Genomic DNA, 280,263 nt, shown 5'->3' on the forward strand with positions numbered 1-280,263 from the left:
ACTCACAGTGAGATGAAAGGTTATATACACCCTGTTCCTCCAACTACTGCATCCAGAATTTTGCCCTGAATACATAAAAGATTACTTGCCTACTAAGGAAATGCAGCTAACTCTTAAGTTGTCATGCTATGCCAACAACACTGTGCAACAATTTTAGGAGTGGAAAGTGAAAAGTAACTTTTGGAATTGAAACTATAAGGTAAAATAGACAAAAATGTACCAGTTTGTGTAACTATAACAGTGTTCAATCTTTCTGCTTGTGACTGATTTTCACTGCTGACAGTTTACAAAGGAACATAGGATATAAGAAAGTCGAAATGGGAAGGAAAGGATATGGAGGTAGATAAATGGTAAAGCTGAAGCCAGGACCAATGTTTTCAAACTTAGGTGACTAAAATTAGGCACGTCACTGACAGTGAAAGTGGACTGATTCAGAGATGCTGCAGGCCCACAGCTCCCACTGAAGTCAATAGGAATTCAGCACCTCTGAAAATCAGGCTACTTTTATAAATGTAGGTGCCTATCTTCTTATTATTTATTTGCATTATCATAGCCCCTAGGTGCCTCAGTCATGGACCAGGATTCATTGTACTAGGGGCTGTACAAACAGAACAAAAAGGCAGTTACTGCCCCAAAGAGCTTTCAATCTAAGTAATAAGGACAGTATCCCAGGTAAAAGTGCATCAGCACAGGGGTAGTATTGAGAACGGTATGTGGGATGAAGGTGTTATACAGGCCCACTGACAGCAATTCCAGGCCCCAGGACAGAACAGTCTGGTCCTGCCTCTTCCTCCCGTGGCCCCACCCCCAGTCCACCCGCGCTCAGCCACAGGCCCCGCCCCCTTTCCCATTCGCCACGGCGTCCCTCTTCCTCTTGGTCCCCCTCCTCTCTTCCACACGTCCCTTCCCCCAGGCGGTGAGTGACAAACAGAGGGGGCTGAGTAGGGGGGGAAGAGACGCAACAAGCAGAGGCGGGGGGACAAGTAAGGGAGAAGAGGAGGGACGTAAGCAGTGTGCTATGGAGGGGAGGCTGAGTGGAGGGGGAAGGAACGATGCCATGAGCGGCGGGGTTGGGGGTGGAGTGTGAGAGGGGCCACAGACAGAAGAGGCCAGGGCCCTTTTAAATTGTCTGGCCCCTGGGCAATTGCTCCCTTTGCCCCCCTGTCAGCGGTCCTGGTGTTATGAGAGGTGGAATTGAGAAGGGTCTAAGTGATGGGAATGTAACAAGGCAGGGAAGTATTGGGAGAGCCATTGGGAAAGTATCAGCAGTGGGGATGCACCACGAGGGTATTGGGAAGAGGGCAGCATGGGCAATAAGATGGTATTGGAAGGGGTACTGGGGATGGGGGCACTACTGATGGTGGGGATTTATCGGGGTGGTATTGGGGGTAGGTATTGGAGATCAGCAGAGGATCAGGTATGAGGGCAATGCCAGCGGTAGGGGTTGTATCAGGGTGGAGGTGTTATTGGCAGTGGGACTGTATTAGGGTGGGTGAAGTATCAGAAGTGGTATCAGGGATTGGGACAACATCAGCGGTGAGACTGTGTCGGGAACGGCTGTATTGGGAGGTTGGGGGCAATGTCAATAGGGGTACTGGGAATGCCGGGAGTGTATCAGGGTAGGGGCAGTATCAGGAGGGGTAATGGGGATGAGAGGCTGTATCAGGGATGGGGGTGATATCAGGAGGGATATTGGGGATAGGGTAAATTTCAGGGGGTGGTACTGGGAATGGGGGTGGAATTGGGGGCAGTATCAGGGATGGGAATAGCATCAATAGGGGTATCAGGGATGGGGGGTGGTATCAGAAGGGGGATTGGAGGATGAAGGCTGTATTGGGGATGGTGGTGGTATTGGGGCAGTATTGGAGATGGGGGCAGTATTGGGAGGGGAATAGGGGGATGGAGGCTGTATCAGGGGACAGTATCAGGGATGGGGGGGCCATATCGGGAGGAATATCGGGGATGGGGACTGTATCAGGGAATACAGGGGATGGGGGGCTGTATCAGGAGCAGTATCAGGGATGGGGGCAGTATCAGTAGCGCTATTTGGAATGAGGTGGTATTTGGTATCACCAGTAGAGGTATCGGGGATGGGGGTGTATTGGGGACAGGGGCCATATTGGGAGGAAGATCAGATATGAAGACGGTATCGGGGCAGTATTGGGGGTGGCATTGAGAAGGATATCAGAGATGGGGGCAGTAGAAATACTGGGGTTAGAAATGGCGTTGGGAGGTGCATTGGGGAGGTGTCAGGAGAGGGATCAGGGAGGTGGGCAGTATTAGTAAGGATAATAGGGGTGAGGGTGATATCAGTAGTGGTATTGGATATGGGGGACTGTAAGGGGCAGTACTAGGATGGGGCAGTATCAGTGAGGGATTGGGGATGGAGACTGTATTGGGGGGCAGTATCAGGGATGGGGGCTATATTGGGAGTAGTATCAGACATAGGGTGGTATTGGTGATGGTGATGGGAGATACTGGGAGATGGTATCGGGGCTCTAGGATGGGGTGCTATTGGGGGACAGTATTGGGGACAGTTGGGGAGGAGGCAGTGTCAGGAGGGGTATTGAGGTTGGAAGACTATCAGGGATGGGGGATGATATTGGGAGGGATGTTGGAGATGTATTGGGAGAGATATCGGCAATGGGGGAGGTATTGGGGAATGATACTGGGAGGTGTATTGGAGATGGGCAATCGGGGATGGAGGGAAGTATTGGGGCTGGTATCTGGGGGGCAGTATCAGGAGGGGATTGGGGTTGGGGGGCTGTGTTGGAGATGGTATCGGGGATGGGTGGCAGTATCAGGAGGGTTATCGGAGATGGGGGTGGCGGGTATTGGGGATGGCATCAGGAAGGTTATCTGGAACGGGGGTATCAGGCATTAGGGGTGGGTAACGGAACAGGGGGCAGTGTCAGGAGGAGCACTGGGGATGGGCATGGTCAGGGCCAACCAAATGGTGCCCCAGGCGAGCACCATCTTCAGCGCCCCACCCATTTGTTAAACTTTTGAATAACTTATTTTTTATTGTATTTGTAGCCCATTTCACAACTAGCCCACAGGATTTGCATGCATGATTTATCCTTGTCATATGAGACAATACTTTTGAACGCTAGGATCTGTAATCAACAAAACCAGCACCCCCAAGCCGGGTGCCGCCCAAACTAGGGTGACCAGACAGCAAGTGTGAAAAATCGGGACGGGGTGCGGGTAATAGGTGCCTATATAAGAAAAAGCCCCGAACATGGGGAAAGAGGGGAGAAGGTCTCTATAAAATCGGGACATCTGGTCACCCTGTCACAAACCCAGCACCTCACTCGGTCATCTGCCCCTAAAACCAGCCCTGGTGGTGGTATGGGCGGGGATGGGAAGGTGTATCCGGAGTATTGGCGATGGGGTGGGCACGGGATTGGGTGGGGAACAGAGAAGGGGAGGCGTGCGGGGATCTGTGGGCGCTGGGGGCAGCCCTGGGAGAGGTGCTGGGGAGGGGACGAGCCGGTCGGGAGGGGGGCGGTGGCGGTGTCAGGAGCGGCCATGGGGGAGCAGCGCCGCCCCGCCCCGCCCCGCGGAGTCACAGAGCCGCCGCCCCGCCACGTCAGGCCGGTTTCCGGTCGCAGCCGGAGCAGCGTCAGCGCCAGCCGCGCGAGTCCCCGCCCCGCTCCCCCAGCCGCACCGCGGGGACTCGGGGAGCGGCCGCCGCCGCCGCCGTTCGCCTCTGGCCCAGCGTCCCCGCCATGGAGACCCGCTACAACCTGAAGAGCCCCGGTGGGTGGGTGGGTGAGCGAGCGGGGGCGGGCGGGACAGCGAGACCCAGCGGCGTCTCCCGGCTCCCTCTGCCTGAGCCGGGGCCGGCTCGCCGCCCGCCGGGGCAGCGGCCTCCCTCCGAGGCCTCGGCTCGCCGCCCGCCGGGGCAGCGGCCTCGGCCCGGCGGGGGCGCAGGCCGCAGCGGCCCCGGGTTGGGCAGCAAGAGGAGGGGGTCGGGGCCTGGCTCGGGGGCGCTGACCGGCCGGAATCTGCCGCGGGTGCTGCCTTCAGCCCCCAGGGCGGTGGTGTCGGCTCATCGCTGTGCTGCGGACGGGGCCCCGTGGGGAGACATGACCCGAGCCAGGCCAGGCCAGGCCAGGCCAGGCCAGCCCAGCCCAGCCCTGCCCTCCCCGGGGTGGGGAGATGCCGCACTTTATTCCCCTGCCGGCCTTCTTATCAATGACGAGGGCTCTGTGCTTCCGCTTCCCCTCTACTTCTCCCCCCCCTTCCGCCACAGCCTTTCAGTGCCTGCTGCCATCCCCCTTACCAGGGTCCGCTATTCCCCCTCTCCTCCAGCCCCCCGGAGGTTCTCTGTGCTCTCTTTCTCCCCATACCACGGACCTCCAATTCCCTTCGCTAGCGGTTCTGTGCCCCCCTCCCCAGGGTGGTTCCCCATTTACCCCACTGCACCACAGGCTCAGTTCCACTTCCTTCCCTCCTTTCCCCACTGCAGGGTCCCCTGTTCTCCCTGTCCTCTTCACACCAGAGACCCCATCCTCCCCACCATGCCAGGGGCTCTGTTTCCCCCAACTTCTTCCTCTGTTCTTTATGCCCTGCTTATGGCTCTCTCTGTCTCCTGCCCCTACGTCCCTCCCCCTCCCAAAAAAATGAGAGAGCATGTTTCTTTCCTCCAGATTGGAAGGGAGTGGTGGATAGCTGGTGCCTGCTCATCCCAACCTGAAGCAGGCTTTCAGGAAGCAGGATGTGAGGGAGGAAAGAAGCCCTCACTCTCTGGTTGATCCTGTTTGCTGAGTATCCATCCCAAGGCTCCCAGCAGGAAGAGCAATTAGTTTTCTTTGGTCATTTAGGGTGTCAACATGTTAAACTCTTTTGGGAGGATGAACAGGACTATTGTTATTCTGTAAAGTGTTAATGGATGTTATCAGTAGATGCCGGTGGCTCCATTTGTTGTCCATCCCCCATCTTTTGATGTTTTGATTGTCCCCAAAATCAGTAGGGTTCTGGCCATTGATGCCTAGAATATTCCTGGAAATTTTGGAATTGATCTGATGCAGCATTCAAAAGTTAGTATGTTGCATACAGATAGATAGACAAATATAGAATTGCAGTGGAGTTGAATGTAAGGCCTCACAAGCCCAGCCAGTGATGAGGTAGATAGAGTAAGGCAAAGTTTATATTGGCATGAGTTTGTGATGACTGCTTTGCTCATGAGTAAGATGTCTAGATCATTCCAAATTCATGTTAATAGTAATCTAATAACAACATTTAGCTTTACAAATGAGGTCAGTATCATTATCCTTATTTTTGTAGATGGGGAAACAGTGAAAACATATCACATATATATGTTACTATAATGTAGTTTTAGATCCTGTTACCTACAATGGGTGACATCTTAGATGGAAGACAATGTGGTATAGTGGAGTTTCTGCCTCTGGTACTGACCTTATGAGTGAGCTTGGGCAAATCACTGTACTCTTCTATGCCTCACTTTTGCCCATTTGTAAAATTAAAACAGAGACAATGTTATTTACCTTCCTTTGTAAAAGCACTTTGAGAGCTATAGATGCAAAGTGTTATAAAGAGCAAAATGTAATTTTTAGGGGGGCGGGAACCAAGGTTTTATTTACCAGTTGGAAAAAATGACTAATTCTTGAATATTTAAAAAGATTTTTTAAATAATAATAATAATAAACCAGGATGTCTCTTCTATTGAGAAGTGGTATCTGGACACCCATTAGGTATAATTACTTTAAAACCAGAATTTCCAGCTACCCAACACATCTATTCCTAACCACATTAGTGTGATTAAAAAACAAGAAGTGATATGGATGCGTTAGTAGGTATAACTAGGGAAGAATGCCCAGTAGAACTGGGCATATATTTTGTATCAAATGGCATTCTGCTTATTATGCCTCTTTCTGTACTGCCACTAGCTAAGTACCCCTGCCATTGGCTGCTCTGTAACAGCCATGAGTGAAACCCACTGGCATTGGATAACTGCAGAAATCTACAAAGTCAGTGGGAGATGATGATACTCTGGAGAGATTCTCCACCTCCTCTTACTCCACACACAATTGCCCCAGAAGGGTATTCATATTTTCTGAGATGGGGAGGGAACAGAGGGAATGTTGCAAATACAGAACTCCTTTCTCCCACGTTTTTAGTGACTCTGGGAGATGTTCTGCCTGTGGTACATACCCTGTGCTTCCATAGCTGGAGAGGACAATCCAGGCCTGGAGGAATTCACAGGCAAACTTTAAGATGAAGTTAAGGCTGCAAATATGTATCAGTGATGGCGACAAAACTTAAGACCACTGAATTTTTATAAAAATAAACATTAGAAAACCAGGAAATTGTCAATTAGGGTAAAACTTTTAAAATTAAAAAAAGCACCACGTCTAGAGAGTATTGTTGTTCTTCACCTGATCACCACAAGCTGTTTATAAGTAACACATATGATTTGAAGAGATCCTAAAAACAGTAGATCATGATTTTGTCTGAAAAGGATAGCAACCTTTTTGATGATCTATAACTATTGCTGTCCACCACTGTCCTTAGTATATTGTCTATAAATGTCCAGCTAGTTTGGAGTATATTTACGGAAGTGTCATGTGTAAGACACGGGAGGTAATTGTTTCATTCTACTCAGTCCAGGTGAGGCCTCAGCTGGAGTAGTATGTCCAATTCTGGGTACCACACTTTTAAGAAAGATAGGGTCAAATTGGAGAGAGTCCAGAGGAGAACTGCAACAATGATAAAAGGTTTAGAAAACATGCCCTATGAGGAAAGGTTAAAAAACTGAGTGTATTTAGGCTTGAGAAAAGAGGACTGAGGGGGACTTGATAGTCTTCAGATGTGTTAAAGGCTGGTACAGAGAAGGCGGCGATCAATTGTTCTCCATGTTCATTGAAGGTAGGACAAGAAGTAATGGGCTTAATTTACAGCAAAGAGTTTTAGATCAGATATTAGAAAAAGCTTCCTGACTGTAAGGGTAGTTAAGTTCTGTAATAGGCTTCCAAGAAAGCCTGTGGAATCCACATCATTGGAGGTTTATAAGAACGTAGCACAGGGAGTTGGACTAGATGGTCACTTGAGGTCCCTTCCATCCCTTTGTTTCTGTGATTCCAGATTAGGGTATTACAGCCCATAGCTGAAGCAATACTGGCTTTTCCAAAGGGGCTTGGAGTAGGGCCTGGTGAGTGGGGCAAGGCCCCTGCACTCCCTTGCTGTTCTAGCAGGGACAGTTGGTCAGAAGAAGGTATTAAATGCCATCTCTCTGAAAGGTGGATTTCTTTTGCCATGTGTACTCTCCCTCTTGCATTCAGCAATAAAATCTGTGCTGCCATGGCATAGACTATTATATGCACCTCCCTTACTTTGGGGATCATGCTAGTGGTGGATAGTGGCAGAGGTAAGGTTGTTTGGATTACTTTGATAATTTCCAGTATTATGGGGTTGGGTATTTTAAAGGTTTTTAACCTTCGTTTAGGATTTTGACTTTCTAACGTTTGTTAATAGAGAATTTATTAACAGTTCATGAAAAACAGACAGTTGGGTTTCAGTCTTGTGATAAGTTGTTATATCTAAAAATCTGATAGCTCTTCTTTTGTGTTTTTTCCATTAAATCTGTATGTGCATTTAGAAAATCCCTTTTGTTAACACTTGTTTGTTTACCTTTTAAATGTAAATTTTACAAAATGCACAAGTTCAAGATAATAGATAAAACATCTATAACTTTTTGGCCCATATATTCAAAGTCTAAGCTGTACTTGTGAAAAAGGTATGCAATTACCACTTTGCACTTGCAAATGTATGCTTTATCTGTTGTTTGTGTACATGATTTGTGTTAGGTGAGGAACAACTGGAGAAGGAGGGATTGAATTAGAGACTTGAATTAGGGAAGGTATAAACATTGTTATCTTAGAGCAGTGATACTCAATTAGATCTATCCGCAGGCCAGTTTGAGAATTTTATGGCAAGAGGCGGACCATTTGTGCAGATGGCTGCCAAAATAAACTTCCAGCTGCCAATAAATAAAAACCTTGATTGCAACGTAAGTGTTTCTATCTTTTAACCAACTTTATAAATCAAAATTATTACCCATGTTTGTGGCAATCTCTAATGGAAGAGGTGACCGATGATCTCTGGCAAGCTTTGTGAAGAGTGGTTTGTAGGGCGGGCACATAGACTGGTGAAGATGCTCATCTGGCAGGTGATTGCGCTTTTAGTTTTTTTATAAGGTCATGGTAGAAAACCTAAATTTGCAGAGATACGTTGATCCAACATCTTTAAGAGATAAATGGCTAGATTCTGACTATTCTGAAACTGGTCAGCATATTGAATCCAGAATCACAAAATCCCACTTTGCTGAAGTTTGCCTTTAAGACCTCTGAGCTCTGGAGAAATTAGAAATTGTAAGGCACTTCATCAATTGAATCAAGAATGTTATTTGCTTCAGAAGGCCAAGATCCATCGGCAAAGATAACAAATGGATCACAAACAAATAAAAGCAAATCTTTTGGAATTTTAAAATTCTCAATTTGCATTTTAAAATTTTTGATCAGATTGTTTAGAATTCTTGCACTGTTTTCATCGAGGTTTCATCTGTAGCAACAACACACAATGTGGGAAAGTGCAACATCTTTTCTGTTAAGTCTTTCTGAAAGATTTCAAGATTCCTCTGAAAGGCACACACTTTTTCAAACAGATTCCCAACATTGCTTGCACAGCATTGGAGCTGCAAGTTGAAGGAATTCAAGTGACCGGTAATATTACACAGAAAATCTATCAGTGACATAGAGGGGACATCATTCATAAATTTCAGGAACTTGCAAGCCTTGTTGGTCTTGTGGTTTAAAAGAAATTCTGTTATTTCTTTTTGAAGTGCAGAAAACCTCTCTAACACACGCCCCTTACTTAACCAGTGAATGTCATTGGGCTGCAACAGGTCACTATATTAGATGGAAACGTCTTGGAAAAGAGTTTTAAAAAGATGATGTTGCAAGCTAGAAGTTGAGCATATATAGTTCACTAATCTCATCACAATATCCATGGCTCTTTTCAAGTCCCCAGACAGTTTACCTCACAGGACAGTCTGGTGAATGATGCAGCGAAGTGTATTTAATGAAGGGTATATCGCTGCCAAATGTGAAGCAAAGCCCTTCTCTCTTTGTCATAGAGGGACCTCTGTCTGTATCAAGGAAGCTTACTTTCTATAGATCTAAACCATTTTTTTCAAAAAAGCCTTTTACCTTTTCAAAAATGATCTCTCCTGTGGTGTAGGTTTCTAATGGTATTGAGCACAAAAATTCTTCCCTGAAAATTTCACCATCATAAAACCTAAAAAACAGCAATAGCTGGGCAGTGTCACTTAAATCACTTGATTCGTCCACTGCAGGAGACATATATTTGACATTCTTTAAATCGGAAAGCAGTGCTGACAGACAATCCTCGTAAATTACTTCCTGTCTTTGCACTGCTGTGGAATCAGATGGGAACTTGCTTCAGTCGGTTCGCAATGTCATCTTTGTTTTTATCTCTGGCAAAAAGTTCCTCCAGCATTTCCAATATGCAGTCCTTCACAAGCTTGGCGTTCAGGAAGGGCTATTTCTTTTTAGCTAATACCCACATTATCCAAAGACAAGCAGCTGTTGCTTTTTCCTGTACAATCGCTGCTGTTGTAAGAATGACATTTGAAGTATGATAAGAAGACTTCAGATTTTCAATTTTGTCATGTCTTGCAACACTGCCTGGAGGCCAGGCCACGTTGAGGTTACTGTGCTTTGATTCAACGTGGCGCCTAATGTTGGTGACCTCACAGACGGATACGTTGGTTTGGCATATTAAACACAAAGGTTTTGCGTTTAAATGAGATAACATAATAAAAAGAAAAAGGGAAAAAAACAAAACCGAGAGTCTTGTAGCACCTTAAAGACTAACAAATTTCTGCGGTTATAAGCTTTCATGGGCTGCAACCCACTTCGTCAGATGGGTTGCATCCCACGAAAGCTTATGCCTGCAGAAATTTGTTAGTCTTTAACGTGTTACAGGACTCTCGTTGCGTTTGCTGTATACAGACTAACACGGCTACCCCTCTGGAACTTTTCATAATAAAAAGAAAATCCTCTATCCAATTTGGGTTAAAAGCTCAGTTTTCACTGTCAACTTTGCGACATTTACTCCCACTTGCATTCATTTTTTGCTCCATTTCCATCACTAATGGAAAAAATGGGTGGCATCGTAGCTCAAGTATAGCTGATGCTATTGCAAGAACTTAAGATCCAGGAAGTTACTTACTAAGGAAGTCATTGGCAAATGATAGGCAGCGCATCATTGTTCGTGAATTTAATTATAATCATTTTTTTAAAGTAAGCTGGGTGGGCCACACAGGAAGCCTTGGCAGGCCACATTTGGCCCACGGCTGCCTATTGCTTATCACTGGCTTAGAGGATAAAAGAAATGTTTAGCAGCCTTATTTATGTTTACAAACATACTAAAATGTTTGTGTATAAATCATTGGGATTACTCACAGTGTGTAAAGTTATGCATATGTGTAAGGCTATGCAGAATCAGGGTCATGATAGTGAAGAAGTGTCAACATGTATTGACTAGGTGTCATGTTTCACTAAATACTTTATAGTGATGTCCGTATAGTTGATTGATAACACTGATTGGTTACATTGGTACATTTGTTTGTTTGTTAGAAATTTGAGCAACAATTATTCCGTTATGGATTATATTGTGCCTCAAAAGAACAGCCTTGCACTGGAAAGGGAAGTTGGGGGGTGGAGCGGGATCTGTGGGGCTGGAAGTCTGCAAACCTCTGTCCTATAAAAGGAGATTGCAGGGAAAACTCAGCAATGCAATCATAGACTGCTCTTCTATAGATTTCACCTTGGAAGGGTTTGCTTTATGCCTAAAAACAATTGTTTTCTGTCTGAACTCTGGTATGGAGAGAGATCATATACTAAACTTCAGAAGGACTGAAACACACAAACTCTTGAAAATCTAATCCATCTAGATACATTTAAAAAATCTATTATTTTATTATTTTATTTTTTAAAAATCCAGTTACAGTTTAGTTATCAGTAATTTGATGTACACAATTTAAAACTGAATTTCATATTTATTCAAACGGAGGGTAAGAAGAGAGGTGAAAAAGAGAGAGAACAGGGTCTGAATATGGAGGAAGAACTACAGGTGCAAATAGCAGAAGGAAGTAACAGAAAATGGGGAGAGGGACTGAAGGATTAGGAAGGAAAGCTCATACAATCAGTGTTTTAGGCAGTTTACTGTGTTTAGCGGTAGAACGTGTGTTGCACACCGATCAAGAAGTTCATGCTTCCTACTTCCATACAGGATGGATTGATTTAAATCAAGGCAATTTAAATAATTGATTTAAAAATCACAAAGAAAATAATTGATTTAAATCAAGTTTCCCAATGATACTTCTTCACATATTTCTTAAACAATGGTGCAAATTTGATCACTAAAACATGTTAATTTACAACTCAATACAGCATTTTACAACATCTAGAAGGGTATACTTTATGTAATTTTTTTAGATAACTTGATTTTTATTAATTTAGGAAATAGTACATAATACTTATTAATTGGGTCAAGCTGCAGATACAGCAGCAGTATATTAGGGATGGTAAGAACTAAATCACACACACAAACACAGTAGCATTTATATTTTATTAAACTAAATCTTAAATGTTTCATAAATGTTTCACATTTGCAATTGCAGAAGTCTCCTGAGTTGCCGGCTGACGGCTGTCCTTAAACTTTTTTTTTTTTTTTTAAGTTTTCAAATTCTATTAACTCTAACAGACAAGTCATCACAACACTAAATGTATGCTGTCCTTAAAACTTCTACAACTAGTTCTCATCTTCCTCACTCCCACTGTCATTTTTATTCATAGAGTGAAACAGAAATACGAGTTTACCTGCTTTTTCATCTCCCAGTCAATTTCTTAGCTTTGAGTGAATAATACCAAACATGAAAATATTCTCTCTGTGCCTGCAGAGGAAGCTTCTGCTGTGAAAAGTTGGCTTAGCAACTGAAGGAACTCTTTCAAGGTACCTTATTTCCACCAATTCAGGGGAGTGACTTTGTTCAAAACATCATTAGTAAACATGTACTGTTAAAATGGTTCTGCTCCAGCCCTGAAATTAATTATGACTGGCATAACTGAGGAGTGATTTTGAGAAGCTCATGCCATGGCAGCAGCATCATCTTCAGAAATTAGGCATCTACCTTGATATCTGGGATTGAGAATGTTCCCAAGAGAATGAGATGGAGTTAGTGCTTGATCCATTCTCTTCTTTATTGCCTGCAGTTTAACTTTCTGGTGAGCTATTTCTTCAATGTCTCTTGAAGTGCCTTCCAAATTTCGACAGCATCAACAATGCAGCAACAATTTCTCTGATGTTTGTTTAAGGCTATGGATATAGGCTTCAGTATACTGAGCATATCCTCTACATTCCTCTTTCATCCGGTGTTAGATACTTTGGATGAGATACTTCCATGTATTTTATCACAGTTTTCTTCACAAAATTTTATGAGAATAGGCCAGTTCTTAATAAATTGTTCAAAAGAATCAACCACAGAATTCCATCGAACATCTTGAGGGAGAATTAGTTTGGATCCTCCTGCTCTCTTCAGCGAAGCTGAAGCAAAATGGTTATTACGGAAGTATTTTCCGACTTCAACATTTTCTTTTATTCCTGGAGAGGACGTATTTAAGTCTTTGCCTAAAAGATGCATTAAATGGGCACTATAGCCATATGTTATTAAGGAGCATCGTTCCATTTCTTCTTCTAAATATCTTCTCATCTTTGCCACGTTTGCAGCATTGAGTAAATAATACCAAATGATGAAAATATTCTCTCTGTGCCTTTAAGACACAGTGTCTTAACTAACTCCTCTGCCTTGCTTGGCCCAGCTCCACCACCACTCAAGCACAGAACAACAGCAATCCTATCTAGCCTGTGTCTTTCTTTGCACATGTAACTTTAGTCTGCTGAGAAACAGAAACTGAAAGCCCAGGACTTTCAAGAAGCAAGAGCTGGTAGTTAGGTTGGACAGACTAGAGCCATTAATTCATTTTTATGAGGCTGTAAGTGTAGGTTTATCATGTTTGTGATGAGATTTAATTGTAATGGTTATTTTTTAAATGAGAGAGAAATTTTTAGTGTTTTATTGATTTGTAAAAAAATCCAAAAAATCCTATTTAAATAAAAAATAATCAATTTTTTTATTTAAAAAAAATCATTGATTTTTATCCACCCTGCTTCCATGTTCCTCTTCAGGTAGGAAGGGAAGAAATAGAAGTGAACATTTTCATCTGCTCCTCCTCCCTGCTTACCTACCTAGAAAACAGAGCATCGTGTATTCTGATCCTGAATCATTTTTTTTTCTATAATTTTTTTTTCTGGTGCATATGGATTCAGAATGCCTGCCTGATTATGCTGAGCTGAGACCTGTCTCTATCTATCTGCGTTTACATAGGTCAGAACTTAGTCAGTCAGATGACTCCCTTTTTTATTTTGGTTTAATAGTATCACCACACTGTTGCATTTCATGGCTTAAAAGTGTTTAGTTTATAAATAATATGGTTACTTTGTAAATGGTTTGTATAAATAGTCAGTATGTGTTTTATTTTACTTGGAGTACATTGTAAAAATTATCAAAAGTAACTTTTCAAGGACTGCATTCTCCAGACACCTCATTCCTCTCTCAGATTTGCCTATCCACTTTCAAATGTCACCATCATTCACCGGCATTGATTCCCTACTGATTAAACTCCTGGTTTTCTAGTTATAAATGCATTTTTAAAATTGATCTAATTAGCCTACCTTGCTTAGGCGAAATATGTTTAAGCTGTGTTAGCATGAACAGGATTAAAACCATGTTTAAAATTGTTCTGCTAACTCAGTTTCATTTCTAGAGCAGATGCCCTGCTTTCCTTTATCCTTGTGGTAAGTTTTATATTGAAGTCTACTCCAGCTGATCTGATCAGAGATGCTATTTACCTAGTTTAAATAGCAATCCTCATTTTCATAGGAGAATTTTGTATTTAATTCTTCTGACTTCCCACCAGGTTTGAAATGTACAAGTAACCTTGATTAGGCTTCAAATAAATACTTTTAACTGAACTTCCAAAGATTTTCTTAGTTTTGCTTTAAGGATTATATCTTGTATCTGAAGGTGTTTTTGTGGATTCAGTCACTCTTTCTGCAGTACATAATTAGGGCTTCTGATGTTAAGTTATAACTGATAAACACTGATAAAACCCCCTGATACAAAAATAATTAAGTTGGTGTTTATCCAATAATCACCCAAACTGGTTACTCTTCTCTAAGGGCATGTATGCACTGAGCAGTAATGCAGACTACGGAAGTATGATTTCTAAAGTGCACCAACATGTTGTGCATTAATTGGTTGGTGTAGACCCTGCTGGTGTGCACTTGATTAAAGGTTACCTAAGAAGCTTTAACATAGTGCTGTTTGAAACTACTGTATTAGTGTGCTAAGGAACATTATAAAGAGATTACCCATTGCAGTATATACCACTGTAATGAATAATGTAAGCCCTGAAAACCCCCTATTTTTGAATATCTGCATAAAACCAAAAAATGCTAAAAATGAAATTAATATATCTTGAAAAAGAGAAGTACTATAAACAATACACTAATGGTCACACACATTGTTTAGTCATAGGTTTTAAGTTGACAAGGAAAATCCCATCTACTCTAATAGAGGAAAGGACAAGCTGTTAACCTGTTAGTCTCTCTGATAAACCATTATGCAGTGACTACTACTTTTAATTCTTTTTAACTACTGTAAGGGTGTTGGCCCCCAATTTAAAACATTGAAAGGCTGAGGGAGGAAAGTTTGAAAAAAGATGTTAATCTTAAGCATTTTTTCTGGTATTTTGTGTTTGTATAACTAAAAATTATTTTTGCTTTAAAACTTCACATTTATCATTAAGTGTATGTTCATGTCATGAAAGGTCCTATTGTAATGCATGCTGTAAATAGATGCAAATTGTAAACTTATTCCTGGATTTCTAAAGTTTGTGCAGTTGTTAGCTGATTTTTTTGGGCAAGAATAGATTTACCAGAAAATTACTTGCATTTTCTTAGAAAGCAAATACTGAATACTTGAATGGAAAGACTTTCAAGAATATCTCAGATTGCTGCAGAACGTGATGTTGATGGTTTAGTCTGTGGCATTCTCTTCTCCTAGTCTTTACTGAATCAATGTCCTAATAAGTAAACATACTTCAAGGGGTCATTGTGCTGTTGGAGATGCAATAACAGATGAGTTGCAATAATGAGGCTCTCTGATCACTTGTGACCATTTTAAGAAGAGACATTTTTTGCAAGATGTCATCTTTTACGTTGACCACTTTGTAATTTAGGTAATTTAATTCTTCTCATCTAACATTATCTGTTCAGATTAACTGAATATGGTATTCTTCATTTGCTCTTCTAGCTTCAGCTAGGATTGCAGTGTGCTTTTTAATGGCAGGCAATAGAGGTGGGCTGTATCTTAGCAGTAGGCTTCTGAAAGTTTAACCACTTTAATTTATTTTGTGGCAAAGGGTGCAAGATACTATTGTGAAAATCTGGATTTAATTTGGAAACTAGCAGTAGGTTTTATCAATAGTACCGCTAGAGATGCAATTCATCTTATTTTTCCACTAGTTTCTGTTTCCTGTGTATTGCACACCTCTCCTTGCATCTTCAAAATACACTTCTAAAACTCATTTGAGAAAGATTTATTTTATTTATAGCTATAGAAATAAAAAAAAAAAGGCATTTGCTAAAATAGTAAAAGCTATTAGTTTGCTTCATATTCCCTTCTTTTCCAGACCAATTATTTGAAGGATAAAGACCTTCAACCTTTTACCACCTATTTCAAGATATTTTTTTTGGCCAAGATATTTTCCAGAGGGAAGAAATAGAAGGCTGGTGAGGGTTGAATTATCCTTGTCCATTTCAGAAAGATATTCTTCAATTAACACTGAAGCCTAATAATTTAAATATAAATCTGTTTCACTACTAAGCTTGTGACTAACTTTAAGCACATGAATAAACTTTAAGCACATGAATACTGCATGTGTTAAATTTGAAGCAAACATTTAAAAAGGTAAGTTTCAGTGTAATCAGTTATTATAATAGTGAATAGAGTATGTACTAATACAAACACTGTTAATGATCAAATACTCATTTTTATGCAGTAATATTTTACATATATAGAATGGTTTTCACCCCAATGATGCCAGTGTGTGTTTACAGACTTAAACTGATGCATATTTGCTATATGTAGGACATTTCTCCTACTAAGGAACTGTAGCCATCTCTATGGTGACACACAGCAGCTAGAACTATTTGAGGGTTTATTACATACAGTATGGGCCCTAACTCAAGAGTTGTGTCCAGTTGAAACCGCAGGGGGAATTTGGTCAAAACGTAATGATCAGAGTTGGATATTGGCTGGGAATTTAGGATGAATACTACTACGTTGCTGGTGCAAAAAAAAAAAAAGGGGGGGGGGGGAGAAAGGGAAGCCACATGACCTTTCATGATCACAAGTGGTCTTAGTTTTAGAACTTAATTACTTAGAACTTTAGAACTAAAACTAGAACTTAGTTTTAATTTCATGCAAAAAAACATACATACCTCATGCAGCAGGACATTCGTTCAATAATACTCTGATGGGATGTCCTGTACTGAACTTCCAGTTAGACATCCAGAAGTATATAGTTGTTCCTTAAAGGTTTCCATTAGCAAAAAGAAGGAAGAGAATGTGTTCATGAATAGTTAAACTGTATTTCTTGATAAGTGTAGTTGAACAGCAATCTCTCCTGATGTGTGACTTCTCGGAACAAATCTTATCAGGCAAGACTGTTTATGTGGCATGTCTGTAGGCATTTTTTAGTGACGTGGAAGTAAATGTGCCTCTTGTCTCAAGATGCTGAGCTAAAATATGTAGATGATTTAATATTAAATTCATTCTCAAGTAGTTTGATAACATTGTAAGTTATTTTCTAAATCTTTTACAGAATAAAATAAAGCAAAGTCATTACAGTATGGTATGTTTATATCATGGTATAAAACACTGAAGGGTACTTCTGTAAGTCTTCTTAGAGCAAAATATCTATAGTATAATAATTCATTGTCTCAATATTTTTTTCTTTTTCAGTAATGAAGATAAGTTTAAGGGAGGGAATATGAACAGTATAATTTTGGTTTAAAATGAATGTGCTTTTTGAAAACTTCATCTTTTTAACTATGTGTGACAGGGACCCGTCTGGCTTCAGGCTGTCCACTGCCTCCATTCCTCCTTAGTTTCACACCTTAGGGTATGTCTACACGTAAAATGCTACAGCTGTGCTGCTATAGCACTTCAATGTAGACACTTCAGTGATGCAAGGGTTTCTCCCAATGCTCTAGTTAATCCATCTCCCTGAGAGGCAGTAGCTAGGTTGGTGGAAAAATTCCGTCGACTTAGCACTGCTACACTGCGGCATAGATTGGCATAGCTATGCTACGTTGATGTAAATTTTTAGTATAGAACATAAGAATGGCCATATTGAATCAGACCAATGGTCCATCTAGCCCAGTATCCTCTCTTCCGACCGTGGCCAATGCCAGGTTTTTCATTGGGAATGAACTGAACAGTTAAGTCATCAAGTGATCCATCCCATTGCCCATGGTTTTCCTCTCTCTAACAGTCTACTGCTGGCATCAAGTACTTTAGGTCACTGAGATGACTTACCCCCTGGCCAGATCTGGAGTACACTAAAAGTCCAAACACACCAAGACAACCCAAGTCTTCTGCCTTGTCTTAGGCAAGGCACAGACCTTCTTCAGAGGGTCTGTCTGTCTTGTACAGAGCAGTGTTTTGCCCTTCTGCTGTACTTATCTTTAGTTCTGCTTGGCTCTGATCGGTCCCTGTGTCCTTCTCTCTGGCTGGCAAGGGTGGCTGCACCCCTCGCAGATTTGCTGCATGGGGGAACCATACGCACTCTTTATAATGGGTTCCTGGCCCTGGGAATCTTGAGAACAGGGCTGTCTGACTCGTAATCCAAAACTGTTCCATCTTCTTCCCAGGGCCTCATTCTGTATACTCCCAGCCTTGTCTCCTCACTAGCTCTCCTGGCTGGCTTCTCCTCGTAATGGAGCACTGACTGTCCCAGGTCTATTCTTCTTTGAGTCTTCCCCTTTTCTGTTTGCTGGGAAAGTCCACAGCTCCTTGACAATGCATCTTACTCTTGTTTATATTTCCTTGGAGACAGATACCAGGCCTATCAATCATGGCAGGCTGGAAACTTCCACCACTCTAGCCTTCCCTAGTTCAGTTTATCTCCAACAGCTGATACTGAGGTAGTACTTTAACTTTCTGCTGGTAGTGTTGGCATCTCTCTGCATTTTCTAAATCTTTTTGTAGATATGTGTGGGTTAGTGGAGAGAGAGAGTTAGATTAGTTGTTAGTGTAGGTGTTCTGCCTGTTGGCACTTAGGAATAGTTTTTTATTTTCTTGTGAGGGAAAATTTTTCCCTGCCCATCTTGTGAAGTGACTATGCTACTCAGCAACAGCCACATGAGATCCCTCTTTTGCTTTGGAAAGGGCCACATTCTCTGATTTGCCAATCCTTTTTGAAAAAGACCAAAAAGGCTTGCCTCAGGTTGTTTCTATTAGGTCTATGCAGACAGCATCAGACCCCAGCAAGCAAGATCTCCTTGGACTTGTGAGGTCTGGGTCCAGAAGTGCCCCAGTCAGCTCTGAGTCATTTTCAAGCTTCTTTGCCCCTTTTTCTAAGACTGTCCTGACCGCTGACTCTAGTACGACAGTGAAACGTTTTTCTGAGCCTGTGGAGAGGGGAGGAAAGGAGCATTGCTCCTCTGGGAAGTGTAGGGACAGATTTCCTTCTGGTGATCTGACCAGAAAGAAGCTGAAATTTCCTCATCGTTCCTATTCTATGGGGACTTCATGGTCCAAATCAAGTATTTCAAGTCCTGAGGGAGCATGGTACCCAACTCTCAGCAGTGTGTCAGGGACCGGGACTAACTACCTCTGTTACTGAGTCTGTGGTACTGGTATCTCACTCAGCACTGGTTGCTTTGGCTCTGAGTACTTCAGCACTGGCTACTCTAGCACAGTTCATCCCTGCACTGATTTCTCAGCACCATCTTTCTTGGTGCCAAAATTGCATGCAATACTGGGAGACCTTTCAACTGCATTGGAGCCATAGTCTCTATTGCTATCCATGTTGCTGAAAACATCAACCATGGCACTAACCACCACCACTTCATCATTATTCGGCCCATCTTTGGTACTGATTAAGGTTCACATCACAGTGCATCCTGGGATTCTGGTAAGGGTAGTTCGTTATTTAGATTAGTACTCTTTCTCCTCATCTGATTCCGAAAACACCAGGGAGGGATCCCTTTTATTCCTCAAGGTGCCATATTAGCTTTCTGTATTAGATATTCATGGACTTCCTATATGCCTCAGACATCTAGGGCTTACAGAGATGGGCACACTTCCTGGTATCCTCCACGCTGACCTCTAGGTCCTTTTGCTTATAACATGTCCTTGTGGCTCTGTTGGAACCATTGGCGTTTCCACTGTGCCAAACTGCCCTCTGCACCCCAGTCTAGGGTTAGGATCATCTCTCTGGTGCCCTCTCAAGCAGCTAGGATTGCTCAAGTTGTTACCCATCAAACTGATCATATTGGTGAGTTATCAGAGGAGGAGCACACTATACCAGCTGCCATTTTATTGCCCCTCTGACCAAGGGATTGTTCCTTTCACACCCTCCCTGTCAGGTAGCTACTAGAGCTTTCAAGATTTGCGCTACTGTACAGCCAAATCTCTTGAACACTCTGTGGATGTGATGCAAGCAAGCTTCCACAAGCTTTTAGATAAACTGCATACATCCATTCCTGGTCTTTAGTGCTACCTATGAATGAAGCCGTGTTACAGCCAGCAATGAACACATGGCAGACTCCAACATCAGATGCACTGATTTTTAAGAAGGTGAATAAGAGATACCAGGTACCATCCACTGGCTTTATGTACCTGAATATCCACTCTGTGCCATGTTTGCTTGTGGTAGGCACAGCGCATGAGAAGAGCAGATAGCAACAGACAAAAATGACACTGATGGACAGTGACAAGTAACCAAAACAACTTGATTTATTCGAAAGAAAGAGAGCTGTTCATTGGCAAATTTGCAATTAAGGACTGCTAACTACCAAGCAGTTAGCAAGGTACAATTAAACTGGCAAAAGATCTCTGACTTTGCTGACAGACTTCCTCAAGAATGTAAGGAGGGCTTCAAATCCCTGATTTCCATGGGACAGCTGGTAGCCAAGATGTGTGTCCAGTCCCTGTGTTAGTTGCGTCTGGCACTGTGGCGTGGTCTGTGTCAACGTCTATCACAATGAGGAGAGCCTCCTGATTTCAGTCACTGGGCAGCCAAGAGAGGTGCAAATGACAATTGAAGTCCTCCCCTTTGAGAGCTCTGAATTCTTTAGCGCAAAGACATACAACACACTGCATTTGTTGAAAGACTCCCAGGCTACTCTTCATTCGCTAGAAAAATACAGAGCAGCTCCTAGAAGGAAGCTGGGAAGACCTCAATCACATTTGAGGCAGAGAACATCACCCAGCATCTTTTACCAGAGGTCCACTGAACTTCCAAGGAAGAGGCAGTACTTCTAAAAGAGAAGATCTTTGGTTTCTACATTAGCCACCAGTCATGCTGCAACCACTTCAAAGTAATTTTTGACAGGTTGATTAAGAGTTTTATCCGCACCACTACCCCACTGTTTAGAGACTGCCTTGAGTTCTTTCAGGAGGCATGCAGACCTACAACATCAGACTGCTGGGTTCTAAAATAATTTCAGTGGGGTACTTTCCGCAGTTCCATAACTTTCCCAGTCCCATTCCCTTATCTGCCTCAGTTCAGGGGCAGAGGCACTCACAAAAGTCTGTTACTTCAGGAAGTGGAATCCCTTCTTGCTCTCAGGCTAATAGAAGAAGTTCCACTACAGTACAGGGGAAGGATTTTTGTTCTATTTCTTAATCCCAAAGAAAGAAAGGGAGATGGCACTCTATCCTGGACTTGAGAAGACTCAGTGCCTTCATTTGACAGTTCAGGTTAGGAATGGTAGCCCTAGCCTTCATAATTTTATTGTTTGATCCACAGGAGTGGCTCATGGCTGTGAGATGTTTGCTCCCATAACTGTATCCACTGTGCTCACAGGAAATATCTGACGTTTCAGATATGACAGGCCCACTATTACTACAGGGCCCTATCTTTTAGACTGTCAACAGCACTGAGTTTTCACCAAATGCTTAGTGATGGTGGCAACTCACCTCAGAAAACAAAGAATAATAGTATACCTATATCTTGACAACTGGCTGATCCAAAGGAAGTCACGTCAACAAGTGGAGAATTCTGTTAATAAAAAGTTAGAGAATTTGATTGAGCTAAGCCTGCATATCAACAAAGAAATATCTGTGTTGCCAACTTAGAACTTATAGGGGCAGTGATAAACCTTCTCCAGCTGGAACTTACCTGACCCAAGAAAGATTTGACCCCATAACCATCCTTACCAACCAGTGGCAGAATCAACTACACACCTCAGTGAGGACTTATCTGAGTGTACCTCAGACTTATGGCTTACTGTATGTTCATCACACAGTCTGCCAGACTTCTTGCACTGCACGCGTGACTGACTGAAGTCAATGCGTTTACTAAGCAGACATCCTGTAGACATGTCAGTGCAAGTTTCTTCTGAAGTCCTTTCCTCGCTGTAGTGGTAGAATGATCTCAATCAAGTGTGCAAGGGAATGCACGTCTCACGAGGACTCTGATGACTGATGCATCCCTCAGAGGGTGGAAGCACATCTGGACCACCATCAGGTTCAAAGTTTATGGGCTTACAAGGAGACCAAATTGCCCATGTGTATTAGTATTCAGGGCAATTTGTCGAGCCTGCGCTGTGCTCCTGCCAGTGATTCAAAGTCTGTTAATACAAGTGTGTGTGTGTGTGTGTGTGTGTGTGTGTGTGTGTGTGTGTGTGTGTGTGTGTGTGGCTATATCTATCTATCTGTATACTCATAGAGCTACTATGTTTACATAAACAGACAGGGTGGAGCTTGATTGTCTCCTCCTGTGCCAGGATGCTGTTCAGCTCTGAATAGGTGCATCTGCCATCAGCTCTCGCCCATAGCACTATACCTCCTAGAACTACAAAATGCCTTGACAGATCTGCTGAGCAGAGAGCTTTCTGTGGACCACGAATGGCCTATGTGAAACATCTTTCAGGGATGGGGCCAACCATCAGGAGACTTCTTAGCAAAAGACATGAACAAGTAATGTCTCAATTCTGCTTTAGGTGAGGCCTAACTCCAAGATCCTTGTCAGGCACATTCTTCATTGCACAGTCTTCACGGATGATGTACCTTTCCAGCCCTCTGATTCAGAGGCCATTGAGGAATTTAAGACACTTATGGTAGCATCTGCTTAACCAAGACAATTCTGGTACCTGGATCTCATGGTCTTGCCAACTCACCTTCCCAAACGCTTACATCTTTTGTTAGACGTCATCTCCCAGGAGAATGGGAACATTCTGCATCCAGATCCATCCTCCCTTCATTTCACAACCTGGATATTGGCTGGATGATGGACATGAAGAGATTCTGTTCTTCAGATGTTCAAAACATCTTAATTCAAAATAGAAAGGATTCCACCAGACTAACACATGCTGCGAGGTGGAAGAAGTTCTTACTTTACTCTGCGTATACTTAGCAGCTCTATCAGCATACCACCACCCCTTCCAGGGATATACAGTTTTTTAACACTCAGCTGGGACTAGATTCCTAAAGGACCTTACACATGTTTTTCCCTCAGTTAAGGAGCCGCATTTCCCTGGATCTTAATGTGGTCCTAGGAGGTTTAATGGCTCCCCCGTTTGAGCTCTTTGCTACATTTATCCGTAAAGGCAGCATTTTAAGAAGCAATTGCATTAGACAGAAGAATTGAGATAATACAACCATTTACGGCAGATCCTTCATGTATGATTTTGCATAAGGATAACCCTTAGGCCCATCTCTAATTCCTGCCTACGTCTGGGAAAAATGTGCCAGCAACTGAGCATGGTATGCAGAACCCTCCCTCTAGTGGCCGGGACTGATGAAACTTGCGTGCTGAAATTGTGAAGGTATGAAAACCTGACCAGGTGGCTGCTCTGGATGTCTTTTTGTTGCATGTGATTCTTCAGGCCAGGCTTCCATGACTAAGTAAATTCCATGACTGAATAAAATAAATCTGGGGGAAGAGAGGAAGCTCAATGTGAGTGATTTCTACTTTAGAGATGGGCATGGGCTTTGGAGAATGTCACTATTCGGTGTGCAGAATAAATGTGGTAGTTTAGCTATTTCTAGAGGAGGGAGATTTTTAAAATTAACTGATAATTTGAGAATTACAAAATGAGATTCTTTCCTGAGTGGCATTATATCCTGCATCACAGGATTTGAAAAATCATTCATCCAGGGTGAGTAGGAAATTTTCTAGGATAAATGCCGTCAACTTCTGCAGAATCTTACCTTTCATTTTCTTGAGCATTATTATTAATTATTTGTATTTCATCAGTGACTAGAAGCACCAACTAAGATCAGGGTCCCATCGTGATAGGGGCAGTACAAACACAGAGAGAGAGAGAGTTCCAGCCCTGAAGAGTTTACAGTCTCAATGGACATGACAGACCAGGGGTACCAGAAAGGAACCATTATTATGGGGAACCGAGACACCAAGAGTTTGTGACTTGCCTACAGTCAGAGAGGAGTTTTGTGGCAGAGCTAGGAATTAAATCCAGGTCTCCTGAATTACCAGACAGTGCTTTAGCCACAAGGCCATCCTTCACTGTTTCTAGCACTTATGGTTGTGAAAATAACCTTCTACGTGTGAACAGAGATTAATTGCAGTACTGTTTTCCTAAATCTGTAGACCGATTGTGCCAGTGTTTCTCCATCTCCTCAGAGCTTTTCTAAGCCGTGTAAGAGAAAAATGGCCAAAATCCTGTTAGTTTTCACTTCCCTTTGAGGAGATTTGAAAGGAACCAGGTCAATTTTATGTTATTGTTTGTAGTTTTCACAAGACACAACAAAAAGTGTAAGACTCCTGGAGCTATTCACTATGGAGGGGGACTAAAAGCTGAAGTGTGAGGGAAGATTAGATTAGCATGCACAGCCACCCATCCCTTGCAACGAAACAGAGAAGGAGGCAGTATAAGAGACTCCATCCACATTGATAGAATCCAGAAGGTTGGGGGAAGTGTTAAATAGAGTGTAGGTCCACCCTTGTAGTAACCATGAGACGAAGGGTGAACATAGAGAGTTTGCTTCTCTTTCTTTCCAGTAGTCAGAGAAGGTTGGGTGTGTTTGGGGCTTCACACTTATCAAATTCTTATTAGTATGAGAGTGATATGAAAGATAAAGCTACCACACATGGTCCAAGGACCTGATAGGAATCCCCGCAAGCAATCCTCAGCTTTCCAAGCAACTGGGAAGGAATGGAGACTGTCTCTTCACCTGACCTGATCAGTGAGACACCCCTCTCCCAGTTTTTCATACAGCTGTGTCTATTAAGTATAGTCTTTCAACTATTAAGTGTCTGGTTAACTTTCCACTAACAGTGTGTCAGTGCATAGATATGAGTGAGAGTGTGCTAGAGGAGACAGAAAAGTGATGGGATTATTGACCAAAGAGAGAGCGTTGAGGGGAGAGAAGAAAGGAGTCACAGAAAACATATGGGAGGAGGTAGAGAACATTTCTGTAATAATAGAAAGAGATGAGAGGGTGGAGGCAAGAGGGAAGGAAAAATGGAAATACACTGTAGATGATTCAAAGAAAAATACACAATGATCTGTTCTGAGGAGTGGGTAGGGAAGTGAAGACAGGAAGGAAAAAATCACAACAGAAGCAAGAGAGTCATGGTCAATAGAGCTGGTCAGATAGTACTTGGCACTATATTATTCAGTTAATGTCACTGGCATTTGTAGAATAATTTCATTTGATACTTTTGTGGTATTTGGCTAGCACTAAAGATAGCCAAGCACTTTTTGGCAGTTACATTATTAGATAAACACTAGTAGAATTTATTCAATTTTTTGTTTATTTGATCAGCACTAATATTAAGTTACATCTTAAGAATATTATATAGAATGTTGATTCACAATATTTTACAAATAAATAGAGTATCCAACTGTTCCATTCCATTAAATTGCAGGAGGCCTGGCATTGGTGAGATATGGTGTTGGGCCTCAATACAGAAAGAAGTCATGTGAGAGGGACTTGGTGTGCTGTACCATTTAAGCTATTTTGTTAGATGAAGTAACTCCTTCAATAGAATGTTAAGGAAATCTCCTGAATATTTTAAACTTTTTATTTTTTAAGGGAGCTTTTCATATTGATGTTCCACATTTCTTTTTTCAGCTGTCAAGCGTTTAATGAAGGAAGCAGCGGAATTGAAGGATCCTACAGATCATTACCATGCACAGCCCTTAGAGGTTAGTTTCTATGTATACTGTGGCTGTTAGTTTGTCTCTACTGTATAACATCTAACATCATTTTTCTGCCTGGTTACTTTGCTTTAAGTCTATTCACAATATTTAATTTTGTTTTTGGAGATTAATAGATCTTATTAAAATGGTCAGATTCTTTTATTTTTTCCTTCCTTGAAAACTAACTGTAGCATTTTAAATCTAATGACACTTCATGGACTTGACTCACAAAAAAGTAAAAAGTACATAATAAAAGTTAAGATTATATCTAAATAGTTATGTCCCATTGTTGCAACATGTTTTTCCTCTGGGGATTGCATAACGCCATAATTTAAATGTGAAGTGGTTATACATCCAAAAAGAAGTTCATTCATGTTATGTTATGAAGTTACTCTAGCAGAAAGTTTAAGGCTGGATCCTGTAATTTGATTCACATGTGTGCAGTCCAGTCTGTACATGGAAGCCCATTGAAATAACTGGTGGTTCAGTATAAGCAGAAGGGAGTGTCTAGTTGAGGGTCTAGCCTTTAAAAAAAATTTCTTACCCGAAAGATGCTATCTATGCTGGAGTCTCAGTCCTGGAAGTATTGTAAAGAGTCAAAAATTTGAGGAAAGATGAAATCCTAGTGTTGGCAAGAACAAAACTTAAAAACAAAACCAACAAACCTCCTAATGATTTATCTGTTAAACTATTGTAGAGCTTCTGATTTTAGGTTATAGCTGAAACCTTCCCCACCCTCCACTTAAAAAAAAAAAAAAAAAAAGAAAAATAGGTGTTTATCCAATAAACACCAGAAAAACAATGGAAATGGTTATTTGTATTTATGGGCTTGTCTACATGGAACAGTAATGTGGACTATGGGGGTGTGATTTTTAAAGCGCATTAATGTGTTGCATGTTAATTTGTACTTGTAGACCCTGCTGGTACAAACTAAACTTAAGGTTCCCTAGTGTGCCTTAATGTAGTGCTGTTTGAAACAGTACTATGTTTAAGTGCACTAGGGAATGTTACAAAGAGAGAACTCATTACAATATATAAAGAGAGAGAGAGAGCCCTGAAAACCCTCAATTTTCGGACATCTACATACAACTCAAAAACTTCTAAAAGTAAACCTTGAAAAACAGAAGCCCTAAATGTTGGGAGCTTCTGAGGTGTTGCCATTTGGTGGAATTTTTGCAGGAAAACTTAGTGCACTTAACATGCTTTTGGGTGCTATAAAATGCAGATTATTGTTATTGACTAGCTTTTGTTTGTACTTGCTGTTTTTCTCCTGAATAATCATTTAGGTAAAATATCAACTTTCATTTTTCACTTATTTAATTTTTCACTTATTTTTGTTTTATTTTAATTCCAGTGTTTTAAACCAAGCTCAGGGCTAATACAGCACCTGGATTTTTGGAATAGTAAGAATACAGAGGCCTATTTCAGGATGTCATTTACTAGTAGTTTGCATGAATGTGTTGATTCTTTGTTAGGACAGTCTCTCCTGGGGAGAGAACAGTGAGAGGCAAAAACTCAATAAATGGTGATAGTACTATTCTGTCCTATCAGGAGTGATAAGTAGATGGGCAAACACAGCATTGTGATCTCAGCATTAGTCATGAGTAGGGGTATGATTTTGTCACAGTGCTGGTCACCACTGTCACGGAACCTGTGAATTTTGCTGTTGATTTCAACTCAACTGTGAAAACAGTGAGCGTGTCTTATGTAAACAGGAAGTGATCGTGACTTTTTGGCGGTGTAAGTGGAAGTGAAAAAGTTAGTGGTTGGAATATGCAAACCCTTAAATAATGGTAAATAGTGAATGACAACAACAGCAACAAAATATGAGTAAAAACTGGCAAAATTAAGTGCTAAGCAATGAGCACAGTAATACTCCCAAACATTTAATGAAAGCAAAGGAAAGTTATTTTGTATGTGATACAGCATATGTGTTGATTTTGCCATATATACTATCTGTGACAATTTAGCATTTGGAAAGTGCAACACATAAGTACAAATAAGAGGTGTTACAAGTGGAGGAAAACAGAAATCTGGAATGTCAGAAAACAGAATTGTTTACTACTTAAGATTGAAGAGCAGCTTTACAGGAGTTATGAAGCTTTCAGATTAATGGAAGTTTTCTCTGCCTCTTGCATGCGCTTGACAATTCAAAATTCAGAGGATTTTTAGAATGTAGTCAGGAACACACATTGGAGTTATACCTAGTGCAGACCAGTTTAGAAAGTTTTACTTACCGAAGGATTTTGAATATTACGAAGTAATATCTTTTATTGGACCAACTTCTGTTGGTGAGAGAGACAAGAGAAATTTGTCCAATAAAAGATACTACCTCATCCACATTGTCTCTCTAATATCTTGGGATTAACATGGCTACAACACTACTTACGTTCAAGAAATAAAAGGAAAGTTGCAATGCCTTTGAAGGAATCAGCATGATAGCGGATTAAACTATTGATGCTGAAGACAGATATGTGCTTAATATTCTCACCATCTCTGGCCCAACAACCAGTGACAATGACGTTACTTCAGCTCCAGGTGAACAAAACAAGCTGGAAGTATTTTTGTTGAATTGTGAGGTCTTGGAAGCAATTAATTTAAAACAGTGAGCCAGGCAATAAGGGAAAATGTTGAGAAATTCACAATTGATTTGCATGATTTGATTTCATTATTGCATTTCTGACAGATAATGCCTCCTACATTGTGAAAGCTTGGGATCAAGGTTTGAAATCTTTGTTTTTAAATGCAGTACACTTGATGTGTATGTGCATTTGCTTACCCTTGTTGGCAATTTGTGTTGGAAAATACTTTTTTAAAAGTAAATGAATTTGTTGTGGCTTGTGGCTATAAAATAGGCTTTCACTGTCTGCCCCACAAGGAAAGCACAGTATTGTATGTTTCTAGTTGAAAAAAGGAAAAGTCCTTGCATCCCACCAACCCTTGTAATAAGCAGATAGAATAACTAGTTTAAAGTAGCTCTTTCACATTTTGAATGTGCTAAGGATTACATTTCATTTATTACAATAGTAGTTAATTTGTTGTGGGGATTAATCTCTGCCAGTCTGCAGCAGTTAGAAGCTCTGAAAGAATTAGAGACTCTAAAGGAATTGGCATGATAAATCATGAATACATTCACAGTTTATGAAGCGCCCACAATTCAGGCTCATCAGGTGAAAAATGACTGCGTGATCTTGTGCTGTGGGCTGAGAGCTGTACTGAAACTTGCCAACAACCAAAAACTGCATTTTTAGAAAGCGCAACAAAAAATAAGTCATACAGGGAAACTGACTCAACCTCCCGCTTTTGCCAACCTGCTGCTGCTTTTTTCAATGCATGCTGTGTTTTTGAGCCAAATGAAATAACATCTTAACGTTTGTGAGACCACAGTATTCTAATGTACCCCACTGTTTGAAGGCATCATTCCAACAACAGAGAGTAATATTGGACTTACTATAAGGCAGTTCCAGAACTATGGAATAAGAATGTCTTACAGTTCTGGAGAAGCATGAAACCCCGATTTTCTGTTTTTGCAGTAGTTGCCCTGTGGTGCTTTGCAGGCCCTGTCAACAGCATGGACGCAGAACAGTTGTTCTCATTTTTTAATAACGTACTCAGAGGTAACAGACGTTGCATCAAAAGTGATGATCACCTAATGAGTAACTTACTGTACCAAAAATCTCAGCCATGTGCAAATGGAAATTCACCAAAAAGGATGGTGAAGTTACTTTGTTATAAAGTTAAGCACTTTCCCATTATTATTGTTTGAAAAAAGTATTGTACAAAAAGAATAAAATTCCAAAATAGTTTGCTTTACAACGAAAAGAAAAATACATCACTATTGTCTACATGAACATTCGGTTTGTGGCATGCTGCAGTGTAAATCTACCCCGCACTAGCCTTCTGCAGACAAACTGTCCATGTATACTCTGCTGATATGCATTAACAAGTTGATCTACTCCCGCTTTGGTTTACTCCCATTTCACAGAGGACTAGATTAAAAGGCATTGACGAACTGTAGAGTCCTACCTCAGGTTGTCGTGAACTAAATGTTCATGTAGACAGTTTGTTCAGCAGACATGTTACATTGTTGTGTTAATAAATGCATATATGTTCACATTCATTTTAATTATGCATTTTGTTGCCGTGATCATAGTGTGAAATCTGTTTTTGAAATGTGACTGCTGTGAATGATGCATAGCTTCACCTTGACAAAATCGTATCCCTATGCACGAGGTGTTGAGAGCAAGACTCTCTTGATGCTGATGATAACACCAGGCATACTTGGCTACTTACCGAATATGTACATGTTATGTCCATTGCAAGCCTGATGTTTGTGATGTTCAAACTAGCCAAAAATAGACTTAAAGAACCACATAGAAATTGCAATTGTAACACAGTAAGTAAGTAATGACACTTTCTGAATTGACTTCAAAGGAAATATGTATTGCCCCTTAACTATAGCTGACGTAATGCTGCACTGTCTTATAGTAGTTATCCTCATTTAGCTTTTTTCTGATTTTTAATGTTTAATTTTTGCTATTCTACAGAGCTACAGTCCACGCTTGGTTTAAGAAAGTAATGATTGTCTGTTTTTATCCTGCTTGTGATCTGTCCGTGCCTAGGGTAGCCCACCTGGAAATGCCAAGGTCAGGGCAGGCTGTAAAAAGGAGAGTAGATTGTCCCAAACTGGTGGCTAACACTGCAGTTAAATTCACCAACTAGTCACAAACAATGCTTCTGACTCCCGACAGTGGTTATCAAGAAGCTAAACAAAAAAATTACACAGCTCCCTTTACTGCATTTTAATCTCTGGCTCCCAGTCAGCAATCAGGGCCAGTAAAAAGATAAGTTATTTAAAACTCTATTCCCTTTACCAAAATGTTCTCCTGACCCCAAAGGGTCAGCCACATTGCCAGATCAATATAAGTTCGTATCTTACCCAAAATATCATGCTGCCAGCCAATCCTTTAGGAATTAAAACTAAGGGTTCATTATAAAAGGAAAGAAACAAATGCTAAGAGAAATGTGAAATGCTCAAAGCAATCAGATACATACAAATGACTGTGAAGTCCATATATATCAAATTCTCAGTAGAATTGTGGAGTCTGCAGGCTTGTACACTCCCTCTGAAGTACTTCAGTACCTGGATGGGTTTCAGTCCTTTGTTTCACAGCTTCAGTTGTAAATGAGTTGATCCAGAGGTAGGAAGCAGGAATGAAGACAATATGGGGATGGTACAGCTGCCTATTATGTCCCTTCGCCATGCTGCTGCCCCGAACACAGCCATACAGCACATGGCATGGAAAAGCCTCAGAGTCCCCTGTCCCTGATCATGTTCTTACATGTCTTGGTGACTCATAAGGTGTAGCCTCTGGGTTCTTTCACTGGATTCATATTTATAGTACCTTTCAGTTCCCTTGATTGGCCATTAAGTAGGCTTAGTGCTGCTGCCATCCTGTCTGGGGTGTCATCAGAAACACAGCAGAAGATGAAATATCTATGTATCATACATATTTTGAACTTATAATAAACACTGATACATATATGTAAATGTGCTTATCAATTTTAGCGAATTAGAATATTTCCAACAGTACCTGACATGGCATATCTCATACAAATTATTGTAATTTTGCAATATTGATATTAAATAATATTATAAATGATCCCTTATATATCAGACAGCATCACACTGCTGTTTCTGACTTGTGTGCTTTTGTTTTTTCATTTTTTAGGATAATCTTTTTGAATGGCATTTTACTGTTAGAGGCCCTCCAGATTCAGATTTTGATGGAGGAATTTATCATGGACGAATAGTACTACCACCAGAGTATCCCATGAAACCACCAAGCATCATTCTGTTAACAGTAAGAATATTTAGTGGTCATCCTTTACATACAGTCATTTCAATTAGAATAACCTTAAAAGCCTTCAACAATTCATTTTTGACAATATTAGAGAGGTCACTTAGAGAAAAGTGCAGAATTGTGTGTGGCTTTTTGTTTTATTTATCCACTTGTATACCTATAGATGAGACTAAATGAAATATGAAGACTATTTATGCAAGATTATGTGCATTACAGAAGAGCCACTGTAAGATGAACTTAGTGCTTTGACCACTGAAAGGGGATGGAAAATAGTTCCCCTAGTGTACTGCTGCTGTAGGAGGCATAATGCCATTTGATTCACTTTGGAATAGTGATGTAGGCAGGGAAAATTACCTATGTTGCTTGCTCAAATGTTGCGTATAGTAACTGTCATTAAATTACACAATCTTCTGTTTTTTAAAATGCTTGACATTCTTATTTCAAGGTCAGAAAAACAATGAGAAACAGTGGATGAAAAAACAAATTTAGTAGGTTTACTATCCATAATTTCAGTTGATATCAACGAGAGCTGCATGTGCTCAAAACCACACAGGATCTTGCCCCAAATTTATGTCAGGAGGGTGTGTGTGTGTGTGTGTGTGTGTGTGTGTGTGTGTGTGTGTGTGTGTGTGTGTGTGTGTGTGTGTGTGTGTGTGTGTGTGTGTGTGTGTGTGTGTGTGTGTGTAAGAATATTAAAGTTGCAAAGACAAGCACTCAAAACTTAAGAAATACCAGAATTAAGGTTACTTGTGCAACCTTAATTCAGAACCCTTGTGCATATGCATTAAGATACAAGAATGGAAAAAATAGTATGTGATCATATAATTAGAGATTGTCTCCATAATTAAATTATATGAAGTGGACCCATATTGACACCTCTACTTGGGTTGTCAGCAGGGTTTTGGACCTTTAGATCCATAGTACAGACCTCTACCACTTGAGTTAATGGAGTAACTGGTAGTAGTATTAGGTTGTTATCCTCTTTGTGGACCAGCCACTAGAAAAGTATATGTCTCATCCCCTTCAAGTAGGTTTAACAGCTGTTTGTTGATAGCAGAGGAATGTTAGATGCTCAGGATTCCTGAGTTCAATTCCAGGTTTTGAAGGCGAGCTTCCTATAGTGGTTATGGACTTAATGTCCCTGGTCCCTCAGCTTGTTCCTGTCCTCTTCTGCTTCCGTCCACCCTGGTTCCTGCCCCCCCCCTCCCCCAAATTTATCCCCACTCCCTGGTCCTTCCCTCTTCCCCTTCTCCCTCTACTTTCCGATTCCTTCAATTTCTTTACCTACTCTGCATTCAAATTTGGCTGCTCCTCCATGCCGGCTGTGTGCCAGCTGGGGAGCATAGAAAGCACAGGAAGGACAGTCTCTCTGCTTTCAGTCCTGTACCCCATTCCACAGCAGACCCCAGCAGCTCAGAGGAGTAATTGCAGGGAAGATCTGCCTAAACCCCTGGAGCCCTGGAGTTAAGCATGCGCGGTGCAGATAGAATCGTCGTCACGTCACGTCACGTCACACACACACACACACACACCCCCCCCCCCCCCGGCAAGATCAGCCTCATGTGGACACAGCATGGATTTGGCAAATTTTGGGCTAGATCATAAACAGCTGAAAACAGGGTGTTATGATGAAAAGTATCGAGCTACCTTAGCTAGAGATTTTGCTACCAAATCTGCCTGTATGTATGACTTGAGTTAGCCTTTCACCTTTTGCCAACACTTAAAAATATGTTTTGGCAAAGCATGAGGCCTTAACTTCTAAATTCTTTTATATGGTTCAAGAATTGATTATGATCATCCATTATTAATCAATTTAAGTAAATTTTCCATAGCATTCTTGGCTTTTAAAGCATTGAAATTATTCTTATTTGTCATATTAAATGTTGCAGATCTTAAAAGTGAAACATAGACCTCACTTTTGGAGAACTTCTGACATTTATATTATGTTTAAAAGATAAGACTAGAAATGGGAGATTGTCTTCAGTGCTTTGTGCAACAGCAGCAAGAGTAGCTTCAGCAACTCTAAGCTAGCTTTATATGGTTGTCATTTGTACAGTTGTTAATTGATGTTTGCAAACATTTACTTGAAAATATTTTTACAGCTTAGTATTTTTAGTAGAAGTTAGTTTAACAAGGAATATTTGGGTTGAAGAAATGTCTTTTGTTTTTCTTCCCCCGACTCCTTTCCTGAAGGCCAATGGCAGGTTTGAAGTAGGGAAGAAAATTTGTTTAAGCATCTCAGGACATCACCCTGAAACATGGCAGCCTTCATGGAGTAGTGAGTATTGACTTAATATTCACTATAATTCTTCTTCAGCAAAACACTGATGGACACCAACAAAACTGGTTTTCAGAATTACATTCTTTGTGAAATTATCCATGATCTTATCTCAGTTTTATTCTGTGCTCATTATCGTATCATTTATGCACATTGCTTGATGTATGGGCTAATCTCTGATGACATGAGAAGAATTTCTTCTACTTACTCCCCTGACCTCGAGGAGACACTGGAAATAACATGGCTTCAGCTTCTGTCATTTACAGAGAAATAAGTAGAAGAGAGGGAAGAGGCACATGGTTTTAGTGTTGTCATTTGTCTTGGATAAGTTGATAACTAAACTTTGAATCTAATGCATTATCTATTAAGCTTGCAAAAAGTTTCTTTATAAACAAACCTTAGTTGAATTGACAACAGATAGTATCTTCTTATGGAATCTATCGGTTCACAGGACTAAAAAAAAAATTCCAAGACAATACCATATCTGCTGAATGCCAACTAATTGTATGTTTCTCCAGTGGTAAGGTAAAGGGTAAGTAGGAGCCGGTGCTGTGAGCACTTCCTCTTCTGTTTCAATCTAATTTAACCACTCATGTAATTTTCTATTCAGGTCAGCAGGGCTGGCCTTTAGGGCCTGAAAACTGCAAAACTATGCCCCAACTCTGTTGTGGGACCCCATAAATGTCCATATTAATCTCCATTTTTAATCGAAATAAGGAAAAAACTCACTGCGTTTGTAGAGGTCACCTGGGTGTAAATTAATCACCAGGATTGAAAGTATGCTACCCTAATTTTCTGTAAACAACATGGGTTATTCACAGTTTCCACCACAGTTGCCTGGAACTAGGCTTTGGGGCCTGTATAGCTCATGATCATAAGTCCCGTTATTTTTTTTTGTGGATGCCAAGACCGTGGCTACCAGTGATACTAGGCTGCCCTGGGTTCTGCAGATGAAATGGTTCCTCTCGCTGAGTTGCCAGAATAGTCTCTGGCACAAGCAGGGATACTGCACGTTTGCAGGCAGCCAAGCCAAAGCAGACAGAAGTAGGAAGACTGTCTCCTTCAACTTGAGCAGCAACTATGGCATACTGGGGAAGCCGGCCTCCCACCCTCCTTCAGCAGCACTCTTCCTCAGTCTTGTGAGAAGAGTGGAAACCAGGAAGTGCCATAGGAGGAGAAATCTGATAGGAAGAATGTAAAGGAGACTGATCTCAAGAGAGAGAAAAAGATGGGGTGCCCAGGAAAGAGGTGGTATGCTTAAGATCAGTGGTGAGGTGTGAATTGGTGTGCAAGAGAGGTATAGGGAGGACTTGGAAGAGACAATGGAATACAAGTGGGATCAAGAGGGGTGGAGATCAAGAGAAGTATGGTGAACTATTGATATTTATTTGCCCCAGGTAAATGAGCATTTTAAAATGTTATAAAGATTGCTTATATAAAACATTTTTAGCTTTGTTTTAAATGTATAGTGATGAAAGGTACTTTGAATCCTATTTTACTTCCTTGTCTGGTCACTTTAAGTTTTCCTTCAGAATCAGCTTGATGAATGGTGATTTAGTAGTGTGGTCACATGAGTGACATGACTTGAAATTCTGTCATGGCACACTGCACTAAATGAACTCTCTAAGAAGAGAGGAGGATCCAGCACACTGAGTTTAAAATGACTGAATGATTTTTTGCATGTCTCATTGCAGTATACTTTTTATACTTTTTTCTGAAGTGGGAAGAAGAGGAATCATGCAGCAGGACGCAGTGCACAAGGCCATATCTTTTTGTATTTTTTTCCCTTCATCTCTCCCTGTTTGTTTTTATAGCATATTGTTAATCATTTGTCTCTTCCATGGATATAAATTGCAACTTAAATATATTGAAAGGATTAAATTCTATGACCAGAGTATTGTGGAAAACCAGGATTTATATAATTTTGCATGAATCAGCATGTTCTGCTGAAGCAGAATTACAGCTACAAATGCTTTGAGACTGCAGAATCTCAGGGGTTCTATTAGTTGACCAGTTTTTCAGTCTGCTTAATATCTTTAAAACTTTTTTTCAACGATTGTTGAGGGCTTTTGTGGGCAGGATATATGCTATTGTGATATTTATTATCTGTGGGCTTGCAGGTTAATTTTCTTAGGTATTATCCAACTGGGTAATACTTCTGTGATTTGCCTATTTAATTATTGTTATGGTGCCTTACGTTTTCATGTAGGCATTCTTTTATTATATATATAAACAGTTGTAATAAATCAAAAGAAATGTACAGATCACAAGCATGTTACGTGCATTGCAGACACATAGAAAAACTAATCCTTGTCCCAAAATGCTGACAGTCGAAAGCCAAAATTCAGCAAATGACTGTACATGGGCCTTGCTGACTTACTCTCCTTATTATGGCCCTTTTCCACCCTATTTCCTCCCTCCTTGTTTTGAACTCTACTGTTCATTTTGACACATTATTTCTATGGCCCTTAGCCTTCCTTTTCAGTCTCTATCCTCTGCCCCCAGTACCTCTTCCATCAGCCATCACTTCATCTCCCCTTACCCCTTCAATCTATGACTCCTTGCTGTAAAAGAAAAGGGATTTTTCTTGTATTATTTTTTATACCAATTTTGTATATCGTTGTTGGTTTCGGTGTAATTATAAGAAATTTTTCTTCAAACAATGAATTTTAAAGGCAAAACTCCTTACTTCACTCCCTCCCTCCCCCAGTCTAGACTAAATTAAGTAACAATTCTGGTAAAAACTTAGTTTGAATTTTTTTTTTCCAATTTCAGTAAGGACAGCTTTACTAGCCATTATTGGTTTTATGCCAACCAAAGGAGAAGGAGCCATAGGATCCCTAGACTACACACCTGAGGAAAGAAGAGCACTTGCTAAGAAGTAAGTCTTGTGTTTTTAATATCTCCAACAGTTATTAGTGTTAGTAATTAAATTTGTTAGTCTTTAAAGTGCTACAGAACTCTCGTAGTTTTTAGTGTAAACATCATAGATCTGTAGGAAAGAGGATTTCCTTTTTTCTGATCTGAATAATGACTTCTAGGACTGTCAATCAATGGGAAATAAGCAACTATATATTATGATGATTATTGTTGTCAATTTATTTTGTCAGTGCCACCAGTATGCTTGTATCACTGTGACTGCTTTCTGGTCTTCTCTTTCCACAAATTTGTTTTGCCTTCGACATCAGTTTCCTTTAATAACTTTTAAGTTTGTGAAGGTTTTCTTTCTGCACACCAGGCTTATAAGCTGTTACCTTATCATGTAATGTCTACAAGAAAATGGTACTAGTAGGAGTGCTAATGCCATCTGTATGTTTGTCACTGCAGCCCAATAGAATGTCTTGCCAAATACATTTCTTCCTAAAAAAGAGAGAAGCAAAATGAAAGTATGAGTTTTCAGGACCAGTGCCTGGTCTCAGTTGTCTAATTGCAGAATTAAGAAAGTGGATCAGTGGATCTCACTTCGCATATCAAGGCAAGATCCCTTGCTCCTTACTCTCAGAGCTTCTTAACTGGACCTTTTTGAAATTCTAGTTCCAATGAAGGGAAACTCTAAGTTGCCTTACTACCTCAAAAGTGAAATGATTCTGTGGAATCACTACAGGAGTTTGATATCATACCTGGCTAGAGCTCTATGGATGAATCTACAGGATATGCAGAGCACTATTTCAGACCAGAAATTCATTTCATGGAAGTTCCTAAAGAAAGTGGACCTTAGTCTTTTAATTTTTGGCTTCCTTAGTGCTGCAGTCTTACACTTAAATAAGCCTTCCATTAGTAACAATGAGAGTCCTGTAGCACCTTAAAGACTAACAAATTTCTGTGGGCATAAGCTTTTGTGGGCTGTAACCCACTTCGTCAGATGCAAGTGGGTTGCAGCCCACGAAAGCTTATGCCCGCAGAAATTTGTTAGTCTTTAAGGTGCTACAGGACTCTCGTTGTTTTTGCTGTATACAGACTAACATGGCTACCCCTCTGGAAACTTCCATTAATGTTATGCTTTTAGATATGACAGCACTCTCGGCAGTGTGGTTGAATAACCAATGTGAAATGTTGTGCTAAATTAAACCACTTCTGCCTGCCGTTCCAAAGGATTGATTCAGTAGAGCAGAGTAGGTTTTGAAGTTAGGACTCAGCATACTAAAAATGGACAAAAGGCTGATGCTAGAGATTTATTTCCTTAACAGTTCTGGGGTGCACAGGTATCACAACAGATTCCATTTGCTAATATCACCCTCAGTCTTGGAATCCTTTAACAGGCTTCTGCTTTTATTACCACATCAGACTCAAGCTTCCTTTTCTCACCTTCAGGGCCCTTAACAACTCTTTATCTGTCTTGTCTCTTATTTCATTGCCCCCTACTCTGCCAGTGATGCCAACTAGATTTCTCACACACCCTATCTCAATTTGTGGTGCAGTTCAGATCAACAAGGGGTTGTCACTGCCTGCCCTGTAGCCCTGGGTGCCTTAAATGCTCTGCTGCTGTGGCTCACAGCTCAGACATCAACTGCCAACAGACAAGCATGTGGTCCTGATTCAGCACTCTGACCCCAGCAGCCTGCCTACAACACAACAGCTCCACCCTGGTCTCCACCAGCCTTGGTTACTACTTGCAGGGTGACCCAGCATACCCCCAGTGCCAAATTTCCCCAAAACCATTGCCCCTGACATGTCCAGCTCTCCTGGAACATTCAGAGGAGTATTATGGTCCTTTTCTCCTTTAAAGAGACAAAAGCACAGCAGCTTGTTGCCCTAACTGGAGTTAAGTCACTTCAATTCAAACACAGCACTGGGTTGGCTTAGATTAAAAGTAAAACAAGTTTATTAACAAAAAGAGAGGTTCTAAGTGAGTTCAAGTACAAGGGATAAAAGACAAAATGGTTACGAGAAAATGAAAGTAAAATATGCTGTCTAATGGCTAAGACATAACTCAATAAGTTACTGCCTTGGTTTCAGGTAGATTTTTTACTTATTTTTTTCTTTCTTGCCATGGCTGTCTTTTCTCATTCAGGACCTTTCACAGAAGTACAAGATGCTGGTTTCCCTTGTTGTCTTGGTGAAAGATCTTTTCCTAAGCAGGTTTCTCACCTATATTCCTCTTCCAGAGATTTCAGCCATCTTGGCTGAATGACCCTTCTTTCTCAGCTTGCAAGAGCTGTGGCCTCTTGTCTGTCCAGTGATTGATGCCAAGATGGCTTCTTCTCTCTCTGTATGTCTTCCCAAATTCACTGTTTATCCCTGACTCAGGGATGGCTTCATGCTGTTCTTCCCTTTCTGTTGTCTTCTCATCCAATTAATGAGCTGTATGTAAATGGGGCTTTCATTAATTTTGGTCATACCTTGTTTAATTGTATTGGAGAGAGGTAGCTAGCTGCCTTACCTCCTGTGTGTGGGAGAAAACCTGTTTCTCTTTCTTTGTTTGGTTAGACTTTAAAGCATAATATTAGTGAGTATCCATAATTCCTCATATAGTGTTAATACATACATTTTGCAATTATATTAATCACCAGTGTCATTAGCTTTCATAAAAGATCTTGAATGATACACTTTTATAATATAGTAATATTATATACAATCAGTTGATTCAATTACTTATCATTATCTAGGTTGGACATTAGGAAAAAGTTTTTCACTAGGAGGGTGGTGAAGCACTGGAATGGGTTACCTAGGGAGGTGGTGGAATCTCCATCTTTAGAGGTTTTTAAGCTGAGGCTTGACAAAGCCCTGGCTGGGATGATATAGCTGAGGTTAATCCTGCTTTGAGCAGGCGCTTGGACTAGATGACCTCCTGAGGTCCCTTCCAACTCTAATATTCTATGATTCTATTTGAAGTTCTGATCTCCTGTCTTTATAGTTCAAAGGCTACTTTGCCCACTCACTAGATTGATAACTTTGTTTACTTTTTATGTAAATGTCTTCATTGTCTCTGTGATGACAAGGCTGGTCAGACAATTACATATTCTTTTGTCTAGTGCAGATTGTATTGATTGCCAAACACATTTTAGAACATAATTCTAGCACATATCCATAATTCTTTGTGCACACCCCATATATACATCATGCAAGAATAGATTAGTGGGTTACTCGTTTTCTGTTGATCTCTTACATGACTCCTTTTAGATACAGACGATGACCGCATTGTGTGTGTGAGGTGTAGTGAATATTTCATGCCTGACAAGAGTTGCTGATACAGAGCTGTGAACCACCAGTGGGCTTCCGTGTCACACGCCCATGTTTATTTTTCATGGAGTCTTGAATTTTGGTTAGGTAACTAAGTACTTGGAAGTGGTCTTGCCTCAATGCAGGAGGATGGACTAAGTATAGCTAGACTGGTGTTTCCTAGCCTGTTCCTAAAAACCTCCAATGTGGGAAATCCCACAGCCTCCCTTGGTGCAACTGCTTTTGGGTGTGTTGTGTGGTTAATGTTTCTTATTTTTCAAGAAAAATATTGTTTAAAACAAGAAAATGTCCATTTAAAACTTTTATTTATCAGGTCACAGGATTTCTGCTGTGAGGTGTGTGGCTCAACAATGAAGATAAGCCTATTACCATTAACATCAGGAAGTGCTTCAAGCCAGGCTGACAAAGAGGCTAAGGAACTTGCCAGACAAATTAGCTTCAAGGTAGATTAACTATTTGTAATTTTTCTTTGTTTGATAGCTTAATTTGAGGAAACTGTAAATGTGGTATTGCTATGAGGAAACAAAAACATTGAGGACATGCTTAAACTTGTAACATAGCAGCACTGCATTGTACTGCTGTGTAGGAGACTTGATTTCAGTGTAGGCTGTGGGAGAACAGATGGTGCACTTGGTCTCTGGGAAGATGGACAACACATCAGTTTGCGACACAAGCGCTGACTCTGGTTCAGTGACAGTGGTAGCAAAGGTGGTAGGAAAGGTTGCTTAGCAGTGTCCATTGTAACTCCCTGTTTTCAGTTACTGATAGCTTGATGAAATTTCCCAAGCTTAATGTCTGCCCAAACATAAATTTTTCTGGAAGTGTACATGAGAGAGTAAAACACGTATACTTTAAATTGCAAACTTTTTTTGACAAGATCCATAGTTGAAGAGAATGAATGAAGAAAGTTGGACTCTAGTATGGAAAGGGCTCTTACCAAGAAGTACCTTTTGAGTGGTTCAGTGAAATAAGGTTTTTGTTTAGAAAGTAGCATGTCTTGCATGCACAATATGCTTTCACTAAACTCAAGAAAGTGAGTCACTGAGGATGATGCTACTGTATATGGAGGCAAGGTTTTCTTAATTGTGTAGTGAAACATACTTCAGTGTTGCATCTTATGCAGAAGACTATCCATTGACTTCAGCGTGGTCAGAATTTCACCCTATATCTCCAGTAGCGCAGTTTTTTCTAACACTGTGCTATGACATTGGTTTAGTCTAGAAGCAGAGTGAAGTTTGTTACCCACTGAACAGCCAATACTAATTTTTTCAGCACTTGTGTGTTTCTTAGTAGTCCCCCATCCAAATATGGACCTGACCTGATTCTGTTCATAATAATACTTTCCATATTAAGATCTCAAAACATTTTACAAAGGTGAGGTAAGGAGGAGAAATACAGACACAGAGAGTTAAAAGGTGACTTGCAAAGAGCAAAAAATTGGACTGTGCTCTTTTTGCTTCTTTATGATGTATAAATCCTGAAAACTGTGTGGGATTTTTGTTTTGTTCTTGTTTTTAAATACTGCTCCTTTTTAACAATAGAAATATTAGGAATGTCAAGTCTGCTCTTCTTTGATTTTGCAGGATTCTTTGGTGGTCTCAGCTAACATTCATATCATTCGGAGTTCTTAACTGAAAGGTTATGGGAGTACAATCTTTTAACAAAACTATTTTTGTAAGTGTTTTTCCCAGGGCATTGAGTTAAACAGATATTTAACAGCAAACAAACAAGTCCACCACACAGCCTAAATAAAATCTCTTCCCAGCTCAATAAGGTTTCACTTGTTTCATATTTTTAAAGATGACATCTATCTACCTATGACGCTTATATGGCACCCGTCATCAGAGTGTTTGAGTGCCTCACAATCTTTATGTATTTATAATTTATCCCCACACACAGGGAAGTACTGTTATCCTCATTTTACAGATGGGGAACTGAGGCACAAAGATACTAAGTGACTTGCCCAAAGTCACAAAGGATATGATGGAGCAGGGAATTTAACCCAGATCTCCCAAGTTCCAGGATTGCAACCTAACCACTGGACTATTCTTCCTCTCTGTTATCATAAACCTTCTACAGAACCTGAACAGTACAGTCTATACCAGTGTTTCTCAACCTTTTAAGTAGCAAGTATCCCCTAACTTCTGAAAATTTTAATAAGTACCCCAACACTCAATTTTCCACTCTGAGAAATACAATCTTTTTCCCCTTTACTGCTGAACGATTGTATTTCTCGTAAAGCAGGAGAGTTCTGAGTTCTGCAGTGCTGTGTGGCTGTGGCAGATCACAAAACCCCCTGCTGTTTCTCCCTTCCTTCCTCCTCCCCTTCCTCCATATAGGAGCAAAGATCAACGCCAGCCAATCACTATGGCCTGATGGTGGGGTCACATGGTGTTCTCCTCACACAGGCAGGAACTTGGGAGGTCTGAGCAGGCAGTAGTGGCCCACCAGAGTGGATAGCAGCACTACCCATGGCCGTCCCTGGGGTGGGTGCGGGCTTGGCGCAAATCACTGTGTGGGCTCCTCCTAACATTTTTATACTGGTAAAATCTGGGGCTGTCATAGTTGTCAATTTCACTGCTCAACTTGACAAGTAAGCCTGCATGTAGAGCCCAGCTCCAGGACCGGGCAAGCTGCTGGGCTCTCCGCCTGGCTTTCTGGGCACTGAGCTTTGAGCCTGGCAGGGGAGCTGCCACCTGGGCAAGTTGTTAGGAGGCTGCCATCTGGCTGTCAGTCCGGGAGGTGGATGACTGCCACTTGCTCTGAGCTGGGGCAGAGGAGGCTTCTGCCTGGGCTGGGACCCGGGGATGTGGGCAGGCGGCAGGCAGCTGCTGTCCGTCTTCAAGCCAGAGCGCCGGAGGCTGTCTCTTGGCTCAGAGCCAGGGCACAGGTGGCAGCCACCCAGCTGCAAGCCCAGCTCACAGGGTGCAGGAGGCTGCCGCTGGGTTCCCACCTAGGAGCTGGCGCTGGGCAGGACGTGGGCGGCTGCCGCTTGGCTTCCCCAGAAGTCAACGGCTGCTGCCCACCTCCCTTTACTGGGTTTTTCACCGCCTACCCCCTGCCTGTGTCTCGTACCACAGGTTGAGAAACTATGGTCTATACTTCTAGGAAAAAATGGGTTAGCAAGGCCTGAATTTCTAATGTAAAGCACAAGCCTCCCAAAACCCTTTCGAATTGCATTCGTACATCAGAAGAGAAAAAGGGCACAATTATAGTTATCTCCTATGCATGTTGCCTCTAAGCAACTTGCCCAATGCCATGGAACAAGACTTGCAAAGCCAGGAATACCTTCTGACTTCCAGTTTTCTGCCTTGCTTTGCTCACAGAGCCAGGTCAGATGGTACGAGAGGGTTATATTTTCTTATTCAACATTTGTCTGATACAGTTTATTCTTTTGATACACATACAAAAATTGTGTGAATTGTCATGAGGGGTGCAAGAATCATTGGGATTTCTAATAATAGATGTATTCCATGTCAGCATTTGAAATAAGTAAGAAGCGCTGTTATATGCTCCTCAGAAAAAGTCCCCGTCTTCTGCAAAGTCCTATGTTCTAGCTATGTTCCTATGTAATGCACTGTATAACATGCTATTTTTCTGTCGACCTACATTTAAACAAGTAGTATACTTGATATAATTGAGTTATGAAGAGCCAGTCTGCCTAAATGTGAAGGGAATGGAATATATTGATCAGTCAGTGAATTGATGTAAAGATTCATTCCAATTTTAAAAATAATAGGAACAGTTTCTAAATCACCCTGAAATGTTAGGTATTCAGAACCTTGTAGTATCAGACTGAACAACAAGGCATGACCAACACAAGGGAGTAAGAGCATAGCAGAGAAGAGGGTTACGTTAAAATGTCAGGAGATAAGCGCTTGTTATTTACACAACTTGTTGGTTCCTAATCACTTGTTTGTACTTTTTAATACTATTACTTATATTTGCATTAAAATGTATGTATTAAATAAGATAGGAGAAAACAGATTCAATATCTTGAGATTCAGACATGGCTTGGAAAGTGTAGCACCACACCCCTCTACTGAAGCACTTTTACGCACACCAGGCAGTGTAGATAAATTGATTCAGACCTAACTGTTTTTACTCATAGTGATATGCCATGGCTAAAGTGTTCAGTTCAGGAGAATGGCGGTACTCTTTTTCATCTGCTATGATCCCATTACTAGCTGCCATTGATCTGTCACTTTCTCTCAAATCTTCAAAGTGAGAACACTGTTAAACATGTTGCATTTCTCAATGACAGACATTTTATAGATGCTAAGAAACAATTAATGTTTTGGCTTCTCTTATCCCTTTAGTGCTGAAAATTAAGGGCCTAAGCCTGTAATATGCTAAATGCCTCTCGTTCCAGTTAGTATCAACTAGGTGTTAAAGTGCTCAACACCTCACAAGATATTGGATTCTAGTAGAAGTAGAAAATAAACAGTTTAATATTCTTGAGATGTGGAGGTAATATTTTTTATAACTGTATGAAATGAGATATTGTTTGGGGTTCCTCTAACCCCAGATAACATCCTTGAAGAATTTCCATTCCAGAGTTGAACTCACTAAAGACATTTTTGTGCTTTTTGAGTTTAATAGCCTTTGCTGTTAGTCTCATCATGGTTGGTTGTGGTAGGGGAGACAGGAGAGAAGCAAAATGTAGAGAGTTGACTTCTACATTGGTCCAATTCAGCTTTTTCGAGAAAAAGATGTGGCAGTAGAAAGCATGAAGGCCTAAAGTTCAAGGAAAGCCTTATATATAATATAAACATATATATAAAACAATCATCGCTTTCATAAGGATCCCCCAAAGTTCTGTCAAGGTCAGTGAGACGAAGTAAGAAATACAAATTTAAAAAAATGTTTGGCATTAATTTTGGGTAATCCTTCCCCTCCCTCCCCCCAAGGAATCTCCCAGTTTTTTTCTTATCTTATACCCCTTTTGGATGTTAACATCCACCATTATATACAGGCAAGTGAAACTAAAAATCAGAAATGTGATTGCAGGTCTATTTGTTTTTATTCATCAGTAGACTTACTCCTTGTGAAAATTGTTCAGAATTGCAACACATCAACAAATTCCAGAAACATTGTATATAGGTTAAACATAATTTGCATGTCTGTTGATAAGGATTCAGTAAATCTCATATGCTGTAAATGTTGAAACAGATAAATAAAATAAACCAAATTATAGTTTATTGTAATTAATGTGGTCTCTCATCTGAAGTGTACAAATGTATTCCCTTTAGGCTGAAATCAATTCGTCCAGAAAGTCTATCACTGAATCCCCAAACACATCGGAATTGAACCACTCTGCCACCTTACCTGAGTCCCGACAGGATGGTATAACTAGAGCATTCCAGAATCCAACCACCAGTACAATGGTATGATATGTGTTTGGTAAATCTTATTAGATGTGAGTGCATGCGCAAATGGATGCCAGGGTCTGAAAACCAAGCACTGTTTGGACATGTCTGGAGAATTATTTAGCTGATATGAGACTTTCTTTAAGACTGTGGAATACTTAGTTGTGTAAGATCATATAATAGATATACAAATAGGTGAATTTCCTTTTATTTATATGATGAGCAGGAAAAAAGCTTTTCTCTACATGTTTAGTAAACTCTTGAAATCAATGCTTTGACTGAAGAGCAGTTAACAAAATAAACTGTACCAAGATAGAGTTCTGTGGAGAGGGCGTATGCCACTGTTTGGCCCTGAACCACCAATAACTAATGGAACTAATTATACTGACATAAGTAAAATTATCACTGATGTTGAGATCTTGCTTACCATCCTCCTTTAGCCCCTCCATCTGTCCACTTTGTGAGCTCATCCACTTCCAACTATTACCACCCCTTGGTCACAGTCCATCTCTTTCCCTCCTTGGGTGTAGGCCAATCCTTAGGCAGGGCCATCGGTGGCTTTTTTATCTTTCCGCCACTATTCTTTCTCCCTCTTTTCTTTACCTCTAAATCTATTGACCTTGTCTAGTCTAGAATTTAAGATGTGATGTTAGCACTTGTTATGGGGAGAACCTAGCCTTAAGTCTGATGATTTTAGCACATTAAAGACAGCTGTGCCTTATCTATATTAGACTCTTAAAAGGTGTTATGTAATCTTAAATCCTAGTCTCAGCAAGGCCATTGAGTGGGCTTTCTATAAGAGCTGTATTACCTTACTGACCTTATACTGAACGCCAAATCTAGCTACGCTAAACTGACTTTTACCCTCTGCATCTAAGTCTTTTCTTGGCTAAGTCTCAAGACCCCATACTTCAAACTTGTTGTCTTTGACTTTTCTGCTGCCCTTGGTATGGCTGATCACTTCGTTCGCTTTGATATCCTGTCTTTTTTGAGCTTCTGTGACGCTCTGCTCTCATACATCTCCTACCTCTTTAGCTGCATTTTTAGTGTGCCTCTTGGCAGTTTCCCCTTCATTCTCTCTCTGATGGGTTCCTCTGGGCTCTGTTTTCGGGCTCCCACCTCTTTTCCTTGCGCATTCTATCTTTGGGCAACTCATGCAGTTACATGGGTTTAATTATCAACTCTATGCTGATAACTGTTGAGTAGACCTCTTCAGTTTAGATCTCTCTTCTGCACTTCAGTCTTGCACCTCTCTGTCTCAGCGATGTCTCTTAGATTGTAAGATTTTTTGAGGCAGGGATCATGTCTTCTTTATTGTATATAGAGAAACCATGATTGGGGCTTCACTCATCTCGACGGCTTGACATAATCTCAAAATCAACATAACCAAAACAGAGCTCTTCACCTTTTCTCCCCAACCATCTCCACTAATTTCATTCTCTGTATTGGCTGATAACAGCACCACCCTCCCTGTATCTGAGGCCCATCACTTGGAGATCATCTTGAACTTCGCCCTCTTGTTTGCTTTCCTTCCCTAGGCCATAATAAAATCCTGGCACTTCCATAACATTTACCAGAAACCCACCCTTTGCTGACCATCCCAACAGCAAATTCCTCAGCCACATCCTAATAATAAACAAACCTCAAATACTACAATCGCTTCCCAAATCTTTAAGATATTAAGCATCCTTGCTCTTGTGTGCACTCGAGCACACACACAGACACTCCACCAGCCCTTCCAAAATGTTGCTGCTAATATAATTTATTTACCTGTCACTTCAGCCACTGCCTGGAAGGCCCTGAATACAATAGAACCAGTGCAATTTTTGCTGTGTGGCAGGAAGCCAGGCTGCAGGACGTCTACCCACAGTCTGCACCTCCTGGGCATCACCATACTTTTTGTAGGGACCAGTGGCATACCGAGAGAGGGAAGTGGGGGCTATGCCCCTAGGTGCTGGCCTGGGGGGACCCGGCTGTGCCATCCTTAGAGGAGCTGCCCTCCTGCTATTGCAGGCGGCAAGGGCCTAGGCTTTGACATCCCTGCCTGGGTGCCGAGGGCTCCCGCTCCAGGGGGGAGTAAGTGTCCGCATGGCCCCTCCGCCCCTGTGCTGGGGACAGGGGTGTCATTTAGGTAGGTTGGGGGGAGGGGCTTTTGCCTCACCTTGATTTTCCTAACAGCTGGGAGCGATGTTGCTTGCTCGACTCCTCTTCCCCCTTCCCCTTCCCTCACTGGCCAGGACTCGAAGCAATGACATTGCTTGCTTCTCTTCCTCCATCCTCTTACTGACCTAGTCTTTGCTCAACCAATAAGAATGCAGGGATGTGGCAGAGCCAATAGCAGGGCTGGGAGGCTCTGCAGCACTTTTTCAATCTTGAAACAAACACGCTGAGCTGGGAGGAAACTCTCAGCAGGCTCTGTGCTTTGTTAGTCTGAAGATGCTGCAGATTTCGTCATGATCTGCCCATCACCTTCACATGCTGACATGTTAAAAAGGCAGGAGTAAGCTCCTTGTGACACCAATACACACTGGGCTGCTCAGGTGGGGAAGAGGGCTGCTGCCCCAGGCACATTCAGGGGATGATTATCCTCTCAGACAACCCAGCTTTGGAAGTTTAATGATATTATGGAGCTGCGGGGACCCCAGCTGCGCAGGGGCCAGGCAGCCAACCCAATGGCAGGGCTCCAGGGCAGAACCCGTCATGCCCCCTTCCCCGCCACCTGGTGGCCTGGGGGCATCTTCCCCTGTCAGTCCTGATCCCAGCCACACCCGCTGCCCACACAGCGGGGAGGTGGGGGAGAGCAGGAAACAGGCCCGCAGACACCCCGCCGACCCCCTCAGGCGCTGCCAACGACCGTGGAGAGTGCGCAAATGCAAGTATTGGCCCCTGAGCATCGGAAACCCACGGTACGCCACTGGTGGGGACTCCCACCATATAGTTGATTTTGCACTGATGAATGCTAGTCTGATTAATTTAGAACTATACAGATCCACCACACACACAGATATGTGTGCAGCTGCTAGAGAGGTTACTGCATTCTTTGGGCTGCAGTAGTGATTGCGAAGCACAATCTGTCAAGAAAGATTCTGCTTCCCACACCTAGAATGTTTACTCAAGCTGGATATTGAAGAGGATTTAGTCCTTAGTTATTTGTGTATTTAATTTAAAGATGACAAAGGATGCTCCTCGTGATAACTTCACATTGGGCAACAAAAGTGAAAGATTACCTCCCAGCTGTAGAGCTTTAAGGGTGAAGAGGGCCATGAGAAGGCTAATATTTGAAGTGGATGACGCAAAGTGAGGAAGTATGTATGGTTTGTATGAGAAAAAAGATGAAGTGTGCTGAACACATTAGAGGCCATTTCTAAAAATTAGACCTAAGTGACCTGTCCAGATTTGCCCAGCGACCTGTGGCAGAATTGGGATTAAAACCCAGATGTCCTGACTCCCAATTCTGTGCCTGAGCTGCAAGGCAGCCTTTCTCTCTTTTTCCATTTCTTCCATTAATTGCATGCTAGAAATAAATGGATTATTTTCTTCTGGTGTTGCAGCGTTCAGTAACATGTATCACGTGTTGATAAAGATACACAAATGTTTGTGGTTTCTGGATACTACTGCAGTTCATGTAGAAGGTTTCAAGAACTTTATCCTTCTTCACACTGTACCAGTCTCTTGCACCAGAGTGTGATATTCTTAAATTCAAGAGGCAAAAAAGTATGTCTATTGTGATTTGTAGATCTTTTAATTAAATAAGATTATGTTCCTGTTTTTGTAATCTCTGCAATCAATTTGGCTAAGTAAATGAAAATATTAATTCTTACATTTTAAATAAATTGTGCACTTTATTCTGACATTTGCATATTAATACTGCTAGGGATAGTGCTTATATAACCCAGCCTGGGTTATAGGCAGTTATCTGGAAGTGACTGAGGCCTGGTATTGGGCCAGGGCAGCTGCTTTTGTGACTGCTGCAAATGCAATCTAAATTCACTGATAAATTGTAGACAAATCCCAGATAAGCTGTGGTGCTTTTTAGCCATGATGGGCTGCAAATTGGTAAAAAATAAAACACATCAAATCACGTCAGACCATCTGTTGCATCTTGCAGTGCACTTTCCAGCTATGTGCAAAATACAAGCATGCTAATAGCATGCATTTTTCCACAATAAGGATTTTTTCCAGATTGTTTAGATTCATAATAAGCCATTTGATTTGTATTGTTTTTACCACAAATCCTGGCTCTTAAGAGTATTGAGTTAATAAAAACTAATACACTAGAGCCAACAGAAATAATCACAGGCATCTTAGTGTTTTATGTAGAAAAGGAAGTCTTTTTAAATAATAAGACTTTAATTATTCCCATTTCTAATAGTACTGTTTTCTTCAATAGATTATCAGTTATACTGCATACATAGTTGCTTTCAGAGCAGTTGACACACATGAAATGATGAAAGCTTTAAATTTACATAAACATTTGTTTGTTGCATGTGATGGACTACTAACTGTCAGAAGTAGATTAATATTTTAAGGGATCAGATTGTCCATCTCTCTGCTTGTATTGCTTCACTGAGCATATGTTTCAAAAGCTGCCTGTATTTCTGAGTCATCACCATTTGGGGGTAGGAATCAGTTTAATAAACTGTCCATTTCTGTCAATGGCAAGTAAGGACTCAACAAAGGTAATAGAGGGAAAATGAGATGTGAAGCATTGTGTTACAGGACCTGCTCTCATTCTTCGTTAAGATAAACACATGCTGAAGCTAATAAAAACCTATCCCAAGCAAAGATACTAAGGATGAGCCCTGAGGTCCTGGTCTGCTGCTACCAGGCATGTGAGGTAACCCACTGAAATTCAGTTCCATTATACTTAATAGGACTGCACATGTGTAAAGTTATTCACAAGCCTAAGAGTTTGCAGTATCAGGATCTTAATTTGTAATGGCCTAATTCTGTCTTCTGGCTTCAGGGATTGAGTTGCTGGTTTTGGTCAATATCAGCACTTAACTTTTTCTCCTATTGATTAAAATACTCATGATTTAATGTGAAAATGAATTGGGCGGGTGGAGTATTGCACTTTATTTATTATTATTTATTGAAAATTGTTGTTCACAACTTGAAATTTACCATACCAGTTTTCTCAGCAGTTTGAGGAAGAACAGAGGCTGACCTAGTGTTGAATCGTATTAGCTTGTGTAATTCAACCTGGGATAGTAGGTTTAATGTGCCTAACTCTAAGGTCCTAGGACTTTATGTTCTGCTGCACAGCACAGAGGAACAAAATGGTAGTAATCATGCTGAAAGTAGATAGAGGGGAGAGTTGCCTATGCAGCATTCTCATCCTCCTGCCTGTGAGCCAGTAGTAGCCAGTCTCTGAACAAATAGTTGTTGTGCTCTGCAGAAATGCGGAAAGTTTGGCCAGTTGTAAAGAGAGAGGAAGAGGTGAGGAGCTTTAGGGAAAACCAAACAGTTTTCAGCAGACTTCCCCTTTGAAGTTAATTTTGTTCCTTTCAGCAATAACTTTTGCTCAATGACTTTTGGAGGGAGGGTGGTATTATTTGTCCATGAGCTGGTGTCAGCACAACAACAGAGACGAGTAATGCTATTAGGAGGAAGGAGTCCAGGACACTATGTGAGGCAGTTGCTACTTTATCAGGATCCATAGGCTCTGCACAGTGTTAAGCCCATACCCTCTGCACCTCCTGTACCATCGATGGCCCTCCTCCCTATTAAGAGGAAGTGGTGCATTTCTCATGCCATCAGCCAAGCATTAACTTTCCCTTGTGTAAACTTTGGAAGGAATACAGGCCACAGTTATCAATGAGGCACAGAAACTCATGGTTTTATAGATCTGTATTTGTTCACTGTTTCTTTTTCAGTCTTCAAGCGTGTTAGCTCAGTGGCAATTTCTCTTTTAATAATGGCTATGGGTGTTATAACAGCAATACTATTGCATTTCCCATAGTACTAATTAATTTAATATTAAGTACCCATAGTATTTTTATTTTTCTACTCCTCCAAAAAACTTGATTATATGTTGTAATGGTTTTCTGTGTGTTTCTGCCTGATGATTTCCTGTCTCCCTCTGCATGAGATCTGAACTCCTTGTTCTTGCCATTTTAGGCTGTATGCATGTCTATTCTCGTATATTATTTTGTTTCTCTCCCAACCTCTCAGCTGGACCAGTGGCTCACCTTGATCCTACATACATCATGATCTTCTATTCCTGTATAAGTCCCATCTTCCACTCTGACCCTGTGTGTTGAATGCTTTCCCCCAACCCAGTTTTCCAAGAAGCCTCCCTATTCAAATCCATTCTAAAGATACATTCCACAAAAATGGGTTATTTTTTATAAAAATTTAAAAAGCCAGTTACTCCTTGTCACGGGGTGCTCCACCCACTGCTTGTCTGGTGCCTCCTTCTGGTTACTCTGGGGAATAGCTCATGGAGGTTGATACTCGTTCCCAAAGTTGTACACTGTCACTCTGTCTGTCCAGTCTGCAGCTCCTCTCTCACTCCAGGAACCTTTTCATGGCTTGGCCATTCAGCCAGGTCACTGTCTGTGTTTCCCCCTTCCGGGGTTCCGCAGTCTTCCTGCCGCAGCCCTAGACAGTCTTCTCTAGTACTGCCCTGATGGTGCCACTTCTCCAGTGGCCAGTAGAGGAACCCAGGCCCACCCTCTACTCAGGGTTCCAGTCTAGGGGCGCTCAACACAGCAGTTCTGGGCGTTACTCTCACTGCTTCTTCCCTGGACTGCTTCCTACAACTCCTGGTTCCCCTCCTTGCTCTGTGTATAGCAGCTCAAAACCCTCCTCCTCCTTCCCAGGGAGTAATGGCCCTTTCCAGCTGCCGCCTCCAAACACTGTCACTTCCTGGGAAGAGGAAGAAGTCTTTTCTCAGCAGCAGCCTGCTTGCAATCAATACCTGCTCCCTGGCTCTTACTCCAGGTGCAGCCTGTGGATTTAACAGGCTGACCTGACCACTTTAACCTCTTCCAGTCCTGTGTGGGATGGACACTCCTCCTTCTAGGTCTCCAGTGCATCAGTCTTCTTTGTTTTAGATTTCATTCATGTGCTTCATTTTGTCTCTTGAAGAGCCAACATAGTTTTTAATTTTTCTTATGTATAGGGTTGTGTTTTGGTTCAATGTATGCAGAGCATACATTTGCTATAGAGAGGTTTTTTTAACTAACATACTTTTCAAAATAACAGTGATTCTTAAATTGGGCATCCATTTAACATTACTAGATATTTAAACAGATTCCACAAATCACAAACCGCATCAAATTTTAAAAGTTGTTATCTTGACAGTAACTATAAACCTTTTTGTATATAGCGTCATGCTCCAATAATCAGCTAAGCGGAGAATGGAGTAATCATAGAATGGAATTCAGCGGTTGTATCACTGCCTTCCGGTTAAAGGCATTTTTTTTGGTCTTCATGTCTTTATTTTTCAAAAACGTTTGATTGCACTGGGCTGTTGCCACTCTGAAGGAACCACTTCGCTGCAGGACTACTACTGACCAGATACAATTGATCTGTTAGATTATAGATGACAAGTGGATGTTAAAAAATTAAAACATGGTAGATCTGTTGATCAAGATTTGCAAGAGAATGAAGCATAGCTATTGGGATGGCTTTTGAAGTGGAAGACTGTGACATTATTAACTTTTAACTTTAATTTGGGGGGGAGGAGTGGGTGTTAAAACACTTTATTTGGGTGCAGTGCAGTGTTAAAGAATAGCCTATGTGCCAAATAACCCATGTTTAGGGTTGGCCCCATAGGGGATTCAGACCACCTCTGAATCATCTCACCCTCCCCCTGCAAGGGAGAATGAGGATTCATGTGAAGGATATCTCAGTCTGAGAAGACTCAAGGTTTTCCCCTCCTTTCTCCAGGATAAGAGGATCCAGCAGTATCTTCCAAGTCTTATTTTTACCTTTGGGAGCCATCCCCTTTGAAACTATCACTTGCACTTGCCACAAGAGGCACCAGCAAATAGCTAGGCCACAACTCCCACTTCTCTGTTTAGTATCTGTCTTCCATCAGTTTGGTCTCTGAGAGTATGTCTACACTGCATTTGGGAGTGAGCCTCCCAGCCCAGGTCCACAAACTTGTGCAAGCAAAACTCGTGCTAGCATGCTAAATATAGAATGTTGCTTTGACGTTGCGACTTGGGCTGGGCCTCAAGCTCTCCAGCCCCACCCTTCCCCTGCTTAGGCTTGAGAGCCCAAGCTCCAGCCCAAGACACAACATGTACACAGCTATGTTTAGCATGTTAGCACGGGTCTGTTGACCTGGGGTGGGAGGCTCATGCTCAAATGAAGTGTAGACATAGCCGAAGTTCTCCCAATCATGTATCTGTTTGTTCCTGATTAAACGTGCCTGAATCTTCCCTGTAAAGTTGAGCAACATTATACCTGATGTGATCACTGTGTCACCAGTGTCCCAAAAGACCCTGGTGATTTTTTTGCTACACACTCCTCCAGGTCTGATTTAAACAAGCGGATTTGACAGCTCCTTGTAATATCTGGTTTTCACACATTTCAGATGAAACCGTGTTCAGTGCATTGCCACCCCCACATTTCCACTAAATCCTGACTCAGATTCACCCCAGTACGAACCCCAAGATCATTCTCCCTTCTGTGACGAATGTAGATAAATGTGATTCACCCATCAGAGGTGCACAAAAGGCATGAACCAATCCCACAATATGTCCTTCATACCAAACCATCAAAGATGCACAGCTTCAGCCTTAAAGGCTATCTGCAACCAGCCTGCTGTTCTCCTGCTTTCTTGAGCGCTCACTGCACTATCAAATACCTGCAAATCCAGACATCCACCTTGTTCTTGGTGTCACCTGAAGACTACAAGCAGAAAAGCGTTTAACTCATATTCTCTACCAGCCCTACTAATTTCCCAGTGTATGGCAGGAAAAAAAATGAAAATCTGGTCAGAAAACTGCCATCCCCATGTACAGTTAAAGACCTGGCTTTTCTGTGTGTAGAGCCAAAAACGTGTTTGTGGCTTTCATTGAACATACCTTTTCTTCTGGGCATTCTTAGTTCTCTTATGGCCCCCCAGCTCTGCTTGGTCATTTTTGAACCTTCGTTAACCTCCACCTCTACTAGGAGATGTCCATGCTATCCCAGACACAACTTTACTAATGGTAAAAGCCACAATAAATGCTGTCTTAAACAGTGCTGCCTCTGCTCTGCAAACTCTGGGGCAAACCTCCACTGACTCAAAAGATCTTTATAATTATTGGGCGCCTAGCATCTTTCATGCATCCCCACATCAGGACCAGTTTTCTTTTGATAAGAATCTCTTAAAAGATCAGCAGATCTCGCCAGCCTGCAACAAAATAACAGGCCAGGGAGACAACTTAATGTGATGAACGCTGCTATTCTGCCGTGTACTAAAGACCCTGCATAATCTTGTTTCCTGAAGTTGAGGGGTGAGCCAAATTAACTCAAAATATGTAAACTTTATCACCGTTTCAGGGCAGCTGCACCTCTGACTCCCTCCATAGTCTGTTGGAGAGATGTCCCCCTCGAGTCTCAAGCCTCTAGCCATCACTTCTATCTCGGCTGGAAGCCATGTCCCTCTCCCTCCAGACTGGGGATTTTAGGTTGCATTGCCCTGAATTCACTGTGATTATCCCAGCAGCTCTTACCTAATTCAGCACCTGGAGTTTCAGTGTCTTTCTCCAGAGACAATGACAGCAATTTACCAGTGACTAGACCGTTTTCTCAAAGCAAAGTGAATGTGTTCATTACAGAAAAGACAAAACTAAACAGTGCATATTAAATGATGGGGGTCTGGTTAATCGAAGTGCTTCCAACCCTTCAGCAGGGTTTGGCCCCTCCTTAGTTAAATGTTCATGTCAATTTGTTGGATCAAAATGAGCCCACTCCACCCCAGTCAGTTCAGTTCGTGCTGGCCTTTCTACCCCAAGATCTTTGTCTGTCTCCTAGATTTTTGAACCCAGGCTAAATTAATATATGCAATTACTCTATGGGGGTGGTTCTTCACTGGAGTAATTTACCTGGTAATTTACCCCTCCCTGATTCTTTCACTGGACAGAGCTCAGTAACCCTCCCCAGCCAGAAAGTATACAGTCCCTGGCTCATAGAGATACAGATAACAACATGTATAGATATAAAGTGGATACAGTAGTCTCAAGTTATGCCTGTGTTTGTCACATCTCTGTCACAAAAATTAGCTTTATAAACCCTAAATGTATTTGAGGCTATGAAGTTTTCTGCCAGTCCTAAATATGTCAGAAACCATGTCATCAGAAAGAATGAGGCAGCTGCAGTGGGTCTCAGTTGGCAATTAGTGCTAGCTCCCTGAATCTGTCCTCCAGTTAATGAGACAGAATGTCAGCCGTAATTGCCTGCTATTACTTGGGAACTTCCCTAGAACCTTTGATCACCTGTATCAACGTCCTTAAATTGTCCAATTTTCTCTTAGTTAGGTAAGGTAGGCTTACCCTTGCATCCAGTTTGATTCCTAAGTATGTCAATCTCTGTGTTGATCCCTGTGTTGCGATTTTTTGTTTGTTTGTTTTTTCTGGTCCAGGGACTCCCCAGGTGTTTTGCCATGTTCTGAAATGTATTTAATAGGTGAGCAAATTCATCCAGATCACGTCTTGCTGTCCAGAGGAAGTCATCTAGACAATGAGTACAAGTTTTTTCTCTAGCAACTACCCACTCCAGCATTGTCCTAAAGTGCACTCCTCAGCCTCATGTCTGAACCATGCCAACACTAGCTTCAGTGAGAGTAAAGATTCCAGTGTGAGTGAGAGTCGGTATTGTCACTCATTGAGGAATCTCTAGGATTAAATACATAGTAAATGAATCCATCATCCTCTTTAGCCTTTGAGGTACCTCCCCCAGGTGGATATCTATCTTTGGTACTGGTAATTTTGAAAAAGGCACACTCTTTTAGCTGCTACATCTGCCACATGTTTCCATCTCACTACTGGTTCTAACCCTTTACTGGTTCTAATTTTTTCCCCCTACAGATATGAAAACTCACTCTTTTGAGTGAATATGATTTACTTTTGATTATGATCTACTTGTCCACCCTTTATACATCTATTTCACCCCACCCCACCCTTCCTCCTCTCATGCAGAAGGTCCATATATGCCCATGACTTCACCCCTTTTCTTGGAAGAAATCCTTTGCTACATCCATGCCTATGGTGTGGGGGGAGTGGGGAAAATCATCACTTGCTGTGGTGGTGTGCCTGCTCCTAACTAGGATCCTGGCCTTCATCTGATTACATCCCTCAATGCGCCTCTTCTCGCCAGGCCAAAGTAGGGTTTCCTTACAGCAGCTCTTCAATTCCCCACAGTGAACCTATCTTCGGACTCCCAGCTGTCAGGGGGAGGTTGTGTGTGTACATACAAGTCTCCATTTCCTTGCGAGGAGAGGTCCTAAGAGACACCACCTCACAAGGGAAGTGTGTGGGTTGTTTTACTTATGACTCTTCCCTCTGGTCTAAAAAGCAGCTGCAGCCCAGCTGAGCTGCCACAACGCTGGCTGCTGCTACTGCTGCCTGGTGGCCATGACCTCTCTCCCATGCTTGTGGCCTTTGGGCAGCTGCTGTTTTTCCACAGCAACTGCAGCAGAATGGTTGCTGAAAGCGTGAAGGCTTTACAGACAGAAAGGAGAGGGGCACCGGGAGCAATTAACTCTCCCCTTGCTCCACAGCCCACCAATGGCAGCGTGAGAGGCAGAGAATTCTCTTCTCCTTCCCTGTCTCCCTCCCCAACCAGGCAGGATTTCCTTGTGTGTTCTGGTTGGAGGAAGACGGGGTGGTGCGGGTGGAGGCCCTAGAACAGCCAAGCTTGCCCCTCTCTTCCCCCTCTTCTTAGGACATCAGGAGTTGTCTTCCCCCTGGTGGGCCTTTTAAAACATCTGCCTGGCTGAAACCTAGAATGGGGGGTTATCATTGTCTTCTAATCTGGAAATAATAGCGACAGGGGCTTGTTGATTTAACAAGGAACCATGAAGGAATGCCGATAATTTCATGGCTCACCACCATTGTTTCCACCTAGGGAGCTCTTACAGCACTTAATTTCAACCCAGCTTTGTATCATCAGAGTGCAAACTGTACTGATAGAATTTCGCTGTTGGCAGTGAGGTGTTCAATGATGGCTAGTACTAAGGGCTAAAGACTGCCATGTAAAAATGGAATGGGCATGCCTGTAAGTGGGATGATCCCTACTCCATCCTTCTAAGAGCACACAGACCCTGAGATAGTGTCCAAAGTCATTCTTTCCTAGGCTTTGCCCGTATTGGTAACTTAAAACCAGTAACACAACATTAACCACAGCCTAAGCTTACCCTGAGTTTCTAGGGTCCCCCTAGGACTTCTTCTGGCCCCAAAAGACATTCCCACTTCCTTATAATTCTTGTTGCAGCAAACTGGACCCACCTGCTAGCATGATTCAGCAGTAATGAACCTGGGTCCCAGGGTGAGGCTTTAGCACCTGAGCCTAGGGTGATTAAACAGAAGACCCCTGTATTCTTAGACAGGTTTATAGCCTGACACCCTGTTACAGGCCAAATACTCACCATTTGGCGTTACTATAGATTTTGTTTGTTTAATATATCTATGGCAATAGTAGGCAGTGAAATATACTGTCCATTTCAGTCAGTGGCTGGCAAAGACTTGACTTAAAACTAAACAGATTGGAGATGTGTAATGTAAAGAGTTGTCTTAAAGGGTCTGATCTGGCCATCCTTGCTTAGGGAGCATTTGTTTTGCAATTCACTCTGAGTGAAGATAGATTGTAACTCTAATTTAGAATGCAGTTTGTCTACCATGTATGTTGTGCCTAGTTCTGTTTCAAACATCTAGAAAAAATAAGCCTGCCATCCTTTTCCTGAACGAGAGGCTGAGATTTAGAGGCCTAGAACCCCATACTTTACTGATTTTTAAGGTTTGAAATCAATGACTGATCCTGATTTTGTATTTTATAACGAACCATTTTTGCCTAGCCTGCCTGTTTGGATCTTCAGCTAATAGTGGAAGTGCTGCTGCCACTGCTGCTTATAATGAGACAGTCTGGCAATGGATTAATTCAGCTTTGGACAGCACAGTCTGTCCTCTGTGGCACTGATCCATCTGCATCATTTCCTTCAAAAAGCTAATTTCTAGCTGTGTAATTTTATCAGTGACGTGTGTCTGGAACTACAAGCCTGCTCATGGTGATGTATGATATTTTGTCTGATTAAGGGCAGGGCCTTCATGTTTTATTTTAAACACGGATTTTAAGAGTTTTAGGAAGAAACCTCGCTGATAGCCAAGGATAGAAGTCTCTAATAATTCTAATCCCATCTTTATGATAATTGATATTAAGGATCAGAAATGTTCCCAAATAATACAGATATTAAAAAGGCCTCTTATTATTATTGTAAATGACATAGATAAACAAAAATGATTTTTCATTTTGGGAAAATTAACCCCTACTTCCTTCTGAGTCTCCAACTCCTGCATTTCCTGGCTTCACTGTTCTCTAGTTGTGGTATCAAATTGTGGTATAGTTATTTCTGTGGATCTAGATTCTCAAAATCTAAAAGTCTCTAAAACTAATTGTCCTTGGCCCTTGGCCACCTGCCACCCTGGACAGACCTACAGATCAATGGGATCTATGCATAATCTGCCGCTGCCTAAAGAGTGTTCCTAGGACTTCCTTGGAAACATCCCTGTAGGCTCAGTGCATGCCTGAATGGGTCCTTACTGCTGTGTGTCTGCAGTGGAAATCATTTCTGCTTATATAGAAGCCATACTCATATAATGGAGGAGAGAGGATACAGCATGGCTGTGTGTGAGTTCTGTGCTTTAGACTCCTGGGAAATATCATGATGAATCTTTGGATCCCAGGGATATGGTACAGAGTTTAGGATTTCTTTTCAGTCCATGTCAGTGTTTCTTTTGTCCATCATTCGTTTTTATTACACACTGAAGTCTCCTTGTGGGAGTTGTAGTTCAGATCTCCATTCTCTGCTGTTGGCCAGGATACCTGCAGGACCACATCTCATAAAGCAGTGCGGATTTCCCTCTGATCGAGCTGCATGGTGCATGATGGGAAATGTCGTCCCCATTTTCCCTTGGCTGGACATCAGGCTCCCAAATTAGAACTCACAAGAGCCAGCACGTTATTATGGGAAAATACAGTGTAATTCTGAGCTCAGTCACACACAGCATTTTGGTTTAGTTCTGTAACCAAAGTCAGACATTTAGGTTTTTTGTGACTTGGGCTGAAAACAAATGTTGGAGTTTCCCATGACATGGAAATTCCTACTTTTGCTCAGATCTATATGCTATTTTTTTAATCTTTCTTTATGACCAATTTCATCCTTTAACTTCAGTTCCAATATGATTTTCAGTGGTTTCCATTTGTGCTAAAGTACCTAGATGCTAGGGACTAGTTTAAGGATAAAATATTCAATTTGACTGTTCAAAATATGTCACTTGAAAATGTTGTTGTGATATGTGGGACCCAAAATGTGAGGTGGCAGTACACAACTCCGTGCCATTATGACAAAGAAAACACAACTATGGAGTAGATAGTTTTTTTAGAAAAAGAAGTTTTAAAACCTATAGAACAGTGCTTCTTACATACACTGGCTTGGAACTTCATGGGGAATCAAATTACCATCTAAATGACAAAGGCTTCTGTGCTTTTTAGTGTGGCAAGGCAATGAGGGGAGCAAAGTTCAGAAACTGTATAAAAATAGGACATGATGCAACATAGTAGGGAAATGCAGCTATGCAGTAGAGAATAACTATGTAGGTAGCTCCTGTGCTACATACTTACTGAGGCAAGGGCCTAAATTGAGAGGCAAATCGTTGACGTACGTAGTTTAATGCAGATCATTTTTACATTAATGCCTCCTTACTGTTATCCAGAGACAAACAGTGGGAGCAATAGCCTACGGTAGGCGGGAGTGGTGAGTGTCTGCACCTCGTGTAGTTGTTCTCCCAATCACTGGCAGCACAAGGCTGGGAGGTGTGTAGAAGGATGTTTTGGCCAGAGAGCCACAGGGTTTGGAACAGAGTTTCCTATGGATCCTCAGGCTTCATACCTATTTGAAGCCCCTTCCTCTTTCACTGGTCATCCATCCAGGTGCTTGAGTGGCAAATGTGACAGAGGCAAGTTTCCTCAAGCACCATGCCTGGTTGAAACTTGTATTTTCTCTCCTGCCCCATTTGTATGCAGGAGAGCCATAGTGGCTGAAGTCTACAGCTGTACTTTTGATTTGTGGGTATTATATTAGTTGAAAATGTTTGTTCTTGGATTTGAGGTTTTTCCAAAAACTGCAGACTATCCCTAAGCCTTGGTTTGGCCTCATCTAAAAAATGTGACTAATAATTGGAGCTGGTCAAAAAATGAAATTTATGGAAATATTTGCAAATCATTTTATGTGGAAATTTTCATTCCAGCTGATTAGAAAATGAGGAGGGGGAATTCATAGAAACAATTTTTACATTGAAATTGAAACTTCTGAGTCTTTTTAGAACCAGCTCTACTAACAATGCTTAGCACTTACCTACTGCTTTTCTTTCTGTAGCTCTTAAAGCACTAATAAAGGTAGATATGTATTATTAGCCCAACATTACAGTTGGCCTAGGTAGTGAGATTTGATCTACTTGACTTGACTTTTACAAGAGACACTATGGTCTAGTGCTCTGGGGATTCCCCAACTGTTGTCTGTGAGCTTGATATGCCATCATTTCACTTCACAACATTTTCTATAAAAAGGTGATTTGTGAACCAGTAAAGTTTGGGAGCCACTGCTCTAATGAATAAGCAATGGGTTCACAGTGTCACCTTTCAGGTTTGTGTTTGCAGTTCTGCCACAAATTTCCTATAAAACTTTTGACCAGTCACTTAAATTTTTTCCTCACTTATCCCATCTGGAAAATGGATCGGTGCAAACTGCCTCCTAGGGTAAGGGGGAATTTTATCAAATTCCAAAGTTTTCTTTCACTTTTGAAAAACAGTCCCTGGTCAATTTGGAGGACAATGATAAAATTATTCTACATGGTGAATGTTTTTATTTTCTCTCTACTTCGTTGACATATTATTGCTAAAAGAATAGCCAATTGCTTTTACTACAATTGTGGTTCAATATTAAAAATGTTCAAGAGATCAAATAACCAAGTGTAGCCCACTGATTGTCTAAAGACGAAGTAGTACAATATGAAAAGGAGTTATACGTACCACTCCTTCCATGAAGCTGTTTCTCTCAGCATACAGTTCACCTTAAACAGAAAGTGTTCTTTGAAGTACAACCCCAAAACTACCTCTATTTATATCATAGCTGTTTATGAGCTATAAGCACTCTGTAGTTCTCAAAGATCCAAACCATCAATTTGTACCAGTTCCTTAACCTGTTGTTCTGTATCTTTCTTTATATCTTGTTTTGGAAACTGCATTCCAAGTGCTAAGGGGCGATGAAGGTACCTCCCGATCTTGTAGCAGAGCAGAACATTTATGTATCTTGACTTATGTTCCTGCCTTTGAAAATTGCCTCTTGAATGAGCTAATGTTAAATTCTAGTTATTGAGATTTGGTGTCATATGATTTCATTGTGATCGAGACACAAAGAAACTTTAGATCTGGAAAAAAATTGAGACACTTTAAAGTCGGTGCTTCATTTAAATTTTAAAGTGCTTACTAGTGTTAATCAATTTTTCAACCAAAAAAAAAAGGCATTGTCATTGAGATGTAACCCTAAAAATACGCAAATATTTGCTCGTCTTCAGAATAAATGGCAATTTTCAAGTTAAAGCAAATCTCCAAGTCAGTGTTAGGAGGGGAAAAAAATAGTTCTTTATAACCAAAGTTGGTTGCATCTTTCCTACAAAGAGGTTATCAGTTGTGACTGACTTACAGATCATAAAATTGCATCGGAAGAGTAGGCTTTATTCTTAAATGTGGAGGTATGTACATTGCTGATGCATGCATTGTCTCACTTTAAAAACAATATTAATTTTTTTTCTTTTTAGTCTGAAAATCAGAACAACTCCACGCCATCTAATCAAGAGAATACTCAGCCTATATCCAGTAATACCTCCATGAGCCCTCGCCAGCGCCGTGCCCAACAGCAGAGTCAGAGAAGGGTACCATCTTCAACTAACTTTAATCAGGTGCAGCAACCAAGAGTCAACACAAGCCACACTGGATCAACTGTTCTGATTGTCCTTCTGACTTTAGCATTGGCAGCTCTTATATTCCGAAGGATATATCTGGCCAATGACTATATATTTGAGTTATAAGGTTATTTCTGTCTTAAGAGCAGTGACTTGAATGCTTCATTAAACATTCTGTATTGGGTATGACATGAGAACTGTTTACAAAAGATTACTTTTTTATTTACTCTTAAGTCCTTTTGAATGTTAATATACCTTTAGGTACATTGCTTTGTAAGAAGGGCAAATGTTAACATTTCTATGAATACTAACAAATGTTAATGATCTGTGAACACCTACTAAATACTTGGAGAAACAATTTGGTTGAATATGAAGCAGAATACGTAAGGAAGGGGGGAAGAAAGCATCATTTGTGGCTAACTCATTTACTGATAAAAGGAGACAATTAAAAATATAGGGTTTTACACTTTTTCTCTGTGGAACATGGGTGCAGATAGCCACCGGTATCTGAGAGAGTATAAAAATTTACTTTGGGGAAGAATTTTTAAAATGAAACTCAGTGTCTGAGTTGTGTTGCGTGTGCTCTTAATTCAGAAGGGGGATAATATTGTGTAACCACTTTTATTTACAATAAGACAATTCTAGGGGGGAAAAAACAGCTTGAAATGTTGGTTCTGAGACTGCTCTCTGTGAAAAAAGGGGCCAGAAAATTGTTTGCTTTATTTTTTGTTTTTAAATTTTTTTGGAAGTTAGATTGGATAATCTTTTGCAAGATTTGAATGTCTTCTTCTAATACTCTCAATTGTATATCTTGCTTTTTTAAATTTGAAGATTATATAAAACGTCTATTCTTGCAATAGTTATAAATATGTAATATAATTATTTACCCAAATCTATTGTCTTTTAATTATTCCAGAAATATACATAATGCATTAAATTGAATGTTTCATATGTGCTGTTATTTACTAAAAAAAAAATCTAAATAATTTCATACTGAAACTCTGCTACGCATGGGTAAACTTGAGAGAAGCTTACATGAAACCCCTTGCTCGAATGAATTATTGCAAGCCAAGCCTCATTTACACAAATTTCTTTTTTTGCACCTCATTGCAATACTTCAAGGGAATTTAAAATTCAGCAATTTTAAATATCTTTCCAGTATATCAAGATTACAGCATTCTTGTGTACATTACCATTCATTCATTGTAGGTGCAGGCAATACAGATAGGGGCCCTCTGGGCTGATCTTGAATTTATTTAGTTTATAAAGAACAAGATCAATTGGATAATCATTTCCCCATTCTGTGAATGTACTGATAATCAGTACAATCTACCATTGCTCATTTAAAACCCAAGAAAACCTCAGTAATTTTCACTTCACTGAATGGCAAATCTGATAGCTCTCACTAAAGCCCAACTACCCCACCCTACTTCTTAGCAAAGTTAAGAGTGCTGTCATCATCTCTCATATTAAAATTACAAAATATTCTACATGTTAATGTACTCTAAAGTATTATAAATAAGTAAAATTTTACATTTGTGAAAATTAATGGACAAATTACATCTTACGTGGTGTGGTGTCCTGGTATGTGTTTATTTTATTCACTTACTGGTTAACTCGCAAAATTCACAAATGGATTCCCCAGTGGTTATTGTGAATTAGTGCTGCTCTGCTGTACATACAAATAGGATGTATGAACATCAAAGCATTTTAGTTTAATTAAACATGTAAGATGAAAGCATATAGAATGTTTAGAAAGATCAACAGTTATTTAAATCTGGCACTGTCTTCAAGTCTGGAAGGAGGATAGTCTGGTTTCCAGTAGTAAAATGAGTAAAAGTGTTTTTCCCAATAAGTATATTAGTTTTGGTAGGAGAACGTTTAAAATCTACAGACCATCTATCCCTGCAATAAAAAGTTCAGTTTTTTCCTAGCTGGTACATTGTTTGAATGCAATTGTTGTTCACACTTGCAAGCCTGGACCTAGATCATCCTTTCTCTCTAGAGGAGGATTCTGAAGAAAAAACCTTCAGTAGGGTACCCTTGCAGAGTTGATTGTTCCTCTGGTAGATTTGCTCTCACATTGCAGAATGGGCCATGAGGCCCACCGTGAAACCTAGCACATTCTCAGGGATACATCCATCAACCAAATTCAGCTCTTGCGCTTGTGCAGCAGAACTCAAGTAATGCTGCTGCACGGAGCCTTCTGTACCCAAAGATAGGAGCAGGATTGCACTCTCTTTCCCCGTAGATTCCAGTTTCAGAAGAACACATTGTAATCACCTAGTCTGACCTCTTGCATAACACAGGCCATACAATTTCCCAAAATACTCCTGGAGTATATCTTTTAGAAAAACATTCACTTTTGATTTAAAAATTGTCAGTGATGAAGAATCTACCAAGTTGTTCCAATGGTTACTTAAAAACTTGTTTTATTTCCAGTCTGAATTTGTCTAGCTTCAACTTCCAGCAATTGCATAGTGTCAGACTGTTGTTTGCTAGATTGAAGAGCCCATTGTGATGCTGTTATAAAAGATGATCATGTTTACACTAATGTATCATCACTGATGTGTCACAACTGTTGCACAATTGTGATATATCTTGTACAAAATATGTTATGTAGGGTATCATTGGAAAAGTTATAGTCTGCTAAGTATGATTATCATGTTTATATGCATGTATCATTATTGTATTTGAAGTTATGAAGCTTTGCTATGTGTTTGTATCTCAAACCTATTGTGTTTCTGGGTAACAACCCCAAGACAGATTTACATCAAGGCTAGCCAGTCTGCTTGAAGTCCCATTAAGGACAACGAGCTCTTCCGGGGATCCCTCCCGAGGTCTCTTCAGGCAGCACATAAGCAATGAATGACTCAGCAAGGCACATGTGACCCAGGACTCCATGTTTGTGCCAGTAACTTTCCATGGACATGTGCTGTAGATATAAATGGCAGACTGCAACATCTCTCTTTGTCTTCAATCCTGCTCCATTTCTCTGGACTGTGATTTTCTAACTAGAAGGAAGTTTTGAACAAAAGACCTATGAACCCTAACCTTTTTGGGTGATCCAGAGAGCCTGATTGCAAGCTAGCAGAATTACCAACACTGCTATTATCCTGACCTACAGACTCTGAAATCAATTGTAATGTTTATGATTCTTTTAACCATTTAATAACTCTTCTTTTTCTAAATAAATCTTTAGTTAGTTTAGTAAAGATTGGCAACAGCATGGTATTTGGTGGGATCCTGAATGTACATGTTGACCTGGGAGTGAGTGTCTGATCCTTTGGTATTGGAAGAACCTAATGTGTGGTGGTTTTTGGTTTTACTATCCTTTCACCACTAAGTCCAGTTGTCTGGGTTGTAACCAAGGCTTGAGTGCCTAAGCAACTGTTATGGGTCTCTCTGTGAACTAGTGCAGTGATATAAGAGCTCACTATTGTTACTGGCTTGGTGAAATCTTATGATCAAATAAACCACCAGCTTTGGAGTGTGTCTGCTGTGTTTCTTACAGTCTGTCCTGAATTTGGCATTCTCAGCTGTGACCCATACCACGCAAGGTGATATTTGGCATATTCTTGGTGGAATACACATCATTACAGGTCAATTGGACTTTGGATCAGAACTCTACGCTATATAAGATTTAAATTAAATATTGAGTGTTTTAAGGGTTGGTTAGTGACCATGGGTTAGTCACGATTCTATGGAATTATGAACACAAAAACACTTAAAAGTTATGTAAAGATAAGAAAATAGCCCTTACATGTGACATCTCAGATCAGGAGACGAAAGATTTGCTTATAGAATGGGAACCAAAGACAGCAGAAGAAGCAATCAGAATGCAAATGCTGGCAGATAAGCAACAGTTTGAGCATGAAGAAAAAATGGCCGAACTTTGAATGAAGAAGGCTAAGGATGCAGAGAAGAGAGCATACCAGAGATGCCTACCAGAGACAGAAATTGAAAAGGAGGCTCACAGAATGCAAATGGAACAGCTGGAAGCTGAGAAAGAAGGTCACAAGCTGCAAGATAGGCAGAAGGAACAGCAGCCACAGCCTTGAATTCCATCTCCACTCAGCAACAGAGACTGGGATAAAGTCTGTCCAATTTATAAAGTCTCTGAAAATATTGAAGGATTTTTATCCCCCTTTGACCATCTGTGTGATAGCCACAAAATTCCAGAAGACCATGGGATGCCTATCCAGTTAATGAAATTGACTGGACAGGCCAGAGAGGTATTTAATGAAATGAGGGTCAAAGAGGCTGTGGATTATGTGAAGTTTAAGGAAACCATATTGAAACATCTTAAGATTCACCCTGAATTATAGACTAAAATTTACAAATCTAAGAATTTCTAATAATGTTATTTATGTAGAGTGTACTCATAAATTGTTTTGCAAAGGGACAAAATCTTATGCTGATTTTGATAAACTGCTAGATTTAATTACACTGGAGAAATTGCTAAAAATGGTTCCTGAAGAAATCAGAGCTGCAGTATGTGATAGGAAGCTTGATTCAGTTTTATAGACAACAGAAGTCACTGATGACTTTATAGAAAACAGAGCTTGTGAAGGGCATACACCCCAGGGGAAAAGTAATCCCTTTGCACCCTGTTTAAAAGGGATGAGGGATTTAAGAATAAATATAACTCAACTTTATTAGAAAAGATTACTATTAGAACCCAAAACATAAATCCTTTCACCCTAAGGGGAGACAGGTGGTCTGCCATTAATGTAGAGCCCTGTCCATATAAATCAAATTGTGTAAGCCTTAAAAACACTCCACAACCTGCACCAACAAACACCACAATAAATTCTAATGCTGTGACTTTGATTACAGAGGCTAATCCATATAAGGTCCAGCACAGTACTCAAGGTGTTTATGCTACCACTTTAATTCCAGATGAGGTGTCGGGAGAGGAAAGCACCCTCACAAAATATTTTAAGACTATGACCGGAAGAGGTAGTGAGGAATTCATAAATAGTGCAAAGGTCAATGGAAGTGTGTGTCCTGGATGGTGTGAGTCAGCCTCTGATATTACTTTAGTTAAAAGGGAATTGGTCAGAGAGGGAGATTTGTAGCCAGATAAGTTTGTGAACATATTGTTCCTCTCTGAGTTTTTTGTAAAAGTGCCTTTGGCCAGAATCCACCTTGAGTGGGAAAGTTTTGAAGGTGACATGGTGGTTGGTGTTAGAGATTTGTTACCTGGTGATATCTTGATTGGTAATTATGTTTCAACTATGTTTAAGCAGGTTAATATTGTGACCAGGTCAGAGGGAAAGTATGGCTCTGATGCAGGTTCCCTGCATGATGTTAGCGAGGGAAATTGTGAACAGGCAGAGACTGTCAGCTTATGGTTGAGAATTTGTCTGATGTGTCAGAGGTGGCTGTAAAGTTGCATGAAACACAGAAGGAGTTTATTATGAACATAAGAACGGCCATAGTGGGTCAGACTAATGGTCCATCTAGCCCAGTATTCTGTCTTCCGACGATGGCCAATGCCAGGTGCTTCAAAGGGAATGAACAGAATAGGTAATCATCAAGTGATCCATCCCATCACCCTTTCCCAGCTTCTGACAAATAGCAATTCCTGTCCATCCTGGCTAATAGCCACTGATGGACCTATCCTCCATGAACTTATCTAGTTCTTTTTTGAATCCTGTTATAGTCTTGGCCTTCACAACTTCTGGCAAGGAATTCTACAAGTTGACTGTGTGTTGTGTGAAGAAATGCTTCCTTTTGTTCATTTTAAACTTGCTGCTTATTAATTTCATTTGGTAACCCCTAGTTCTTGTGTTATGAGAAGTAAATAACACTTCCTTATTTACTTTCACCACACCAGTCATGATTTTATAGACTTCTATCATGTCCCCCCTTAGTTGTCTGTTTTTCATACAGAAAAGTCCGAGTCTTATTAATCTCTCCTCATATGGAAGCTTTTCCATACCCCTAATCATTTTTGTTGCCCTTCTCTGTACTTTTTCCAATTCCAATATCTTTTTGAGATGTGACCAGATTTGCACAAAGTGTTCAAGATGTGGGCATACCATGGGTTTACAAACAGGCAACATGATATTTTCTTATCTTTCTTATTATCTCTCCCTTTCCTAATGATTCCCAACATTCTGTTAGCTTTTTTGACTGCCGCTGCACATTGAGTGGATGTTTTCAGAGAACTATCCACAATGACTCCAAGATCTCTTTCTTGAGTGGTAACAGCTAATTTAGACCCCATCATTTTGTATGCATAGTTGGGATTATGTTTTCCAATGTGCATTACTTGCATTTACCAACATTAAATTTATCTGCCATTTTGTTGCCCAGGCAAGTAAGATCCCTTTGTAACTCTTCATAGTCTGCTTTGTACTTAATTATCTTGAATTTTTTTGTATCTGCAAATTTTGCCACCTCACTATTTACCTCTTTTTCTAGATCATTTATGAATATGTTGAACAATAATGGTACCAATAAAGACCCCTGGGGGACGCCGCTATTTACCTTTCTCCGTTCTGAAAATTGACCATTTATTCCTACCCTTTGTTTCCTCTCTTTTAACCAGTTACTGATCCAAGAGAGGACCTTCCGTCTTATCCCATAACTGTTTACTTTGCTTAAGAGTCTTTGGTGAGGGATCTTGTCAAAGGCTTTCTGAAAATCTAAGTACACTATGTCCATTGGATCACCTTTGTCCACATGCTTGTTGATCCCCTCAAAGAATTCTAGTAGATTAGTGAGGCATGATTTTCCTTTACAAAAGCCATGTTGACTCTTTCTCAACAAATCATGTTCATCTATGTGCCTGATAATTCTGTTCTTTAGTATAGTTTCAACCAGTTTGCCTAATACTGAAGTTAGGCTACCGGCCTGTAATTGCCAGGATCACCTTTGGATCGTTTTTTAAAAATTGGCATAACATTGCTTATCCTCCAGTCATCTGGTACTGATTTAAATGATAGATTACATACCACAGCAAATTATGGTGCAGCAAAATGATGCTTCATTAGAAAGTGCCTGAGTTGATGCTCAGAATCAAGCCTCAGCTGAGGAAGGGAGAGGCAGATTTTTCATGCAAGATGGTTTGTTGTATCAAGAATCCCCTACATAGAAAAAGCATCCTCATTGTAGGATTTGCAAATAGCTTGTGGTGCCTGAGGGGACCACCTGGAGGTGACTTGCTAAAGTTAGCACATGATGGTCCATTTGCAGGGCACCTGGGCGAGGAGAGAACATGTGACAGGCTAAAGCAGAATTTCCACTGGCCTTACCTTTTTGCAACAGTGAGGGATTATTGTAGAAGCTGTGAGTTAAAGGGACTTAGGAAGGTGACCCTGCAGCCATTACCCATTATTGGGAAGGCATTTACTGAAGTGTCTGAGAATATTGTGGGACCACTCCCTAAACCTTTCAGGAATGGAAAGAGAGACAGACCCTGAAGCTGCAGCATTGTCTAATGCTGAGGCAGAGACGTTGACCACAGCATTGTTTATTATTTTTAGCAGAGTGGGTTTTCCCAGAGAAATTTTGTCAGACCGTGGTGCCAATTTTCTGTCTGTTGTGTTTAAGCAGCAATGGGAGATGTGTGGAGTAAAGCACCTAAAAATTGCTCCTTACCACACAGAGAACAATGGACTGGTGGAAAGATTCAATGGAACACTGAAGTCTATGCTGAAAATATGTGACTAGGCACCAGAATGACTGGGATGTCTTGCTTCCATATTTACTGTCTGCGTACAGGAGAGTACCCCAAGGATCTACAGGGTTTGTTCCCTTTGATCTGAATGGAAGGCAGGTCAGGGGATGCCTAGATTTGATTCGTGATTCTTGTGAAGGCAATACTCAGGAGACTGAGTAGCCAGTGATGGAGTATGTATCTCACTTTAAAGAGAATTTGCAAGGCACAGTGGATTTGGTTCAGCAGAATCTTAAGAAAAGCCAGGAAGCTCAGAAGGCTTGGGATGATAGGCATACTGAGGAAAGAGCATTTAAGTTGGAGATATGGTGTTTATGCTAGATCCTGTGAGAGAGAATAAAATGCAAGATATTTGGAGTGGACCCTATGAGTTAGTGGAAAGAGTTAATGAAGTAATCTATAATGTGAGAAAATCCCATGGCAGAGGAGTTGTGCAAACGTTGCACGTCCATAGATTGAAGGCTAACCATGAAAGGAAAGTAGTTGTGAATATGATTTGCTGTGCTGATGAAGAAATTTTCTGTCCCTTTAATTGATATGGTTACAGAGAGCAAAGAGGAGACGTAGCTTGAAAACATTGAGTTGGAGGAGAGTGTAGCTCAAGCTCACAAGAAAGAAATGTTTGTTCTGTTAAAGCATCATAGGCAGACATCCTCAAATTGGTCAGGGTTAACAAACAAGTTAATGAACTCTATTCAAACCACAGATCCCCACCCAGCTCCTATCAGACCTTACTGGGCCAAGGGAGAAATGCAAAAGCAGATACAGGAAGAAGTGGAAAGCATGTTAACAATGGGAATAGTTACTAGGTCCAAAAGCCCCTGGGCATCTCCTATTGTGATCATGCCCCAAAAGGACAACACCATGAGATTTTGTGTGGATTATAGGAAGCTGAATGCTATCACTGAACTTGACCCTTATCCCACATCCAGAATGCAGAATCTGCTAGGGAACGAAATTCAAAAACACACGATTTATCTCGAGGATACTGGCAGATTCCTTAGATGCTGATGCCCAAGAAAAATCCACTTACATAGTGGAATCTGGTCTATATGAATTCAAGGTCTTACCGTTTGCATTGCAGAATTCAGGAGCCACATTCTCATGAGGCTTATAAATAAAGTGCTATAGGGATTGGTATCTTTTGCAAGGGCTTACATAGATGATCTAGCCATTTTCAGCAGCTCTTGGCAAGATGACACAAACCATGTGGGAATTGTGTTACAAAGGCTGAGAGAGGCTAACCTGACTGTTAAAGTTTCTAAATGCAAGATGGGTGCTAAGAGGTCTCATATCTGGGACACAGGGTGGGCAGCGGGCTGGTTCATCCTGAACACTTGAAAGTGGAAGCTATTAAAATCTGGCCTACCCCTAAAACAAAGAAGCAGGTCCAATTCTGTATTGGTCTGGCCAGCTACTTCAGGAGGTTTGTAAAGGTTTGTAAATGTCAGTGACATTGTTGCTCCCATAACAGACCTTACAAAGAAAGGGAAGCCAGACAAGGTGATGTGGACGGAGGCCTCTGAAAAGAGCTCTCAGAGCATAAAAAAAGCCTTATCTAAAGAACCTGTCTTAGCCAGCCTTAATTTTGAGAAATGATTTCTGCTATGCACTGATGCTTGGATTGGGGCAGAGCTAATGGAAGAAGGGGAGGGTGCTGGGAGACACCCATCACATACTTAAGCAAGAAACTGACACCATTGAACAAAATTGTGCCATTATTGGAAAGGAATGTTACACAATTGTGTGGGTTGTTAAGCAACTTAAACCCTTTTTGTACAACATAAGGTTCACCATATCAAGTGCCCATGCACCTTTCATAGGGCTGCATAAACCAATTCCAGGTTGCTTCATTGGAGTTTAGCCTTCCAGGAATATGAAATGAACAAAATTCATATTAAAGGGAAAGAAAATGTAGTGACAGGTGCATTGTCAAGAACGGGGAACTCCTAAGATGCATCCAGCAGTGTATGGGACACCACTTTTCTGCATCAATTTCACGTTGGGTGGTGTGACGCTGTATAAAATAAAGATGATCATGTTTACACTAACATGTCATCACTGATGTATCACCACTGTTGCACAATTGTGATATATCTTGTACAAAGTATGTTGTGTGAGGTATCATTGGAAAAATTATAGTCTGCTAAGTAAGATTATCCTTTTTATATGCATGTATCATCATTGTATATGAAGTTATGAAGCTTTGCTATGTGTTTGTATCTCAAACCTATTGTGTTTCTGGGTAACATCACCAAGTTAGATTTACATCAAGGCTAGCCAGCCTGCTTGATGTCCCATTAAGAACAATGAGCTCTTCCAGGGACTCCTCCCGAGGTCTCTTCAGGCAGCACGTAGGCAATGAATGACTCATGGCTTAACAAGTCACATGTGATCCAGGACTCCATGTTTGTGCCAGTAACTTTCCATGGACCTGTGCTGTGGATATAAATTGCAAACTGGTCTGTGACATCACTCTTTGTCTTCAATGCTGCTCCATTTCTTCTGGTCTGTGATTTTTTAACAAGAAGGAAGCTTTGAACAAAACACCAATGACCCCCAACCTTTTTGGATGATCCAGAGAGACTTATTGCAAGCTAGCAGAATTACCATCACTGCTATTTTCCTGCCCTAAAGACTCTGAAATCAATTGTTGTATATAAGATTCCTTTAACCATTTAATAACTTTTCCTTTTTTTTTAAAAAAAGTAAATCTTTAGTTACTTTACTAAAGATTGTCTGCAGTATATTTGGTGAGATCCTGAACATACATGTTGATCTGGGCACGAGTGTTGATCCTTTGGGATTGGAAGAACCTAATGTGTGGTGATTTTTGGTTTTAATATCCTTTCATCACTAAGTCCAGTTGTCTGGGTGGTAACCAAAGGCTGGAGTGCCTAAGAGACTATGTGGTTCTTTGTGGTCTAGTATAGTGATACTGACTTGGTGAAATATTATGATTGAATAAACCACCAGTTTTGGAGTGTGTCTTCCCTATCTTTTACAATCTGACCTGAATTTGGCATTCTCAGCTGTGACCCATACCAGGCAGCCTGACACCCATTACCAAATATATGTTCCCCATATAGATACTTACAGACTGTATTCAAGTCACCCCTTAGCTGTCTCTTTGTTAAGCTACATAGATAGAGCTCTTTGAGTCCATCACTATCAAGCATGTTTGCTAATTCTTTAATCATTCTTGTGGCTCTTGTCTGAACTCTCTCCAATTTATCAACCTCCTTCTTGAATTGTGGATACCAGAACTGGACATGATATTTCAGGAGCAGATATACCAGAGCCAAATACAGAGGTAAAACAATCTCTCTACTTCTTGAGATTCCCCTGTTTATGCATCCTAGGATTGCATTAGCCTTTTTGGCCACAGCATTTTTGGTCACTGGGAGCTCATGTTTGGCGGATTATCCACCACAACTTCCAAATCTTTTTCAGAGTCACGGCTTCCCAAGACGGAGTCCCCCATCATGTAAAGATAACCTACATCCTTTTTTCCTAGATGTATGCATTTACATTTAGCCATGTTAAAACACATACTGTTTGCTTGTGCCTAGTTTACCAAGTAATCCAGATCATTCTGTATTAGTGACCTGTCCTCTCCATTATGTACCTCTCCCCCAATTTTTGTGTCATCAGCAATGTTTATTAGTGATAATTTTATGTTCTTCTTCAAGTGATTGCTCATGTCCATTCCATTATAGGTGAGTGCACGCCTCTGTGCACAGTTCCTGGAACTTTTTTCCCCTTAACAGATCCCGTAGGGCCAGCCCCTGGAGTCCCGTGCACATGCTGCAGCATATGAGGCGCTGCCGGCCTTACGCCCCCTCAGTTCCTTCTTTCCGCCCGTGACTGTTGCTGGAATTAGACTTGGTCTCAGCAAGTTCTATTCCCCTTCTTTGAACTGTTTATTTTAAGTAGTTTAGTTAGTTTAAGTAGTTAAGTGTAGTTAGATAAGCAAGTCCCTGCGGGGACTTAGGGTGGCCGGGCCATGCCCCGGTCGCCAGGATTCAAGCTGTGTGCCTCCTGTGGGAAGGCCTTCCCGCTCAGTGACCCCCCACGATCGATGTCTTAAGTGCTTGGGGGAAGTGCACAAGAAAGATAAGTTCAAGATCTGCAGGGCTTTTAAACTGAGGACTCAGAAGGACCAAGAGATCTGGTTAAAAGCCCTGCTCATGGAGGCAGTGCTCTGCCCGGCATCAGAGCCGGCCCACTCCCCTCGGCACCAAATGTGACCTCGGTGCAGAGTGCACCGCCAGCACCGGCCTCGACTCGGCACTGAGCAACATCCCTGGTGCCGAAGAGGAAGAAGCAGTGTGCGGAGCGCAGACACTCCCCTGCACCGTCGGTATGGGCAGGGTCGAGTGCGGAGATGCACCGAACCCGGCCCACGGAGTTTTCTCTGGTGCCTGCATCTCTGTGCAGGGAGCCTCCCCCGACTCCTGGGAGCGGGAGAGTGCCCCTGCTGACACCATTGACACCGGAGGCTTTTCACGCGGCAAGAGTCTTGTTGGCCTTGCCTACGCCACCTCCGCCCCCCCGCTCCGCCGAGGGAGAAGGGGCTGTGTCCCAGGGCAAACCCGCGTTGGGTCCCCCCGAAGGGTGGTGGAGATCCCTGGTACGAGGAGGAAGATCTTCCGCTGGATGGCCACCGAGAGTAGAGCGAGGACGCTCCCCCAGCAATTGCTCCAGGTCAGTGTCGTCGAGCCGGCCTGCTTCGACTCAGGGCGAGGAGTCTCCCTCTTGGCACCAACGTCAGTCGCTGGCACTGGAGGCAAAGCATGCCAAGAGGCGGCACCAGTTGAGGTCTGCCAGGTGGCGCTCGGAGAGTTTCCGCTCCAGATCCCCGACACCGAGGAGTTTGCCCGCACCGAGGCGGCGCGGAACCCGGTCACTGTCGGAGGACCTGGCACCGCGCAATCCCCAGTCGCTGGAGTCCGGCTTGGCACTATGGAGTTTGGAGCGGTGCCGGTCTCGGTCACCGAAGGGCAAGCGGCACTGTAAATCATTGGTACTAAGACGACACTCCGGTACCTTGAGCTCTTCGGAGTGCACCTCCGCTCACCGGCACCCCTTGCGGTGATGGAGGCAGTCCTCATCGTCTTCCAGGTCAGAGATGTCGAGAGGGCTATCCCCGTCATGGAAGGGTGCCCGGGACCGAGGATGTGCATGGCGCCGCTGGTCCAGCGGCTCGGGGTCTCCCTGGGGGGACAGTAGTTGGGAGAGCCAGCACCCCCACAAAGCATCACAGTCTGTGGCGCAGTCAGCCCCAGGTTGGCCCAGGGTCAATGGCCGCAACAATGACCTTACTGGGTCCCATGGGGTATCCAGATGGGGCCGGGCCCCAATCCATTCTGTCAGCGGGGGTGCAGTCCGTGCCTCCGGCACAGGAGAAAGCCAATAGACACCACTCCTCGGATGAGGAGTCGGATCCCATGGAGGGACCCTTGACGGGTTCAACCCTTCATCAGGAGGGGGCGCACCTCTAGGACGCGCCTCAGCAGTCCTCTTCCTCCTCACCTGACGAGGCAGTCTCCCAGGACCACATGGCGCCAAAGGAGGATTTCAGGGTGCACCAGAAGCTGCTGAAGAGGGTGGCCTTTAACTTGGGGCTAGAGGTGAAGGAGTTAGAAGAGGCCAAAAATAGCCTCTTTACTGTGCTGGCGGCAGCTGCCACAGTGAGAGTGGCCCTCCCAGTCCACAAAAGGGTCCTTAAGATTGTAAACCCCTTCCTTGGTCGCCTCTACATCAAAGGTGGCTGAGAAAAAGTATTATGTGCCAGCTGAAGGGTTCTAGTATTTGTTCACTCATCTGGCCCCGGGAACCCTGGTGGTAGATGCAGCCAACCAGCGGGACAGGCAAGGTCAGCCTGGTTCCACTCCCAAGAACAAAGACAACAAAAAGCTGGATTTGTTTGGGAGAAAGGTTTATTCCATGGCAGCCCTGAAGTTCAGGATTGCCAACCATCAGGCCCTCCTGGGTAGATATAATTTTAACTTGTGGGACTCCCTCAGGCAGTTTGCTGAGGCCCTGCCCCAGGACCAGGCCACAGACTTTACCACCATCCCGGACGAGGGAATCACGGTGGCTAGGGCAGCGCTCCAGATTTCCTGTGATGCTGCTGACTCGGTGGGCAGGGCCATAGCCTCTGCCATCTGCATGAGAAGGTGCTCGTGGCTGCAATCCTCGAGCTTGTCCCAGGAGGTACAGCAGTCAATTCAGGACCTCCCCTTTGATGGGTGGGCACTCTTTTCTGACCAGACCGATGCGAAGCTGCACGGTCTGAAGGACTCCAGGGCCACCCTTCGCTCCCTGGGCCTGTACATGCCCCAGGCTTCCACACGGCAGGCACAGCCCCAGGCGCAGCAGCAGCAGTCAAGGCCTCCACCTAGGCCCTTTCAAACCTATAGAAATAGGGACAGAAATAGGGGGTTTAGAAGGAGGAATCATCCCTCCAGCTCGTCCTCAGCCCCCTAGCAGGGCCCCCCCAGGGGGTGGGGCAATCAAAGGAGGCAGTTTTGATCGTGCGCCCGAGAGTGGCGCCCCGAGTGCTCTCCTGGATCCTCCCCGCCCCTTCCTAAAAACGTTGGACCGTTGGGTGCTTGGGGTCATCTCAGGGTGCTATGCCCTACAGTTTACATCTACCCCCCCACCACCAACCCTCCCCCTACATCCCTCTTCAGGGACCCCTCTGACGAGCATCTCCTCTTGCAGGAAGTGGACACCCTCCTCAACATAGGAGCGGTGGAAATGGTCCCTCAAGGCAGAAGGGGAAAGGGGTTCTATTCGAGGTACTTCCTCATCCCCAAGTCGAAGGGGGGTCTGAGACCCATATTATAGACCTGCATCGTCTAAACAAATATGTCAAATTACTCAGGTTTCACATGGTTTCCCTAGTCTCCATAATCCCTTCCCTGGATCCAGGAGACTGGTATGCCGCCCTCCATCTCAAGGACGCATACTTTCATATGTCTATCCTCCCCAGCCACAGGCATTCCCTCCATTTCACAGTGGCTGGCTCCCACTACCAGTTTACAGCCCTACCCTTTGGCCTATCTTTGGCTCCAAGGGTTTTCACCAAGTGCATGGTGGTAGTGGCTGCCCAGCTGAGACGAAAGGGTGTGCAAATTTTTCCTTACCTGGACGAGTGGCTGATCAGGGGCAGGTCCAGGTCCCAAGTGCAGGAGAGCGTGACCCTCACTTGATCCATGTGCAGCAGGCTGCGACTGCTCATAAACGAGCAGAAGTCCACACTGACCCCAGTGCAATGTATAGAATTAATTGGGGCCGGCCTGGACACCTCCCAGGCCAAAGCCTTCCTGCCTCAGCCACGTTTCGAGGCAATGGTCTCTCTTGTGTCCCAGCTGCACTGATGCCCCACGACAACAGCCAGGCATTGCCTACAGCTGTTAGGCCACATAGCGGCCTGCACGTACGTAGTGAGACTAGCTTGCCTCAGGCTCAGACTGCTTCAGGCGTGGTTGGCCTCGGTATATGGGCCGAGCGGACATCCATTGGACTGGGTGGCCACGGTTTCCGCTGCCAGTCCTAGCCTCCCTAACCTGGTGGCGGGCTCCCAGGGCCGTGTTGAAGGGTGTTCCATTCAGGGATCTGGTCCCATCGGTCACCCTAATCTCCGACGCTTCGGACGTAGGATGGGAAGCCCACATCAGCGCCATCCTAGGCACTCAGGGGCTCTGGTCAGGGGAGGAGAGGCGCCTGCACATCAATGTGAAGGAGCTGAGGGCCATTCTCCTGGCGTGCAAGGTGTTCCTCCGATTCCTGACAGGCAGAGTGGTGCAGGTGCTGACGGACAACACCGCAGCCATGTTTCACATAAACAGGCAGGGGGGAGTGCTCTCCTCGGCCCTCTGCGAGGAAGCTACCCATCTGTGGTACTTTGCCATGAGGCACGATTTCCACTTGACTGCCTCTCACCTCCCGGGAGTGAGGAACGACGAGGTGGCTCGCCTCAGAAGGTCATTTCTACCCTGCCACGACTAGTCATCGCACCCGGAGGTCGTGACTACGATTTTCCAGAAGTGGAGTGTTCCCCAACTGGACCTAATCACGTCAGCCTGAAACACGAAGTGTCTGAGGTTCTGCTAGCTCCGGGGTTGCGAGACTGGGTCGATTTCTGATGCGTTTCTCATCGACTAGACGGGGGCTCTCATGTACGAGTTTCTGCCCATTCCGCTGCTGCCCAAGGTCCTGCTGAAAATAAAGAGAGAGAGGGCAGACGTTATACTCATCGCTCCGGCTTGGCCAAGACAGCACTGGTTCAGCATGCTGCTGGACCTTTTGATCGCCCCGCCCCTGGCACGACCTTCTCTCCCAGGACCATGGTCGCCTGTTGCACCCATACCTGGACTCCCTGCACATCACGGCCTGGAGGCTGTGTGGCTGACGGAGGGAGAGAGAGCCTGCTCAGCGCAGGTCCAACAAGTCCTGCTTGGCAGCAGGAAGCCTTCCACACAGGTCGTGTATCGAGTTAAGTGGAGGCTGTTTACCTGTTGGGCAGAGTCCCGGGATATTCTGCCCAGCCTCTCGCATATGCAGGCAATCCTGGAGTACCTACTCCAGCTAAAGCTCCAGGGTCTGGTGCTGGCCTTGCTGAAGGTTCACCTGGTGGCCATTTCAGCCTTCCATCACCCGCTAGAGGGGAGATCGCTGTTCTCCCATCTCATGTTGGTCAGATTCCTCAAGGGGGTGGAGAGGCTTTATCTGCACATCTGTGACCTGGCGCCTCCCTGGGATCTCAGCCTGGTCCTCTCAAGACTCATTGGGCCCCCCCTTTAAACCCAGGGCTTCATGCCCTCTGCTCATGCTTTCATGGAAGGTAGCCTTTGTGGTGGCCTCAGCTAGGAGGATCTCCGAGATTAGGGCCTTGACCTCGGAGCCCCCATATACAGTATTTTATAAGGATATGTTGCAGTTAAGGCCACATTCAGCCTTCCTTCCCAAGGTGGTTTCCCAATTTCATTGTAATCAAGATATTTTTCTCCCCGTATTTTTTCCCAAACCTAATAGTTCGGAGAAGGAGAGGAGATGGCATTCGCTGGACGTGAGACGAGTCCTGGCCTTCTACATCGAGCGTACAAAGCCATTCCGGAAATCGACGTAGCTCTTCGTCGCAGTGGCTGACCAGATGAAAGGCTCACCTGTCTCCACCCAATGCATCTCCTCGTAGATTACATCATGCATCAGGTTCTGCTATGACCAGGTGAGGGTGCCGCTTCCGGGAACCATCACAGCGAACTCAACCAGAGCTCAAGCCACTTCTACAGCCTTCCTGGAGAGAGTGCCCCTGCGGGACATCTGCAAAGCTGCCACCTGGTCATCGGTGCATATCTTCACGTCCCACTACACCATTGTCCAGCAGGCGAGAGAGGACACGGAATTTGGCAGAGCGGTGCTGAGGGCAGCTCACCAGTAACTCCTACCCACCTCCAAGGTATTGCTTGTTAGTCACCTATAGTGGAATGGACATGAGCAATCACTCAAAGAAGAAAACAAGGTTACTTACCAGTAACTAATGTTCTTCGAGATGTGTTGCTCATGTCCATTCCACAACCCACCCCCCGTCCCTACTGCCAGAGTTGGCAGAAAGAAGGGACTGAGGGGGTGTAGGGCTGGCAGTGCCTCATATACCACAGCATGTGTGCGGGACTTCAGGGGGCACCAGAGCTGGCCCTACGGGATCTGCTAAGGGGAAAAAAGTTCCAGGAACCATGCACGGAGGCATGCACTCACCTCTAGTGGAATGGACATGAGCAAAACATCTCAAAGAACATCAGTTATTGGTAAGTAACCTTGTTTTTCCTTAACTCTGCTGGTTATAGAGTTCTCCTTGTCCTTTTGCTTCCCTTATCAATTTTCTATAATTCCTAGCTTTTTATTAATATTTATTACTGTTGACGTCTTCTTTCTTCCATTTGTTATATATATTTGTGGTTGCCTTCATTTTCTCACTAAACCAGGTTATTGTTTTTTAAATTCATAAGGCCTTCCTCCTCAGTTGTAGGATTGTAACTTTGTAGGCATCTAGTAAAGTGTTCTTAGAGAATTTCCATTTACCATTCACATTTTTCTGATTAAATTCTTCCTCCCAGCTGATTTGGCTCATAATTGTTTCCAGCTTTGTGAAACTGGCTCTTTTAAATCACCAAGTATATGCATCACTGGTCTGGACTTTATTCTGTTGGCACATTAAAAATGTTCTCAAGTCATGATCACTTGTACCTAAATTACCATTAATTTTTAGTTTTGTGATCATTTCCTCTTCATCTGTCAAGACGAGGTGTAACATTGAATTTCCCCATGTTTACTGTTCAGTAAATGAAGGAACTGACACCTGAATGACACCTGAAAACATCCTCTTCTTTGCGATAAAAAAGCAGTTTTTGTAACTTTTTTTATGCTAATCTCGAAGCTTTTTAACAGATTAAGGTCTGAGTCCTGCAAACCATTACTCACATGAGTAGTGACTACTCACATGGGCAAAGTTTCTTGCATACATATGTATTAGCAGGATAGGAACCTTAGAAAATGTTGTTACTGAGTATCCTAAATCAAACTATGTTTGATTTCATTTTAGTTTTTAAAAATTTCATTATTAAAGAAATCTTAATATTCAGAATAAATAACCACTTTAATACTGTTAACCTATGTGTAAAAAAACTTTCTTTTAGAAGAATTATAGGCTTTTAATTTTTTTTTTTTTTTTTGATATTACAAAAACAATGTGCTGGTATGCTACACAGCTGACTAACTGCTAACTGATCTAAAAAAAAAAAATCAAATAGTATAAAACTATACTTAAAATAACCACATAATGCAAAGTGTCATGATCTTAAACACAAAATATACTGGCACCGCCTCGTTAAAAAGAAAAAGAAATAAAAAACCGGAGATCCCTAATGCAAAGAGACAGCACGGTTTTATACAGTCTGACAGAAGGACAGTACAGTTCTGAGATTAGTGGCTTGAGCAAAAAGCTGGCACGTGGAATTGCAGTCGCTTTATATAATGACTGTTGGCAAATATCTCCTCTAGGACCGAGTGGAAATGTTGTTTGCCAGGAGAAACTTCTTCTTGAATAATGGCCAATCACTATGCGGTGATGAAGGATGAGCTTTGAGTGAGAAGCCCTCAAAAGCCAGTCTAAAATATTAAATCAGAAAAGAAGTAATTTTAACCATGATCACTCTGACAAGCACCAGGACCCTGGAATTATAGCTGATTCAATGTTTAAACTAGGGTGGATTTGTACTGCAGGAGGTTACTGGAGTGTAGAGTGTCTCATCACTATTTCCTACAAAATGCCTTATTTTGCAAAACTCATTTTATTACTCTTTTGCTTTGTCCTTCTTGTGGAGAGCAGAAAGCATAGGAGGAGGAGGTGGACAGGTCAGCTGGAGATGCAGAAAGCAAGGTAAGAAAGCTTAAAATGTATAAATCTCTTGCTCTCACTACATATACGCTAGTGAAATTAATACTCTTTATGTAGTGATAGATGTATACAGTCAGTTCAGTTAGACATATATAAAATGTACCTATGTTAATTGTATATCTGAATAGCTTCTGTGGTTTCTGAATAACCTAATACAATCTTTACTGCTATCTTCAGCTTTAACTGTAATTGGTCATGTTTCTAGCAGCTGTCACTGGTAACCTGGCCATTGATTGTATTCTAGTGAACACGTTCTCAGACATGCACACACAATACTGTAGATACAGTAAGAACTGAAGGTTAGATGCAAAACAAAAGTTCGGCAATTTCAGGTTAAAATACCCTCCCAGCACTAACACAAGGCTTTATTTTGAATGAATATTTTAAAGTTCTTTCTATTTTTCTGTGGTTATTTATTTAAACATCTCTAATATGCAAATCCACCTGAAAATGCATTTCATTGTCTCATGGCAATTTGTGAGTTTTTAGTTAGTGTGCATGGTATTCTCATTGCATAGGAGACCATATAGGGGTTGTAAAGTTATTCTGCAGATGAATTTTGGAAAATTATGTGGGAACATAACTTTTTATAGTAGCAATAGGGCATATGTACACCAAAGAGTTAAAAGTCTTAGTGAAGTTTGTTTACATTAGAAAATATAAGCTTCCAAACCTGCCAAGCAGTCTAGAATATATTATCCTTTTTTATAGAGTTATGTCATCCAGTGACAATTATATCTTATAAGAATGTTTGCTAGGGTAAGAGCTTGAAAACAAAGTTGGGTTAATCCATTTTATTAAATGGAATTGCTTTGACTGTAAACAATCATCTTTTTATTCATTTTGTATTGTTTAGCATAGCACTGTGAACATACCTTATTTTTTATCTACAGAAAGTGCTGAGATTCTGTAGACATTTTGCATAAAATATATTATGAAAGAACCAGAAGCAGAGAGAGGTATTGTCTCATATTTCCACTGGTATTTAATGCAGAATATGCAAGCACATGTTTTTAGTGACAGAAAATGTATTCTCTAGTTTAGACATCTAGGGCCTGATGCTGAATGATTTACGCCAAAAGGGATGCTTTGCCACTGACTTCAAAGGAATCAGGTCCTTACTGAATGTAAATCTGAAACACACTGGCTTTCTTTCAGAATATTTTATTTATGGAATCTAAAGATTCACCAGTGGTACTTGCGGGGGATTCTTTTATATATGGTTGAACTCTCCTATCTTGAAAAGTTACAAAGCAGCATAAAATGCTAAGACACAACTTTTACGGTCTGAACATTTCTCTTTTCAAAAGTAGTGTCACTCTCTTGGTTAATAAGTTGTCATTGGAAGATTTCTCTCTTTGTAAATTGTTCTTGATATTTATTAAAATAAACTATTACCAACCTCATTCACTTTTGCAAAGTTGTAATAGTGGAGAATTCAAGAAATAGTTAGTAATTTTTCCTAAATACATGGATTATGCACTGTAGAGGACAATAGATATTACTTGGTTTAATGTGAAGTGATCTATAACAAACAATGTATTAGCCAATTAAAGGATAAATCATTATATTTCAAAAGTATAAGGAACATTTTTTGTCTTTCTCTACAGATATTAAATAAGCACCAAAACTATATTCATATACTATTTAGCATAGACCACTATGTCCTTGTAATTTACTCATGTACACTTTCTTAATGCATTTATTTAAATGTGTACAAAATGCAGTTTGTTTATTCACCTGAAAATGAGAATCACGTTTCTTTTTATTTATAGACATTTCTGCAGTGCTCACTGTTTAAAAAAAAAAAAAAATTGATACAGAGCTAAATAGTAACAGTATTTTAAACATTCCTGTTTCTGTTGTACTGCAAAACTCTCTGGTTGTTTTGTGTTAAAACCAAACCTGGGCTGAAAATTGCATGGTGTTGGACTTTTTTTTGCTTGCAGTTGAATGAAACCCATTTTCTATGTCAGATTCCCATGATGGCATTTAATTTTTTTTATTTTTGTAACTGCCTCATGCATTCTGCTTTGTATTGCTCTTGTTTCTTTACTATAAATATATTAGGCAAGAAAAATATTATCAAATATTGGAGTCTATGTTTGAAAGTTTTCCATTTTCCCTCAGATAAAGTGCTGATGAGTGTTGTATATGTGCCTAATCCAAAGGCATGTAAATTAATGGGAATCTTTCCATTGACTTCAAAGAGCTTTGATGTGGGCTCTATTAGCACAAAAATCTTTCTGCTCCATTGTTCATTGTTTGACCAGTTTTTATCCAAGGATCTCCAAGAGCTTTTATTAATATTAATTGACACTTCAGTATCCTGTATAATGAATATTAAAGATGGGTAAACTGAGACACAAAGAGATTATGTGATATGCCTGAAGCAAAACAGCAGAGCAGTGGCAAAGCCAAGAATAGAAGCTGGGCATGGTGGCTCCTTGTCCTGTATTCTAGGCACATAGCTTCTTCTAGAGTTTTAAGTACACACATACAAAACACAGCTCTGCTAAAAGAATGTTAAACCAATATTATTAGGGTTGCAAAGTCAAGCACTCAAAAGCTGGGAAATGCCTGAATTAAAGTTTCTTGTGCAACTTTAATTCAGCCCCCCTTGAGAGTATGCATTATGGTACGGTCTTTAATTATATGGTCACAAACTATTTTTTTTTCCACAGGGCCTCTGCCTCCTTCTGTTCATAGAATGGACTGTGATCACTTAATGAGCAGCTGTTCAATATTTTTCCTCCTTATTGCAGTAAATAAGGCCTTAATGCCATTGAACATACTATTCAGAGCCTCCTCTGAAGACAAAATTTGTAATTTCCTCAGGGGCTTTTCTATTGTGTTTATCATTATAATATCTGAGTGCTTCACAAATATTAATCAATTTATCATCACAAGATCTCTGCCAGATGAGGGGGGTGATATTATCTCCATTTTACAGATAGGAAATTGATGCACAGAGAGAGTAAAAAAATAAAGTATCCACTAATTTTAGGTGCCCAATTTGAGATACCGAGGACCTGATTTTTGAGTGTATTTAGCACTATATAGCACTTTTTGTTCAAAGCAGAGTTCACACTGACTTCAGTTGCAGGTGTGAGTGCTCAGCCCTTCTTCAAATCAGCCCCCGGGGTTTCACGTTGTGTACACAGAAAATGAGGAACACACAACTAGTGACTACCTGTAAAAAGTTTGGTTAAGGGCATGTCTACATTGCAGCTGGGAGGTGTTGATACTGGACACTTAGTGATCAGTGTGATATCAGTGAGACACGGTACGCCCGATTTGCAGATCAATATGGTTTAATGTGCAAGGTTTTCTATAAACATACTAGTTAGATACAAAGCCTAAAATTAACTACAATATATCATACTCACTAAGCCTGGAGAGCTAAGCAGTCACTCAGAAGGCTGTACACAGGAACGGCTTTCTTCAGGGGTCCCACCAGGGAGTCAGTGGATCCTCTGGTCTAACCGGCAGCACCTCCCGCAGAGTCAGGTGTTGATGGAGCGCCCCCCTTTGTCTAAATAGTGACTTCTTATACCCTTCTATAAACAACCTTCACCTAATTACCTCTCTACTCATCATATATGCTAATTACCTACATTGGGTTTTCACCCTTAACTACATTCCATTCTCATCATGGTAATTGGGGTCGTCAAAACAGCATCTGGTGATAGGAGGGGCCGAGTAAAAGTATGCCACTTGGCAATGACACAGTGTACCCCCAGACGTTCAAGGATAACTTGTTGTTCCCATCACCGTTATCTATGTGCAGCTGCAAGCATACAGTATCTGTATTTTATCTTATTATGTGCCCTGCTATGCAGAAACTGAGACATCTGCAAGGTTACTCAGTAGTCCTATGCATCTCTGCCAATCGGAAGATGTCATGTTACAGGGGCCAAAATAGCCAAGCAAGCAACTAAAGCTACGCTAGGCCTGTAGGGCAGTGGTTAAGCAACTCAAATTGTACTGGGCCTCCAACAGGAGGTATGATTCCCAGCGCTGGTTAGTCACACTGCACTAGCTCAACTTGAGTTAGCACATGAAAAATAGGTGTGTGGATGTTGTGGCCCTGGTGGCAGCTTGAGCTAACTGCCCGAGCTGGGGCTGAGAGGGTCGGGTGGGGTTGGGCTCCAGTAGTCAGGGCCTGAGCTGCCATGAGTTCTACAAAGTCCACGCTTTTAGCATGCTCGCTTGAGCTGAGCTAGCGCGAGTCTGTCTGCCCACACGGGGAATCACACTTCCCAGCTGCAGTGTAGACATACCCTCAGTGACTTGCCCAGCATCATACAGGAACTCTGTGGGAGAGGCAGGAATATAATCCAGTTTCCCCAGGGCAGCATTCAGCTGCCTTAACGATCAGACCATGCTTTCTGTTCTGGTAATCCTTTGCCTCATTCACTGCACACCGCCCAGCTTCTGCAACAAATGAAACGGGTCCTATAGACAACAGTCTCCTTCACTACACGACCTTTATTCATTCCCATATCAAGTCTATTCTGTGCACTGAATGAGGGAGGGGTCCTGTGGAAAAAGTAGTTTGTGATCATGTATTTATTAATGTTTCTTTAACATAGTTTTTGTGTGTAATCTCCTAGGTTACTTGCAATTGCATAGTTACAAAGATATTCTAGACCATTTGGATTTTGCAATGTCTATTCTTGTTCATTTTTCATAAGGGTGCATAAGAAGAAGTCCAGAACACTGCTAGTCTGAGAAAACAATTGTGGTATTTCTTCAGGAAGAAAAGAATAAAAACCACCCATTTGATTGTTGTTTGAGGCTTGGTGAATTATTAATCATGTTTATTAATCATTAAACATGTAATGAGTGGATCAGAGAGAGAATATATAATCATCCTTATGTCTTTCAGCAAAGGCAAAATAGGGGCTCATCAGTAAACTGGCCTAGAACATCTAACAATAAAGATTTGAGATGTCACCAGAATTCTCAGAAACAAAACACTAAATGAACCGCAGAGTCAAAGCATTTATTGAAATCACTGGAATTACACCAGGGATGAATTTGGTCTGTTCCATATAGATTACACACAGGTACAGTAAAAGAGGTTTGAGAAATTCTTTTGGGATATATTAATCCTGAGAGTTTGGTACCACTGATGTATAAATTTTTTTTTCCCGCCAAATTTGACACCAGTTCCTTGACGGTTCTCTTAGATAACAGCCATTGATCATGTGAATTTGACTCCAATCTTGCAAAAACACAGGGAGTAATCTTACACACATTAAGAAAAGCTTTTGCGTTCCAGGGGACTACATAGGTGGGTAAAAATACAGGCATATGTGTTTTACAGAGCAAGAGCCATTGTTTATAAACAATAGATCAATCAATATAATTCTCCACCGAAATTTAATCCTCTATGACTATTTCTGCATCTGGAATACTGTGATTCAGTAACATTTTATATGGCTACCTCTCCCAGTGGTTTCCTTTCCACCCCTAAATTACAATCATCAACAGCCACAGCTGGAAAAGAATGAATTCTCTGCTTTTTCCTACCGCTGAATATAATATGCTTTCATTAACTTAAACAAAGCACTTTGGAAATGGAGTTTGGTTTGAACTTTTGCTAGTTGAAAAGAATCGGCCAAGATTTTCAGAAGTGCCCAGTGATTTTGGGTACCCAACTTGAAACATCTAAAAGGGGCCTGATTTTCAGAAAGCACTGAGCACACAATTTTGGCTGGGCATCCAAAAAGTGAGGTGCATAAAACCAGCAGTGTGTTTTGAAAATCATTACCTATTTGTTTACATTGGATAGAACATATTGATGTTCTTAGCTTGAAATGCAAAGCCAGCTTTAAGTGAAAATGAGGTGGTTGTTGTTTTACATTCTAGAGTAAAATTACATTCCAAATTTTCATTTAAAGCAAATTGCTCAGAAAATAAAGTTAAATTGTATGGGGAAGGAGATTACTTAAACCAATGATTAATTTAAAAAGTTGAAATATTGTGACTATTGTACACCTTAATTATGTTTAATCAACCAGGAGTTTAATTTTACTATGGTAATAATATCCATGAAGAATTTCTGTCACAATACCTAATATTAGTAATGTGCATTAGATACTGCTTAGTATTTGTATAGTGCAGTAGGTCCTGCGAGAAAGAGAAGGGCTATAGATGACCAACCATCAGCATGCTGCAACTCAAGCTTCAGCAGGCAGTACTCTATTTGCATGTGGCTCTCGTTCGGTTTTTGTAGGGCATGCAGATGATGTATCACAAGACATCCTGTAACTACAAAACAGCATAGCCACAGGAAAAAACAGCAATTTAAAAACAGAAACCCAGAGACACAGACAGACACATGCAGGTGGCAGTGATGTCAACAGAATCACAGTGTTCCTCCTTCGACCCCAAGTACAGTTCACATGTTATCATTTATTTATCTGTTTTGATTAACATAATGGCTATTTCTTTTGCACAAATGTTTGTATTTTAAATAATAATATAATTTACGATTGTATAGGACTTTTTATCCCTAGATCTCTCAGCACTTTACATAGGATGTGTTGAGAGTACAGACTAGTATTGTTGAATGGCAGTGGTATCAAAGGAACCAAGCTCTGAATGATATTTACACCTTTATCCCTCATTTGGGTCCCATCATGGGAAACTGGGAGGTACAATGACTTGCCGCAGGTCACATAAGTCAGTGATAGTCAGTAATGGCTGAGTCCTATTCCTTCCTACCATCCTTTGGCTGTATAATTGTCTATATAGATTGTAAGTTTTCCAGGACTGTGATCTTTCCTCCATAAGAGCCTGTGGCTCTTTACCATGATCAGTGTCTAAAAGGTTTTTTTATTCCTGAAGGTTGAGTGTAGCCCCAGTGCTATATCCTTGAAGTCAAACATATCGGCCCAGTTCTGTTCTCACTTATACAGATGCAGCTGCCGTTGATTTCATCATGATGATATACAGTGTGCAATATACTTTTTGCTCTCACAAGCCAAAGATAAACTCATAACTCATAAATGGCAGAGAATGAAGTGAAGCCAAGGGGGAGATATACAAAACTATTCCTAAATCATGAAAATAAAATGTGAACTTTGTTGCCTGGTCTCTCTTCAGACTAGAGTCTCTTTTCAGGCAAAGCATCCTTATATGAACTTTATGTAACACTATAATTGTCATTGTTTTTGCTGTTGGTTTGGCATCCAGTGGGTGTTTGGGTGGATAAGAAATGCAGGATCAGGACCATAGTAAATAAGGTTTGATTTATTGATAGCTTTCATGATAATTGTGATGATCAAGTCCAGACGTCCCAGGGGAAAATGGGGTGTAAACTCCAAAGAACAAGTAACTGATTCAACTGATTGTATACGAAATTATTGTACTATAAAAGTATTTTGAGTCAGTGCTTTTATGAAAGCTGGTGATTAATAACATTGTGACGTATATGTATGAACACTATATGAGGAATTATGGATACTCATTAAGATTATGCTTTAAAGTCTGTGACCAAACAAAGGGAGAAATAGGTTTTCTCCCAGATAGATGGGAAGCCAGCTATCTACCTGTCTCCAATGTAAATTAAGCATTTTGGAAACTAAACAACAGAAACCTCATTTACATACAGATCATCAGGGTGGAGGGACGTCAACAGGCATAGAAGACCTGCAGCAGGTCATCCTGACTCTGGGGACAAAACAATGAGTTTTGGGAAAAATAAGTATAAGCAGAACCCTTTTTGGCATCCATCACTTAGGAGTCATAGAGGACAGCACCTTGTGAGCCTGTGAAAGCTAGATTCCCTCATCTGGAGGGCTAGCGATGCTGCTAACTTGATGTAAGTAAGAAAACTGCTTAAGCAAAAATTGTAACTTGCTGAGATTAAGTTTGGTCGCTAGAAGAGTGTTTTATTTTGTTTTGTGTGTAACAATCCCTGTCTCTTTTCTCTTGCTTAGTACCTCTTAAATCTCTGTTCTTTGTTAATAAACTTATTATTGTTTTATTACAAAATAATTTCAGTGCTGTGAATTAAAGTAAAATGCGAGTCTTCAGCTAACCTAACATGCTGATGCGTGCCCTGTCTCTTTGGAGGCGGCAATCATAATAACTTCCAGTGGAAGGGACTGGACACTGCTGGGAGATGTCCCTGGGGAACTCAGGAAGTGCGGTTCACTGGCTGTTATCTTCAAGGCAAGGTTTGGACTTGCAGAGTAGTCAAGCTGGTATGTCAGGGAACAGACACAGCTTAGCAGCAGCAAAACTCACTCATGGTGAGGCAGAGCAGTAACATAGAGACTTATAGTTTGGGATGTCCTAAGCAAGGCATCACAATGGGTAGTACACATTGCCAGGAACAAACCATATTCCACTTTATCTGCAAAGCAGACTAAAAACTTGGGCAAAAGTGTTGATAACAAAATATTAGCACACATCCTCTTCCCACTTAAAGACTCACTATTCATAACAAATCTTGCAAAAACTAAAGCTAAGGGTCACAGATACCAGCTGATACAGCATATGTAGAATACATGATAATGTGCAGTGTGGAATACACTTTTATTTACACTAGTGAACAACATCAATGCCCGTGTACTGCCTTTGGATTATTTCTGTCAACTACTGGTGCATTGATACAGTTGCTCCGATCACTTCGGGGCTGAATTCTCAGGTGTGCTGCAGCAGTACTCATCACACCGAAAATAGGGACAAAGATGGCTGTCTGTCCTCTCTGAGCCGAGAAGTAGCAGGGGATTGAATTGGCTGCTCACATTAACTAGAGAATCCTCAGTGGCACTTCAGCAACACCACCACCATGTCCCCTAGACAGGGGAGCTCTGAGGAGTGTATTAGAACCAGCTCAAAGCTAACCAGATAGTCCCTCAACAGGGAATGCTCCACTCACCGTATTTAGGGAAGATTTAATTTAACTTGGCATTGCCAGAACAAAACAATGGTAACATAGCAAGGCCAAGGATCTCATTGAGTGTCTGTTGTATGTGTATGAAAAAGAAAATCACACATTTTATGTACACATATGTATAGACCCATAGCTGCGAAAGACTTCTACACATATTAAAGGAGAGATTAAATTTTGAATGCCAATCCAAGATTGATAGTAGCTACAGACAGCCATGTATGTTTTTAGTACATTCTGCTCCATTTTGCATTTAGCTTCCACTGTTCATATGTAGCTGTGGTGCCCTTCATTTGTTATATAGAAAAACAGGAGGTGTACTGATCTTAGTATTTCTCTTGTATTGGATTTAAAAAAGTGTGTTGTCCTTTCCACCTTTCCATGCCTATTCCAGAAAGGGAATGGGGTTTTTATTTAGTAGTTTTCAGAAACGGGACTGGAGCCCAGGAAGGTATTCACTGAGCATATTAAACAAAAATCATATTAAAAAAATCATATTAAGAAATAGGCATTGCCATACCACATCAGATCAGGATCAGATCATTTAGTCCGCTATCCGGTCATGTCAGTGATGCTTTAAAAGAAGATGCAAGAAAACCAATAATAGACAATTATGAACTGTCCTGCCTATAAAGAGAATTTCTTTTTTACCCTGTCAGTGACTGGTTTATGCCCTGGAGCTTGCGGGCTTATGTTTCTAATTTTTTTTTAATCTCTTCTAATGTAGCTCTGGAAAGTTCTTATTATCCAAATAAATGTCAAATCCTTTTTTTGTTTTTGTTTGTTTCTGGGTTTGGGTTTTTTTGGTTTTTAACCTGCTAAACTCTTGGTCTCAGTGCTATCTTGTGCCAGTGAGAATATAATTCTGACCAGTACTAAATATATATTTATATTCGGTGCTTTAAAAGGGCCACTTCCTGAAGCCAAGAACAATTATGAACAAAAACTGGATCCTAAAAGATTGCTCCATCCCAACCAGAAATTATGGGCTTGATGCAGGGGCCACTTGGTGAAATCCTAGAGTCTGCATAATGCAGGAAATCAGACAATATGATCACTACGATCCCTTTTGACCCTAAAATCTATGCAACTGAGTTCCATGGATGCTGTGTTTTTTTTTTTTTTTTTAAAAAGAAATCCTTTTGTCAGTTTTAAATTTGTTGTCTTTTAATATCATTCAGTGCCCCTTGGTTTAAATATTTTGAGAAATGTAAATAGAGAGCACCCAGCTGATTTTCTCTCTAGTATTCTTTGTTTTCTATAACTCTGCCATATCCCTTATTTTTGATCTCCTCACTAAAGTAAACGGTGCCAGTTTTTTCAATCTGTCCTCATATTGGGAGTCTTTCTATGCCTCTAATCATTTTTGTTGTGTATATCTGGACCCATCTATTCTGCTATATCTTTTTGAGCTGGCATGTCCAGAATTGAATATAGTAATCCAGGTGAGGATGTATCATTGATTTATATGATGGCATTATAATATCTTCAGTATTGCCCATAATATTCTTATACAGCTTAACATTTTGTTGGCTTTTTTATTATTTTGATTATTCATATACTTTGAGTGGAAGGTTAATCAGAATTAGTATTGTGTGTGAATAGTTATGATTCTTCCTTCCAGTATGCAGTACCTTAAGATCATAGGAATTGTCATACTGAATCAGAACTGTTGTCCATCTAGTCAGGTATCTTGTGTCTAACAGTGGTTTAACACAGAGGAAAGTTCAATAAACCATAAAGTAGGCAGTTATGAGGTGACTCAAAAACTATAAGGTTAGAAGGGACCATTATGATCATCTAGTCTGACCTCCTGCACAATGCAGGCCACAGAATTTCACCCACCCTCTCCTGTAATAGACCTCTAACCTAATCCTAAATTACTGAAGTCCTCAAATAATGATTTAAAGACTCTGAGGTACAGAGAATCCACCAGCAAGTGACCCGTGCCCCATGCTACAGAGGAAGGCGAAAAACCCCTAGGGCCTATGTCAATCTGCCCTGGGGGGAAAATTCCTTCCTGACCCCAAATATGGTGATCAACTAAACCCTGAGCATGTGGGCAAGACTCACCAGCCAGACACCCAGAAAGAATTCTCTATAGTAACTCAGAACCCACCCCATCTAACATCCCATCACAGACCACTGGGCATACTTACAGCTAGTAGTAGTAACCTTCCTCCAGGAAACGGTTCCGCCTAACCCCTACCAATTACTGTTTGGCTTTATCTCCCTTTCCAAATTCCTGTTTATTAGAATTATGGATATTCTTGTTTCTCACATAAATGTCTAATCCTTTTTTGAATCTTGCTAAGCTCTTGGCTTCAATAATTGCTTTTCCTTATGTTATGAGACGAGGTGTTCCTGATCTACTTTCTCTAAAGCAGTTTTTTTTTTTTTGGATATATTTTTATCATTTTCCCTTCTTAGCTACCTCCTTTCACAATCTTGCATGATATGAGAGTTTTCCATGCCTCTAATCGTTGTTGCTATCCATCTCTGATTCTGCTATCCCCTTTTTGAGATGGGGTCACCAGCAATGAACATAATATCTCTAGTGAAGCTGTACTCCTGATTTATATAAAGGTCTAATAATTTCATATGATGATCCTTTTAGGTGTGCTGCAGTTCGCCCAAAAGGGCCATATTTCTGGAGTTTAACATACTCACCCTACACACACCCCTATATCATTTGAAAGCTTATTTTATGTATGTGTAGATGAGGTATGATGTAGCGCTGTCAAGTGGTGTGTAAGCCTGTAAGTGAGGTGAAACAATGGTACACAAAATAAGAAAGTCATTTTTTGCACATTGCCAGAAACACTGCAACATGACCGATTACAGTTTTTTACTGTTTAGGTTAATTTCAACACTTTAGTGTGATGTTTATTTGGTCAAGACTACCAAACAACAATGTATTAAAAGATTTTTCTTTTAAGTATTCTCAGAAACGATGAAGCTATTTAGTGTGTGGCAAAAATGGCAAATATCAACATTTTGCAACCTACTAATACGAAATGTTTTCTCATTGTATATTCGTCATTGTCAAAGTATCTCACAAGTGCTTATAATAGTTTTCTATATTTTCACATGAAATTTGCTGACGAGATCAGTCTCACATTGAAGGTTGTGCTCCGGTAGCAATCGCTTGCATGCACATAATTCGTATGGCATAGTGGTTAGATATGAATGTACATGAATTCCTAATGTAATGCTTCTCCCTTTGTAAGCTATTGTACATACAATATAGCATATAGTCTGCCTGGTAGAAAATTTTAATTGTAATGGCCTATGAATGCAGTACTAGCCTTTGAAATAGTCTAGAAACTAGCTTTTTAATTCAGTGACATTTGTGCAAGATCAGTATTACAGTTAGAGATGACAGTACACAGCTTCATATTATGAATATGCACCGCTAAGAGAGAAAGATGTGGTCTAACAGCAAGAAGTGAAGACAAAGACCATAAACAAGTCCTTGTCTCTGCACTGAAGAGGGACGAAGAGCACGTTACAACCCTTACCAACCACATCATCAAGAATATGCAAACGCATTTGAACCTGAATCATCCAGAAGTGCTTATCAAGAGATCTGCTGGACTGCATGTAACATCAGAGGTACAAAAGTCTCTACTGAAAATCACAGATGGAGAGATTTGAGAGAGATGCACTTGATTCTGATTGGAGACGTAGTTTCTTCAGCCCAGTCAAAAAGTCAGGCATCAGAGCATTTACCGACATGGCCAAGAAGACCAAATGAAAGTCTGGCAAGGGAGGGACAATCACAGCAGCTATCAGTCCAGGAATTGTTTTCCACAGAGCCCTGTCCTGAGCAGAGATAATGTTTCAATGGTAACTGTTCTTAGGCATCCAAGGACCTATGTCTATGTCCCTCTTCCATGCTGATGGGACAATAAGAAGAACAGACAAAATTGAATTAGGCAGCACTGGGTTTACAATGGTGCTGATGATGCCATCAGCATTGGGCCCACTCTCAGAAGGGGCGCATTTTGGTTTGCCAGGCAGGAGTGCTGGAAGCTCCCTAGAAGTGGCGGGAGGGCATTGGCACCCAGACTGTGGCCCTGCCTGCTCAACCCCTCCCCCTGAGGCCCTGTCCACACTGAGCCTCTTTCCCCAAGACCCTGCCATCACTCCGCCTCTTCCCACCCTGTTCCACCTCTTCCCCTGAGGCCATGCCCACTCTTTGATTCTCTCTGCCCCCTCTGCCCCATCGCTCATCCTTAAGGCAGGAAAAAAGTGATGGTGCCTTGGCCTCCTGGCCTCCCCTGTTCCGGTGCCCCTGTTGCTAGGTGTCCAGATTTTGACCGGAAAGTCCAATTGAAAAGCCAACTGGTGGTGTCCAGTTACAGGAGTAACTGCAATCAGCCTCCCTATAAGGAGGATGAGAAGAGCAACTGCTGTTTGCTGGAGTAGTTGCAGCTCTGCTGGAGAGAGAACTGGCTCTTAAGGACCCGGCTCCAGAGGATAGAGGTAGGTGCTGGCTTTATGCCGCCCCACGGAGATCCTGTCTGGTTTCCCCCCTCTGCTGTGCTTGCCCCTGGCCCCTGCCTCACTCTGGGGACTGGCCCTCCCCTGCTGTGCTCTTGCCTCTGCCCCCTGCTTCGCTCCAGGGACTGACCTCCTCCCCCCAAATATGTTTGGCACTGGGTTCACAAAAGGTTAATCCGGCGCTGGAATTAGGGCATCATCTGGAAGCTCAGGCTGAAAGAATCCATGAGCTAAAACCATGCAATAAAGAAACCACAGTACCATGGCCGTCATACAAAGGATGGCTGGAGACAATTGGATGATGGATGATGGCTGGATGAATTGGCTGCTGAATAGTTGAGACAGGTCCTAGAAGGATTTGACAAAGCTAACTCTGTGAAAACTGTGAAAAGACAGTGCTGGATGGGATATAAAGTTGCATGCCAGAAATATCAGGTGATTGGTGGATGCCCTATGCCTCCATGGAAAGAGTTTCTAAACATGGCATCCAACAAGCAGTCACTTGTAAAATTCCTCAGTGAATATATGGTTCAAAACGCACCTGAGAATATAGAAGTACACTCAGCACAAACCCTACTTCCTGTTGGTGGCTTTTCTAATAGTGAAGTAGCAAAGTCCATCACTAATAGAGGCAATGAAGAAGCCCAAGACTTGTACAATACTCAAGAGTAAGTGGACACAAGGATGCTTCTGTATGCTGAATGTGCCTATGTGACCTTTAGGGTTCTTGGTGTCAAAGAAACAATAGCAATTAGGTCGTCTGATACAGAGATTTTGGTCCTGGCTGTTCATTACTTTCCGAAATGGAACACATAGATAAGCCATTGAGACAGAGACCAGTCGCAGGACAATTGACAAGCAAAGCTTCATACGTGGGCATCAGAGCTTCTACAAGATCTTAGTTGTGCCTGTCCCAGGAGGGATTACTGCGCAATCTGCTGTGTCTATAGTCTGAACAATCTTCCTTGCACAGAACTGTGTAAATGCCAAGGCAACAAAGAATGTGGTAACCTATGCACTCTCGATATAGATCATAATGATGAAAAAGAGGATGATGATGATGTTAACTAAAAGTGTCACCAGCTCTATTACATTTCAATGATACTTGTACAAATGTATTATTAGATTTTGTTTTGCTCTTTAGAGTGTTGTTGTGATGATTTGAAGTCACAAAGAAATCCAATTTTATGTCTTGCAATCATACATAGTTTCATTAAGCTAACTGAAATGAATGCAAATATTTCAAAGTGCAATTTTTAACATGGTGGTGGTGTTGCTGTTTATCCCCATTTCTTTGGTAATGGCACCACTTGACAGCCCCACATCAGACTTCATTTTAAAGTAGACGTAATACGCTTTCAAGTGATATATGACGTGCATGGGTGTACAGAAACTACATTAAGTCAACCAAATCAACAGTGTCTGCCACTTGCCTACTACCAGTCCTTATATATTTGTTTTCATATGCTATTGTGCTACCCACTCCTCTATCTTTGTGTGGTTGCCCTGAAGTTCCTCACCAAGTTCTCTAGTCATGAGTAATTTAAATAATTTCAAATCAACTACAAATTTTGCCACCTCTCTGGTTGCCCCTTTTCCAAGTAATTAATAAAGGTGTTATACTACACCAGTCCTAGTACAGATCTTGGGCCACCCTGTTGCTGACTTTTTGTTATAGTAAAAATCCACCATTTTATTTCTACTTTGTTTCTGCCTCTTAGCTAATTTTCAATCCAAAACTGTATTTTACATCTCACCTCATGATTACTTAATTTCCTTAATATACCCACATTGTGAGAGACTTTGACAAAAGCTTATTGAAAACCCAAATCAGTTTTATTAGCTGGTTCTCTTGAATTCACTGTTTTGTTGATGCATTTAAATAACTTTAGTGTATCGGAGAGACACCCTTTTCTTTTACAGAAGCCATGCTGGTTTGGCTCTACCATATCATGCTCATCTAAGTGTTCTATAGTTCTGTTTATAATTTTTATTTCAAACAATATACCTGCAACTGAAGTAAGGCTTATACTGGTTTATAATTCCCCAGATCCCCGCAAGCCTTTTTCAAGATAGGTCCAACATTTGGTACCCTCTATTCCATAGCTGATTTTAATAAAAGTGCAATTCCGGTAACCCCTATGGAGGTGCATGCCTGTAATTGAACACAGAACATTGGTCATTGTTTCCAGCTGGCCACCATCATGCCCTAGTTAATTTTATATGCCAATAGACAACACCAATATTTAACACACATGCCGAGAAAGACTTCTACCCATTGACCTGATCCTTACTGATTTCAATGGGACTATTCATGTGAAAAATGGCTGCAGGATTAGGCCGTAAGTGAGCTTTCAACTGTCACCAGTCAGCATCATGGGTGCAATTTACTTGGATCAGCTGAAATATTTAATAGCTTGGTGTTTATTTTTAAGCTCTGTTTTTGTTGGAAACTTCTCAACCTCATTTGGTGTAATTTTTCTTGCAGTCACTATTGCCAACCTAGAATTCCAATTCCTCTGCTCATGTTCTGCCTCTACCAGCCAGTGACCCCCCGAACAAATGGATTTAACTGTCCTGCCCCACCCCTTTTATTTTCTTAATAACTCTCTGATCATTAGTTGCAGCAGTATTTAGGTCTTATCAGGTCTCACTTTCAGGGCAAAGGGGTTCAGGGTTCTTAATTATTCTAATCCTTCCTCCTATATTGATGTGGAACTGCTGTGATTGCATAATCAGATTTTCTATTAGAGGTGTATGGGGCAGTTAGCTGACAGGATTATAATTGAATTCCCAGTGTATGCTGGTTGAATAATTGTTTTAGTCCATTATGCAGGGGCTTGTTGCTATCTCCTTACTCTGATTCTAGTTTATGGTATTTTCCAATATATCTTAATTAAAAGTGAATTCATTTTCTCACTTGCTATTCAGGGTAATGGAGGACTAAGAATTAAGGCAGACTTCAGGTAGAGAGAACAATATAATACTAATACCTTGGAGGGACTGGAGTGATGTTATTACTACTTGGTTATAGGGCACTAAGGTTTATGGAAAACAAGTGTCTCTTAATCCATATGCACAGCTCCCATTGGTACAGTTGACTGAGAGCAATATATGACTGTGCATAATTATAGTCAGACAAAAGTGAATTTATAATAATGTCACCTTGATGCTATAAGCAGTGTTGTTGTAACTGTGTCAGTTCCAGGATATCAGAGAGAGACGAGGTGGGTGAGGTAACATCTTATATTGGACCAACTTCTGCTGGTGAGAGACACGCTTTCAAGCTGCAGAGAGCTCTTCTTCAGGTCAAGTGTAGTTTGAAGGAGTGTCTCTCTCACCCACAGAAATTGGTCCAATAAAAGATATTACCTCAGCCACCTTGATACTGGGCAGACCTGTTTGGAATCCAGGTCACATCAGTTTAGTTTTAGATTAAACCCTATTTTTACAACGGTCAGCACAGAAGAAACAATGTAGCAGCTGAAAAGCAAGTCCTCCTCTAACCTACCTTGAACATCCTTAGCAAAATGACCTGCTACACTCTCATTCTAGAATCCTTTTGATAGTAATGATATCTGAAGCAGAAAGATACAGCCTGATTCTCAGAAACCATGCTGAGCTTTCAGGGCTGGAGGCTGAGAAAACATTGTCGGACTTAGAACTGGATATAAAATTTTGGCTTTAGCTGTAGCAGGGCTTCCCCATCTCCTCCACACTGCCTCTCCCCACCATGCCCAGAAGCCTTGCTGCTCTCAGAGTAATTCCAGCAGCGGGGAGCTGCTCACACAAAACTGCCAATCATACTGCTACCTCTTAAAATAATATGGAAATCAGCGAGACAAAATAACTCTCATCCACTAAGGTGTCATATTTTAGAGTCACTTCAGGTACAGTGATTACAGATCTGGAGTGACAGACAGGCCTGTTGTTCCTCTTTTACAGCCACATCTATAAGAAGAATTATGACATGACCAAAACTCGGAAAGGAAAAACCGAACAGCTTTTGAGAGTAGATGACCATGATTTCACTATGAGGCCAGCTTTTGGAGGTAGGACTATTGTTTTGTCTGCTATTTTTCAGTTCATTTGTTTTGGGAAAATATTGCTGAGCCAGATTGTTCTTTCCTACACTCGTGTAGGTTGGAAGAACTCCAGTGCCTTCAATGGATACTCCAAGGTAACTGACAGCAGACTTTGGCCTCCAGCACCCCTGAGAACAGAAAGACTCCTTTCTATTGCTAATTTCTCCTTCAGTTCAGTAGTGCTTCCAAGAGCTTGGAGCTGGACCTTTTCTTAAATGATATTTCGCGCTGCTTGAGAATTGTGTCTAGAAGGGAAGGGCAGCTACAGTTATTAGTTTGATGTTTATTTCTAGTTGTGAAGAAGGCTCATGTGGAGCTTCTGAGCTGACATGATTAAATTATAAAATAATAAAACAGATAACTCACCAGTCAGGTCACTCTGCATGCTTACAGAAGAACTGGAATAGTTTTGTCAAGCTGTAAACCCGATTTCTCATAATCTTATACAACAACCTAGGGGGAGGCGGAACCAGACCTACCAACACCTTTCCATCCTTCCCCCACCCCATCAATCACAGGAATTTGCCTAGGAGTCACCCTCTTGATTCTAATTATTTTATAATTTAATCATGTCAGCTCAGAAGCTCCACATGAGCCTTCTTCACAACTAGAAATAAACATCAAACTAATAACTGTAGCTGCCCTTGGTTGGTGTGAACTGCCTTTAAAATGGAGTGTACTGATAATCTAGGAGAAGGGGGCCGGGCATTGCATACACAACATGGTACAGTATTAGCAGAGGAGACAAGGGTAATGAACACAAGCATAGACGTGTATTTACCAAATGATTGCGTAAGACCACATAATCAGATAGGCTGTGCTAACTGTAATCTATATTCATATATCGCTGTGACTGCAGTGGTTGGCAATCTTAGCCATATTATTCAGCATTATATCAAAGTGCTAATTAAAAGTCAGAAAGAAAGTATACAAACATGTTTTAATTATGGTTGTACTACAAAAACAGAATGCAAAATGGCATTGCAGGATCCATGTTTGTGTCTCAATGATTCCAGTTCAAATTTACTCAGTTTACAAGTAATAGTTCAAAATACACTCATCTAGCAAATCTATTGTGTGAGAAATGCTGTATCTTAACTCTGTTCATAAGCTGAAGGGAGTACAGAATGCAGCAGCCTGTTGGTTAAGTGGAGTATTTCACTGTGAGCCCATGACATGGGCTTCATGAACTGACTGGTTGCCTGTAGTTTTCCTAAAGGAATTGAAAGCATTGATTTTGACCTATAAAGCCCTACATCACCTGAGACCTGACTACCAGAGGGATTCACACTGTTGCCAACTCTCATGACTTTATTGTAAGTCTCATGACATTTGCTGTTTTACTTAAAGCCCCAACTTCTGGAGTCATGTGTTTACATGAGATTCTCTACTTTCATGAGAAAAAAAAAAACACAGTAAACTTCTAGTTATTGTGGTGGCAAAGAAAAGCCAGCAAACATGATTCAAGTTCACCCTAAAGGCTCAGGTACTTGAATGCAAATAAAAAGATTTAGGCATATTTTCAAACCAAACTCATGATTTTTGAACACTTGGGGTAGACAGCACCAAACTGCCTCTCTTATGTGATGCTGTTATAAATATGGTGAAGAGAGGTGCTTGACCTAGAATCCCTTTGGTTTTTATGAGAGAGAGCTGCTTGTTGGGTGTTCCCCTGAGGAGGGCCCTCTACTTTGGAATTCATTCCCCCACTTGGTCTGAAATAGCCTGAATCAAATGATCTCCAGGGGATGTTGCCAAATCTTTCTTTCTGGCTGGTCATATGGCCGGACTGCCGTGCATTTGGTGTGGAAGGTTCTTTGGGAGACTGAGGGATAGAGATTTTGTTATGCTCTGTGCCAAAGGGCAAGATTTTGTGGGATCTGCTGCTATCTTTCTATTGTATTTTCTTCTGTCTTTGATTGTGTGTTTAATATTTTATCAGGGTACCTAGAGCCTGAGAGAGGGGTCTCTGTGTATGTTTCACACCAAAATAAATGAAGGTGCATTTACATGTTAATTCTAGTAACTCTAATAAAGTGTATTTTAAATATTTTCTCCATTTTGACAGAGTATTTTGAAAAAACCCACACAAGCTCTCAGATCCTGCAAGATCCTAAAAACCTGAAGTAGTTTTTGCAAAATCAGTCACTTCAACCCAACGTTCATCAACTTAATGAACAGCCTGTTGGACGCTGCCTTTGAAAAGTTTCAGAAAATTGCACGCTCAGCTTCAGAGAGAGGTTTTTGAAAGCATCTTGCAGGAGAATGGGGGAAGCAGAAAGTAATTTCTACTGAGAAAACTGACATCTCACAAAGGCCTTTTTTGAACTAGCAAAATTACCCCTGACTGACAATCGGTGTCAGCAAATGGGTGCAGCTGAACATAGTTTAACGGTGTCTGGCTAAGAACAAACCTTGGCAACAACTTCATTAGATTAGATTGTAGACTATGTAAGCACAAATCAAATGCAACCAGACAACTTTGTGACAGCAGCTAGATGTTTTAGGTTCCTATGGTATCAAAAAATCTTGCAGGATGTTTCTCGAGACCTAAGATGAATCATATAGAAAACGATTAGCGGGGAAAAAATTAGAGTAAATTAACTGGATATATTTTTTCTTTTGTAATATAATACATAATAAAATCATAGAGTCTCATTCACCATTGCATTACTCCAATGGAGTTATACCAGCGTAAAACTGAAATCAATGGGGCTTGATTCTCATGTAACTTAAAACCCTATTACACTACTTAGGAAGTGTAAAGGGCCTTAAAGATGGGTGTAACTGTAATCTATGCCCACCTTAAGGCCCTTTCACACTTCCAGAGTATTGTAAAGGAGCTTTAGTGTAATAAGAATAAGGCACAAAAGCAGAATAATGTACTGGGAATTAGACCTATAACTTTATGTTCCAAATGAAAATGATCGTCATCTCAGGAAAAATCCAAATATGAGTATTTCACAAGGAACCTTGGAAGTAGTATTAGATTGTAGTGAAATCATGTGTCATATAGCATGTTAGTAAAACCTGAGAAAGATGAGCTAAGGTTATATGAGGAGAAACTGGAGAAGAACATTAGAAGGAAGGTGAAGGATCCAAAAAAAGTTATTGCTGTGAAGCGCCAGAGCAGACATTATGTAAATTGTGTTATTAACAGCCCAATTGTCATATTTAAGTCTTGCCTGTTGTCAGCCCATTAGTGACAGGCTATTGGATAAAATGATGATGACAACGAGTGTTGCTTTATTAATGTTCTACTCAGTCTCCTCCTGCCCTAAAATAGAGTGCATTTGTTCTGACCCTTTTGGAGTTATTTCAATGTCAATGATCCTGCTCAAGCCAGCAGATGTCCAGGTATTATTTACAAATATTAATATTTAAAGATTATGTAATTGTTTTAGTTGTGCTCTCTTCTTTAAATACCCACTTTAAGCATTCCATCTATGGCATTTCATATTTTACAGGAAGCCAATAAGCAGCTTTAGTTGATAACCAGAATAGCTGTACCTTCTTTGCTGATATGCAACCTAATACTTCATGTTATACTTAGTCATATATAATATCAGCTAGATCTTGCTGCACTTGTTGAATGGTACTTTTATCAGCACCTATGGACAGCTGGGTGACTGAAGGCAAAATGGGCTCACGTAGGCTGAATGTCAACGGTAAAACTTGCTTCTTCTGCAATGATAATCCAGCAGTAAGATAAGAAAACACACCAACAACCCCTCCCCCTCCATACAGTGATACTGAACCTACCGAATGTATCCTGTGTCTGAACTTAATTGGTTGTATCTGTTTTAGGGCTAACCCTAATGGTGCTGAGCACTCAGTTTTTTTTTTTTTTTTACTTTAATACCTCTTGAAATCAAACCCATAGACTAAAAGGATATGTTGTCACTGTATTGTTAGTTTGAGGTATAATGTGAGTGTTAACCCTAACCCAACTCCCATCCACACACACAAATCTCTAGCTCGAGGTAATGTGGCTTTGATCTAGCTGAGCTGTTGGGGAACGGAGAGTTTGAATTCAAGTGTCACTGAAGCTGGAGTTACTATTGGTCAGTCAGTGGGTGGTCAGCTAAGTTTCTTGAGGCATGGGCTGTACAAGGATTCTCTTTACACAACAAAAATAAATAGGAGTTTATGGTGTGTGCAGAATCACCAAAGACCAATCTGCAGCCCAGGAAAATCAGATACTGTGACCTCCAAGATTTGTTTTTTTTTTCTGTTATGATTTGAATGATTGCCCTGAGTGCCTTCCATTTGAGTCTGTGTAGTCTGTAAGATCTTTGCATCAGGCCCTGTCTCTATCTACCTTTGTATAGCACCTAGTATAATAAGGCACCCACCCTTGCAGATTTAGACACTACGACAGTATAAATAATAATAATAAAGTGTTACAGCTCCTTCTCACTCCTCTGTGAACCTGAGATTGATCTTATTTGCATAGCCACCATTTTGGCCTCAGAATAAGACTTAACTTGCAAAATGCATGTCAGGAAAGATGTATCAAACTCAATTTAGTCACGTGGAATTTTTGTCTTCAAGGTCCACTGCTGCTATCTCATTGTAACAGTTGAAGGCAGATGAGGAGAGAGAGAGAGACTGATATCAAAGGAAACTGATGGAACGCTGAACTTTTGAACTCTGTGGCAGAGTGTGAAATTAAAGGGAAATGACAAAATCTTCATCTTGAAGCTAGAAGCACAGCAGATTGCAAATATTGACTCTAGGCAACTTCAAGCAGCCCACTCCTTCCTATCTTCTAAGGCATTCAGTGGGATTACATCGATTAAAAAAAAATCACAGTAGCTTATATCACATAAGTACCCAGCACAAAACTCTGTTATTCAGAGAACTGGCCTGAATCTTGTGCCTTCTACATCCCAGAGTGGGTGTTTTATACAATAAGACATCCCAAGATGTGGGTGAGACCCATAGAAAAGAAGCTTGAGACAAATCTGAAAATGTCTTTCTGTCCTTGAAGGCTGACAATGTCCTCAAGACTTTTCTAGGATTTGTTTTCCTTCACAAGTTGCAAACAATTCCCTGGATCACAACCCAGTGCCCTGGGAATAAGGTATTGGAACTTTCTCTCGCTTCTTTCAGAGTCACCTACAATAAGCTGCTCCATATTGTTTTTATCTACTCTTCAGTGAGTTCCATTCAATATTCAGGTTGCATACCACTTAGGTCATTTGTCGTGAAGTTCCTATTTGAAGCTGTATCTAGTAGTGGAACTCTGTCTGGAAAAGAAACTGAACCAAAAGCCCAGATCTGAACATCCATGAATTTGTGTATGTTCAGACCCAGGTAAGAAATGTGTGGTTCAGGCCCATTTCCTCTCTTAAAAAAACCTGTCATACAATGTCAAATGCTGTCGTCTGAGCTGTCCTACTATTAGTCTCTGCCTGCTTCACAGATAGCTCCAGCATGCAACCTGGAAGACTGCATGGCTCCAAATCAGCAGTTACTTAAGCATGTGCCTGGCTTTAAGCCTGTGAGTAGTCCCAGTCAGTGCTCCTGTGCTTAAAGTCAGGCACATGCTTAAGTAACTTACTGTATCAGGGCCTATATATTCAGCAATCAGAGAAGTTACATGGATGTGGTTTAAATACCGTATACCACAGTCTTTAGCATTACACTGATGAGATGGGGGATGTTGAAACCCTCAGTTACATATAGAGGCTGGAAGGTGAGTCTCAGTTGTTTTTACTGATGCACATTAATGATTACTCTTGAATTGGAGCTATGTGAAAATAGTAAATACGTCTCAGGACAAAAATACAGTTTTGGTGAAGGCAATTTTATGGCCCCCAAATTTCTCTTTAGGCAACTTTTGTTTGTTTGTTTGAAATGTCAGTTTTCACATTGAAACCTGGTAAATTTCACACTTTTTGATGCAAAAGCTGATTTTTGTTGAAATTAATTCCAAATTTTGAGCAAATCCTCCCTTCCCCAACGCCCCCCAGTTTGTAGGAAGCATTTAATAAAGCAGGACCAGCAATGTGAAACTGAAATAAATGTAGGCAGTAAGCTTGGACTTTAAGAAATAGATTTATTAAACACCCTCTGAGGTCATCTTACTTTCCTTGCTCTGTGAATGAATCCAAGATTAGCAAGGAACTGTGGTCTGGTGCTTAGGGTGTGAGCATGGGCTACGGAAGAGCTGGGTTCAGTGCCCAGCTTACCCAGGAGTCACACAGGAAACTGGTAGAGAAGTCACGGGGTCAGATTTTTAAAGGTATTTAAGTGCCTAAAGAAGCAGAGAGGTGCCTAGTGGGGCTTTCAAAAGTGCCTCAGGGTATGTCTACACCAGTGTTTCCCAACCTCTTGGCTCAAGGGCCGCAGATATCATTTTTACAACCACCAGTCTCTGCCAGCTGGCCCCTCCTCCCCACTGCAGCATCTCCCTGGCTGCAGCAGGGAAACCTCATGCATCCTGTAGCCCTGTGTGCTCCACCTGGGTCCCTAGGCAGTGGCTTCCTTCTGCAGCCAGGGGGACAGAAGATCAGTGCTCCCCTCCCTCTGGCTCCAGCAGGGACCCCAGCACCTATGGACCTAGGCAGAGCGCTTTGTCATGCTCCCTGCTATAGCCAGGGGAGGGGAGCGCTGATCTCCCATCCCCTTGGCTGCAGCAAGGAGTCCGCACTGGTCTTTTAGTCCTGCGGAAACGCGCTCCGCCTGGATCCTTAGGCAGCAGCTCCCTTCTGCAGCCAGCAGGACAGGAGCTGTGGGCCACTTTGAAAGCCCCCGCGGCCTGGGAACCACCGGTCTACACTGTGATAAAAATCCCATGGCACCGAGTCTCAGAGCCTGGTTTGGCTGACTGGTGCTCCTGGGGCTCGGGCTGTGGGGCTAAAAATTGCAGTGTAGATGTTTGGACTTGGGCTGGAGTCTGGACTCTGAGACCCTCCTACCTACAGGTCTCAAAGCCCAACCCCCACCAGCCCAAGTCAGCTGATCAGGGCCAGCTGCAAGCATGTTTCTAGCACAGTGCAGATGTATTGCCTAACTGCCATTGATTTCAATGAGAGTTGGGCACCCAGGCACTTTTGGGTGCTGAGATTTAAAATTTTTTATGAAAGATAATGTTTAAAAAAATAAAAGATCAGGTACAGAGTTTAAACAAGAGAGTTCCTGGACATCCAGGCAGCATGTACAGATTATCAGCAGTACAGAGTTTGGTTGGAAGTTGGAGAGTACAATGACAGCATCATCTGTGGTCTCCTAGATGGAGGGTAATAGGTTTGATGGCTTAAAATACAAGCAGTCGGGTCAGAGGGACTTTGTTCATACTAAAACTTACGTTTACGCGTGGTTTGTAGGAAGTATATACGGTAATGAAAGTGGATTAGTCCTCATTGAATGAGAATTATGGTATAGATAATCCTTCAGTACATACAATCTGTTAGAGAAGGGCTTTCGATTCCCATCTCATCACCGATTCACGATCGCGCTCCGGCCCGTTCTTCTTGATACTGCCGGTGTCCGGTGATGTGCTCTGTGTAGATGTCCCTGGACCATCTGATGGTGTCCGACACCATGAGGTGCCGCATGAGCCGGGCGTAGCGCCAACTGATTCTGCAGGCTCGCAGCACACGCTTGTTGCAGGGGTCCCAAGCACCCAGTGCTCCGACGATCAGAGCCTCCGTCACCACCTCATAGCCCTTTGCTCTCAGGGTGTTGGCCAGGGGGGCGTATTTCACCTCCTTACGAACTCGGGCTTCGCGGAAGGCCAGGGTCCTGTTTTCAAAGAGGATCGTGAGTAACCCCACTGATGTCAATGAAGCTAGTCAATTAGTTTAGCACATAAGTGTTGACAGGCTAAGGCCTCAAGCCCCTCCTAAAGCCTTAATGAAAGTCACATTATACAATAACAACAGGACGGGGGGGAGGAGAGGTGGGAAAGAGGGCTCATCTTCTCCCAGCTCTGTAACTCAGGCCACTTTAATTGGGTTTTATTAAACAAATTTTAAAAAATGGCTTAAAAGGAAAATCTCTTACTTCCCACTTTTAAATTGTATGTTATCAGATTGTTAATGACTGTGCCAGTCCCTAGGGCTTGCTACATAGTGACAGTTGTGTGGTGTTGGGCATGCAAAGAGAATACTTGTTAATTGATGGGTTAATGTCTGTCTTGTGTAGCCTATAAGTATTTGCTAGGTGACACATAGGTATACGTTAATGCAATGAGCCTACAAGCTTCAAGGCCTGTAAAACACTAGCTTAGTCAAAGTAGTTAAGGCATAAGGCCCCAAAAGCCTTATCATAAGTAGCTAACCAAGAATAATCCTATATCATAAGATATCACAAGATGGAATGTTGTAATGACTAAACAGGGCAGCTGGAGAGTGCGGGGCTCCCCACAACAGCCCAGGCTCCCTGGTTGACTCTTACCGTGACCTGGCTCTGGCTTATAGCCTGACCAGCTGTGAAATCAGCCTCCATATCGTCGCCACTCCATGCCTGCCCAAGGCTACTATTCGCATGTTAAAAAGTGGGCAAGCATGCAGTGCGGGGCTCCTGCCTGGGAGGGCGGGGGGCCCAAATGTTCTTTGTGTTCAGGGCCTCAATGAATCTTAATCTGCCTCTTCATGGTGATGAATTAACATATATGCTAATAAACTTGAGGTAGAAGGATTAATAACCTATGGGAGAAAGGCAGCTCCACAATAGGAAAAATAAGGAAATAAGGAAAAGGGGGTGAAACCCTTGCTGAATACGCATTAGGCATAGAGGCATCAGTGTTTCACATTATAAAAGTTGTATTCCAGCCTGTGTGATTTGTGAGGGAAAGATGTAGCTCTTGGGAGATGCCAGGATGATGACCGATGGTGATGGTGAGGGGACAGATGATAACTAACACTTCAGCTTGTTTTGCAAGGGATGGTGTAAGTATAAAGATGCTCAGCTCATTCTGTATTATCTCCACCTGCTTTGCTGTGTTAGAGTGTTTGGGGATTTGCAAACTGTATTAATAAAAGTATGATAAATGTAATGTGATTTCCTAAGTATCAGTGTTGCTACCATGCACATTGCGGCTCCAAGCAGAACAGTAATTCATATAATACTGGGCCTGATCTTGGGACAAGAACTTACCATATTTCAGAGTGTAATTGGGGAAACTGAATCAATAACATAATTGATAGAGCAGGCAACACTTGTAAGTAGAAGTCTGTGACATTTATGAAGTTTCTTGAGTGATTTCTTATCCATTTGTCAATCCCACTGAGATTAATATTTGTGTTCTGCAAAAATGGAATTTATGTAGACAAGTCTCCAATTTCTGGAAGAAATAATATCATATGGGCTTTCAGTTCAAGACAATATAATTTATCTACAGATACTGATCCAGAAACACTTACGCACTAGTTTAACCTGAAGCATTTGAGTAATTCCATTAACTTCAATGGGACTATTCAAGTGCCTAAAGTAAAGCATGTGATTAAGCATTTTGCTGACTTGGGGTCTTTAGTGAATGAGTGTGGTTTGATCTCCTGAGTTAAAAATGCAGCTTTGATACTGGATCCTTCTGGGGCTGAATGCGCTAAAGAACAGTCTGAGGATCTTTTACCTTTTGATTGTGGAGATTTCCTGAGTACTGTATTACAAATCAAGGACTTTTCCTGATAGTGATTGTGTAAGTGCACAGGATTCTTGTGTGTGCAGAGAAAATGCATAAAACTTGAATGAGGGTCTGTGGTGCTTTCTTTACTTCAAAAGACATTGAAGTCCTGTTTTGTAAAATGTTTCATGAGATAAGCAGGTTCAGGCTGGACTAAGGTTGTTTTTCTTTTAACCTTATGAATGAATCCCCCTACTCTACCTACCTGTTCAAGGTGTCAATTACTTTCAGAGCTGTTAATTTCTCTTCCCGCTTGGACCCTCTTTATCCCCCAGGTCCATTTCAAGAGAGATTTTCTTTGTTTGCTCATCATTAGTGGCAGTTGGTGGGGAATTTGGCTAAGCATCTGGAGCACCAATGGTTGAACAGTTTAGTTTGCAGAGAGACAGGATTAAAAATATAGCAGTTTCCTAATAATCACAAGGATTAGTGAGACCAAAAATCTCTTGATATCTTTCTATGACTGATCAACAGCTGTTTAATTCAACAGTATGTTCTGTAGCCACACTGACATTTAAGAACCCAGGGTTTGTCGTTGTGGTTTGATGAGGGTATTTGTTGCTGGGTTTCTGTTTTGCTTTAAATATTACAAATAATTAATGTGCAATTCTCACTAAGTACTTTTGTGAAAAATGTATGTTGATCTAAATTTTGAAGAGCCATAAGCCTTCTGAATAGGCAAAAATCCTACAGTCAGAAATTCTTGAGATATTGCTATATATGAGTTTTGCCTCACAGCTTCACGTGCAGAATTTTTGGCACATGTAAACCAGCATAAAGAAAATTGGAATTTGGTTAAAATCATCCTGTGGGAAGTTCACGTAGCTTCAGGTATTGGAGTGTCATTTAATATGGAAGGACTGTGAGAACAGATTATTAAGTAACATAAATCAATGTGGGTAATTCAAGGCACACAGTTAATGTAACAACCAGAGGTGATTTCCAAACTACTGGTCGGGATTTGGCAGCTTTACAGTTCAGTTTCTTAAGACTCTCACTACTCTACTATAAATTGAGGTACATATCCATTTTGTTTGTTGTTTTTTTCCAAGCCCTGCAGTAGGGAGAAATAATAGCAAAGAACTAGACAAGAATATGACATATTATACTTTTTGCATATTAGGTTGTTGCCACGATAACCAGAAATATAGTGATTCTATGATCAGGAATTGAAATGGTAGGTTCAGAAAAAGGAAGTGGATCTAGATTGTTGCGCACTTGTCACACGTTGAAATCATGAATTTAAGGAGGAGAGTTGAATGGTATCATGTGCTTGTTCAGAACATAGAGACCAGAGGACTGAGTGATGTAAGTCAACGATAGCTAACATAATTGCCTGAGTAAGCAATTCCCTCTGCTGAAGAAATGAGTGTGTTTTGCGGGATGTTTGTTCTTCTAATTTTCACGTTAATGAGAGTTCTTTGTATGGAGAGCTTTTAATCAAGAAATGCAATGGCTTGTTTTCCTAGCTTTGCCTCAGACTTTCTGTGGTCTTGGACACATCATCCAATCTCTTTGTGTGTTAGTTTCCCAATCTATAAAAATTGTGATAATCTGTTCAGATTAATCAAAGAATTATTTGCCTAGCATTTGTGTGTAAACATGTAATAAATATACTTCTATTGTTAAAATTCCATAGTATTGTACAGTGAGACTTCATGTTACAGAGCACAAATATCATGTGTAATTTTTACTCACACAGTCACTGTAGATTAGTATCAATTTACACAATGATCTGGAGTGACAAGGAATTTAAATGAAAATTATATAGTATATGCAACATAAATGTGTAGACAGCACCATGTCTTGCCTATCACTCAAGCCAGTAACCTGGGTGTCATCTTTGACTCAGCATGGATGTGAGGACCTAGAGACAGGTCTGTGTCTAAATGTTGCTCAATTTTTCTGCGTAACATCTCTAAGATTAGACCATTCTCCTCTATCCACACAGTTAAAACTCTCTTCCAGGGTATTATCATCTCGTATTTCAGTTACTGCAACATCCTTCTCTCTGGCCTTGACAAACACAATCTTGCCTCACTTGTAATCATTCAGAATGCTGCTGCAAAAATAATTTCCTAGCCCATCACCTTGACCACATTAACCCTACCCCACTTGAATCCCTTCACTGGCTCCCCCCTTCTCTATCACATAAGACATAAGCTACTTGCCTTCACTTTCAAGGCCCTTTATGGCCTATCCCCAACCCACCTATCATCCCTTATTTGTTATTGAGATGGCAACTCATCTTCCAATTGGCCTGTGGTTCCCGTCTCCATCACCCACTTCTTACATTTTCAAAAAGCACCTTCATGGTTTCTCCCAAGCTACCCTTCATGCTTTGGAGGAACTCCCCATAAACATCTGTAAAACTACCCCATTATCCTCCTTCAAATCTCTCCTGTAAACGCTTCTTGGCCATGATGCCTGCAAAAAAACTTGACAAAGGTTAGGTCACTGGTGTGTTGAGAGCACTGCTTGTCATGATGAACAATAATGTCTCCCTGTTTCCTTGTAGTCTTCCATTTGACTGACTCTATCCATCTGTTGTCTCTTGTTTTATACTTAGATTATATGCTTTTTTGGAGAAAGGACTCTCTTTTGCTCTGAGTTTGCACAGTGCTTGACACTATGGGGTCTGGGTCCATGACTAAGACTCCAAGTTGCTATGGTAATACAATTAACTAATAATAACAATTCCTGTGTCTGTCTTATAAATTGGAGTATAGGCTACATAGGAATTCATTGCCATTTGATTAATTTCACTAGTTCCTTGCTGATAAATCAAACTAATCATGCCATCTGCATTTGCCATATTATTCTTCACTTCCTTGCGACCCCACTTCCAGCTTCCCCTTTTCTGCATCTTTACTCTCCTTCTCCATCACCTCATCTAATTCACTCCTTATGCTTGTGCTCTCCTGCCCGCTGCCGCCTTCTTCATCTTCTCGTTATCTCAGTTCTGTGCACGTGCTGCATGGAATGAAGAGAGGGAAGAGAAGAAAAACAGTGATATTTGCCATTGACTTCAGTAGGAATCTGCCTGAGAAAAGCAGAGTAAATATTTCCACTGAAGTCAATGGAAATCATTGAAGTCCATTTTACTCAGACTCTTTCAGTAAAATTTGAGTTAAAGACCTCAGGATTTGGACCAACAGGTATAATTATTTTTCTTCGTCTCCCTCTCCCCCTGTTCCATTCACGGTTTTATTGTTACCTCAGGATCTGGCTCTTACTTAACAATGGGGGTGGGAAGAGGCAAAAAGAGAGCCATCAATGTCAGAATATGACTATACCAAGTCCTCCCCTACTCATGACTCCCAAATGTGTTCATCTTTAAACTGAACACTTGGAGAGGGATGTCTTTATTTTGGGTTTTGTAGAGTATCAAATATACAATAGATTGAATGATTAGTGGTTGCCCTGGCACTGGAATAACCACCATTTATCTCAGAGCAAAACTGAGCCCTGGATGCACAAAAGTGAAAAAGATGATAAAAAAAAAAAAATTCCACTGCTATTATTTTATTTTAAAGGCGAGGTGTAGAGGGGTAAATTTATGTTCCCTTTCCTCTCAGCTGTTGTTCTTTCTTTTATCTGTTTATCTGTTTATCTTTTATCTGTTCAGGCAAGCAGGGGGACTGCAGCAGTAAACAGACTTTGAAAGTGATTTAATTTAAATCAGGATAGCTTGAATTAAGCCTTTCTGTGCAGAGTCTCTCTTGGATTTTGGAATCTGCTATGAGGATGCTGTTTGGCATTTACATAAATTTTCTGTGAAGCTCCTCACACACTGGTGGGATCAAATGTGAACTACTGTGAACCATCAGCTTCTTTTTCTTCTGAAGCAAGAAGATTACACTGTAAGCTCTTCATGACAGGGGAGATCTCTTTTCTGTTAGTACAGAGCCTGGCACAATGGGTCCCCCACTTAGTGCCTACAGGCCCAAGTCCTACCGTACGTATACGTATTTAGTAATAATAAGTGCTTTTCACTGCAAAGCCAGATTGCACCCCTCCCCTAAAGACAACCTAGTACTGCTATTGGCACTAGAAATGTAAAAGGATTCTGCCTCCTTCCACAATAACCAGCAAAGCTGAGCATGTGGGAGGATGGGGTAGGCACAGTTGTCACCACATGTGTCCTCTGTCCTTGGAGTCTTTTTGGTGGAGTTGTCCACAGTGCCTCCAGGGAATCCTGCTGCTGCCTTACCCCAAGAAAAGAAGGGACTTAGCCACCATATTACCAGATATATTTGCATTGATCATAAAATAACTTGGTCCTTGAGAGATTTAATTAAAGCCATTTCACCACTGTCTGGATTATGGCTTTCTGAGAGTCAGACACCAACCATTTAATATTTTATAATCCCTCCTACTGTTATGTCATCTAAAGTAATATTATTGTTCTTGCTTCTGTGTCAGGTCAAAATCCCTATGGAACCATGTTACTCTGAGCACATAAGGTTCAGCATAAAGCTGTGAATAAGAAAATGAATGAATGTAAAAGACCTCCCTTACTTGTCATACTCAGAGCAGTGATCTTTTCTAACAAACAGACTGGAAAGATAGATCACAGGGTCAACAATATGAATGTTGTTATAGCGAACACATGCTGTCTATCCAACAACATCAAGGGAATGAATAAAAAGACTATTATTATTCATTCATACACTAGCCCACAGTATAGCATCCCTACATGTTTGAGTAAAGAAGAGATATTAATGAACAGTAATTTTATACTAACAGCATAATGGCTATTACCACAATTATGTTTCTGCCCCACTGATTTTACTGCACGTAAAAAATGGCCTTGTTGTAAACAGAAATACGATGTTGTTAACTACTTGAAAATCTACCTTATTAAAGAGATCCATATTAACCGAGTAGGAATGTTCCTTTAGCATGTCTTAAAAGACGTTATTTCTCTTAATAGTCAACATTTTTGATAGCAACATGACTGCTAACTTTAGGCCATTTGATAATCTAAATAATCACAGAGTTCAATTAGGTGTGGATGTGTCCAAGGTTTAAACCAATATAAACAACTTCAGATAGGAAATCAATGTATTAAAATGCCACAGGAATTATACAAATTAATTGACTGATTTCACCTTATTAGACTCCATAGCTAGTCAACTGAGGAAGCTGAATAAACAGCAGAATACTAAAAGCGCCTGATTCATAAAGTACTTGCAGTTTAAAAAATAATTAAGTCCTCATTACAGTTTACCAAAAACAGAACTTTACAAAATGTCACTATGGTGGTATATGTGAAACGAGCTGAGGGTTAACGAGACAGACTAGTTTCTAGTGGATGCATGGTCCTATCACAGTGGATGCATAGTTCCTATAGCGAACTATAAATTTAGCAGCCTTAAGCAGTTGGCAGCAGCACCTCAAAGAGAATGAAGGAAACCAAAGGAAAACACATGACAAGAAGCAGAGAATAAAAGAGAACAGTGAAAATAGATCTGAAAAGAAAATTGTGGGATTGTGCCACATTTGCTCCCTCTAATTAATTCCTTCCCCAGCCACAGTAAATGTAGGGGTTAGTGTGTGGGCAAATACTACAGTTGGATCAGCAGCAGATGTAGAGATTTTATTGTCTGGCATGCAGTTATTTGATTTGCTACTTGCCAGCTAGTCCAGTTTATTCAGAAGTGCACATTGCCCACACTAATTAAACAGGGAGACCTAGAGGAAGGGTTCTTAAACATTTTCTCAAGCCTTGTCTACATTAGGAAAATTCATTGTTCAGATTCACCAATGTTAGCAACAATGGAAACCTCACCTGCCACTCACTTATTCTACTGCTTCCACTGTCACTAGCACCAGTGGAGCTACACGGGGGCAGAAAAACATGTACAGGTTTTTCCAGTGCACATGCACTCATAGTGAGAACCCCATCTCAAAAGAGAGATTTTCCTGTGGACATCTCCACTCTCACTTTAGATTTTGTGGGCTGCCTCATCTCCCATTCACCTTAATATCCTGGTAGCCACTAAAGCAATCTCTTAATTTGGAAAGTAATATTAGGAAATAATTTTATATATTCTTATCTGTCTTCAATATAATGTAGCAGCTGGAAACAAGAAAGAGAGCCAATCCCCTGCCAGCTCTCCACTAAGTGTCGACAGCCCACAGTTTGGGAGTCATTGGCCTAGAGAATAGCCTATTCACTAATCTTCTCACTTGTATTTTCTTTTAAAGTCTAATGTAGGCAGATTTATAATCTGGGAAGCTTTTCCTATTTATTTTCAAAGGAAATGAGCTACTCACCATCCTTTGTGCTAGACAGAGATTTGTCAATGATATACAGCCATTAAAGTTGCACAGTCACTGTCTCCATTTCTGATACAGTGATGAGGCCTCCTTCACACATGCAGCAATTTCATCAAAGATATTTTCTCACTGATCAAGAAGCAGATGAGGTTGCCTAGACCGTGTTGCCACTATGGCTGTGCAGGAACTGGAATTTCTCTCCCATGGAAAATTTCTCATTCAGAAAAAAAAATTCATTCCTAATCAGAATTAAAAACCAGATATGCAAAATTTCCCATGGGAGGGACGTTTTCAAAAAAATTCATGTTGGAAGAACCAAAACAGAATTTTTAAAAGTTTCCAGTCCCCCCTTCCTAGGTTTCCTGGCTCTGTGGCGACCTGCCAGGTGAGGTAGGGAGACTGGGAGCTTGGGAACTGGAGAATTCTTGGCTCCTCACCACTGCACCCTGACTGAACTGGGCTTGCTTGGTTGTTTAATTCCAATGACGTTAAGCACTTATGTTATTTCTCTCCATACGTATGCCCATTTAAACCTTCAAGTATGCATAAAATCTGTGCCATGCATTTCCACCCTTAATGACTCCCTCTTCATAAAGATCAAATCCTCCCTTGCCCGAGGCCTATACGGCAACCAAACCAGTGTAGCTGCAAGCTTGGATTCTGTGTGGAGCTTGTGCAGAGCATTCCTCACCCCTATGCACCCTGCAGCTCTCATCTGTAGGGCCTCAGCTGTGGCCCCATGAAAAGTTTCTGAGGAAGGCTAGTGGGGGGGGGGGAAGAGGGAGTGGCTTGTGTGGCTAGTAGATCCATAACTACGCGGATCCCCCAGCACACTCCCAACACAGTAGGCAGGGCAGAGCAGAGTACCCACTGCTTCAATGGGCCCTCTCACATGCTTAGAGGCAAGCACGTGCTGAAGTATTTTGCTGGTTGTGGTCAGACTGCTCAGCACCTTTCAGGAGCAAGCCCAAAAGGCATACTTGAAATTCCACCTCATGCGCTTTTTGTCCCAAGGTGGAAGCCTTATTTGCACATTCAGTAACTCCGTCAGGCTAATATTTATCAGGCTGCTGCTATACTTCTCCAGAGCAGCATGGCCATCAAAAAACCGTATGAATGCAGAAGATTGAAGCTGGCTGTGGCAATATAAATGGAACAGATGAACTATGCCACTTGCAGCGCTCCTTTAATCCTGTCCTTGCACTGTATTGTATCTCGGTGGAATGTGTCAAAGAACAGGCAATATCATTGCAGATGGTCCAGTTGTGGTAATCAGCTTGGATTCACGCCCTCCTGATACTGTGCTGACTTATCCTACTGAAGCACCTGCCTTTGTGTGTGAACTCCCGTTTTCTACAACAGAAATGGATATAATGGTTCATCCAAAAAAAAAACAAAAAACAACCCAAATATACGTTGGAGTCTCCGTGTGCCACAGAAGAAATGCAGTAGGGTAGTTGATACCTTGCAAGCTAAAATCCATATTGCATTCTCAGAGCAGAGGTTTTCTAGCTGTCTTGTTAAATGTAGGCTATTTAAAGTGCTTGCTATTGGAATTGGTTTTCATGATGTCATTATATTATTAAATATACACATGCAAGTAGCGCTTAGAGACCCTGGTCAGGATTGGGGCCCCCATTGGGCTAGGTGCTATACAACCACAGAAGGCATCATGGTCCTTGCCTTGAACAGCTTACAACAGTTACAAATTTTGTAACCACATAAAATTCTTTAAAGCACAGCTAAAATAACTGCATAATGATAGCAACTTCAAATTAGAGCCTGGTGAGCACCTTGTGCCTGACTTCAAGCACACCTGGGTACTCAATGTTTGAAAGTTTGATTCAGATTGAACTTCTTTGAGTTCACATTCGGTTTAGGAAAGACTGTGGGAAAAGGAGGGAGAGGGGAGATTGTCCACAATGGACAAAGGAATGAGAGAGGAGGAGAAAGAAAATCCAATTTTAAAAAAATGGTGTAAAATGGAATATGAGAAAGATGAGCAGGATTTGGTCCTGCGAGAGTAACTGTCCACTGTGAAAATGGTATAAATAGTTTCTAAGAGCAGGAGTGTTTGCTTTTATTACGGAATGATTTCATGCTTTGTGGATTATCTGGCTGCTCATTTTAGAATGATTATGAAAACTGTTAACTTTTTCAAAGTAGTCTCCACCAAGTGATTACTGTTTAATAATCAAAGAAACGCATGGCAATTTGAGACCAGCAAATGATGAAGAGCTCTCAAAAATTCACACAAGAGGAATGGAGCTTGTCACATTGTGAAGTTTTTTCATTCTTTTTGTTATCAGCAAAGTGAAATCTCAATCATTGTGGTTTCTTCCTCTTATTTTCCTGTATCTTGATTGGGTTTTCTTCATAAGCAACTAAGATTTATAATGGGATGGCTCTGCTGTTAGGAGACTTTCCAAAATGCTTCACCAAGGCTATGGATGAAGCATACACAGGTAGTGTCAGTGCTGAAGACATGCAAAGGGGAAAAAAGATATTGGGATTATTATTCTGTCTGGCTCTTCCAGGAACCAAAGACACCAGAAATTACATCATCATCATCATCCCAAAAATGTTTTGAACACTATTTTGTAAAGGTAACTAAAGTCAGATGGTATAAAGGGATAGTATTTAGATGTCTAAATCTCATTCTACCACAGGTCCTGCAATTCCTGTTGGGGTGGATGTACAGGTTGAAAGCTTGGACACTATTTCTGAGGTCGATATGGTACGTAACACTATTTTAAGCCTTGATTATTCTTAGTCAGGATAAGTCCCATGTTTAGGTTTCAGTTTATCTGTCAGATGAAGGCAAAAGCCATATAAACGTCTTTCCGCAATTTTAAAAGACCCATAATCAGAATTAAAGTCTTCATAAAGTTGGACAATGTTCAACGGGTTGTCATGCGGTCTTCAGATAAAGAAGATTAAAATTTCAAGGGAACAAAGACCTTGAAAAGAAAATGAGTATGATGTTTTGTGGGGATCATGAAAGCCTTACTTATTTTTAAATTTATTATGGAACAAGAAAATCTATTCTTAAAAGTATGAATCTGTGAGGAACATTGGAGGAACTAATTGGTATCATAAATCAAAACCAGCAGCTTCCTACCTTCTCATCTCTAGAGGTAGTCCCTCCAATTCAGTATGGACTCTGCCTTTCCCTATGCTGAATTTGTTATGGATAACTAGATTTCAATCACCAGCGCTGTCACTCCAGAGCTTAGCAACAGCACCAAATTCAATTGCAATTTTTTTTTCACAAAGGAAAGAAATGTGGATCCAAATATCAACTGAGAAATTTTTTTCAGTATTACTGGCAGTAGAGGGTGGTGTGTGAGAAAACTGTCCTCTCAGTCTCCACTGCTTTAGTTTCCATGTTTGGGAGAAAGATGGAGCAAAAAGCCTGGAGAGAAGAAGAAATGAAATGGGAAAGGAGGAGGAGAAAAGAAGGAATCTTCTCTTTTCCACTTTCCTTTCATCCCCTTCCTCACAGTTCCTATTACATACTGAAGAGTGTGATATCTAGGCATAATCTGCAGGGCTAAGGACAGGATTGTAGCCTAACATCTAAACTCCACAGTATTTCTGTCTTCAATACAAACTGTTAATATCACTGTCCTATATCCTTTTGTGATACCATCTTTCTGACTTTTCTGGACAAGGGGACATATCATAAAATGAGAAAACAAGCCATTTTTCCCTTTAAAAAACTGAGGATCAAACCTAAAGCTAGAATTTTTCCCTTTAGGTTGTAGTTACAGTGTTAAACATATTGCTGAGGACAGCTTGCTTCATATCCTATCTGGTACAAACCATTTATAATTTCCTCTAGCAATAAGAATTGAAAGATTGATTGGATTTTATCAAGCCACAGTGGGATCTTCATTACAAGAATTTGGCTTGTGCACATAGATATTGAACGCAGGGATTTTCTATGGGATGTGTGTGATGATGTGGTGGAAACCCCATAGAAAGCAACCAGTGCAGAGGGAACCAGATCTCTAATGATTCAAGAGAATATTGCAAAACAGTGCCCTAGGTAGCTCATAAATAAAATGCTAGTCTTTACTCAGGAAACGTCAGGCTTTTATCTAGACCCTTGCCCCTCAGAAAGCTCTGAGTTTTGCTTCCTTTTCACTCAAGCTACATCTCTCCAACTGCCTGGGGCCTTGTTCATCCAGCATAGGATCTGAGTTATTCTTACTGGAGTTGTATCCTGTATCAGGAGAATAGAGCCCCTTGTCTACAAGGGATTAGCTTTTTATAAGAACCTTTCTTAGCATGCTATCCTGGTAGCCAGCCCTTTACATGTGGGAAAGATAACCAACTGCAGCCCTGAATTGGTCATTTTGCCTCTGACTGTTGCAGATGGCACCTCCCTTCCTCCCAGCTAGTAAGTGAGAAGCTGCAAACGATTAGACTGGCTCACTAGTAGCGCCACAGGAACATAGAAATTGCTCAACCAGATTAGATCTCTGTCTTTTAAACAGATACCTTTAATCCATGAACTGTTAGCACTACTGCTTCTATGATAATCTGACTGCTTTGTGGAAAAGTAGCCCAAGATGACATCAGCCAGTGACTGCACCATCTCAGTAGTAGGTGGAAAATGAGTTCTTTCAAAATCATGCTTTTTAAAATGGTGCATGTTAGGTCTTGGCTCTGATACTCTGTTTCTGCATGTGAGGACAGTGTTGTGCTGTCAGCATTCTAACCAGGGGTTCAGTCTCATATGTCAAACACACTAGTGTGTGATAAACGCTATTGACGTGAGACACAACGAACTACCCGGCTATTTTCTCACTGTGCGATTCAAATACAGCAGTTCTGCAATCAGTAACGGGCTGTTCTTTTCTACCCCACACCCTTAACCTGGTACAGATTGAAAACTAGTTGTTTATGGCAAATGGATTTTAATATTTAAAATCCATCACCAGGTGTCAATTTTGGCATGATGCTCAACCAACATAGGTGTTCCACAGGCTCAGTTTGGGAGGGAGGGCAGGAGGATTTCTACCCAGGCTTGTTTGGGGCAGTAGGCAGAAGAAGGGCTTCACAAGGGGGTCCGTCTCAAACTGCCTGATCCCAAATTCAATTAATACAGTTCCCTGCTCTCCCCAGCACATGTCAACTGTGGGGTGACACAACCCACTACACACATGATTAATGCCACACTTGCCTCCACTCCCATTAATGCTGCCTGTCCTCACTCACTATTAATGCAGCTGCCCCAGTTACTGCTGGCTGGACCCTCCCTACCTTAAGGGCTATGTTTGCTGCTACAGCAAGCCTCAGGCCCAGGGCCTTCCCCAGGCCCATGGGGGACTGAGTCAGGGAGCTGATCTCCCCTAGCGGCTGTGAGGGCATGTCTGAAAGAGGAGGAGGTTTCCTCTTGTTGGGGGCTACGGTAAGTGGAAATGATGCTGCAAGCTTCTTCAAATGCCAAATGCTGAGCAGGAAGCCCAGCATTGGTGTACGTCTTCCAGGCTTTCTTCACAAGGAAAAGGGCTAGACACTCAGTGAAAGCCGAGCTTCTCCTTTATGGAGCCCAAAGGCTGACTCTGTAACCCAGGGCCCCTCTCCAGCTGCAACGAACAGGAGCAGGATATCAAGCCAAGACATGCTTTGTTGAGCTGAAAGCAGAAGCATGCCCTTAGTAGGTGTTTGAACTACTATTGCACCGTTGGGAAGAAAAACTCTGCGTGCTGCTCTTGCTCCAGACCAGGCAGGCAGGGCTTTTGAAACTACTTTTGTAGCAAATTACTTAATGGGGAATATAAAAAATAATTACATTTAATCTCTAAGCATGAAGTGGTTATTCAGCTTGGGAAGATGCAGCTGCCAGGTGGGATAAATGGCAGAAACAGATGTTTTTCTTCATGCTGCTGCAGGTGTTGTTCAGCTTTAAAGCGAGTTTTTATTTATATGCTGATATAATAGGGATAACAATCCCCTCACTCTATTGCATCGGTGCTGGAACTATAGGAGGTGCTGCCGCACCCCCTGGCTTGTAGTGGTTTCCATCATATGCAAGGTTTGCAGCTTGGTTCAATGGTTCCCAGCACCCACACTATACAAAATATATATACCCCCCCATTATACTACTGGTTCCAGCACCCCGCTCTATTGTTATTGGCAATAATTTGATTCTTTCTCTATGATAAATTGCTCAGTGCTCAGCCTCATAATTTAGCTAATTTGAACAAGATTTTGCCTTCTCAAGCAGACTGGGTATATGATTATCCTTTAACTAACATTATGCTGTCAGGATCCTCTGCCAATGTAGTGGTATAGTGATATGTATTTTCCTTTGAAGGTTGACTTTCTGTGTGTCCTATAGACTAATACCTTTGAAGGAATACTTGCTATAAATCTGGAAAATTTTATTAACATCCTGCAGTAGTTGATGGGAGTGCATTGATATCTGCATGTTACTCTGTTAGGGTGTTTGTAATGTAGCATATAAAAATGTTTGGGCTGTGGAACTTTCCTTGAATGCTTCATTAGGAATGGAAACTGCTCTGTGGAATTAGTCCAAGGAAGAAAACCATGCTTAGAAGAGAAGAGATTCAATCAGTCTGAGACATATTTGTATAACAATAGATTATTCCCTTTCTAATGTTTCACGGATGTGGAAGGCATCAATGTGACACATTCTTTCATGGTTCTCTTTTCTTCTGATGCAGGACTTTACCATGACACTGTACTTAAGGCACTACTGGAAGGATGAACGTCTCTCATTTCCTAGCACCACTAATAAGAGCATGACTTTTGATGGCAGGCTGGTGAAGAAGATCTGGGTTCCAGATGTCTTCTTTGTTCACTCCAAAAGATCATTCATTCATGACACAACCACTGACAACATTATGTTGCGCGTGTTCCCAGATGGTCATGTGCTATATAGCATGAGGTAATCACACAGTCTAGCTCACTGTCTGTCAACAGCCATTTATTGTTTGCCCAACTCGGTTCTGAATCAGATTTGCTGAAGATAGGCATTGGCATTGTGACATTCCCCAGGGTAAAATCTGGACTGTTGGATCGCTGGGTCCCTTCAAGATTCCACCATGGGGTGCCTTTTATACTGCTTTGCTGTGAGAGCAACCACTCCTGCAGAGTTCACACATAGCCTCTAGCATGCAAAATCACTGCCAGCTGAATTACATGCATGCTCTGGCCAGCCACTAATGAACTGCATACAGGGCAACACCAGCAACTTCCCAGTCCCAGACCTTCCCCCAGAAATGTGCATCTTGTACTGCTCAGCTTTTTACTGGGAAATGCAAGCTCATGGGACATCTGTCATTTCATCAATAGAAAATGATATGCACAAACCTTGTTATCTCAAGTGGAGGTTCCCAAACACTTCAATCCAAATGCACACAGGTTTAAATAAAAACAACAAAACAAGTTTATTAACTACAGAAAAATAGATTTTAAGTGATTACAGGTAATGAAGTATAAAGTCAGACTTGGTCACAAAGAAAATAAAAGATAATATGCAAACTAATACCTAACTTTTAACTTTTAAAATGCTATTTTTTGTGCATTTTTAATTTAATTTGAATTTCCATCCATAGAGCTTGACACAAATCACACACAAAAAATTAATCATCTAATATATAAGAACTGCATCATTCACTGTTTTCTAACATCATGGCTTAATTTACATTTATTCCAATTCTTAATTTTTACATTTTTATATGATTTTTAAAATACACTATATTTATATATATTTATCCTCCTGGTTAGCAAAAAAAAAGCATCACATTTATACATACATAGATTCCAAGGCCAAAGGGGACCACTGTGATCATCTAGTCTGACCGTCTGTATAACACAGGCCATTTAACTTCCTCCAAATAATTCCTGGAGCATAGCTTTTAGAAAAACAACCAATCTTGATTTAAAAATTGTCACTGATGGAGAATCCACCACTACCTTGGTAAATTATTCCTATGCTTAAAAATATCTGTGTCACTGTTAAAAATTTACACCTTATTTCTAGTCTGAATTTATCTAGCTCCAACTTACAGCCATAGGATAGTGTTAGATCTTTCTCTGCTAGACTGAAGATCCCATTACTAAATATTTGTTCCCCATGTAGATACTTATAGACTGTAATCAAGTCACCCCTTAACCTCCTTTTTGTTAAGCTAAGTAGATTTAGCTCCTTGAATCTAACACTATAAGGCATGTTTCCTAATCCTTGAATCATTCTGTTGGCTCTTCTGTGAACCATCTCTAATTTATCAACATCCTTGTTGAATTGTGGGCACCAGAACTGGACATAATATTCCAGCAGTGGCACACCAGTTGCCAATATAAAGGTAAAATAACCTCTCTCCTCCTACTCGAGATTTCCCTGTTTATGAATCATCCCAGGATCACATTAGCTCTTTGGCCATGGCATCACACTGGGAGCCCATGTTCAGCTGATTATCCATCATGACCCCCAAATCTTTTTCAGAGTCACTGCTTTCCGGGATAGTGCCCCTGTCCTCTTCATTATTTACCAGTCATCCAGTTTTTGCATCATCTGGAAACTTTATCAGTGATGATTTTAAATTTTCTTCCAGATCATTGATATAAATGCTAAATAGCATAGGACCAAGAGCTGATCCCTGCATGAACCCACTGGATAGACACCCGCTCAATTATGATTTCCTGTTTACAGTTAGATTTTGAGACCTATCAGTTAGTCAGTTTTTAATCCAGTTAATGTGGGCCATTTTAATTTTATATCATTGTAGTTTTTAAATCAAAATGTTATGTGGTACCAAATCAAATGCTTACAGAAGTCTAAATATATTACACCTACACTATTACCTTTATCAACCAAACTTGTAATCTCACCATTCGCACTACCATGTGGATTTTGAATGGGACCCAATCCCGTAGGTGGCTTCAGAGCAGACCTATTGAATCAGTCCCCATGGGTGAGTTAGGTGCTTATTTTTCTTGGGAACTACTGCTCCTCAATTTCAACATACACCAGGTAAGAAAAACTGGGTAGTAGTGATTAAGTGATTAAGAGATTTGTGGGGCCAGCGTCTTAAAGCGGCAATACCTTTCGCTCCTGCACCCCGCCGCCGAAAAGTGGAAGTCGCCCTGGTTTTTTTCGGCGGCGGGTATCACTCCTAGAAATCTCTTAAAGTGGCAATGTCAGTGTCCCCACAGCAAAAGGTCAGCGCTGAAATCTACTGATTTTTCGCCGCCAAAAACGGGCAGAGTGGCTGAAATATTCGGCGGAGAGCATTGTATGGCCCCTTCAAAGTAGAGGTTCCGTGATTTTGGCCCCTCACTTTGATCGAGTTTGACAACCCTGCATTAGGGACTCAAAAATTCACTGCACACTGCACACTAATTGGGGGGATTTCTTATTGACAGGTTGAGTTTCTGTGCTGTCCCTGACTAATGAATTGCTAATGACTACATACTTTAGGAAGGAATATGGCATATTGTAATGACACAAAATTATTCAGTATTTAATTATGATGGACAACACGGTAGCGAACTATGAGAAATTGTTACTATGATAGCACCACTGAGCAAATTCTGAGCTTCAAAAATCTGCTTTGGCTAAGTTCTGCTTTGATTTATAAACCATAAAACTCCATTTATTTCATTGGGGTGATTGGTGTGTAGGTCAAGCCAGAATTTGGCCCATAAACCATTGATCAGCAGAAAGGTTCTTTGTCAACATCCAAAATGAATCAGGGAAGCGGTCAGAGGCAGCATAAACAGGACTATACATTTTAAAGTGATGACTCACATCTGGACTGTCTCTACTGAATCTAGAGCCTCACTTCAAATCAGTTCATGAGAAAAAGCCTCCTGATTCCCCGAAAAAGTTGTTACATAATCTTGGGGTCGATTAGATTCAGATTTATAAACTCAAGCCGGGATTGTTTCAGATCCCGAGCTCAGCTGTGAATTTAACGGAAGCAAATCTTACTACTGGAAAAATAGCTGCCCCTCCTCCCAATAATAATCAGCCCTCACAGATGAAACAAGAGTGTTCCAGCACTATAACAAAAGCACCTTTCCCATGATAGTACATAAATTGAGGGGGGGTCTTTCATGCTTATGTTGCTGACTTATGCATGTGGAACTCGGGTGGGTTTTTTGTGGTGACTGAGGAAGAGTGAAGGCAAAATAAGAGAAGAACAGGAAGCTTGAACTACATAGGACATAAAGGAAGCATAACATTCTGGAACCCAGGGAAATTTTTTATTAATAAGCCAATAACTTTACTCTAAGGAAGAGATTCATTGAACCACACTCAAATACTCTAAAACTATTATTATTGTTTGCTGTTTGGGTTGCAGTGCTGGTCGGAGGTCCCAGCCTATTACAGCGGTCCCTTGAATCTACTCTAACTGCACAAGGAGTCAAACTGCTCCACATCAACCATGGAAATCACGAGCATGGAGATGTGGTGTAAACCATGTTTACCCCTTCACATGACCTGTGCATAACCAACCATGCCCACATCTGAAGAGCAGGGGCTCTGTATTGCTTGGGAAGTTGCTTAGTTCTTTTATGTAAACATGTTATGAATAGTTGCTATTTTTGAAGCTGGAGAATGATTTTTATATTTTTAAAATGTATATTTTTTGTGCCCCTGTGATAAATTTCTCCTACTGTCTCCAGAATACCACAGTTTCTTTTAGGAAGTGACCTTTCCCATTTGGATTTCTAGGATCACAGTGACAGCAATGTGCAACATGGACTTCAGTCGATTTCCCCTGGACTCACAGACTTGTTCTCTGGAGCTGGAAAGCTGTAAGTTGTATAGCTGCTCTTATCTGCAAGTCCTATTTAGCTGACATTGGTAGGCTCTACCTAATTCAGAATAAAGAAAAATAATATTTTAGGGCCTGAGTCAAAGCCTGTTGAAATCAATGAGCGTCTTTCCACTGAGTCAATGGGCTTTGGATTTGGTCCTCATTTCTGTGCTCTTTTGTGTTTATACTCTTCAAATACTTGTATCACCTACAGTGATATCTGTCACCTTCAATTACATCTTTCAAATAACATTTTAGATGGTTGTGTCTCATCCTTCCCCTAAATGTGGTCAGATTAAAGCATAATCACTTCCTATAATCTTTCCTCTATCTTTCCAGCCCCTTAATCAATTCTGTCGTTCATCCCTGAATCTCCACCACCTTGTCTACATTTTTCTGGTACTGTGGTGACCAGAAATATACCATTCTAGTTATGGTTTCACCAGTGCTGTATAAAGGAAGACATGGACCATGATGTGATGCTTTTGATTTGGCTATTTGTGCTGCTATGGTACGTCGTATGGCAAGATCTTTAATCTGCTGTCCATTAGCAACTCTGTTTTTGGCATTACTGCATTCCAAAGATGTATCTGTGTTTGTTTATTTTTCCTAGATAAATTAATCTGCATTTTTTCCAAACAGAATCCAATGTTACTTTCCCCCCATACTTCTAACTTCCCTGGAACCCTTTGCATTATTACTCTGTCTTCACTGGTGCTTGTGATATTCCCCAATTGAGAGCCTGATCCTACATCAGAATGCAATAAACATGGACCCCTTCACTAAGCAGATCACAGTGCAGGATTGGGGCCTTAGACTCATGTGTGAATCTCACTAATATGTTCCTTATCTACAGCTAGTTACTTTTTATACTGATTGTGTACATGAAATATCCAAAGCCAAGTCACATTTTTGTCTTCTTTTCTCTTTCTTTCCTGAAGATGCTTACACTGATGAAGATCTGATGCTATACTGGAAAAATGGGAATGAATCCCTGAAAACTGATGAGAAGATTTCCCTGTCTCAGTTTTTGATACAAAAGTTTCATACTACCTCCAGACTTGCTTTCTACAGTAGCACTGGTATCAGTCTTTTAAAAATGGTTTCATTCTTCTTTTGAATCATTGTCATATATTTATAGTTCAGTGTCAAACATTTGCCAGGTGAAATTTAAATGAAATTTCTATAAGATGTACTTGAGTAACAGTCCTTGTCTCTTTCCCTTTGCCCTTGTTATCTTTGGGATAATAGATCATTACAGTCTATATACTGTGAACCATCTGTAGAATGCTCACCCATACATATACAAGTGTGTAGATTGTGTACTCTTAAAAAGTAAATATATATTATTAACTAAAAGATGTAGCAGCTCTGTATTTGTCATACAAAATGTTCTTAATGACACTTTTTTCCTCCCAACAGGATGGTACAATAGACTGTACATAAGTTTCACTTTACGCCGCCACATCTTCTTCTTCTTGCTTCAAACCTATTTCCCTGCCACTCTGATGGTCATGCTGTCGTGGGTGTCCTTCTGGATTGATCGCAGAGCTGTACCTGCTAGAGTCTCATTAGGTGAGGGTAATTAATATCAACTATGAATGCGACAAAACCTTTGAATTTGAAGGAGTAGGGGGAGAGGGAGTTCTCTGTTTCATTTGTTAAAGTTGCTAGGAAAGTACATGTCTATTTTATCTGATAGTTAAAGTACCCTAATGCCTGTGCTTTGTCTTATGTTCTTCATTGTTAAATTGGTTCTTCATCACTGATAAATCTTCTTGATCTGTATTTAAATGAGGGCAGAAGATGGAATTGTATTTTAAAAAGAGAAGCAAGCAGAGAAAAGAGATTCCAGTGTTTGTGAATTAGTGAGTCAAGATTTCTAATTATAGGCCCAATCTAGCAGTCCCAGAATGGGCGTTATAGTCAATGAGAGTTTTGTCTAAGTCAGGACTGTTGGAATTTCTTTTGTTTAAAAAGCTAAAAAGGAAACTGATTTGCTCAGTTATCAATGTCTACGTCAGAGAGAGACAGATACACTAGACCTTTTATTGCATTTCTCTGAATATGAGTGCATATGACTTCTTATAAATACAGAGTAAAAATAGTATGTTAGTCCCATAGTTTGTGATACTCATAGAGCTACACACTGTGTTGACCATCTGAAAAGAGCAACAAAGTCCGCTCATGTGAAAGAATTTCACTAGTTTGGAATGAAACTGATTGAAGTCACTCAAATGCTCCTTGGCTCTGCCACTCAGTTGTTAAGTGCCTATTGCAAACTTGTGAAAATTTAGAAAAATATTTTACTTTTATCACCACACAGCACCTAGTCTTGTTTGTATAAACTATACCAAAGACACACACACACATATATTTTAGATGTGTCTACATGCTTATCTGTAAAATATATATTATGGATACAGCAGATGCCATCAAAAACTTTACAATTACCTTAGATAAGGTGAGCACAAGATGGCTTTTCTGTCGCATCATGTCATGCAAGATATTTCCAGTCACACACATTCATGCACAGGATATTACATACATGACTTTCATCTTTTGAGACAGTGATTTAAATCGAGTCCACTTTAGCAGTGACCAAAAGTCATTGGTCATTGACTGCTGTCTGGTGACCTGTATAAAACAAATGGGTGCGCTCAGTGAACCAAGAGTCCTTATCGCCACTGCACACTGGATAGTAGCTAATGCAGAAAAAAATTACTAAATAGCACTGTAGACTGAACAACTTCCTCAGTGTAAAGAGCAGTCCCTATAGAGTAGGGCTGAAGCATCACTTCCTAATTAGATACTAACGAGTTAAATAGAATCAAAAGGCAAGTGTGCTCCATCACATTTAAAAACTTGACTGGACAGAGTGCTCAAGAATGCAATGTAAGGAAAAATCCTACATCGTGAGACAGCTAGACATAATTTCGATAGTCTCTGAGAGGAGTGAAGGACAGTGCTGTATTTTGAGACAAAACTAATTAATAGTAGATGCCTTCTGAACTGTTTTGGGACTGTTTTGGCACATGAAGTACATTTTTGTGGGGGTTTTTCCAGGGATAACCACTGTACTGACCATGTCAACAATCATCACTGGTGTAAACGCCTCCATGCCTCGAGTTTCCTATATCAAAGCTGTGGACATTTACCTCTGGGTCAGTTTTGTCTTCGTCTTTCTCTCTGTGTTGGAATATGCAGCAGTGAATTACCTGACTACAGTGCAAGAGCGGAAGGAGAGGAAGTTGCGAGAGAAGGTGAGAGACATTCTTTTTACATGTGATGTGTTTTCTCTCTGACTCTGACATTCATAGTGTGTAATCAATTTGTCTACAATGCTCAAGCTGACACTGAAGTGCTGACACCACCAAAACCAGGAGCTGGTCTCTTTGATCATTGTACAAAAAGCAGAGAGAAGGAAACAAAGATCAGAACTGGGGCTGTCTGCAACTGGACTTTGGCAGAGACCAAAAGGGGAGGGTAAGAAAGGGAAAATCCAGACTGATATTTCCCTGTGGCTGCCACAATTCATTTTTAAATTTATAGCTAATGGATTAGTCTGAGTGAATTAAAGACCCCAACTCACAATCAGGTACATTTAAACATTTGGGGTCAATAAAGATAATAGTAGAATTGTTCCTCAGTACAAAACACACTTGAGCAACAGTCTTTAGATTTATTCTTTTAATGTGCCATGAACGGTTGCTAAGTGGATCATTTTTTATGATTTTCACTTACGCTGTTGGGTAATTTAAAATAACCTTTTTTTAAAAGTACCTGTTCCACTGAAACCTCATTTAATGGCTGAATACCTTTTCTGTACTTCCTTTCCCACAGAGATTGTGTAAATATTTGCTGTCTCTTCTTTAATCAGTCTGTTCCTTGGTCCTGAATCTTCTTGAAGGATATCAGCAAGTTCTCTTGTGAGCCTCCTTCACTTCTTGCTCCTCTGCCACGGTCCCTTGTACTCCTTTGCCCTCTAATGAGCTTTCCTCCTTTGGCCCAGTTATGGAGTCTCAGGTCTCACTCTTTATTTTCCATCCCTCCAGCTGTCCCCATGTTTCCATCACTTCCCAGTTACACAAACATGCTAATAGTATCTTTCAACTCTCTCTCCATCACACCTCCCTGATATGCTATGGTCACTGCAGAAACTGTTCACAGCTACTTCCTTTTTTCTCTCCCAGATTCTCTCTAATCTGGCTTCCACTCTCTCCACTGAAGCTGCTGTCACCAACGTCTCTCATGACCTCTTCTCCAAGTCTAATGTATTCTACTCCTTTCTTATTCTCCATAAGTCCTCTGCAATCTTCAGTACTACAGTCTCTCTAATACCTTTCTGCAACCTAATACACTGCCTCCTCCTTAATATCCTGTCCACCCTTGTCTTTTGAGAACCTATACTTTCTTTGTGGCTGCTTGTCATCTCTCTTGCTTTTTACAGGACTTCCACAGGGCTCAATTTGTGGTATGCTTCTCTTTTCCTTCTATATTTTGTTATTGGATGGCTTCATCCACTCACTCAGCTTCATCTATCGTCTCTGTGCCGATGATTCACAAATCTGCCTTTCAGCCTGACTTGCTTCCTGCTGTCCAGTCCTGCATATCTCTGTGTGTCTGCAACATATCTTGGATAGCTCACTGCCAGATCATACAAAACATTGCTGAAACTGAATTTTTTATTTTTCCTCCTAAACCTTCTTTCTTTCTTTCTCCGTTGCCGTTTATGAAACCACCATCCTTCTGGACAGTGATTGAGGCTTTGAACCCCAGGGTCATCTTTGACTCCTCCCACTCCTCCTGTCATTAAAGCATGCCACTATTTCCTTCCCATTTAAAAAATATGACCCTTTTTTGTCTGTGCCCTGGTCATCTCCCACTTTGATTACCGAGGCAATCCTCTCTCTCATACATCTTCAATTTGTCCAAAATGCAGCTGCAAAAGTTATCTTGCTTGCCTGATGACTGGATGATGACATTACCCTTTCTGAATCCCTCCAACAGTTCCCTCTATATCAAGTTTGAACATCATCACTTTGTGCCTCCTCCCTCTATGTATGGAATAACCTCCATAGCTTGACATGCTAATCAATGCCCCTCCCTCTTTCAAATTCCCCCTATATTCTTTGTTTCCATAACAAGCACTTATTCATGTTTAATGAATTCTCCACCCCAACATCCTTTAGAGGAGAAGAGAATTAATTCAGGAAAACTATTCACACACACACACAGCTTCATTTAACGCCTCTGAGTATTCCAGTCCATCTTTTTTTTTCTGTGCTTGTCTATTAAACCATAAGATCCCCAGAGCATAGACTCTCTCTGTCCTGCATAAAAATTGAGCACATCATCAGTGCTCAGCAAATAATAAATAATAATTCAACCTTGATAAATTCTACTGACCCCGAGCAGGTCATTTTTTCCAGGCAAGTAAAATATTATTGATTTTGTCATTATCTGTCACTGTGACAAAAGAGGGTGAGTAGATTCTTGTGCCTGTGCTGGTAAGTTTTCAGGACAGCTTTCCCAAGCTAATATTTCAGTGATGGCGCAACTCCTCATTTATGTCACAAATCTTTCAGTTGTTGATAGCCCTGCACTGAATTTTATCATCAAGCAATAAACACAGCAAGCTGAAAAGGCTGATTATACAAAGCAAAAGCTTTTTATTTACCCTTGGATACATGGCAATATTTATCATTAATGGTCAAAGAAATAAACTGTTTGTCATCTCTAATGGGGTTATAGGAAAATATGGCTTAGTGTCTGACTGTAGGGAAGGCTCTTTAAGAGACCAGAGAGACTACTGTCTCTCATTGAAATAAATCTTGACCGTGTTAGCCAAATGTCATTCAGCTGTAAAAGTTCCAGGGGAATCCGAATCTGAATTTTTGCATTTCCCAGAAATGGATTGTGACAGTTTGTTGGCCTGAAGTCATTCAGCAATTCTCTCCACTGTGTATGTGTGTGCATATGTGTATGCGGGAATACGTCAGGGATAGATTCAGACTATATTGGGACCAGAAACATCTACATTTTGGACTTGCTCCCTCCTCCCACTATCTTCCTAGACACCTGGCAGTGTATACAACACATCAGTCATTCACCTCCTAGCCACTGTCTGTGATCTTCTCTCAGGCCAGATCATAACCTGACATGGGGGTTAAGAGTCACTTGGGGCAACAGCATTTCTCTTCCTCGTGGGTCCTGCAGCAACTAATCTGTAGCAATCAGCTATGCACCATGCCACTTGGCGCTTATTACTGCCTTTTGAATCAGTTAGCTGAGGGCCCTGATAATAAGGATCCTGATTTAATCCTCCACTATAATATTTTTGGGAGGGGTGGAGGAAGATTTTTGAGATTAAGGAATATAATTTGGCTGCTCATAGAGAGACAAAAATAAAATTGCATTTAAAAGTTAAAAATCATGGGTTCCACCTACACTTACACTTGCCTTCAAGCCAAGTATAAAATGTGTTCTAAATACAGTTTAAATTTGGTTCTAGCTAAACAGACTTCTAAAAAACATCCCATCACTGATGGGAACAAACCATTTATAACAGCTCTGTTGTAGCCTAGGTCAGAAGAATACCACAGGTTTGCTGCCAGTGTTTGACCCCATGTGCATTGACCAGCCAAATAATTTTGCTATAACTGGAACAGACACAACCGACTCTTTTTCAGTCTATGAATGGTCTTTGAGCAATTTGATTTGTTGTCCAAAATTATTTGCCAAATAATTCTTGTTCAGTGAGTTCATGAGCAGTGTGCTCTGAGTATCTGATATTCAGAATTTAAGATACATTAGCTGTTTTGATTAGATAAGTGGGATGAGTTTCACCCAGGTATTTTTCCTGTTCTCTAGCTGGATACGTGTAACCTTTAGAATCAGGTTTCCAGAAGGACTACTAATATTTATGACATCAAAACTCACTTTGTGTCAGTATTTTTCCCGTGTTTGCTTAAAATGCTGTTTTCACAAACATCATTGAATATTATAGTGCAAGAGGCATAGAAACTGAACAGGAAAAGGAATGAAAAAACAGCCAGAGAAAATTGAATTAACTGGTCAGTTTTTATTTCAATCAAACCAATTTTCCATCCCGAATTACAACACAGGATTTCAGAAACAAACCCCCACATAATATAAAGTTGCAACGGGTAGGGCTAGCCAGCAACTTTTCAGTTCAGAAAACTTAAACTTTAATAGAGAAATATTTCATAGTTGAACTACAATGTGCAGCTCCACCTTTTACAAGCGATCCATAAAAAGAAGGCTATCTTCTTTGCTTCCAGTATTTTCTCTCAGTGTTTGACTATTGTTTTCTTGTTTATTTCAGTTTCCATGTACATGTGGAATACCTCATGCAAAAACTATGATGCTGGATGGAACCTACAGTGACTCTGATGCCAACAGCCTGGCAGGGTACACAAGAAGCCAGATAGTGATTGAGGAAGAAAAACAAGACAAGATGGTGGTTCATTTGGCCATGAGCAATGAATCTAATTCATCAAGAAAGAAAGGCCTGAAAGGCCATGTTGGCCTGCGCATCATCCAGAACACTCATGCGATTGATAAATATTCAAGATTAATATTCCCAGGCACCTATATATTTTTTAACTTGATATACTGGTCTGTCTTTTGCTAGACATACTGAGGCAGAAGACCTTTACAGGACTAAGTGGGTGTTTTTTTTTAAAGTTCAATTTGACTGTTAAGCTAGAAAAACAATTCTCCTATTGTACCCGTGGAGCATAAAGCACTAGATATCCTGCAACAAGCTCTTCCATCCAAAAGCTTCCTGGAGAAATTGTTGTGCAATTACTCTGTACTCCACACCCCCATCTCCTCTCTGCTTTAAGATGTGTCTCATCTCTTGGCTTTGGAACTGGGCAATGCTGATAGTGTCTGATGTGCACGGGGGTCCAGATCATCATAGGTAGTTAGGTGCCAACCAGTGGCGTACCGTGGGTTTCCGGCACCTGGGGGGCCATACTTACATTGGCAGTCCCCCCCGTCAGCAGCACCCTGTGAGGGAGGGGTCTGTGGTCCATGTCCCACTCTTCCCCACACCCCTCCATTGGTGGCAGGGCCCCTCCGGGGGAGGGGGGGGGCTACTGGCCGGTATCCCACTCTCCCCCTCCCCTATTGTGGGAGCGGCGAGGGCTGTGACAGACTCTGATTCCCGTGGTTCCCTCCTGGTGCCCAGTGCAGGGTCAGAGGAGCCAGGAGGATGCCCTGGCTGCCTGCGACAGGGGACGGGGGCGGCTCCTCCTCTGAGGGCCTGGCTGGCGCCCCTCGCCTGGCTGGCACCCAGGGGTATGGCCCGCCCTGGCCCCCTCCTCGATACGCCACTGGTGCCAACTCCCATTGATGTCGGTACCTAAATACCTTTGAGAATCTGGGCCAAGGCAACTACCACAGAAGAATCACTCAGCATACGCTGCTGAATTAAAGTGAGTTCCAGTGGCTGTGCTGAGATGCCTGTAAAAGACAACTGTTAGGCTTCTTAATAAGAACTTAACTTTTAAAGATCTAAATGACAACAGAGCTCTCTTTAGACAATTGTTTTTCTCCTTCTTTGCCTTATAAACAAATGGCATCTTTTCAGGATACACTTTCATCAAACAACATTGTGCAATCCTTACACAAAACTCCCATTGACTTAAGTGCTGCCTGACGGAGATCTGCAGAATTCAGTCTACCAAGCCTAGGCAGTTAGTTCGTTTTGATGAGGAGAGATGGTAAAGTGAAGCCAAGGGACTCCCTGAACTTGGGCAGCATGAACTTTAGATCTCATTTATAATGACAATGTGGAAGTTTAAATAAGCCTATTCACTCCTTACAAGCTGGCCTTGGTATGCCATACATTGATCTTGAGTGCTTTCCTCTCGCACAGAGGTGGAAGGTAACCAGCTGGAGCCTTTGATTAGTGTACAGGAATGGAGAGTTTGTCCAGGAGCAGCTAGCTCTTTTTGCATCCTCTCTTCGTAGCTCAAAGCAGAGAACAGTGTAAGGGGCGGCAGGGTTGGCATCTTTCCAGGAACTCACGGCTGCCTTTATTTCTAACAGAAAAGTGCAGCCAACAGAGAAAATACTTCCCAGAATGCAGTGATCCCTTTCCAACAGAGCAGCTATACTCTACATCTGCCCTATGGTTTAGGCCGTTTGGATCAAGAGGGAAGTTGTATGCTGGAACTTGTTGGCTCTCTAGGTGCACCTCCATTTTAAAGACAAGTGGCCATAAGTAGCATTGTAGAACTTTGTGAGTCACACGATAGTAACTGGCTTAAAAGTCTAAATTATTCTTTAGTAGCTGTGCAACGGAACAGTAGCATGCTTCCATGGATGGCATTCCATGCTTCACACAGTGTTGTCTCCTCTTCCTTTGCTAGTAATGCTGACAGGAAGATGTAGAATTTTCCACAAAATTGCAACAGGTCAAAGATCTCAAATTTAATCTTTCCTTACTTCTTAATGCCCCAGCATGCTGAGCTGTAGAAGTGATGTTGCTAATCACAGCATCTGGGTGCCAAGTTGGTGCATAACAGGATGGTCAGACCTGAACTCAGCTGATTCTGTGCTGACATTGGAAGGTCACTCAACAATATGATTAAACTATACAGCTGCCTAGAATGGTGACAGAGAGAATGTAAACAGTGTAGACAATGTAGAGGGCATTAAGTCTCTTGCAATACCCTACACATACCAAATGAAATAGCAATCCCACTTTAACCTGCATACTTATTGGGTTTTTGCATTTTCAGTTTACAACAGCAGTTTTGACCTTTCTGCAGGGATTTAGTGATAGGCTAGGAAGAGCCAATCATTAATCCCTAGAATTTATCCTGTGCCTCAATTATTGTTGCTTAAATTGCAACACATTTCACTGTTAGATTTACTTTAAATAAAAGTGGTTAAAGAAACAATCTAAGAAATATATCCCCCCTTCATTGCACATGTATGTAAGCAATGAGAGTTTTGTGTTGTCATAAAGGAGAAAATATATCCCCAAGATCCCTAGCTAAAACAGATCAGAAGCCAAGAAAAGGACCAATATCACAAAGAAGGCATATTCCTGTATCCAGCCTGACACCTCTTTCCTATACTACAGATCAGGGTGTCTCTCCACTGATGGAAAAAGTACATTTCACAATAGCAGCTTGAGATGAAAACCAACCACCATTTTCATGCAAGAACTATAGGAATATTCCACAGAATCTTAATAGAGGCTTAATTTCCTATTTAACCAAATACATTTCTGACTATTAGCTTTTTAAAATAAAATTGTAGCCAATCAGAAACCAGTTTTATATTTTAAAATAACCTACCACGTTTAATGGATCAGTTGTTCTGTGATTGGCTGATGTGAGACAAAAGGAAAAAGGAGAGTAGTGTGAGTAAATCAGAGAAATGGGAAGCAAGAGACCTGGATTTTATTCCAGACACAGCCCCAGGATTCTTGTGTAACTATGGGCACTTCGATTAGCCTCTCTTTGCTTCATTTTCCCCATCTGTCCAATGGGGAATAATAATATCTACCTCATAGGGGTGATGAGATGTTTAATTCATTAATATTTGTGAAACACCTTAAGGTCTTTGCCTGGGAGGCCCTATGAAAATGTGAGGTGATATTATTAATGCACACTACAGAGCTGTTCTCTAAATCAATCAGAGTGCAATTAATCAATAATGGCAAATTGAATACCAATTTCTATCAGACAAAATGATTTCATTTATATGAGCCATTGGGACTGCAGAGATAATGGGCCATCTTTATGGTTGGTGTAAATGCCATTGATTTCAGTGGAGTTACACCAGGGATAGATTTAGCCCAAGATACTTACGTAAATTCTGTCACTGGCTAATGTCTCCTGCTGTGAAAAATAAATACCTTGGCTTTACTTTGCCATTTACTTTTATTAAACATCTCATTGTCACCTCAGAACTTATCTGGTAGTTAGAGACAGTTATTCAGATGCTACATTCTTCTGCACTGGCATTAATCTCCTACTTATATGCTACCTACTAAACTTCCTCTGAAGAGGCCAAGTTTAGGTTATTTAGTACAGCTGTAAGATATGTATGTGCCTGCTGTGACATATCTACACTTGTTTCTAGCAGCTGCAATTATGCAGCCCAGATAATTTCTGAGGAGAGAGTTTGACCATTAGAGAACGTTAATTTGAACAATACTGTGTTCTTGTTTGAGATTTGAAATGATTATTTTAAACAGTAGATGCAAATAAAGAACAAGCCATCAGTGATTCACACACATTTGTAGTTGCTGTGTTGTATTTGCCTGCCAGCAAGGAGGAGATGGACAGGACAGGGAGCAAGAGCAAATGCCAGGAGGGCTGAAATTAATACTACAGTTGCCCATGGTTTAAAGGAGACTTCACTGACCAGGAGATGACAGTGTTATTTAAACCTCTCCCTGCAAGAGCCTCTAGCCAAAACTTCTAGCAATGGATGTCTACGGTTAGACTCAAGTCCATAGATATACACCTAAATAAATGGTCTGATTTTTAAGGGTGCTGAGCATCCTGTAGCACCTTTTACAATTAGGCCAGTCATTTAAATGCCTACATAAGGATTTAAGAGTCAGAGTTTCAAAAGCACCTAAGGGACTTAAGCTTCATATGTCCCACTGACTTTAGGCTCCCATTGCTGAAAATCTTGGCCCAAGTGCAAAAAAAGGAAATCTTATTCTACTTCATCCCGCACCTCACCATGTCAAACCTTTACTTTTTCTTTAACCAAGAAATAAAAAATATAGCCAGACAAAGATACCCTTATAATGAAGGCAAAGATGGTAATTGCGACATGAACGTATGTATATTAGACAAATGTACATATTTTAAGTTACTTATATGCTGTATATATAAACTACCAAATATTAGACTCAAAAGAACGTGTAGACACTGCCAGATTGATGAAAAGCTTTTACTGTAGTGCCTGAGGGTTCAGAAACATCCCCCATAGGCATCTTATTCCATAATTGTCCATTATGGGTTTTCTTGCACTTTACTCTGAAGCAGCAGGTATTGATCAGTATGGAAGACAGATGGAAAATTGGTGTGATCCAGTTAATTCCTATATTCAAACTTGGTAATAAAACCACAAGTGGGAAGGGCTGAAATAATCAGTCCATTTTGTTTTGTGACTTATTTTGTGAATTTTAAAAATTATTCTTTTCATTTTTCCTGGAAGCTCTGATAGGTAAGAGTTATGGCCGTCTTCCAGCAGTTGGGGTGAGGGGGCGGGAGACTACATGCCCCATTTGTAATTATTTTAAATATAAAACAGTCTTTATCTATTGAAGACATTCAGGTAAAAGGGCATCTTCCAATAAGCAGATGATTATAAGCAGCCCAGGCTTCCATGTAAAATTAAGCTGTTGATCATGATTATAATTGTAAGCTACACTGATCTTTTGGCACCATTACAACCCACAGCTGAAGAAAAGTCTAACAATTACTCTTTATTTAAGGGCAGCTACTCAAAGGCACAAATGGCAGTAAGGCGCCCAGTATCCATTTGGCTTTCAATGGGAGTAAATGCTTAATGCCCCTTAGTGTCTTTGAATAAATCTCAACCTTAATTACCAATGGAAAGATAAACCTGCTCTCAGGACTCAGCTGCCCAAACTTAGCCATTGTGCCTAATGAAGACAATATGACTACAAGAAAATGCACGTAGACTAGACTATTACTAGACCTAGTGCATAAGGACAATGCCCTGTCAGGTTTCCACAATAAAAAGATTACAGTCAGATGCTCTGACTGAAAGAGACACTGACCTGCTAAAATTAAGAGACTGCAAAATGTATCTAAAGACTATAGCACTATTAAAATTAAAATGCAATCCACTCTCATACTAAGCTGATTAATTCATTTTTTTTTAAAAAGGACATTTAAAAATAATGCATCAGGATCAGTATTTCCATGTGTAAAGGAATTAAAATTTCAGACAAAGCAAGAACAGTGGGGAGAGGAAAGGAAGAAAACACGAGGGAGAACAAAGCATCTGTGTAAGTAAACACCACTCCAGCCCGCTCTGTTTCTTCACCATCTTTTTTCTTGCACCAGTACATACATGATAAACAGAAGCAGCAGGAAGCAGAGGAGTCCTGTAATCGGCATTCACAGCCATTCAATGACCCCAATTATGGGCTGTGATTTGCCCTATGTGCAAGGGAGTAGGTGATGTAAGGTCCCCTGTATTCTGCAGTGTGGGCTACCTCGATAGCCAGTCCATGTGTACAGGTAGAGTGTAGGTTCAGAGGGGCCTGGAGGACTCAGTAGGTGCAGGGGAGATGTAACTGGTAAAGGGATGGCATAGATTATGCACACCCAGCCACCCCCCATCAGCATGGGGGTGGGGGGAACAGCCCCCTGGTGTGCCCTAGGACTGGCATAGCTATGCATTACCCCTTACTCACAGCATGATGTGAAGCTCTTTATGATCAAGTGAGGCCCAATTTTAAAAATTGCACTCTTTTGCGAAAATATGCAAGATCTGTCTTTGCCAGTTTTCCAAAATGCATTTCTACCCTGAGTCTCCTAGGTCTTTTCTAGTGTTGGAACCAACAAAATTTAGCCTAGCAAAAGAGCTTGGGCACTTCCTCTATGGAAAATGCATAGAAATGATATGAAGAAAGATTTTGCTGCTCTACTTGTCACACAGATTTACAGACGAGAATTGCATGTTTAGCTCAGAGGGAATTCTCAGCGAAAAATGACCGGTCAGCCTCACCTCAATCCCTGGAAAGATCATGGAGCAGGTCCTTAAGGAATCCATTTTAAGGCACTTGGAAGAGAGGAAGGTGATCAGGAACAGTCAACACGGATTCACCAAGGGAAAGTCATGCCTGACCAACCTGATTGCTTTCTATGATGAGGTGACTGGTTCTGTGGATGTGGGGAAGGCGGTGGATGTGATATACCTTGACTTTAGCAAAGCTTTTGATACGGTTTCTCACAGTATTCTTATCAGCAAGTTAAAGAAGTATGGGTTGGATGAATGGACTATAAAATGGATAGTGAACTGGCTAGAGCATAGGGCTCAACGAGTAGTGATCAATGGCTCCATGTCTAGCTGGCAACCGGTCACAAGCGGAGTTCCCCAGGGGTCGGTGCTGTGGCCGGTTTTGTTCAACATCTTCATTAATGATCTGGAGGATGCGGTAGATTGCACCCTCAGCAAGTTTGCAGACGACACTAAGCTGGGGGGAGTGGTAGATACCCTGCAAGGTAGGGATAGGATACAGAGTGACCTAAACAAACTGGAGGATTGGGCCAAAAGAAATCTAATGAGGTTCAACAAAGAAAAGTGCAGAGTCCTCCACTTAGGAAGAAAGAATCCCATGCACAGCTATAGACTGGGGACCGACGAGCTGGGCAGCAGCTCTGCAGAAAAGGACCTGGGGGTAACAGTGGATAAAAAGCTGGATATGAGTCAGCAGTGTGCCCTGGTTGTCAAGAAGGCCAATGGCATATTGGGCTGCATTAGGAGGGGCATTGCTAGCAGGTCACGGGAAGTGATTATTCCCCTCTATTCGGCATTGGTGAGGCCGCATTTAGAATATTGTGTCCAGTTTTGGGCCCCCCAATACAAAAAGGATGTGGACAAGTTGGAGAGAGTCCAGCGGAGGGCAACAAAAATGATTAGGGGGCTGGAGCACAGGACTTATGAGGAGAGGCTGAGGGAACTGGGCTTGTTTAGTCTGCAAAAGAGAAGAATGAGGGGGGATTTGATAGCGGCCTTTAACTACCTGAAAGGGGGTTCTAGGGAGGATGGGGCTAGGCTGTTCTCGGTGGTGGCAGATGACAGAACAAGGAGCAACGGTCTCAAGTTGCAGGGAGGGAGGTCTAGGTTGGACATTAGGAAAAAGTTTTTTACTAGGAGGGTGGTGAAGCACTGGAATGGGTTACCTAGGGAGGTGGTGGAATCTCCATCCTTAGAGGTTTTTAAGCTGCGGCTTGACAAAGCCCTGGTTGGGATGATATAGCAGAGGTTAGTCCTGCTTTGAGCAGGGGGTTGGACTAGATGACCTCCTGAGGTCCCTTCCAACTCTAATATTCTATGATTCTATGATTCTATGAATGAAAAGATAAGTTAATTGCAATGACAGTTTGAAATTGTTTTAGCAAATATATTTTGGGAAATGGGACATAATATTGAAGCAGTAAAACTCTCTTCAGCCCTCAAGCTCTTTCCATTTTATCCGGCTCTATTAGCATGGTCCAAGCTCACTTCACCCAGGAAATATTAGACCTTCCCTATTAAGCTGCATATTTATAGGGCACACTAAGGAAGAGTCTTTAGCTACAATGTGCATTTGTTCCTACAGAACCCTACAGCTCTCTGTCACATTCTCAGTGTCACAAACTGGGGCAGTCATCATTAGGCCGGAATTGTCATGGAGATGCTTCAATCCATTGTCAAACAGACTGCAGATTTGATATACCTGGGGGAAAGGGGAACCCTTAAAGACAGGGACTCTATTCTCAATAAAAGATGCAAAAGTCCAGAATGGTCTTATAATGGGCCCCATTAAGTGTTACAGGACACATTTAAATGCAGTGAAAGAAATGGTAATTCAGCTGAGTTAGGTTTACACAGTGTCTCAAGCATACACATAAAAGAATCCCACAGAGTCATGCATCAATCACCATGAGATCTACATGCCAATTTCAAGGACTTTAAACTTCTGTTCTCCATCTCCCAACTCTTGGAAAAGACGCTAGAGGATTTTTTAATACCTGTGAAAAGTCAGCACCTTGATGTGCTTCCTCAGCCCAAAGATGGCAGCTTCAGCAGCACAGTGCCCCCTAGCACCATGCTGGGGTAGTGGAATAAGTAGAGGCACAGAGAATAGGGAGGCCCTTCTTGAGTTACCAACACCATTCACTGGATCATAGCTCTCCCCTACTCTGTATTAGGGTAGTGCTGTGCAGTGCGAGAGCCAGCGTAGTGACCACAGAGCTGGAAGGCATAGTAATCCTTTAACTCCTATAAAGCAGGGCTCTACAGGATGCACTCTGCCATCCCCCCAAACTGTGACACTATGGGCCACCCTATACAAGAACGCCTAGTGAGCCACTGCACACGTCTATTGCAGGGTACAGTTCAGAGCAAGCCACCCCTGGCTGGCAGTGCGGCCACCCAAGCCTCATTTTTCCCTCTGACTCTACAGGCAACTGCCACATGCCAGAAGTTTTTATTAACATGGAATCTGCTTTATCACGCCATTTTGGTTGCCTAATGGAAACCGTTCCTTTGGCCTGCCAGGCACAGGTAGCTCTTCACAAGTTCCTTTTAAAATACAGTTCCTGTCGGTTTTGCAGCATCAGACTCAGCAGAACAAGGCTGCAAGTTGCTCCTTTGTTCCTGTTACTATTTGCAGTATTGCCAACTCCAGGTGTTAAAAAAAAATCATATGTTGAGCTTACAAAAAATCACAATATTTGATTAATAATCCTGGGTTATTTCAATAAATAAATGAATTTGGGGCTAATTTTATTTTATTTTCTGAGCTTTTAGGGGGCAGTTGGACTATGACTTCAAGCTTCTCTGAAACCAGAAGGGGTGATCATCTTATTATTATATTTTTAAATTTAAATGAAAGATGAGATTCTCACCTAAATCACATGAATCCAATAGCTGGGGCTTTAAGAACAAACACCAAATATCACCAGTCTCATGATAAAAAAATATCACTAGAGTTGGCAAAACTTCCATGACAGTCTCCTCAGAGAGCCCAAAAACCGTATGTCACTGTGTTACCCCTCTGCCTCAGCAAGAGACAGCTTTGCTGGAGCTTAAACTATGGGTTGGCTTCCTTCCACTTCGCTCTGCCTGAGTCACTAACAAATGCTTTGGGACTCCGCCAATCTAAACCTTGCTTGACAGGTAACATTCAGTGAATCCTATTTCCCGAGTGCCCCAGAGGCATTTCTCTGTAATGTTCAGCCCCTCTCCCTGGACACACAGAAATGATTAAGTCCTCTGTCTCCAAAGAGACAGTACACTAATCAGTTAGCCCAGCTGAAGACACACTTTTTATCTTAATGCACAGCACTGAGCTGGTCTGTAGTAAAACTATAAATACATTTATTACTAAAGAACACAGATTTAAGTGATACAGAGTAAGAGGAAAAGAAACGGGCATGGTTACAAACAAAACAAAAATAACACCCTTTCTAGTGTCTAACACTTAACATTAGCAAGCTACAATCTTTGCCTAAGCAGCTTTCTCACCTACCTCAAACTATCTCCATCTCTGGCCCATGGCAGGAGAATCCATCATTCACAGAATCAGAGGGTGCTGAATCCTTTATCCTCTAAGTGGCAGATATAAAGAGGTTATCTCCCCTTCTTTTTCTAGTCCAGTAAACCTTTGGAATGCATTCCTTTAGTGTATACCCCAGACAGAGTTCTTCTTCCCCACTGATATGCAAATGCCGTGCTGTCTTCCTCATCCTTTCTGGTCAACTTGCTTTTTCGATCGGCTTAATCACGTTGTTTACCTTAAATGTAAATGTACTCATTGTCCTTTGCTAATCAAGCCATGCAGACAGATAAATCCACATTTCTTTGTCTAGGGCAGGCTTGTCTATCAATTGACTCAAATCATAGTTTAAGAACGTATTTCCAGCGCTCATACATAATTCTTTATACACAACCTACAGGATACCTTACAAGACACTATCTGGCTAAATATTCTGACACAAGTGCGTTGGGTGTGGCCTTTGCCAGTTGGCAGCTCTTAGGGACACAACTACATTTGATTCTTCCCTGAGGCTAACATAGTCTCTTTTATCCTTTCCCTGTGTTCACACAGTTCTTCTGGTCCCTGTAACAGGAGTCTAGCTGAGGACTTCCTGGCTCTCTTAGACCTCTCTCTCTAGCCCATTGCAGAAAGCCATCCAATATTTCCTGCTCCCAGTCTGTGGTCCCAGTTCCTTCTCCACAGTGGACTTCCTGAACTCTGGCAAGCTTTTCCCAGCCACTACCCCAGCTCTACAGCAGGAGTGCCTTCTGACTCCCTGCAACTCTTCATTCACTGTCTGAACAGGCAGCCCATCTAATAGAAGATGCCACTTCCAGGCTGCTGTCATGTCATCCTTGGTCACCTGACCTGCTCATGAAGCCATCAGACCTTAGAAAACTCCAACCAGAATGCTGCAGCAAGTCTCCTCACTAACACGGGGTATCATGCACACATCACACCCAGCCTGCACTCGCTACACTGGCGTCCCATAGAATACAGAATCTGAGATTCAAGGTTTTGAGCCTTACCTTCAAGGCACTTGATGGTCTGGGCTCAGAACATGTAAAAGAATGGCTAAATCATCACGATGGAGACCATGGGCAACGATTCCACTCTCCACAATGTTCCACAATGGAACTTTCTTCCATAAGGTTAAAATGCATCTGTGCAGGAGACAAATCTCTCACAGGGACTGGGCTGAGATGGCAGAACAAACTTCTATGGGACTGAAGGACCATTGCAAACATCAGCTTCAAGTGCAAAGCATACTTCTTTGTCCTTGCCTTGTCTAACAAACAGAGTGGAGCATATGCATATTAAAAAGATACCCCAACAACAATGAAGCCTCTTAAAACAAAACCCTAGCCTACACTACATTATAACACACAAATCTCTCCCAGGGGCATGGATGAGAGAAAGAACAAAATATATGTGACCGATATTTAGTCGTGTCATTTAATGCACTAGTGGAAGGTGTTCAGATACTACAGTGAGCGTGTGATATAAGAGCCTATATAGAACAGAACAGATCCAGACACAGATCAGATCTTGGGGCTGTAACTCTTTACTAGCCCGATGTGCCCTGTGACATTCCCAAAGTGGTTGCCTCCCATGCAATATTTTCAATCTCAAGAAATCAAAACTCATGAGGCATACACCCCCGCCCCCAAAATCATGAACCCTTTTTAAAAAGAAAGAGTGTGTGTGTTAGTGTTGGTCACTCTCCCAAATGTATTGGGTAAGGAGATTTTGGCTCCCCCCAGTAAGAACATAAAAGTGGTCATAGTGGATCAGAGCAATGGTCCATTTAGCCCAGAATCTTGCTTACAAGGGAATGAAAAGAACAAGGCAATTATCAAGTGACCCATCCCCTGTCACCTAGTCCCAGCTTCTGGCAGTCAGAGGTTTAGGGACACCCAGAGCAAGGGGAGGCATCCCCGACCATTGACCATCTTGGCTAGTAGCCATTGATGGACCTATCCTCCATGCACATACCTAATTCTTTTTTGAACCCAGTTGTTGTTTTGGCCTTCACAACATCCCCTGGTAACGAGTTTCACAGGTTGACTGTGCATTGCATGAAGCCATGCTTTCGTAGTCTTGTTTTAAACTTGCTGCCTATTAATTTCTTTGGGTGACCCCTGGTTCTTGTGTTATGTGAAGGTGTAAATAACACTTCCTTATTCATTTTCCTCTATACCATTCATGATTTTATGGACCTCTGTCACAGCCCCACTTCTGTCACCTCCTTTCTAAATTGAACAGCTTCAGTCTTTTTAATCTCGCCGCATATGGAAGGTGTTCCATACATCTTCCCTATACTTTCTCCAGTTCTAATATATCTTTTTTGAGATGGGGTGACCAGAACTGCATGCTGTATTCAAGGCGTGGGCATACCATGGATTTATATAGTAGCATTATGATATTTCTTGTCTTATTATCTATCCCTTTCCTAATGGTTCCTAACATAGTTATCTTTTTTGACTGCCACTGCACATTGAGCAGATGTTTTCAGAGAAATGTGCACGCTGACTCCAAGATCTCTTTCTTGAGTGGTAACAGCTAATTTTGGACACTATCATTTTGTATGCATAATTGGGATTATGTTTTCCAATATACATTATGATGCACTTATCAGCCTTGAATTTCATCTGCCATTTTGTTGCCCTGACACTCAGGTTTGTGAGATCCCTTTGTAACTCTTTGCAATCAGCTTTGGACTTAAGCTCTCACTTCCACATCTTTGTTCTAACAATGGTAGAAATGAAGAATGTGTAGCTCAAATTTTTAACTGAAATATCCTTGTAGCTGCAGAGCTCCATAATGCCTTTATTGATATTAATGCAAAAATAGTAAGGGTGGAACATATTCTGTGACTGTTATTTCTCCCTGCCCCTTAGTACAGCCTTCACAGAAATTACTTACTCATGGGATAGGAGCATCATGGACAGAGTCTCAACAAAACTGTTGACTTCACAAGTTTTGCAAAGATAAGCTTTTCCTAGCCCTGAGATGGCTGTTGCAGCTCAAAGACATGGGCTTGTTGTTGTAACCTAAGCTGATGCCAACAAAACTTGTGAAGGTCATGGAAACTGACCTCCCTCCCTCCCTTTCCTGTGCTGAGCAGAAGACATCTGTACAAAGAAGGCTTTCTCTGAACACAGACCTAGGGAGAATGAGCTAACACTGGTATTTGTCCACTTGTGTTTTTTGCTCATTTTTTGGGGCAAAAATATTTTCCTTTTTAACAATGTTTTATTTGTGCTCAAATAATTAAAAAGAAGTTGACACTAACTTCAAAACTTCACATATGACTGGTCTCCAATGACAGCTATTTTGTACACTTGAAGAATAAGAAATTTAATGTTTTAACTGATTAAAAATTCATTTTTATGCATTTTTCAATTAGGTTTTTAGTTACATTTTTGCCTCAACTCTATGGAGGGGCTGAATTCCATAGTGCTACAATGCAGAAAAAATGAGAGTTATGTACTGATAAATAATTTATACATTCCATTTTTTTATATTTAAAGCCTTTGGTACATTCTTACATTACAGGTCCTAGCACATTTTGATCACTACTCTAATGATAAATGTAATGTAGTCTTTAATTGTGACTTCAGCCTTCTCCCTTTTGGGTCGTGGTTTTACCTAGAAGGGTGCCTGGTGCCTCCACCCAAGGAAACCCCTCCTAGTGTAGAGAACACTGTAGGCCTGTGCTTTGGACAATATTTAACAGTCAATCTCATACAGAGAAGTGTTAGAGCACATAAAAATAGAATAGCTATCACAATTCCCAGCATAAAAAAACGGTAACTGGGGTTTAATTAGGTATGGGGAACTCAGGATAGAGGACAACAGGGAAAGGGACTAAGATAATAAAAGACAAAGTTAACAATACATAAAGTCTGCCCATCCAAACATTTACAGCCAGAACAAATCACCCTGCTCCCTACCAGCAGCTACCTACACAAATAGTGAATTTAGGCCCTGTCTTCGCTGAGTTGTGCTGCATTGAAATTGGTGGCTAGCTTAAAACACAATAGAAAATAAACAAGGGTGATTTTACAGCAAGGATGGTAAGATTGTCCTTGTGGCTTTCTGGTCTGGATTCAAATGTGCCGTTAGGCTCGCTTTTGGTAGTCTGACACTGACTCTCTCCTCAGCCTCCTGGGTTTCTGGTCTCTGCCAAGATGACCCTGCTTAATGTCCCAGAAATCGCAAAAGGACTCAAAATCTTTCCTTGGGTAGGAATGTGGAGGTTAGAAGGGTCCTCTCTGGCTGCGTAGCTTTTCTCCTTGCTACACTCCAAAAATAGCCAAAACCAAAAGAGACACCAATCCCCTTGTCTCTGACTTACGGTTGCTTCCTGAGTATCTTCCAGCTTCTACTATCTCTGCCCTGGACTCAAGGTGAACTGGGAAAAAGAATCATAAGCCTCTGTCACCATTACTGCCATAGTCCAGGGGCAAGTTCCGTAGAGTAGAGGTCCCTAACCTGTGGGGTGCGCCACTAAGGGAAAGCAGAAAAACCTTCTGGGGGGTGCAGTGGGCCTGGGCCAGCCCTCAAAGGGGCAGGGAGGATGCACCATGAAGCCCTGCTCTGCCCCCATCTCCGCTCCAGCCCTCAGCTTCAGTCCCAGCCTCGGTTCCTGGCTGCGGCCCCGGGCCCCGCTCCTAGGCCCTGCGCCCCACTCCTGGCTGGCCCTGAATTCCAGCCCCTGGCCCTGGGTCCTGGTCCTGTTCACAGCCCTGACCCCAGGCCCCGCAGCTGCAGCTCTAGCCCTATCCCGGCCCAGCCGCAGCTCGGGCCCTGGCTCCTGGCCCAGCTCACAGCTTTGGCCCTGTTCTCAGCCTGGCTCCCAATTGCAGCTCTTAAGGGGATGTGAACGAGGTAAAGGGGGGCGTGACCCCAAAAGTTTGGGAACCACTGTCCTAGAAGGTCAGTGTGGTATTTCAGAATAATCCCCTCTAAAGAGACGCCCCCTCCCTAAATAATGACATCAAATAGAACTTTTAAACATACAATCTTTTACAAAAAATCACTTTGCAGAGGTAGAGAAGCTTTATCAACTCTGTATTTCAGATGTGGTAAGAGAGGCACAGAACAATGAAGTCATTGGCCCAAGATCACACAGCTAGGCAGTAGACAAGCCAGCTGTAGCTGGGCAGGCATCTTTTATGCAGACATGCAGATGGAGGAGTGCATAGTTGTGCAGTAATGCATGCTCAACTTTGGGGCTGAAAATCAGCCCCTGTATATATCTGTGTAGACATATATGGGCATTTTCTTACTACATGTAATGTAATAAATAAGCAAAATGGCCCAAGTTCAGTGAGGGCAGCATGTTAATAAACTGTCATTACCAACAGCTGACAGTTGGTTAGTACAGATTAATTCCTAATGAAGAAAAAAACTGTTTATGTAATGTAATGCTTTTCGCTGGGGCTCAAAGGTTGCGATCATCCACCCACGGCAAACCTTTAAATCCGGCTTTGCTCCACAGGGAAGCCTCCCACTCCGCCCCACAAATCTGCCGGGTTTTACATTTACAATTCAACCAGCCTAAATCAGATTCCAATTCCAGGAGCATCAGATTTGTTTCGTAAATATTACAATATGTTAAATGCTAGATAGTGCTCTCCTGTATTGTCAACTTCACTCCAAACCACTAGAAGTAGTCAGTGCGATTGTTGTATGGGAGAAATATATATACAGAGACTAGGTACAGAAAAACGCCCATTTCGAGTTCCTTAAAAGGATTGCACCTGTAAGGCACAGCCCTGTATTGGAGGATGCACAGTGGTTTCTACTGCAGTGGGAGACCTAGGAGGAATTGTATCTGACTCAGCAAGATTTCCACGACTCCCTAGAGAGCCTCCCCTGCAGCATCAGCTCTACTGTCCTTTCTCAGGGTGTGGTGTGTGCTCCATTTATGGCCAACTAGCTCTTTTAGGTGGTTCAGGGTGGGACATCCTGACTCTCTGGGGAGGGTAATGCTGCTAGCAATCTCAAGCCACTGGAGCAAAGACACAATGGTATGGCTTCTTGTGCAGTAAAGCGGGATCAGCCTCCGTCTGGTCCTTAACTTTTGTCAAACACAAGAAAACAGACAGCAAAAAGCAAGAGATCAAAACAGCTTAGGAAAACAATATTTTTCTGAAACAGTTCTCCAGCCCCTCAGCTGGTTTAAATCATCATGGCGCCACTGTTTTCTGGCCCATAATCCATCTACAACAGACCTGTATACAATAGACAAGTGAAAACCCTGAAATATTCTTGTTGAGTGTCTTCCCCCCCCAAATCAATCACAGCTGGATTTCTCCCTGCCAGTTCAAAAAACAAATTATTTAAGATAATATATGCCCCACATCCTGTAAAGGAATTCAGATGTCAGTGGGAGTTGACTCATTTGGACCTCTCTGGACAGGATCCTGCTCTCGATTTCTCCTCCAATCTGTTTCAATGCCACATTTACAGGTGCACACAGAGCCACCAGCCACAGCACCATGAAGCACCCGATGGTTCTGAAAACAGTCCCGAGGGTTTGAGAACTCCTCCAAAAGGCTGAGGCTTAGGTCAAAACCAGGAGAGATCTGAAATCCCAACCCACTCAAACATCAATAGAAACTGAAGGCTACAAGTAGAATCATTAACAAGTTTGCCGTAACTCTGTAAGGGAAACATAATAGTTGATTCTTGTATTGGGAAAAGTAGTAGTTCTGTGTTTTTTGTTTTCTTTTTTGTTTTTAAATAGGTTAGCTCATTGAAGGGGTTTTGGATATAATTTTATCATGGTCTAGAACAGGAATTATTCCATTTTCCATTAACATCTTATATTTTGCAATACCTTGAGTTAACCAAAAAAACCCACCAAATACCCACTCTCAAAAGAGTAAACAAACTACTAATATTATGTAGCTTGGTCTAGTTAAACAAGATACTCACAAGGACACTAAACAGACTGAAGACTTGGGCATTTATAGCAGGTAAAATGAGACTAGATTAGAAAGTCACAGTGCTTCTTAGATTTCAGGGGTTGATTTCTTTTTTCCCCTTTATGCACAGCATCAGCAAACTACGGCAAATAAACTAAGCACGAAGAGAAGGAAGCAAGCTGCGTGTATGTGATGAAGGACTTAAAACAACAGTAAAGATTGTGAATGTGGAGATAAATGTATCACTGGCAGAGACTTTAAAAAAAACAGTGGATTATTATTTTTAAAACAGTTCAGAGTTGCTGGCAATAATTTAACTGCCATAGGATACATTACTGGACTATGTCATGCCAGTCCAACAGTAAAATGTGAGCTACTCCCAGTGGAATTCTGACAGGACCCTGAAGGAAGAGAAACATTTCATTCCATTTGTTCATTATCTTTAATCTGTACTTTAGATTTTGCTTTGAATACTGACAGTCAAATTATTTAACATCAAGGGCAATGTCATTCATTGATCAAAATAATTCCGGCACTTGGTGTAATTTAATGTACCTACAACATAGAATCCAGCTCTGAAGTGACCACCACTTTATTTATACAATATACCACGGCTTAGAAATGGATAACTTAAAAGGGCCAGTCTATACAAGTCACATTGTCACCATAAAACACAGAAGCCTGTTCTCAGTTACTCCATTCCTGCAGTTGGGACAGGGACAAAGGCAAGGAGAGAGGAAAGGCAGATTTAAGCCTACCTTTGTACTCTCTGTGTTCTGGGATGTGCAAGGCCCTGCCCAGCCCCAGCAACCTTTTTCTGCTGCTGTAAAGTCGGCAGAACCAGCCCCTATACCAAATGCACCCCTCCTCCTCAAACCAGTGTGATGGGAGCAAGGCAGAGCACAGCTCTGCTCTGCCAATTCACAGCTGGCAGATAACTCCCTTAGGGACCATAGCTAGGTCCCATCAATTAGAGCAACCTTTAGGCTGCTCTTATTTCAGAACTGAGGCAGCATGACAATTAGGGAACAAAGCCAGCTTCTTGACGGCTCCTCCCCACACTCTCCTGCACCAATCAGATCTCAGAGCAAGAGAGAAATCGGCCCAATATTTTTTACTTTGTAGATGTCATCTAGTGAAAACTGTCCTAATGTGCTTCGGTTTAGTTTGTTATGTCATTATTCTCATGATACATGTATGTTGTTTCTCTCTCCCAGGCATGCACAACATTGCAATAGATGTCTCAAATGATAATGCTATGGGGGAAGATGTTGCTGAAAGCGATTATGTGGCTGACAAACAGCATGACTAGCTGCAACCTGAAACAACTTGACAACTTAAAATAGATAACGTGAATGATAATTCCATGTGGTTGATATCCGATCTACCAATGCCCAAGGAAAGATTCCCTAAAAGTGCCTGTCCATAAAAAGAAAGACTGTCAACGGTACCAGAAGCTTTAAGAATGTGTAAACTAAGTGGCTTCCCCAGCTGGTCACCCACTCAAATGACTATGATGCAAGCAAGGAGCATTGAGTGTACTGATATTAGCAAAAGGATTGAAGATAGTCCTTACTCCTCTTTACAAGCTTTTCTCACATGCATTGTTGGTTTCTGGAGCTGACACTGACAGTCTGTCTCTGTGATGTTCTTTAACACAATCCACATATGGTGAATCATTCCCGAAGCAGAAAAGCTCACTCTGTGACGGGACATATTCTTTGTTGATGAAAGGGACAACTTCCTTCTCTCACTTTAAAACTTGCCGCGCCTTACAATGGAGTATTGGAGTGTTAGCTGAGGGTGATCAATTGCCAGTGGAAGAAAACAGACCCTAGCCCATGTAGTCTAAACCAACATTTCTCAGATGTGGGAGGGCCACATGCCCCCTACTATCAGGGGACAGAGAGGTTACGAGGCGTTTGAAATTTCATTACAATAGAAAGGAAGAAAATCTCAGTCTGCCACTCCCGCTATAACCTTACCCTTCAAGGTTAGGCATTTTGTCAGCCGCTTGAAACACAAGTTATAGGGTTATCATGGTTACTGATTAGTTTTTTACTCTTATAGTACAGTACAACCTCAAAGATACGAACACCAGAGTTACAAACTGACTGGTTAATCGAACACCATGTGGAACCTGAAGTAAGCAATCAGGCAGCAGCGGTGGCAGGGAGGAAGGAAAGCAAATACTATACTTTGCCTATATTGCATCTTAGAGGTCAACACATCTGGGTTTCCGGTCCCCAACTCCACTTGCCATGTGAGGAGCAGTCACTGGATAGGAGGTGAAGACACTGAGCTTGATAGGCATTGCTGGGTGCCCCTCCTGCCAACCCAAGCATGCAGCCTCCTGAAGTCTGCGCTGTTTCCTGTAAGCTGTGGGTGCTGATTCATCCCCACACCCCACCCCACTGGGAGGGGGGAACGCTGTTTTCACCATCATCCCTCCCTCAAGAGTGGGGGCAAGTTTGCAAGTTCAGTCCGAGCCTGGGGAGAAGCAGGGCTGCTGGCACTAGGATGAGAGCCCTGGCCTGGAGTGGGAGCCGGAGTCTGAGCTGCTGCCTGCACGCTGAGCTCTGGAGGAGTTTTAAAGGGACACAGCCTGAGCACTGATGTGACCCAAGCTTTGCCCACAGCAGTCCTGGGTCTGCAAGCAAACGAGCCTTGGATCTATTTTAAAATCACAGGAACCAGCCACCATGTGACAGTGTTGCAGAAGTTTTTGGTTTAGAATAAAAAGAGTCTCCATCCTGAAGAGACTGATCTAGACCTGAGAAACACTGGTCTTGATAATATAGGTTTATTTCTGGAAATAAGCAGGTCCATTAGTCTATAGTATTCCTTCATGATTTCAGCTCTGGGAGAGGGCACAGATCAGCATAAGAGGCAATATGTTGGGTTGTTTTTATTTGTTTGTTTCATGCATATATTCTGACTACTTTATGGATATTTGGGGCAAATTCTAAGATGATCACCAAGCCCCAGTAGTGGGCCAAGGTCTGGGCAGACATACAAGAAGTGGGAGGAGGCAGGAATCACCCCCTTCCCAAAGGCCACAGTGTGGCTAGAGTGTTGCTTCATGACCTCTTATCCTGTTCCTCTGTGAAGTGGGAAGAACCACAGGGTCCATGGATCAGCAGACCCTCTGGATCTACTCTCGCCCCCTATCTGGCCTGGCTCTGTCCTACCAGTCCCAGCCACTTCCCTAGTAGAACAACACCTTTCTGTTGCCTGAGACCTTCTTGTCTTAGAAAGTCTGGAGTGCTAACAGCCAACAGGGATTGTATCACCCGCCTCCTTCCCCCCACACATTCAAGAGGCAGAATGTCTTGGTAGATTAGAATTCTCTCTCAAAAAGTTGAAATAAACACAAAATCTCTCTGCCCCAGAAAACAACTGAATCTAAAGCATAGTCTGGGCTACAGGTTTTTTGCAGGATGCAGGTTTTTTGGATGGAGCTTAAGAGGCAGATGGCAGTAGAGGCATTTACATAAAATTATTTCCACATCATGATTACTGTATGTAGCCCGGGTATGAATCGGTGAACCAAGACAGTTAAAAGCTAGAAGCAAAGAAGCATTTGTGCATTTAAAGAAAAGAAAAAGAAAAAAGCTCAAAGTCAAGTCATTCTATTTCCTACAAGTCTGCTCCATATATAATTCTTATCAAAATGCAGACAGGTTTCCATATTTGGAAAGTCAACTCTTTTCTTGGAAGAAACAATGCTCAAACTTGATCTCTGATGCCTCTGAATTTTCATATACCTTTCGGCAAAGGCCACGTACTTCTTGCAGACATGTCACTCCTCACATATTCAGCACGAGATGAGGCCAATCACATTGTCTCACATCCAAGGCTGAATTTCATGAAGAGACTTTTCCCTGCCTCTGGGCTGACATCATGCGGGTGTGCTCCAAAGCAGCAAACTCAAGTCGTAGCACTTCACTCCCGCAGGCATATTGGCTACTGAGAGTGTCAAGCCACTGCCCCACTTCAACAGGACAACTCCTTTCTTTAGGTAGTGGAATTTTCCCCTGAAATAAATAGTTAGCTTCTTTTCCTTTAAAAACAAAATGTTGCCAGCAGCTCAGCGTTTAAGACAACCCTAGAGTTGTGGAATTGGGGGCGCAGTGCCTTTAAGGGCTCTGCTTTCCAGACAGAATCTACGCAGGGTGTCGTGAAGCTCTTCTTGTTACACACAGCCAGTTGGAATTGGACACAGAATAAATCAGATCTGTTGCAAGCTCCTTAAAGCAGTGTGGGATCAGAAAACACCACGGCAGTAACAAATAAGGCATGAAGGAGAGGGAAGGGGGAAAGATTTTGCCCCAAAATCAGATCGCATTTTCAAGCCTCTATTTGACAAAACCCTTCTATTTTAAATGTATTTTTATGTCTGATTTTCCTGTGGACAATTCCTCAAAAATGTATCATAGCATTTTTTTAAAATGTCATTTAATTTTAATCTTTTCCCTATGATTTTAGCACTAGTGAAAGCTGCCAGCCTGACTCTCCTGAAGCCCAAAGCTTCTGTTTATCCACATAAACAAGAAAATGATGGGCAGTGGAAGAAAAGCTTCTCCAACACTGTGCTTCCCCTCAGACCTGGAGAGGGCACTTCCATACTTTGCCTCTACTGAGACTACCAACAAAGTGTCAGTTAATACCAACTGTGTATTTTGAGAGGCACCCCCCTTAAGCCATAGAATCATAGAAGATTAGAGTTGGAAGGGACCTCAGGAGGTCATCTAGTCCAACCCCCTGCTCAAAGCAGGACTAACCTCAGCTAAATCACCCCAGCCAGGGCTTCGTCAAGCCTCAGCTTAAAAACCTCTAAAGATGGAGATTCCACCACCTCCATAGGTAACCCATTCCACTGCTTCACCACCCTTCTAGTGAAAAACTTTAACCTAATATCCAACCTAGACCTCCCCCACTGCAACCTGAGACCATTGCTCCTAGTTCTGTCATCTACTACCACTGAGAACAGCCTAGCTCCATCCTCCCTGGAACCCCCTTTCAGGTAGTTAAAGGCTGCTACCAAATCCCCCCTCATTCTTCTCTTTTGCAAACAAACAAGCCTAGTTCCCTCTGCCTCTCCTCATAAGTCCTGCGCTCCAGCCTCCTAATCATTTTTGTTGCCCTCCGCTGGACTCTCTTGAACTTGTCCACATCCTTTTCGCAGTGGGGAGACTCAAAACTGGACACAATACTCCAAATGTGGCCTCACCAATGCTGAATAGAGCCCTCGATCTGCTGGCAATGTCAGACCCACACTGATCTCTTCTCACATCAATGGAGGGGTCTCCTTTCCATGTTTGTGTTGATTATTTGCCCTAAAGCACAGGATCACAAGAAAGAATACAGAAAGTGTCATTTACTCTAAAGGAAGGAATCCCACTCCATATTAAGGTTTTTGCATGAATAATTCCACTGTTCCCTTTAATTCTGGACTCTGCTCCTCCCGCTGTCCCTCATTCGGTTCTGTCTGTTTCAGAAATACAGTATAAAAATGGGGCCAGACGTGCTCCCATTGAAGTCATTTGAAAAACTCCCATTGACTTCTGACAGACCTCCACTAGCCCCACATGTATTCAAAGAGGCATATGTGACAAATATACCGAGAATAGCAATGTGTGCGCAGTGAGCCATTCTTTTAGAAGTTCTGTCAGAATGGGTTTATTGCTTGCTTGTGTTGAAGACTTTTGGAAAAGAAACTGCAGCTTTACTCTGCCTCAGGTAAGGGGAGATAGGTCTGTACCAGTTTTCCGCATGGAGAGAATGGAGCAATTTTTTTTACTGTGATCAAAAGGACACATTCCATACTTTTATTGGTGGCATTTCTAGGTTGTTTTTGTTTTTCCAGATAGGCAAGTTGCTTACTGTGCAGTAACTGGAGTTCTTTGAGACGTGTTGTCCATATGCATAGTCCACTGATGGGGTGCATGTGCTTCATGAGCTGGAAATCAGAGACTTTTTAGCCAGACGTACCCATGAGGTGTATGCGCAATCTTCAATCCTGGTGCTTCTCTGCAAAGGTATATAAGGACGAGGTGCACCCACTGCCATTTAGTTCCTTCTCAATACAGAATCTCTTATGTTTGGACTCTAAGGTTGAAGGGATGGAGGGCAGGCTGTGTAATGTACATAGGGACAACACATCATGAAGAACTCGAGTTACTTCACATAGTAAGTAACTTCCCTTTCTCCTTTGAGTGATTGTCCATCTGCACATTCCACTGATGGTGACTCCCAAGGAGTGAACACATTAAGGAGGTGGGAGTAGGTAGTGAAATAATGGCTGAAGGACATTTTTGCCAAACACAACATTGGATCTAGAGGCTTCCAGTAAGGCGTAGTGTCATATGAAAGTGTGGATTGATGATGTACAGATGTCTGATATTGGTAAGTTTCTCAGTGATGCTGTGGCAGCCGCTTTTGCTCTAGTGGAGTGTGTCCTGATCATGGCTGGTGGGTCTCCCTGGGCACCTCTTAGCATGTTCTAATGCAGTCAGAAATCCAGTCACATAGTTTCTGGGATGAAATTGCAGAGCCCTTCATCCTTTCTGCAACAGAGAGTCTTGGAGATGCTTGAAACTATTTTGTTATATTTAGGTAGTAGGCCAAGGCTCTCTTCACATCCAGTGAATGCAACAATGCCTCTGATCTGGATGTGTGGGGTTTTGGAAAGAATACTGGTAGGTGCATTGGTTGACTGAAATGGAATTCTGTAATCACTTTGGGAAGGAATTTAGGAGGAATTTTCATCAATCCTTTATCTACATGGAATACTGATACTGTGGGTCAGCTATTAGTGCTTGAATCTCACCTACTCTTCTGGCTTCTTTCCTTTCATATGTATCACAAGTCAATACCTAGACTGTTCATCCATCTAACTGCTGCATCAGTGAGGGTAGCAAGATATTGCAGTCCATCCCCCCCCCCCAATTTTTTAATTGTGCACTTCACCACATATTTGACTGTCTGCACTATTGCCCTGCAGTTACACTGTGAAGATTGGACTAATCCAAATTTCTGTGCTGTGACAGTCACTCTGGCTGTTCCAGTCAGCAGCTTGTTAAACTCTGTCCAGATCTGTGTCCCACGCTGCAAACTGGTGGATCTAAGTTAGGATTCTGAAATCCATCAGCATGCCTGTCTCTGTATCCCAGATCTGCTGCCACTCTGCAAAGATTCAGCTGTCAGCCCTGATATGCTGTTGTTCATCCGAGAGTGGCACTGGGCCAGCAGCACTGGCAAGAGAGCATGAACAGCTGCTGCGAAAGGATGTCATGAACTCATTTGTGGCAAGTCAACAGGAACGGGAGGTGTAGGTGTTTTCTTCTTGAAGCAGGAAGACCTTAAGAGGGAGTGTGCATAGTGTATTTGACCTAATGGAACCAGTGTCAGCTGTGTGTACAGCAGGCTGTTTACATCCGTCATAGCCCTCCATGCAATTTTAAGGGTGATGGCATCTCGTCAAAGTTTTGGGGGAGCTATATGAGCCAACACATAAATTAGATGTTAACATGTGGCTAAGGCAACCGGTAGTGATGCAAATGGCTGTGTTTAGGGCCCAATCAGTGGGGTGCATATATTGACTTCTGGCCCAAACTGCAGCACATTATTCCACTGGAGCAAATACCAGCACCAGGAGCGAATTTCAAGAAACACTTGCCTCTGCTCCCCAGGAGGGTCCTGCAGACCTCTGGATCTAGCAGTGTGGGAGGTGATCTTTTCCTGTGTGTTCTAGATCGGACCAGTATGTTAGACTACAGTGCAGTTTGACTCCTAAATAAGTGATAACCGGCTGCAAAGGGAGTGAGCATTGCTCAACCCAGACTCTGAGGGGTTGACTGTTCAGCTGGAAAGCTGTGACCATTGTCTGACTCACTTAATGCAAGACTCCTATGATGAAGGTAAGTAGCCAGAGCATTCTTGTCCTGGCTGAGGGAACCTTTACTATCATATAGATCATTACCCACACCAGCAAGACAGATGTCTTCCACATATATGTACTTATCGGCCTTAGTTGTTGGTAGGTCATAAGTTTTACGTTAAAAAAGAGAGGCTCTAGAACAGATCTTTACAGAAGAAGTCCTTTACAGAAAGCAGATTGTCTCCAGGTTGCAAGATGAAGCTCCAATTGGTTATCAGTTTCATGATGAGTCATGCCAGGAGCTTCCAGGGCAGTCTGCAACAATTTTGCAATCAGCCCCATATGCCAGATAGCATCACATGCAGCTGACATATACACTGGAATGGCACCAACTTTCTTGCCCTTCCCAAAGCCATCTTTGACGTCTTGTGTTAGTTTGAACTTGGGTACACCATCATCATCTGAAGCTAGCCTGAAATGGGGAGTTGTTGTCTGATATCCTTGTTGATGTGCATCAGACTCAGCCTCTCCATAAGCTTGTATTTGACATAAAGGAGAGAAATGGGTCAGTGGCTCTTGAGATCATCCAGCAGTTTCCTACTTTCAGAATGGCTATATGACTTTTGCTTTGCAAATGCCAAGTTTTCATACTAGCAAATGGGCAATGGGTTCTTCTCGCAAAATTACTTTTCATCTTGTGGGCAACTACAACCAGTGGTCATAGCGTGGAAGGTGTGTGAAGCTTTCCCAATGTCTCAGCAGCAGCTGTCTTTGATCTCCACGGGCCTGTGGATATCAAACAAACAGCTTACAGAAAGCCTGGTGGAATTTTGAGAAGGCTTTGTGGGAGGTCTTTCAAGCAGAACTAGTGATGTTGACAGAGAACTAGCTGAGTTGGACTTGGCATATCCAGGCAATATAAATGATTACTATCAAACTTCCTGTGAATTAATTCAGGCAGCTGCTAAGAAAATCAAATCACTATGTTACAGTGTACTCATCTGGCTGAAGTTATAGCTATAAAAATGCCATTTCAGTTGACAGGTGTAGCAGAGAAGAGGAGACCACGCACTGTGAGGGCTGCAAGCACTAGGTTCAAATCCCATGGGGAAATTGGTTCTTGCCTCATCATTCTGCGTTACAGATTAGCTTCACCCAGAGAGAATACTTTTAATGGAAGGGCAGGAACCCTAAACTGGATAAACCTTGGGAGGGACCCTATACAGTAATGACCCAAATAAATGAAGAAGTGTACAGGATACAGTTGAATCACAGGACTAAACCCCAGGTTATCCAGAAGAACCATGTAAAGTTGGTCGCAGGGGAATATTAGAGGGGAGGGGAGAGGAATGGGGAATCTAGTGATGGATTGAGATAGCCAAGGTATCTGAGGATGAAATAGCTTTCTAAGTACTATTCACATGAATATTCACATAGGACAAGAGTTCAGCTTGGCTGCTCCCTGAATCTGAGAACAAAACTGTGGGAGTTGAGGCTGGAAAAGCTGTTGCAACAGTGAATTCCCCATTAGTATAAAATGGACAGGGTCTTCCTCAACCAGCACACTCCCCAAAACCATAGGAACTCCTCAGGGGCCTATTGGAAGAAAATCCAGGGAAAGAGATCTGGATGGGAATAAAATTATTTTGGGTTGGTGATGTGAAAACAGCTCTACAGAAAAACACTATACATAGAATCATAGAGTGGAAAGGGACCTCAGGAGGTCATCTAGTCCAACCCCCTGCTCAAAGCAGGACTAACCTCAGCTATATCATCCCAGCCAGGGCTTTGTCAAGCCACAGCTTAAAAACCTTTAAAGATGGAGATTCCACCACCTCCCTAGGTAACCCATTCCAGTGCTTCACCACCCTTCTAGTGAAAAGCTTTTTCCTAATGTCCAACCTAGACCTCCCCAACTGCAACTTGAGACCATTGCTCCTTGTTCTGTCATCTGCCACCACCGAGAACAGCCTAGCCCCATCCTCCCTGGAACCCCCTTTCAGGTAGTTAAAGGCTGCTATCAAATCCCCCCTCATTCTTCTCTTTTGCAGATAAAACAAGCCCAGTTTCCTTAGCCTCTCCTCATAAGTCCTGTGCTCCAGCCCCCTAATCATTTTTGTTGCCCTCCGTGGACTCTCTCCAACTTGTCTACATCCTTTTTGCAGTGGGGGGCCCAAAACTGGACACAATACTCCAAATGCGGCCTCACCAATGTCGAATAGAGGGGAATAATCACTTCCCGTGACCTGCTGGCAATGCTCCTCCTAATGCAGCCCAATATGCTATTAGCCTTCTTGACAACCAGGGCACACTGCTGACTCATATCCAGCTTTTTATCCACTGTTACCCCCAGGTCCTTTTCTGCAGAACTGCTGCCTAGCTCGTCGGTTCCCAATCTATAGCTGTGCATGGGATTCTTCCTTCCTAAGTGGAGGTCTCTGCACTTTTCTTTGTTGAACCTCATTAGATTTCTTTTGGCCCAATCCTCCAGTTTGTTTAGGTCCTTCTGTATCCTATCCCTACCTTCCAAGGTATCTACCACTCCCCCCAGCTTAGTGTCATCCGCAAACTTGCTGAGGGTGCAATCTACCCATCCTCCAGATCATTAATGAAGATGTTGAACAAAACCGGCCCCAGGACCGACCCCTGGGGAACTCCGCTTGTGACCGGTTGCCAGCTAGACATGGAGCCATTGATTACTACTCGTTGAGCCCTATGCTCTAGCCAGTTCTCTATCCATTTTATAGTCTATTCATCCAACCCATACTTGTTTAACTTGCTGATAAGAATACTGTGAGAGACAGTATCAAAAGCTTTGCTAAAGTCAAGGTATATCACATCCACCGCCTTCCCTACATCCACAGAGCCAGTCACCTCATCATAGAAAGCAATCAGGTTGGTCAGGCATGACTTTTCCTTGGTGAATCCGTGTTGACTGTTCCTGATCACCTTCCTCTCTTCCAAATGCCTTAAAATGGATTCCTTAAGGACCTGCTCCATGATTTTTCCAGGGATTGAAGTGAGGCTGACCGGTCTGTAGTTCCCTGGATCCTCTTTACTCCCTTTTTGAAGATGGGCACTATGTTTGCTTTTTTCCAATCCTCAGGGACCTCCCTGTTGCCACGAGCTTTCAAAGATAATAGCCAATGGCTCTGAAATCACCTCAGCCAATTCCCTCAGCACCCTTGGGTGCATTGCATCCGGCCCCATGGACTTGTGTATGTCCAATCCTTCTAAATAGTCTTGGACCTGTTCCTTCAGCACTGCGGGATGTTCGCCTCCTTCCCATTCTCTGCCACCCAGTACAGTAGTCTGGGAGCTGATCTTGTCTGTGAAGACAGAGGCAAAAAAGGCATTGAGTACCTCAGCTTTCTCCAAATCCTCTGTCACTAGGTTGCCTCCCTCATTCTCTAAGGGGCCCACACTTTCCCTAATCTTCCTCTTGTTGGCAACATACTTGTAGAAACCCTTCTTGTTCCCCTTCATGTCCCTTGCTAACTGCATCTCCAATTGTGCTTTGGCCTTCCTGATTTCATTCCTGCATGTTCGAGCAGTGTTTTTGTAATCCTCCCTAGTCATCTGTCCAAGCTTCCACTTCTTGTAAACTTCTTCTTTGCGTTTAAGTTCACCAAAGACTTCTTTGTTAAGCCAAGCTGGACGCCTACCATATTTGCTATTCTTTCTGCACATTGGGATGGTTTGTTCTTGTGCCCTCAATAAGGTCTCTTTAAAATACAGCCAGCTCTCTTGGATTCCTTTCCCCATCATATTAGCCTCCCAGGGAATCCTGCCCATCAGTTTCCTGAGGGAGTCAAAGTCCGCTTTTCTGAAGTCCATGGTCTGTATCCTGCTGTTCTCCTTTCTTCCTTTTGTCAGGATCCTGAACTCTACCATCTCATGGTACTGCTACCTAGGTTGCCACCCACTTCTACTTCCCCTACCAAATCTTCCCTGTTTGTGAGCAAATAGTTAACTTGGTACCATTCTTATTTGTTAAATTATTTCTTTTCTTTCTGTTTGGGAGGGGTTTGTTGATTATTGTTTTGGATAGGGATGTGTGTTAGGAGGAGGAGGCAGAATGAACGAACAAACAAACCAAAAATAACACACTGGGAAAGGTAGAGAGAGAGAGAGCCTGAAGGAACAGCTGAAATCACAGAGCCTGACCCTGCAATAAAGCTGGGTGTTTTGGCGGGCAGGGTGCAGGCTAGAAAAAGTGCTCTTGGTACAGTGAGCAAAAGAGCCTTTTCCCTGCTATTTGATTCCTTCTGCATTCAGAGACACGGGAACTTTGTACAGTCTTTGTAAATAAACAAAACTGCATCAAATAAATATGCGACTGGCACCAATTTCTCCTCCCAACTGGAACAAGCTACTAGCCCCTGAATCCCTGGCTAGCCAGCCACTCGCATCAAACGGGGCAACATTACAATCCTGAGTCTGGCATCCAGACTCCCTCTACAGTGCATAGGGAGAGCTAGGCACCTAAACAAATAAGGAATTCTTAAAAGCCAGCATGAAGTGAGAGCCACCTACACTAACCAGTAGGAAACACTGAGGAGAGGAGTGTGGCCTCAATTCCTCCACTCATAGGAATTTAGGTGCCTCCCTCTACTTGTGAGTCACAGTCATTAACCGTCCCCTAAGGCTAGGCGCCTAAGCGAGGTCAATCCTTTTTCTAAGAAAAACCATGGCGGTGGTGGCAACGCCTTCCTAATAACTTCTAGCCGGTGGCTAGAAAACGCACCCAGAATGTGGGAGACCTGGGTTTAAATCCCCATTCTGCCTGATGTGAAACAGGGAATTGAACCTGGGTCTCCTACCTCCAAGGAAAGGATCTAACTCACTGGGTGATGGGGTATTCTAGGACCGGGCTCTCAATCTCTGATGTTCACTATGTATCCATAAAGACAGCATGAGAATATCTAGTGGGTTATAGAGTTAGGGCACTCATCTGGTGGTGGGAGATCCAAGTTCCAGCCCCTTCTTCAAAAGGATTTAACTTAGGGAACATCTACACTGCACTCTCCTTTTGGCAGCATGTGGAGTTCATACACAGCTTCCCCCTCACCCCCCCCCCCCACCCGCATGAGCATAAAGAGCTGTGTAAACGGTAAGGCATTGATTAGACAAGTGGAGTAAAGACACTCCTGAACCCTGTGAGTATATATCCTACAGGGCTCTCTATTTGCCCAAGCAGTGCTTCCCCCATCTACACTACTATTTTTAGCAGTATAGTGTCCCACTGCTAGAGTCTTTCCCTGCTGCAAGAAAAGACTGGGGTTGGTGCCCATCGATGAGCTGAAGATACCAATCTGCTAATGCATATAGAATCATAGACCCACAGGGTTAGAAGGGATCACAAGGGTCATCTAGTCTAACCTCCTGCCAAGATGGAGGATTTGTTGTGTCTAAACCATCCAAGACAGATGGCTATCCAGCCTCTTTTTGAAAACCTCCAGTGAAGGAGCTTCCACAACCTCCCTAGGCAGTCTCCCTAGACTGTTCCCTTGTCCTACTGTTCTTATGGTTAAGAAGTTTTTTCCTGAGATATAATCTAAATCTGCTATGCTGTAATTTGAACCCACTGGCTCTTATCATGCCCTCTCTGGCAAGAAAGAACAACTTTTCTCCATCTTTTTTATGACAACCTTTCAAGTATTTGAAAACTGCTATCATGTCCCCCCTTAATCTCCTCTTTTCCAAACTAAATATATCCAGTTCCTTCAGCCTTTGCTCGTATGACTTTCATTCCATCCCTTTGATCATCTTTGTCGCTCACTTCTGGATCCTTTCCAGTTTCTCCACATCCTTTCAATACATTGGTGACCAAAATTGGACACAGTACTTCAGCTGAGGCCTAACTACTGCAGAGAAGAGCAGTACTATCACGTCTCATGACTTACATGCTCTGTTAATGCAACCTACAATTGCATTTGCTCTTTTTGCAATAGCATCGCATTGTTGACTCATACTGAGGCTGTGAGGGAGCAGCATTGTAATTCTTTAAGGCTATATGGCTTTCTGGCTTTTGTCAGAACATCTTTAGAATTAGAGTTTTACCTCTTATTCAGTTCATTTTCTGAGATATCCTTCTAGTTTAGTATGAATTGAAAGTCTCTTCCAAATGAGTCCAAGCACTCCTATTGCCAATATAAAAACCTTTCCTCTCTCAAATAGTCTTTTTAAACTTGAATTGTCATTAAAGAAGGTATTGTCTTTTCTTAATAATCTTTGGAGAGGTTGTTCTTGTCTTTCTAACAAGTTTGGTAATGAGTTGTTTAAGCACTGCCACATAACTAATTCATCCCCAATTCATATAAATATTTGTATCCTCACATGACTGTTTTTATTAGTAATCAATTATAGTATCCAATTTTACTCCTGATTTGTAATAAAACATCTCATTATTTACAAAATGGTATCAGGCAGTTATTACATGAAGGGCTTGCATTTAGATACAAGACATTTCCAAACAAATCTCTCAAAAAAAGCTTATTCCATGTTTAGAATTTGTGGGACAAAAAGGTTTTCATCTTTCTGCAGAAATACCTTCTGCAAGATATTTCCCAACATTAATGTCCTTAAAGTTTAAAGAATGAATACTTAGAGTGTTTATAAAAGAAATCAGTTTCAATAGGAATATTACTAAAACTCTTTGTTTGAGTTTCAAATGAAAGTTTCTCTCTCTTTCTAAAGAGGGCCATTTTAATAATCCTAAGCATCACTCCTCTTGAACAAAGAACAGCCTTACAGTCTTTTACATAACCAGGACTCTTTCTAAAACATTAGTATCCTGAGAAGTTCGTTTTCTTGAGATAAAGATCAAGTCTATACAAAACTGGTGCCTGTACAAGGTGGTGTTGTCCTGTTCTTTAAGACACATTTGTTGGTTGTTTTACTTTAAACAGTGATTTGGTTCCTTGATTTACAGCCTGCCATTTGTAGAACATTTACAATGAAAGACTCCTATCAAATATTCTTTGTGAGCCAAAAACCACAACATTTATATACATCTTTCAAAATGTAATATAAAATAAAATACAGAAAGTTAAAGCAAAATAGAAATTATAAAGCTACATTTCACAGTCAGCATAAACACACCAAAACATGGTTTTATGGCTAAGGAAGTCTCATCCTCTTTGACACTTTTAATACCTATTATTGGTTGACACAAAGCAGAGACTGCCCAGAAATTTCCTTATTTAGCATGAATGTTTCATTAAGCAAGAAGCCAAAAACATACGCATGTGGGCTATCATTCTCCAAGCATCTATGAAAATAGTTGCAATGATCTCCTTAAATTCAGTAAAGGTAATCTTGTAAATAACTTAAAGTTCTAATAGTAATAGTTTTAATAACTATTTTGTATCAATACTGAGGTCTCTCCTTGTGAATTTTCTGAGTTTCTACAATGGTAACACTTAAAACATTCTATTAATGCTTTTGTGGAGAGCAATATGTTCAGTTTTCTGTCTGTCTTAATGCAATGTTTGGTCTGGAGACCAGCCAGCATAAGGTCTGCTTCTTTTTGCAGCCATTCCCCTAATGGTCCCTGATTATCTCACAGAACTTTTCTGCCCTTATTTACTGATGATTCTAAGCCCTCTGTGGCCATCTTTCTCTAATACAGTAAAGCTGTTTTGAATGGTCTCAATGCGTGCAGTCTGATCATTACACAGAGATGCATGCAGATTCATGTAGCTGAGCTTGACCTGATTTGGAAGGGAAAAAAGGACGAGTTGATGAAATCATGTGGGTTATGAAGGCTGGCTGTTCCATAGCACAGCTCATCTTCCATATTACAGTACCAAGGCAGCAATCCCTCTCGTCAACATCTGGCACTTGAATTCTCCTTTCTGATCTTTCAATTTTTTAATATAGTCCCTGTTTGTAACAGCTCCAGGATTCTCTTGTCATTGCTGAGCTGCCTGTCCTCTGCTGAATCATCACTTCAGGAAGCCGTGCTTTTTCAGCCAGTAATAATAAATAATAATGGGGATTCTCTCTTTCGAGCTGTTACTGGCTCCAGTCACGATCTGCCAGCTTTGCTTTATTCCCTATGATCAAATACTTGCCTAGGATATTGGGGCTGTAGCAGCAAGGAGTTGGAGCTTTTACTATGATCTTTTGACTAAAGATATTAGGGTCTCTCCTTAAAAGCTTTTGCTTTCTCCCCCAAGCCCAGCATGATAAATTCCTGTCTGACAACAGGAGTGTCCATTGGTCCTGTCCCACGGACAGGTGTTTAAGGACTCCTGACTATTGCAGAATGAGAGCCTTTTCAGTTTAACCCAGGAATAGAAACACAAACAGCAAAGGAGAAACCTCAGATTAGATACTTCATTAAGGCTCCACTGAGACAGCTTTGCCCTGGCTGCATTTTGTCAAGGGAGAGTGCTTCAGGATGCTAAAAATCCAGCCCATGAAAAAGGGAAAAGCTGCAAGACTAAAAATACCTTCATTTCTTACAGACAAGTAGCTTAAAAGTATCAGAGCAGATTACAAATAAAAACTCCCCAGCTCTGGCAGATTTAAATGAGGAGGACAACTGAAGTCAGTAGGAATGTGTGCTGACTGTAGTATTATTTCTTGAATGCCAGCAGTGTGACCTGCCTTGTACGAGGTATAATAATAATAATACTTAGCACCTATGAGCACTCTCAAATTTTTATATAAATGCATGGGGCCAAATCTTCAGCAGGTATAAAGCAGCATAGCTTCACTGAAGTCACCAGCCATCTGACACCAGGTGTGGATCTAGCCCTCTGTTCCTCACCAAAGAGCTTATGATCCATTTAAGGCAAACACAGCAGTTCAGTCATACGGTGAAGTATGGTACACGCTTGAAGGGATGGAGGAGGAGATGTCTTGAAGCAGCCATCCCTGAAAAGCTTCTTGAAAGGAGCAGGCTTTTAGAAGGGATCTCAAGGAGGAGGAAAGGAGGATCTACAGAGACAAGAGTGTAAGAAAGATACAAAGGGAGTCTTGGCAGTAGCCACGAGAGTTCTAAAGAAGTCCACGAGCTGCAGAAAATGGGGGGAGAGCATCTGTTATATTGTTTGACATCAGTGTGTCAAAATCCTAATAATTCATCTGAGATATGCCATGTCAGGTACTGTTAGAAAGGTTACAATATGCTAGGTCAGATGATAATACTTATGCTCATGTGTAATATGTGAAATGGAAGTTATAGATATATTTGAGATATCTGTATTTCAAATTGTGCTGCCTGGGCAACACCCCAGATAGGATAGCAGCAAGACAATAGCCTGCTTAATGGCCCATTAAGACACTCATGGATGCAAGGGGCCCAGGAAGAAACTAAAGGCATACCTGAAGAGTTACCAGGATTGACTCTGGACTCCATTTTAGTTCTTGTAATATTCCACAAGACAGCATGGCCAAAGCCAGAGGGTATATCAGGCCAAGCCACAGAAACCATTTTGTCTTTGTTCCTGTCCAGCTGCAGACACACACCTACCTCTGGATCTATTAATTTTGCACCTGAATCGAAGGACTTAGACCCATCCAGGACCAGAGGAACTGTACAAGCTTGTAACTCCACAATTCTCCCAGAAACTTGATGTATATGGACTTACAATCATCTGTATGTATTTGATTTGCTTTGACCCTTTAACATTTCTCTTATGGTTTCTTTCTTTCTTTTTACAATAAACCTTTAGTTTTAGTTACTAAAGGATTGTCTGGCAGCATGGTATTTTAGGTAAGATCCAAACTTATATTGAACTGGTGCTGTGGCTGACCCCTTAGGGTCAGAGGGAACCTTTTTAGTAAAGAATATAGAGTTTAAATAACTGGTCTCTTTACTGGACCCAGTGCTGATTTGGGAGCCAGAAGCTGAAGTGCAGTAAAGGGGGCTGTGTGTATTTGTGTACTGGCTTCTGTGAGGATTCAGAAGTGCAGTTTGTGACTGGTTGGGAAGTCTGGCTTCAGTGCCACCCACCAGTGCTGGGAGAATTTGCTCTCCGTTTGCAGCCTGCCCTGACCTTGGCATTTTCAGGGGGCTACCCTGGGCACAGGCGGGGTCACAGATTCAATTAGTGTAAGTTACACATATGTGAGGAGCCACAGCTAGGATGCTGGGTCCTAAAGCTCCAAACCACATACATCTACTAGTTGAGCTAAAAATCAGTCTATATTAAGTAGTAATAGTAGGTCTCTTGACTCTTCGGGCCACCCATTAGAAGGCACCACCACATGTATAAGGATGGTACATTGCAGGGAAAGTAGGAAGCATGAGAGTAGAGCTGTTGGATGGAGATTAACCAATGCTCTTAAGCCCATGTGAAATGTCATCACTATCTGACCGAATGAACAGCTCATTGTTATTCCTCTTGGAGGCTGGTAGTGAGACAGTTTGTACTGGCCTTAGTCTGTTCTGCTGATGCCTTGGGGGGAGGAGGGGCGATCTTTCTCCTGACCCATCTGCCACTCCACCCTTAAGTGCCCAGCAGACTCTGGAGAGAAGGAGCCAGAGGCAGGCCTCACGAAGAGAGCATCTCAGCTACTTGGAGAAAGGGAAAGCTATCAACTTGTAGAGCGGCCCGTGAATTTATCATTTTCTTCCATCTTCACAATTACATTTATGGGAAATTTTGAAAAGTTTCAGAAGGGCCTTAGTGACTTAGGAGCCAAAAGTCCCAATTTCAAAAGTGATATGGGCACTTCGGAGCCTATGTCTCATTGACTTTCACTGAGGCTTAGACTCCTGACGCCCAGATCCTCAAAAGGTATTAAGGCACCTGACTCCCATTTAAATCAATTGGAGTTTGGTGCCTAAATACTTTTGAGGATCTGGGCCCCAAAGTGCCTAAGTTCCTTTTGAAAATGAGACTTGGGCATTTCTTGAAATGTCACCACTGCACTTCAGTCAACATCTACTATGGAGTAAGTAGAATTATGACTGAGAAGAACAATGGAACCAGATGCATAACAAAAGATATTATTTTCATATCAATGTACCTAAGGTTTAAAACAAACCGGAAGAGACAGTATCAGCAGAACTGAAGATGAGAAAGAAGAAAAATATAAACAGTCCAGAATGTTAAGCATTGCACAAGATTTCATCTACAGTGTAAGTGGAGGTAAGAAGTGGAGACCCAAACATAATGGGCTTGGAAGCACCCTTCATTAGGCCACAAGATCAAAAAAACTTGTCCAGATGTTTCACAGTGCTGGGCACTCTATTAGCTACAAGTGCATACTTCAAGTTGACACAGCACTGGCTAAGAGCAAACTGATGACAATGAATGAGGATGGAACAATGATCCCGGTAACCTTGGTTAAAGGAAGATTTACCCATTTTGCTGCAGATGACGCTAATATCAAATGAGTGTACATTTGACGGGCAAAACTCATTTCATACCACAGAGTATGCAACCTGGCAAGAGACCTGCATCTGATCTGATACTGCAGGACATTGAGCCAACAAATCATGCTACTTTGAATGTTCCAGTTGCAACAAACACCATCTTTTCTGCTAATCTCACAGAAGGTACAGCAGAACCAAAATTCAATGACGATGTCCTGGTATAATGGTTGAATAGATACGTAAATGATTGTCAGTTAGCTTTGAAAACAGAAGCACAGGATAGTGCATTTTTCCTCAAACATCAATTTGAAAATCCAAAATCTGGCTGGACAATGAAAAGCAGAGTAACAATAACTCTCCACTAACTACTTCATGCTTATCATTCAGTCCCCTGCTCATAAAATTGACACACTGAATACTGTTGTGAATAGATTTGTACAAGTCACACATTATCTTCAACAGAAACATAGAATCATAGGACTGGAAGAGATCTTGAGAGGTCTTCTAGAATAATAGCTGGTCTTGCCTTGAGTGCAGGGGACTGGACTAGACCATCCCTGACAGGTGTCTGTCCAACCTGCTCTTAAAAATTTCCAGTGATGGAGATTCCACAATCTCCCTAGGCAATTTATTCCAGTGCTTAACTACTCTGACAGTTAGGAACTTTTTACTAATGTCCAACCTAAACCAAACTTGCTGCAATTCCAGCCCATTGCCTCTTGTCCTATTTTCAGAGGTTAAAGAGAACAATTTCTCTCCCGCCTCCTTGTAACAACCTTTTGTGTATTTGAAAACTTATGTCCCCCCTCTTCTCCAGACTAAACAAACCCAATTTTCTTCAATCTTACTCCTAGGTCATGTTTTCTAGACTTTAATCATGTGTGTTGCTCTTCTCTGGACTTCCTCCAATTTGTCCACATCTTTCCTGAAATGTGGCATCCAAAACTGGACACAGTACTCCAGCTGAGGCCTTATCAGTGCAGAGTACAGCAGAAGAATTACTTCTCATGTCTTGCTTACAATACTGCTAATTCATCCCTGAATGATGTTTGCTTTTTTTGCAACAGTTTTACACTCTTCTTCTTCTCCTTTATGCTGCTTTTCCTGGTGAATGTCGCAGGATGGAGAGTAAGGAGGACCAGGCTTCCCTTTCATCTGCAAGAGGTTCCATCTCCTCCAGGGGGATTCCCAGGCATTCCCAGGCAAGCCAGAAGATATAATCCTTCCATTGTGTCATGGGTCAGCCTTGGGGCCTCCTCCCAGTGGGACATGCCTGTATAGTTCCAAAGGAAGCCTACCAAGGGACATCCATATCAAGTGCCCAAACTACCTCAGCTGACTCCTCTCAGTCCACAGGGTTAGCAGCTCTACTCCAAGGCTCCGCCAAATAGCCGAGCCCCTCAACCTATCTCAGAGGGTCAGCCCAGCCACTCTGCGGAGAAACCTCATTTCCACCACTTGAACCTGCAGTCTTGTCTTTTCAATCATTACCCAAAGTTCAGGACCATAGATGAGGATGGGGACACAGATTGACCTGTAAACCAAGAGCTTCATCTGAAAACTTAGCTCCTGCTTCACCACCCTGGATTGGTACAGCTCCCGCATCATTGCCACTGCTGCACTAATCTGCTGGTCAATTTCACTCTCCTGTTTACCATTACTCACAAACAAGACACCTATATATTTAAACTCTTTCATTAATGGCAGCTGCTCCCCCTTCACCTGGAGAGAACACTTCACTTTCTTCTGGGAAAGAACCATGATCTCTGATTTGGAGGTGCTGATTCTCATCCCAGCCGCTCCACACTCAGCAGTGAAGTGTTTGAGTGTGCGTTGGAGATTACTGTCTGAAGAAGCAAGGACATCATCATCTCCAAAACAGCGATGCCGCCTCCAAGCCCCTGTACTGAATATACTTCCCAGCATGGCTGTGCCTTGATATCCTGTCCATGAAGATCATGAACAGGAGTGGGGACAGGACACATCCTTGGTGGAGTCCAATGCCCAGCTTGAATGAATTGCACTTAGTGCCAAGAACAGAGAGACAGCTCTCACCCTGGGAACAGAGGGACTGCCTAGCACACAACAGCGGCACTGGCACCTCATACTCCCTCAGCACTTTCCACAGGACATCTCGGGGAATGCAATCATAAGCCTTCTCCAGATCTACAAAACAAAGGTAGATGGGTTAGCAAACTCCCAGGACCCCTCAAGTATCTGTGAGAGAGCAAAGAGTTGGTCCATAGTTTCACGTCTGGGACAGAAACTGCATTGTTCCTCCTGAATCCGAGGTTCAACTAATGGGCATAACCTCCTCTCCAACACCCTGGCATAGGCTTTGCCAGAGAGGCTGAAGCGTGTGATCCCCCTGTAGTTGGAATATCAGAACCACGACTCTGGTTTGCCAATCCATGTGCCTGCCTTCCATACAAAATTGAAGAGGCGTGTTAACCATGACACCCTGACTTTGTCCAGTGTTTGATACATCTCCGGGCAAATCTTGTCCAACCCTGCTGCCTTACTGCTGCAAAGGCACTTTACCACTGCAGCAACCGCATCAACAGAAATAGATCCTAGCCCACTGGGGGTTTCTGGCGCTGCCTTCTGAAAGGAGGGCGTGTCCACCGGGTCAAGGAGATCTCCAGAGTTCTCCTTCCACCTTTCAACAATATTCTCAGTCACAGTCAGTGTTTCACCACCCTTGATGAGAACAGCCTGGGCAACATCCCACCGACTCCTCCTAAGGTGACAAATGGTTTGCCAGAATGCCTTTGATGTCATCCGGTAGTCAGTCATTCTCCCTGGTCTTTCCAAACCCTTCCCAAGAGCGGGCTTTCGCTTCAATGACCACCACAGCCACAGCCTTCCTAGCCTGCCAGTACCTCTCAGTCACATCAGGAGTCTGATTCACGAGTATTTCTTAGAAGGCCTCCTTCTTTGCTTTGACAGCTTCCCTCACCGCTGTGTGTGTTTACAGTGTTACACTCTTAACTCATATTTAGCTTGTGATCCATTTTGACCCCCAGATCCCTTTCCGCAGCACTCCTTCCTAGACCGTCATTTCCCATTTTGTATGTGTGCAACCGATTGCTCCTTCCTAAGTGGAGTACTTTGTATTGGTCCTGATTGAATTTCATCCTGTTTACTTCAGACCATTTCTCCAGTTTGTCTAGATCATTTTGAATTTTAATTCTATTCTCCAAAGCACTTGCAACCCCTCCCAGCTTGGTATCATTCACAAACTTTATAAGTGACTCTCTATGCCATTATCTACATCACTGATGAAGATATTGAACAGAACCAGAACTGATCCCTAGAGGACCCCACTCAACATGCCCTTCCAGCTTGACTGTGAACCACTGATAACTACTCTCTAGGAACAGTTTTCCAATCAGTTATGCACCCACCTTATTGTAGCTCCATCTAGGTTGTATTTCCCTAGTTTGTTTATGAGAAGGTCATGCGAGACAATATAAAAAGCCTTACGTGTAGTCTTGACAGTTGATCAACCATTCTTATCCACTCTGAGGGAGCTAAAATGGACTGTACTGGAATATAATAATCCTGATTCCATGCTTTGGAGATCTATACATAACAATGAATTTCTTAAAAGTATTGGGGCACTGTACTCAGGATTCTTGTCGAATGTGCGGACTGGAATTTTAGGTAGACAAACGATAGTTACTGGTAAAAACTGGGCAAAAGCTACTCGTGCTCACATGATCACTGTACAAGCGACGTGACCACTGTCATTACCACGGTTTCTGAGCTATCTGCATCAACATGACAAGAAACTTAAAGAAACCTCTTGGATTTTGCAAAATCTGAAGATGCAGAAGATTAGAGTAACCTAATGTGTATTCTGTCATCAGCAAGTTTCTATGACCGGATGTCATCATTTGTGCTGAGCAACATGGACAACTCGGCTGTGAAAGTTTCCAAGCACAGCTTCTATCAGGTAGATCCAGAAGGGCTCAATGCCTCTGGTAAAAGAGGAGGAGGAATTATAGGTATCACAAGAACAACTTCAGGACTCAGCAGATGAGCTCTCTCCTATAATCTATGTGCCCGAATTGCAGCCCAAACCAGAAAATTATTCAGTGTTGGAAGCGATGATCAGCTAATCCACACCAGCACAGAAGCAGCAAGATCACGCTGATTAAAATAAAGTGTATTTTATTTTCAAATTATTCACTAGTGAGCCAGCCTCCAACACAACGCAAAACATTGCAACAAAGGATTTGGCTACCGAAGCAATTCAGGAAGCCCTGCTGAATGTAGAAATATTTGGCCAGGAGCAATACCTTTGTTTAGGAAAGGCTCATGACGCCAAAGAAGGGAAGTACACATACCAAAATCTGTGCCACTAAAAAAGATAAGGGCTCTGACGTTTTCCTTTCCATGCAGTTTCAAAAGAAAAGAAAAGGTAATTCATAATAAAGTCTGATCATTTCATATTACAGCACATCATTACTGCCTATTATGCTGGAAGGATGGCAGATCTGCACAAAATATTGTGTCTGAGCTAATGCTGTTGCTGAGGCAAACAGGTGTCTTAGAATTAGAAATAAAGACTGTTATGATAGATGTTTTAACCAGAGATATCCCTAGTCCTCCTGAGATAACACTTGATAGTACATCATCTCTGGTGATAGATGGCTAAGCTATGTAATGGCACTGGGAAAATCTCTTCCATGTACTACCTTTGGTGACCTTGCAAACATTTTTATCAAGTCAGTTCTTCATTCTGGACATCATTTCAGCAGGACTGATGTAACCTTTGACAAGTACAGACAAAATTATATTAAAGAAATGATGTGACAGAAGCATTGCAAAGTTTCTAGGCCAATTTGGAAAATCATTGACAAATCTGTTATGTTTCCTAGCAGCTGGCCAGACTTCTTGGCCTATCCCCAAAATAAGGCTGTTCTGACTTGCTTCTTCTCTAAGGCAGTCCTAGCCAATGCTCCACAAAACCAAACAATTGTCAGAGCCTGAAGGTTTAAAGAAGACAGCATGGTTAAATCAGCAAACCCAACTCGGGACATAAGAGGCAAGTCACCAGGCTTGTACTGCACACATACAGATGCAGACTGTTGTTGTGTCAGCACATGTTCTTCTGTTAGTGGCACTCTATGACAAAATGCCTTGCAGCAAGTTGTGAATGAAGTCAGGAATATCAAAAATAAACAAAATAGATTCTTGTGCATACTATTCAAGAGAAGCTTCTGTCTGTATTTCCTCAATTTCTCTTTGCACTGAGAATTTGTGATACCATTTCCCAGATTGCAGGGCACTGCAAGAAAACTGCTTGGACAACATTCATAAATAAACATGGACTTATATGAAATTTGAGGAAGGATGATCTACAGAATAAAATAATCATTTCATCAGAATAGTTCATCTGCAACATGAACAATTCACTGGATGAGGAAAGCTGTGACAACACACAGGTGATATTATTCTCCAAGTGTCGATGACCAGAGGCACTGCCCCCTACAAGAGATGCATTGGACTATCACATCCAAAGAGCTCCCTTTCAAGCTATGGCACAGAGGCAGGCAAACCTCAACATTCCCACACTACCTTCACCAGAGAATATGGGTTGGACCCAACACCAGGGAGAACTGGTTCCCAAGCTAATGTCACAGGAACCCATCCCCAAGAGAATTTGTATCCTGTGGATGTGTCAAAAGGTGCATATCACAACACTGTAGCTACAGAAATGCCAGGTTGCCATGCACTATGGCCTGTAAATGCAATGGGTATATTAGCATGTGCAGGAACTGTTAAATTATGCTTGTCTAAACAATGTGCATGATATATAGTAGCTATCTGTAGTGGAATAAAAACCACAGAAATTTACTAATTTTTCGAATTGACTTCAGTTTTAAACTCCAATTTAGATGGTGAAATATTCAAAATTCAGCTTGGTAAACATTTTTCCCCCAGATTCAGTACATTAAAATTATTAAAGGTAATTTGTTTGCCTTCTTTCCCCCCAAAATGCCACCTACATCTTATTTTATAGAAAACGTGGCCAGTCTATCATGTACTCAGTTAGCTCCATCTTTCCTTTTTCTCCTCCAGATGTTTTACTGTCTTTACCTTTTAAACAGTTAGTAAGTTACCAATGGAATATAAACAGCAATTCTTCAGCACTGAATAACAGTACAAGATTATATGCTAAATTTACCTCAGTTACTTAAAAATAGTGAACTAGTAGTTTTCCTTTACACAGTGTGTTTTAAAGACTATGTTCCTTCAATTGTGTTACCATTAGCCAATATTCATGGATGTCTGACCATTAGTGATAAAGAGACAGTGATTTTCGGGTAGAGTTCAGAAAGTGGAGTTGAACAGGGCAAACCTGGAACCTCCCATGCCTGGCCAGGAAGCCATCCTGGATGCTTTAGTGAATTATGATGATACTACCCATACCAAATGATGGTACCGTAGAAAATACACGTTAATCAATTTTAATATATAGAAATTATAAAAATTTAAACCTCAAGTGAATACTTGCAAGCATCTATAGACATCTTGCCAGATCTCATGAGTTAAGCAGGGGTTGCACTTGAATGGGAGAGCTCTAAAGAAAAACGTGGGGTGTATCACAAAATGGGTTAGCCATTCAGTAGGTGGCACTTTGCCCTCCAAGTCTTTAATGAATTAATGTCACAATATTGTGTTAAGGCATAAAATGGGTTGAGAAGTGTTACCTTCTGTTTTGACCTGAGAGAGGCGAGTGGGGTGTATTGTTGATCACTTACTATACATGCTCATTTGGAAAATTCAGTAATTCCAGTGCTTTCACAAGTTATCTGTTGAACCCCTTACACCTGCAGTCTCTGGTCTACCTTAAGCAGATTTGTTAGCCACATGTTATTCCTTTAAGTTAGATCCCAATCAGCACAATACTATTAATAAAGTACTGGTCTTATATCTTCCCGTATTCAAGCTTCTGGTATCCCAGACAAAGAATAACAAGACAATATTAAAAATATGGAGCCAGATCCTCAATTGGTCTAAAGTAGCATATACTGATTTACACCTCCTGAGTATCTGACCCATAACATTTTATAAAGACATGCTAATATTAAAAAACCAATATCACCAACAGGGCAAATGGATGTTTTGCGAATTGAGATTTAGGGAGACAAAGTAGGGAATTACAGCAGTCAAAGTAAGAAGAGATGAAGGTTAATCCAGGCTGCATCCAGTATAAGAATGCTGACAGAGAATTGGTTGAGACAGTGGGCTAAAATCTGACCTTCAACTCATCAGTTTAAATCTGGAAGGCAGAATAAATTCATGCTAGTGATGTTACTTTGCAGCACTTTAACAGCGAGCAGAATTTGGAATGTCTGCTGCGGGTGATGTTTCACAATTGATTGTAATCAAATATGTAGATCTGGGAAGGCACAGACTTCAGGGCCATGTGGAATGCGTACTGTAAGTTCCTTATAGCAGGAGCAAATATGAAATTTGACTTGAGGAGGAAAAGAGAAGAAGTAGAGTTCTGGTTGAGGGGCTTTTTTGTTGGTTTGTTTGTTTGTTTGTTTCACCCTTTTCCAATCAGTTTTAGATACTTTGAATGGAAGGATATGGCAAATGTAGGAGAAGATAATGCTGAAGTAGACAAAAAGGACCAAAACAGTAAGAGGGATCGCTCTAGGTCTTATCTACATATTATTGGTTGAATTCAGAAAGAGGTTGACCCCTGAGGAACCCCACCTAGTTACTGCCTTCCAGTTTGACAGCAAACCTTTGATAACTATTCTTTGAGTACAGTCTTTCAACTAGTTGCACACTCACCTTATAGTAGTTTCATCTAGATCGCATTTCCCTAGTGTGCTTATAAGAATGTCATGTAGGACTGTGTGAAAAGCCTGACTAAAAATCAAGATACATCATGTCCACTTCTGCCCCCCATCCACTAAGCCAGTAAATCTGTCAAAGAAGGAAACAAAGGTGATTTGGCATGATTTATTCTTGACAAATCCATGCTGGCTATTCCTTATAATCATGTTATCCTCTAGGCGCTTACAAATTGATTGTTTAATAATTTGTTTCAGTTTCTTTCCAAGTATCAAAGTTAGTGTGACTGGGTATAATTCCTGGGGTCCTCTTTATTCCGCTTTTTAAAGATTTGCCCTTCTACTGTCATATGGGACCTCATCCATCCTCCCTGGAGTTCTCAAACATAATTGCTAATGGTTCCCAGATTGCTTTGGCTAGTTCCTTAAGTGCCCTAGGATGAATTTCATCAGGCCCTGACAACTTGAGTCTAACATCTAACTTACCTAAATATTCTTTAACTGATTCTTTCCCTATTTTGGCTTGCACTCCTTCCCACAGTTGTTAATATTAATTGTATTGATTAAAGATGACCAAATAACCTTTTTAATGAAAACTGAAGCAAAATAGGCATTGAACACCTCAGCCTACTTGATTGATGTCATAAGTTATTAGCTCTCTTTCCCTGCCATTAGAAGATCTACACTTTTCTTTGTCTTTCTCTTGCTCCTAATGTATTTAAAGAACCTCTTCTTATTGTTTTGTCCCTTGCTCAGTATAACTTTTTTTGTGCCTTAGCCTTTCTGATTTTGTCCCTACATGTTTATGTTGTTCTTTTGTACTCCTACTCAGCAATTCATCCATATATTCACTTTTTGTAGGATTCCTTACTGATTTTCAGGTCATTAAAGAGCTCCTGATAGAGCCATATTGGCCTCTTACTATTCTTCCTATCTTTCCTTCTCATTGGGATAGTTTGCTGTTATTCCTTTAATACTGTCTCCTTGAGAAACTGCCAGCTCTCCTGAACAACTTTTTCCCTTTGATGTATACAGCATACAGTCCATTTAGGGATTTACACTGGCTTAAGAAGCACATGTATTATACTTTGCCTGTATTTTATTTTTATTTTTTGAGAAGCAGGCTTGGATCATAGATGTTTTGGCACTTTTCTTCCCTTTTATTTGGGGCTGGTGCTTTGCCAGATTTCATAAAGATCTTATTATCTGTTATTATTAGTGATTTCTTGAGTGCCCCCAAAATGTCCTAGACTCTCACAAAACAAGTAAAGACTCAACCTCTGCCTGGAAAAGCATGCAAGTCTGATTTGATACTGATTTGACACTACAAGTGAGAGACACAAAGAGACAAGAGAGAGGGGGAAGGACAAGCATGAAATAATAAATATCACGCAGTTACTTAGGGCCAGATACTCAGCTGCTGTTAATTGGCATAGCTCCAACATTGGTGCAGATGTATGCCAGCTAAGGATTTGGTCCTTAGTATTTGAAAGTGAAATCTGCCTGTTCGGGATGTTCCCACCCCTGCCCATCTGCTCATCTCTGCAAAACATGAATACAGCAGATCTAATTACGAATCCTGCCACTGGGATATGGGTATTTCCCTCTTTGTACCTGCCAAGGAAATATTTTCCTCCTTCCCTTTTAGCTCGTATTTAAAACAAAAAATAAAGTAATCCCAATACAAATATGACAGCTATATTTTCCCATTTTTCTGCCCCCTCACATCCATGGAAAAGTCTATTTCAAGTAAAATAAAGGACAAAGATGTTGCTGGCCAAAACACAATTACCAAAATGACTGATTGTGCCATGGTGGAGACCCACAGTGAACTTTGCTCCTTGCCATATGTTCTAAAATATCTTGTGATCCTGGGGCTAAATCCTTCATTGGTGAATGTTTTTATCACCAGCAACTGTGAACTATCTATTCAAGAGACTTCTATAGCCTAAGCCCCACTCCTGGCCCAAGCCCCAGGATAAAGGATAGACAGAGAATACCACTGCAAAGAGAATGCGGGAGAACTCCTCAAAGTTCACAAGTATCAGAATCAAAGGGTGACAGATGGACCGCAACCCTACCCTGAGTCTAATTTAAAAAAAAAAAGACATCATAGAATGCATTCAAGAGATAGACTAAAACAAACATGCACACTCATAGCAGTCTGCAATCCACTAGAGAGCCAATAAGAAGTCTCCCAACAACATCATTTCAATTAGTTAGGTCAACTTGCTGTTTCTTCAGCTATAACAACTAGCTGTTCAAATTCATGTTGAATTCACTAAATTGTTTTGGTCAGAAACCCAAAAACTTAAATTGAAACATTTTCATTTTTAAAATGTTGGAATGAAATATTTTCACTTTTTTTATTTGAAACGACTTCTCATGTAAATAATTTAATTAAATTTTTATTTAAGAATTTAACCTAAAAAAAAAGCCCAAAATTGAGGTTAATTTTTTCTTCAGTTTTTCACAACTGCCAATGGACTGAAGATCATTATTATTCTCACAGTTCTAGTCAAAGTCAGATGCAAATGAAGGGACATGTCCATCAAGGTTTGCATAAAAAGCTCCAATATACCAAGGGCTAACACCCATTAGAAAACATCTGCATTAATGGGCTCTTTTAGGAGTGACTGGTACAATTTGGATGCTCTGAGACTTCCTGTGTCTAAGATAATAGTATGAACTCCTCCACGTCAACGAACTGAAATCTAGTGTCACGCACTTTACTGCAGTGTGTTTTCCCATTTGCCCAAATGTGATCCTCAGGGAATTAGAGATGCACTCCACATAGCCCTGGAACATCAGCACCATGAGATTTGTAATGCATCAGATAATTTAATCAGACCAGAGAAGGACAAGATCATGGGAGATTCATGACTGTGGATAAAAACACCACTGTGGTGAACAGTCTTATACGGACCACCTGCCTTGCCATCCAGGACAATGAAGGAACTCCATGAAGCGCTGCTTTTGGTTTGGCACAGTACCTGGCTGCTGACATGGCTTTTATCCCGACCTTACCTCTATTTCACACTAGGTTGTGATTATCGGATTCAGAATAAAGGTGCCGTAAAGCAAAATGCAATATTTTTTGTTCCAGCTGTGCTGTCATTTTGGAGATGGGCTGGTTCTAACACAAATGTGGTGCGCAGTAATCTTACAGTCTGTTTATAGCACAAAAGCATATGCACAGAAGGATCATTTCAGTCCTGAAACCAAGATAAATCTTTTATGTTGTGGTACCCAGAATTTCCACAGTGGATTTGATGAACAGCTATTACCATGACTCATGGATTTTATTCCTGGCTCTGCCACTGACTTTCTACGTGGTTTTGGGCAAAACACTTAATTTCTCTGTAGCTTGCTGCCCACATCCATAGAACAGGCATAATAGTTACCAAACCCAGGGATATTGTGACATTTAATTAATATTTCTAAAATGTTTTGAGATCTTGGGTGAATGGTGTTAGATATGTACAATTATATGTAGCTATATTATTTTTTATATTACTGTAGGGGCTCAAACTGTTCAAGTTGTTGGAATACAGGTGTTAAATTTAGTTCAGGACTAGAGCTGGGTTAATGCAAACAATTCAGTATTTACAAAGGCTCATCCTAGGAGATAACAAAAACAATACAATACTATAATCTACCCAGGCACGACTAAGGAACAGTTCAAATTTACAGTATTTGCAATCAATCCCTAGGGTAAATAATGGAAGATATTCATTGATCAAATTTGAATGATAAATCCGTTTGAGGAAATCACAGTCCATTCACAGGTTTTCCATAAGACGGTAGATTTGTTGAGTATCTTGTTCACTGCAAATTGTTCACTCACATTTGTTCAGTACCCATGGGACCTTCTATTCACTGAATGAAAAATGCTGTCTGTTTTAATCTCCAGAGTCATGCAAAAACCTCACATATGGAAAGCAGGCAAAATTAAGCCTCAGCTTGCTAGTAAGTTTGATAGAATAAATATTTAACTCAACAGTTTTATTCCTTTTAAAAAAATTCTGACCTCTTTTCATCTTAATTTTCATATGCCTTTTTCTCTCCCTTCATCCTTGTTTTAATTCTCAAAGACCTGGTTTGCTCCATCTTCTAAAAAAAAGTAAGATCCAAGACAAACATTATTTCTGTGGCTTAAACAGCCAGTTTTGTTCCCAGATTCTGCAAGCCCTGGGCACTCAGAAGTCAGTTGATCCTGGTTTGGGCTGGTCAAAAGATCACAACATTTAAGGCCCAATCCTTCTCCCAATGTATTCATGGGAGATTTATTATTAATGTATATTGCAGACCATAGCACCTGGAAACCCCAGCCCCACTGTGCTAAGCCTTATGCAAACATAACAAAAGATAGTACCTGCCCCAAAGAACAGTTTTGCTATTAATTTCCATAGGAGTTTAACTGGTCCCAGACCAATGGGGTTTTATTGTCTCGTTGATCCTGGGGCATAGCTGATCTCCCCTTCTAACCAAGGAGGTAGCCAGCTCATCAAAAACTGTTATCATTTACAGGCTTGTTGATTTCCTAACTCCTTGTGGTTTTCTGATTTCTGGTGGTTGGAGGCTCCAAAAGTTGAATGGTGGTCACTTGGAAGCTGTGGAACAAGCTGGATAAGTGATGGATAGGACCTTGACCTGATCACCTTTTGTGCAAAGATTTTATGTAGACAGAAGAGCTACGAGTGAGGCTAAGTGGTGTTATTTCTCCTGAACCAGAGACACAGAAGAACTATCCAGCTAAACTCCCAGACAAGTGAGAAGACTTGAGTAATTTAGACTGATTTACCCCTTTGCTAATTTCTGCAATTGATTATTGTGATATTCTTGTCAGGCAAGACAGGAAAATAGAAATTACAATACTGGATCTGAGCAGAGCTCATCTAATACAGGGTTCGTCTAGTAGAAAAAATACTGGACTGAGACGCAGGGGACCTGGATTCTGTTCCTGGCTCTGTCACTGACCTACTGTGTAAAGTTAGGCAAGTCACTTCACCTTTCTGTGCCTTAGTTTCCGCTCCCACCCTTTTGTGTGTCTTGTCTATTCAGGTTATAAACTCCTTGGGACAGAGATGGTATTTGACTTTGTATTTGTACAATGCGCCTAGCACCCATAATAGTAATACATCTGTCTCCGACCATGGCCAGTACAACTTGCTTCAGATGAAAGTGCAATAATCCCTCATATCAGAGAATTATGGAATAGCTTGCCCATAGGGGAAGTGTTTTCCTAATCCTCAACAGAGATTGGCTTGGGTTGTCTTTATTACATTCAATGTGGGAAAACAGAGAACGTCCCAACCAGTTACATACATACTTGATGTGATATTAGCTGTGCATGGAACAATCCCCAATGCGCTGAAGATGGGACACGAGATGCAGAGGGCTCTGAGCTACTACAGATAATTCTTTCCCAAGTATCTGCCTGGTGGGTCTTGCCCACATGCTCAGGGTCTAACTGATCGCCGTATCTGGGGTAGGAAAGAATTTTCCCCCAGGTCAGATTTGCAGAAACCCTGGGGGGTTGCCTTCCTCTGCAGTGTGGGGCACAGGTCACTCGCAGGTTTAAACTAGTGTATTTTGTAAATTCTCTGTAACTTTAAGTCTTTAAACCATGATTTGAGAACTTTAGTAACTCAGGCAGAGGTTAGGGGTCTATTCCAGGAGTGGGTGGATGAGGTTCTGTGGCCTGCAACGTGCAGGTGAGACTAGATGATCATGATGGTCCCCTCTGACCTTAAAGTCTGAGTCTATTTACCCCTGCCATGGTTTGCTGGGTCTCTAATCTCTACATGGTATCAGAGTGGGGTCAAATAAAGATCCAGTACATCACCGAACAACCCTGCAAAAAAGGAAAAGGAAAACAGACAAGCAGGACATTAAGTTGAGCCAGAACAGCTCAAAAGCTGCATAGAGCTGGCAGCAGAGCAGGCAGAGAAGAGGCCTGAAAACACAAAGAAAATTGCTATGGTGAGTCCAGGATCTCACAGGCAGTGAGGATAGGAAAGTAAGGGATATGGAAGTGAAGGCTAGGTTCACAGCAACACGAGCTTGCTTCCTTAAAGGGCCACACCATGTTATTCCACATAGAGGCAACAAAGAAAAGTGTGTGGACTGTGTGTGGGTGGAGTCTATAGTGTGGTAAAACAGAGATGGCTATGTCTGATCCAGCCTTTTTCCAAATACTACCACAGCATAATTTGATTTCCAGCATGCTAAGGGATTGCTACTCAGAGTAAGCAGATTCCAAAGGTTCTATCAAGCTTCCAGCTAAGATCAGCAACTGGAAAAGAAACAAGATAATGCCCTGCTCCATACAATGGTACCTGGACATTACACTTTCCAGAAGCCTCACAGCTTCTCAGAGGAAATAGCTCAATACAGTTAAACAATAAAATAATACATTTCATACCATGCCGCAATATGATTTCTTGAGCAGACACAATTTCACTTATGCAAGCAAGAGAAGGATGAATCAGCAAATGATTTCGTAACAGTCCGATACAACCTAATCCAACCTTGTGGCTAAAGGAGACGAATGAAGAACTTAATCAGAGACAGGCTTGTTGCAGCTATCAGAAACATTCCAGAATGATCCTAACCTCACACTAGAGGCAGCCAAGAACATAGTCCTCCAAAGTCAATACATAAAGCAACAGACTCTTCTCAGGAATAATTAAGGAACAGTTCACAGTAGAAGCCATAGACATAGGAAGGAAAATATCTCAGGATGCAGAAAAAATACACACCCAGACCAGTACAAGCACTAAAGGATACAGAAATGGCTGTACTAATATGGAGTAAAAGAAAAAGAATACAACAAGAGCATGTAAGAATGCCCATGGTGTGGCAAGCTGCCTGACAGCAAATGGCTTTGTCCAGCCAGGGACACCAAATGCAGGAAGCGTCTCAAAAGAGGATATTATGCAGCAATCTGCTGTCTAAACATATAATAGCTGCTGATTTTTAAGAAAAGGACCCAAAAGACACAGATTGCACATCTGGGAGCCATAGGAGTTTATCAAAGAAAACCACCATGTATTGCCATGATCTCACTGGGAAAGGATAGAATAGACTTCAAAAACAGATTGCATAGATTTCAAGACCAGAAGGGACCATTGTGATCATATAGTCTGACCTCCTGTACAACTCAGAATTTCCCCAAAAATAATTCCTACAGCATACCTTTTAGAAAAACATCCACTCTTGATTTAAAAATGGTCTGTTATGGAAAATCCACCAGGACCCTTGGTAAGTTGATCCAATGGTTAATTACTCTCACTGTTAAAAATGCATGCCTTATTTCCAATCTAAATTTGTCTAGCTTCAACTTTCAGCCATTCTATTGTGTTATACCTTTCTTTGTTAAACTGAAGAGCCCATTATTAAATATATGTTCCCCATTTAGGTACTTATAGACTAATCAAGCACCCTCTTAACCTTCTCACTAAGCTAAATAGATTGAGCTCCGTGAGTCTATCACTATAAGACATGTTTTCCAATTCTGTAATCTTTCTTGCGGCTCTTCTCTGAACTCCCTCCAATTTATCAACATCTTTCTTTAATTGTGGACACCAGCACTGGACACAGTATTCCAGCAGCAGTCACAGCAATGCCAAATACAGAAGTAAAATAACCTACTGTTACTCAAGATCCCCCTATTTATTCATCCAAAGATTCCATTAGCCCTTTTGGCCACAGTATCACACTAGAAGCTCATGTGCAGCTGATTATCTACCTTATAGATCAGACTATAAGGTCAGAAGTGACCATCATTATCATCTAGTCTGACTTCCTGCACATTACAGACCACAGAAACTCATCCACCCATTCCTGTAATAGGCCCATAATCTGTGCTGAGTTACTGAAGCCCTCAAATCATGATTTAAAGACTTTAGGTTACAGAGAATCCACCATTTACTCTAGTTCAAATGAGCAAATTACCAATGGCCCATGCTTCAGAGGAAGGCAAAATTCCCCTAAGGGTCTCTGCTATTCTGACCTGATAGAAAATCCCTTCTCAACCCCAAATACAGCGATCAGTTAGATCCTGAGTATGTGGGCAAGACCCACAAGCCAGGCACTTGAGAAACTAGATGGGGAGGGTTCTGAGTTACCACAGAGAATTCTTTCCCATCTCCAGCCATTGAAGATACTTGCTAATAGAAGTCACAGATGAGCCATATGCTATTGTGGGCAATCTCATCATACTATCCCTTCCATAAATTTATCAAGCTCAGTTTTAAAACAAGTTAGGTATTTTTGCCTCCACTACTCCCTTTGAAAGGCTGTTCCTGAACTTCACGCCTCTGATGGTCATGAACCTTCATCTAATTTCAAGCCTAAACTTATTGATAGCTAGTTTATGTCCATTTGTTCTTGTACCAACATTGGCTCTGAACTTAAATAACTCCTTTCCCTCCCTGTTGTTTATCCCTCTGATGTATTTATAGAGAGCAATTATATCTCCACTCAGGCTTTGTTTTGTTAGGCTAAACAAGCCAAGGTCCTTAAGTTTCCTCTAGTTAGGTAGGCTCTCTATTCCTCTGATCAACCTCGTAGCCTTTCTCTGCACCTGTTCTAATTCATCTTTGTTAAACATGGGAGACCAGAATTGCACACAGTATTCCAGATGAGGTCACACCAGTATTTGTACAGTGGTACTAACACTTCCCTATCTCTACTGGAAATAAGTTGCCTGAGGCATCTATGATTGCACTAGCCTTTTTCATGGCCATATCACTTTGGCAGTTCAGTCATCCTGTGATCAACCAATAGACCCAAGTCTTTCTCCTCTTCTGTCGCTTCCATTTGATATTTCATCAGTTTATAGCAAAAATTCTACTTGTCAGTCCCTAAGTGCACAACACTACACTATTAAATTTCATCCTATTTTTATTGCTCCAGTTTTCAAGGTCATCCAGATCTTCTTGTATGATATTCTGGTCCTTTTCCGTGTTGTCAATACCTTCCAACTTTGAATCATCCACAAATTTTATTAGCACACTCCCACTTTTTATACCAAGGTCATTAATGAAAATGTTAAATAAGATTGGTCCCAAGACTTATCATTGAGGAACTCCACTAGTACCTCCCTCCAACCTGACAGTTCACCTTTCATCATGACACGTTGTAGTCTCCCCTTTACCTAATTCCTTACCCACCTTTCAATTCTTGTATTAATCCTCATCTTCCATTTAACTAATAATTTCCCATGTGGAACTGTATCAAATATTTTATTGAAATCCAGGTAGATTAGAGCTACTGAATTTCCTTTGTCTAGAAAATCAGTTATCTTGTCAAAGAAAGATCAGGTTGATCTGGCACAATCTCCCTTTTATAAAACCATGTTGTATTTATTCCAATTACCGATTAACTCTATGTCTTTAATTACTCTTTCAAAATCTGTTCTAAGACCTTGCATACTATTGAGATCAAACTAACTGATCTGTAGTTTCCCAGATAACCTTTTTCTCCTTTCCTAAATATAGGTACTACATTTACAATTCTCCCCATTCAGTGTACAACCCCCAAGTTTATGGATTTATTAAAAATCCATGCTATTGGGTTTGCACATTCTTATGCCAATTTCTTTAATATTCTTGGATGGAGATTATTGGGGCCTGACAATTTAATCCAATTAAGTATTTGAGTTTGGTTTAGAATTATAGGGTTAGAAGGGACCACAAGGGTCATCTACTGTAACTCCCTGCCAAAATGCAGATTTGTTGTGTCTAAACCATCCAAGACAGATGGCTATCCAGCCTCCATTTGAAAAACTCCAGTGAAGAAGCTTCCACAATCTCCCTAGGCAGTCTGTTCCATTGTCCTACTGTTCTCATGGTCAGGAAGCTTTTCCTGGGATTTAATCTAAATCTGCTATGCTGTAGTTTGAACCCATTGCCTCTTGTCCTGCCCTCTGTGGCAAGAGAGAACAACTTTTCTCCATCTTTTTTATGGCATCCTTTCAAGTATTTGAAGACCACAATCACATCCCCCCTTAATCTCCTCTTTTCCAAACTAAACATACCCAGTTCTTTCAGCCTTTTCTCAGAGGGCTTGCATTTCATACCTCTGATCATCTTTGTTGCTCTCCTCTGTTTTCTTTCCAGTTTCTCTACATCCTTTCTATACATTGGTGACCAGACATTACTACAGCTGAGGCCTAATCAGTGCCGAGTAGAGCGGTACTATCACCTCCTGTGACTTGCATGATATGCCTCTGCTAATGCAACTTAAAATTGGATTTACTTTTTTTGCTACAGCATTGCATTGCTGACTTATGTAGAAGTTGTGATCCACCACAACTCCCAGATCCTTCTCAGCAGTGCTGCTGCCAGGACAGTTATCCCCCATTCTGTATTTGTACATTTGGTTTTTCTTCCCTAGGTATAGCACCTTCCATTAGTCTTTGTTGAATTTCATTGTGATGTCTATAGCCCAGTTCTCCAATTTATCAAGATCCTGCTGAATTTTAGCTCTACTAAAATTACCTCAGATGCGGTAATTTCTACTTTCATATCCTTGTTCCCATTAGCCACCCTGCCCCTGTTCCCAAGCTCCTTATTACCCTTAATAAAAACGGAGGGAAAGTATTTATTTAGGTGCTGGGCTGTACCTACGTTATCTTTAACCTCCATCCCATCCTCAGTGATTCACAGTCCCACTTCTTATTTACATGACTAAAGAACCTTTTACTACTGGTTTTAGTTTCCTTTGAAAGGTCCAACTCTGCTTGGCTTTTGGCAGTTCTCAGTGTTTCTATACACTTTTTGACTTCCAAGAGGCAACTTTCCTAGCTACTGTATCCCTTCTTCCATTTCTCTCACTAACCTATTTGAGATTCTTGATCATCCACTTTGGTTTGCAACCCTTTCCCCACGAGTTTCTTCCCCTTACTTGGGATTCAGGCTTCAGAAAGTTTCTTCAAATTTGACTTAAAGTAATTCCAAGCCTCCTCCACATTCAGATCCTTGAGTTCCAGTCCACTTCCCTAACTAATTCCCTTAATTTTTTAAAGTTTGCCCTTTTGAAATCAAGGGCCCTAGTTGCAGAGCTATTTTTGTTTATCCTTCCATTTTGTTTAAACTGAATGAAGTCAATCACTCGAACCAAGGCTGTCCTCTACAACCAGTTCTTCTGTGAGGTCCTTGCTACTTACCAATACTAAATCTGAAATGGAATCGCCTCTTATTGGTTCGGTGACTATTTCTTGAAGAAATCTGTCTGATATCACCTCCAGGAATATCTGGGCTCTACCATTATTAGCAGCATTTGTCCTCTAATCTATATCTGAGAAATTAAAGTATCCCATAATCACACAATTCCCATTAATATTTATTTCATTAAAATATTAGAGAGGTCTCTATCCATATCCAGATTTGATTCTGGGGGTCTGTAGCAGATGCCAGGTACTATCCTAATGGAGCCTCTGTTACCTTTCTTCTCCAAAATGATTTAGGCCCAAGTAGATTCTGTTTTATCCATTCCATCACCTCTAACTTCTTTACAGTCTACCTCATCATTAATATAGAATATTACTCCACCACTTTTACCCTTCTTTCTGTTTCCTGAACAGCACATACCCTTCAATTCCTGTATTCTACTCATGACAACTATTCTACCATGTGTTTGTTACCTCTATAATATCTAGTTTCTCTTCCTGCACTAAGTAGTTCTAGTTCCTTCATTTTATTATCCAGGTTCTTTATATTGGTGTACAGACATCTTTGTTGTTTCTGTGAACTAGATGAACTCCTGAGATCCCTTCCAACTCTAACCTTCTATAATTCTGCTCGGCTTCCCCCAAATTCCTCACCTGATTAGATACAATCATTTTACAGCCAGTATCACCTACCTGACTTTTACTGTCAGTGGTATGGGCACTATCTTTCCTCTTGTTGTCCATCTTCCTACTCTCTGTTGTTCCTTTCTTCATTGCTATAGTCTCTTTTATTTGATTTCCTCCTGCTCAAGATTAGTATCATGAGTGAAGATTACATGAGCATTTCCCAACCATCTCCCCCAAATTCCTAGGTTAAAGTTCTGTCAATCAGATGTGCTTCCTTCCCAGAAGTCTGTTTCCGCCCCATGAGAACAGTTCTCTGTCCACGAACGCCTTCCAGTGATAGAACATCCCAAGGCCCTCCTGATAGCACCATGGTCTGTACCGTCTCTTACTCATCAAAATTGTGTCTCACCTTTACTCTCCTCCTCTAGGACAGGTAGAATCCCACTGAAGATCACCTGAGCCTCCATTTCTTTAAGAGTTTTCCCCAGTCTGGAGTAATTTTCCTTGATGCATCCCAACAATAATCTAGCAGTATCATTTGCTCCCCTGTGAAGGACAATCAGTGGATTCTCTCCTGCCCTTTAGCCTCAGCTCCACTTCTCATTTCCCCAGAAGACAGCACCCACTTCTGTTGTCCGGATCCGCTCTGGTGACAGGCCTGTCTGATCTTCTTAGTAGGGATTCTCCAGTCACATAGATCTTCCTATTCCTGATGTTGGTGCAATTCTCCAGCCTTCCCCATTTTGTTCTTATCTGGCTGCAAATCATCTTTTCTCAATAGCAATCTTTGGTGAGTCATGCTCTGCTCTCCTGGGACTCTGAACTCTGGCTCTCTTCTTGTAGGATTAGCTGCTCCTCTCTTCTTCCTTGCTCTCCCATCTTCCATTGCTGCCTGCCTCTCCCCCTTCCTGTTCCAACTCAGCAAAGCTATTCTTCACCTTCACTAGCCAATCTTTTCATCTGCCTTGTTCTCATAGTCACATGTTCCCATTACACTTTCTTCATCCAGCAGTCTACCCTCGCAGTGCTCTGGTCCAGAACACATCGGCAAGTCTTGAGGTTTCCCTTCAGCCCCCTCTCTCCATCATCATCATCATCTGCTCAAATCCCCTTCAAAACTCAACCATGGTTTTTAGCTGCATCTCCAAAGCTCAGATCTTCTCTTCCATCAGATCAATCAGGCAGATCTCCATACAAATGAGGCACCTGGCAGGTACCAGAATAATGTACATTCCACTGCTTCCACATCTGGTCATCTTCTTTGTTTCTTCAGGTCACTCACTACCAATGCTGTCTCTGTAGCTATTATAGCCATTCTTCCTAACTTTCTGTAAAGAAGGGGGGAGGGGAAACCACACCACTACACACAAAACACATCGCACACACCCTCCCCAACACTCCCTGTGATTAGACCTCCAGGTTACGACCTGGAACTATGGGACCACTGTGCCCCCTTAACTCTCCCAACCCCCAATCAAGGTTCAGCTGTGATCAAAGGCATTGCATTTCTCACAAAACATTGCCCACCACTAGGCTTTGCAAATTGAAAGCAAACTTAAAACAACCCAGCAAGCAAACAATCTTTTTCAGAACCACTGCTTCTCACAGAGTGCCCCATCTTGTAAATATGACCTACACTATTTGTTCCTAGATAAATACATTTACATTTAGTCACACTAATAGACATTGTTAGCTTGTGCCCAGTTTACCAAGTGATCCAGATTGCTTTGTATCAGTGACCTGTCCTCTTCCTTACTCACCACTCCCCCAATTTTGTGTCATCTGCAAACTTTATCAATGATTTTCTGTTTTCCTGCAGGTCATTAATAACTTTCAATAGTGTACAGCCAAGAACCCATCACTGCGACACAGGCAATGCTGTAACAGTAATTCCAGAATCATTTTATAGGAGGATTAAAAACACCAATATTTCAAGAGTAAAAAGAGACATTGAAAGGCCCAGAATATTCCCTGTTAAATATGAAAGGAAAATTTTTGTACGCTCTTAAAACTCAGAGAGAATAGTACATTACAAGAGATCTACATTGCAGATGGCCTATACACTGCTGTACTTCGCCACCCAGCAATCACAGCTATAGTCCTGGTTATATGGACAGAACCAGTCACCATGGATACAGAACCAGAAATCAGGGAGTCGTTTCCAAAATTATTCCAAGGACTGGAGCAATTAGAGGGAGAATACTACATTAAACATATACCAAATGCAAAGCCATTTGCTCTGTCAGCACATCTAGGAAATGGATTCAGCTGCTGATAGGAAAGAAGTTGTGGTCTATTGTCCCCGCCCAGACCTTCCCAACTAGACACTTGCTGGCCTGACTTCCTAAAACTACAGAAGAAGGAAAATTAATATAAAACTCATCAGAAAAGGGACATGGACAAGCACCATAGAGTCGTCTTTGGGATTACTGAATTCAGGAGCCAAAAGATTTTCAAGAAAAGGGGAAAGTGCAGGGATGTGCCAGGACACCTCCTATGTTGTTAGAATGCCAGCAGGAATTACCCATTGGAACAGGTGTCATCATGTTGCATCACCAGGTGGACCCCAAACACATCCTGATTGCTACCCCAAGCCTGAACCTATAAACAACATCCCACCTGCCCACACTGGAAACACCAGTATGTCCTCCAGATTCCATCTCAGCAAGGACATATCCAAGAGAAAGACTGTCTCCTGAATTCCTGGAGGATTACATAACATCTTGAGAATTCAAGGAAGTCATAGGATTAGTAGCCAAATGTCTTAAAAGGGCATATTAAATCACTGGCACAAGGCTTCAGGTTCAAGTAGTCTGCCCTACTCTTCACAGAGCTGTTTACTCTTTTTTTTGTGTTTTGGTAATTTATTCCTGTTATATGTTGTTGAATGTAAAATTTTGATTCATCATCCTTCCCCTTTTCAGAAAGGGGATGTAGTGTTAGCTGTGAATGTTTAGAGCTGCCACTAAGGGCATACAGCAAGGAGATAAAAATTTGTGTAAACAGGAAATAAAGTCAGTCTTGCATTCATTCCAACTATAGGTGTACTGGGTCTCTACATTGGGTGTTTCAAAAGTGCTAATTTCCTGAAGATGAGTAAAAATTATGAGCAAAATTGATTGGAAGGAAAAATTTAGACTGAAAATGTGAATGAAAATTGGGAGTTCTTTAAAAAGTGTATTGGATGGCCAAAAAGGGACCATTTCACAATCAACTTTGGCTAAAATCCCATTTGGTTCAGTGGTGAAGTGAAGGCAGTAATTAGAAATAAAAAAAGCAATATATAACAAATGGAAAAAAGGGAAATAGATAGCAATCAATATAAATTAGAAATTATGCTATGCAGAAAATTGATAAGGGAAGCTTAAGATATCAAGGAAAATCTGTGGGTGGCAGGGCTAATGACAATAAGAAGGAAGGGTTTTTGTAAGTATATGAGGAACAAATGAAATCTTAGCAATGGTACAAGCCCATTGCTAGATGGAGATGGTAAAGTTGTTTATAATGATGCAAAAAGCCAAAGTGTTCAATCAATACTTTTGCACTGCATTTGGAAAGAAGCAGGATACTGTTCATATGAGGATAATGAAGTACTTGCCGGTCCATTAGTAATAAGGAGACTGTTAAAGATCATCTGTCAGGGATAAACATCAAGTCAGCAACTTTCACCAAAGAGTCCTTAATTTAAAAAAAAAAAAAAAAAGTTGGCTGAAAAGTTCTCTAGTCTACTGATGTTAGTTTTTACTAAAACATGGAATTCCAAGGAAATTCCAGAAGACTAGAAAAGTGCTAATGTTGCACAGGTATGAAAAAAGGCAAGTGAGATGACCCACTAACTACAGAGTTGTTAACCTGACATTAGTCCTGGGCACAATAGAAAAACTTGATATGGGATTCTGCTGAGAAAAAATTAAAAGATAGGAATAATTAATGACAGTGAACACGGTTTTATGGAAAATAGGTCGTCAAACAAACCTGATTTCATTCTTTGAGATGACAAATAGTTGTCAGTGAGGAATCATCATTGAATGGGGTCATTTCTAATGGTGTTCTACACAGATTGGTGCTAGGAATTAGGCTACTCAATATTTTTATCAATTAGCTGGAAGTAAAAATAAAATCTCTACTGACAAAATTTGCAGATGACACAAAGCTTAATGGAGTAATAAGTAATGAGGAGGACAGGACAGTCATACAGAGCAATCTGGATCATTAAGTAAGCTGGGCCCATTCAGACAAAATGTGTTTTAATACAGACAAATGCAAAGTTTTACATCGAGGAACAAGGAACGCGGGTCAAACCTACAGAAAGAGGAATTGTACCCTGGGAAGCAGTGAACCTGAAAAGGATTTAGGAAACATAGTGGACAAGCAACAGAAATGAGCCCCCAGTGATATGCTGTGACAAGAAGGGGTAATGTGATCCTTGGATGTATAAACAGGGCAGTAGTGAGTAGGGGTATGGAGGTGATTTTATATCTGTATATGGCATTGATCAGATCGATATGAGAACCCTATGTACAGTTCTCTTGTACCTATTTTTAAAAGAATGCTGAAAAATTAGAGAGGGTGCAGAGGAGAGCCACACGTTTCACGGGCTGGAGAAAATGCCTCACAATGGGAGACTGAGCTCAATCTGTAGAGTTTATTAAAAGAGATTGACGGGTGACCTGATTGCAGTGTACAAGCATCTTCACAGGGAGAAAATCCCAGTTATTAAAGGACTAGCAGAGAAAGGCACAACAAAAGCCAGTGGCTGGAAGCTGAAGCTAGACAAACTCAAATTAGGCACATTTTTTAAACAGTGAGGGTGATCAGCCACTGGAACAAACTGCAAAGGGAAGTGATGGATTCTCTGTCTCTTGATGTCATCACATTAAGACTAGATGCCTTTCTGGCAGATCTGCTTTAACCAAACAAGTTATTGGGCTTCATACAGGGATAACTGGGTTAAATGTTGTGGGAACTTAAATTCGTAACTCTGCTGGACACTAAAAACCACAGACTTGACGGAAACACTGGTTTTATGACCCAATTCAATAACTTGTCACACTCTGCTGCCTACTAACCCCCCATTGCCCTCTGACTGCTCTGCTTGTAATTGCCCACTTCATTTTAAGTGGTCTCCTACAACATGTGTGAACTCCTTATGTTTAAAAATGTGTCCCACCTTGCAGTTAGCTTGAATACTCTGGTTTTCTTCTCCAGACCCGAAGAAGAGCTCTGTGCAGCTCAAAAGCTTGTCCCTTACAACAACAGAAGTTAATTCAATAAAAGTTATTTCCTCACAGACCTTCTCTCTCAGAGATGACACACAACTGTTGACTGGGGAGGGGAACATATTTCAAACCCACTCACTCAAAAAGAGAAATAAAAATAAAAATATAAACCCTGGCAGAAATCTAGGGAGGACATGTGACCCTGCATGCCCCCCATCCCTACGCATTGTCTTTGTTTTCTCTTGTGGCCTGTGATGTACAGGTCAGGCTAGATGACCTAATGGTCCCTTCTAGCCTTAAACTCTATATACCAGCTGAGGTGTTCAATGGAACTGTGACAACTCAAGTCAACGGAGCTATGACAGTTTATACCAGGCACAAATCTGTCGCCAATGTCTTTAAGAGGGATCTTCATGAAAAGACGGTGGTGACTAGCTGTCCTGATATAGGGTGGGAATTCTATGCATAGAGGGCATTAAAAATAGGAAAAGTATTGGTGACAGCTGTGGAAGAAATGGAAGACTAGGGTTAGGGTGACCGTATTTCCCGAAGGGAAAACAGGACACCACGCAGGACTGGCCCAAACCACTTGTCAATCCCTCTCTCTTGAGCCCTATGTGGCTGGCCTAAGCCACTCACCCTGTCTCCCCCAATGAGGGGCTGGCATCACCATTCACCCAAGCCCTGCCCATCCTGCGTGAGGTTCGCATCACTGTATGCCCAAGCCCTGTCCACCCCACATGGGGCTGGCGTCACTGCTTGCCCCCCCACCTCACATCCCTCCACTCCCTGCTAGGGGTGGGACTGCACTTTTTTTAGGCAAAACTAGGCATTTGTCCCATTTGCTCTTGCCCACTGTTCATCAGCTGAAAAAAGCAAACAAGACAAATGAGCTGTTTTGGCTAAAAAGTCAGGACGGCCGGGACAGAGCTTAAAAAAGGACTGTCCTGGCCAAAAAGGGATGTATGGTCACCCTAACCAGGGCAAAGGTAACATCAATGGCAAATGCAAGGGATAGTAGCAATGTGATAAGAGATAAGGTGTAGACAGGCACAGAGCTTCATAAGGCCATGAAGACAGGAATTTAAACTTGAAGCAGTTGATAATGGGGAGCCATTGGAACACTTCAAAGAGAAGGATAAAGCTGTTGGCTGAAAAGGGACAGAAATGCAAACAGATATTTCTAATTTTAATTAACATCGGAGACAATTTCGACCTAGAACACTTTTTTCCCTTCTAGTCCATTGAAATCCTGTGTTGCTCTCTTCACCCTCAGTCACTCTCTAGTCTGCTTTGCTTAGGCAAGTAACAATCTACCACGATTTCTTATAAATATCTAACTTCAGAGAGGATAAATGACTCACCCTATGCTCATCTTTACCTCCCTATTTGGATATTTTCCATAGATCTTGTGTATGGCCAAACAGCTTGGCAGTGAAGTGTGACACAGGCAAGCACATCAAACAATGGCATCATCACACACTGCAAGCATGAAGCAAAACCAGGAAAAGATCAAAATAGGAATCTTAAAAGCTAGATAGAAATGATGATGATTAGCTGCTGGAAGCAGATACAGATAGGTGTTTAATAAAGAAAGACTATCGTATTACGCATATTTAACAAGTACATTTAAATCAGTAAATAAAGAAATCTGTGATCAGCTAGACTACCTTGATTGACCAGAGAGTTATATATGCCATTTTCCAAAATACCTGAAAGGTTTTGTTTTAAACCAATTTATACAATAGCCTGTTTAAACAAAAAAAAATTGTTCTGTGAGAATACGTGAGTTCTACACTGTTCGAAAATCCCTGCCATCTGACGTAGAGGGATTTATAGGTTTAGTGAAAATTGCTTTCCCCTCTGTACAGATTAAATACTGCAGGATGATTTTTTGTATGAGTAAACATCCTTCCAATAACGAAGAGACTGATAATGTCTTAAAAAGAGAAACAGAATCTACATTTTGGTTTTCTTGTGTGGACTATTTCTGGATATAAGACCCTAGAGTATCATATTGACGGTCTATAAAATGCAGTTTAGCATCTTCTTGCTGTTGTGGGGATGGGTTTTGTCTACTGAATGCAGAGCTCACCGGCAAGGAAAAGAAATACATGAGGTATATAAGAAGGGCAGGTGAGTCTCCTTGTAAATTCAGATATATACAATTTGGGCAAATGCAACATTGCAGATAACTATCTTATTCCTAATTCAGACCTCTGAAGTTTGTATATGCAGCATATTCAGGTTTGTTATCTGACCAACAAATATTTGGCTTTTTATTTTCCTCCAATGACTGGTAGTTTTACATTTTCTACGTCCAAAACCACTAGTACCAAGAATCTGGTTTAACATGGCATCTGCTTGTTCTTGATTTTAGCAGCTTTGGGGAAGGAAAGGAGGAAGTGTTGATTGTTTATTGCAATAGAATGCTGGGGTATTTAGAAGAGTGGATACAAAAGTTATTAGTTCCGTTTCTGTAGACTACAGGAATACAATCAGTTATGCCTGTGAACAAAAAAGGAGGTTGAATAACCTGAAGATCAATTGTCCAGTTGTTTCCAAAAAGGTTACATGCTTCTCCCTCCCCTGCAGTACTCCATATACAGACATTTAGGAGCTTTTGGTTGGAGCAAACTTTCCAGATATTAGGGCAGTTTCATGTTGAGTTTTTGGACTACTCAGTCTGTTTTGTAAAAAATGATGAGGTCTAGTAAAAATAATTACATAACATGACGCTTACAGGCAAGTAGACAAGCACCAGGGGATATTGCAGGAGAAAAAAAATTCTGCACACTTGTCTGGAGGTTATCACTGGCTTATGTCTTCTAAGAAGTCAGTGTTTAAAATGTTATCTACTGAAGCTGCCCAACACAGATTGAGACGGTTTCCCTTCCCTACAATCGTTTTTGCCCATCAGCAACGCTGAACTAACGCCAACGCTATCTTAATTACCATGAGAAAAAATAGCTTTGAGGGGTATGAACTGTTACTAGAGATGTAGCAGCGTCCATCAAGAGGTATGCAAGCCATTTCTATAAACATCCATGTTAGGGGAAAATGATCAGAGAATGAACTGTGGTTCCTGACTGTCTTCAAATACTCCCCTTTTCTGCAGTCTTGAAAAAGAGCCGGACTATCCTATTACAGAACTAGTGCAGTGTTAATGTCCATCTTGTAAAGTGTGAAATGGGCTCAACGGTGATGTCACATAGCTGGAAATAAAAGTGGGAAAATGGATGCAGTAGCTCCTGCTCATAAAGAAACCCAAATGGATATATTGCAAGGGACACTGAAACAATGCCATCCATTTGTGTTTCCCTTCAAGTTCACTAAAATGACAGAGCTGTTCTACCACACTGTAGTTGGCACTAACAAAGTAGATGGCAAGGTGCATACTGGCAGCTTTAACGGGTTGAACAAAAACACAGTGTACAAGTGGTATAAAGCTGCATAAACACATAATGCAGCTGTTTCTGGCCTCTTTATTAGAGATCTATCCCCAAGCACTTAGTGTAAAATACAGTTAAGTGAAATAATAAATCATAGTGAGGGGAGATGTTAAGAGGTACATGCCAAAGGGAAAGTGACGTATTCAGGTAGCACTTGAAGTTAAACAGACTGTTCTTTGTGCCTTGTGCGGTTTCATTGCCCCACCAAGAGCTCTGAACCAAGCTCTGAGAGTCCAAGTGAGGTGGCACCACTGCTGGCTGGTGTGGAGGGGAGCACACCTTGAACCACACCTCCTCTCTGCACAATTTGGGATGGTTAGCTCCAAGAGTGGGAATAGTCTCGAGCCGTCCATGCAACTAGAGAAGTTTGAGGCCCGGAGCTGTGTCCCATCCTTCTGTAGTGGTGCAAAATGGAGGTGGAGGGGTGCCTGGCACCCTTCTCTCCTGTGCACAGCCTGTTCTGATCTAAGGAGTCGATTACATGGGGAAACAATGAAAGTGCTCTCTGTGACCGTTACTCAAAGGAAAGCTCTCAACGAATACATGCAAAGTACACTGTTCCAATTTATATACTTATATATATGCACATAGATTTGTTCGTTGTACAGAATCAACATCTGGAAGTGTTGCAATAGTTAAGGGTCTAGAAGTATGTCTCTATTTTTACAAAAAGGAAGAAACATGAAACAAAAGAATGTAGTAGTAATGGAGAGGGCAAGGAAGTAGGGGGGAAAAGGGATAAAGAACTTGATTCACAAGATAAAACAGGATATTAAAATAGTTCCAACAGAATCACTTAATAAGTATGCACATTCCAATGGCCCATGGGTGATGGGGCTGATCAGCAAAGCAAGATTTTCGGCCAATCAAGCAGATCTATTTGAGGGCCCAATCACACAGGGCCAGATCCCAAGTTGCAGTCCAGCAGGACTCCACTCAGCTGGGATACCACCTTAAGCAACTTTTGTGCTCCCTGATCCTGGATCACTGTGTAGGACCGATCTTCCTGAGGCAATTTGGCATAACTGAAGGCTGCAACAGGCTGTTCCAGCAGCCAAGCATCACCAGACTATAGGAACACACCATACATGCCACCTATTCCAGCTACAGAGAGGGGAGAGATTTTAAGGCTAGAGGCTGACAATTAGGATCATCTTCTAGTTTGACCTCTGATACAACAGGCTATAAATCCTGATATAGTAGTTGCCACATCAAACTCATAACTTTTTTGAGCTGTAGCATCTCTTTTAGAAATACATCCAGGCTTGATTTAAAGAAAAAGAGATGGAGAATCCACCACAGCCCTATGGCTATTGTTGCAGTGGTTCGTTATCTCACTTTTAAAAAGAATTACACCTTATTTCCAGTTGAAATTTGGAAAGCTGAAGCTAGACAACCATTGGGTCTTGTTATGCCTTTTTTGGATAGATTAAAGAGTCTTCTACAATCAGATCTCTCTTCCCCACCTAGGTACTTGTAGAATGTAATCAAGTCACCTCTTAATCTTCTTGCAGCCAAACTAAGTAAATTGAGCTTCTTTAGTCTCTTGCTATAAGGCATGTTTTCCAGACCTGTAATCATTCTCGTAGGGCTTGTTTGAACCCATTCAATTTTCAATGTCCTTTTGCAATTGTTGGCACCTGAAATGGACACAATATTGAAGTAATGGTTTTGCTAATACCGCTTTCCTATGGCTATTTGCTGTTTCTCTGCTTACACATCCAAGGACCATGTGCCTTTAAAATCCTTTTTCAGTGTCACTGCATCCGAGGACAGTCTTCCATCTTGCATGGCCTACATTCTCTGTTCTGAGACGTAATGACCTCATATTTCTCTGTATTAAAACAGATGTTCAAATGAGCCAACCCTGATGCAGATAAGACTCCCTTTGATTTTACAGAAAGTCCTGCCTGCACTGAGAGTGAACAATTGGGCCCTGGGAGGCAAAGCAATTCAGGAGAGCCCCTCTCCGACACAATTTCAGAAGTAGTAGCTAAGGTGAAGGCTGTCATTCAGCACTTCTGTTTCAAGCGCTACTCCCGCGGCTCCGAGTCAACCTTTAAAATTCATTTTGTACAAGAACTTAGAGCAACTTGGCTTTTTATTCAGTTTAAGGTTGGGTTAGTCCCTAAATTAATGAAATGCAGGAAAGGCCAAAATTCAAGTTCTTCTGATTTCAGGCTCTCTACACATAGAACAGTATCATTTTCAATGAAATATTGTAATCTCAATCTGAACCATGCACAAACTAAGAGGCTGTATGAAGGATGGCGTTTCAACCTTAACTCTGAAAGTGCTTGGGGTTTTTCTGTCTTTGAGACTAAATGGAATGGTGTTGTGATAGCAGACCAGGTGCCCACTCACGCTGAGTTTCCTAGGCATCACTGAACACTGACAAATGCATAGCTGGAAACCAGTCTGGCTCGCCCATGTGTTAATCGTGGTAAAACAGACATTAAGTTGAGAATGTGTTTAGGCTTTATGGAATGATTCTGAGTTGCTGCATGCATTAATTTCACTTATAATGTCTGTATCCCAGGTTATAAGTAACTGTTTGCTTTGTAACTGGAAACCCACACAGTCAAGAGAGATGCCTTACCAACTGCGAAATATTAGTTTATCACAAGAGGCGTCATCGCCTGCCCACCAGAAGACCCATAAGGCACCAAACAAACCATTGTGGAATAACAAAAGACTTTGTTGATTGCTCTCTTCTCACTCATGAAAGATATGCACAAACCCTGATCCCATCAGTTTGAACTCATGGTGGGGCAGGGAGGGAGAAGGAATAAAAATCCCTAACCAGAAGAAACTATTCCTCAGCTGCTTGGAACATGGAGAGGGCAATATTTCTAAAAATAAGCAAGGGATGGGGTTAGCCCTAAAGGACACACAGAACTTGCACAGTACTGCAACTTCTAGTACTTTTTGAAAGCAAAGACTAACACATGCATGTGTGTGTGTGTTTAACCTTGTAAAGAACTTATTTTGTTTTCCTAGTTAATAAATCTTTAGTTAGTTTAATATAGGATTGAGTACAAGCATTGCCTTTGGTAAGAGGTCAGAGGAAAAAAAGTGATCTGGGGTAAGTGACTGGTCCTTTGGAACTGGGAATAACCTGAATATTGTGATTCTGTGGGTAGGGGTCCATCTATCACAAAGGCAGGCTTGCCTGGGTAGCAAGACAGATCAAGATAGTCCTGCACCTTGACAACGTAGTGCCAATTACAATGGTTTCAGGGCTGGCCTTGCCTGTTCCAGAGCCAAACCAGCTCCCAGAAGCTCCTGAATAGAGAAGGCATAAGCTCTCTCTCTACAGCCTGTGGGTGGCGCTAGTGATTATGTCTGGTGCCAGGTGCCTTCAGACAACACACGTATCTGATATAGTCTTCTGCCTTGAGTATTACATAGACTTATATTTTTGCAGCATTTGAGAGGCGTGCCAGCTCTTTGGTAACTATACTTGTGTATTTATTGAAGAGGCTAAGGAAATAAAGATCCGTGATAAAAAGCACCATACAGTTAAAATATTTTATATCCTGGCTGGCCTGGGAATGTCTGAGAACCCCTCAGGAGGAGCTGGGACCTGTGGTGGAGGAAAGGGAGGCCTTGAAGCTGCCACCACGACCTTCAGCAGGAAAAGCGGCAGCAGCATCATTCAAAGATCATGAGACAGACATTATGCCACCACACCTCCCCCCCCAAAAAAACAAAACAATGAGATCTTTTAAAAACAAATCCTGGTTTTTAATCCAATAAATGTCAGGTTCTTTTTATTTGTCTTCTGGTTTCTGAGCCTTTAGCCCTTGGGTCACATTTTCAAGCTTTTTCTGCAACCTTGAGAAATAAAAATGGATTTTTAAAAAGCGATAGCCTCACGTGATTTGCTTTACGCCAGGAGCTGTGGCTTTAAGAAAAACATCCAATGTTGCAAGAGATGGCAACACTCAGTAGTCAGAGAGCGGCAGCTCTCTGGATATGTCCTCTTCCCCCAGTCATGTCCCCTCTGGCAGGGCTTGCAAAGGGTGGATGGGGGGAAGGTAGAGCTACTCTACTGGCTCTACACCACCCACGATTGCCCCCCCACGCTGAGTTTTAGGGTTGTTTTGCACTGATGGAGTGTTGCAAAGGGGCTGTAGTGAACCTAAGAACTGTGTCCTTGAACTTGAACTGGAACTTGTTAAAAAACTTATTACAGCACACCACAAGCTGAAGAGAAAAATAGTAAAGCGGGCCATCAACTAGATACAGTATGCACACACAGTGAAATCTGCATTTTAGACCACCTCTAATACATGAGTCTCTAAAGTAGTAGTTTATGGTACAATCTTGTTTGCCATGTAATCAAAGACTAGACTACCAATTTTTGCCAGTCCCCAGGATGGTCGCCCGAGTTGCACTTTTACTCTGAAGAGCAACTATGTAAAAATGACACTTTTTTGCCCAGCAGAACTGCTCTCTGCACTAAGTCAGTCATGTGTGTTGACGCCAATGATACAAATAAGTCTGAGGGTATGTTTATACTTAAACCACTACAGCAGCGCAGCTGTAGCACTTCAGTGAAAACACGATCTACACAGACAGGAAGAGTTCTCTCATTGGCTTAGGTAATCAACCTCCCTGAGAGGCAGTAGCTAAGTTGACCAAAGAATTCTTCGGTCGATCTAGTGCTCTCTACACTAGGGGTTAGATCAGCATAGCTACATCTCTTAACGGGTGTGGATTTTTCATTCCTTCAGAGATGTAGCTATGCCAATATAAATTCCCACTATGGACCAGCCATAATGCTTTTTACCTCTGCTAGTCTCATAAAGCCAACACTGCAAAGCAAGGAAGCAGAGAATTTAAGCATCAAACAGAATTGCTTACTAAGTTCTAGTCAATTACACCTGTTGAAACCCTTTGTAGAAAAGAGGCCTGCATAAGTGTCACTGAGGAGATAATCTAAAGAACACTAGGACTACACAAGTGTTTTTGACAGCCTACTTAGATCTGTGGAATTATTACTGGTGAAAATGAGCAATAAAAAAAAGAAGCCCAAGCTGTCTGAGCCCAGGCTACATTTCCATAGCTGACCATTAGAAAAAATATCTTTTAACATTAAAATCTTGAAGCCATGGTGTCATGCTGGCTAGAGTGGGAGGGTGGGGAGGCATTTATTATATTATTTAACATCAGTATGTCAAAATCATAATTCATGTGAGATATGCCGTGTCAGGTACTGTTAGAAAGGCTATAATATGCTAAGTAAGATGATAATGTTTATGTTCATGTGTAATGGAAGATATGGATATGGTTGATCTATCTGTATTTCAAGTTGTGCTGTGTCTGGGCAACACCCAAGACAGGATGGCTGCAGCACTAGCCTGCTTAATGGCCCATTAAGGAAATTCACAGGTACAATGGGCCCAAGGGGAGAAGCCAGGGATATACCTGATGAGTCACCAAGACTCTGGATCAACTCATCTACTGAAGCTGTGAAACAAAGGACTGAGACCGATCCAGGTACTGGATGTATACCAGAGGGACTATACAAGCCTGCAAATGCCATAGTTCTACTAGTTCTACTGATATATTTGGACTTTCCAGTTATTTGTATGTGTCTGATTGCTTTAATCCTTTAACATTTCTCTTATAGTTTGTTTCTTTCTTTTTATAATAAACCTTCAGTTTCAGTTACTAAAGGATTGGCTGGCAGCGTGGTATTTTGGGTAAGACCCAAACTTATATTGATCTGGTACTGTGGCTGACCCTTTGGGGTCAGGAGGAACCTTTTTGGTAAAGAGCATAGAGTTAAAAAACTGATCTCTTTACTGGACCTACTGGATGATTGGGCGCCAGAGACTGAAATGCAGTAAAGGGGGCTGTGTATATTTTTATTTTGGCTTCTTGATAACCAGTGTGGGGAATCAGAAGCACTGTTTGTGGCTGGTTGGGAAGTAAGACTTCAGTGTCACCCACCAGTTCTGGGAGAATCTGCTCTCCTTTTGCAGCCTGCCCTGACCTTGGCATTTTCAGGTGGCTACCCTAGGCACGGACGGGTCACACATGGTTACAGTCCCCCCTCAGACACGTACCACCCTACAAGGTAGGTTTTGTTATGCAAATATATGCATGCTGTCTTTTAAAAAAGGGGTGGGGAGGGGGAAGTAGTATCTACAACACTTATCTCTTCACCATATTTTGTTATTTCCTGTCCATGTTATTTCACTTCACTATATTGTCCACATAGGAAGTCTATTTCTGCTACTGTGGTGCAAGTTGTCCCACATTTCCTTCAATGGAGAGAAGTTATAACAGCTGAAATAGTTGCTTGCACTACAAACCATAACTTTGCTTTCCCAAGTCATATTCATACATCTGCATGGCAGAGTTTCTCCTTTTAATAATACTTTCAACTAACATCAAAATAAAGTGAAACTCTGGGTTTAAAAAACAAATTCAAATTAATTCGGAGTTACAGCTTGACCCATTATTTGGAGGCCCCAGAAGCATCCGACGTTGAAATACATTTTCAGGGTTAATATTAAATTTCCTTGCTTTTGCTTGTTTAAGTCATGAGTGTAGCATAATAGGCTCCACCCTGTCTCTCATTTATGTGGGAGCCATCTGCGGTATATAATGATCACACATACAGTTCATACAGATTAATATCTTCTCTGATGCTCCCTCCACTCTTCACTTTTGCTAGGAGTTGTTTTAGACCTAGACCTCACTTTTTGCTGTTACTCCCAATTCAAACAAGTCATATCAGAAGTTAGCCTTTACCAATACATTCCACAGCTTCAGATTCATACACACTAAGCAGCATTAAATCACAGAACCTAGAAGGCATTCGATGGTCGTGCAAAAATAAAATAAGATAAAAACCCTCAGTAAATTTAAATTTAAAAATAAATGACAAAACCTAAGCTCTGCAATGGAATGTCCCTTTAAAGACACCAGGTTGTAACTGGAGACTCCTAGCTAGTCATCTTGTGTAGACTAGTTCAGGATGTGTGCCCAGCAGGCTTCTCCAGTCTCTGCTAATAAAGCAGCATTCAACAGATACCTGTGTGTGTACACCTGGTTTTAACTCAGGGGTTCTGAAGCTTTTTCAGGGGATAGAAGAACATATCTTGATAAGAGTGTCTCATTCACCTCACCACCCTTGTGCCCTGCAATCAAGTTACCAATATAACCCCATAGGCAAGTTTAAAAATAAATAAGCCACATGAATCCTCCATCACCCTCCCATTACACAGTAAAAGCCACCTTGCTCCTCCCTGTAAGAGAGTCACTCACCACCAGAGATGCCCCTTCAAGGCTTGATGTGGCATAGCAGGCTCTTATCTATCACCCCTTGTTGATAGCTGCTCCGACCCTGCTGCTTCTTCTCATGACTCAGCCACCTGGCCAGGTCACTTGAAAATCTCACCCACTCAGGAGTAACCAAAAGTCCAACAAACAATAGCTCCACAGCCTCAAGCCAAGTCCCAACTCAGTTCTTAAAATCCAAAAAAGTGTCACAGCACACGGTTACTGAAGAATTGCTGACTTTCTCATTTTTACCATACAATAATGAAATAAATCAGTTAGAATATAAATATTGTACTTGCATTTCAGTGTATCGAGAAACAGAAACAAGTCATTGTCTATATGAAAGTTTAGTTTGTACTGATTTCATCAGTGCTTTTTATGTAGCCAGTTGTAAAACTAGGCAAATATCTAGATGAGTGGATGTACCCCTGGAAGTCCTCTGCTCAGCTCTGGTTGAGAGCCACTGTGCTCAACCATTGAACCATTGAGCTCCCAGGCTCTTGTTAACCCCCTTAGTATCACCAGGGGTTTACATCCCATCACATTCCCCATCTCTTTTCTTTTTTTCCTTTTAATTTAGGAATCAGTTACATAAAGTAACATTTGCTAAACATGAAAAGCAGAAGAAAAATATTGCTGGAACTACTAAGAAACGTGTATATTATTACACCAAGCACACAAAGTTTCTCAGGCTGACAGTACAAACTAGCATGTGTGATTGACTGGCACAAATGCACTTTCATTTAGTTGTTATTTTTACTTCTATGACTGCTCATTTTTACTGCTACGATTGAATGTGAACGCTTCTAAAAGGTTGCCAGTCCTGGACACTTCAGCATTCTATTCACTAAACCATTGCCACATGGGTGGTAGCAGCAGCACATGCTTCTTAGCACTGCTCTGCCAGCATGGGTCCATGGAACCAGCTCAAGGGGGGAAAAGGGTATGTAAAGGGCTCGCTCACTGCATATGCACCTCCTCGTGGCTAGGTCTGCCCCACAGAACAAATGTCATTGGTTGCTCACCTTGTGCTCCCTCTTTCTCTGACCCAAAGTGCTCCCTCTTTGTGACTCACCCCTCCGGCCCGGTCACTATACACTATCCAGGGTGTCACAGTCCCTCTAGACAAGCTATCCAGGTACCACCTCAGAGGTGGAATGGAAGACTGCCTAAGTCCTGTGCCACTTCCCAGTGGCTGATAAGAGAACCCCAGCCAATCTGCAACTCCAGGTTCCAGCTGAGGAGCCTTGCGACTAGCAATCCAAGTCTGCTCAGTCTCACTCCTTATTGCTGTTTTCCTAACCCCTTCCTACCTCACTTCTCTATCTCTGGGTTTGCCACCAGAGCATCCTCTGCTCCCCATAGCTATTTCATCCCTCTCAGCCTCTTGCCACACTCCCTAGCCCAGAGCAGGAGCCCAGAAATTATTCCCCCATTGTCCCTGACCAACTCCCTTTCTATTTAGGGACCAACTGCAGGCCCCTTCCCTGCAGCCTCTGGCTCATCTCACATCTTCACTTGATGATCCTAACCCAGATCTCCACCCCAGGTTTCATTTGGAATTAGTCTTTATCACTCCCTGTCAAGCCTCAGGTGCAGTTGATTAATTGGCTCCTTCTGGCCCACATTAATCTGCTCAGGAGTTGTGTGGGAGTGAACACCCCATCACAGGGTAGTTCATTCACTCATTCATTCCTTGGGGTTCTCATTCAGCCTCTCTGCTGGGACTGCCAAATTAGTATAATTTAGAACTGTGTTTTGGGATGTGTATACCTCTCTATCAAGAACTAGGACAGTGACCACCCACTTGTACCATATAGGCTATTAGCCAGCTGTTAGATGATAACTTTAAATCATTATCAATCTCAGTTGGAGATGGGCTGGTGACCTAAAGAAGAAATGCTCTTTATCTCAATATCAACCCCTGGAGACAGTGTCCCCTTTTAATTTTTTATTTATATTTATCAAATTAAAGAGGGCAGATGTGTAACCGTAAAACAATCATTTGTGCATCCAACAGCATGAAACACAAATTGAACGTTTTAACGCCAATTGAATTTTGAAATTTCAATGAATTCTGAATTGTAAAAACTGGAGAATGTTGAAAAAAAAGTATCTACATTTAAAAAACCCAAAACAACCAGAGCTATATGTTATGAAGGTTACAGTTACCATACATGTTTAGCTTTGAAATTGAATGTTTCTTCACAGTGTGACCAAGCACATTAGCAATCAGCTATAGATATGAGCAATATGAAAGGGTGAAGAGAATGCAACTCTAAAGGAACGCAAAAAGCTATATTTCTATATTTATAACTATTCATTCCAAGGTGCATGTACATCATGTGTACATGTTTCGTACTTCAAGCCAGGGACAGCTTAAGCAGAACAAGAGTTTGAAAACTCACCATTGTGATCTTGTGGTAAGATCTGATGATGTTGCATCATTACACTGTGCTGAAATGCCATTATAGCTTAGTATAGCGTTACAGTGCCACGACAAACACTTTTTACTAGTAGTTTAAGATATATTTAAACAGCCCTCTTTACCCAAAGGAGTATACAAGTCAGGGAGGACTATATGGTGGCAGCACAAAAGATCATGTAATTCATCTGCTATGTATAAAAGTGGCCAGTTTCCTATTAGATCTGTAAATGAATACTAATATGTTGCAAAATGCTTGTCTCTTGGTCCTCCAGCAAATGCCTTATCCAAGCTTTTAAGGTCCTTGATTATATCATTTGATACTGAGCGGTCTTGCTTTTATCTTGCATTTTTAAGCCGTTAATACAGATGTCAGCCTACCTATTCCATTCCATTCAGCTACTCACTTTTATCAGGATAGAATGCATCTCACCCTGCATGTAATTACAGAGAAACACACCTCTCAGACTATTTTTGATTCACCAAAATAGTTCAAGCTAGCAATCCTTTTATTACTGTAATTTAAATCCATGGGTTTTTAACTCCAAGGATGATTTAGTTTAAAAACAAACCTGCTTCTCAAACTATAGGAAAATCCTATGCTTTGTTTAGGGGAAAAGAAGAACCCCCCAAAGTTAAGCTGGCATGTGTATACTCTGTATATATTGTATTTATTCTTTCATTATAATTTCTCTCACTTTCTCTGTTCCTTTTCCCGACTCTCCTTGTATTTGTTTCTCATTCTAATTTCTCTCTCCATTTTCACCCTATCAGATATTTGTTCTTGTCTGATCTTAGTCTCTCTTGTAAGTGGGATGCGACCTCAATGTTTGAGTTCTAGTTAAATTTGATGAGCCGTGGTGTTTGAGTGTGTTCCAAAGTGGGCAAAACTGATTTACTGGCCTGTCTGTTATCGCGTAGTGTCTTATTAATGATTTTTAATGGTAGATGCTCACCAAACACATTTAAAAGTATATTTTCTAAAATGCTGAAATGTTTTATAACTGATGGATAGAAAACATTAGGAGAAAAGAAATACATTTACAAACCTCATCTCTTTATCACTACCATCCCTGTTTACTCTGATAATTTGCCAGAAATACATGTCAACACTATCTCAACAACTACACTGTCAAAATAGCTCTTCTGTGCCTTTAACCCTTTTCATCTTAATTATTAAATTTATTTTTAATGTTGCCTTCCCAAGTCCCAAATTTCACTTTGTCCAAAATGCAGAAATCACTTCCAGTTCTTATGCACTGGTTTCTGAAATAAACAAGAACTCTGCCACTTAAACCTTTAAGATGGTCCATAGACTTATCCTTATCTCATCAGCCTATTGGCCTTGTGCGATCCAATACCAAACTACCCTCGCTCTTCACTCTTTGACTTGTAATAAGAGATGCCTTGAAGCTTTGGACACAGTGCTGAACATGAGATGCAGATTACATCCTTATAGCTCTGTTATCACTGGTAAATTCTGTGCTAGTATAAACACTTGCTGATAATTTAAAGTGAGAAATGTTGATACTTCCAGTTCTTTAGTCATGCAAACCATTTGTTGATTTTTTCGCTGCCCATATAAAGTATGAAAAGCCTGTATCTGTTTTTTTCCCCAAAGTACCTTTTTGTATCTCCAGTGCAATCATAAAATAACTAAATCAAGTTACTTGACATTTTTATTTCAATCTATTCATCCAAGATATTCCTAGGTAATCTTTTATATGTGGCATTGTCCAACTTTGCATCTCTCTTCTAAAAGCTCTCTAGCATCTTATTTCCCTCAATCTCTTTACTTTTAAACTCAATCAAATTAACTGTTGACAGCCCCTTGAATTTTCCCCCCTCCATTTCTCAATGTAACCCCTTATAATCTAGCTTTTGCCCACTTCACTCCACTAAAACCCCTCTCACTAAAAAAGTAATGGTCTCATTCACTTTGAGCTACTTCCTTGGACATAGTCAATTATATGACTTCAGGAGCTGGGATCATAGAGGGTCTAAAGAGCCTATGCCAAAATCCAGTCCTGCCTACACCACACCCCAGTCCCTCTGCTCTGCTATTGGCTACGGCTACACTGACAGCGGCAAATTTGCCGCCGTCAGATCAATTTCTCTGGATCGACTGAGCGGTCAGTGAAGACCCACTCAGTCGATCCAGAAATCAACATATTAAGACCACCTCCACAAGTAGCGTAGCTCAGTGCAGTGATAACAGAGCGCAGAAGAGAAGCAGGGAAGTCAACGGGAGTTACGCAAGTTTTTTGTGTACTTTACATAACTCCGGTCGACTGCCACCGAATCTCGCAGGTAAGTGTAAACAGGGCCTTAGTTTGCTTTTCTCCTATCTAGTTCTTTTGTATACTTTGTTTACTCCTGGCTTTGTGCCTTCTTGTCCTTTCTACCACTCATTTTGCCTAGAATAGACCACAATAATATATTCCTAGCCGTTCCTCAAGCCTTTCCATCTTCAAATTGGCATTGTGTTATATCTCAAGATTGCTCCATATTCACACATTTGGTTAGAAGGGGGATTTCATATTGAATTTTCTGGATCATTACAAGTAATACAGTAGAACCTTTTCAGCTCATACCCCACTGATCCCCACACATCATTTGTATACAGAAAACGGCTGTCTCTCCCCATCTCCCAGAAAAGATTTAGTAGACCACAGTACTGAGGTGGCATATTAAGACTGCATACTACAGACCTTTTATTAGCATACTTCTATGTAGTGGGACTAGAAGTAATGACAACTAAACTCTGTTTGCCAAATATCTAGATAAAGTACATTTTGTGATGCATTCTTCTTGCTTTGTTTACATTTCAGGAATTGACAAGTCCCCCAATTAGAAATGCAAATCAGTTAGGTTTTACCCTACATCTTTAAAGAGTAATATTTTATACATTGTGTCTTCTGTCTTAGTCGGTGTGTAAGTGGATAAAACAAAGGGGTATAATGGCTTGTGGTCCCATGACTGCCGGTTTCCTCAACTGTAAGTTTGCCCTTTCTTCCTTCAGCAACCGTATGCTTTTCTCCTTGCTAAACCATCTCACTCCACTTTACCACATCTAATCCCCAGTAATTCGGCCCACTTTGAATCTCTGCTCAAACTTGCTGCACCATCTCCCTTTCCAGCACCATCTCCCCCTCTCCTAATAGTCTTGACAGTTTATTATTCAAGCACTCTCTTTTTACCTCTATCCTGCAGTAACCCACCTTTCAGCTCTACGTACCTCTCCAATTACTGCCCCACCACCCACTTCCTATTTACCTCCATGTTCCTTGAGTCTGACATCTATTCATACTGTATTCCCCCTCCAGCTCCCTCCTGATCCCCTGCAGTCTGGCTTCTGCCTGCAGCATGCCATTGATACAATACCCACCAAAGTCACTAACTGATGCTCAAATACTAGGGAGGGACAGATGAGACAAACAATTAAGCCCATCACTCTGTCTTTATTTTCCAAGCAACTTAAATCTATGTGGTGAGAAACTTTAAGGAGTTTTCAGTTCTTCCTCTATCGCTGGATAAGGATCCTCTCCTTGCAGAATAATACATATTTTAATGACTGAATATGCTAAGTATTCAACCGTTATTTATTTAGGTACCTCTTTCCCACATTCCGTCTCCTCAGACTTTTGGCTGGCTTTGTCACTTTGGACTTCTCCCTTCTCCTCAAGGCCCAAGCCTATGCTACACCTCCTAGTGTAGATGCTGCTTTGCCGACAAAAGAGTTTTTATTTATACAGCTTGTACCGGTTCCCCAAATGAAATAAGATATACTGGCAAAAGGACTTTGTTGGTGTAATGGTGTCTGCATTAGGACTTTGCGCTACAGGTCTTACATCTACAACTAGTATATTGGCAAAGCCTCTCAAGTGTAGTCCTGATAAGTGATTTGGCCAGAAAGTCTGTGATGGAGAGAATTGATCCTTTGTTGCCCAAGTCCCTGGCTAATACCCGGACCACTACTATTAGGAGCCAAGGTTTAGGTGTATCATCATTCATACCAAATAACTAGAAACTAAAGTGCAAGTCTTCAAACCTGTGCCCAGCACAAGTAGCTGGGGAGATTAGCAGCCATATCCTTGACATGTCTTCTCCAGGAAGTGGGGAGGCAAGTGTACAAGGTCCCAAACAACAGGATACTCTGCCCTTCCTCAGCACTGGCATCTGAGTGCTGACACACAAGGTGGCGCTGCTGGACTAAGCCCCATACTGCACAAGGGTGCTCACCCGCTTCATAACTCCCACTAATCCTGTCTCCTTTGTACAATGATTCTGCGTCCCAGAGACCCGCCCTGGCCACAGACATGGGGGACAGGGTTTTGTCCCCCACAGAGAATGACTAGCAACACTTTCCCATTCCAATAAAGAAAAATAATCAGCTCTAGGAATGCCATTATTTCTACCATGTAGAAAATAGACAATGCCACCCACGCTCCAGGATATGGAGTTGATGAGGAAATGGAAATAATGATGTCATTTCCTTTCATTGTGCACCCAAAGCAAACTTCAGTCATAGCCCTTACAATGAGCCTATCATTACAGAGCTCCTCCATCACAATCTCTTCTTTCATCTATCTCAGCTACCCACGGTTACCCTTTGGGACAGAGGAAAACTATGAATTTTAATTATGAATCCCATACATTTTGTGTGAGCTCTGAGACCAATATGTGGCCCCAGGGAGGCTGTGCCATCCCAGCTGCCACTGATGGTCTGAGAGCTGGTCACAAGAAGATTCATATTTGTTCCACTTTTATTTCTGGAATCCTAATATTTAATGCTGCCTCTTGACTTGTCCCTGCTGATCCTCACTTTGGGTGTTTTAAGTTTAGCTTTGTTAGCCATGGAACTTTGCTAGTACTAAAACTGGGTGGTGCCAAAAAATCCTATTGGAAAGCAGTATTCATCATGAGCTAGTCACCTGTTTTAAAAAACTTTCAGTCATCCAGTCTGGGAGCAGAAATTTAGCTAGTCACTACCATGAAAAGCAAAGAGTCAAACTGGCCACTTCATGAACAAATTGTAGACTGAAATTTGTTAACAGAAACTATTTGGTGAATATTTAGGAATAACAAATACATCCAGAGAAGCCAGGATCAGCTTACAAATAATATAAACACAGAAAGAAAGGGCAAATTGTGTCAGCTAACGTGTTTTCCATTAATAATCTGACCATCATTAGGCAAAGCACTTCACAGACATGAGCAGTAATTGTCAGAGTACGTTTCCTTCTAACAGAGAGACAAGGTTTAAAATAACTAATGCAGTTATTCAGTTATTAAAGAAGCAAAGTTAGCAATAGATAAGGGACAACACTGGTATTTAGAGAGACACTGGAAATACTAATAGCAGTCTAGAAGGAAGTTCAGTTATCCTTATATAGCCAATAATGTCAGTGTTATGAAAGGATGAATAAGTCATTTGAATTTAGAAATGAAAAAGAGGAACCAAAACATGTGGAATGTAGAAAACTATAGACTAACACCTGGTACTTATGCATCAAAAGTTAAAGCTTGGCAAAGCTTAAAAGAAATGAAGGGCCAAATAGAAGAAATAACAACTCACATTAGTATGCCAGGGATGGAGGAGAGGAAATCCAGCCTACAGGGAAAGGCCTGTTCTGATGACTCCATTCACATTGTAGGGCCAAGGCCAAAGACTTAAACTCAAAAATATGAAATGAAATCTGTAAAGGAAAATGGAAAGAGCAGAATGCCCTATTTTTGCTGTTTGAGTAATAGCGGTATTTCTAGATAGCCAAAAGGGCTATATTTATACTTGAAAGATGGTTTGCACTATTTCTGGGAACACAGAGGGAGGGAAATGGAGGCAGATGCACATGTTGGGCTGTGACCTGGCAAAGGAGGGCATTTTGGGGGGGACTACTCTTCTTACAGGCACTTTATAGACCAGTATGATCTGGTCCCCACCAAGAGGTGCTTACATTGTGTATATATATTTAATTATATCCTGAGATCTGGCTAACTAGAAAAGAATAATAAGGGGTGTCCTCCTGAGCACAAACCTGCAAGCCAGCAGCTCCCAATTTCTAATCCTGGCCCTGATTCCTCCTGTGGTTTTTAGACAAATTAATCTCTGCTTTAGCCTCCTAATCTGTGAAATGGGACGCCAAGCCTCACTTCCCTGGCCATCGGGAGGCAGGGAGGAGTGTTGTCTCTAATGAGCAGGTTAAACAATGAATAGTAACAACTCTAAAGGTGACAAATGTGATGTGCTATTTTAGGTGAAAATGTTATAAGGGGTGGTGTGAACAGTGACAGATTGAGGATAAAATAGGGTGAGAGATGGGACAGTGCATGCCTCTCTGACATTTTTATCAAGCTGTGATGTCAGAGAGTCAACCACTCACTACTTCAACTATTCTAGTACTCTGTTACAGTGTTAGGATTATGCAGCTGTAACTCCTGGGTGGGAGAGTCAATATGCTGTAAAGAGAGAACTGCAAGGCCTGCCCCTATCTGCTAGGGAGACCCATTAAAGCAGGGTCCAAAGTGGGAGAAGAGGAGCTGACATAGCTGCCTCAGTAGCTGCTGGACAAACCCATAAAGCAAGGGAAGGCCCTAGTGGGGAAGAGAGAAATATCAACTCCTTTCCTAGGGTGAATATTGCAAAAACAGGTTTAAGTGAATACTGAGAGGCAGAGTGGACAGGTACAAGTCAGATGAGTAAAATCCCAAATCCACCACTGTTTGAGTGACCTTGGGTAAGTCACTTACTCCTCTGTGCCTTGGTTTTCCCATGTGTAAAACAGGGATGAGATTTACCCACTTTAGAAAGTTATTTGAGGTATACATGTAATGTGGTATAACACTATGAATTACTGACGTAAAACAACGACTTTTTCCTTATGTTCACCTCTTGTTTGTGTTCCATGAATACTTGTGCCAGTCAGTTTTACTAGCATGAATCTTAGCAGAAAGAGAACGCTGAAGTTGCACTTGGCAGTACTGATGAAAAGAATTGTAAATCTACATGTACATGGCAGAAATGTTCATGAAGTTATCCAGTCAGGAAACAGGAAAAAATCCCATGTGGCATAGCTGCCCAACCACAATAGCTGAGCATTGCTTGCCAGTGCTGGTAGAGAACTGTCTGATCAGTCCAGAGTTTTAAAAACGTCATTTTGTTACAAGCAGAGGCTAAACTTGTCAAATTGGTTGTTGCAAATGTCATTGTCTAGTTCCATCTGACTGGACTAGCTTGTTCAGATCATCAGTGAGAGCCTGACTGAGGCTAGGAATTATAACACTCTACCCCAGCACACTAGTACTTGGCGATTTTCAGTTTACACTATAGTATTTCCCTTGGGCCAAATCCTGCAGTCCTTACAGGGCACTTAGTCATCTAATTGAACAGAGTGGATATGCTGGAAGTTGGACCACCTGGGTTTATTCTTGGCTGTGCCACTGACTTGCTGCACGATGCCTGGCAAGTAATTTAACTTCTCTGGCAGATGGCAGAAATAATGGAGGACAACCCAGTGGGCATTTACTGTGAAAAGTACTTTGAGATCCTTGGAGGCAAGGCAGTAAGTGCTAACATGCTATAAACCAGACGTTCATTGCCTCTTGGAAGCAAAGGTTCTCACTGGCCACCTTTGAGTAAATGGTGGCTTTAAGTGCTCCTTAAATGAAAGTTGCTTTGTGCAGTAAAAGCAGCTTCAAAAGAGGGGTCTGACTCCTAGAGCCATCAAACAAAACCACGTGGCCCAGAAGAGCGCGGAGCTAACAGGCTTTCAGAAGTTTCAAGCTCAGCAGCTGAGGATAGGAACAAAACCGTGTGGGCAGTCAGCAGGGACAGTTGCATTTGGCTGTCCATATGCATCACTGGAGGGAAACACTAGCATGGGAGCTGCTTCTTGGGATAGGGCAGGAAGTTCCTGGTCCAAGAATCTGGTAAGAGTTGTGTGGGGGTAGTTTTGGTCCTACTGCTATTCAGGGAAACAATGTGTGTATTGCAAATAAACATTATATTAAGGATATACTTTGATTTAGGCCATGTCTACCCTACCACTTATGTCACTCAGGGGTGTGAAAAAACACACCCTTGAGCAATGTAAGTTTCACTGGCCTAAGTGGTAGTGCAGACAGAGCTATGTTGGCGGGAGAGCTTCTCCCACTGACAGAGCTACTGCCGCTCGTGGAGGTGGTTTTATTATGTCGACATCAGCATAGAGACAGCTACACAAGTGATCGTACAGTGGCACAGCTGCATTGGTATGGCTATGCCGCTATAAGCTTGCTAGTGTAAACATGACCTTAGTGTTGTCAATTTCTTGTCCAAATGGAAACCCGTTCTGCAAGACTCTGAATGTAGGCTACCACTTGGTCAATGGAACAATACTACTATTATTACAATGGGAGTTTTGCCAGTAATTCTCAAGGAAGAACTGGAGGATTTGAATCTCTACTTATAGAATACATTTCAGTAAACAAACATCATAGTAATGCTGGCTGAAGTTTTTCATGGAATTAGTTTTTTTGTTTTAAAAACTTTGAAATGAAGATTTGGAGGGGGAGGGGGGTATTTTTAAAACTCTTGATTTTGAAGCTGTGGGAAAATGCCTACCTTCTCTCAGTTCCCCTTTTTTCCTCCAGAGAAAGAGGAAGAAAATAGGCACTCATTTGATGTTAATCTTAAAATTAAGCTTATGCTGTGTCAACACTCAATTACAAAGCTGACTTTTAAAAAGTGAAAAATACTTTCAACACTTCAATGTTAAATGTTGGAAATGTTCTTTTGAGAGACAGCAATACAAAATAAGACTAACTTTGTCAGCTGGGAAAAGTTTAAAAAGAGAGGGGACTTGGTAGTTTTCCATCTAGCAAAAGCTGAAAACCAGTATGCAAGGGTGGGAGGGGAAATAGATGTTTCCACATTTTTTAAATTTTCCTATGGGAAAACTCATTTGAGGGGAAATTTCTGAACTGAGATTTCCCATAACAAGTCTCATAGAAAAGTTTTCATTTTCCAGACAGCTCTAGTCAGATATAGTGCCATGAGTATCTCAAACCAGCCCAACCTTGCTGTTTGCTATTTTTCTATGCTTTTTGCAGCTAGAGCAGTGGTTCCCAAACATTTTTCCTGCATGACCCCATTTTCAGATGTGTTGTTACCCCAGACAGCCTGGAAGTTACCATTAAAAAATGGTGTCCTCTATGAAGTGTGACCTCACACACACACACACACACTGCATAGACTTTAAAGTCAGAAGGGACCAGTGTGATAATCCAGTCTGACCTCCTGCACAACACAGAATCTCACCCACCAACTCCTGGAATAGACTCCTAACCTAGTACTGAGTTTCTGAAGTCCTCAAATCATGGTTTAAGGACTACAAGGTACAGACAATCCACCGGCAAGTGACTCATGCCCCGTGCTGCAGAGGAAGGCGAAAAAACAAAAGGGAGTCTTCTGGCCTGCATGAGCTCACACACATACAGTGCGTGTGACACGCTGCAGGGTGGGCTCCGTTTTGTGGATCAAAAGAGCTTCCTTTGTGTGACAAGACCTTGTGCATAGGGTGCGTGTGAGGTCACGCTGTGCAGAACAGGCCATTTTGTAAAAAGCTGCCTTCTCCACACGGGATTACCATGACCCCATCTGCTGATGAAGCGACCCCACTTGTGGTCACGACCCACAGTTTGGGAACTGCTGAGCTAGAGTATGCTACGTATTGTCTTTGCACAAAACCTATTTTGAGAATTTATTGCCTTGGGCAGCATGTAAGTACACTTACATAAGACCGTACCTGCACCAACAGAAACGAAAGGATAGATTACCCAATGAGGCTGCTAAAGTGATGCATTTCGTTGTCCATTAAGCCTGGATTTATGTGCTTAAAGGGCTGGCTGCTTGTTTTGTCCCACCAAGTAAGCTAATTTAGAAGAGCCTCTTTCAGAGCATGGTACTGTATAACCTGCAAAGAACTATTCAGCTGATGTTATGTACCCCTGAGCTTCTCCATGGGAGATTCCCCACAATGCATTGTGCATCTTTGACTCCAGGGAATCTCTGAAATGCATAAGATTTGAAGAGAGCAGCTGGCTCAGCAGAGAAAGCCACATCTGCTGAGCTATCATAATGGGCTTGCTGGGATATTAGCAAGGGTCAGGGAGCCTGCCTGGGTCAGAAGAGATCTTTGCTGAGTTGGAAGGGAGGATACGGTACACGACTAAGTAGGACAGGCTATCTAATTCTAATCACTCTCCCAACAAACACTTAAATCTAAACTCTTGGCTATAATAATGGTATTAAATGACATGTCATGGAAGTAACAACCACCCTGAAGGCTTTGTGAGTTTGGTTTTAGTACATTTAACACCTCTAGATGGCCCAGCAGGGCAGCTATGCTTTGAATGTCTGACAATATAACCCATAGTGATAGCTTAGCCACCTTGAATTTATTACTTGTATAGCAAGTTCTGTACAAATGCATTACACTGAAATGTCATGACTTTATTTTTCTCTGTGCAATGTCAGGGTAAAACTCCACTGGAGGCTAAAGTTAGGCAAAGGAAGACACCTTTCTTTCCTTTTGAGGGCTTAAAGGAAAACAAAAAGTAAATTAATTCAGTCCCAGGCCCCATCCCCTTCCTGATAGGCAGGATGACAAACTGAATGGTCAGATGGTCTTTCCTGACCTTAAATGCTACAACTCTAACAAGCTCTAAACATAAAAAACCTAACCAATATCTCCAGAGCTCTGATGCCTGGTTCTTAGAAACCCAAGAGATTTAAAGAAGCACAGCTCCTTTTCAGGGGATGGAGCATAATTAGGCACATCTTCACCTGATGAAAATTTGGTCTGACTTAACCCCAAAATATTCTTGGTCACCATCTGTCTCTCAGGCCTTCACCAGAAGCACCACTGAGATGGGATATGTAGTAGCTTTAGGCCCCTGAAGGGAATAGCAGAGAACCCTCATGCACTATGGGGGCTCCTTAAAAGTTCATATATCTTAAGTACAAGTGAGTGACAGAGAGCACTTTCTGTCCATTTTGAGTTCAAGAAACCCATCAAGATCATGGCAAGTGGACAGAAAGAGAACATTATGTGACTAAACAGACAACCAGGCTCACCAGCTGTATTCTCTCAAGTTCAGAAGATGTTAAGTGATAGATTTAGGGGCTGGTGGAGAACTGAAGGATTCTGGAACTGGTAAAGGAACCTGGAGACTTTTAGCCACACAGGCCCAAATTCAAAGCGGAGTCTAGGGGACTGTCTACACACAAACTGCACCAGTTTAACTCAGAACTGGTCTATACACAGAGCTGTACCTGTAAATTACAGGTTCAGAAAAACAGTTCGTAAGATTGTTCACACAGATATACTAAACAACAACAACGTAATTAGCTAAAACAATGCAACTTCTAGGTTTAGTCCAAGCTCCCATGACTGTACTTCACAACTCACTTCAGCCTGTAACAATGTCTATGTATTGAGCACCCCTCCTGGGCAGGGGCCACATTACAAACACCCAGCCTCTATTAGCTGCCTCTTACTGGCCCCTTATACACTCAAGACAGCCTCTGTTGTGGCTTAGAGAACCCTTTTCTGGGGCTGGTTCAATGTCAAAGTTCACACAAACCTCAAAATCCTTAATCACAAAATGGTCCAAACAATCCTCAATGAGCTCCCCACATAAAGTCCAAAATCTTTTTCAAAACTAGCTCAAAAAACAAAAACACCCTAGTTCAACCTTAGCTCTGATTTTTCAGCCACATCCAGAGCTCTTAGTCTGCCCCACATATCAGTCCTCAGCCCTTTCTGGCTGGAGCTCATCCCTCTAGCCCTACTTTCATATGGTGTCTCAACCAGCCAGGTGGCTGCATTGCCTGCTAGCTTTAATGTGGTCACCTGATTCCTCTAAGGTGAGGCTCATCTTGTAATCAGGGCTAGCTTAGCCCCAGGCGCGCCAGCTCCTGGGCAACTGTCCTGTTACACAACCCCACCGGTGTGTACTGAACATGTCCAGTTGAAAATTCTGTAGAGTCACACCAGCCTAACAAGGTGTAATTTACACCACTTTACACATCAATTCTCATGTTAGCCCATTGAGTATATTGGAGTCTAACAGTCACTCACGAACTGAGGTCTGTAAGACAGGAGTGTTTCAGGCAAATCACCTAATACACAGGTATAAAGGTTACATTAGGCCATCTGATTCTTTAGTTTGCTCCTTTTTGTGACTTCTGGCCCCTCAGCATGCAAATTATAGCAGTGTAAATCTCCCTTAGGCTCAGACTCCTGTAATACTTTTACCAATGTATAATTTACACAACTTGATAAATCACTTATTGACTTGGCCCAGAAGCTCTTAGGACTCTAAAGGGAAGTGAGGAAATCCTTGAGAAGCTTGGAAATAGAGAAAGTAATGTTGTATCCTGGTATGGCTGCAGGGAATTAATTGCGCCTCTCCTGATCAAAAATGAATAGGTGCAGAAGACAAAGGTTTTGGCTTTGGAACTGCCAGCTTGTGAAAACGTGGGGAGCAAATGAGGGTGGAGGAGGAGACAAGGGCATCAATGTAGGCAGGGTTGGAGAAATGGAGATGAGCTTGTGCTTGCTATGGAAGAATAGCAGGAACCAGTGCAGAGATTCAAGGAGTCAGGGCAGCAAGAAAAGAATATTTTTTTAAATGTCATGCTCTGGGAGTAGAACTGGTATTTCCATTATCACCCACTAATGTGTTATGTATTCATCTTGGGCCAAGTCCTGCAAACTTTTACTCAGACAGGAAGTCTTATTATGCATCTCAGACTGCTAAATGTGGAACATAATGTGGGACAGAGACCCAAAATGAGGGATATGAAAAGCATATTCATGCAAATAATTTTACATGCCGTGGGATTAATTCCTTTGGTGTAACTATCTCTCTAAAACCTTGGTTCTTTATTTCTAATGTAAATCATTTTCAACAATAAAAGCCAGAGGCGCAGGACATTTATGTGGAACAAAGGTAATTGGGGACTAAAATGAGTGGTGTCCAAAATGAGATATACGTGAGTAATCTGAGTTCTACTGAAATCAATGGGAATGTTTCTTGTGTATTTACAAGATCAGGCCCTTTGGTAACAGCGAGAAAGCAAGTGTTTATATGCTATAGAGGTTGGGTTTTATAGGGATTGGGGTTCCTTCTAAACACAAATGCCATTGTCATACATACCTGTTGTTTTATCTATGTACCTTACAGAGTACCGCAATACACTGAGCAAATATAGCATAGCACAACAAAAATGGAACATTTTAGATATAAAAATGTCTTCTTTGTAACGAGCATGCCACTATGAACTGAGAGGATGTGTAACTAAAATTGGCTGCTAGGTAGCTCTGCAGCATTTCTGAACTAGGTGCAAATGAAGTGCAATTCTCATTTGTCAGAAGTGGCTGAACAAGTTTACCCAGATAGGATACAGTATTTTCATAATTCACTTCCTGCTGGTTGCATTCTGCCAAGACTACTATTTTGTTTGAATAAAGTTGAATGTCTACAATATGTCCTCTTTTGAATAACTAGTACTGAATGCTTTGACGATTGCACAGAAATCTCTTATTTCTCTTCCATTAGGTTTTCTCCTGTATAGGATGACAAAATCCAGCCCAGTACTGTGACATCCAAAGATGCAGCAAGAGAGAAAGCTGGATAGAGGACAAAGACCCATTACAACAAATTAAGACTAACTCTACCATCCTCTCCCAAGAAAAATTCAGGGTGTTTAATAAGTTACCCTGAAACCAAATAACTTCTGAGTTATGCATTATTCATAGACAGTCAATGGCCAAGGTCAATAGCGTCCATATAGACAAGGCTGACCATGCTTCTAATTCTAGCAGAAAGGACCATACTGTAGTATGGTAAACATAGGCCCAGAAGATATTATAGATTTCTTCTTGCAGAGCCGATAAAACTAGTAAATTATTGAAAAGGAGAGTCTTGGACCCTGTGTAAAGAATGTGATCCATCCTGTCTCAACCCTCTGTCAAATAACCTAGACACAATACTGACTGTGGTTTAGGAGTACACTGCAGGTCCCCTTCTGCTATGGCTATGTTGGCACTCAAGAGGAAACCAGGAAGGTGGATAAAAATTGCAGGTAGAAACATTTACACCCATTGTAAAGAAAGGGCCCAAAAGTGCTATACTTCCCACCTACCCCTTACCTTTTTTCCTGGTATTACTCAAAGGTTAGATTTAAAACATGACAAACTTTTGTAATATTCTGAATGTTTCAATTCTTCCTTGTCTCTGTCCTTTTCTTGCAGTCAACCGCAAAGACAGAGACGGGAAACACATGGAGAAACACACAAGCAAGGCAGGTATGCTACTAAAAACATAGCATCCCAATAGCTATTACGTCTTGCTAGCTCTTTATATTATTGGCTGTCAGCAGCAACACCACAGTGCCTTCCTCCCCATCTGGAAGGGTCAGATTTGAGAAAAAAAAAAACCATTTAGTAAATAAACATGGGCACTCCAATGATAAGATCTGGCTTGGTACTCAGAGTGGTGAAATGTTAGTCTGTTCTTTCCACTTCTAGGGCAGGTAACCTACTGGTCAGGATATGATAGTATCTGCCTTTGTACCTAATCCACTGAAGATGAGTCTGTTGCAGCCTACATCTACTGAGCCTGGCTCTCTATCTTAAGCTGTAGAGACCTATGCTTTCAGCTCAGGAGGTCTTCTGTTCAATCCTGAATACGTGCCTGCTTATGTGTCAGGTGCCATCTTGGCAAGCACACAAGAGATTGAACTAAGGAACTTTAGTGCTCAAAGCATCAATGTCTACAGCTCAAGCTAAAGAGCCAGGTTCTGTAATGGGAGGATGTAAGAGGCTCACATCCTTTGTGGCCTAGGCACAGGAGGATGTATAACAAACACTATCAGTGGGTTACAAACACATCCGGCCATCACCTTCTTGACTGAGGTGCAGGGGAAATTCCACACCCTCTACTTCCCCTAGCAGCTGGGGGTCCCCATCCCTTCTGGTAAAAGGATAGAATTTCCAGAAGATGATTTCTGATAGTAGAGGGATCTTTAGTGCAGCAGACAAAGGCATAACAAGATCCTACAGCTGGAAGCTGAAGCTAGACAAATTAAAATCTGCCTCGTATTTCCATTTTCAACAGAGAAGGTAGCAAACCATTGGAACAACTTACCTAGGCATGCGGTGGATTCTCCATCACTGGAAATCTTTATATCAATACAGATGCATTTCTAAAAAATGTGGTTGAACTGGAGCACCTGTTATTGGGCTTAATGCAGAAATTAGTCAGTAAAATCTATGGCCTGTGTTATGCAGGAGATGGATAATCATAACTGTCATTTCTGGCCTTAAAGTCAAGGAATATAAAAGATGTCCAACCATCCTTTATGTCTATTCCCATGATTGCTAGGAATCCCACTCCTCTATCCCCATGGGAGTCTATAGCAGCCCAGTAGGGTGACCGATAACAAGTGTGAAAAATCGAGACAAGGCATGGGAAATAATAGGCACCTATAAGACAAAAACCCCAATATTGGGACTGTCCCTTTAAAATTGGGACATCTGGTCACTCTACAGCCCAGCTGCCAGCACACCCTTTGAGTTCTTCCTCATGATGACTTTTCTGCCACTTCTGGAAAGCTTCTCTCCTTGATAAGGACCATTAAAAATATATGACTGAGATCAGTGACATGCAGAGATTCAGTAGGAGGCCCTCGCTTTTTATAATTGCTGCAGTGTAGTGCTATCTAATCAGGAAAAGGGAGTACGTTTAAGAGAATTGCGGAGAAGCTGTATCATGAACAGAACCAAATGAATCCCAGAAGGGGACAGTGAGTTTGGGAAACAAATTGGCTTCCAAGGCATCTTTTAAAAATCCAGTGTTCCCAATCCAACCCCCCCTCCTCCCTCCCATACACACACAAACACACACACTGGCATTGTCCTATGGGGTCTACAGCTGCGCTCTCTGATGCTGCAACAGATAACATATGTGGCTGGAACATACAGTTAGAATCTTCCACATCAGCCTAACCTATACAGAGACCACAGTAGCGATCTCTTTGTAACACCAGTAATGTGGAATGTCCGTCCTAGCCACTCATACAGCAATTGGCATTGCTACGTCAAGAAATGTCACTCATTTTCCTCTCTTCAGTTCTGTCCTTTTGATTGTTAAGGCAATCTCTTTAGCATGGGTATTAAGCAGAGCCAAATTTACATGCCCACAAAACTCAGGGCTTCTCACTGAAGGCCAGTTACATCAGAAAGTGAGTAGGCAAAACTGAGTCTTAATGGCTTACTCTGAGTCAGTTCATTGCAGCATAGATAGAGAACACTGGTCCTCAATCAAAACAAGGTAGGCAAACCTTACCTTGGTTACCCTGAAGAATGAGAGTTTTGGGGACCATTCTCCTCTTCTAGTACTCCAAATGGGAAGAAGAAGAAAGCAGCAAATACATTGGATTGGTCAAAATGTTTTGTCAAAGAATTTTTGATGGAAAGTCTTTCTGAATGAACCTAAAATTTTCACAACAAACTATCGCTTTGTTTGAAGGTTCGATATTTTGATGAAAAAATGAAAACTTTCTTTCTACCTTTATTTTGATGTTTCAGCTAGAAATTGGTTTTGTTTCAAGTTTTCAAAAACCAAAAAAGGTTGGGGTTTGATTTTGGGGTGGGTTTCATTTTTTTATCCCCTTTCTATTTTATTTTCCACTCACTTCTAAGGGGAAATGTTTAAGAAGGAGAAAGGGACAAAAACTTGAATGGACCCCCAAAATTTTTTCAGTTTTCAAAAGCTACAATGCAAATTTTCAAATTTTTAACAGTCAAAACAAGAGTTTTCATTTCACCTTTTTATTGAAAAATCTAAAAAATCATTAACATTTCAAATAAATAAAATAATTTTATTTAAAAATGTTCATGGAAATAGATGTATAGATTTTTTTTACCAGCTTCACACTTATATCGGCCAAAATCTTCCAAAGTGGCCACTGGTTTTTGGGTGCCTCATTTTTGACTAAATAGCATTTTTTATGGGAAAACCTTTGTCAAACATTTTACCATCTCTAGTCAGCAGCACTGCAGGGAAAGTTCAGACAGCCTCTTAGTGCTTTGTTTTTTCAGGTCCAGATCCTCAACTAGTACAAGCTGACATAGCTGCATTGGAGTCAATGAGCAGTGCCAATTTACAACAACTGAGGATCTGAGCTGCAAATTCTTAATCATTTTCTTCTTCAGATGAATTCATACTTTTTACCCGCTCATGTCAAAAGAGCTGCTATAAGTAAATGTTCCTATTGGATATGGTCTCAGGGTTTAGCTCCCATGAGCTCCTACTCAACCTGAGCTCTGACCTACTCTTTCCCGCCCCAGGCAGACAGTGATGCATTGTAAAAAATATGAAGGGGTTAGAATGTGAGGCCACGCTTTAGCTTTCATGTCTTCAGACCTGGTTTCAAGTCTGGATTAGATCATGTATGCAAATGAGTTTAGTGGCTTCCATTCGGCAACATAATCATACAAATCAGGCCAGTTACTAGTCATAACGTCAACTTTTGCAACATCTTCCTTATGAAAAACACAGGAATAGCTTCAAACATTACATCCTACTATAGAGTTGCTCCAGGGCTGAATTTTTCTTGGAGGTCTCTCATCCAGGTCCAAACCTACACAGTTTGAGATTATTATTGTAGTGCCCTGGACATTATGGTTAGGAGCCAGGGTCTTTCTGTGCTAAGAACTGTGTACAAATAATAAAACAGTCCCTACCCTCAAAGTATTTACAATCTATACATAATATGAGACAACAGGTGTATAAAACAAATGTGTAGGAGGAGAAGGAAAGATAAGATCCCAGCAGGAGATGGGATAGTTCAGAGTACAAAGCACATCCATCGTTAACTTTCTAAAATAGTTGTGGATCCTGTGCTTGAAGATTTAGTGGTTGCCTAGATAAGTGATCACAACTTAATTACATTTGTTATGTGTAATATAGGGCTGACAAGTAATATGTAAAGCCACTTGGCATTCTAAAAGGGACAATTTCCCAAAGCTGAAAACAATTATAAGCAAAATTGATTGCGAGGAAAAATTTAAACAAAAGAGTCTGGGTGAAAATTGGAAGTTAACAGAACTTCTCCAGATGCCCAAAGCCCACAATTCAGAAATCATAAAAGAAGACTTCCTCAGTTAAAACATCCAATTAAGCAGAAATGAAACATATAATATACATCGAATCAACTTTGAATAATTTATTGATGAAATTACAACTTTGGTTGATAAAGGTAACTTTATTGACATAATAGACTTCTGTAAGGCATTTTTGACTTGGTTCCATGTGACTTTCTGATTACAAAGATAGCACTATAAAAGAATCAATGTAGTCCATATTAAATAGATTAAAAACTAGTTAATTGATAGATCTCAAAAGGAAATTGTAAATGGGAAATTGTTATCCCATGGGAGAGTTCCCAGTAGAGTCCTACAGGAATCTGTTCTCAGCCTAGCGCTATTCAATATCTTTTATCACTGAGCTAAAACAAAACATAAAATCATAGCTAGCAAAGTCTGTAGATGACACAAATTGGTGTAGTGGTAAATGATTAGAGTGCAGTGTCATTATTTTTCAAACTCTTTTAAATGAAAAATGCACAGTTGGCAACACCAAAACGTTTTGCAAATTTGTGTTGATTTTTGCCAAATCATTTGGTTGGAAAAAAAACCTTCAAAAATTCCAAAAAATCAAAACAATGGTTGTTTTATTCTAAGCAACTTTGTTTCTAAATTTCCTTTAATTTTATTTTTCAAATGTTCAAAATGGAAATGTGGTGTTTTTGGGTCAAAACATTACATTCAACCTGCAACAATTTTGTTTTCAATTGTCAATCAATAGAAAAACTGTTGTTGACCCAGTTCTATAAATGACAGGTCAGTTCTACACAACGCCCTGGATTGTATGGTAAACTGTGTGCACTTGAACATATGTTTGAATACAGTTAAATACAAGTCTATACATCTATGAACAAAGAATGTAGGTTACATAGGCTGGGGGACAGTGACACAGAAAAGGACTTAGGGGTCACGGTGCATAACCCACTGGATATGAGTTTGAGGCTAAAAGAAAAAGTCCATGCAATCCTTCCATGTATAAGCAGAAGAATATTGAGTAGAAGTAATGTGGTGGTATTATCACTGTATATGGCATTAGTGAGACCATTACTGGAATTTTATGTTCTGTTCTGGTGTGAACAATTAAAAAAAAGATGTTGACAAACTGGGAAGGGGTCAGAAAAGAGCCACAAGAGTGATGTGAAGGCTGGAAAACCTGCCTTACAGCGATAGGCTAAAGAAGCTCAATCTATTTAGCTTAACAAAGAAGGTTGAGAAGTAACTTGATCATGGTTTATAAGTGCTTACATCAGTGGTTCCCAGCCTTTTTGGCTCAAGGGTCACAGATATCATTGTTACAACCCTAAAGGGCCACCAGTCTCTGCCACCAGCCCTCCTCCCCATACCCTCACTACAGCCAGATATAAGAAGTTCAGCAAGGAGGCTTCCTCCTCGCTGATCTCCTGTCCCCCTGGCTGCAGCAGGGAAACCACACGCATCCTGTAGCCCTGTGCGCTCCACCTGGGTCCCTGGGCAGTGGCTTCCTTCTGCAGCCAGGGGGATGGGAGATCAGTGCTCCCCTCCCACTGGCTCCAGCGGGGACCCCAGCACGTATGGACCCAGGTAGAATGCTTTGCCGTGCTCCCTGCTACAGCCAAGGAGAGGGGAGTGCTGATCTCCCGTCCCCTGGGCTGCAGCAAGGAGCCTGCACCGGTCTTTTAGCACCACTGCAACGCGCTCCGCCTGGGTCCTTAGGCAGCGGTTCCCTTCTGCAGCCAGTGAGAGGGAAGCGATGGACCACTTTGAAAGCTCCCGCAGGTCACAGGTTGGGAACCACTGATTTACATGGTAAAGTCTCTTTAATCTAGCAGGAAAGGATATAACACGAAGTTAAAGCTAGACAAATTCAGACAAGAAATAAGGCACAAAATTTAACTGCGAGGGTAAGGAACAAGTCACCTAGGATGTGGTGGGGTCTCCATCACATACAATTTTTAAATCAGGCCTAGTTATCTTTCTAAATGAGATGCTCTAGCTCAACCAGAAGTTATAGGCTTCATGAAGAAATCATTAGTGAAATTCTATGGCCTATGTTATGCAGAAGTGCAGACTCAATTATAGTAATGATCCTTCTGGACTTAATGTCTATGATCTATGGGAATCCAACATGATAAAGCAGTTTCCTGGGATTTCCCCTACATTCACTAGAAGTGTTTTTCTCTCTCAAAGATGCTGTTTTTGTATTCAAAAAGCGTGCCACAGTCAAGGATTTTTTGTTTTGGTCAGTCTCTCACTGACTTATCCTTTTAATTAATCATGAAAAGAGGTGTCTGAGTGCAAACTGTTGACAGCCAGTATTTCTTATGATCAGAAACAGAAAACCTTCCAGAATCCTTCTTTTTTCTTGGGGCCCTCTAGGAGCATCACCCTTAAAAGACTGCCCTTTTCAGTTATCACCACCTGCTAAATAGCCAGCTCTTAGTCCCACATAAGTTTAACTACATCACAGAAATAAAAGGGATGTTGCAACTGAAATCAGTCTTTAGACTGAAACACTTCACTCTGTTTTTAGAGGTAAACTTGGCACACACCCAAAACAAAGCATCCACTACAAGATTTGGTGCAATTCTATGATCTGCCTATCTCTAGTGCTCACTGTTCTTCTCTTTAGAAATCTGGAGCAGAAGTTAATCATTTTATTCCAAGCTACAGGTCAACTTGCCTCCTGGCTGTGTTCCCAGTCTATCTCCATTTTGTTTCTGATCTGCAGTCAGTAGGCTTTTATTTGAGATATTGTTTCCCTAATTCCTATCCTGGTGTCCTGTCACATATCTATGTCAGAAATGCTTCTCTCCTACCCCCAACACACATCGTTTTATTCTCTTCTAATGGTGTCTAGTGTAAAAAAAATCTGAATTTTTGTATCTAAAATATATTACAAATACAAATAATATAGAAAGAGTTTGAAATGAGTATTTTACCATTCAGCCAGTATTAGAATGAGAACCATTCAGAATACCCTGTCTCAATATATAAAACTGAAGAGTTCTTTTTAAATGACATGCTATCAAACATCAGATATGATCACAGGGATATAGTTTAATTGGTAGATGAACAAGATTGCTCTCTATTTTAAGGATTAGAGACAAATAATTGCATGTCTCTTAAGCATGGTTAATTCTAATAATGCTGTATATCTTTTCCACGTAGCCCAATACTAAAACGAAGTCCTGACATCACCAAATCCCCGCTGACAAAGTCAGAACAACTTCTGAGAATAGATGACCATGATTTCAGCATGAGACCAGGTTTTGGAGGTATGAAAAACGTACATCTGATTCTTATTTTTCAGAGTATCTTTTCTGTAAGAAACAGAACAGTGTCTCACTGGTGAGTGGATTGACAAGATAGATATTGGAAAGAACTGTTAGTTGGGAAAGACCCTCATTGTTTCTGTTCTGAATTTACAGCACAGAGCACTCTCATGACTGAGTGGGCTTGCAACAACATGGCCTTCCTCCTAGGATCACCAAATTACTTTCAGCAAAACCATGAGAACGTAGATAGAGGCATCATTTAGGGATATTAAATACTCCTCATATTGAGCTGAACCTTTGACTAATGAAAATATGTCCAGGTTCAGATTACACTTATTTCTAGATTACTGTGAAATCCTAATATTATATCTCACTGTGACAATGTTGATGTCTAATCAAATTAATGTACAATACTTACTGACCTGGTCTCTCATTATAAGAGAGAACATTTAGACTACTTGGTGTTCATGTTTTGCTCACAGTCTTGCAATTCTATGCTACAGCAAACCAAGCTTTTAGAGCAAAGGATTAAGGAGAATGTGTTTTCTTATGACCTGATGGATTAAAGAATGTTGTAATTTATCTACTCTTCCTGGATGACAGATGGTCATTCAAATCGGGAATACCATTATGCATCCTGATGGAAGAAGCTTTTATTACTAAATGCTTGATATACACAATACCAGTGTGTTCAGTTCATTTTAAAATGGCTTCAATTTCAGGACCGTCCATTAATATTGACATTATTTATTATAATAAGTGTCTTGTATGTTAATTGTCAAAGGTATACAGTGGCTGGTCAAAGTCTGGAGGAGGAAGAGGAAGAACAGCAGTAAATCTATAGAAGAGTCTGTGTATGCATTTTAACACATCCCTATGAAATGTTGGACACCTAAAAAGCAGAAAGGTTTGGTACTGGCTGGCATGTCTGTTAGCAGTCTGAAATGAGAGGACAAGTACTGAAAAATCCACTCACTCCTAGAGGTAGCCCATCCCTATACTTGCTGCTACCCATACGACACCCATTCTGTGTATTAATAAATGCTCTCTGGGGCTGTCAGGCTGACAGCTCGCTTCTCGAGCCCAAAACAAAAAACAATTTAACGAAACACTTCAAACATACAGAATAAGCACGCCACTCCCTTGCAGAGAGAGCCAGGTGGGCAGATCTGCACTGCACACAGTCCCATTGAAGTCAGTAGAGCTCCATGTGGGTGCAGGGGGTCCACACACTTGTCCATTTCTCATGCAGGATTGGGGCCTAAACAGCGCACAATCAACTAGCTCCACAAAGAGAAACAGCATAATTTCTTCTTACCGTCTCCACTGATTATTCATTTTACCCAGTTCTCCTGTCTGTGGACCCCCCATTGACTGGAGTGGGAGTTGTGTGCGTGCACTGATACTGCAGGATGAAACTCGGCTTGGTTTGATCTTGCACCTGAAGGACTCCATTTTCAGTTCACCAAAGACTATATGTATTTTGTGTGCAGAAGCAGTTCCAACGGTCAATACTACATGTATTTACTCTTTGAGTACATGGTAACCTTTAAGGACAGCATTTTCCTAAGCATCAGCAGTCAACAGATTCTTAAGGGGACTCATTGCACTTTCAAAAAGGGATATAAGTGGCCACAAAGAGCCCTGCAGCCGCAGGCGGGGGCAGGGAACAAAGGGTTGGGAATGGGCTGTGGTTAAGAGCACAAGTGTCAGTCTGGTGTTTTCAGCAGTGTCCCATGCATGCGACTAGGGGATGTTGCTTTAGTGCCTGCCTGAACCATAACAAGTTCACCCATTTACCTCACCGGCTCACACACATACAAATACTCCCAGCCTCTATTACACACTGACTAAAGGTCCACCAAACACACAGGACAGCCTGAGCGGGAATGAGCGACCCACAGAGGGGCTGAGAGAAAGACAGGCAGCTAATTGTGGGTGCTGGGTTTAGGGTGGGCAAGAGGAGGGTGATGGGGCAGGCTGCTGGGGGATGGAGGAGGAACAGGCATGGCTGAGGGAAGTGGTTTTAGTTTGAAGGTGGGGGTCTCGATGGATGAGGAGCTGCTGCACAGCCTACCTGTTGCACTACTTCCAGGCCCAACTCCTCTTCAGGTGGTGAGGGAGAGGAGGAGGATGGCACTGCACTAAAATATATCAGCCCTGTGGAACCTCCCTCAGCTGCATGGAGGTGTAATTGATGCAGAGGTACAAGCTCCCTCCTGAAGTCGTCATACATCTATACAACGAGCTATGGAGTACCTGGAGAAGGTGGCACTGGAGACCCACACTCTGCGTCTGTACCAGTCACTCCTGCCATTGCACTTCCAGCCACTAGGCCTTCCAAATGCGGTAGTAGACACCAAGTATATCCCTGGCTGAAGTCTTTACCTGTGTAAGGATTTCCAGTTAGCCGTGATCAGGAGGGGACCTGATTACTTTGCCTTCCTATGTAACTTGGAATCCTGCCGCATGCTTTCTCTCAGGTCTAGGAATTGCTCCATGGCCTTGAGAAGCAGGACAGTGTTCTACACGGAACATGCTGTGTGTGCTGCCAACCTGCCATGCTAGGTGTCTGTGCAAGGTTTCCAAGTCAGTGACTCTCACAGCTGTTTTGTCCTCATCACCTCCGATCTCCCAGAACCCTTTGAGAGATAGAAGGTAGTTTCCTTCTATGTGAATTCCTAGCAAGGGTGGAGAGCAAGTCTTTTAGACACACAGAGACCACCATTGGTTTATATTACACTTTTACAAATTGTTCACATGATACATACATTGCACCTGTCTGCTTCCAGGTGCTAGAAGTCACCCTCTCAGATCTTGGCTCCTTAACCCCATTTCCTACTCTGTCACATCCAAAGCACAAATACAATGCTGCTCTAAGACACTCCGTAAGCCTTCTCCAGGTTCACAGGGTATTGCTGGTGTGTTATGATACACAACATTGTCACAGTGTATGGCTTATGTGATGGAGGAGAAGAGGGACAAGGAAACCCCGGATCAGGGATCTCAGAGCAATCTGTCAAAAGGCGGTGGCTTGGGAGAGGTGCCAGGACTTATGAGCTCTCCTTTTAGGACCATTATAGCCAATAGGTTTGTAGGAAAGGAGCCTGGAGGAAGAGATTACAGAGCACAGGACTATAAGATTGCACACTTCATAACCAGTTTAAATACCTATGGTTAGTACAGCCCACTGGCCAAACAGAAATGGGCAGCAGGCACAAGAGTGTGTTAACATGGCTGTCCCATGACTCCCTGCAATGTCTTCTACACTCTCCTGTCACTATCCTGTGGTTCTTTAGCTGTTTATCTCTTCTGCTATATTTCAAAGAATCATAGAAGATTAGGGTTGGAAGGAACCTCAGGAGATCATCTAGTCCAACCCCCTGCTCAAAGCAGGACCAACCCCAAATAAACCATCCAGCCAGGGCTTTGTCAAGCCAGGCCTTAAAAACCTTCAAGGATGGAGATTCCACCACCTCCCTAGGTAACCCATTCCAGTACTTCACCACTTTCCTAGTGAGAAACTTTTTCCTAATGTCCAACCTAGACCTCCCTCACTGCAACCTGAGACCATTTCTCCTTGTTCTGTCATCTGCTACCAATGAGAACAGCCTAGTTCCATCCTCCCTGGAACCTCCTTTCAGGTAGTTAAAGGCTGCTATCAAATCCCCCCTCATTCTTCTCTTCTGCAGGCTAAACAAACCTAGTTCCCTCAGCCTCTCCTCATAACTCATATGTTCCAGCCCCTAATCATTTTTGTTGCCCTCCGCTGGACTCTTGCTTCTTACTCCTGAGGGCTTTTGCGGGGATGTTACACACAGTGACTCTAATCTTGTTCAGGTCAGACTATGAGGGAAACACACAGTGCCTTGTACTGTTTTCTCAGAGCATAGCCCACATCTTCCCCACAGAGCTCTGAGAGCCATAGCCTCCGGAGAAGACAGCTGGGATACACCAGGCTATTCTCCTGCTGGCTGGCTATCCTCTGTCTGGATTGGTTACTCAGCCTCCCCTTCCTGATTCTTCCGTGAATGGCAGCTCACTCATTCTTCCCTCTTGATTATTCAGATAGTTTGCAGAGTGGGGGCAGCCGAGAGGCCTCATCCTCCCTGCCCCCCATTAATGGAATGGATTTTTTCTGGACACCAGCTGTGGGAGCCACAAAGGGACTGAGGTGTTGCAATGCTGAGCATCACAGCACATAACTTAGGTGCCTAGAAAATCACAGGAACACCACTACGATTCACAAGGTCCAAGCGAGGCACCTTAGCCTCCCAATACAAGGAATGGGGAGAGAAAGGCACCTACGCATGTGCTCCACAAAAGCTGACACACTGGGCGGGAAGCTGCCTAAACCAGCCAATGGGAAGTGCTGACAACAGAGGTGTGTGCTAAGCCCCGTCTCTCTCATGGAGATGAGCGCCTAAGTCCAGGCTGCAGGGAGGTGCCTAGCACTGCTTAGCAACCCACTGACAGGGACCTGCAGCCTGGAGTTAGTTGCCTTAGGTCCCTAAGCAACTTCTTGAGGGAGTGAATTAAGCACCTGCCGTGTTCCACACAAAATGGCCAGAGAATGAGGTAGTGCCATCACTGCCTCACCTGATAATGTTTAGCCCAGTGGCGGGAGCACTTGCCTGGGATGTAGGAGCTGAAGGTTCAGTCCCTGCTCCTCTGCCAGAGGGGAAGAAAGGATTTGAACAGGGGTCTCCCACCTCACGGGAGAATGCGCTAACCACTGAGACATGGGATATTTTGTGTGGAGCTCTTCTGCTGGATAAATAATGAAAGAGTGGCTGTAGCAGGGGAACTGGGCCCCTGGTCTCCCACCTCTCAGTTGGGTACCCTAACCACTGGCCTGCAGAGTCATTCTCATGTGCTCTCTTTCTCTCATGCCCAATGATTGTTTAAGTCCTTATCCACATTGGAACAGTCATTGGGTTGGAGAGAGAAAGAAAGTATGTGGGAACGCATCTGTAGTCCAGTGTTTAGGGCACCCACCTGGAGGTGAGAGATTCCAGGTCCAGCCACACACACACACACCCGCTACAGTCATTCTTTCATTATCTCGATGCAAGGCACCTCAAAGGAGACCTACTGGATCGGGTCTTGCATGAGAGACAGGTGTTCAGCTACCTATCTTCCTCTGACTCATGAGTCCCTCGGGTTTAGGCAGGAGATAGGCATCCAGATGTGTAAAGGGAGGCAGCAGGGTGCATACCCAGAGGCTGAAACATAGGTGCCTCTGAAACTTTTACTAAAAAACCTAGGCACCAAGTGAATTTATGTGCTTACAGTGTTCAGCATGAGTTGTGTGCATTGCAATCATCCCCAAGCTGGGATTTAGTGCCTAAAACAGGAATTTAAATGCCTAACTTCTTCTGTGCATCCATATCTATGTTCCTCTGTGTTATCTAATTGATCTGTGAAATCGATCCTGAGCTCCATTAAACTATTCCTTCTGCTAATCTGATCCCTTAATAGAATCTTAACAACTAATATGAGTGAATAAATTTCACCCATTCTAAAACATTGTATTTTAGGCAACCTCATTTTTCTTAGGATTTGTCTATATACAGGTTTTGTACCACTTCAGCTACATCAGTTTAGAAACTGCTCTAAGTAAAGCAAAGCAACCACTTACTGTGGACACAGTTATGTGAGGATAAAGGTGCTTATACTGGTATAGTTAATTTAGGTAAATATATGGAAAAAATTATTCCCATATCAGCACTACTATACTGATATAACTGAATCCACACTAGGGAGATGAACTACTTTAACTATGTGTTTCTAAACCAATACAGTTAAATCAGTAAAACAACTGTGCATAGACCAGTCCTTAGTTGCAAGTTTCAGTCACTTAGAGTGGTCTAGCTAAAAGGGCATTTAATTGCCACACACATTTTCTCTGAAGACTTTAATGTTAAATCTTAACTTTAGAACCCAAAAAGATAATGGAGCAAATAATTAAGTAATCAATTTGCAAACAGGTAGAAGATGATAAGATGATAAGTAACAATCAGCATGGATTTGTCAAGAATAAATCTTGTCAAACCAATCTAATAGCTTTCTTTGACAGGGCAACAAGCTTTATGGATGGGGGGAAGCAGTAGATGTTGTATGTCTTGTCTTTAGTAAGGCTTTTGATACTGTCTCACATAACCTTCTCATAAACAAACTAGGGATATATAGCCTAGATGGAGCTACTATAAGGTGGGTGCATAATTGGTTGGAAAATCATTCCCAGAGAGTAGTTATCAAGGGTTCACAGTCAAGCTGGAACAGCATATCAAGTGGTGTACCGCAGGGATCAGTTCTGGTTCTGCTTCTGTTCAATATCTTCATCAATGATTTAGATAATGGCATAGAGAGTACACTTACAAAGTTTGCAGACAATACCAAGCTGGGAGGGGTTGCAAGTGCTTTGGAGGATAGGAGTAAAATTCAAAATGATCTGGACAAACTGGAGAAATGGTCTGAAGTAAACAGGATGAAATTCAATAAGGACAAATGTAAAGTACTCCAGTTGGTAAGGAACAATCAGTTGCACTCTGTTCAAAATGGGAAATGACTGCCTAGGAAGGAGAACTGCGGAAAAGGGTCTGGGAGTCACAGTGGATCACAAGCTAAATATGAATCAACAGTATAACATTGTTGCAAAATAGCAAACATCATTCTGGGATGTATTAGTAGGAATGTTGTAAGCAAGACATGAGAAGTAATTCTTCCGCTCTACTCCGTGCAGATTAGGCCTCAACTGGAGTATTGTATCTAGTTCTGGGTGCCACATTTCAAGAAAGATATGGACAAATTGAAGAAAGTCCAGAGAAGAGCAATAAAAATTATTAAAGGTCTAGAAAACATGACCTATGAGAGAAGATTGAAAAAATTGGGTTTGTTTACCTTGGAGAAGAGAAGACTGATGGGGGGACATGATAATAGTTTTTAAGTACATAAAAAGTTGTTACAAGAAGGAGGGAGAAAAATGGTTCTCTTTAACTTCTGAGGATAAGACAAGAAGCAGTGGGCTTAAATTTCAGCAAAGGTGGTTTAGACTGGACATTAGGAAAAACTTTCTAACTGTCAGAGTAGTTAAGTACTGGAATAAATTGCCTAGGGAGGTTGTGGAATCTCCATCATTGGAGATTTTTAGAGAAGTTAGACAAACACCTGTCAGGGATTGTCTAGATAATACTTAGTCCTGCCTTGAATGCAGGGGACTGGACTAGAAGACCTCTCGAGGTATCTTCCAGTCCCACACTTCAATGATTCGATGGCCCACACAGAATTTAAATTCCATCCATTCTCAAACTACTTTTGTGGGATGCTGCTGTGGTTGTGTGCAGTGTTGTTCTCAGTGCTTCCTGAGGTATTACAGTCACATGGACTGGTATTACAACTGTTGGAAACCTATATAAGTTTTGTGATCTAAGATGGCTTTTGGCCATCTGACGTTTTATATCATCATTTGGGCCTTACAGGCATAGCTCTGTTCTAGTTTTACCTCTGGGGCAGGTCTGTTGTCCAGTGGGATAATGGTCCAAAGATAACCTTCTGCCATCCTAAAATCCTTCAGAAGAGATCACAAAAGTTGATCCAATAAAATATATTACCTCATCCACCTTGTCTATCTCGTATCCTGGGACCAACATGGCTATGACAACATTGCAAACAAAGTCTGACAATGCAGTTTGTTTTTCACTGTTTGAAAGATGAGGCTTTTCCTTTGCGGATCAGAGAGATGCTGTAAAAGAATAATTTTTCCTTCATAGATTAACTGTCTAGTTTATGGTCTAGTTCATAATTCATTCAGTATTAATTAAATCATGAAACAGCACTATCATCAACATAGCTCCGTGTTAACCACTGGATGAGATTACAAATAATATTCTGTCAGTTACTGTTTGATTAACCCGCAGTGACATAATGTAACAGGAAAGGTTCCATAGTATTTGTGTGGGAAGTTAATAAAAAAGCATTCAGTACTACCCAGACATTTAATTGTCTCATGATGAATTAACTCTGCTTTCTGGAGAGGACTAGCTTGTGACTAAAAGAGAAGAGGGCCAAGTGCTAGGGCAATGAGTGAAACAGATACAAAAAAGAAGATGATGTTTACACAATAATAGGGAGCCAGATTATAATAATAATAATAATCTTTTGCATTGCTCTAGCACTTTCCATTTGAGTATCTCTAATGCTTTATAAACATTATTGTTCAAGGGCCTGGTCTAAAACCCAGTGAATTCATTGAGAGTCTTTCCAGGCCCAAAGTCTCCCAACATGCCTGTGAGGTAGCTAAATACCGTCTTCATTTTGAACTAGCAGTGATGAGGTGGGGGAACACCTTTCCTCACTTCCACTGCTGGGTGTCAGCTTCTCAACCATCCTTCATCTTCTAATCATTCCATAGTATCTCAGAATTATCTGTTAGCAACAGAAGATTCTGATAAGGTGAAATATATATTGCAGTATTTTGAGTTTATCCTTGCGTTTATCCAAAGTTGTGGAAAAATATTGCAGATAAAATTTTTGAAAGAGCAATGAAAAGTAAGAGTGCAGCTTCTGACTTTCACTGGCAGTTAAGAAAAAGAAGCAGCAAATCGCAGTAAGACACTTTTCACTGCTTCACTTTTAAATGCATTGAGTTTCCTAATGAATATCACAGAATTGAGTCTCAACTCCTGTTTGGCTCCTAAACGATGGGAGACTCGTAAAAAGGATTGGAGAAGGTGGCATCCATACACGAATGGAGATCTTGCAGTCTTCCTCCTGTCTTTCCACAGCCAGGCCCCAAGCTCCACCAGTGCTACGCAATAAAGCAGGAGTAGGAAAGGAATGATGCAAAGCAGACTTAGGCTATGTCTACACTTAAACCACTACAGTGGCACAGCTGCAGCACTGTAACTGCACCACTGTAGTGCTTCAGTATAGAGCCTCACGTCACTGACAGGTTTTCTCCCATTGCTGTAGTTAATCCATCTCCCCTAGAACTGGTAGCTAGGTCAACAGAAGACTTCTTCCATCAATCTAGCAGTTTCTATGATGGGGGTTTGACTGGCTTAACAACATTACTCAGGGGTGTGCATTTTTTCACATCCCTGAGCAGTGTAGCTGGGCAGACCTAACTTTTTAGTGTAGATCTGGCCTTAGTGGGGGGGTCAAAGATCTAACCCTGTGTTCTTTATCTTATATCTTGCAATACATCAGCAATTAAATGATAGTTTCAAACCTGAGGCATTTTGCTGTTCAGAAGGGACTACACACTGTACACAGTGAATATATCCAAATGATTAAATAAAAAAACCCCTGTAGTGGGGATGGGGTAAAGTTCATAGGAATCACCATACTAATCAGTCTAAGGTTCCATCTAGTCCTATGTTCTGTCTCTGACAGTGTTCAGTACCAGATGCTTCAGAAACACCATCATGGACAAGTATGGAACAACATGCATGCCTGCTTAATAAAGGCTAGTGGACTAGTTCCATTTTTCAATGCTATAAATATTCCCCTGCATTTATGGAAAATTGTCCTATGATACTGAATTTTCTCCTGTGTAGTACATACAATCGACCTTACCAGGCATATATTTTAGAGTTCTTTATGGTTGTAGTGTCTTTTTGTTTAGTCTTTTGTTTTGTTATCCCGTGTGGGGTTTTTTGTGAGGAGGGGGAGGATTGGTTGATTTGTTAGTTTTTTGCATATTTTAAATAACTTGTAAACTGTTCTGTTGCCATATAAAAAATGAATGATTGTTTTAAGGAGTTAATAATCTCAAGTAATCTGCTAGAGGATGACTCAGTAATAGATCAGTCTAAATACCGTTATAATGAAAATTTTGGTATGAATTCCAATCTCTTATAATAACTTACTGTGGTTTCTATTCCAGACAGAACAGACATCATCCTCTTTATCCTTTTTCATGCATTTTAGACCTCAGGGGTTAATTTGTCACATCAAAGTACATATTTTTTTAATTTTTTTTTTCTTTTTGCAGGCCCTGCAATTCCTGTGGGAGTAGATGTACAAGTTGAGAGTCTGGATAGTATTTCAGAGGTGGATATGGTAAGTGTCTGTCTAACGATTAATGTAAATTATCTCAAACTACTATTCCGCCACAGTAATGTCAGGCAGAACAGAAGAAGAAATGGCAGCTAAAATGACATTTTCTTTTCTGTTGAACATTTATTATTCTCTAGAATAATACTGTGCTCCCACAAAACCACAGATTTTGTTGCTATATGGCTGTGCTTCTTAATAAGTGATGGAGCTTGATGATTAGAAACTCTGCAAGCAAAAACCACAAGTATGTCAGCTTTATAGCACAGCTCTTTATCATGAGGTAGCACTGTAGTGAGAACTGAAACATCTGCCATTTTTATGCTACCACATGAGGCAGGTTATCCCTTGAGATGGCCTACAAATATCTATTGGTAACTGAAAGGGATCTGAATAGAAAGGGCTTATGTGACAATACAGCTTATCTAGAATCTGCCTTCCATTCATTAGAGGTGAAATTCACCCAAGCTGAGGGCCAACAGAAGGCCTGTCCCTCTTAATACTTTAAAATAAGACTGAAGTAGGAGTAAGTGGGACACAGGACCCGTACTTTCCATCTGCATAGGGTTTAATTTTTCTCCGGTCTCTTCACCTTTTAATTCCTACCTGCTGCCCACAGTTAGTTAGGTTGCTTCTGCACATTTTAAAGCTTTACAGAATGGCTGTGGAGTTAGGTATAATTTGCCCAGCTGTCTTGCTTGATGTGCCAGCTGCTCACTTTTCACCACTATATACCTTTAGAAATGAGGGGAGTTTCTGAGGAGATATTTTAAACCAACTATGCATAATGATACACCCACTGGACAGTGCAAGACAACAGGAGATAAAGAGCAGAATTAGAGATGGGCAACATTAGGGTTTGGATCAAGATTTTGAACCCTACCAAAATTCAGGGCTTTTCAGGTCCATTTAGTTAGTGTTTGCAGGTTCTGGAATACAAAAACCTTTAGCTCCTTTTAAGTTTTTTTCCATTTCTTAGAAAATAATTCATTTGACCAAAGAAAATAAAATAGTTCCAAAATGTTTCACTTATTAAAAGCTTCTGGAGTTTTCTGAAAAAGAAAAGCTTCTCTATATTCTCTCATTCCTGAGTAAAATCATAAAAAACAAACTATATGACTAAAAAGCCCCTCCCTGCTAGACTTGCACATGTTCCTAAAATGGAGAATACTTCTGTAGCAGCACAATTAGTATTTCCTAAATAACAGCATTCAGGTTGCTACCCACTGTAGTCAGAGACAGTTTTGTTTAGTTTACTGGCCTGTGGGCCCAGTTTTGCTTTCCCTGATCTTAGTGGCAGGACTCCCCACTGCCGTCCATGGAAAAGGATGAATCCTATGTCAGCAAATTCTATTAATGCTGACATCAAAAGACATGGTGTTTCTGAAGGGTAGAGTTTCAATCAAGGGGGATGTTTTGTCCATCACTTGGGTTGACAGACAGAAAAGAGAATCATCCAAATTCTTAATAGAATTTTTTCGCTTCAGGATTTCTGATCCTCATGAAAGGTTTTTATGGTTTTGGTTTATTTAATAAGTCATATAGCTTTTTCCCCACCTGCACCTTTGCAGCATTGCCAACTCTCATTATATTTGGTGGTGGTGTTAAAGCCCCAGCTCCTAGAGTCAACTGATTAAATAATCATCTCAACTTTCATTTTTCTAAAAAAGTAAGTTTCTAGCCCTCATAGTTGATAAGAAATCTTGAATATCTGACCAGAGTGCACTTTAAAGTCTCAAAATCAAGAAAGCATACAAAAAGAATGCCACATTTATTCATGTTGTTTGCAGTGTTATTGTTGCCAAGTTGGTGACAGGATATTTGAAAGACAAGGTGGGTGAGGTAGTATCTTTACTGGACAACTTCTGTGGGGAAAGAGACAAGCTTTCTAGCTTACACAGAGCTCTTCTTTGACCTGAAGAAGAGCTATGTGTAAGCTTGAAAGCTTGTCTCTTTTCCAACAGAAGTTGGCCCAGTAAAAGATATTACCTCACCCACCTCGTCTCACACATTTATCTCATGGTTTTTGAAGCAAATCTCAGGATTTTTTGAGAGCCTGACTCATGATTTTTTAATGCTGCCACTGTTTCTGACAGTCCCTCCAAATTAATTGGGTCTGTGGTAAGGAGGAAAGACTGTCCTTTCTAAACATCAATATCCACAATATGACATTTGATGGCAGACTAGTGTATAACATCAGAATCTCTGACAAGGTCTATATGCAGTATGTGTAGTCTCATGACACCACAGTAGAGAATGTGATGCTACATATCCAGCCAGATGGGAAAGCACTTTATAATCTCAGGTAAAAAATATTCAAAGTCAAATATAGCAAAATAACAGTGAAGGGGTTTAAACTTTATTATTGATTCTTGTATTTTATCTTGTGCTGCTTTATATATATAAAAAAAACACAGAACATTGCAAGAACATTATGTTTTAATTAGACATCAATCAGCTAAACTTTGTGTTTGCCTAGATTTAAGCTAGGGAAGACAAGTAAAGTAAGTTTTATTTCTCTTCTGCATTCAGATTTTTTTTACTATAAAGTGGCAAAAAAAAAAAAAAAAAGACACTTTGAAACTCTTAAGGATGTCACAATTCAGAAACTTTGTCCAATTCACTCCATATTGTGCAGATTGGGCCCTGATTTAGAGACTTATTTGGCTTTGTTGTGAGTTTGTTGTACTTGGGAGGGTTGTGGAGGGTCAAAATCAGGTTGTAACTAAAACCTAGACCCTCAGTTGCATCCATAATAATAATAAACACATGATAATAATAAACACATGCAACATCTACAAATGTATCCATTTATGCAAAAACCTTGGGGAATGAGCTCCTATCTGGAAAACAAACATATGTTTGATATATTATTGCTAAAATGCGATAGAGCCTTACTAGGAGTCAAAGAAAAAAGGTTTTCTTATATCCATTTTCTTAAAGCATAAACAGGAAAACGACCTGAACTATAGCCTCTTAGATGAGAATGGACCAAAAAATGAAGGCGGAGCTAGAGGATTATGAGAGGCAGGAATGTCAAATTAATGCACTGTGTGTAAAACATTTAATAAATTACAGTGATCCTCAGTTTAATTTAATGGAATAAGATAAAGAAATAATCATCTCTACTGGACCTACTAAAAGAAAACACATTATAAACACCGGTTTTGATGTTACAAAAGAACCCAACAATTCTTGGATAAAATCCAAACAACAATAAAAAAATTCCAGATTTTTTTACTTTATGGGTCTCAGCAGACTATTCACTCTTATCAGACTTCCACAAGCCAACTGAGTTTCCCTCAGTACAATAGGGTATTACTTTTAGATAGATAGACAGATAGATAGATAGATAGTGCTGGCTTGTCCTTAACCCACAATGGACCTACTGCCACATCCAGAATTGCTTTCCAAGCACTCTTTTATTTTGCCAAGATAAATAAAGCACAAAAGCAGTCCCACCCTACGCTATAATGCCCACGGGATTTTCCCTTTTGTCCCGCTGAGCCCTGCCTGCTTCAGGTCATACTGCAGGATTCTTCTGTGTTCAGTTAACTGAGTACTGCCTTCCAAGGCTTTCTTCTCAGCAGGTTCCCACTGCCTATCCTTCCAGAGGATTCTGGCAGTTTCTTCAGGGGATGGGGACCCCAACCCCCATACTCCTCCTTTGCCACCACCCCTTCCATGCTGACTGCGTGGTTCGATATAGACCTAGCGCTGTCCTGCCCTCTCAATTGGCTAAACAGGGAGCACCTGGGTGCTGGACCTACTTCATTTAAAAGGGCCAGCCACCCTGCGACATATATTTGGTTTCACAGTAAAGCCCTGATCCTGAAAACGTTTTTGCATATGCTTAATGTGAGTAGTCCGCTTGATATCAGTGAGACTGCTCACTTCCTTAAAGTTAAGCACAAGTGTGAGTGTTTGCAGGCTCAAGATTGTGAAGGACATAACTGAACCAAAAAAGATGGAATAAATCTCAGATCTAGCAGAAGTTCCCTCTTTTGAAAAGGTAGGAAGTGATGCAAAGAATAAAATAAAAGACTTCCGCCTTGTGTGGGGAGTGTTTCTAAGCTTAGAGAAGTAGAAACGTAACAATAAAAAAAATAAGACCAACACATTCTACAATTTTAGCCAGACTGTCATCGGGGGTAAATTGGTGCTGGCAATTTACATTTGCTGAGGGTCTGGCCCCTTGTATATTTTTTAACCTTAAAATGAAAGAGAAGAAATATATCCAATCAAATAATTGGAGGCCCTAAAATTGTGGGCTCTACAATGCTTTGCACACATGACGTTCTCCCACCTTGCAGCTAATCCAAGTTTTGGAGGGTTTCTGCTTTGTATGTTTCAAAAAGACTGTGACAATCTTCCTCATGCACAGGGTCCCTTGCACAATGCCTGGCATCAGACTGAATGTTCTCTTTGCACAACCTTTTCTTTTCAGATTTGCTCCCTTGTCTCTTAATGTAATTTAGAAAAGGCACCCACACTTCACGGCCCTCTTCCATTTTATTATCCAGCACAGAGCACTCTCTTAGGCTGTCAGGCTGCTGGCTCAGACTGCAGTCTTGTGCATGGGAACTACTCCACCAGCAAGCTGAATGAAGGGCCATTGCAAGAATGGAAGGCAGGTGGTTTCTAGGAACCACCTGCTTCTTTTTTATCTTTGTGGAGAGGTGGGGGGGAGGTGTCTAAAGTCATGTAGTTTTTTCTACCCCACTGCTTTTACCTTTCATCAGTGGATTAATGTGTCTACTCTTTAGGGGGCTACCCCACAGACTGAGAAACAGTGTGCGTAAGTATGAGAGTTCACATTTTAGAACTGGATTTTCTATTTGGATGTTCTTTGGTTTCTGGACTACATAAGTCCCTTTACTCTAAAGAAAAATGGGCCACGGTTAATCAATCTCCAGCTGTGTAAGGAGTGCAAGTGAATTAAATGGAGCAGGATTGGGTGCTTACCTTGTAGTTTATAAAGGAGAAAGGAATTCCTGAAGCATCAGACAGCAGGATTATTGTGTCCAGTTCTGGGCACCACATTTTAAGAAAGATGTAGACAAATTGGAGAGAGTCCAGAGGAGAGCAACAAAAATGATAAAAAGTTTAGGAAACCTGTCCTTTGAGGAAAAATTTAAAAAGTGGGCATGTTTAGTCCTGAGAAAAAAAGACTGCTGGGAGAACCTGTTAACACTTTTCAAATATATGAAGGGCTGTTAATAAAGAGGAGAGTGATCAAGTGTTCTCCATGTCCACTGAAGGTAGGATAAGAAGTAATGGGCTTAATCTGCAGCGATGGAGATTTAAGTTAGATATGAGGAAAGACTTGTCTAACAATTAGAATAGTTAAGTACTGGAATAGGTTCCAAGGGAGACTGTGGAATCCCCATCATTGGAGGCTTTTAAGGATAGGTTAGACAAACACCTGTCAGGGATGGTCAAGGTATACGTGGTCCTGCCTCAGTGCAGGGGCTGAACTAGATGGCCTCTCAGGGTCCCTTCCAGCCCTACATTTTGATGATTCTATAATTATTTCTATTTAAATGAGTGTGGACATATTTATATTGGTGCTAAATGCAGTGAAATGCTCTTCCCATGGTATAAATCGTAATGTGAAACCGGTTTCTTTCATTGGTTATTTTCAGGACTTCACCATGACCCTTTATCTCAGACACTACTGGAAAGATGAAAGACTGTCCTTCCCAAGCACCAACAACCAAAGTATGACATTTGATGGCAGGCTAGTGAAAAAGATCTGGGTTCCTGACATGTTCTTTGTACATTCCAAGCGCTCCTTTATCCATGACACCACCACTGACAACGTCATGCTACGGGTCCAGCCAGATGGGAAAGTACTTTATAGCCTCAGGTAAAGTTGAATTCACAGTCAGTGTTAGCTATTAATGAAATGACAGTGAAAGGGATTAAACAGATTCCTGTATTTTACTTCAAGAAAGCATTTCAAAATATATCCATTATAGTCTCACAAAGCATTAATGTGTATGGAGAGGCAGAGTGGTTTAGTCATGTAAATAAAGGACTGAAAGTCAGGATTCAAACTGTGTTCACAACCACTATTGCCATTGACTTGGTGGCCTTAGGTATTTGCTGCTTATTGCCCTCCCCCAACTACTGCAGTCTCTCCACCACTGTCTCCCCTACCCATGCAGTCTACTAAGAGCTGCCTCTCTTTCACACACACACATACAGCAGCTGATCCCCTATTGTGCCATCAACACACACACCCTAGACCTCTACCCATTCTGGGGCCTTTTGGCCTCATATGCCTATTGGGTGGGGAGCAGGATTTGGCTTATAGAACTCTATTTAGGGATTTCCCCAGAACAGTTGATTGTTTTAGTTTAAGAATGGCCATACTGGGTCAGACCAATGGCTCATCTAGACCAGTACCCTGTGTTCTGACAGTAGCTGGTGCCAGATGGTTCAGAGGGAATGAACAGAACAGGGCAGTTTATCAAGTGATCCATCTCCTGTGTTCCAGTCCTAGCTTCTGGCAGTCAGAGATTTAGGGTCACCCAGAGCATAGGGTTGCAACCCTGACCATCTTGGCTAATAGCCATTGATGGACCTATCCTCCATGAATTTATCTAATTCTTTTTTGAATCCAGTTATACTTTTGGCCTTTACAGCATCCCCTGCCAATGAGTTGCACAGGCTGACTGTATGTTGTGTGAAGAAGTACTTCCTTATGTTTGTTTTGAACCTGCTGCCTCTTACTTTCATTGGGTGATGTCTGCTTTCTGTTATGTGAAGGTGTGAATAACACTTCCTTATTTATTTTCTCCACACTATTCACGATTTTATAGACCTCTGTCTCATCCCAACTTTAGTCATTTCTTTTCTAAAATGAATAATCCCAGTCTTTTTAATCTCCCCTCATATGGAAGCTGTTCCATTCCCCTAATCATTTTTGTTGCCCTTCTCTGTACTTTTTCCAATTCTAATATATCTTTTTGAGATTGGGTGAGCAGAACTGTATAATAGTGTCAGTATGATATTTTCTGTCTTATTAGCTACCCCTTTCCTAAGGGTTTTTAACATTTTGTTACCTTTTTTGACTGACACTGCACATTGAACAGATGTTTTCAGAGAACTATCCACAATGACTTCAAGATCTCTTTATTGAGTGGTAACAATGAATTTAGACCCCATATTTTTGTATGCATAGTTGGGGTTATGTTTTGTAATGTGCATTACTTTGCTTTTATCAAAATTAAATTTCATCCGCCATTTTCTTGTCCAGTCACCTGTTTTGTGAGATCCTGTAATAACTCCTCACAGTCTGCTTTGAACTTAACTATCTTGAGTAATTTGCATCATCTGCAAACTTTGCCACCTTACTGTTTACCCCTTTTCCCAAATCATTCACGAATATGTTGAACATTGGTACTCATATAGATCATTGGAGGACCCTGCTATTTATTCTCTCCACTGTGAAAACTGACCTTTTATTCCTACTCTTTGTTTCTGATCTTTTAACCAGCTACTGATCCATGAGAGGACCTTCCTTCTAATGCCATGACTGCCTACTTTGCTTAAAAGCCTTTGGTGAGGGATCTTGTAAAGGGCTTTCTGAAAGTCCAAGTATACTATATCCACAGGATCACCCTTGTCCACATGTTCATTGACCCCCTCAAAGAATTCTATTAGATTGGAGAAGCATGATTTCCCTTTACAAAAGCCATGTTGACTCTTCCCCAACATATCATGTTCAACTATGTGTCTGATAATTCTGTTCTTAACTATAGTTTCAATCAGTTCACCTGATACTGAAGTTAGGCTTATCGGCCTGTAATTGCCAGAATTGCCTATCTAGACTTTTTTTTTAAATCGGCATTACATTAGTTATCTGCCAGTCATCTGTTACATAACCTGACTTAAGTGATAGGTTACATACCATGGTTAGTAGTTCTGCAATTTCATATATGAGTCCCTTCAGAACTCTTGGGTGAACATCACCTAGTCCTGGTGACTTATTACCATTTCATGTATCAATTTGTTCCAAAATCTCCTCCATTGACATCTCAGTTCCTCAGATTTGTCACCTAAAAAAATGGCTCAGGTGTGGGAATTTCCCTCATTTCTTCTGCAGTGAAGAATGCAAAATGCAAAGAATTTATTTAGCTTTTTATTTTATTTGGCCTTGTTTTCCCTGAGTGTTCCTTTAGCACTCGATTGTCCTGTGGCGCCACCGATTTTTTGACAGGCTTCCTGCTTCTGATGTACTTTAAAAATGCTGTTAGTTTTTGTGTCTCTTGCTAGTTGCTCTTCAAATTCTTTTTTGGCCTGCCAAATTACACTATTACATTTGACTTGTCAGAGTTTATGTTTCTTTCTATTTCCCTCAGTAGGATTTGACTTCCAATTTATAAAAGATGTATTTTTGTCTCTAGCTGCCCCTTTTACTCTGTTGTTTAACCATGATGGCATTTTGGACCCTCTTATTATTTTGGTTTTTTGGGGACAAGAGGACAATACATTTATTTTGAGCCTCTATTATGATGTTTTTAAAAAGATTCCATGTAGCTGGCAGGAATTTCACTCTTGTGACTGTTCTTTTTAATTTCCATTTAACTAGCTGTCTCATTTTTATGTAGTTCCACTTTTTGGAGTTAAACGCTACTGTGGTGGGGTGGGGTTTTTTTTGTTTTGTTTTTTTTTTAAATATTTTCACCCATATAAGGATTTTCAACTTAATTATATTTTGATCTCTATTACTGAGAAATTCAGCTATACTCACCTTTTGGACCAGATCCTGTCCGCCATTTAAGACTAAATCAAGAATTGTCTGTTCTCTTGTGGGTTCCAGGACTAGTTGCTCTAAGGAGCAGTCATTAATGGGGTCTAGATATTTTATCTCTGCATCCTGTCCTGAAGTGACAGGTTCTGAGTCAATATGGGGATAGCTGAAATCCCCTGTTATTCTCGGGTTTTCTGTGTTTGTAACCTCTCTAACTTCCCTGAACATTTCACAGTCACCCCCACCATCCTGGGGACAAGAGGGCTGAGTTGAGAAGGAGGGAAGAAGAATTTATTGTGTTTAAATTTAAAAACAAACCACTGTGTAAGTGTTTAAACTGACTGCTTATCATTACCCTGATCACTTTGCTTGTACATTACATCCTTCACCAAGTTTTAACTTTGTAAGAATCTTCACTCTTTGGGGCCAGAACTGTGTCTTCATCTGTGTATGAAAAGCACCTGTCACATTTAGGCAGTTCCAAAATCTAAATAAGGGGCCTCTGTAGATGGAAGAAACAGCCCCCCTTAGAGACAGAATGCAAGGAAAAGCATCAGCACAGAACTTTCTTTCAAAGAGTAACAAACACAAATGAGAGTGGCATCAATGGAAATATGCATGTGAGTACAGATTAATAACATAAGGGTTTGAAGATCAGGTGCTATTAGATCCTCAGTTATGTAATAGTTGGCTGTCTTTAATCTTAATATGTTTCATAGATTGTTCTTTCACTATAATCTGTAAAATTGTTTCCATTTATTTTCCCACAGCCAGTATTTATGCCAGTTGGGTCTATAATTACCTGATGCTTCTTTTGCAAAGACACAAAACTAGCTTATTAAGAAACAAAATAATGAGTTGTTCTTAGCAAGGTCGGAGCTTTTAGTTTATAACGTGGAGCATTTCAATGTATTTTCTTTTGCAACAAACTTAATAAGATTACAGGTATTACCAGTCCCCCCTAGTGGATGATATAAATGATAGATTGCCAGACTATGATAATGTTCATAAAATTTCACAGCATACCTATGTACTTCATCCATAACACCAGTGGTGTAATTACACAATGGTGCAATTGGTGCAGTCACACCAGGGCCCGTGAGATTATCAGGACCCAACTAGCTGGGTTTCTGGGGAAGAGTGGGACTCTAGAGCAAACAGTGGCAGCTGGGATGGAGGGTCCCTCCAGCAGGGGTGACCCTGGCATGAGCAACTAGCAAGGATGCACGGAGAAGGCATGGGCGGATCACAGTCTTGGGAGATCGCAATGCTGGGACATGCATGGAGGCATGGGGATCCCTGGAGATGGAAGACAGCCTCCCTAGAGACAGAATGCAAGGAAAAGCATCAGCCATTTTGCATGGAGCAGGAGGGAGGGGCAGCTGGGCTGGCTAGTTCAGAGCTGGGGTGGCAGGAGGGTTGGAGCAGAACTGGATGGAGCTGGGGGCCAGATTGGAGTTGTTGAGGGTGGGGGAAGGGGTTGGAGTGGAACTCAGGGGGTCTAGATCAGGACTGCGGGTGATGGGGAGGTTGGAGATGAGCAGAAGGGGACTGAGGGGAAGAGCTTGGGGAAGGCTTGTGAGGGGCTGACATGGGGCTAAGAGGTAGATCAGAAAGACAGGGACAAGAGAGGAACTAAAAGGGCCTGAAGGGGAGATTGGATATGGGCTGGGGAGTAGAGGGCTAGACTGGAGGATGAAGGGGGGTTTGAAGGAGAGCTGGGAGGGATGGATCAGAACTGGAGAGAAGCGAGGGAGCTGGAGGGGGACCATGAAGGATCTGGAGACAGGAGCTGGGGGATGAGAGGGTTTGACTGGGACTCTGGGGGAACTAGGCAGGAGCTGGGGGGGGGGGGGGAGGCAGCGGGGATGGACTGGGGCTGTAAAGTGCACTGGAGTGGAGCTAGGCAGGAACTAGGGCACAGGGTAGCTGTACTGAGGCTGTGGAGGGGCTGGAGAGGGCCAGATTTCAGAATTGGGGAAGAGGCCCTCTAACCTATTCCTCTACCAGGGCTCTCTTTTACACCACTGCATCGTGTGACAAAGAATGGCAATTTCCTGCAGTATGTGTGGGAGATCCTACTGAATTACATTTACATAGTCTTGGCGTCCATTGTATTAAAAATTCAACATTTATGTGTTACTGTGAGATTGATTGTAACTTCTCCAGTGTGGAGATATGGCCAGTGCAAACCCTGGGGCAGTGTTATGAGCTTCAAAGGACTATTTTAAACGATGTGCCAGACAAGGAACTTTTGGAACAAACACATTAGAGTGGGTTTCCTAGCAAATACCTGGGAGAAGATAAATGCAAATTCCCACCTCCAGACCTAACTTTTTGAAGCTGTTCCCTGCGGAGAGAACCACTGCCTGACTGATAACCTGTTCACAGTCTTTGACTAGCAAAGACCCCAGTTGTATAAAAGAAAAACTAACCAGTGATTATGGGTTCTTGATCTGAGCAAAAGCTCTTATGAACTTGTGACCAGACAAACCCCTTGGTGTTGTTTGACGGACACAATCCTATCAGAGCCCTTGTAGAAGTTGGGTGATCTCTGGTAGACTTATTGGTACATGTGTAGGTCCTGTTACTGTTTTAAATATTTTCTCTATAATGCTTTCTCCTTAAGAATAAATGTGCTTGCTTAGAAAGGGCTGTACATTAACTTATAACTGTGGGCAATTACGTTGTTTTTAGCCTCTGAGGAGAATGCCTAAACAGGCCTGCTTAGGCTGTCAGACTTGCTGGGGAATTCACAGTATAGAAAGGGAACTACCTGGTGAGGAGGGAGAGAGCTATGGGTCTCCATCCAAGAGAGGTGGTGACTGAGAACCTGGAACCTAGAGTGGATGTCTTGCTGGACCATGAGGGGGGAAATACAGGTGTCATTGCCCTGAACTGAGATACATAGGACTGGTAATGCATTGATTTGGTAAACTGAATATAAATAAACTATTCTTTGCAACTGGAAAGCAGCTGGCAAAGCTGGAGTTCTCTGAAAAGAGATACTTGGCATTTCAAGTCGACAGAAGTTGGGATAGTAGCACTATTCCCCCCCCCTCTAATTCAACCCCTGGTAATATGTTTATTTGAAAATGAAGGGACTATATTTTATTTGATACAAAACTAAGTTGCAATTTTATTTGTTTTTCTTTTACCATTTTTCAGTCATGAAAGAGAGCAAAGTTTTTAAATATGTACTTTTTTATTTCTAGGGTCACAGTAACTGCAATGTGCAACATGGATTTCAGTCGCTTTCCCCTAGACACACAGACGTGTTCACTGGAAATTGAAAGTTGTAAGTAAACAAGATATATATGTAGGCCAAGATTTTCAAATATGGGGGTCTAAAATCAGGTTTCTAAGCCTATGTTAGCCATCTGTGATGGGGTCACTTGCCTCACATGAGTACCTCTTATTGGGTGTGCATATGCCTGCTCTCTCTCTCTGCTTTTGCAGTGCTCTCTGCCAGCAGTTTCTCTTCTTCAGGTGGATTTTCAGTGACTCCGGCTGAGTCACACAGTTCATTTGTGAAACAAAATAGACCTCTTCCAGGGTAGAGTCCAACAGGGCCTATCACAATACCCTCATTGGTCTTCTGCAGCCCTCTCCCGGGCTAATTCTTAAATAGTCCCTGCTCTGGAATGAAACAGTGGTCCAAGGGCTTCCTCCCTGGAGACTCTTCACTCTATAGTGATACCCACCTGACCACAGCTCTCCAGCTGAGTTGCTCTTTCAGTTCAATTCATCCCCCTTCCTGGGTAATAAAGTTTAATACATGCTGCCCCCTTCAAGGTCTTCACCCCGTTTCCTGGCCTATGTAAACTCCCCTCTCAGGTCACTCAGTCACTTCACCTGTGGCTGGTGGTGAGTACCTGGGCCCACCCTCTACACCAGGTACCAACCCAGGAACTTTACAAATAGCAGCCACCTGCTTCTTCCCTTTAACTAATTTGTTGTTGCTACTGTTTTCTGGGCTACTTCCCAACAGCCTCAGCATGTTCAGCTTCACCTTTATGTAGGGCTAAAGTCTTGCTTGAGTCCCAGCAGCCAGCCAGGAGCACCTTACTTGCTCCCCTGGTCCTTACCAGCAACTGCTCTGTCCAGGTACTGTAACTTTTGCAACCAGCCAGGAGCACCAAACTTGCTCCTCTGGCTCCAGCCAGCAACTGAATCTGCTCAGACCCAGCAACTCCTTTTATATGAGCCCGCTGGGTTCTGACTGGCTGCTTCTCACACAGCCTTAATAAGCAGCTTGGAGGACTCACTTCTGCTTTTTTCCTGGGGCAGGCTGTGGTAGGACTGCAAGGCCTCCAGCAGGGCCCTTTGGGCCTCGTACACCCCATCAGAGAACCTAAATAAATGGCCTGCTTTCCAGAAGCGCTGAGCACTTTGCAACTCCAACCGCAGTCAACAAACTGAAAACAACTGAGAAAAGACTTTCTCTCACCTCTTTCAGTTACAATAATCTTAGGTGTTATTTGCCTCAGATAATCCCACTACTCTGTACTACTCAATAAACAAATGAATGTACCTAACCATTACATACGTCACCTGTTTCCCCAGAGTATATATTGCCATAACAAGATAACATCACCATCTCATCTCTTACATTTCATATGGATAGTAAAGATACAACCAAACTCGCATCCCCATAGAGCTCCTTTTTCTAAGTCTGACCTAAATTTGAATTTCCTGACTTTCATATATATACATTTTTAAACTACTATATCCTATTAAGGTTTTTCCCCCTTAAATAGTTAATAAGTGTTTACAGCCTTAATGATGCTTTAATAATTGGTTTTGGGCTTAGGGTGGGGCTTTTTGTTTGTTTGTTTGTCTTTGGTCTGGGAATAACTAACACTTGTATAAAACCTAAGACGAGACAACTAAAACTAATTGGAACACAAGGAAAGAGGTTATTACTGTGCCCCACAGCAGTCACCATAACTCTCTGTAAGGTGCAGGGCTAAGACATCTTGAAATAAAAATATAATGTTAACCCTTCTTTCACCTGAACAACTAGTCCAATTTTGGGGCCTTAGGGATGTTCCATTTGAGAGCAGAAACTGATGGAGTCTGGTATTTTCTTTGATGCAGTCTTGTTTATTTACAAGATATATACAAAGTTCTGCTTCTCCGAACACAAGGGGAACCAAAACAAGGGGATAGCTTCTTTGTTTCCAGCCCCAAGCCCAGGGGTTCCCAACCTTTTACTCAGCGTGACCCCATTTAAACACTGGAAATTTTTGGTGACCCCAGCAGACAAGTCATGGCATTGCAATGCTTATGGTATTTATATTTTTCATTTAAAACATGTTAAATCATTTTAACCTGTTTTAAAATAAAAAATACAATATTGAATACAAAGCCTAAAATAGCTATTAAATCCATTTATCTGACATTTATTATTTTTGCTTTAATTTTGGATTATATTTACTGTGCGGTCATACTGTTAAACAACCCTAGATTTCACAGTTGCTAAATTGAGGCTACATTTACACTGACGGCAGCAATATTGCCGCCACCAGATCCATCTTTCAGGATCGATTGAGCCGTCAGTGAGACCCGCTCAATCGATCAGGAAGTCGACTGAGTAAGTCCACCCCCTGAAGTAGTGTAGCACTGAGTCGACGGGAACACTGTTCCCGTCAGCTCAGCGCAGTGTGAACAGCACACAGAAAGGAAGCTGAGCAGTCGACGTCAGTTACACAAACTACTCTGCGTAGTTTGCGTAATTCCCATCAACTGCTGCCGAATCACGCAGTCAGTGTGAACCAGCCCTGAGAGTTAAAAGTGTGTAATCCTCAGAAATTATAAAGGAAATTAGCCATTACAGTTATTGCTATGCTTGCTTAATACAACTGCCTCTAAACTGCGACTAAAATTGAAGCAAAAAGAAATGATAATATAATAACATTTTCTTTTAACAAGAAAACAATAAGTGCCATTCCATTTTCAACGTCAGAGAAAATAAATATAGCCTATATATGCATTAGTTTATCAATGCAAATAACTAATTCTGACTATAGTCAGAGACAACATACAACAGAAGAAGCTCAGAACATTAAACTGACTACCTGTAGGAATATTTAGCAGATTAGCACGTTGTTTGAATTTTTCATGCCAGGTCATATTTTAAAGCTTTACTATTAAATACCTGAACTACTGTGACACCTGGGCCTGAGAGTCTTGACACAATTTGTCAAAGTCTGGTTTAAAGTGGTAGAGATTGCACACCGCAGTTCTGAAGTGATGTCCAAAGTAGAGCGATAACGCAACTTGATAGAAACTAGGGCACTGAATCCTGCTTCACACAAGTAAGTTGTGGCAAAGGGCACAAGTATCTTGCGGGCATGTGTCAACAGAGCAGGATAGTCTGTTTTCACTGAACCAGAAGTCAACTATGGCTAGTTGAGAAAATAAAGATCGCAGGACAGTTTGATGAGCTGATCGACCTCATTTGATGGCAGATACATCGCATCAGGCTGACACAAAAATGTGCTATGCACCCAGTCCATTACGGATGTGTCTGGGATGTCTGCAAAGAATGTCCCAAACTGTTCCTCAAGTCATTGAAGATGGGTAGTCATCACTTGTGTAGGAGTCTCAATTCCATTGTTCTCAGCCAGGAAAGCAGATAGCCGAGGGAGTGACTCGTAGTTCCTCTTGATGAGGTTTTGTCCCCAGAAAGCGATATGGTCGCTCAGCATGAGAATGTGTTTTTTTTTTTGCCCTGAAGACTGGCATTTAGATCGTTTAGCTTTATAAAGATGTCACTCAGGTGTGCCAGCAGACACATCTGGTCGTTATCAGAAACAAAGTTCACACATTCTTGTTTGTTCCATTCAACCATGTATGCACGTCTCATCTCTGAGTTCAAAAAATCGTTCAAGGATCTTTTCTCATGAGAGCCACCGAACTTCAGTGAGGAACAGTAGAGCATCATGCTGGTACCCTATTTCATCACACAACTGGGCAAAGAGATGAGCATGTAATGGTCAAGCCTTAATGAAATTCATGATTGAAGTAAATTTTGTAAAACATCGCTTAATTCCTTACTCGGTTCCTTTGATGCCAACTGTTCTCTGTGGATGAGGCAGTGTGTCCATACTGCAGCAGGTGCGAAATTCTTTACCGTGGCATGCAAGCCTGCTTTGCATCCAGCCACACTAGGTGCTCCATGAGTGAAATTTCCCACCAATTTATCCCAAAGGATTTTTTTCTCCTGCATGTAATCCTGGAGAACATCAAACATTTGTTGCACCGTTTCGTTTTTGGGGAGAAGCTTGCAAAAAAAGTATATCCTCAAAAATATCTCCTTCCCAGATGTAGTGCACGTAGGCTGTGAAATGTGCATCACATCTCTCAGTGCTTACATCGACCTGAAAAGCAAATGCCTCTATTTGCTGCAGGCGTGTCGTCAGATTTTCTTCTTGATTCGCAGCAATCGCTTCTACCCTGCACTTGACTGTAGTATTAGAGAGCGGTATTATTTTAAGTTTATTTGCTGCATTTTCCCTAAGCATAATTCTGACCATGTCAATTACAGCAGGCAACACTGACATTTCTCCAACTGTGTGAGGTTTCTTGCACCGAGCAATACGATAACTCACTTCAAACGAGGCCCTCTGGGACTGCACTGACATGGACATAGCAGTCTTGAATATTAATTTCTGGGAATTCCTTTTCATATTGTTCAAAAAATGACCTTGGCTTTCCTTCATGTTCCCCATGTTGTGAACTCAGGTGACATTTAAGTTTATTTGGTTTCATGCTGTCTGCAGACAAAACAGTCTGGCACAAATCACACTGTGGCCTTTCTTCCCGTTTCACCTCTATTCTTGTAAATCCAAACTCAATGAAGGATTTGTCAAATTTACGCTTTCGTGTCTTGCATTCATTTCGGTTCCCAGTATCATCTTTGTCATTAATATTACTGCTTGAGCCTGAAGCAGAAACTTTACAGAGAAAAGCATCCATGTTGAATTTCTCTAGAGTGTATAATGTATTTCACTTAGCCAGTATCAACATTCTAATTTTACATCAGCTTCCTGTAATGTACAGGTCTTGTGTCAGAGCTGCAACTGTCATGAGTGAAGAAATAATTGCCATGTGCAAGTTGCATATTTATAAACAGGAAGTGTATTCATTAAACTGATCAGATTTATAAGTGATATTGTACATTTATTGAAAACCTTTGTTGAATAGACCGATTAGCCGTTATACTGATAGTACATCAATTGCATGCCAACTGAAAAAATTAAAACTTGAATGACACCGTCGAGTGTCTTTGTGACCCCATTTTTTATCGTTATGACCTCAAAGTTGGCAACCACTGCCCAAGCCTCTTCAGTCAGCACAAGAACCAAAAGCTCTTTATAGGTTTCCTCTAGGGTCACATTATGCTTACAGGCTCCTGCTTGGCTTTCTTGCTCTGCCTCAATCTCGGTTTCTTGTCTGCCTTCTCAGGTAGGCTTTTTACACACCCATAGACTCACTGACACACCTGGTCAGAGCAATACCCAGTGGACCCTCAGCTGACATAGTGTGAGTGTGTGGGCAGGTTCTATTAGGCCTTAAGTGTTTCCTACAACCATCTTAAATAAAGGGCACATTGACACATCTGTTTCAACAAGGTTTTAACTCAACTAATAACAAGGCTTAACCCAGATCATAACAATAACTGGAACTGTCCTTTACTATAATCACATCCATGGCAGAAAATCTGCTGTTTCCACCAAAGCTTTTATACCTACCTTTGAATCTGTATTGACACATTCTGAACTGTAGACTCGAGACCATCTGATAAAATTGCACTGCACCAAAGATTTACTCCTGCTTTCCTAGATGCATACACCGAAGATGATCTAATGCTGTACTGGAAGAATGGGAATGATTCCCTAAAAACAGATGAAAGGATATCACTATCCCAGTTCCTTATACAGGAGTTTCACACCACCACAAAGCTTGCCTTTTATAGCAGTACAGGTAAGTGAATTTTGCTAATGTGGTGAAATTATGTTAGATTTTGCTTTCCCCTCCTTCAGCCCCAATCAGATAAGGTCAACTCTATCTGTGCCTTAGAAGATGGAATGGCATGTGGTTTCCTCTGGGGCTCATAAAAACTGCCCTTGAACTGGCCACAAAGGACATACTAGCAAATGGTCCAAGGCATTCACCTTCCCACAAGGGCTGAAGCATGGGCAAAGATAATGCTGAATTGCAAACTTGGACTTAAATTGTTTGTTCATCACATCTCCCTTTATCCAGTGCTGAGTTATAATGGTACATTTATGGTGCTATATACATAATAATAATCCCTCTCTGGAAACAAGTTGCATTACAGCTGGACCTCACAGTAGTTGGGAATGTCCTTGACTGAAGTGTGGGAAGACTTGCAGAGGCAAAGCTAATTGACAATTTTTAATTTATATCCACATAGTTATCTGGTGCATTCATTAGAATTATATATAAAATGAGGAGCCTGATCCTTTCAGCCCTCTCAGAATGGAACTCCCATTGACTCCAGTCAGAAATGACTGCAACAGGAGTTTCTTGCACAGGGGACTTTCAAGATCAGGGGTGATATTTGCTCTCAAAGTCCAGTCCTGTGAGGTGATAAGACCTCAAGAATATGGATGGTTTGATTAAGATCCACTCTGCTTTTAAACAGAGATGAAGCTGTAGTGATCACTTATATTTTTCTTATAAGAAAGTACAGCACTCTTTCACTGTGGATGTTGAAATGATTTCAAAATGTGCTAAACTGTACTTGTGGATAGTTTTCTTTTGGTGTTAGTTACCCTTTTTTCCTTCTCTCTGTGTTATAGGGTGGTACAATCGCCTGTACATTAACTTCACTTTACGCCGCCACATCTTCTTCTTCTTGCTGCAAACCTACTTTCCTGCCACTCTGATGGTCATGCTGTCCTGGGTGTCCTTTTGGATTGATCGCAGAGCTGTACCTGCCAGGGTCCCTTTAGGTAAAAATAATCTTGTAATCGGCACACCTGACTGACCACACACACTAGGAAAGACCTAGTTATTGAGACAATATCATCAGCATCAACCCCCACCCTGTGATATACACCATACCATATTGTCACATAGCTTAGAATTCAGCCACTGAATTCATCTACTGCACTCGCTCACACGTACACATACAGGTTAGGATAGGGTAATGAAGAAGCGATGAATGAGGACAGCCTAAAAACATTTTAACTTTATTAGCCAGCATCATAAATGACAGATGCACACCACAAAAAAAAAAAAAAAAAAAAAATAGCGCAGAACAGAGGATTGATTCATTTTCTCTTATTATATAATTATAATAATAGCAAGTAGAGAGCATTTTCCATCCATAGATCTAAAACACTTTACAAATTCTTGTGAGAAAAGAGATGAAAACCAGCATCAGCAACTCTCTGTTCAATCTTACATTTTTCTTTGCAATAAATTTAACTGTATTCTGGGAATTAAAGTATTAGGTGACATTTTCCAAAAAGTCTAAGGGATTTATTTCTCAGTTCTGCAATGAGCTACATGCATGCAGATTCCTAAACTTACATTGTAGGACTGGGATCTTAGACACGTCCCATCCTTTAAAATTAATGTCCAAAAAAACTCACCCTTAATTAATTGCTATTCACATTTCTCACAGACTTTGAGTTCAATCCCACTCCTGCTGATTTCAACTTGAACCAGGATCAGGGGTCTTATTTACTGCAAATTAACCTGCTTAATAGAAAGAATATGTGCTGACATAGAACAGATATGAATGGAACATATTTATTCATGTTTTTATTACAAAATGGTTGACATTTATACCAAGACAATGATATCAAATGCTTAGAAACCTAGTTGAAAGTTACAGCAATAGAGAATAAAAACATAGTACTTATGTAGAGCTTTTCTTTTCAAAGGGGTTTACTAACATTAAGTCATTCATCCTAACAGCCCTGAATGTGAGGAAGGTATATAGGATTATCACTATTTTACAAATGGGGAAACAGTAGCAGGGAGTAGCTTAATTACAGCCGGATTCTCATGCCCTGGCCTGTTGAGTATTCATCCATGAGCCATCCTGCTAGAATCAGTGGGATTTCTCACTGAATAATGTACTACTCAAGGTGAATAAAAATATCAGAATCTAGCCCTTAACCTCTCTGCTTGCAAGGGAGCTCACCTCTGGCACATTCTTGGGGAGTTGCTGAGCTGGGTACTTTGGCATTTGGTCTTCCACTACACATTTTTGAGGGATTTAATTTTCTCTTGGCACTGAGATCCTTTTTGGTAGATCCTTTCCTCTGCTAGCTTCTTGGAGATGGCATCATAGAATTGTAGATTTTGGGTCCTGCCTCCAAAATCATGGCTTTTACTGTCCTCACACCAGAGATCCACCAAAACCTTGGTGTCAGACGGGAATATGCTCTCCCAGGCACCATTTCTTCTGTTCACATGCTGTAGAAATGTTGCAGATATAGCAAGCCATGTGTAATATGGAGTTCAAATGTATACCAATATATATGATCTGGCAGGTGATTTCCAGTGCAGAAGCAGGAAGTAGGTGGATGGCACAAAAACACTGGCTAGGGGGAATTGTGGAAAGGCACTGGAAAATTAACAGTGCCGGAGTTGCTTAGCCTGCATCCACACTGCTCTGTTAGAAGCTTGAGTGTAGTCTATATTCCATGACAGGCTAGCTGCCTCCAGTGTAAAGCACCATCATACATGAATGAGAGGTTTTTGTGTGGATGGAAGTTCAGATTAGGGACAGCACTTGCATAAGAACACAAAGTTAACTTTGTGTTGTGCAAAATGAAGCACTCAGGACTGTTTCAAGGGGAAAAGGCAGTATGCCGTATTTATTAACAGAAACTAAATTAGTAACTAGCTTAAGCCTATGCACCCACACACACACACACACACATACACGCGCCCAAACGTACCAGAAAGCGTTCTATAGTTATATATATAGCTACCAGTCCTGATCGTGGTTTGAGGTCGTAGCTTTGGTCCGTTGCTGGAGTTCGTGGCTCGTGGTAGCTACCTGGCCAGGGAAGCTGGGCACGAGGAGAGCAGGGTCTTTGTCGGGCATGCACCGACGCTCTTCTGTAGATGATGTGTAGAACGCTATTTTTCCCCCAAAGCCTTGAAATCTCACCCAGTCTTATAGGTTTTTCAGTTTTGCTGTGTCACGTCGCTTCTCTGTGACCGTTGATTGCTGGTACAATAGCAGACGTGACTTTCAGCTTGTTCTTTGATGTCTTTGATTAAGTTTGTTCTTTTTGTTTTCTGGAGTGGATTCTTCTTTGCTTTTTAGGGATGTGTTCACACTCTTCAGCCTAGGGTGGACTTCACACTTCATCGGGACAAGCTGGCAGTTTGGGTCTGACTTACACGCACATACACCTCCATTCACACCTTGTTCAGATAACTATCTTATTCATCTAAAGGTTTCGAAAGGGTTTGATACAAGATGGAGTACATAGGGTCAAAATGGGGTTTTACATTTACAATATGGAGTATGATGGAGAGAAGTTCAAATGTTATAGACAAAATTGTGAGATGGTGATTATACATAACCACATAGAGGTTGACACAAATAAGGGTATGAATGGGCTGACACAAATAAGGGTATGCATTAAAAGCTATGAATTAATCTACACTATGAATTAATCTACAGGGTTACAATTATAATTTTATTCCTACACTTTGTACCAAAGACAATCCCTTATTAGTAGTATTAGTATCAGGGGGTTTTGGATCGCACTAAGCTACACCTGAAACTGAAAAAAGATATTTTAAGGGTAAATTAGAATTTCAGAAATGTTTGCTGTAAAGAATACAGTTTGAATTGTCTTCACTGTTTATGTCTGAATGGATGACAATGTGTTCCCAGGGATAACCACTGTACTGACAATGTCTACAATCATTACTGGTGTAAATGCATCCATGCCTCGAGTTTCCTACATCAAAGCTGTGGACATTTACCTCTGGGTCAGTTTTGTGTTCGTCTTCCTCTCGGTGTTGGAATATGCAGCAGTGAACTACCTGACTACAGTACAGGAGAGGAAGGAGAGGAAACTGCAAGACAAAGTGAGTTTACTATGTCCAGTGCCGTTTTATGTAATTGAAATAGGTGTTTGAATGGGCTGATTGTGCTTCAAAAGTCTTCATCCAAAAATGAAAAAAATCAAAGCTTCCTATTTAGGAATAGAGCAAGTGAAAGAGTATCAATACAGTGTTCCTTGTTAGACAGTTTAAAAGTTAGACATTGTCATCTGGAACCCAATCCCACTAAAGTTTCTTCAGCATGTAAAGTCAACTGGACAAAATCCCTATTCATAGCACTTTATTGTCTCTGTAAATGAGACATTTTGGTATCTTTTCTTTTAAATTCTTTCTCTTTGTAGTTAAGATACTAACTTGCAAAGAGCACCAGATAAAAGTAGGACTGTGAATGGAGTGGGTGTTCAGATAACGAGGAAGATTCAAATACATCTAAGCACAGTTTAAACTCTGTTTACAATGTACCATTAAAAATGAGCATCCTCTCAGGAATATTTGTAATTGTAAAGAAGTGGAGTTCCCACCCTTCTCCAGAAACAGTCTAGACTTCGGTGATTTAAATGTATCCCTTTGCCTTTGCTGTTATGTTAAATAACAACAAAATCCTCCCCCTAAGCTTTTCTCTTGAGCTTGGCTTTTACAAAGGTTTTGGCCCTGCAAGCTCTTTCTGTCCTTCTTCATTGTTCCCTTCGCTTCAAGGAGAGACTCCAATCTTCTTTATATCCTGGACTAAAATTAACAGGATCTATGAGCTTTGCTTACTCATGCCAGCAATCTCTGCATCAGGGTTATAACTAGAGCTGGTTGCAAATATTCCAATGAAACATTTTTCCATTGGAAAATGCTGATTTGCCAAAATTCAACATTCTGTGGCAACATGTTGATTTCTATGAAATTTCGCTTAGAAAAAAACCAAGTCTTTCAGTAAGGCTTCAACCTTATTGGAATGAAGTGTTTCCATTTTTGGTTTTGCAACAACATGTCATGTAGAAGCTTATTTTATATTATTATAAACTATAACATTTTAAATAGTCATAGGCAAAACAACACAAAAGTTGGTTGCGTGGGAAATTCAGAATGAAAGCAACGAAATAGCGGAATTTCCTGAGAAACAGAAATTCCGGTTCCTGCACAGCTCTAGTTGTAACGCCTGACATTCGGTTGATTCAGCAGAAGAGCCTTTCTTCCTATGTAGGCTCCTAGAACTTACCCCGCTCTTCTGGCATGGACTGGCCTTCACAATTTTCATAGTAAACTGACAAATAAAATCTCATCCTTGTATGAAAGATGGTAAAGCTAAGCTACAGATGAACAAATGATATGACATGAAGCCCAGTGGTCAGGGGCTACCCAGGTAAAATGGGCTCCATCCAGATGGTTCCAAGGACAGCCATGCAGGGAGCTGGCCCCCCAGCAGTACTCCCTTAGCTTTCCGTTACCCCTGACAGCATGGCTCCCTCATTCGCATCCCTTGCAGCATCTGCATCCCAAGGGAAGAAAAGGTCCCCAGGAAGGTGTGATACAGAGATAGCTGCTGCCCAATTCCACTGCTGCTGCTTTCTCTTCTTCTGTCCCCTAGCAGCCTGTTTTCCGCCAGCATTTGCTTCCCTCTGCCTGTGTAAGGAGAGGAGGAGCATCAGGACCAGATAGCTCCAAATACTTGTCTCATATGACTGCACTCAACCTTATTCACAGCTTCCTTGTACTTGCGGACTACCTCAGCCACGGCCCATGATGATGGATGGCAGCTACAGCGATGGGGATATGAATGAACTGGGACACTATGTGTCTGAGAATGGAGATAAACAAGACAGAATGATGGTGCACCTAACACTTGGTTCTGAAAGGAGTTCAAGCAGGAGGAAAGCTCAGAGATACGTCAGCATGCGCATCGACACCCATGCCATTGACAAGTATTCCAGAATAATATTCCCAGGCTCATACATTTTATTTAATTTGATATACTGGTCTATTTTTTCATAAATATCAGTTATTTCTCTAGTCAGTTTCCAAAAACTGTCGCACTGTGTCACTGTTTAAAATTAACATCTATCATGCTAATAAACAGAAAATAGGGGAAACACTTAATTGTAATGCTACCTGACTGATCAGAATTTTGATATTTTTATTATACAAAATTCATCTGTTGTAAAACATCTCTATACACATTTCAGCTTTGAACTAAAAACTAGGATATATTGCATAACTTTTTATACTAATTTTAAGCTGTACTATGTTCCTTCTTGTGCCTCACAGGCCACTCTAACTGGTTTTAATAGATGGCAATAATAATCATCAGCTGCTCACATAGGGTACATCTCTCATTTTATGCTCAGAAACTTTTCCTAGACTAAAGTCCTCATCCTGTGAATACTTAAGCATGTGCATAAGTTTCCTGAGTTCAATGGAAATAATCACATGAGGAAGGCTACGCACGTACTTGTGTTTTCAGGAAAGGATCTAAGTAGGTATTGCGAGCACTGACAAGCACTGGAAAGTTTATTGATGTTTAAAGCTTTCTTCCCCTGGTTAATGCACGATTTGTTTAGCACTGTGTTGGAGTAACTCAAACAGCCAAATACTAATGTCTTGTACAGCACCCATGCTCCATCTTGTTAATTCCTGAAATGCTTTCAAACTGCTTTGAATTAAACAGCTCTAAGTATAACAAACCGTATATATTTACTAAACAATTCACCCAAATCTTCCTAATTGAAATGAGATTTTTTTCAACACTAACAAAATACACTTAAAAAAACCCAAGTACAGGTGGCATTCAGTGGACTTGTCTGTGCCAATCATTCTGGGTAGATCTACAGTGCAATAATAGACCCAGGACATGGCTGCGTTTGGCCTGGATCAGCTGTCAGTGTAGACATTCAGGCTTGGGCTGGAGTCAAAGGGGGAGAGTCCCAGAGCCCAGGCTCCAGCCTGAGCCCAAACCGCTATGCTGCAATTTTATAGCCCCACAGCCCGAGCCCAAGTCAGCTGACCCGGGCCCTGAAACTTGGTGCCATGGGTTTTTTATCGCAGTGTAGAGTTTTGCCCTTGAATTCACTGGAGGAGGGAACAAGCTCTTCTGCCTATTAAAGAAAAATTGTGACAAACCATTCTTTTTTCAGAGACATAGACCTATAGAATTATAAAAGAACAATTTCCCTCTGAGATTCTCACTGCAATATCCTGGCATTACTGGTAAACACCACAAAGCAGCAGGCATTCTAAACACCAAGAAAAACATTACACCTGGGGGTGACCTCAACCACAGTGCAAATTCCTATTAGCAATGGTTTCAGTGGGAATTGCACTTGCTTATGAGGGCTGAGTTTAGGCTGTTATTTCTGCAACCACAAAAGGATGAGTCTCAAGAAGAAAAACAACAAAGTAATCATATCTGAGCCACCATCTAAGTTATTAAGACTAATGCTCTGAAACTTACCTGCAAAGGAGTTTCCATCATGAAGGGCCAAATCTAGTGAGATCCTGAGCGCTTCTAGCTAGCTTGGTTTTTATACTACAGCCATTGCCATGGTATGCAGATTCCCCCTGTGATGGAAGCTGAAGGTGTTCACCACCTCACAGGATAGGATCAAAGCACACAACAAGGGGAGTTGAGGGCACTCAACATCTAGTTAGCTCACCCCCTTATTTAGTTAAATTTGGTATTCACATGACAAAGTTTCTGCAACACAGATAATGTGGATTTGTCATAAACAAATCATGCCAAACCAACCTAATTTCCTTCTTTCACATGGCTACTGGCCTAATGGATGGGGGGAAGCAGTAGATGCAGTATATCCTGATTTTTGTAAGACTTTTGACACAGTCCCACATGATATTCTCATAAGCAAACTAGGGACAGGTGATCTAAATGAAACTACTACGAGGTGGGATCATAACTGGTTGAAAAACTGTACTCAAGAGTAAAAACAACGAGAGTCCTGTAGTACTTTAAAGACTAACAAATTTAATTTCCGCAGGCATAAGTTTTAATGGGCTGTAACCCATTTCATCAGGTGCAAGAAATAGAAATTAGATGGCAGGTATATATATACATCCAAGGTTAAGGAACAACAATGGGGAAGTAGTTGAGGCCTATTCACAACCATTGATTAGGAGGTGAGAATGTGTGAACACAGAGAATTACTTTTGGTAATGAGATAGCCAGGGGCTTCATTACAAGAAGTAATTCTCTCAATGGTTGTGAATAGGCCTCAACTACTTCCCCATTGTTGTTCCTTAAACTTGGATGTATATATATACCTGCCATCTGATTTCTATTTCTTGCATCTGAGGAAGTGGGTTACAGCCCACAAAAGCTTATGCCTGCAGAAATTAAATTTGTTAGTCTTTAAAGTGCTACAGGACTCTCTTTGTTTTTGCTGTATACAGACTAACACGGCTACCCCCCTGGAACTTTTTACTCAAGAGTAGTTATCAATGATTAATTGTCATACTGGGAGGATGTATCTAGTGGGATCCCGCAGGGGTCTGTCCCAAGTCTGGTATTATTCAGCATTTTTATTAATTATTTCAATAACGGAATAGACACCATGCTGGGGGGTTGCAAGAACTTTGAATGATGGGATTAGAATTCAAACATACCTTGGAGAATTGATCTGAAATCAACAAGATTAAATTAAATAAACACAAGTGCACAGTACTACACTTAGGAAAGAAAAATGAAATGCACAAATACAAAATGGGGAACAGCTGGCTAGGCAGTAGTATTGTTGAAAAGGATCTGGAGGTTATAGTGGATCACAAACTGCATATGAGCCAACAATGTGATGCAGTTGCAAAAAAGAATAATAGCATTCTGGAGTGTATGTGAGACATGGGAAGTATTTGTCCCACTCTACTTCGCACTGGTGAGGCTTCATCTGGAGTCCTCTGTCTAATTCTGGGTGCCACACTTTACAAAAGACGTGGACAAATTGAAGAGAGTCCGGAGGAGAGCAACAAAAATGAAAAAAGGTTTAGAAAACCTGACCTATGAGGAAATATTAAAAGAACTGGGCATGTTTAGTTTTGAGAAAAGAAGATTGAGGAAGGAACTTACAAAGTCTTAAAATATAGTAAGGAGTGTTTAAAAGAGGATTGTGATCAACTGTTCTGCATGTCCAGTGAAAATACCACAAGAAGTAATGGGTTTAATATGCACAAGGGAGATTTAAGTTAGATATTAGGGAAATTTTCCTAACTATAAGGATAGCTAAGTACTGGAATAGGCTTCCCAGGAGGTGGTGGAGTCTCTGTCAGAAGTTTGTAAGAACAAGTTACCAAATACTAGTTAGGGATGATCTAAGTATGGTCCTGCCTCAGGGTAGGGGAGCTATCCAAAATGACCTCTCAAAGGCTCTTCTAGCCCCTTCATTTCTATGATCCTATGACCAGTATGTTTAGGCAGAAAAAGTAAAATCTGTAAAATAGCTTAGGTAAATAATAATAGTTTTGCTGCAAAGTTTTTTCCTTCTCCCAATCAAACCTGTGGCCCTTATAAAAATGATAACTCAAGGTTCTTAAAGTTAATTGGTTATGTGTTATCTTTAAAAATGTAGGTAGACAAGCAAGTGTGGATGGGTAATAGGACTTGAAACATAAGACAACCACAATTGTAAAAGAAAAGTTTTGTGTGTGTGCAGGAAAAATGTTGTTTCATCCACTGTAAAGCATTACAGTCTTTTGCACTTGTAGCCACTATCAGGATCATATTGTAGCTATGCTATCACTGTATGGCCAATGGACCTTTTCTTCAACGAAATCTGATTTGGAATGATTGATTCTGACCTTCTATGCACTATCTTAGTTATAGACATAGAAAATGTTTGAATAATGTTGATGCTAGTTTATTTTTATATGTAAATTAAATAACTATTGTAAAATGTTCACAATTTCCTGTAACAGCTACAATAGTGAACTGAAAAAATGTAATTGGAGCACTACTCCATTGGTAAATGGCGCCACAGCATCCAAATGTAAGGAAAAGAAATTGTATAATGTTAAGTCGCTAACAGATACATATCTGGTATGTCAGCCATGATTTTTGTTTAAATTCTACATCAGGTTGTAAACACATACATATACTACTTTGCTATCTTATTAACTCTTAAGAGCTTTCCCAGATAATAAAGAAATTACTTTCTTATAAGAACACAGTTTGAATTGAACAAAGGGAAAAATGTTACTCTTGAGCGAACAATTGAAAAGCTAAGGACCAGATGATTCTGCCACCCTTACTTGCACTGAATTGTATTTACTCCACAAAGAGTCCCATAGATTTCAAGGGTATTGCTTGCATAGTAAGCTACTCGCCCCTTCAGTGTTATCAAGAACAATCGTTTCCATTGTCACAAGTAGAATACTTAGGTTGACATTTTGTAAGCAGGATTGCAAAACCTTACACTAAAGAATTAAAACGTTAGCTGTGTTAATTATTTAAACACATAACCCAGAAGTATTTTGTTTGCTGACCCATTACTTTAATGTTTTAATGGCGCACCAATATAGTAATATACAAATTCTTTGACCTCTGACCCTATAGTAATGAGAAAGGCTTTCAAGGATACAAATGAGTTAGGTCCCAACTCCCACTGACTTTCATAGGACACCTAACTGCCCTTTGTGCCTTTGAAAATCTCTCCTACTGTGGTTCTTTCAAAGTAAATTGTTCAAATCCCGTATCTGAATTTACATTGCTACTTTATTTATATGGTTATATTTTCAGCTCTAGTGCCTTTTGTATTGTATATAAATATATTTCTTCCATGAGACCAGGGCATGTTGTATAAAGCCAGTGCTTGAGTTTAAGGATCATAATCATAAAAAAGAAAAAAAAGTTGCTTTTTGGTTTTCAACCTTTCAATGTACATTTTTTTGCATAAGAATATTCATTTTCATGTCTGATAGTTGTCTGTTTTTTTATTTATTTCTAGCAAAACTCAACCACATAATAAATCTTTGCATATGCATGGCATTGTATGTTTTCTCCCCAAATTTCTAAAACTGTATCTCAATGAATTTATAAATATGCATGGTATTTTTTTTTTTCAAGGACCTGAGCCTCCCAGTGCTGAATGCCCTTAACTCCTATTGACACTAATGGTTTAAAAGGGCTTAGGGCTTCACAGCCAGGGCTGTAATAAGAAGCCTGGACTGAAATTATAAATGAGAAGATGTATGAATCTTCCATCCTAGGTTGTCTAGGTGTCCTAATCCTCATTCCCACTATTTAGAAGGCCACTTTATAATGTAATTCAGACCAACTTCCTGATGATTTACCAGATGCTCAGGATCGCAACATGCTGAATATCCTCCCATTCATTGGTTTTAATGGGAGTCAAGGATGCTCAGTAATCTGAGCACTAGGTTTTATCTAAAGATGTGCTGAGCACCTTGCATGACCAGACCCCTGGTAGAGGTGGTTGCCATTTTCTTTCAACACTCAATAAGGAACTTTATTAAAATAAAGAAAAATATGTTTTCCCTTAAGCTACTTTTTCTACTTCACTGTAGAGCATCTGCCTAGATCCCTGCCTGACCTCCTGCTACAGATTTAAAGAAAACTGGATGTGTGTGTTTCTATGTATGCACAGTGGTCTCACTTCATCTGGGTTGAAATGCACTGGCAGAGTGGGTGGGCAGAAGTTTTGGCAGATGCTTGCTTACCTGTAATTTTTGTGCTTGTCAACATTTCTGGATTAACAGGCCCGGAGACAGTGAGGGGCTCAACCTATCCACATAATTAATTTTAAAAATCACTTACATGGGGCAGCCACACTTTCAGTGCCACAAACTGTCACTTTTCAGCAAGATGGCCACTGCTGCTGCATGCTAAATTATTACTCGGGTGGAACAGCAGAGGAAGTAGTTAGAGGCAGCCCCAGTCAGAGAAACATAAAACAACTGGGAGCCAGGAAGAAAGGACATTGACCCCTCATTTTTTTTCTCCATCAAAAATAAACTCCATCCCACAACAACCCAAGTCATTGTGTATCCATCCCCCTTTCCCCGGTACACATTCTCTCATACCTGCTTCAAGTCTGAAAGTAGTGGCTAAATCTGCACTGAACAGATCCAAAATCTTGGCTACATCTGAGGAACAAGCAGACTTCAGGTGCCAAAGGCTCACTGTAGCCAGAAAGTGTGGCCTCCCTCAGAGATTAACAGTGAGGGATTGGGGGTTGGAACTCCTGGGGGTTGGAACCCAGGAGTACGCTACCTGAATGGAAGCAAGTAGGCGGGGCTAGGAGTATAAAAGCCCAGCCTGGCAGCTCAGTCAGAGCCCAGTGGCTGAGGGAGAAGGATGCCTCTCACTTGTTGCCTGAGGGGCGCACCCGACCGCTCCACAGAGGAGCGGCTGCTGGAGCTACCCACAGCGTGAGGACCTGGAGGAGCTACCTGAGCTGCCAACCCCCAGTGAGCCAGAGGGGACCCACAGACCCTGTGACTTAGGGGAGCTGCCCTCTGCAGATGACTCCAAACAGTTCCCGGACCTGTCATCAAGCGACGAGGCTGAGGTCTTCTGGAGCTTCCCTCAGGCAGAGTACCCCGAGGAACCGGGGTATGGCTCAGGAGACAAGGTACTGTAGGGAGAGGGTGGGAGGAAGTAGCCCAGGGAAGCCGACTATGATCTGGCTGAGGTTTCGCTCGCTCTGAGTCAGCGTGTGTCAGCCGGAGCCCCGCTTTCCCAGTGATGGGACACCCCATCACTGACAGGGCCCTGGGCTGGGACACAGTGCAGACAGGTGGGCCTGCATCCCCTGTCCCTCTTCCTACCCTAACCTAGGGGTGATCACTCGCTGAGGGCCAGAGCCTGTTCCCTGCTGTCTGCCCCTCCCTGCCAAAGGGCCGGGTGTGAAACTAGCTACTTGCCCTGCTGAGGGTTAGAGGCTGCTTCCTTTGTCTGCCCCATTGCTAACCTGCCCTGCCAAAGGGGTAGGCCTGAGACTATTGCCTCACCCTGCTGAAGGCTGTTTCCCACTGCCTGCCCGTCCCTGCTGAGGGCTGGGCCATAGACTGTTTTCTCGCCCAGTGAGGGCTGGAGGCTGTGCCCATGGTGACGCCCACCCTGCCTAAGGGCCAGGGCTTCGGGACTGCCTACTCACCCTACGCAGGGCTCGAGACTATTCCCCTTTGCTGGCCTGCCCCACATAAGAGTCGAGGCCCTGAACTGCGTGCTCGCCCTGTTAAAGGGCTAGAGACTATTATCCCTAAGGAGTGGGAGCTTAAACCAAGGATTGCCCTACTAAGGGCCCTCACCGCAGGATGTAGGCGCTGGGAGATGTGGCCTCCCTTGGAAATTGACAATGCGGGCGAGCCACCGACTCCGCCCACAACAGGAGATCCTCTACACTCACTTTTCTCAGTCTCTCCCATATGGCAGCCTGGTGTGTGCAAGCAGGAGTGATGACCAAACAAGGGTAGAAAGCAGACTCTACACCTGCCCGTGGGGGAAGTCTGTAGCAGATGTTCTGCCATTTATCAGAATTAGCCCTCTTGCAAGTAACACAATACATAAAAGCAAATCATACATTGCATTTCAAGGTCAAGTAGATGGTAGGTTAGTACATAGACTCAGACTTTAAGGCCAGAACAGACTATCATGATCATCTAGTCTGACCTACTGCACATTGTAGGCCACAGAACCTTTCCACTTTCCAAAGAGCAGCAAATACAGAAGTAAGAGACTTAACTAAGCTAAGGTTTTTGTATTAACCAAGTAATTGGTTACTAGACACTGGGTTCCTGAGCTGGAACCTGGAGTAGTGGGCAGGCCTGGGTTTCCCTACCTCCCACTGAGGAAGAGGCACAGTCAGGGTGGTGGATCAGACAGTTTGTCCAGTAAGACTTTATCTCGCAAGGAGCAAACTATAACCTGGCCAGAGGGCCAACTTGTGAACACCACAGGCTCCTCCCCAGCACTGCTTGTGCATCTATTTAGATATCTTGAGAGGTCTGCAAGCATCTCACCAGACAGGCAATTCTCTATGCAGTAATCCCTATCATCACAAACATAACTATTTATATTTCTAATAATTGAATCCCCCATTCCTAGTACCTGTCCCTTCCTAATAATAGGGGTCCCTTCCTCTGGAGGGGCAGCCCCAGTGCAAGGAGGATACCATGACATCATCTGGAAGTAGAATTCCAACCATGGTATCATTTCCATCCACTCCATCTTGATGTGGAGACAGGGACTTCATTCTCCTCAACAGCACAAAGGTTGTCAGACTGGGGTGTGGGACCACTCTACTGTGTCCCTGAAGGTCTTCTCTATATCCCTTAACTCCTCCAGTTCAGTCACTCTGGCCTCGAGAGCCCGTACTCAGTCTCTGAAGGTCAAGAGTTGCTTGCACTTAATGCCCACATACACCACCTGCACACAGGAAGGTATTGTACGTGCTGCATTCACTTCCACTCTACTGTTGGATGTCTACCTGCATTATTTTTACTCTTGCAGGGTTGTGGTGTTCATTCTTTACTTTGCTTTGTTTTTGTGGGAGGGATTTATTGGTCTAAGTTTAGAATATGTTTGTTAAGTATATCTGGCTCTCATGCTCCCTCTCTAAACTCCTTTGCAAAATTCCCATTTCCTGCTCCTGTTCACTCGCTAGCTGCTCTGGTTGCTTAGGACCTGGCTTTTTAAACCCCTGTTCTCCCTGAGTTAGCCCCTTGTCAAAGGTTCCTAAAGGGATCAGGGATCATAGCATGGCAGACTAGTGCTTCATTAGGGAGCTCTCAGCCCCATGAGCAGAGCACACTTCAATCAAGAAGACATACGGTTAGCAAGCAATCACACAAACTCACCCAAGAGTCACACAGTCACTTCTCCTTCACCTGGAAAACCTGCTTCTATCCTTTCCCCCACCCCTAGACATGCCACTGATAGAGCTGTTGAAGTGAACTAAAAGGATGTAGACTCCAACTTTGGAAATGTGTACACCAGCTGTGATCTTGAGAGAACTAGATACTTTTTTTTTTTTTTCTATGTGAGGGACCATAAATCTGGGTTGTTTTTGTCTTCCTGGTATGCTCCCCAGCCTGCAAGGCTTGCTTCCAAAATGAGTATGCAAGGTCTTGAGTGACAACTGGTTTGGCATTCAGCATGTCTGTACTTATCTACTCTCTATCTTCAGACATAATGCCACCCAATTTTGCATTGTGCCCAGTGGAGGTAGTGTTCCATCCCCTCACGTGGAATGGCTGGAGATGTGTTTTGTGAAATTTCACTAAAGGGATGATACTAGTGCATGGCACCAGCAATCCTAACTGATGGAGACAACTGGCTATGGCTGGCTACTGCCAGGCAACAACTGATGCAATGCAGTTTTGGATCTTTACTACAGTAGTACACATATGACTAGAACCATGCCTATTTTGACCCCTGATAGGACCAGTTCTCTGCATAGGATTCAAACAGTTTTTGAACTAGCAGGTTTAAATTCTTCCAAGTAGGTCACAAGTGATGAGGGGATCTGTTTCTCTGGACAAGGTACAGATTAGAATGTTGTCAGTGAATACATTGCTTGCAACCTGAGTCATGCTGTGACAACTATCAGCTGCTGAAGACTCCGGGTGCAGAGAGTAAGTCAAAAAGAAGAGTCTTGTACAGCAATTGTTAGCTATTACACATAAATGCTCTACTGAATTGGATAGTGAGGGCTGGGCCTCTCTGCATTCTCAGCTGCTAATTTCTTTAAATATTTCCCTAAACAGCCTCTCATCTGTAAATCTGGATGTACAGGATAGATGTTTGGGATGATTAATTGCTATGAATGGGTATAGCAATGCCTCCTTGTAGCCCTTGAGTTAGGAGTCATTGCTCCTCTCACAAATCATATATACATGAAAATTGTCAGGAAAGAACATTTTATGCACCACTGCGAAGTTTTGACCAAGAAGTGAACCCAAGACCTCTCACACTAAGAATCATACCTCTAGACAGGCCACTTGTTTGTGACCATGTATGCTTTCCTCACTAAGTAAGGAATACTTGCCATCTAAATTGCTACAGTCAAGGATTTGAAATTGCCTTATAGTGTGTGTTCTCAACTCCATGATCTGCGGAATCTTTTGGAAGGAAGTCACCTTCAGAAGGTGTGATTGTTTCACTAGCAGAGCTACTATTGAACCATATGACATTACTTTGGTTTTATATAAAATCTTAGGCTATGTCTTCACTGACGGTGGCAAATTCGCCGCCGTCAGATCCACTTATCTGGATCGACTGAGCGGTCAGTGAAGACCCACTCAGTCAATCCAGAAATTGATGTATTAAGACCACTTTCTCAAGTGGTGTAGTGCTGCGTTGATGGGAACATGGTTCCCGTCGGCACAGTGCAGTGAAGATGGCGCGCAGAACAGAAGCACAGAAGTCGATGGGAGTTACACAAGTTGTTTGAGTAGTTTGCGTAACTCCGGTTGTCTGCCGCCGAATCTCCAAGGTAAGTGTAGACAAGCCCATAGTTTAACATTTAGTTTTACCCCGAGGTCCCCAGATCTTATGAAGTCCTCAAAGGAGACATGTACAGGAAACTGCATGATTTTGCTTGATGGGGAAGACAATGATTGACACAAGGTTGTTTTTTTTGTTTTGTTCCGCTAGGGGCAGGGAGGAAAGGCTGATGTACATGGTACTTCCCTAGGCAGTTTATAGGGAGTGAGGTAGCAAATTGTTTATTCTGAGGACCACTCAACCCAGGCCAGGTAGTGGGATAAATATCTTGTTTATGGGCATGCCTGCCTGGTCCCAAGGCTATCTAGCAGCAATCTGAGTGCTTTAGGAGAGACCTAGTACTGTCTCAGGGGGCTTTACTCAGTAATTCATGAGTCATTTTGAACATGGGAAGGGGTTTCTCACTTACCTCCCTGTCAACCCAAGACGGTGAAACTGTGTAGGGAATGGAATCCTCATAAGCCTCTGTTCTGGGAAGAAGTCTGGATCCACAAAAGGACTTAGGTCTTGTGAGGCTGAGTGTTGCAACACCTAACTTTAGGTGCCTAGAAAATCACTGGAACACCAATGCAATCCACAAAGCCTGAATTTGGCACCTACATTCCTATACAATGAACGGGGAGAGATAGGTACCTTAGAATGTGAGTCAGAAAAGCCAAAACGCTAAGCGGGGAGCTGCCTAAAATAGCCAATGGGAGATACCGATGAAAGGCGTGCAAGCCCCATCCTCTCTTGAATATAGATGCCTAAATCCAGGCTGTTTATCCAGTCGATAAATACTATCAGACCAGAGAGAGAATGACTTTGTAGCCTACTGGTAGGGCACTCACATGGGAGGTGGCACCCAAGTGACCAGTCCCCCTGCTCCAATGACTCTTTGACATTCTTTATCCTGAATGGAACAGCTTCAACAGGAGAGATTGATAGCCCCCTGCATCAGAATATCACATAGCTCAATGGTTAGGGCATTATCCTGAAAGGAGGGAGAAGGGAGGGAAGTTGAGCCCTCTTGAGCTATCTGCAGTGCAGGCAGCTGGGTTATTGAAGAATGATGAGCTGAAAGAGAGGGCCTAGAAGGCCAGATCCAGTCTACAGGCTAAACATTTGACATATCTAGTTCATACCTAAAGTATGACCCTAGTCCAAAAAGCAAGAGACATCATAATGAAACCTGTATTTCACTTGATGGTACAAAGTGCTGCTAGGCATACATTGCAACTGCCTTCTTAAAATAGACATGCTTTGTCCTTTTCTCTACCCCACCACAAAAAATATTTGTTACAGAATGGAGGTATACATCAGTTACCTTCTAATACACAGTCAGCAAATGCACAGTAGCATCCAGCCAGTCAAGTATTTCAACAGATTTGACCAGATAGGACAACAGCACAAGACTATTTTAAATTACATTCATCTGCCACCTTTGTTTTTTATTCTGAGCTATTAAACCAAAACTAACAGTAAATACTCAAACCACCATAGCTTCTATACACAAAAGTTTATTTTTACTTAAGAATTATTTCCAACATGTACTGAATACACTGCACATCATTAAGCTTATTGCACACACAAAAACAAAGTGATAGCAGAATATCAATGATTTACTAGAAAACACAAGTAGAGAGTGTACCTGATATACAATAATCTTTGATGAAAGGATACTATACCCTTGTAACCAGCTGAAGTACCTGTTTTGTAACATACAAGGTTCTCTCTTCTTCAAAAACAGCTTAATAAAAGGAAGAATTCTGTTGTGAGGTGTTTCATAGGCTACTTTGCCTTCTAGGCACATCTTTTGCTCAAGTTCTAGGATGGACATTTATCAGAGCACTGCCGCTTATTAGACATGCAGAGGTATAAATTCATCACAAGAGTTTTATATGGATCCTGCAACCTTAAAATAAATATGTTGCACTTAGGTGTAAATTTATTCAACTTCAAGTAAATAATTACAATCACTTACTAATACATTTTGAATAATTGCTACAATTGAACATTTCTGCCAAAGATACTCCAATATTCTTCAAAACTGAGAGTACTCAGAATGAAGTGTAAACAGAGAATTGAGGGAAAGAGGAAGTAGTTAAAGCAATAAAAAGCTAGAAATGACACCAGGTGGGGTTTTCAAAAGTGCCTAGGTGATTCAGGAGCACAAGTAATTGAAAGTCAACTGGACTTGTGCTCCCATGTCATGTGTCCCAGATCTACAAAGGGACTTAGGTGCTGTGACTCTGAACATCGCAATGCTTCACTTTTAGATGTCTAGAAAAATCACAGGAACAACATTGCAATCCACAAAGTCTTCTATTCAATGAATGGGGGAAAGAAGCACCTTAGAATGAGATCCACAAAAGCCAGTAAGCTAGGTGGGGAGCCACTTATGTGATCCAATGGGAAATGCCAAGGAGAGGTTTGAGTGCTAAGCCTGTCTATTTCCATGAGTGATCCATGAAAGAGAACACTTCTTTTGGAGTTAGATGGCTTAGGTGTCTAAGTCATTTCTTGTGGGAATGAGTTAGGCACCTGCCTCATTCCACTCAAAAGTAGCTGAAAGAGGAGGAGCCCATCTTTTAACATATCACCCAGTGCACTCACCTGGGATGTGGGAAATCTAGGTTCAATTCCTCTCCACTCACGCATGATGGAGAAAAGAGGATTTGAACAATGGTCTTCTCTCTCTCAGACAAGTACCCTAACCACTGAACTAGGGGAGAGTCTGATGAGGGGAGGGCATGTGGGCCTCCCTGAGTTTCTCCTGCTAAAGCTGTTTCACTATATATAAATAGTGATTGGACCCCCCCCAAGCTAGACTCATTCTCTGGCTGGCACAGTGAGTATTTAAATATTTATCCACAGTGGCACACTCACTGAGGCAGCAAGAGAACTGACTTGGTAGCCTAGGAGTAGGGCAGGTAAAATTGTACAAAGAAGTTTAGGCACTACCCTGTAATGAATCTTCACATTGTATAACTGAACACAATTGTTCTTGCCCCACATCCTCCACATAGAGAAGTAAAAGATGTGTAGGAAAGCAGTAAGAGGAGGAAGGAGAAATATCCCACACCCGCTGTACTTCTATAGGAACTGTCAGGAGAGGGTAAGAGAAAGAAAAGACACTGCACTGGAGTCAGAGCCACAAAATCACAGCATCACCTCTTCAACTGGCCCTGTAATGTTTGTATTGTTATGTCAATGCAATATTATAGTCCAATACTGATGCTATATCCTAATGCAAAATGCCAGGAAGCATCAAAAGATAGTATTGTAATGCTGGGGCTCAGATGTTACATTCTTAGAATAACTGCTGCAGATGGCTTATAAATATTTTTTAAGTGTTCTTGCTACATCTGTGCATTAGCATCATGTCATGGTAAAGTGTGCCCAGATTAATAACCAGGCCTACACTTAACTTGCCATACAGTCCATTCATTATTTCAAAATTGGTTTATTATTGCTGCAGAACATAGGATGCAAATAACTAGAAGTTTAATTCTGTGCTTCAGTTGGTGGGGAGCAGAAGGGAGAAATGAACACACTGTATTTGCAACTCTTAAGATGTTTAATGTAGGTGTCTTGAATCCAGTCTTAGTGAAATATGTCAGACACTTGAAACAGAAGGTTCCCTACTTATCCACAAGACAGGGCAGCAGAAATAGGAATTGCATATACCTCACAATTGTTGTATGCAGTGTTGGTCCCAGGATCTTAGAGAGAAAGTGGGGAAGGTAATACCTTTTACTGGACCAACTTCTGTTAGAGAGAGACAGCTTTCAAGCTTACAAAGAGCTCTCCCTGACCTGATGAACTCTTTGTAAGCTCAAAAGATTGTTCTCATCAACTTATGTTAGTCCAATAAAAGATACTACCTCACCCATTCTCTCTCTCCCGCTTATATACCTTACAATGGCAACTTACAACTTTTTCTAAAGAAGATACCATCAAAAGAAAAAAAACCACAAAGGCCAAGAAAGCATGATGAAGACTTTTCGTCCTCTATACTCTGTACTTTGGTATCGTAATTTGATTATTCTAAAAGTAATAGAACAGATTTATAAGTGGTGATATGAGTCAACAGTGTAACACTGTTGCAAGAAACCAAACATCATTCTGGGATGAATTAGCAGGATTGTTGTAGAAAGATATAAGAAATAATTCTTCCATTCTGCTCTGTGGTGAGCAAGACTCAACTGGAGTGTTGTGTCCAATTCTGGGTGCCACATTTCAGGAACGACGTGGACAAAATAAAGAAAGTCCAGAGGAGAGCAACAAAAATGATTAAAGGTCTAGAAAACATGACCTATGAGGAAAGATTGAAAAAATTGGGTTTGTTTAGTCTGGAGAAAACTCTGGGGGACATAACAGTTTTCAAGAACATAAATTACAAGAAGGAGGGTGAAAAATTGTTCTCATAACCTCTAAAGATAGGATAAGAAGCAATGGGCTTATACAGCAGTAAAGGAGATTTAGGTTGTACATTAGAAAAAACCTTAATAATTCAAAGTAAAGAAGGCTCCACAAATTATTAGAAGTTGCAAAAGTGTATCAATTTCTCTGTAATACTGTTTATATAGTGAACATTGCTTTCTTGGGACAGGTGTTTAAGTTGTTAAATAGTGTAATTCCCAATAAGGTGCCATTGATATGTCTGGTTATTCTGAAATGGAACACTGCTGAGATCACCTGGTAGGAAACAGAATTTGTTACAACTAAATTCCCAAACTAGTTTTTAACCAGGATATCAAACCAACCTAAAGCAACACATTTTGCATCTAGTGATGGATTTGTTTATGGAAAAAATAGCTAAGCTGTGCACCTATGGTAAAGATGCTGTGATTAATAAAACACTTTTGAAACACTTTTCAGCCCAACAGATATCTGTTCTGGAAAGAAAGGAACCATATTGCCTGAAGGCCTGCACAAGCAGGTTGGCTTTTATGTATCACAGCAGTGCTCCAGATAATTTAGTCTATAATCTATTATTTTGCCCTTCCTCAAATTTGGGAAGGGCCAAAACACCATCAACCTAAACATCTAACAAGGTTGTCAACATCAACAGATAGCATAGCTAGATCCATCACAGAACATACTAGCACCCTATCTCCTCACTGACCTCTGTTCTCTTCACACAATTTCCTCTTGCCTTAATGGGCTAATCTGATGAGACCCACCCAGCTGTCTATTAACATGGTTTAGTAGCAGCACTTGGATCCCAGATGCATGTCTCTGGGCCAAAACCTGTCAAATGAACCGTGGAGGAAGAGGGAAAATGAAGCAACACTGTCAGTTTTCCTAGGTACTCAACTGCCCTGTCACATACATGTCTCAACAGATCCTCTATTGAAACTTCTGATGTAAAGGCCTAGCTGCAAAGGATGAAAAAAAGAAGTCTACCACAGAATGACACTAACTTATGTATCTCTTTTAGGAAAAGATTTTAATACAGAGGTCTCTGCAGAATGGATGTTCATGTTACATAATGAAGAAAATTTGCATAAGGAAGTTCCTATCATTGGGAAAAGTCAAAACCCATGTAATGCACTGAGGAAAAAAATCATACAAGATGACAAATATTAGGTAGCTAACACAGGAAGGGAGTGGGAAAAAGACACGTGAAGAAAAAGTTCAGTACTCTAAATCAGCGGTTCTCAACCGGTGGTACCTGAACCAAGGTTAGGTGGTACGCGACTTCCTGTTCCATTTTTTGGCGCCATATCCGTCCATATCTCCTCCTGCTGTGTGCATGGCGCGGCGCCTCCTGCCTGCAGGCTGTGGGTGGCATCGCCGGGGTCCCGGGGCACGCTGGCTGTGGCCAGAGGGGCAGAGCAGGGCAGGGGGGATCCAGCTGCCGTTGCAGCCTCGCCTCGGGAGCAGCATGGTTTTTCTGCCGCACTCTGGCTCCCCGAGGCCGGAGATCCCGTCGGCTTGAAGCCGCCCGGCTGGATTCCACCTGGTAGGAAAACAGCAGCTGAGCCCCTGCCGCCGGGCTGTGGAGTTATGGGGCCGGGGAGGATCTGAATGGATCAGGCGCCCGCCAACCCTTTCTTCCTCGCCGGGATTGCGGCGGGCGGACTCCAGCTCGCACTTCTGCCTGCCTGCCGCTACCACCGCCTTCCCAGGCGACGCATGTGTGGCAGGCAGAAGTGTGAGCTGGGGTCCGCCCGCCGCGATCCTGGCAAGGAAGAACAGGTTGGAGGGCGCCTGATCCATTCAGAGCCTCCCCGGCCCCATAACTACACAGCCCAGCGGTGGGCGCTCAGCTGCTGCTTTCCCACCAGCTGGAAGGCGGCGGCGGCAGCAGGCGGGGGGGCAGCTTCTTCTGGCAGGAGGATTTGGGATTTCCTCGTGCGGGGGGGAGGGTGGGTGGGGATCTTGGCAAGCAAGAGCCGGAGAGACACGGGCTGGAGCCCGAGGGGCCAAGGAGCAGCTGGGGCTCCGGTTGACTTGCTGCGGCTCCCCATCCGTCCCCCTCCTCCCCCCACGCCGCCAGCGTTTGGGGGCCAGAGCCCCGTGGGAAGGGAGCCCCTCCAGCCGCATGCAGGATGCCTAGGAGTGGCCCCGGGGTCATACCAGCCGCCACGTGTGCCAACTGCTGGAGAAGAGCCCGGCTCCTGCTGCTAGGGCTGGCGAGCCAGCCCGAGCTCGCTCGCTAGGCGCACCCGGCATCGGGACTCCGCTGCTTCCTTTGTTCCGGTTTTGGCCCCTGCGGGGCAGCTGCAGGGCCAAGTCCCTGCCTAGGCCGGGCTCGCCCGAGAGGAGAAGACGCTTGGGGTCGGCGCGGGGGGGTGTGACTCGGTGGCCGGTGAACTCCTGCGATGTACCCGTCCATACCCATGTGCTCCCGCGGGGCACTGGGCTCAGAAAGGTCCAGTGTGGTGGGAACAGGGAGAGTGTGGGAAAAGCTCCTCACCTGCAGTAAAACAGGCCTAGCTCCCGGTGGGGGCTGACGTGGAAGCTACTTGGGTCCTCGAGCAGCTCTGCTTGCTCTATGTTGAGCTGCTGCGCCCAGAGCTCCCTCTCTGGCCCTTAGGGAGAACTGGGGGGGGGAGTGGGCTCTGGCGCCTCGTGTGCTTGATGAGCCCTTGGCTGGCTGGGCCCTAAACAGGCTTTATTTCTCCTCAAGCGTAGTTTTTTTGGCCCGATGGAATTATTTCTGTATTTTTCTGTATTTCCACAGTGGAAAT

The 280,263-nt window shown here is 41.6% G+C and overlaps 3 protein-coding genes across 3 annotated transcripts; all 3 read left to right on the top strand.

Annotated features, from left to right (window-relative positions):
• Positions 1-3,630: 3,630 nt before the first annotated feature.
• Positions 3,631-65,932, top strand: UBE2J1 (ubiquitin conjugating enzyme E2 J1). The gene is made up of 8 exons (XM_067530018.1): positions 3,631-3,762; positions 25,505-25,578; positions 31,305-31,436; positions 33,630-33,714; positions 36,490-36,595; positions 40,208-40,337; positions 45,147-45,281; positions 62,294-65,932. Exons 1-8 carry the CDS (start codon positions 3,732-3,734, stop codon positions 62,561-62,563), a joined length of 963 nt encoding a protein of 320 aa, XP_067386119.1. The 5' UTR covers positions 3,631-3,731; the 3' UTR covers positions 62,564-65,932.
• Positions 65,933-81,448: 15,516 nt separating this feature from the next.
• GABRR2 (gamma-aminobutyric acid type A receptor subunit rho2) lies at positions 81,449-133,474 on the top strand. The gene is made up of 9 exons (XM_067530002.1): positions 81,449-81,576; positions 98,957-99,063; positions 117,685-117,752; positions 121,714-121,937; positions 125,733-125,815; positions 126,759-126,899; positions 127,240-127,392; positions 128,884-129,080; positions 133,166-133,474. Exons 1-9 carry the CDS (start codon positions 81,464-81,466, stop codon positions 133,472-133,474), a joined length of 1,395 nt encoding a protein of 464 aa, XP_067386103.1. The 5' UTR covers positions 81,449-81,463.
• Positions 133,475-196,136: 62,662 nt separating this feature from the next.
• LOC137141174 (gamma-aminobutyric acid receptor subunit rho-1) lies at positions 196,137-262,608 on the top strand. The gene is made up of 10 exons (XM_067530007.1): positions 196,137-196,240; positions 221,581-221,634; positions 228,625-228,731; positions 238,729-238,796; positions 244,436-244,659; positions 250,767-250,849; positions 256,402-256,542; positions 257,385-257,537; positions 260,456-260,652; positions 262,321-262,608. Exons 1-10 carry the CDS (start codon positions 196,137-196,139, stop codon positions 262,606-262,608), a joined length of 1,419 nt encoding a protein of 472 aa, XP_067386108.1.
• The last annotated feature ends 17,655 nt before the right edge of the window (positions 262,609-280,263 follow it).

Source organism: Emydura macquarii, unplaced genomic scaffold (genome assembly GCF_026122565.2).
Source record: "Emydura macquarii macquarii isolate MOO-44397 ecotype Brisbane River unplaced genomic scaffold, CSIRO-AGI_Emac_v2 contig_3019, whole genome shotgun sequence".
In the NCBI taxonomy this organism is placed as follows: Eukaryota; Metazoa; Chordata; order Testudines; family Chelidae; genus Emydura; species Emydura macquarii.

Bases quoted from the DNA above. Each gene is read 5' to 3' on its own strand.
- UBE2J1 (XM_067530018.1), top strand. From the start codon at position 3,732: ATGGAGACCCGCTACAACCTGAAGAGCCCCG. The intron at 3,763-25,504 runs GTGGGTGGGTGG...TTCTTTTTTCAG, and splicing joins CTACAACCTGAAGAGCCCCG to CTGTCAAGCGTTTAATGAAG. The intron at 45,282-62,293 runs GTATGATATGTG...TTTTCTTTTTAG, and splicing joins ATCCAACCACCAGTACAATG to TCTGAAAATCAGAACAACTC.
- GABRR2 (XM_067530002.1), top strand. From the start codon at position 81,464: ATGCCTTATTTTGCAAAACTCATTTTATTACTCTTTTGCTTTGTCCTT. The intron at 99,064-117,684 runs GTAGGACTATTG...ATTCTACCACAG, and splicing joins TATGAGGCCAGCTTTTGGAG to GTCCTGCAATTCCTGTTGGG. The intron at 127,393-128,883 runs GTGAGGGTAATT...GGGTTTTTCCAG, and splicing joins ACCTGCTAGAGTCTCATTAG to GGATAACCACTGTACTGACC.
- LOC137141174 (XM_067530007.1), top strand. From the start codon at position 196,137: ATGCAGTTTAGCATCTTCTTGCTGTTGTGGGGATGGGTTTTGTCTACT. The intron at 221,635-228,624 runs GTATGCTACTAA...TTTTCCACGTAG, and splicing joins GAAACACACAAGCAAGGCAG to CCCAATACTAAAACGAAGTC. The intron at 228,732-238,728 runs GTATGAAAAACG...TTCTTTTTGCAG, and splicing joins CATGAGACCAGGTTTTGGAG to GCCCTGCAATTCCTGTGGGA.